This window comes from Dermacentor albipictus, chromosome 6 (genome assembly GCF_038994185.2).
Source record: "Dermacentor albipictus isolate Rhodes 1998 colony chromosome 6, USDA_Dalb.pri_finalv2, whole genome shotgun sequence".
Taxonomy (NCBI): Eukaryota; Metazoa; Arthropoda; class Arachnida; order Ixodida; family Ixodidae; genus Dermacentor; species Dermacentor albipictus.
The window spans coordinates 104,006,519-104,294,876 of record NC_091826.1 but is presented as its reverse complement, the minus strand read 5'-3'; the positions used below and the strand labels follow the sequence as shown (position 1 = coordinate 104,294,876).

Genomic DNA, 288,358 nt, shown 5'->3' with positions numbered 1-288,358 from the left:
TTCCATACTTTTCATTGCATGCTTGGAAGAAGTATTCAAGCTATTAAACTTGGAAGGCTTAGGAGTAAGGATCAACCGCAAATATCTCAGTAACCTTTGGTTTGCAGACACTGTCCTGGTCAGCAACACTGGGGATGAATTACAATAAATGATTGAGGACCTTAGCAGAGAATGTAAGGGTGAGGTTGAAGATTAATGTGCAGAAGACAAAGATAATGATCAACAGCCTCGCAAGGGAACAAGAGTTCAGGATTGCCAGTCAGCCTCTAGAGTATGTGATGGAGTATGTCTACCTAGGTCAATTACTCGCCGGGAACCCTGATCATGAGAAGGAAATGTGCAGAAGAATAAAAATGGGTTGGAGCGCATATAGCAGACATTGTCAGATCCTGAGTGGAAGCTTACCATTGTCATTGAAATGAATGAATGAATGTGCGGTGTTTGTTGGCGCAAGGGCCAGGTATGCCCAAAGAGCGCCATGGACGTGGTAATGAGTTCACAGTGTAATTATAAGTGCTATGTGGTGTGTGTGTCGTGGCTGTAAAGAGGCCTTAAAAATAGTCGCTCTAAAGTGCATAAAATCTATGTGTAGTAAGATTATGGCGATGACAAATGACGTGTACTATGAGCATTAAGAAGCATTGCGAAAGAATGATATGATATAGAAAATATGTCGGCTGCTAAATTTAGCAAGAGCACCACTGCCTTGTTAGAGCCCTTGAAACACAAGGGCCTGGGGGGACGTGCTACAAAAAACAATCACAGCGGCACCCACTGGAAAGAGGATGCGCTACGAGTTTAATGGATTTATAACGTGTAGAATAACATCACTAAAAAAAACGAGGACTGCTTTGGTGTTAAAGAGCGGTTCTTGACCAAGAAACATGGTTGGGTGAAGAGGGATACAATACTGGTATGCAAGAGGAAAATGTTTCTTTCTCTCAGCTTCAGCCTCCCGACACTCCAGGAAGACGTGAAGGATGGTCAGCCTCTCACCACATATACCACAGGTTGAAGTTCATTTCCAGTAAGTAGAAAATTATGAGTGCCAAATGTGTGTCCTGTTCCGAGACAACAGAATAGGACATTTGTTTACCGTGATTTTGTTGCAGAGGGCCAAAAACCTAGCTGTGGCTTTATCATGCGCAGCTTATTATTTGCTTCTGCATCCCACATGCCAGTGGTTTACAAGTTTCTTTCATAAGAAAGGCTTCAGATCTGTGACAGAGACAGCAGCGGTAGGTTTAACTGCATGTGATGCAATTGATGTGGCCATCTCGTCCGCCGAACATTACTCTCGATGCCCCTACGGCCAGGCACCCCGCATATAATGATATGCTGAATAGATAGATAAGCTTTACACAGGTGGGAATAGAGGTCAGTAAGTACTGGATTTTTTTGTGCTTACAAAGTGACATCAAGGCCTTCACGACACTTAGGGAGTCTGTACATATAACTGCTTTTTGGAGTTTTGATTTCCTTATATGCTTCACAGCCAACAATAGCGCGTAGGCCTCGGCTGTAAAGATACTTGCTTCCGAATGCAGTAAATCGGATTCCGAGAAGGATGGACCGATGGCTGCATAGGACACCCCGGCATGTGACTTGGAAGCGTCTGAGTAGAACTCTGTGCACAAGTGCTTGTACTGAAGTTCTAGGAAATGCATTCGGATTTCGACCACTCGAGCGTGCTTTGTAACTTGTAGAAAGGATATGTCACATTCTACCACCTGCCACTCCCAAGGAGTATTATTGAAAAGAAAGGTGCACAATCAGTGCATTCTACCGGTGCTAACATATGGGGCAGAAACATGGAGACTTACAAAGAAACACGAGAACAAGTTGAAGTCCATGCAAAGAGCGATGAACGAAGATTGTTAGGTGTAACATTAAGAGACAGGAAGGGAGCAGTATGAATCGGAGAGCAAATGGGGATAGCCGATATTCTAATTCGCATTAAGAAAAAAAAAAAGAACAGGAGCTGGGCAGGTCATGCAATGTGCAAGTTAGATAACCGGTTAGGGTTACAAAACGGGTGCCAAGAGAAAAGAAGCACAGTCAAGGACAGCAGTAGACTAAGTGGGGTGATGAATTTAAGAAATTCGCAGGAATAGTTGGAATCGGTTGGCACAGGAGAGAGTTAATAGGAGATCGCAGGGAGATGCCTTTGTCCTGCAGTGGACATAAAATAGGCTGAAGATGATGATACTTTTTGCTTGCTTAAAGTCAGTGGGGCAGTTTCTACAATTTAAAATGTGTGTCGGCATTATTTATTTATCTATTATAATACCCTCAAGGCATGGAGGTCATTTCATAGAGGTTGGGCACAGATTGTTGCAAGCGCATATAATTGAAAAATCTGTGGATCCCACGTGCTGTGGTTGACTGTCCATCTTCTGTGGCGGTAAAAGAGGGTGGAAGGCGATTCCAGAGTCCGCAAGCTGTCTTCAGCAAGAACGAATACAAGAAAAGATCAGTGCGACAGAAAGGAGAGGAAGAGAAATTGAATGACAGAGAAAAGGAAAGCCTGCTGACTGCACCCATAATTGCCTAGTGGTCAGCAGCCTGGTCAAGGAGGAGAGGGGACAGAAAGATGAGAGATGGGAAGAGCAACATTGTGAGGGTGGTTCACACGGCATGGTGGGCTTCGAAATGAATTCATGCTGAAGGGTTTAAATGTGGAAGAAAATCTTTTCTTTCTTTCCTTCACAGCTTTTTACACAGCTCAGGTGCATAGTAGTCAAACATAATGCGTGAAAAAAAAAAGGAATGAGAGGTCCACAGCACATTTACATGGCATTGACTAATAGGTGGTACTCATGACAACAGAAAGTTTGTATAGAACAGGCAAGAACGACAAAAAAGATCACGAGCATTTACTGCTAAAAAATTGTAATCAGTGCAGATTATATGCAGAAATACTTTGCAATCGATGAAATCTTTATATGCGACTACACACTTCAGTCGCTCATTTCTTCTCATTTTTTCCCATTCAATTCTTACCTTTTTCTTTTTTTGCCATGACACCTTAAAAACTTGCTCAGATCACAGTGTAGCTAGAGTAGATACTCACTTTATCTGCAACCAAAGGAATAAGCGTAACAATGGTCCCTTTCAACCCCAGAGTGTCCCTGTGTCATCAGTCTTTCTTCTTCAAGTCTTCTGCAGCAACACCAAGTTTCTCTAGGACACTGTCTACAAACTCCTGAGTGATGCCGATCTCCGACAGGGTTGCATCCTTTGCCCTGCCTTGAGCATACTTTAACGCCAGCACCTCACGATGGTGGTCTACGGACCATAGTGCCGGCATGTGCTTGGGCTTCATGGAGTCTAGAAAGTGCTGCCTCCACCTCATCTCAAAGCTGACCAGTCCACTTGTGCTCTTGAAATGTTCCACAACCTTCAAGCCATGTGGAACAAACTCCTCATTGTAAATCCTTGTGTCCATTTCCGAAGCTGTCTTAATGATGTCGTCGGTAACTTCGTCAACACCGAAGTGCTTCTCGAGGACATTCTCGAGAACTATCGCTCTGTCTTCGGGAAGCGTTTTTCGTGCTAGCAGTAAAGCACGTCCGGCCGAACGCACTTTCCGCAGATGATGATCGTCTCTCACTTTTCCTACATCCCCGCTCTCTATGGGTGCATTACATTCCTTGGCCAGTGTCTTGCGAAGTGCTCCATCTCTTAGGTTGCTGATCTGGTGACAGTGGAGGCATAGCAGCAGGATGTCGTGCGATATGTGGTTCTTCATGATCTCTGGAAAATATTTCCTGAAAATGTGAAAGAGGACACGGTTCAGTTTTTCCTTCATTACGGCAGTGGTATTCAGCAGTAGACACCTTGGTTACAATAAATTTGCCTTGCAAAGCCCACCTTTCTTACAATCCTCAAAACAACAGTTCCACACAGCGCTGGAATTTTCCAGTGCATGGTAAGCATTTCCAGTGCACCTGCTCTGTTCCAAGACATTGGCACCGCCTTTCATAATGAGGCTCAAATGTGCGGATACACAATGTAGGCATGCACCACGCAGTTACGCTTATGTTGGCGAAAAGTGGATGCTGTACACAGGCTAGCATCATGGTGCAGGCAAAATAACTGACGGAATTCAAAACGCTTTGATGCAGCCAGCGCAGCAATAGAGCATGTCTTATCTCGGGCTCTAGTTGCTAGACCAGAGCACGTCGTGCCTTAGCTTGGTTGGGCTGTAGCATGCTGGCCCACAGTTCCAATACTGAAGAGGGTGCACTGAGTTAGTGCTCGCGATCATGCGCTGCAGCAACAGCTAATCGCCACGCTGCTGCAGGCCACCTTCAACGTGCCAAACTGTACGGGGATTAAAGTTTTGGTGGTCCGGGTGTCGCCTGTGTGACATATATGGCATGCCGGAGGAGATGCAAGGCTATATTTGTGCCTTAAGAGGAAGCTATGGCTAAGGGGCTCCTATCCAAATACATCAGAATTGAGAAATAGTTTTTCTCGGCAACCACCGCGCTGAATTTCACAAGATTTGTGGTATTTAACAAAAACAGTCGAAATCTAGTAGCTGTAGAAGGTGAATTCTTTATTTATGCCATAAATTTTCCAAAACATATTTATTTATTTTACTTATTTGTGATACATACATACTTTCAAGGTCCGAAGGCACTATAGAAAGGAGTGGTAACAAAGCAAAATATTATGCAGACGATTATATAAAGAAAAAATGCTGTGATAGCATGGTAGACTGCTGTTTTGAATGAAGATGTATCTGTGATGTGAATGATGGAAGCAGGAAGGTGGTTCCAGTCAACACTTGTGTGGGGTAAAAAAGAATCATGGTACCTGTTTGTTCAGCAGGATTGGACGGAAACTTTATATCTTTGGCCAGATTGGGATGAAATATATAAAGGTGAGGTGAGAAGTTGTTTCTTCAGCATGTGATTGGATTGATAAACCTTGTGGAATAGGCAAAGGCGAGCACATCTGCGGCGTAATGAAAGATCTGGGAGATGCAGGGTTTTTTTCCATATATGTTACACTGGAATGGCGGGAATAGTTAGATAAAATAAAGCGAGCTGCTCGATTTTGAATCACTTTAAGAGTAAAGGTTAATGATGCTTGAACATTATCCCAAATGGCAGATGCGTAATCTAGCTTTGAGCGAACGAGGGTTTTGCAGAGTCAGTTTTGCAGAAGCAGGAACACTAGAAAAATTATTTCAACGGTATCCTAACATGTCATTAGCATTAGAAGTAATATAGTTAGCATGCATATTTCACAACTGATTATTAGTTATGCGAATTGTTAAAAATTGTGAAATTCTTTAAGAAAAATCCCATGTATCAAGTTCACAATTCATAACTCTACAATAAAAATGAGATATCACAATTCTGTAAACTGCATTTAATAATACTTCTAAAGCAGACAAAATTGTTGTATTGGGCACTGCCCTAAAATAATGCCACTAATTTGTGAGCAGGGCTGCTGTAAAACCCTCATAAATATAATAATTCAATGTAAGCTGCTAATTCATGTAACAAATTTGTCTGCTTTAGATGCTCTAACATATGTAATTTATCAAACAGTGATAGCTTTTTTTTCTGTGTGCAGTGTTACACATTTGTAAACTTTGTATTTTAACTTTCTTTTAGCATACCAATTTGCATGAATATTTGTAAGGAATTCAATACATATGTCCCATAGTCACACTTTTGCTGTTTTGATTAATGTACAAATGCATGCCTGTATCACATTTATGTATTTCATGACGACGTTGTGGAACAAACAGTTTAGAGTGGCACTTGTCTTGTGTCCACCCTCCCTTTCTTTCATGCCGGGTTTGTTTTTAGCGCTCATTAATTATGCAAAGTAAAGAATTCAAAGCATTAAATATTTTGCTTCCTACAGTCAATAAAACCTTTTTTCTTCTCTCAAATGCAACAATTTCATTCAAGTTGGTCCAGGGGTTGCCTTATAAAAGTGTTTCTGCATTTTACATGTATGTACTTGAATAGGCAGTGTCGGAGCTAGCCCCGAGCTAAAGCTTCCGTGGCACTGAACTTCTTGAATTTCGCACTGAAATCCTAGTGCTGGTATGTTGACGTGAAGCCACAAATTTAAAAGAAAGTTTGCACATTTGTACCATTATTGCTGAATAAAATTTTTTGAATGTTGCCAAGTTCAGTCTTTGGCATTTCCAAAATACAATTTAGTTTATGCTTACTGATAAAGAAACACTAGGCCTGAGCAAACGCTGTAAAAATCCATGATGTCATGGAAAGCTAGTGCAGGAACTCTAATAAAACATTGTTTATGTCTCTTTTCTCTCTTACCAAGCCCCTTCTCACAATAAGAGTGACTTTTTTGGGTACTGTAGAAGGGTAACTTACTAATACAGCTCGAAATTTTCTTTGAGTGCCTCTTTAAGGAAACGAACATCACAATGTATAACTACACTTGGTTTTATGGGGTTGCCTAGCCTGTGACCTCACCATTTCCTTACAACATCCATGTAAGAACAGTCCTTCCTTTTTATGAGTAACATCCCACGACACAGCCAGAACGAGAGTGTCCAATTGTGTTCCAGGAATCATTAACTGTACTAACAAAGGGAAAATTTTTTTAGGCAAGAGACTCTGTTTAACTGCAGACACGTACAAGAGTTCCATCACAAAGCACACCGTCAAGGAGGGAAACAATGCTCCAGAATAACTGGGGATTAAAACAGTGCAAAATGATGGGAGACCAAACAAAGAAAGACGCGCATTGTCCGGGGTCTTGTCATTTTGCGCTCTTTTAATCCTAATGATGATGTCGAACCAACTTGCCCAAGCGTACACTCTGGCACGCTCCAGGAGCTCTTACCTGTACTCGTGGGGAACAACATTCTTGCGGACAAGAGACCGCGTCGAGCTGCAGACAACGCACAGGTTGTCCTTGTTTTGCGTGTAGTATTGGCTGTCAAGCACTGGCCTGTTGGACGGCTCAAAGTTCAGCTGCACAGCTAGTGGCTCGTCATCGCGGGAGACGATTCTTCCCAAGCCCTTGTCAATGTACCACTGGACCTTCTTGTAGTTGCAGCTGCTGAGTGGTTCACCATCTGGTGCCTGCAAATACAGGCACAGCAAGGTGAAAATGAAATGCTGCGGACGTAGTTTCGTTTTCCAACCACAACAATGACGAATGATTAATCTCCATTACTTGCGGTCTGTTGTAAGCACATAAGTACGCTATCCAAAAAAATTAAATTATGGGGTTTTACGTGCCAAAACCACTTTCTGATTATGAGGCACGCCGTAGTGTAAGACTCCGGAAATTTCAACCACCTGGGGTTCTTTAACGTACACCTAAATCTAAGTACACGGGTGTTTTCGCATTTTGCCCCCATAGAAATGCAGCCGCCGTGGCCAGGATTTGACCCAGCGACCTCGCGCTCAGCAGCCCAACACCATAGCCTACGTTATCCAGTGGCTGTGTACCAATATTGAATTTATGTCACACGGATTCTTCTCTACTTATGTCACACCAATTTTTCAAACTTGACAGTGGTGGGACAAGGAATTTTGCTGGAGCCAGGATTTCAACAAGGGGACTTGCCTTCGTCAGGGCAGCAACTCAAAGCAGTTTCTGCCCTGACGAAGTTAGTTAGACCACTTCAAGCCTCCGTCTTCACATGACCTTCCGTCTTGTTTCAATCTTCCAAATGTTTCTTGCTGATGTTTGCCCTCTCACTAGCATCTTAGGGACATGGGTCGTCGAGACAAAAAGATATCGCAGAAAAACAAAATTTTTCATTTTCAATATTTTTTTTATCTACACACTGTGCATCTGGCAAAAAAAAAAAAGGAACCTAGCACAAGACAATGCGTTGTTGAGAGAAAGAAGGCATTTAGCCTATGAAACACAGATTTGCTCATGAAAGTGGTGAGAATGGCCCTCTTTGTTCTGTTCACCATTCCAAAACTGCTCATCAGAGCCACACTATTTTGGTCTCACTTGAAAACGACTCTTTCCAGCTTGCTGTCCTGCTAAAAACAAGCCCTTCAATTCTGCTTTACGAGAAAGCAGCCTGGTTTTGTAGCATGAAATGTGTATCATTGCCTTTTAGTTTCTCATGTTTTTCTTGCAAATTTTGGGAGCAGCAGTCTCTCTGCTAGTAACTCACTTTTTTTTTCTTTGCCTGAATGGTAGAGAGAGTGTGTAGAAGCACTACGATATAGTGTTTTAGGACCTGGTAACATTTTGAAATCTTGTAGTAATCACCAACAAATATACACTCTTGCAAAGTTGCAACCTTAGAAATTTGCGACTTCATCTAAAATAGAAACAATTAAAAAAGCCAAATTGAACGTTTTAGACATTGAAAAACATACCTCCTCAATTTCAGCTCTCTTGCTGCAGCACTTTTCTTACAGCTCACATCTCAAGCTTATTGCACACACACAAAAAAAAAACTTAACTTTTGCATGGATTGATTTAGAAACGCGAATTATATATTTGCCATGTGCACACAAGGTTGAATATTTCATGAAAATGTTACGTCCCAACAGCCAACAAAAATGTTTTTTTTTTTTCTGGAATCCATGCGCCTTCTTAAACCCTAAAGCTTCATGGAGATGACCATATCTTTACCTACTTCTGGATTTATACTCCGACGTACCAACATGATGCGTGTAATGGTCTCCGCAATATGTTTGCATAGCACCATTTACAGCAAATGGAAAAGTGCGATGAAAAAAAGTATTGTAGGCAAAGTGCAGGGTAAATTATACAAAAATTGCAGCATTCCCAACTCAAGACAGGCCGCATGAGGTGCCGCCTGGTTGTGGCATGCGTACAACACACTTCTATGCAGCGCACACCGCACCCACAAAGAAACATTTATTTGAGCACCCTGTGTAGCAGTTGGCAACCATGGCCAGAGCAGTGCCCGGATTTCCAGACGCTTTTCAGAGTACTGGGGGCTCTTTATTTCATAACGAAAGTTTGGAATGAAACCCTTCACCTGTTCATATATTCAGGGTTTCCTTCCAGCACAAATGAAGGGTAGATGACAGCGAGGCTGTACCCGTTACAAAATGCAAACACCTGCATGGTTTCTTAATGTGGTAGTCACAGTGTTAGTCTGTGAAGTGTGACAAACAGGGCTGCCGAAAACAGCACCTCGAGCGACATAAAGGATGCTGCTTCAAATCAGCGACTATAAATAAGCGCAGAGATGGCAAGCAGCAATTTAGCTACCATACGATAGCTGTCCTTACAATTTCAACTGTTGACTTTTCAGTGCCTCTTCATATCCATATATCGAAAGGTGTCTCAGTGTATCGACATTAGAATGCTCATGATGAAAAAAAAACTGGCAGCATCCGTCGATCACCTCCTGGTGTAGGTGATGAGGAAACAGTGGGGGGGGATTGTGCGATGGAGGGACAAAGGAGGGAGATGAAAGAGGGAGAGGGTGGTGTGACATCACACCTCAGGAGCCCCTAATACAGGTAGCGTGTGACATCACGCTTAGCGCTCACAGCTGGCAGACCACCAGGGAAGAGGGAATCGCACTGTGGCACACTGTGGCAGACTTCACAGATTGCTTGTGGCATTCGACAGGTCCAGACATGTCTTGTGAAGGCACATGTTTTTGATTAGGTAAAGATGGATGCAGTGCCATCAACTAGCCGTATGGAGAGGCGTGCCAAGGAATGTCACCGAAAGAAGGTTGAGGCAATGAGACGGTTATGCCACGAGACGGTTAGGCTAAATCAGAGGAAGCTCGCAAGGTTAATTTGGCTACAAAAGCTGTTGTGCCAAAAGCGTGCTGCATAGTCAGAGGACGAACAACAACGTCGATTAGCAGGCGATGCAGAAGCATAGCGGGCTAAGTGTGAGGTGCACCCTGCTATGCGTCGGGCATAGGCCGAGGGGAAACGGGCTAATGCCAATGCATTTCCGCCGGATCAACCACGAAGTTCTCATTTTTATTATACATAGCTATATTTTATTAGCTTCAAATCTAAGCAACCTGCCCCTCTAGTCCTCACAGTTATGAAAAAAAAAATAAAGCAAGTGCTTGGATGTAAATATGTGTACAAAACGAAGATTAAGAAAATGACAGCAGTATTACCAGCCTTTGTCTTTTTCATTCTTTTTCTGCCCAATCGCTCCATAGTTTCATCCCTCACTGCACCTCAAGCTGCCCGCACAAGCATTGCAATGCACTGGTCATCCTCTCTTTAAGTTTCACGACTACCTGCCGCAATATCTTATATGGCTATGGCGTTGAGCTGCTGAGCTTGAAGGCGCAGGTGCAACTTTGGCCATGGTGGGTGCATTTCGATGGCGGCGAAATGCAGAACTGCTTGTGGTATTTGGATTTGGGGTGCACGACAGAGAACTTTAGGCGGTCAGAATTAATCTTGCTCCACTACGGTGTGCCTCGTAATCGGATCATGGTTTTGGCACGTAAAATTCCTAGAATTTTTACAGCCTCACCATTGTGTTCAACTTCATGCACAGCTACCATCTCAGCCTCGTAATTTCTCTTTCCCTTCAGAAGCTAGTAGCTTTCTCTTCATGCCACTGCCACCAGCTACGCCTCTGCACTCGTGGTTAATGTAACTTCATGCTTGGTAAACCTAAGAGTCACTCTCTCAAGTTCTAAAAAATGCACTTTCACAACTGCATATCCATTATACTTTACCATGCGTCCAGTGTTGAATTAATATGAATTGCCTGAAAAATAAATTGTCTTGTACACAGAATTCAGTGTCCTCAGTATAAACCAAGAACAACAAACAACAACAACAACAAAAAAACAATACAGAAAAAAGTAAATAGATGTTTTCTTGCTTTTCTTTCTTTTGGAGCAGGGGGGAATTCAGTTTTGACTGACAAGGGTCAGTGAAAGCAGATTTAACAGGGAGCCAAGATAACAATCGGTAAGCAGCAGTCAGCTCCCATGCTTTCCGATGCATGAAGCAAGGCGAAGTGATGCCTGCACATCAGCCTGCCACCAAAGCAATGTTGACTTTTTTTTCCCCCCTCTCTTCTGTGTCTGTTTTGCCCACCAATGTAATAATAATATATGGGGTTTTACGTGCCAAAACCACTTTCTGATTATGAGGCACGCCGTAGTGGGGGACTCCGGAAATTTTTGACCACCTGGGGTTCTTTAACGTGCACCTAAATCTAAGTACACGGGTGTTTTCGCATTTCGCCCCCATCGAAATGCGGCCGCCGTGGCCGGGATTCGATCCCGCGACCTCGTGCTCAGCAGCCTAACACCATAGCCACTGAGCAACCACGGCGGGTTGCTGTGACACCAATGTGACAGGCACCAATGTACGCAGTGGGGGCAACATAGACCAGGTCTTGCAGGACCAGGTCTTGCAGTTTTCATGCTGCGGAATAAACTGGGCAAATTTACTGATGGTTATGTGGGATGACAGCTACATATGTCAATCTTTCTGCTTTATACATTGGAGCTCTGTACCCACATATTATTGACGATAAGGACATATTGGATTTGCGTTAGAATGCCAAATGTACTCACTATGTTCCTCCATAGTCAGTGCCATAAACCATTGTGCCCTAGCTAGACAGCTTTCTCGAAAACTTTATTCTGTGTACTGAATATAACTAGTGCTGAAGACCAAGACCTGCAATTATACAGTAAGTTCCAGCACCTGCAAAATTAGTGGTCCAGATATTCGCACACAAGAAGACAACTAATTTCTCACTAGAAATAAGAATCAAGAAAAGTTTACCAAACTTTAGGAAACTAAAAACAGAAAATCCTGACCTTAACTTGTACCCTTCATACCCTGGAAAAAAGATTATGCCCAAAAACGGACAAGCACAAGAAGGCAGAGATCAGTTTAGGCCCAGTTCCTGAACTTTCTGCCCTGCTGGGACAGTCCGTGCCGATGTCATGCAGTGACAAAGCAGCAGACAATTTTTCTGGTATTATGGCAGTAGATGACATGGCAAGAAATGGGAGTGTGCTGTTGACAGAAATGCCGCTAAGGGGCAACGACGGCACCCATGTCCATGAGGGAAGCCCGTGTTCGTACATGATCCTCGGGTATGTACCAAGCCAGGCAGAAAAGGTGTTTAAAATCGACTTCAATGTATTCTCATTCAACCTCTTCACAATATTGAGGCGACCAATTCTTTCCATCTGACCAGGTTACGTGCCAGCACTACAACTACTGTTATACTGCTCTGTGCTGTTGGAGTGCTGGAAAGAATTCAAATCTGCCAAAAATGGGCATTGCCAATGCAATCGCAGCACATGCTGGACAATGCCAGAAATGAAAGGAGCAAGATGCAAACGTAGAAGCAGAAAACTTGCACCGCAATGGCACTTTTGTGTTTGTTTCCACAAGGACTTAGTATTACGCTATGGCTGCACTTGTGAACTGGTGCTTCACGAGTTTGACACTGTGCAGTGAATTTGTGACACAAAAATTCAGACGATTACGATACTCCCTAATGCGAAATTTGAGTGCAGCTCTATACGTGTTTTCATTTCGTGATATATTGCCTGATGCGGACAGTCGGTCTTGTGTGACACGTTGCAAATGGAGCGAAGTGTGGCATGACTGCCTTGCTAATCGGGAGATCGCGAGAAGCAGCGTGTGAGAAACAGCCACCACAGACAGACCATCATGAGAAGCAGCTGCTACAGACAGACCTCTGCTCATACAGCACTTCCATAGGTCTGATGCGTGCTACTCTAGCGCCATCTCGTAGCCATTGTCGCCGCAGAGCTCGTCTTGCATGGCACTATGCTTTTCTTCTCACACTTTCAGCATACCCTCTTCCTCCGCTTTCCTCCTCATGCTCTCTTTGCTATCACAGTCTTTCATCCTTTGCTGTGCTCATTCACTCGGTTACTCCAGCCTCGACGCTTGCCGCAGGAATGGGCGTCCAAGAACTGCACTCTAAAATGTGTAGGCAAATGGAACAGACCATAAATGTCTGCCCAACAGTGGTTTCCGACAATGCGCCAATTGACGGTCCTTACAGTGTGCTTGCAATAACATAGCTTCTTTTGTATTTGGGAGTGTCTGATCGACAGCGATTCGGGTACAATAATTGTGCCAGACGGGTGCCTTATAGCCAATCACGAAGTTCGTCGACACTTTGACCGTCCATGCCATTATAAACCACAACACAAGCCTTACACTGAATGCCTGAGTCTCCCCCACGTCTGTATGTATGTATACACTTTCCACTAAAACTAATTAATAAACTTGGATTTTACTTCAACTGTGAGAAATTGTGGTACACGATGAAGCTTCTTTGTACCAACCTTCAAACTTAATATGACTGCTTCGAAGTGCTGCCTACCACTTCCTAGTAGGGCATTAAGATCAGTTTAGCAAGGTTGGTTTAAGCTTCTCGCCTTGAAATCTTTACCTGTAACATGCAGTTGTCGTAAAGCGGAGTCTTGCGCGTCATATACGACCGAAAGCAGCCTAGTTTCTTCGGCATTGTGGGTACAGCGGACGCGCCGTTTTCGATCAAGTTCCTTCCCGGCTTGGAGAAAGGGACGTCTAGGAGCTGTTCGCAGGCGTCCAGGGTTTCAGCCCTGAGCCGGCGATACCAGCCGGGCCTGTAAGAGGTGAGCGTCAGCCTGTCTCGAATTATCTGGTCGAAAATCTGCACGGAAAGTAGGACGTCGGCCGCAGCGTAGCTGACTTGGGCCGCGCTAAGCGATTCCGCCTCCCAGTTGCTGCACGTGAGCACTTTGGAGTCGTCCGCTTGTACGCCGAGAATCGTGCGGGCTTGCGTCTTCAGCCCGCCGAGGGGATAGTGCCGGAGTTCGGGAAAAGAACGCAGTACGTGTCTCAGGTCGACGCAACCGCGAACGGACAGTCCGTAGTCGTGAAGGAGCTTGGCGGCGTCATCGCAGACAGCCACCCCCAGCTTGATGATGGAGTCGTCGTTGAGCACGTCTCTCAACGACTCGGGAAGGGTCGAAAGACACTGTTCGTGCACGTCCCCGGCAGCGTCTGGAAACACTTTGCAGAGCCTCAAAAGTACGCTGAAGTCTCTCGTCGGAGCCAGTTGAAGCAGGGCGACTTTTCGCCTCTGCTTGCCGACGCTCACCCATTCGCAGTCGAGCCCCAGGACGCTGGACTGGCGACACAGCGCCAGAAAGAGTGGTTCCACTTCTCTGAAATCATCGAGAGAGGAACACACAAAGACATTCGTGGGAAACACGCGACGCAAGTATTTGTACAACTTCTTTTCGAACAGGTACGCGCCGAGTCCAACACACGCAGCGGCTCCTGCAGCGAGCACGACGAGGTTATGCGAGGAACCGGTGCCCATGGTAGAGCTTATGACGCGCATCCAGAGTTACACAACGCCATAGTATAATGTGGCATCATCGTTGTCCGCAGTCCGGAGCAGCATCGTCAATCAAATGACAAGAAACCGCAAGACACAAAAGATGTCAAGCACGTCGAGTCGATTGATGAGCGACCATAACAGAAGCACGTGGCAGAAACGGAAGGCGGCAACTCGTAGACAAATGAACATGACAAATTAAACGTATAAGTGGATAGATGCACTACATTTAAATTCCCTATTGAAGCTTTCTCGGTGTTGCCACAGGGCGCACACGCAAAAAATTAATTTGTAAGCATATTTGTTAGAAAATGCAAGTGAAGTTCACAAAAATTAGCTGCAGGTATTTCTGGAATACAAATGTAACACGAATCATTACATAAGCGACTCCCCATTCGGAGCATGAGATAGCGGAAAATCAACAAAGCGCATTGCATCATGGGATAGAAATGGCCATATGCTTGTCTTGCGACGGAGTAGTCAGCGTAGGTCAAGCTAACTTTGAGTAAAAAAATTATTCACTTGCTGAGCTTTGTAGCTAGCGATAATCATTCGTAGCGAGAGGGGGAAGACGCAGGATACTTTTAATACGGTGAGCATTTTGACCTTGATGACATCATCAGAACAAAGAAACGAAGAAAAACGTCTCGGCGCGCGCGACTTGCTCGCGCGTTTCCAGGAGCGGCGACTAGTGAAATTTATTTCGGCACGCTACTGAGGCGGTGCTCTCGTTCACAACGGAAGGTGTTGCCCGTTTTTTTTTTAACGCGCTAGTACCAGAGCATCCAGGTAAGTTGCGGGTTGTGGAAAACGCATCTTTTTCGCGTCCAGACGCGCTCCACTTCGACTTCTCAGGAAGTGACCTAATTCTTTAGCGTCCGCAACCAAGCTGCTCAGCTATGGTTTCTTCGGACCTTTTTTCATGTGACATTCGGTTCACACGTATAAAGCTCCATGCGCTGCTTCGCATACATTGAAATTAGAGATACCGCTGGCATCGTTGAATTTGGTCGTTCCTCGTGCCAGCGTTGCTCATGCGATGCGCACGGCGCTGTCGTAGAAACGCCGCGCGCATAGTTGCGTTGCGTCGGCTCCGCTTGAAAGAGAATGGAAATGTTCACAACACGAGAGCGCGTTAATCCTGCCGATAAACAGTACCTATTAACAAGTGGTAAATTGATGGAATGATTCCCGTTTCCACAAGTTGGCACTACACCTTGACAGCGCACTGTGCTTGTTTTGGATTTTTTAGTACTGGGCATTTTCTGTTGCTCCAGAAGCGCCTGCGTGAATCGCAAGTCATGTGTACTGTGGAAACGTGCACTGCGTCATGGACCTAAACAAAAAATGATTCGTTAGTGTGTTGTGTGCACGTTAAGTATTTTAGATGTTCTGTTTCTGTTGTGTCGCCCTCTGTAGTGACTTCCACCGTAATTGTAAACTGCAATCGCATGGGGCCACCGAATTCGCTTATCCTTACGCTATAGTCGTGTGATCCCACCTCATCACACCAGAGTGAAGTCAACCGCTGGAATGAACAGAGTTTGCAAGCTCTCGTCCCACCTACACACGCACATAAATTGGAAGTGTCCTGGATGCACTTTGTGTTGTTACTGCTAGCAGTAAACCAATGTTTTGCCCTTTGGTTGTCTCGCAGTAACTGGCAGTTGGGAAAGAGACGAGGCATGTTGAGAAGATGGACAAGAAGCAGCCGCAGCACGCTCCAGCTGTCGACGACCTGCAGACCGCGTTCAAGAAGTTGAGAGTCAATTTGAGCAGGTATGAAACTGTGTAGCCCGGTTGCCATCAGCGCGTTTATCAGCTATGTGCATGCTAATATTCCTTGGTAATGGGTTAGTTGTTTGGAGGTCTGCGGGTGTCCATTGCGGGAATATTGGATGTGCTCTGTGAGAAGCTCTTAAATGAAATGAAAATGTGTAGTGCACCGAGCGGATTCGACATCCATTCCCTCAGAATGGCATTCATAGACCCACATAACTGATGCTACAGCACAGTACCATGCCTGGGGAGCATGGTGATGCTGCTAGCTGCTGTGATTGGCTGATGCCACACAGTGCCTACCTTTGAACCAGTTCCAAGGTTAAAAAAACTTCAATGAGCCAGCACTAAAATGCAAAAAGCAGGATTGGAAAGGGGAGGAAGAAATAGTCTCCACTCCACCAACAGATAGAGCCACCTCCACAACAAATGATGTTTTCTTCTTGAAGGCAGGAGTATAGTGCCTAGAATCTACTGGCTAGTGTGCCGAAGGCGCCGGCGTGCGTGGTCACTGTGGTGATGCCTTTCCCCCAGCCGTCACATGGTGGCGCTGCCAATCGCTACGGTGTCGGCAATCGCTACGGTGACGGCAATGGAAAAGAAACCTGCCATGAGTAACTACTTAAGGGGAAAAAATGAAATTAGGAAAGAAACCATTTATGATAACTCAGAGGGAAGCTCATTACTTTTCGAAGCGAGATCGGGATGCCTTAGAACACGCACGTATAAAGCGAGATATAAGAAGGAAGAAGAAGCATGTGCTTGCTGCGGTAAAGCTAGGGAAACGACGGAGCATATTTTATTAGAATGTGAAGACATCTATCCAGCGGTCGATTTAGGCACCACTGGCCTCCTTGAAGCCCTTGGGTTCAGCGGGAGCAGTGGTAAAGCAAACAGGTCCGCAATAGACATCAGTAAGAGGCGATTGGAGGATTGGTGGAAGAAAAGTAGGGAAACGACAAAGGACGGAGACGTACAAAAGCACAGTTCGCAATAGGGTATCAGAAAATTTGGACGTGGTAGTTCATAGTGTTTTTTTTTTCATTGGTAACCTAGGTAGGATATTAGGCAGCATAGTAGCAAGAGCTTGGTGGCGCAGGCCATCGCCCCGTTCCAAAGGGGACGCTCATAACATACATCCATCCGTGTAAAGCCCCTCAACTAAGGTGCACCCACACGCGTTCGCGTCATAGACCTGCGTTAGTAGTACAGGCACACTGCGCTTTTCGCCACGAAACTGTCTTTCTCCTTGCCTTGACAGCCCTTTGTCTAAATGCTTTAATGGCAGAAGACAAACTTTCTGGCCTAGCCCTATCTGAAACAAATTCTGAACCGACGAGGCCGACAAAACCTTGAGCACCTACGACCACGGGGCTAGCTGGCTGGTTTTTATTATTTTTTCTATCATTAATATATACAATTTAATTTGAAGCATCCAACGAAAGACACCACTCGAAACAAACACTGAAAGTTTGTTTACACATTGATCACAGTAAGTAATTGTGGATGAATGTGCCTCATGGCAATTTGGATTGCGATACTCAGTCGCGGGTGTAGCATATGCATACGAGTGAACTCAATCAACTGTATCCTGGCAACCATTCTTAATGGCCAGGAAAAAAAAAACAAAAAATCCAGATTGGGTTTATTGCAGTAGTCGTTCCACAAGTGATGCCGGTTAGAAAAGTGGGTTATTTTTTTTTCTTTTGCTAAGACATTACACCAGCTTTGCGTTTTGTTCGCTTTCTTGTTAAGCTCCGAGGGATCTCAATGCTGCAGTCGAGTGATGAAGATATCAACACGGGTCCCATATCTTGGATTAGGTATATAGACGTTTTTGTCAATATAACACTTGCCAATTCGAAATGTTGATATATCAGTCAGTAGATGTTACATGGGGTCGCATATATATGCAAAAGGAAAGCAAGTACATCTTTGCTCTTTCCCAATATGATCGTATGTGGTAACCAAGAATTCAGAATAAGACTCAATATTCGTGCATTTTATTCAGAAGGCCACAACTCGCTTTACATAGAAATAGTTCTTATGTGGCAACCTCAACTTGCATTTCCTTTTGTAAGAAAAGAAGCATGAACTAAAAGAAAATGGGGATCGTATATACGGCAAATTTTCATATAGAGTGTCCATAATAGAGCACAAAAAAAAAAACTGTCCAAGAAGTCAAAGTAGTGGCAATAAACGGTCCCTCTCGGGCGAGCTCGTTGACGACGCCATCCACAATAATTTTGAAAGTTCTCTTGATGTAAATCTCCTAAAAGTGCTTCTCGCAGAAAACACACGTTGGAGTCAACTTGTGGTCCCCCCCTTTTGATTAGAAGCTCCCATTCTGCAAGCTGCGCAGGGTCCGACGGTGCACCATTGCATTTCTTGACTCGAATCACTTTTTTCATCCCGCTCAGCACGGATTCTGCAAAGGTTTCTCGTGTGAGACACAGCTGGCGATCCTCCTGCATGATGTTCCCACTAACCTTGACACTAACATACAAACTGACATAATTTTTCTGGATTTCTCCAAGGCCTTCGATGAAGTCGCTCATCAGTGTCTAATATTGAAACTTACAAGACCTAATTTACATCCTGATTTTTTTACTTGGATTATAGAATTTCTTAGTAACCGCTCCCAATCTGTCATTATATATAGTCACCTGTCTAGCCCTGTACCAGTAACATCAGGCGTCCCTCAAGGATCTGTTCATGGCCCTTTATTGTTTAAAATATATATTAATGACTTACCTTCACATTTGGCCTCTAACATCCGAATGTTCGCCAATGATTGTGCCATTTATCACACTATACATAGCACCCTCAATCAAACAGCCCTGCAGAAAGACCTCGCCAACATACTAACAGTGTGTGACAATTAGTTAATGGCACTTAATGCTAAAAAATGTAAAGTTATGTCAGTCACTCGTAGTAGTAATCCCCTGGTAATTTATCAAATCAGAAGCATGCCTCTCGAACTAGTCGAGTCATATGACTAGCTAGGTGTCACTGTGTGCAATTATCTGTCCTGGCATAAACATATTTCTAACATTACATCCTCTGCTAATAAGACACTAGGCTTTTTAGAGCGTAATCTCTGTCAGGCTCCACAGAACGTAAAATTGCTTGCATACATATCCTTTGTTCAAGCAAAACTGGAATATGCATCTGCCATCTGGAGCCCACATCAAGCATGTCTTATCAACTCACTTGAATCTGTTCAAAACCGTGCTAGGTTCATTCACTCACAATATTCATATGTCAGTATTTCTGCTCTCAGAATCCGGATTAACACTACTATCTAATCGCCGACGCATTGCTAGTCTTGAGCTCTATCACAAGTTCTCTTTCAGCACCCTTCATCATGTGCCATACATCATTCCTGCAGCGCGCATCTCTTACCGTACCAGTCATCCGCAGCAAGTCGCATGCCCGCATGACTGAACCGCTCATTTTTCTGCCTCGTTTATTCCTCGAACAGCTAAAGAGTTGCACGGCCTTCCTGCTGACATTGTTGACATCGCTTGCCCATCTTTGTTCCAACAGTGTGTGATTGGTCACTTTGTATGTAGCTAATGATGCATACATAATGTGAAGCTGATGTAAAACCCACCCCTTGTGTAATGCCCCCCCCCCCCGGGGGGGGGGGGGGGTCTTTTAAGGACAACAAGCTTAACTGAACATAGATGTCTTGTCCGGGTTTGACCGGTAGCCACTCCGATGCAGGAGCACGAAATGTGTCTTCTCCCTGCTCTGATGCTTCGCATTTAACATCATTAGTCGGTGCTACTTCTACTCACATGGCCTCAGATTACAGCACAGAAAACCAAAGAATACTGCACACTTGAACGAAACGCTTTGCACAGGGCGAAGTAACTGATGCAACTGCAGCATGTCACGAGCCGCTTACACCTTAACAAACCGCAGCGTCCCTGGCAGTCAAAGTTGGAAGGCAGTGCTAGTCTGGCCACCTCCTCACTTTGGGAGAGCCCTCCGGTTGCCACACTAGCAAGTATATTCTAGGCACTATAGTAGGAGGTTGCTACGTGTGCATATGCAAATATTTACTTGGATACCTCACCACAAAACTATTCAAGATTCACTGCATTGTAGTACTGTGCTTCTGGTGTTACAGTAAAAAAAGAATAACACATCTGCAGAGTTATGACTAGCTGACATCACAGTCTGCAGCTGATAAAGTAACCAGCACCGAGGTAAAAGAGAACTCGAACAAAGCAGTGGTAACAAACTAAAGGCAGGATAGGAAAGGGAAAGAAGCTATGTTTCTCTGCTTCACCACCACAGTACGTTGCTTCCGCAAATGAAGATATGGAGTGTCTTGCTGTCGTAAGATTGCCCGCAAGCATCTGTGAATGCTTTCTCCAACCAATACCAGGGAAAGTGCGTAAGGCTTACTGCATGTAATATTGCACCAGCTGTGGCGTCACTACTTTGCATTAGTTGCAAACGTGTAACTTTTTTATCATAGTGGCAAGATGCCTTTGCATCAGTGTTTGATTGTATCCCACTATTTTTCAACACAAGTTGAGGAATTTGATGGCAACGTTTGTCAGAGGGAATGTATGCCAGTGAATCATATGTGAATTTCCCTCCCCTTCCTATTTGCTGTTTATGTCATCATATTTGCATTGACCAGGCACTGGTGTCATGAACCCCATCACTGGTGTTTGTGAGATACAAGTGACACCTGTCTGTAAAAGAATTACTAGTTTCACATGCTGTGTGGCACCTCCTAAGCTGTGCATGAAGAGGTTCTCTGGATGTCAAAAGGTGCCAGCTGTGCCCTTTCCAATCCAACCCCAAGGTTTTGCACATGCTGAACAATAATGAATTTAGCATGTGTTTGCGCTGCGAGCTGCTGCCTTTGTTTCTAAGCTTCCCAATCTCGGCTGCACACTTTTGGTGAGCGACTGTGGAGTGTTAATTGTTGCCAAGCCACTGGGTCGCCTCTTTGTGCTTGTATGGCTTGCAAAGACCTTTTGTAAGTATTTAGAGCTGCAAGGTTTTCAAAAGAGCTTGCATTCTTGATGTCACTAACTATAAGTTGCACCATTACTATATTGTGCATGTCTTTGAGTCATTGTCCTCGGATAACAGATTTACAGTAGTTGCAGAAACTGCTTGACCTTGATACCAACAGTTGTCAGCTGCTGCTCTTTACATGTCACTGTAGCCCGCACACTTGTACAAAAAGTTTTATTTGGATGCTGGTGTTTACGATTGTCATATTTGTGCCCGTCACTTCCGTGTGCTGTAATGTACAGGTCCGCTTGCCTGGACAAATGGGACGGCTGTCCAGCAAGTCGTCATATTGACATCCCGATAAAGTGAACCTTCCATAAGTTCGAAATGTGCCTACATATTTGATGGTTGGCATTTCTTTACTGGAGTTTCTTCTTCAGTGTTCCCTCTTTTATTTAGTGTTCAGTATTTCCAGATTTCTAGCCCTTAATTTGTTCAACAGAGATTAAATGTGAACTGGTAGGAACATAATTCTAGTGGCTCTTTTCTTTCTTTTTTGGAACTTTGGAATGACACAATATGTTAGAGTGGATTGCACACAAAAGTGTGCCCCCAATCTGTATCACGTGCACCGGCTTATAATTGCCAGTGTATGCAGTTGCATATACCGGCGACTGGCAAGCTTTACTAAGAAAACAAGGGTTTGACGAAAGCTCGTCTTGTCAGATTATTCGTAGTCAAAGGTAAACTGGACGGCGACCACAAACACCAAAATACAAGTCTCAAGACAAGGTGCCGACCACAAGTCACAAAAATGAGATGTTTTGGCTCATACATTGAGAGCCCGAACACCTTGTATTTTTGTTGTTAGCGGTATGCATCCATTTTACCTTTGACCAAGCTGTATTGAAGGGGTGCCTATCTGTTGAAACTCTGTCTCATTCTGCACTTCAACAATAATGGATCCCACCGGCTAGCCCGGTCCTGCAGTTTGCTAAGCAGGCCATGTTTCTGTGCTCGTGCAGTGAAGGCAGACGAGCGACACCTGGTCTTCAGAAGCACCACCACCATCACCACCACTACCACAACCACCTTTCGGCTCCCGTCCGCAAGTTCAGGTCGCGGTCTGCGTCGACGAGCATCCCCGAGGGCAGCACGGAGCAGAAGTTGGCGACCGTCTCCGAACAGTTGGAGCAGACCAGGCTAGAACCTTCTTTGCCTGCGCCTGCCTGCCCTCCTACTGTCGGGTAAAGCACACACGCCTGCCCCTTGCACTTTGTGTGTTGGATGCCTCCTGCAAGGTTCACATTTGGGAGGCTTGGTGCCGATCCATTTTGTTAATGGGTTCCTGAATTGTAATTGAAAAACCTTGAAAACACCTTTTTCAAGGCCCTTAAGTTTTTCTAAAATGCTTGAAAGTCCTTCAGTTTAATTGCTGGCTGAGTTTAGCAGACTGTGTTTGAGCATCGGGCAACTGGGTAATCCTAATCCAAGCCGATCTAACCTGTTCCACTTCTGTTGCTGACGAGAGCTTCTTTTTAATATATGAGCATAGTGCGCATGCATGAGTTGCTAGAGGGACATCTGGGGACTTTTGTTAAGGACTCTTGCTTCCAGTGTGTGTTTGCCTAGATACTACGAAAGACAGCGCACTTTGCTGGACTCCCCATGTAAGCAGCGCTTATACTTCCGTCTAAACGGGATCATAATGACTGATACAGAGTCTGTAATGGCAATGCGGCAGTTGTTTATCATCAATGGATGGTCTGGGCCACTGTGGCTTACGTAGAATACGATTTGCCATTTCACAGTGCATCTTTGGCACTCTCCCACTGCCGCAGTCGTTGGCAAAGGGAAGGTGGGCACGCTCTCGGTATGCGCCAATCAACCATGAGCAAGAGGAAGCTTTAGCTCGGGCCCACCTCTGAAGCTGCCTATTCAAATACATGTAAAATGCAAAAACGCTTTTCCGAGATGACCCCTGGACTGATTTTAATGAAATTTGTTGCATTTGAGAGAGAGTTAAATTCTAGTGACTGTTGGAAGCAGAATTTCGATCTAGGGCCCGAATTTTGTGCAACGCTTTTCAAAAATTCGAAAGTTCGAAAGAAATAAACACACGAGGTTCACAAATTCATAGCTCTGCATCAAGAAAACATACCGCGGTTCTGTAAACGGCATCCATTAGATCATTCAAAGCGGCCAAATTCAATATGCCAATTTATATCTTACATGAATTTGTTACATTGTGTGCAAGCTGTATTTCCATATTATTGAATTTTTTTAGATTCATCTGTAACATATCAATTTGGTCCGCTTTACATGTACCGTATTTACATGAGTGTAAGTCGACCCCCCCATATCGCGTGACAGGAAAAAGAAAAAAAGTAGAGCAAACCTGAGGGCACATTCAACAACAAAAATTTATTAGTTGCTGACATGGTCACTGGACTACTCATCTTCACTAGTGCTGCCATCCACATCGTTGCTACGCTCCCACAGCGCCTCGTCATCCCATGAAATTCCACATTTGGCAAACGACCGCACCACAAAATCTTGTGTAACAGCAGCCCACGCCAAATGCACCCAACCACACACAGCCGTCAGAGAGGCTCTTTTGACAGGTCCGGTTGGCATAATTTCACGGTCTTCTGCCGCCAGCCACTCATTGTACTCTCGGCGGAGCAGGTCCTTAAAAGGCGAAGATCCGGGCTTGTTTCATGACCATGTCGCACTTCAGTGGCAGGGACCAATCACGCATTTCAGCGACGTACGCTGCAAGCTTACCTACAGCTCTGGAAAGCATCCCGACTTCGGCACGTGGGAAATTCCTCACTTGCTGTCACAGGTGAAAATTTCGCTTTGCTGGAGTCGCCACTCTTGCACCACCCGTTCAGAAACATCGAAATTGCGGCCCTCTGCGCAGTGATTTGTTTGTTCAGCGTAAAGGATGGCAGCCCTCTTGAACGAGTGCCGAACAATTAGTGGGTCTGGAGCACTCATGACGACTGAGGAAGCAAAGAAGTAGCACGTAGCCGGCAGTCAAGTGGAACGCGTCAAACCAATGCTTTTCATCAAACTAAAGAGAAAGCTAAGTGCAACAGGGATAGAGAAACCCACGAGCGGTGCCTGCTCTTCCATGAACTACCGATGCTCCCCGCAAGCGCCGCCGTTCTGAGGGTGCCGCCGCGAATGGAACAGCGGCGCTTCCATCAACTATCGACACCCCCTTATGAGCGTTGTGTGCACTGTAAAACTCTCAAAAATGTTGAAAAATCCTTCCGAAAAGCGAACAAACACGCGGGATAGCAAAAAGCTACGGGTAGGGCCATAGAGCAAACATGAAACTGTAACTACGTTGTAGCTCCCGTTGGTCTCGCTTTTTTGGCGGTGCCATGTTTTGGTCTCGATTGTAAGTCGAACCCCCACTTCAGATTTTCACATTTTAAAAAAGTGGTCGACTTACAATCGTGTAAATACAGTAGTATCAGATGCAATTCACAGAATTGTGGTATCATTTTTCCTTGCCGAGTTAGAGTTATAAACTTGATGGTTTCGTTTTCTGAAAATCTTTGATTTTTGCCAATATTTAATAAAAATTTGACAATATAAATAAAAAATTAAAAACCAGCAGCTACTAGGTTTTAAGTTCTGTTTTAAATGCAACAAACCTTGTCAAATTTGGTGCAGGGGTTGCTGAGAAAAACGAATTCTCCTTTTAACATGTGTTCAGATAGGAGCACCCGAGCTAAAGCTGAAATACGCATAACTTGCAAATGAATATTTTACAATAAAATGAATTCACAGTAACGTGTTATTATGCTTTGGCATGTGGCTGGTGGTATGTAGCCCTGAGGAGGCCACATGACCTTGGCGTTGATTTGGACTTGGAAGCGCAACCAACGCTGGTGTCCGTAGAGCCAACGCTGCAGTCGGCTCACTCACTCATTTGTACATGCGGATGGTTGCGATTTCCAGATGGGTTCACTTGGATTCCGCGTAGATGCTGCAGACATTTGTTTTGTGTGCTTCGACAGTCTTTTGTTGTTGAAGTTAGTCAACAGCCTCTCAGGGAAGTTGATGGGTAGGACAGCAAGCGACGAACACTCACCAGAAGACACGCTGGTGACTTTGCCTTTGATGAATGTGTAAAACATGTGACCGTCTCGGTTGTTACAAAAATGCAAAAGGGGAAACTAAAATACAATAAAATACGAGTAGCTTACTAGTGAAAGTGCTGTCAAAGACAACAAATATATTCTTTTATATTTCTTAAATAAGAAAGCGGGAGCAAAACCGCAGGAAGACTCGCTTTGGTTCCGTAGCTTTCACTTCATAGCCAAGAAAAGTTGTCTGCAAGTATAGCGACATCCTCAAGTACTGTCGTCCCCAAAGTGCAAACAAAAGCTATGATGTCAACTGCCGGCAGATAGCTGTTCGTTGATTGGTATGCCTTGCACTGCGACGTTCTACTCTTTCTCCGAGTGACGAAACAGCCTGAGTGAACCGGTTCCAAAGCGAACCGTTACAGAATAGTACGACCCTAGATGTCTCTCTTGCAACTCGTGCATGCGCATGATGCTCAGGCAAATATGATAAAGGCGGTCTCCACTGTTGCTGTTGTGGGCTCTACGATGGGCTTGTTTGCTAAGCATGTTGCCGTGATAATTATTGTTATTGTGCATCTGGGGGCTGAAGTATGCCAAGGGAGTGCAATTTCTCTAACAATCACGGCTGCTCTATGATGCTTGTAAAACAAATGTGACCAAAGGAGACGCACCATAAGCACTTCGGTGTCCTCTTCTGTTGTCCTGCCCTTCACTCATACTCGTTTCGCCACCAAATAGTATATGGCAGGTTTCAGCTGCCATATACTAGTGATTAAGGGTAGGGAGCAGTGATTAAGGGTAGGGGGCAGTGATAACTTTTGCTGGCGAACTCTGCAGTGGCGGACATCACAAATGCAGCATGTGGGCTTGGAAAACTAGAGCAGTTACAAATTCCAACCTTTACGTGCGGGCTGCTGGTCCTTTGCAGCTCTGCGATCAAGACACCAACCGGGCCGGATCTGACGTGCTCACAGCAGGCAAGGATGGACGACACGACCGTCGACGAGCTTGCGGGATACTTCGACAACCTTGTCTACATCCCGCGAAAGATGTCAGTAATGGCCGAAATGATGTACACGTAGCACTGTTTGCCACACAATGACCCGCAGCCAGGGAACGAAACGGAGTTGACCTCCGTTCCTGTAATTTGCCCGTGTGAAGTTGTGCCGAGGCAATAAACCGTAGGCGTACGATGGCTGCAGACGTAGCAAGCCATCGTCGTCGTCCCCCTTCCCGTACCCTATATTTCGTGATTTCGTGATACAGGTTTTTTTATGCGCTTGCTTCTACTGGCCTAGAGCAAAACGTTTGTCCCTACTCTTTTGTGATAAGTGGACCCTGCTTCCCTCACGTGCAGTTAGGCGAAGGCAAGTGCATGCTTGTCTTTGCTGCAGTTTTAGTCTTTGTAAGCTGAGGAGAGCAGTGGTTCAAGGTGTGTGCTTATTGAGCGTTTTTTTTTTTTTTTGCAGTTGCCAAACTGCGCAAGACTTTGTTTACAAAGATCAAGTTGATAATGTGTATTGGATACAACATGCTGCAATAATAAAACGGGTGCCCGAGTGATAAGGAGGATTTCTGCTGGGGGAAAAGTGTTCAGCTGTCAAGCCCCAAATGTAGATCCATTCCTTGGCATGGCACAGAGTTGTGCCCCGTTTGTTCATGGCAGTCTTTAGTCTAGCAGTGAAGTTGTGGAGCCAGGTGAACGCATTTTAGAAATAATTTAGCCGAGTGAATGTCTGCAGCAGTGTGTGAAGTGTCTGTGTGGAAACTGCAGTAGGGGCCCATTGGCCGAGCCGCAAAGGGGTGTGCTGGGTGGGTGAATCCCGTGCGCCAAAGAGATCCCCCTGAACCTTTCCTAGCTTTACTACAGTTTTTTTTAATGCCTCGTGGTGGCACCTTTGGTGTGTGGCTCGCTCTGGTGAGTGTTATGTGGAGATTGTCATACGAACGAATAAAATGTTTTCAAATTCTTTTTCCTGCTGCTGTGCGACTCCTTTGCCTTTAACTTCGGTAGCACACACTGTGTTGGCATGCACACACCAAACAGTGTGACACACAGTAGCTTTCGGCGACAGGGTCGTTGTATAGCTTTAAAACGCTGCTCCATGCCGACTGGCAGCCCCTTTAAGCTGTTTGTGATAACATGCGACTGGTCACTTCCCCTTTCGGGGACTTCATGTCTGCCTTTTTGCATTTTTGAACAGGCTTTGTAAAAGGTGCTGTAATTATTTGTGCTGCCCTCAAGGAATTGAGGCTTCATATTGTAATAATGGAGTTAACACCTACCTAAAGCATGCTAGAAAACAAAGTTTCGGTACTCCCAACATCCCGCTTACACCAGATGGCATAATTACTGTCATAAAGTTGACTTTGTGGCTTCCGGGTCCCATTATTGTGCCTCATTAAAAATTTTCACACCTGAAGGCAACAAAAACCTGTATAACAGACAATGTGTACTGGCTGAATTAGCTTTGATGTGTATAGCAAATGGTTCTATAGCAAAGACTAGGACAATATTGCCTGTACAAAGGAATTTAGGCATCTATGACAAGGGATTTGTCACTTTACAATGAATGCACGTAATGCATTCACATTAAAGCAAAAGCAGAGGTCCTAACATTCTATGACATTTTTGCAAATGGCTTTGCGTTGCCTGTTCATCTCCCTCCAGTTCAATAGGTACAGCCACAGGTTGAGTGAAGCCAGTGTCCATCATGATGTTCGCTTCTCTCCAGCACACAGGTTGGCTAAAAGGGGCCCCAAGAGTGAATGCAAAATCAGATTGCACTAGCACGTCAGATCTTCCAAAAACTTGGCTGGCACTTTTGGGGTGAATAGCACGGGGACTGCAACACGTAAACTGCAATATGTGCCACGAGGGAGTTGACTAGCAAAATTTCATTAAAGAGTTATGCAATTCATTCCTCATGCAAGTAACGTCTGCCTCTGCAAGTGATCCAGCTCATAGGCCAGAATAGCTGGTGTCTAAAACATGACGGCCATGACATGTTTCTGGTCTCGCAATCGCTTCATGTGCATGCAGTCCGCAAAAGCATAGCCTTCAAGATCAGTTTGTTACTTATAGGCACCCATCGCTGAGGCTTGGATTTGGACGCCACCCATTGTAGGACAGTAAACCCTCGCTAACTTGAACTCCGATATCTCAAAACATCAGTCAAGCCGAACCCATCAGTTCTACACCTCTTTCAGAAAAGTTTCTGCACCAGACTCCGGATATCTTGAAATCTCGAATTCAGAAATGCCAGAAAAAAGGCAGCGTCGCTCGCTCTCACTTTTCACACAACAGCTTATACATGTATTTCCGCTTCTAGTGCAGGACACTATCAGCGTATCACAGTCGCAGTGTATTAATCGTGACCTTGGGTGTGATGATTGGCACTTTTGAGCATGCCCGACCAGCCTGTATGCTGTGCCAAGAGAACCCGTATGCAAGCCCACAGCATTTCAGCAAGATCACGGCTTGACAAGGACAATCTCTGCATGCTCTTGCAGACGACGAGACATAAGTGCCGCATCACTTTTGGGCTTCACTTGCGTGAAAATTGCACTCTTCCGTAGTTTCGGTCTTTGAAGTTAAACTGTCTGGAATTCATTACGATGCAGAAAATAGCTGCGCCGGCATTTCGTGTGCCTGAAAATGGTTTTGCTGGGACGGTTGGCTTCGAATATTGCATTAGGATCAATCATCTTGGCTGTATGCCAAACATGCCGTCTGGGCACAGTGCTAGCAATGTAGTAGCGGACTTATTCGAAGCTGATGCATGCAAAAGTAATGAAGAATATTACTGGCAGTATTTTGGAAAGGTTACACGTCTGCGTGCAACCAGAGGGCTTCTGTTTTCGTGAAATTGTTTATCTCAAAATTCGATCCAGTTTTTACAGCTTTAAATCCCCTAATGAGGATTTACTGTATCTTTTTTGAAATTTTTAAAAATTCTGTTATGCGGTATATGTCTGAGTTGTCTTGCTCCTTAGGCCACAGGGCACAAAATGAACGCACAGCAGCCACCCAATTTTCAACATCCAGGGTTTTTGTAGAAACCCGTCTCGAAAGCCAGGCATGGCGCATTTCCCTCCTGATGCAACTTGCAGCAGAACATAACGATTTGCTCCAAGACCAGAACAGGTTGGGACAAGAAAACAGGCAGCGATTATATGTGATTTAAGTATCTTTATAGTATAGTTAAAAAACCATACATTGCACATAGCATGTACCTGAATGCCATGCACGGAAACAACATCCGTGGCTCTGTTTCAACATTGTCAAGGGCGACGCTATCACAGCCACTGACATTGTGCCACCCAGGACGACTTGAGTAAACAGAGGTTTGAATAAGAAGGATTCAATAAGCAATGCGACATGACATTCAGAGACAAAATGCTAAATCACATCATTAGGTCACATCTTATTTCAAGCACATTGACTGCCGAGAACATCTATTACTTAAAACACCAATGGCAGCTGACAGATAAAGCCACAAGCAAAGTTTGTGGCATGGCACTGTTTTCAAGGAGCCATAATGGCTAGAGCAAAACATACCGTCAGCAATCACAGCACTGAGGCTGACTCATATCTTCATGCAATGAATCTGTGCAAGTAAAACAAACACATCAACAGAGAGAATAAATACTACACCCCACTCCCCTTGTCAGCTGCAGAGGGCGACAAAATGATTGCTACAGTTTTATGTATGTATTAAAATTTTGTCCACAAGCTAAACCAGTTTATTCGGAGACTACAACTCATCCGCGCTGCGATATCGATTCATTGCAGCCACACTAAATGAATTAATAATTTCATTTGTAAAGAGCTCGTGTAAATGTGATCTCATCGAATGACCACGCCTAGCTACAGAACGACCGATGTGAGATGACGCGATAGTTATAAGCAATGCTCACACCAGCCTCCCGAAGAATTCAGTTCTTGTCTTTTTACCCACTGAAGCCCCTCAAAAATGAAATACACAATGTCTCGCAACTCACATGCCACAGCATGCCTATTGATACATGGAAAAAAAAAAGTGGGTGCATATTACACATGGGTAACTGCCAATTGTGACACGCCAAGTGTGAAGAGAAAGGCAAAACACCCTAATCACTCTTTCTTCATAGGCTCTTTGGCAGGCAACATTTGTAGCCCTTCACCATTTTGCTCACAGTTGACAGCTTTAAACATGAAGTTTCAGCCAGGCCATAATACATATTTAGCAAAATATAGGTGTAAATAAAAACAGCATCAAATATGATACATATGCCATTAGAGGGGAATGACAAAGAAATGGCTCATCAATAAGTGCCGAAGCAGCAACAGTTTGCGGCTAAAAATCGAGCACAGCCGGATTCCGCCAAATCCTGGCATGACGGGTCTGGACGCAAGGTGGACTCTGGTGTACAGGCCTGCCAATGGTCTTCTTACATGTCCGGAATCGAGTGGTCCATCAGCTTCTTAAGCATGCCTCCAGATGTGCTGAAAACCGCAGAAGCAAGGGCAACGTGAATGATGCTAGAATCGCACACAGAAACAAAAACCAGAGATAGCACTAAACAATCTGCACACAAGGGCTGGAAGTGAAACTTAAAAGCAAAAGGTTAAGCTAGAGCTCCAACTTCCAACCACTGCGTCACTACTGTGACAGAGGCGAGTTGTAGACGAGATGCATATTTACACAGAAAGGCAAGCTTGATTACATGATATGGGTAAAGAGACACGCGTACGTCATCACTCCCACACTGCCCAAAAGCACGCAGGTGTTTGATGCAACATTCTGTTCACATCTCCTGCGATGACCTTGGGCGTGTGCACAATGTTACGAGCCGCGCAACATCTGAACCCACGTCTGAAGATGGCTTCACCTTTGAACAATGCACGATTGATGCGGCACAGAGCTGTGTCGCGTGCCACATTGATCTCTATTTGGCCATTTCCACAGTCGTCGACTAAGCACAGGAAAAATTTGTATCCCGGAATTTTGCAGCTTGTTGTGTAGCGCTGCACGAATGCATTTGTGCGACACATGTACGCCAAGCTGCCAATGGGCTTTAGAGCTTTGTATGTAATGCACACGGTCATGCAATGCGTTTTGGTCGCGCTTGCGCCACGTGAAATGCACGTGGGTGCTATTCACTAGGGTTGAGGATTGGGCAACTTGGTACTGCATTCTAAAACTGGTACAGCGCAACGTAGAAAGGAAGAAACATGCCGAGCTGTCCAGATGAAAGAACCGTGCTCTGTTCTTTCATCTGGCCGGCTCGGCTTGTTTTTCTCAGTTTTTCCATGAAACATGGGTGGCGCAATGTTCGAGCCTGTCCGAGGACAGCTCCGCCTTGTAATGCTTGCTTGTGGTAAACCAATGCTAGCCACTCTAGCTCTGTGGTTACATGATATCAGTGATGAATGAAGCAGCAAGCAAAGCTTAAAAAAAAAAAAAGAAGAAAAGCTTCTCAAGCTCGTTGCACATGGCTCTTACAAGAGAACATACTTAGGTCCTTTATTTTTTAGAGTTTATACTTTTTGAAATTCCGGAGGTAAAAAATTGTGTTCTGTTTAAAGAAGAAAACTGCGGAGAAATAAAAGGGTCTTGTTATCTGGCAACCCAATGTTTGAAATTTCGCTGGTAAGTTTTACAAATGAACAACACAAACAATGGCCTCCTTTTGAACATGAACACACTATTTAAAGATCCCCACGGTAACCTGTAATAGCAAAGAGCTGCTCGGAAATCACGTAACGAACTTACCTCTAAAAACACTCATTATCAAACAACATTACCAAAAAACAGAACATACAGACGGGTTTGATGATCCCCTGTTTACTTTCTTTATCTGCACTTTTTAACAGAAGAAGAAAGGCACAAGATGTAGTTCACAGAGGGGGGTGCTTTGCAGGAGGTGTGATGTTCTTTCTTATGTCATAAACCCTTGTTGACACATTATTATATGCATTGAAAGCATTTCTGTGTCCATCCTTGACCTGACAGACATTTAGTCCTTCTCCGTATTCTTCCTGTATTACTGGTTCCCAATATATGCTCTTGCAACAAAATTAGATGTATCAGCCTACCTTCTCTGAATGTAGTGTAGTTGTGTAAACATCCTCAACGTCACAGCTGCCATTCTCAACAGCAATGTCAGGGCTGGCCTTATTTCTCTTCCTAGCATGTTACTGCCACTTATATGTATGCTACTTGCAGGAAATGCGATGCAATGCACTATTACATTCATGTACATGGCTTGTATAAAAGCAACAAGTTTTCGTTCCTTTTCAATGTTGGTAGGCATTGAAAAAAACATATATATATTTCTTATATATGCTCATTTTCGCTTGAGCGTTAGCTGCAAACGAAGCTCATGCCATAGTCATATATAGTCAACTTCCGTTAATTAGACCCAGGCGGGACCAACGAAATTGATCTAATTATCTAGCGGTTGAAATGAAACAAGATGCAGAAAAAAAAAACGGTAAAACACATAACCAATTCATTTGGCATTATTTGTCCAATTAAAATGTGTGCCTACTTTGTGTTGAAAGTAAAGAAATAACATATAAATGACATGAAAGTTCCTAAACAAAGTATAAATATAACATGCACCCGATTTTTTAGCAAGAAAAATAGGCAACACATGTTGCACAATGGTGGCTGGTTTTCTAAAGTCATCCTTGCCGCAATGCACCCGTCTTATGCGGCAAAACATACAAACATCGCAAAGGCAGTTTTGGTTTCATGTCCGATTGCACCCCGCAGGCAATATTGTGCCCAATTTTCTTGGAGATGAAGTGGGGAAACTATAGAATGAGGTAAATACCATAACCGGACATTGCGGATTATGGTTCTTGTTTGAAAATATTCCTAGGGCAGGCCGAAAATTGGTGCTTCTGATGGAATATGATGCATGTTCAATGCACTCACTATCCCCTAAGCCCCACCAAGACAGACGCTTGCACTAAAGTGGTCGCTAGTGGGGTAACCATAAGGACTGGGCACATGCCTGCTGTCTGGTCAACTTCCAATTATCTGGCGAAAGCCAATTTTAGGATAAAAAAACTAAAGCTTGGGCTACAGGAATACATGGGTGCTGGCCAGGAACTTCAGCCATGATCGAATTAACAAAAAAATCGACTTAACCGTCATCGAATTAATGGAAGTCAACTGTATACCCTACTGCACACTTCATCTTCTTCATCTGATATATATCTCAGCCATTTGTTCACAAAAGGTGGGCAGCATTCATTATTTTTGCGAAACCTGCATTAATTGTTATCCTCTATGAAAGGGCCAACTTTGAGGAGATATTGGGTTTAACCTAATTTTTATAAATTTTGTTTGGGGTGAAAAAAATAGAAAATTATCAGGTTCTATCTGAAAACTAAGGACCTTAAATGTATGGTATTTCATTACTGCACACACATCCACTAATGAGGAGTAGGCAGAGGGAGGCACGGCTTGCGGACAAGCGCTGGGAGAGCCAATTGGCTCTTCTCAACCAAGCCCAGTGAGCCGCTCGTGCCCGTGGGGACCCTGAACTATCACGTGCCTTTTATTTGTTTTCAATTTAGTTTTTACTCACTCACTGATTACTGCGCTGCAACCGCCTGCTTCAGAACGGGCGAGTATGCGTGTCGGCTTAGAAAAACTTTTTTCTCTTCAAAATTTCTCTAGAGTCTGTTGAAGGAGAGGTCAAAATATGTACGCAGCTGTGAACTCCTCTAGGCGCACTATGCTTCTTTTATTAAAGAAATACACCTAGTGTACAACTGATCTTGAGATGCCTCTATCACAGTTCTTCAGGAATAGTTTTAATTCTTTCAAATAGGCTGACAGCATCCTCATTGCATGTTTTGTGTTAAATGTAGAAAATTGTTTTCTTATAGCAGCATCTGTCTCGGCATAGTTTACTTAGAGGACTGTAAATGTGTTGCGCACCCTATCTCCCACCGAAAATGCCTATTTTCGACCCGCCCTAGAAAGATTTTCAAGCAGTAACTGCAGCTCACAGTGCAACTACAGTATTTATTTACCAAATTAAAACCTGTGCCTATTTTTTCGCTGGAAAATTTAGCTGAACATTGCTGAGAGGTGAAATTGAATACGAAACCAAACCCACCTTTGCAATGTTTGTATGCTTTACCGCATAACAGAAGAGCACTGCGGCGAAGCAGACATTATAGGGAAGCTGAAAGGTTTTCCAGAAAAAATGAGTGAACATCTGTACATAATGGTTCTCAACCCTCCGAATTCGAATATCGTATCGAAATTGAGCGAAAGAAAGTGCAAATATATTTTATTTCAACGAAAAGTGCAGCAGCGGACACGCCCAGCTCGTGCGTCTCGTTTCCGCCTGTGATTGGTCGGGCGCCTCATGACGTCAACTCTAGTAACCGACCGCTGCCACTACACATGAAGCACGTTGCCATGTAGTTTTGTGCTGCTTTTCTGAGACGGTAATGGAAAATTTAGAGAGACTGCGTTTTTCTGAGGAGTTCGACGTTACTCCCTACATGTACGAGCCGATTGCGAAGAGCCGGCCTCTCGAAGAAGCAAATGGTGCTGGTGCGAGCAGTGCTTTCGACGTGAACGAAAGCAAAGTCTTGGGATCTCCTAGTGTTGGAAATGCTCTTCGGTGAGTATGTTTTTTGCAAAGCGATCTAGTGATCTCGCCGATCTTTCGCCGATCTAGTGAGCTCGTTTCCAGTCAAACAACTGTAGTGTTCTGTTCCTGCATGCCTCCTCGTGGAACGTAAGCGGGGATGCGATCGTCGGCATTTGTGCGCTGTCCAAAGCTGGCGGCAATCTACAAAGACGGTTTAAACGCGCGAAAAGCTTCCCGGTTCATGCAGTACGTGTAGTGACCTTCATCTGTTGACTACCACGTTGACTACCACTCACGTTAACTACCACTCTACATACACGCAGACGCACCAACAAAGGAATGCAGGGTCGATCGAAGCAGATTATGATGGCACGCACGCAGAAACAAGCGCGGTCAGGCACGGTCGCAGACGCTGCGAAGTAACGAAACACTAGAGTTGACGTCACAACACCGCGGTTTCCGGTCTCTGCTCGCATCGTCAGCGTCAGCAGCAGCGCACGGCGTTCGACGGGGGGCGGAGCTACAGCGCAATTTCAACCGACGATTACGTCGCTCCTAATTGAAAAAAACCCCCCAAATTTTACCTACATGGTTTATAAGGTTCCCGCATCCGTATATGAGTGTCTTATTGAATTATTGACAGACTCTTCAGCTTCCCTTCAAGAAATGGCCACCATGGTACAAACAGTTATTTACAGCACCTACAGTGCGCCGTAGCACTTTCGTGTAAAAGGAATAAAATCCTTCAAAATACAAAGACACATATGCATAACAAAACACAGATTGATAACAGTTCAGAGAACAATAAAGATATTTAATAATCACAATAGGAAACAAATGTTTACGAAAAGTTTAATATAAGTGACAAAAACAGAAAAAGCAACCATGCTCAACTTTGACAAGATTTACTGCAAAGAAAGTTCTGAAGCATGAATGAAAATGTTTCGGGGGAAACAGACAACTTGCTGCAGAAGCTTATCCTATTCACAAATTTTTTGGAGAAAGACAGCACTTTTGAATAACTGATCTTGCATGCAAGCTCTTGCACCTTCATACAATGGTCCATATTGCTAGGTATGTACGTAGACTTCTTGCCTTAGCATAAAAGATCTTATAAAAGAGAGTTAAGTAAATATTTCAACCTACCAAGGAGAGGCCAACCTAGTGCATTTCGGATCTCAAATGTTCTTTTAGAAAAGTCACACTGGCCTGTGACAAAATGGGCCGCTCTCAAGTGTACGCACTCTCCTGACCCTTGGCCATTTTTCTTGCTAAAAAATCAGGTGCACATTAAATTTCTACTTTGTTTAAGAGCTGTATTGTCCTTTCTACGTTAGTTTTCTGCTTTGGATACATAGAAAGTGGGTGAGCGTTTAATTCGAGGGTGTGTTAGATTCTGGCAAATACTGCCAAATTGCCCAAATACTGCCAGTCTGTTTTGGTGTTTTTTCTGCATCTTAATTTGACTTCATGGATAATTGAATCAATTTGTTGGTCCCGTCGGGGTAAAATTAATAGATGTTGACTGTATTAAATTTCAACATACATGGTATTCTATAGAAAAGAAGTTATAAAAAGTTAAATACTTTGTTATATCAAGGTTTACTGTATATTAGTGGTTATGTTATATTTATGAATACAGTAAAACCTCGTTAAACCATACCCGCTTAAACAGTAGTTTCGGTTTAAAAGTAGTAAAGTCAATTCCCCGACTCAGCGGCCATTGAACATAATGTATTTTGTATCCGCATAAACCGTACCAGCTTATTGCGTACGCATCGGTTAAAACGCAGCGTTTCCACTTTTCGTCGCGCGAACACGGCGGTGCGTCGTCTCCATCGGGCGGCCCAGCAGAATAACAAGCCTCAGAGATCGGTACAACAGCCTCCAAGCGCCCTGTGCGTTTGCATGTGAAGCCGCATCAACATCAACATCATTTCGACGCCGCATGGACGTTGCGCCAGAGAGCGTTGTGGCGTCGTGCAAGCGAGGACTCGCGTCATGCCGAAGTTAGGATAAAAAAGACGCCGGGTGCTCAGCATAGCAGAAAAATTAGACATCGTCCGTGCTACCAAACGTGACACGAAGAAGTCGGCGCTGGCCCGCGACATGGATCTGCTGTTGACTACAGTGTGTGGCATTTGGAATGCGAAGTTGCTCGGCAGCGCTGCTGCGACCGCCAAGAGATGTCGGCTACGAGGTTCGACTTTTCACCATCGTTGCCGCTGTCGTTGCCGAAGTGTCAACTAGCGACAGTGATCAGGACGACACGGAAAGCGACAGCACGGGCTATTCAGGCCCGACAGTGGCAGAAGCTGCACGTTACGTCAGCCTCATGAATGCGATCGTCGGAAGGAGAACAGGGGCGCGATAACGTAACTATTCCAAACGAAAAGTTTTCTGAACTCCGGCACCCGGCAATGAAAAAGGCGCCCCGGGACTTATGCAGCACTACTGCGCGCGTGCACGGAGAATATGTAACGCCAACGAGGAATCTGCCGTGCGAGTGTTTGCCGAGAGGAGGGGGGCTGGCTGAGAAGCTGGCACGCAGCTTCAGCAAGTTTGAGGCCACTGTCGTCGTGCTAGGCCGCCGCGACATCAAACGAAAATAACACTTACGTCCCGCGAAACGAATAAATACTGCATGTTTTTTCCCCTTTCATCGCACTCTCTCTGAGTTCCGTTTTCGACAGGTAAGTGGGCGATCTCATGCTATTTCACTTAAACAGTACTACCGTTTAGTACGTACTTTTTCCAAGCTCCGGCCGACTACGGTTTAACAAGGTTTCACTGTATAGAGACTCTTAGAGGAGGACATTACGGAGATTTGACATAGCAACATGGCACCAGTGTCTGCCTTTGATGTTAGTATTCCTCCCTCCTCATTTGCCAGGCAAGTATGGTTATCATCAGGGCAAGAGCAAAATGTAACAGAACATTACACCCACTTACTGTTTGATCATGTGATCGTAGACAAACGATGGAATCACTGTGACCGTGATGATATTCCCTGCACTCTCAATAATCTTCGTTATTTCGGGGTCCTTGATTCCCACCACATTCTGGCCGTTCACCTGCAAGGAGCCACAAACAGTCGTTGTGTAAACTGTAAATTCATCTGGTAATCTATCACATCTTTTCTCTTTTTTTTGCATTTCACATGAATTGGCTGAAAGAAACGCAAACGTGGTCTTGGGACTGCAACCTACTTACAGTATGCTTGCAGGTGCTACACTTGGGATGCCACATTCATGCCACCTGTTGCTATTCTAAGGATGCTCAATTTTTGTGTCACTGACATTCGGTTTCCCCATATAGCACACAAGGTAATGCAGAAAGTGATGCTGTAGTTAGTATACAGCTATTACGAGAGATGGTGCAAGCTCTCTTCGACCACCTTACACCACCTGACAGCATGAATAGTGCTGAGGCAAAGGGAAGCTTATCTACTCTTTTTGATAAGTGGGCTACAAAAGAAAAAAAGTACTGTAATTCAGAATGCAAAACTTGCGTTAAATAGAGCAACAAGGTGTGCTAATTTGCAGTGCTCTCACTACTTTAGCAGACATCGGTATTTATTCCTTCTTTATATCATCATGGTTTTTAACAAAAATTGGCAGTGTTATTGATAATGTCTCTGTGATGTTACCATAAAAATTTCCAAGTTATATCTCAAGAACTTCCCTGTTTACAATTTCTTTTTTCTCTGTTCGGGCTTGTCCCTGGCCTGAACGACTTGAAAAACGTGACTGAAGACTCGTTCAGAGTGCTGGGTGTTCCAAAATGAATGGTTGAGGGTGCGACATTTCTAGATTTTGTTATTTGCTACATATTTTTTTCCTGTTCTCATCTTTCATGAGGTGACTGTACAACAGGCATCTAGATCGTGAACAGGTAGCTGAATAATTAATTCAGAAAACGTCACTCTGGAAAAGCAAGAATGTCACACCCTGTCTGCACTTAGAAAAACATAGGGGGGGGGGGGGGGGAGGAGGAATTGTAGTAGGCTTAGCAGTTGCGAAGAAATCAATGGGACAAGCTGAGCAGGTGCCAAGAAAATAAAATGGCTTTGGAAAGGTGAATAACTTCTGCTAGTTGTCCGTTCTTGCCGAACTGTGCCTTAATATAGTGCATCAATTTTCCATAAATTCACAGGTATTTGACCCTGTACCAGTAGTCTTTCATCGAATTTGCTGTCAAGCAATAAGCTCAAGATTGGGGATGGAACCTGCAAAAGAGTGCACCCTCGCTGTTCGCAAACCTGTGCAACTTGCTACTGAGAGGCTGGCTTTCCAGCACACTTTATACGTTTAGCGGCTAAGTGTGCTTTACAGGTGAAGTTTCGCTAGCAGCATGAAATCGTAACAAAATTCAGTACAATAACGCCCCAATATTCTTAGATTAGATAGAAACAAATGCTGATAACCATGTTTGCTCTCGTACAGCCAGCAATATATTCGACCTAATATATGAACACATTATAATATTTATTTTTCGAATTGATTACGAATATCACAAATATTCGATAACATTTGAATATTCGCACACCCTTAACGAAATGCTTAGCCGCAGGCTCAAGGAATCTACGCACAATGTGCTTGAACATAGAGTCTGAGGTGCTGATGTGTGAAATGCTTAGCCACAGGTCTTAGGAAACCGTGCACAATGTTACGAGTATTTATTGGTAAGTTGGAGGCACCGATGCGAGAACTGCTAAGCCGCGGGTCTTGGGAGTCTGCGATAGATGTGCTTGATCGTGGAGACAGAGGCACTGATGTGCGAAGTGCTTAGCCGAGGGTTTGACTGTTGTTTGCACGATGTGCACGGTCGCAGATTCCGAAGCACTGAGGCTGTAAAGGTTTAGCCATGTGTGATGTCTGCATCACCAATGCTCGGAATGCTTAGCCACGGGTCTGAGACCTCCAGAAATGGAGGAATAGACTGCGCTTCTGCGACATGCGCGTCACGCCTGTTCTGGCACTTGTTTGGATTTCGGTGGTCGAGAGCTCGCAAGGTGTAAACAAAAAGAGCAGATGACACACCTACAGAGTGAGTGCGGCCAACCAGAGTCTTCGGAACAACTTTCAATCATTTGCTTTTTGTGTGCTTGTTTCCAAGCGGAGGAGATAGCTGAAGTGGCAAACTCGAAAAGAGAGAAATGCGCTTTCTGATGAGCAAAAAAAAAACAGCATAGCTTAGTTTTGCCATTCTGGCGGTATCGCGGTTTGAAAAACGAATTTTTTTTACGATTTCCGAAAAAATGTTCACTACCTTGGCTGATAGAACAACTTTTTTAGAGCACTTCTATGTGTTTTCCAGTGAATATATTTCATAATCGCATGGCAAAAGTGTTATAGAAACAGAAAATGTGAAAGTTGCGGCCCTTAAGCTGAGCTCACACGACAGAACACATTCTGCCGAATAGCATTATGTGGCTCAGCGCTGCCCAATCATGTTGCACACAAGCACAAAGCATGTAGGTTGTTGGTGGAGCGATTCAGTCCAGCTTGGCCACATCATGCATGTCTGTCGAAATCTGATGCATGAATTCAGCTTTAGAAACCACAAAATGTGTCATCAATGAGGAGATGCCTGGTATGACAACCTGCCCATGGGAGTGGGCAGGCCAAAAGCAAAGTACACTTCTAACAAAGAGTGCCACACAGCAGCAGTCGTGTTCCTATTTTCAGCAAAAAGTCATCTCCTCCTGTTTACACACAGAAGAGATTCCCTGCATGAGCATGTCACTGCCTGGACAGTCATGCGGTATTGCTGGGCTCAATTAAACAGGGATGTCCTCGAGCGTGTAGTTACCCCTTGTTTAGGCGTGCGCAAATGTTAAAAACTTCGGATGCAAACCAACTATTCTAAGCTGTCAAATATTTGTTGCTTCCAAATACATGTGATAAAAAGACTTATTGGAGCATCAAAGGAAACAGGGCGATGAATGCAAGGACTACCGTATATATTCGAGTTTAGGCGATAGTCTTTTTCAAAAAATCCTATACCACACTCTAGGGTTGGCTTAGATTCAAGAATTTTAAAAAATGCCCCAGTTTCTAATTGAAAATGATAATTATGGTGCACAGCTAGTGACATCTAGAAAAGTAAATATTGCAGCTGCTACTAGCCGTGTCAATAGCCAATTGAAGTACACAAGGATCGTCGCCATTTTGACCTGTGTCGTATAGGTATGGTGTCTAAGTATCGTCGTGCGGTGTGGCGTTATTGTAATGACACCAAACAGGTGATGCCACATACGAAAAGTTGTGCTAGCCGCAGAGGTATTGTCAAACATTCAAGCCGGGCGGGACTTCAGCATCGATGAGAAAAACGTCTGTTAGAGGGGGCAACGGGAGACGACTTTTGCGGGTGCTGCAATGAGGAGATGATAGCGATAGGTAAGCATGTGATAACAGAGAGGAGCCTTCACCGAGATCGCGCTGCATTCCGACGTGTATGAACCGTGCTGAACTGTCTGCACGTGTGGGTGTGCGGACGCGAGCTTGCGCGCATATGCAAGCGTACAAGGCTAGCAGCGATGATTATGTAGAGTGAGCTCGGCATGTTCATATTAAATAAATACGGTTTTCATTTTTTGAATGCTGTCCTCAATTTTTTGTTTGGCTTACATTCGAGGTAAGTTTTTAAAATTTTTTTCTGGCTTCGGACATTCGTGGTCGGCTTAGTATCAGGGCCGGCCTAGATTCGAGTAAGTACGGCATTCTGAATGATCACATTGCAGGATAGCCGTGGTTGTTGCGGAGGAGCACCAGTTCCTGAGCAAACGCACAAGGCAGGTACCAGTTGCTCAGTAATTCCCAGCCATTCGCCAACAGTGGCAGCCTATGTACAAATTTCTTTCTATTTATTTTTTGGCCAGTCTCATCATGAAGTGTAGTATATCACACTTTTTTTCAACGATTCAAAACACCGTATACGCACATTTGGTAATACATTCTTTTTCTTTTTTTATTGTCATTGTCATGGTGCCCGAAATAACTGAAAGCAGTTGAACATTTACAAGCTGCTCAGTTGTCTGGGTGTCTAAATGTGAACGGCGTATAAGCCCCATTTCCTTTTTTACCCAAATGCACTCCGTGCAAACTTCATATTTCATGTTGCTCTAGATATGAGAACATATTCTACATTTGATTCGATATTTGGTGGTGGTTTTTCTCGAATGTTCATATTCGATTAGAAAGCTGCACTATTCAAACAACCCTATTCCTTTTTCATGCAGATGTGAAAGACACAGCACGAGTGTATCCTGCGTTTTGTATCCTTTTTTTCTTACGTGTGTACATGTTTAAGCCTGTAAAAATTCATTAATGACAAAGCCCTGCTTTCCAGTATTCTGTGTGGAAAATGAGACCCGCCATTTCAATAAACCGCAGCTTACTCCCAACATACGAGGCAAAACCCACCTCAAGTAGTTGGTGGTCAACTAGAAGGCCGTTCCGTGTAGCCGACGAGTCCTTGACGAGGGAGATGATGCGGCCATCTCGGAATGCAAATCCAACATGGCCCGTGCTTGACTTGTGCATTGTCACTGTGCGTTCAAATGGCCTGCGGAATTCGGATGAAAAAAAAAAGTGGTTAATGGGAAGTGGTTAGAACATTCCCATTGGCTGCTGGAACTCAAGCCACAAAGGGCCTGCAATTTACACCTGCTTGAAGTGCAGAAATTTGTAAACTCTTTTTTATTTATGCAAACAGGTTCACAACAAATCTTAAAGTCGCAACATCAACAGAACTCTTCACAAACCTAAGACTGACTGAAGCTCGAGTTGCATTGGAATGGTATAGTCTAATGTCTATGCAACACACAGGCTACGAGAGGTGCCACCTGGATTGCCATATTTACTCAATTCTAACGATAACATATGGATCAGAATCCAATAAAACACAAGGACTCCAATAGTGAGACACACTGTCATTGGCACTAAACATTCCTCTAGTCCAAACCAATTTACACATCGGTCAAATTGTAAGAGCTGCAGTTGCTGCGACACTGTGCCCACTCCATAAGTTAATTAGGTTGCATAATGGTCTGCGTGGCATTTTTAAAGGAGCCACGAAACACTTTTCTAAATAAGCATAGAATATCATTATCAATATCATGTCACCTAACAAATATCTTGACATAAATTTTTCAAATCCTTCAAGCACAAGCGAAGCTGGAGGTATTTATTGGACGAATCAGTGGCTTTAGTCTTTCATTTCCACTAGCGTGCTGGAAGCTACACAAGGGAGACGGCAAGGGAGCACAAGTGCGAAAGGCCCTCTGGCCTCAACCTCAAGCTTGAACACGAGACTGCCACGAGCAGCAGATGGAGCAAAAGCCATACCAACGCGTAACTGTTGTGTTTAGACCAGATGAAATAATTTTTCTGCTCTTTTTTTTGATATGACAGATGTGCATATTTTTCATTTATTTCACCCAAGTGAGCAATAATTGTATTACCGAGAATGTTCTAGTGATCACAAAATCATGAAAGGGTACAGCTGTTTGCGATGATGCTGCACAACGACATTGCGGAAGCGAGAACAAGCGATTTTTACTGCTTTTGATATGAGTTTGCAAATTCTATGCTGCCTGCAGTGCAATAATATTTGGCTCATGTTTACAGGTATGTCGTTAAAAGATCGGCAACGTTCTACTACATTCAAAAAGTGTTTCTGAGCCCCTTAAGAAACGAGCTGTCTTCCAAAGATGACATGGTCTGGGCTATTGGTAAGCATCAGGAGGCTGCGAAAAGTGACGAGTGACACCTGGGCGATGCAAAAGATGCAAAAAATTAGAATAATTTCTGGGATTTTATGCACCAGAACCACCATCTGCACACACTAGTAGAGGACTCCAGAATAATTGTGCCTACCTGGAGTTTTTTAACGCCCAAAGCATTAAACACAAGTGTTTTTGCATTATACGCATATTGGAATGCGACTGCCATGGCTGGGAATTAAGCTTGCAACTTTGCATTCAGGACGAGAATGCCACAGCCATTAACTTACCATGCGCTGGTCTAAGCAAAGCAAAATACCATAAATTGAATTATTTAAATGGCATTAAAATTATACCAGAAAGCATACACTTCTACAATGCCCCTCCATTTAGAAGGGCTTTGGAGTATGCACGAAATGTTTTGAGGATGGCCAGTGCTCAGTAAATCTGCACCTAGAAGTGTTCTTACGAACAATGCCACCAAGAACAGAAGTTAGCTCTCACTGCCTTTGAGCCTAGGCAATTCCCTGCATGATGACGGAAATCGTGCAGGCACAACCAGAAACCATTCTCTGTTTCATTTTTGCCATTATAGGTCTTTTTCCAATTATTCCATCACTTCTGCAGTATGTTGTACATTCATAATGATTTTAATGCTGTGAATGCTTTCTACATTGCTCAAATAAAAACGGCGGTCAATAATAGCACAGTAAGGTTTAACCTACTTCTAGGGCTTTTTTTTTTTGACCCGCCATGGTTGCTCAGTGGCTATGGTGTTGGGCTGCTGAGCACAAGGTCGCGGGATCGAATCCCGGCCATGGCGGCCGCATTTCAATGGAGGCGAAATACGAAAACACCCGTGTACTTAGATTTAGGTGCACGTTAAAGAACCCCAGGTGGTCTAAATTTCCGGAGTCCTCCACTACGGCGTGCCTCATAATCAGAAAGTGGTTTTGGCACGTAAAAACCCATAATTTAATTTTTTTTTCTAGGGCTTTTACTTCAGGTTTTCATTAATGCACCTTCTATGTAGGACAGCTAAGTGACTATGCTAAGAAAGTATAGTAGAACACTGGATATAATATGAAGGCTCGTTCCAGATATCCGCATGTCAAATTTCAATTTTGTTTTTGGGCATCAAAGTTCACATGTGTTTAAGCATTTTTCTTTAAGTATAGCAAATTTGAAATAAATCTGCTTTTCTTTCTTTCGTGTTTATAAATGTTTATAAATGAAAAATCTTACATTTCATGACCCTAATCAGCCTCTATATTACATTCAGGTTTGCATTCCATGCAACAGCTTGTGGTGATCAGTGGCAACTGCTTGCGCTCGGTGCAGGTTAACCAGTGAGGGATGTGGCTGCCTGCAAGGCTCACCTGTCACGGACAGCCATGACGATGCGCTCTGCGCTGGCCTTGACGATGAGTGTGTGCACCTTGTCGACCGAATAACCAGCAACAACTTCATCGTTAATGGTCAGCAGCTGATCGCCGAAGCGAAGACCTGCCAGGGCTGCTGGGCTGTTGGCTTGGACGAGCACAACAAAGATGCCCTATAATAAAAACAGGCACACCGCACTAAGTTCACGAGAAAACATGAGCGCCACACAGGCTCCTTCGACATAACAGCAAAAATGCTACCATGAACCGGGTGTGATACTTGGGTGAGTTGGTAACACATGGCAAACAGGCAAAAGCTGCATGTTTGCTTTATCTAGTGTAAAGTTTACAGTATCATTAACTCTTACGGTGCCAACCCCAAGATAACTCGAAGAGTGACTGTTGCAAAAGCCCTGCTACTCCCAAGTATATGAACAGGATAGAGGACTTATAACGCAGGTTGCCAGAGTGCGAATTTCCACACTATAAGTGGTACAGCCCTATAATCAAAACAACATTATTTAAAGGCTGTGCATGTGTAAAACATGTAGACCAAGCAGCCACACGTGTCTGGAAATTGAAGCATACGACTGGACATACACTCGTACTTTTGTTGGTTAGGTGGTTCTTCCGTTTTCCAATTGCCATCCGGCCACTGTGAAGCACTTTGCTGGGTCTGCACCAAACCACATCTTTTCACGCGATAGCGTTAAGAGTCCCATGTCGCAGAAAATTCAGCGTTGGTGTTCGACGTCCCACATCTGGCGTCCAGCATCACATCGGCAAAAAGAATTTCGAACCGCGCATGCCCAACCACACAGGCCGACCAAGCGGCGCACGGAAATTACTGAACTTAATTGAACTTTTCAAGGTAAAATATGCAGAAAAATTGTAAAGTGTGACTTGCACATAATCTACAGACACGATAGCGTTGGATTGTAATTTGAATATATGAGAAAAAAATTCTTTTACACGGAAGCTCAAACACAAACCCCTTTTAACACGGTAGCGTTTTCCAGCTGCCGTTTCAGGTCTGTCTTAGTATGAGTGGCGTGGCGACCTCAGTTCCTTGCACACCATCAAAAAAGAAGTACAAAGCTTGCCTTCATGCATAGCATTCGCCGCCAGTGTTTCCCTGCGAACATTACAGCTACATAATCAGCAGTTGGCGGGAAGCATGAGAAGCACTCATGGTTTCAGGGTTCTTTGAATGCTATCGCGCTCCACTCTTAAAGGTGAAGCTTAAGCATCCCCCAAATTTTTGCCACTGAATCCCGATTAGACAACACTGCCTTGATAAATGTTCGTACCCGTGGACAAATACATGTTTATCTGGCATGATATCATGCACACGGGCTGCATCGGTGGCAACATGTGTGAAGCAGGGTTCACGGGCAATCAGTTGGCAACCACCGCAGATGCGTATAGCAAAACATGGTACGTGCTCATACTGGTAGGAAAGGTGAAAGCTCACGTGCACCAAGTTCTGAACCGATGAATTGGAGAAACAGTGTAAACTGACTGTGTCATGGACTTAAGGTCGCATGTGTGGCATCTGCACATGTTCACGATGGGCGAACGCGAAACACAGTCGTGGCCTCAACTGATCTCTCCGTTGAAATCCGCCATAGTTTACAAAGTAAACCATGGCGCTTCGCTTACTTTGTACTGCTGTTGTGAAGATATTGTTGACATGGCATGAAAGCGTATCATTCGTCGCCGACTTCCAAATTCATTAAAATGAATTTATTTTTCATTCAAATTTGTTTTTTTTTTCGACTGGTGATAATTCAAAAATTTCTGTGGCCCCTTACCATGCAAGAAACATCGATCGGCGACTGTACTTATTTGCATAAAAGGTCGAATTTCAGTACAATGAAATTTCGATATAACAAAGCAAATTCACGATTTTACTGACTTCTTTATATAGAGGTTTAACTGTACTTTCAGACACAAACACTACTAGAAAACTGAAACAGCAACTGAAGAATTTAGAAGTGACTTGGCAGAAAGACAGGAAAATTTGCTTGAAATAACCGAAGCTGGTCACCTGGAGGCAACTGTCCCCTTTAGCAATGGTCTGATGGCATAACAAACAGAAAATAAACACCTACAATGTGCCGACAATTTGCAAGTGCAGTGATCCCTAAAATGACAATCATGGTCTGCGACAGGCCTGCTCAGAAGAAATCTTTTTGATGCTACCAAAGCAATATTATCATGTGTATGATTACAATGACAACACAACTATCTTGAATTAGAATACACCAACAATTTGTGTGGGTATGGAATTTCCTGAAACTACAACGGGTATGGAATTTCCTGAAACTACAACTGTCATGGTTTATTTTAGACGTAGTTGAAAGACACTATATTAAGCTTTTGACCCTTCATACAAGATGCCCTGTGACTTGAATGCCAAAATAATATTAAAACATAAGCAAAGACATGTTCAAAGGGGTGAAGAAATATAAACCCCTAGCTTGCTTTCAAGTAATCTACAAAGTATTTATTCAGGTAATTATGAACAGAAGCCATTCCAATACTAACTTCAATCAGCCCAGAGAACACTTCAGAAAGGGGTGTATTCAGCAATGTATTGCATCCACGACACTAGATTTGAGGTGTCTGCAGCCTCAAATCATGCAGCAGACATATCATGCAGCACTGATACCATCAGCAGTCATGGAGGCACTACGCAGTCAAGGAAGCACAGGCCCCAAGCAATATGTGCAGAGATGCTGCAGCTATTGTAATTCTCGAGAAAGGTGGAAAAATGCTAATCATGAATTCTCTGCAAATATTCTGCAGTATGACCTCAAGTGGCCGTATTTACCAAAGCTGCACTTTTTGCAGCAACCGTTACCCCACACCTCCACCAAATTAATGTTACGTGAAGCTGAAGCCAAATACTATTTACAATTTATTTACAGGTAAGCTCACGGAGGCCAAAATGGCGACGCTATATCAAGCCAGCACACACGTCGTCTTCATCTTCCTCAGTGCAGCCACACTGTGGCGGCTGTTCCGTAGCAATATTAATATGCAAAGGGTCTGCGAAGTCTGTTTAAAAGCACATGGGCTTGCTTTTTATAGTACAAAGAGTGAGATGTTCACGCCAAGAGCCATATCGGCTTAATGTCAAGTTATGCCAGTTTTGCTTAGTTAATGACATACTGCACTGCTGCTACAAGGATGTGCTTGTTGAACTTCACAGCCAAACTACAACGACAAGGGGAGAAAGCACGGCACACACAAGCAAGATAGTGAGCGGAATTCTGGAAGGTGCGTAACACCTCTCCAGACAGAGGATGAGAATGACAGCACTCATTTTCAAGATAAACAATGGGGCTTTATCAGAACCACTAGTAATATCATGCAAGAGCCTGGCCTCCAATATCGCTTTGCGATAGCCGCAGACACTACCAGTGAGATTACAAGCACAAGTTATAGACAAGCTGATAAAGAAACACTACAGAAAAGAGTGCTGAAAAACAAGGATACCAGATGAAACAGGGGATGACAAAGGTGTCGACTGTGACTGAAAGGCTTATCAGTCATATGAGACATGCTGAAGAGAAGCGCGAACAATGAGGACAGAAAAATCGCACAGGTCATCCAGTGCAATTCCTTCTCTGCCTTAATTTGCACTGCCATTAATAATCCTTAACCATCAATCGACACTAACTTGGCCCATTGTGCTAGACAGTAACAGCTAACTTTGGCCTAGATGGCAGGGAAAAGACAAATTATGAACTCGAAACAAGCATTTGCACGGGCATGTAAACATGCAAGCAGCATAAGCACGTGCAGCAGTGACTATTTGCTTATGTGGACTTGATCTCAACAGAAAGAAGTCAGCTACAGGAGAAATATCGGCGATTTCGATATGAGGCCGTGCTGATACTTCTAGCAGTTGTGACTTGTGTATATACTTGACATTCTGCCTGGTCTGGCAGAATCAGCTCAGCCATTCCCTTTCTCAGTCTCGGAGGATGAGGTGATTTCGTCCTTCAAGCATGTTTTTGGCAAGCAATCCTTCTTAACTTGTCCAGAAATGAATTGCCTACATCCTTACAGGTCGATAATGGAACAGTAAATGGATAGTTTGGCGACAATACGAACAGAAAAGGATGAACGATGGCAGGCACTACAGCCGACTTCCGTTAATTCGACCTTGACAGCGCCCACTAAAGTGATCGATTTACCAAACGGGTCGAATTAAACAAGATGCAAAAAAATATCAACACACCATTGATTCATTTGTACAGTACTAACTAGCCCCCAAATTAAACGTGCTCCCACTTCCTATGTATCCAAAGTAGAAAGTTAACATAGAAATAACTATCTGAGCTTGCAAACGAAGTACAAATCTAGTGCACACACAATTTTTTAGAAAGAAATATGGACAAAGGTCTAATATATGTTGCACAATGGCAGCCTGTTTTCTAAAGTCAGCTTTGCCTTTGAGGTTTTTTAAGACAGCTTCGGCACCCTATATCCATGTTATGCGGTAAAGCATACTAATGCCACAAAGGCGGTTTTGACTTCACATCTGATTGCCCCGTGCAGGCAATTTTCAGACAAATGTTTATCAAAAATAGACATGCGTGCATAAGAATTGGGTAAGTATCATGGCCAGACAGTGTGAGCTACTCTCGTTGCTTCAAAATACTCTTATGACAGGCCAAAAATATCCACTTCCGACGGGAGACTGATATATACATATACATATATACAGCTCAACATATACAATGTCCCTAAGCTCCGCTGACCCAGATGCTCCCACTGAAGGGGTGGCTGTTGGGGTCACCATAGGGGTCAAGTATGTATGTGCTGACTGGTCAAGTTTGAATTATCTGGTGAAGGCCAATTTTAGGAGCGAAATAATGAAAAATTGGACACAAATGGGAATCGGCTATGACCTCCAGCCGGGATCTACTTAACCGAAAAATTGAATTGACCTGTGCTGAATTAGCTGAAGCCTGCTGTATACATAAAGCATTGTACATTTCAACTAGTGGCAGCAGTACTCTATTGGATGCATAGACAAGAAACGTGAAAAAGGATCTTGCACCTATAGTATGCACTGGATACAAAACTTATCGCCCAAAGTCACATGTGATGCATCCATAAGTGAAAAATCAGATAAACTGACATTAGGTCCTTAAACAGAAATTTCTTTTCTATTGACCTCTTGCAATCTCCAGTATTTGTAGCGCTGGTTACTTAAAATATAGATGAAACAGAAGAGATGCAGTCATATTACCTGGTTGATGGCTTGCACACGCAGTCCAACTTTGCCTTTCTTGTCTTTGCAGAGGGTGACTTCACGAATCCCATGGCTAACGTGTGCCCTCTTTAGGCCAACCGAGGAACCCGAAATTGGCGCGACCATGTTTGAGAGGAAGCCGCCGGTTCCCGCAGGCTGTGGCACTGCCACTTGGTTCTGTGGAAGACATGGTGGTCACATGCACAAAAGAAAGGTGCAACTACAGAACGACACTCAAATGTGAAATGGAAGGTTAAAGAGACACCAAAGACAATTATTAAATGCTGGTATGATGTCACAGATCTTTAAGTATATTCACAAGTTTGGGACACATTTAATTAGACAAACTTTTGAAAAACTTGCTAGGTCGTGTTTTTGCTTCCTTTAGAATGCAATGTGATTTTTGCATATTGATAAACTCAAAAGCGATGCTAAAGAGACACAAAAATAAAAGACAAGTGGTGACACTGCCTTGGAGTGTCGCCAAGCCAGCACTAGCCAGCCATGATGTCAAAGTTTGACGCCATCTGCTTGTGCCTATAGTTACCCATGTAATTGGTGAAGATGGACTGCATTGCACTCTAAAGGAGTCATAGAAAAACTTGGCAAGTTTTGAGAACATTCACTGCACCAAAACAGCCCAAGTAAGTGAGAAGATTTCGAAGACCACAGCAAGAAAGAATGATAATAACCAAGCGGCAATACATTTTTTTAGTTACAATTAGCACTGTGGTTTCTCATTCTAGGCTGATTTGGCGTTTCTCTTTAGTGTCCGTTTTAAATATTCCTGATGTCCCAGATCTGAAAACATCACAAATAACTAACAATTATGGTACAACTGGCAAGGTTGAGTGGAGCCAAAGCAATACCAATATAGGTCTATCATCCAGAAGAAATGCAAATGGCTCGAATGCAGATGGACGCAGTCATGCATGGAATGAAGAGGCAAGTTTTCAGGATGGCATCATAGAAATTGTCCAAGTAGCACGCAGTGTAGCAAGGATTTAAGAATGGAAGCATATTGTTTGTTCTTAACCCAACAAGAGCTATACTGGAAAGAGGACGACGACCTGTAGTGGCCAGACGAAACAAGGTTGAGTCCAAAAAGGACTGGCTGACTGATGGAGCAAGTGAAAGCACCTTGACAAAAACAGCAGCCTCATGCAGAAACAGAATACGACTGTCACAAGATGAAGCTTGGATTTCAGTTTTCAGTTGCACTGAAAAAGCCTTCACTAGGGCAAATCAAGTTAACGAGGGGCCTTTGTGAACTAGTTTTTCCCTAAGCAGTGAAACTGATAGCTCGCTTTTATGCACCACCCAAAGCCTGCCAACCGATATGCACCATACATACGTGAGGAAACTTGTAAAAAAGAAAACTGCCACTACCAGAGTTCTTCAAGCGGAAGCATAAAATACGAAGGCAGACTTCAGAGACATCTCCCTCTCTTCGCTAGTCACCAATGTAACCATTTCTCTTTTGCGTTGCCGAGACTCGCAGCACATCTCGTTCTCCCGGTTAAGAGATTTGATTGGCTGACGAGTTATGTCTCAGAGCAACATGAGGGCTACAAGAGCTGCTGTAGTGGAGGGCTATAAATTGAGTTTGACCACCTGAGGTATACGTAACGCAGATTTAAAGCATTAGGATTTAAAGTGAAGAACACGAGCATTTTCGCATTCAACCCACATTGTGATGCAGCCAGGGCAGCCAGTTACTGAACCTGTTACCTCATGCTTGGTATCATCAAAACACTTTAGCCACAGTAGTGGGTCTCGCCCACATTACATGCCGGGTCATCCAGAGTGGCATGTCAGAATGTCACCTTAAAGGGGCCCTGAACCACCCCTCGGGCTTGGTGAAAAAACTCAGTCCACGGATAGCACATGCTGCTGTGAACATCGCGGCCAAATGTTGCATTACTGAATGGCATGCGGTGCTCACAAGCGGAGCGTGAATTCACCTTTCTCTCATCTGCTCTCTTTTCAAAAGAAGCCTTCTCCTTTCTACAGATATATTTCGCTATCTAGCAGATTCCCATATGCGGCTGCTGTTGGCCAATAGCGAACGTCAACCAAGACGGGTGTTTGGAGTAGTACACTTCTTACGGTTACTGTGTATATTTACTGACGCAGGTGAATATACAAGCTAAACTAAGGAAAAATCTGCTATTTAATTTTTATAAAGATTCCATACTTCCGGTAAAAGCAGGCTATCATCTGCTCAGGCTCGGCCGCCCATATAGGCACTAAAGATTGACCAGATTGCTTATTGATGTCGTGGCCATCGGGTTTCGCTAATTTTGATTAGTTTTGAACCCTCAACTAGCCTGGAACCACACAAAACTTAAGGTCAGACACCTTGACAGGCTTTGCTTCATACTAATCTATTGATAGCTTGCCAAGATGGGCAAGTTGGATGAGGCTACTACAGTGGAATCTCGATGATACGAATCTCACGGGGTCACGGAAAATATTCGTATTAGCCGAAATTCGTATCATCCAAACAATTTATTCTAGCTCAATTAAAGAGTGAGAGGTGAATTCACTCAGGCACACTTACGTAAAAAGCATTTATTTCTTGAAGGAAAAGTCTCCGGTGTCCTTCTGCTTCTTTTTCTTTGTCAGGTCAATTAGCAGACTTTGTTCAAATCCATAAAAACGCGTGCACGTGTCGCCGCTGATTTCATCCGCGGCCATAGCACGCCTCAGAACTTCGAGCGCATGCAGCGTTTCAGCCGCCGGTGGTGGTCCTTCGCCGTCGCCCACGTCAAAGACAAGAACGCGGCTAGAAGCACAGCAGCCACTCCGTCCGATGGCACGCGGAAAAGGAGGAAAAGCTCAAAGGCAACAAAAGTGCCACCGCTTCAATTCAAACTCTTCGCGCCCAGTCGCGGCCTCCGCGCTGTCCGGCGCCACGTCCGCGCCTCCGCACCAAAAGAGAGAGGGAGAAATCGCGTAACTGTGCGCTGTTCTCTTTCACTGCCGTCGGTGGGGCTGGCGGTCGCGTCCGTCCGTGCGCTGAGATGGTGCTAACTGTGGCCTCTTCCCCGCGCAGCGGCGCAACCTCCTCCCCTCCTTAGCAACCGGCGCGCCGGTCGGGGGCGCAGCTGCGCATATCAACTGTGACGTCACACAGTAGCGGTAGAACGAGCGCGCGGGCGTCGGCGGTGGCAGCTGCACCGCCGCTCCTTCGTCAGACGTCTCGTGGCAGTCGAGTGAGACCCGTAGCTCCGAAGCGGCCCAGTGATTGCGCGCCAAGCGGTTCTGGAAGCGGCAGCGGACGCCGGATTCCCCCAACATCAAACGCCAGAAGAACAAGAAGCGAATGCGCGTGCGACGAATGAACATGTCACCAGATGCGAAAGCAAGGGAGGCAGAACGGAAACGCCAACAGCGACTGATTAGATCGCCGGGTACTAAAGGCAGGGAAGCAGAACGCAAGCGGCAGCAGCGACAGGCGATATCGCCGAACACCAAAGCGAATGAATTGGAGCGCAGACGGCAGCAGCGTCTGGCCTTCGCCAAGCACACTTTCAAATTTCCAAAGTGTCTTCGGTAATATTCGTATCAACCGATGCGGGTCGTAAATTGATTCGTAACAACCGTTCTCTAGCACATTGGAAAGTAACGGGGCTCGACCGAGACCACAGAAAAATTCGTATCATCCGGAAATTTGTATTAGCCGTGATCGTATCATCGAGATTCCACTGTATCCGTCGGTCAAGCTTGTGCAGGACAAAGCCAGTCCACACCACACCCATCAGTGCGAGCGAGCACTCAAGCCCTGTCATGCATACAACAAATGCTGCACATTAGTACTACAGTTGCATGTAGCTGTGGTCTGCTATGTAGCATAGATACCTCGACCGGCGTGGGGTGACGCAACGAGCCCACTCGCCGAGGACAACCGAGCTTGGCGCACCGTAGGCACCAAAACCGGAAATAGCGGAGTCTATGAGAAGATCCGGAATCAAATTTGAACTATGCGCCACGGCAACATTCAGTAGGCAGAGCGTTGTGGGCACTCCCTGCTCCGCCGCAGCCTTTGCGGCGCAAGGCATCGAAGCAGCAGGAGCACCGCAAAGGAGATTATATGGGAACTTTGATTGCCAATGTCTCTGCTTCTGCTGAACACATTGAAGTACTTTGTGCGGCAAAATATTTCTCTGAAATAGTCTGTTTTAACTTCAAATGCATTTCTCGACTTTGATACAGTGATTCAGGGCCCCTTTAAATGTTTCCAAATGCACGGTTAAACACTCGCGACGAGCTGTAGGGAGCCTCTCTCTAATGTGAGCAAGTGCAAACGCATGCTTTGGAAAACTTTGAACAAGGCATGCCTGGAGCTCATCATACCAAGTAGGGAACACCATGCAAAACAACTGTGCGACATCATGCAATCTACTCAGAACAGTTGACACGGTTCCAAAGTGTGAAGCACTCGGGACACTTAGGTTCAAGAGTCCTTGCGTAGACCTGCCACTTTTTCTTTAAACCTGCCCAAGCTGCGTTTATGAATGAACAAAACTTTTTTACATTAAGATGAACAGCTCTCAACGGCCAACATATGGCATCACACATATAGTGAAAGTAAGGTACTACTTTTATGCAAAAGCTTGCATGCAATGCTGGCCATGACGGGCCACAATGTCTATGTCAGGCTACTTATGCGCTAACTAAAGGTTGATAGAACTAGCAGATTAAATGAAAATGTAATGCACTTTCACAAAATAAAACAATTCACAGCACAGCAGTAGCTGTAACAGTTGAGTAGACAAAAAGAAATAACGAAGTGGGCCTCTTCGATTTCCCACTTCTAGCTACCCGCAGGCTGCCACAGCTCACACACGGAGATGTTTCGTTTTTCCTTGGATTATTCAGCCCACCGCACTTCCGCCAGGCATTTGTCATTCTGTCTGGACAGTCTCTGGTTGTGTCAAGTGCAGACGGCATTCCACCCGACTTATCCCATCACCTCAGGCACTGTGCGTTGTGTGCACGACACTGGCATTTTGCCACCATGCATAATTGAGTGCAGTGCAATTACTATTGGCTTTTTTTTTTTGTGGCTGTTGTAGAAAGCATTAGTTTTGCTCCATCCTGCATTTACACACTTTGCACTTTTGATCGGGAGCATGGTTGGTCACTTACGTTTATCTCATTTCATATCTTGCAAGTTCTGTTTTCTGCTGCTGCCTCAACTTTTTACATTCGATTGTTGTGAAATACTCTGGTGTTATCACTCTAAACAAAATACAAAAATAAAGTTACAGCGCTTGTAAGATCGCTGTGTTGACCGCCCACTTTTGTAATGGACTTTTTACCAATTCGCTACACTGTTGAAGTTCTAAGCTAGGCTGCATAGTATATTATTCAACGAGAAAGACGCTGTATAGGACAGGGCCACAGATATACCAACGAATCTATCTCATTTACTGTGCTGTTGCCATATCGGCACCACAGTGGATAGTGCCAATGTATATAAATGCCAAGTACACAGTTTTGCTTCACTTTTTGGATGCCTTCAATGGCCTTCTTTTTCCTCTAGCCTCAAGTGCCAAGCTCCTCTGCAGATCTGTAAATATGGCATTCATTGCTGATGCAGCTGTGATCGAATGAATTGCATTCGAAAAGTATAGTAAAGAGCAACATTGTAACTTGCGAGGGAACAGCTTGGGGGTGACTGCGCGCCTTCAAGCAGACTGGTCCCTTCCACACCCAACAGATCCGGTTGCCTAGCGTTCCCAGCTCAAGACAATGCGATGCTTCTCCCTAAGCTAGCGGGCAGTCAGCGGGCTGCCAAAGTGTAGCAAATCGAAGAGCCCCAGTGTTGTCCACACATGGACAAACCTGGGAGATGGTTGCCAGAGCAGTAATTTCGGGTGGGACATCCCGAGACAGAGAGAGGCCCATGTAGTCATCTAGAGTGGGGTAAAGGGTTTCAAATTTCTCCGGATCAACTGGTGCTGATGGGTACAGTCCATAAGGAAGGGGAGCTGACGCCACTGGAGCTGCTGGGACAGACGATTCCAGGGGCTTTGTCTGCGCCTGTGCATGTGGGAGGGAATGAACAGCATGAATTTTCTGCCGAACGGAAACATCAGGCTGGGGAACAAATAAAAGGAGTCGCTGTGTTGAATAAATTGCAACTTCATTGCAATCTGTACTAAAACCTACATAACACACATTTTCTCCCTTTTCTCTCCATTTGGTCGTTTAGACTTGTTTGTACACCGATATTTTATGCTGTTACTTCCACCATACATAATTGTTAGCAGGGCTCATTGTTATGACGACACAATAGGGAACAGAAAGCAGAAGCAGGGCCCACTTTTGCACCAATTCCTGTATTATGTACTTGTGACGCTGGTCTGCTGTATAAATGTTTACTTTTTTCATAGTTTTTATCATCGATAAAAAACTTTGCACTCCATTCCAACCAAAAATGTATTGTTGCCTTTAAACCTAAAGTACAAATTCCACCTGCTTGTGCTCTACACAGACTGCAATATATGTACTAAACAGAAAAAAAAATTAAGTCGCAAGAGAAGCATTTTGGCCTCTGCAACTACAGGAAGGTTAGTTCAGAAATTTACCAAGCAACATCTTATGATTTAAAAGATGGTTTGCTGCTTTTGACTGCACACAGTTGCAAGGGCAAAAAAAATATTAAGAGAAACAGAAAGTAAATGAAGCTGCAAAAACAAACCATCTGTGCAGAAAGCTCATCTATAAAACCTACTGAAACAATAATCATAGTCCCTGGAAGTGTGCTTTGTCGCAGACTTGGAAACCCAGCTGCTAAGCTGGCAGACACTTGCAACTTTTTCTTTTTAGCCCCTTGTCAACGATATAACAATGCACCAACACGAGTAACATTTTCATGATGTATACACTTCGTAATATAAAGGAGCCGGACATGTATATTTACCGTTTTTCACAGGCAACAATGCGGAACGAAGTGTGTAACAGAATTTACCAAGCTACAGGTTTTGGTCGATCTAAACATGTTTGACCCAATTTTATTTTATTTGTCCCGAGGCATGTGATGGTGTGCATGCACTGGTCATGTAAATATTATAGCAGTGGCTTATGGAAGTGCCCTAGCCAGCACACAGTTTGGCAGACAAAATTGCTTATTTATGCTGCGTTCATTGCAGCCTCACTCGGTAACTATCTACAACGCTTGGTACCAATGTAACCTAGCTACTAACCACGGCGAGCACAATTTCGCAGTGAATGAAATAGAGCACTTACCTGGATCATGTGATCCACTTTCATATCCTCCAGAGTCGGGTACAGGCTCGACATCTTGCCTGCAGCGGGGGAAAAGAAGCACTGCCAGCTGAGAACTCGGGCAAAAGAAAAACCTATGCCAAGCCGCATGCGCACACTGCGCTGTATAGCTGTTATCTGCAGATACGCCAGAGTGTGGATTTCCGAACGACGATTGTTCGATAACGGGCAGCACTCTTATCAGCTCGAGTCATAGGAAAGTTGCATGAGTAATTCCACCAATAGGATTAGAAAAGTACCACAACGAGGAGCATAAAATTTGCGGCAGAAAGTTAGAAACCAAGGCCACAAGTAGTAGTGCCGCTTGTTTTGTGAAGTGCTCTGCCACCATGAACTATTTCTGTCCTAAGCGTATACACTGTAATGTACACGAGACAGCGACGATGTAAATCATAAAAACGACCCTTAATCGAGCTTAGACGAGTTAACGGGACATATCTCCGGCCCGCACTCACGTCAGCTTTAAACGACGTACCACATTACTCTCAATTATAAGCACTGAGGCGCAGGAATTGCCTAAGTCTGACCCTGTCAACGCGGTTACCTCGCTCTATGTCAGTCCTGCGCTTCAAAGAACAGTTAAAACAATTGCAACGGCACAGGGGCGAAGATGCTTCGTCGGCTGCGTTGACTTCACGGAGCTTGGCGGCTGGCAAGCTTTTCCGTCGTCGCCAGGATCCTGAACAAACTTCAAATGCGATACGCGCACACCTACCTCAATGTATTGACAACTGCCGATGCAAGAACCACACACACCCGTTACGTTTTTCCGGTCGCAAGTGACTCAGACAGGTGACGAGAAGGCGAGGGCAGTTGTCGGAGGGCACGAGTGACGAGAGCCGAGAGTGACGAGGCGAAGCTTATCACGCACAACGTCGCATCTGATCAACAGCACACCAGCACACCATAGCGACTGACGTCAGGGCGAGGAGCGCGCCAGGTTATCTACTGTGATCTACGCTGTACACACACACAACATGCACACACGATTAGCGAATGTAAAAGACGGCCAAATTAAAAAATAAAAATAAAACAGCCGTATGAGTTTAGCGGCACCTTTAAAATGTTTAACAATTGCGGGCCAAGTATGAAAAGGCAAAGAAAAGATTTTGAAATAAACGATAAGAAACTGAAACCGAAACTTGTTGAACGAGACACGCCAAATCGCATTGTTTGGCGGATATGAAATTTCACTTCTTTGATCAAAATTGTTACCAGCGCTTAGAACGCTTGTCGTATATGACGGACCACTCATCAAGGGTAATGTCTCCAGATTCACGTGGCGATTTCCAAGGTTACGGATCCGTTTTGTCGACTTCCCTTAGCTAGAGGCTGTTCCCCTTGGAGACCTGCTGCGTATGCGGGTACGGTCCAGCACGAAATTCACTCCCTCACTCGGATTTTCCAGGGCCGACAGGAGCGCACCGGACAGCGCAAGTATTCTAGTACACTGTAGCGCAAAAGCCGCACTGCTCGACGGAGCCACCGTCCCTATCCCGGGGTGAACCCATTCCAGGGACTCGATCTCCTTACAGAGCAAGCTCTTCCCGAGGCTCCCATCGGAGTCTCCGAGCTGGTTTGCGCTGCCGCACTGGGTCCCGAAGGACCGATCTCCGTAGCCGGGTTCAAGACTGTTAACCCGATTCCCTTTCGGTTGCAGCGGGGCGACTGTTGGGCACACCATTTATGGTCTGTTCGATTCGCCTACACTTTTGGAGCGCAACTTAGGCGCCCGTTCCTGCGGCGTGCGTCCGCGTCCCTCGTAACGGAGCGAACGAGCACAGCAAAGGATGACTGAACGCGTAGCGTTGCGGGGGATGAAAGACGGCGCGAGGAGGAAAGCAGAGGAGGAAAGTATGGCGGAAGCGTGAGAAAAAAAGCGTGGTGCTGTGCAAGACGGGCTCTGCGGCGACGATGGCTACGAGTAGCGCGAATCTGTTCACCGACAACACAAACTATAAGTCAGACGGCGAGCGCGTAGGGCTGGTAATATAGACAATTACTGAATTGATGAAATGTATCTCGCAAAACAATTTATCCTAATCAGTGTCCACCTTTCAGTTAATCAGCCCAATTGATTAGATCTGTTCAATTAATTGTTTTCGAGAGTTTGTCAGGAGTGGCTCGAAAATTTTGAAATCATGCTGCAATGCCAGTGCACAAGCAGTGATCATATGTAGCTGTGGCAGAACGAATGCCGACTGTTTTACCGAGTGATGCCAACCCGAGCGCCTTTCAAGGCCTACTACAGCAGCCCAGTTGGTGATCATCGAGCCACTCCCAGTAAACTAAAGATGTGGTACAGCATGCACACCGGTTCCGAGCATGTATTTATCATGGCTATGGAGTTCATGTCAATTCCAGCAAATCTATAGCGTCCGAGCGTCTGTTCTTGCATGCTGGTTGTGTGGTCATTCAAAAAGGTGTCTGTTCCACCTTTGCTTGACATTTCTTCGTTCTGTAGGAATCGAGCATGTGGTTTAATATCGTAAACCATCAATTTTCTTTTCCCTGGTACGTATTGCAATTTATTGTATATTGCAGTTAGACTTCACCTTGCACTATTGCTATTTTCCTTGTTTAACTGCACTGTGCATGGACTCACTAGTACCATGCATTATTTCTGTACTAGGTGCCATTTTATAGCAACTAGTGTTAATCTTTTCAAAAGCTACCAGTGCTAACTATATTTAGTCTTAATCCATTTAAATATTATACTTTAGCCAATGTTCATACACTTGTGTTTCAAACTTAGTTTCACCTGTCAAAAATTAAAAAAAGGTCCTACAAAAGTGGATAACTGTGTTTCAACCTTTTTAGAAGTGCCGAGGAAAAATTTCATTTAATTGATGAAAGACCTGCATCAAAAAGTAATTAATTGGTGAAAGGCTGATATGATGAATAATAATCATTAATCAAAAAAAAATTATTTCATCATCACTACGAGCACGTCCACCGATATTATATGTGGAAACAAGGCGCTGCATGAGTGGAGGTCTGTCTGTGGCAGCAGCTGTAAATTGTGTGCACACGCCACCCACGCACTGCCTCTCACAGTCTCCCGATTAGTGAGGCAGTCGCGCCACACTTCGCTCCGTTTGCAACGTGCCGCACAACACAGTTTGTCCGTGCCAGCCAATTAGATTGCAAAATGAAGATATAGAGCTGTGCTCAAATTTCACATTTAGGAGTACTGTAATTGTTGGTAACCAAAATTAAAGCTGCCGCGGCCAGCTGGGAACTGAACCCACAATCTCGCCCTCACCAACAGAAAGCTACCCACCGAGCCACAATGATGGGCCAGCATAAACGTTCGCTTGTGGTTAAGCCATGGATCTTTGAGGCGTGTTCCAATCGTAAGAATTTAAGAAATATTAGCTCAACTTGTAGGCAAGAGTAGACCATGGCTGGCGTTCTGCAGGCAGAGGAAATAAAGGCAACCAGTGCATAGCTACTTCCTGCTTCCATAGTGGCATGCACTCATAATCGCGGCTCAAAGCAGAAAAGGAACCAGTAAAATCAGTTGAACCTGTGTCGCTCGTGGAGTGCTTGCTTACCATCAGTCACGTGCTGCGTATGTTCTGCCAAAACTGGCGAAAGAGCTGTGTAGTGGTGTAGCTACAAAAATGGCAATTCTTTATGCTACTGAGATTCCAATTCAATTAGCACCATCAAGGTCTTGAGAGTCGGTTGCATCTGAACTTCCACCTTGTGGAGGCACGTCCAGTTCAGCGGAAGGATTCCATAAGGAACACATGCTGCTGCAGCCTTTGGATTACCCACTGCAACTGCCAAAATTCAACCCCTTGCTCGCACATAAATTGAGGCCATTGCACCAAACCTTTCCGCAATATGTCGCACTACACTTTTGTTTAGTAACTCCCACTGAACGAGATATAAGAGTTTAACTTCGCGCTTGCAGTCCTTTCCTGTTCAACTTACCTGCACAGTTGCAACTTATGGACCACATTGGTCAGCGATTCTTTTATTTAGTGAGGTGAAAATAGATCTTGAGTTATGCTTTGCTGGTAACACCAAGCACTCTTTTTTTTACTACAAGAAAAAAAGAAACAGTATAGCTGGTATACATCCTCGACATGGCTGCATGAACATGTATTGAAGAGGACACACACTTAATTCTAAATAGTAAGTGCGTGGTGTAAGTATCCCCGAGGCCCAAATGATGAGGTTGTCAATGAGACGTGGAAGCAGAGCATCAAGTTGGTCCTCCAGATGTCTGCATATAAGCTACACACAAGACATTTTCAAACTCGTATGCTACATAGGCCATTGGGGAAACACGGGGAAGGCAGGAGATGGAAATTCAAGACGATGAGCAAAACGAGAACAAGGTGCTCATAAGCCATTGGGGCAATGCAAGCTGCATCTTGAAGAGAAAGTTTGTACATGCAGTAACTGCGGTAGGACGAAGCATGTATTGGTTGACAAAATGGCTAGGCAAATGCACCGAGATTTGTTCCCTTTTACAACAAGCTGCATTCTGCTGTTACCTGCATTCAAAATTGACTCTCTGTAGCTAGCCACAAAACAAACTTACTTTTACCTGGATTCCCAGACTTGCCACTGAACTTCAACTGGGCTAACTTTCACTTCCAGAACTGCTAGTGGAAACAGGGCACTGGCAACAGCTGTCATCGTCCAAGTACACAAGTCAAATACTGATATGCCTATTATCCACGTCACATTGAACATGGATTCAAGCAACCACATGCCAGCCAGCAAAGTTTCCAGGTAGAACTTTGTGCAAATGCTTGTTGCAAATGCTGTTTCCACAGCAAAAAATTCCAAGCGTCCACACACAATACAAGTAAACTGAGACAGTTGCTTACAGTGATGTTTACATGAAGATTTGCAAAAGTAGATTTATTTCATTTGATTGTAGGGTTCTCGTCAAGAACAGCAAAGTTTTCCACTCGGCAGAAGCAGCACTCGGAGTGGGCAATACTCCCAGCAGATTAACGAATATTTGTAAATATTAAAAAAGATATTCCACAACATCAACATGAGGAATGCTTCTGTGGTTTGCACAAAAAACATTGCCAAAACTGGCATACCATATGCTGTGAAAACCTAACACACTGTTGAATATGGCACGGTAAGAAGAAGGAAATGGAAAAAGAACGAAAAAAAGAACAGTATGTATACTCCTGGCAACAAGAAACTTCAACAAGGTAATTAATGTTCAAGGTAGCACAAATGTCCATCTACTATCAAATATGAAAATATTGTGTCACGATACAAAATACATACATAGGTATAGCTCCTATAGGCAAATACCTTAACATTCACATGTGGGGCAGAATTAGAACAAATAATCGTCACGAAATATGCATCTGTAATCTCGGCATAACAACAAGCAAACAGTGAAATCATACAACATGGCCTGTTAAGTCATCAAAGAAAAGCAGCATGGGAATTTCCTTGCTGGCTTCAGGTGTCTCAGGTCAGCTCTTTGCAATGACGGCAGCAAAGCTAATGAAGTTCTTGGCACCTTCAAGACGATTGCACCCGTATGACATGCTGCACCTGGGGTCACAACGCAGATTAAAAACCAACTATTTGGCGACTGTAAAGGCCTTCCAGCTGAACCTGCTTAGTAAATATCGCAACAAAGGAGTTCAGATGCAAGCAATGACATTGCGATTATACATGGTCAGACGCCCAGCTCTACACAAAGAATATTTCTGTTGCTACAGAAAAAGAAGCATAATGGTATGCATGGACCTTTACAGTCATTGCAGCAGCGTCACTAGAGGAACGTGCTACACGCACACACACACATTGTGAAAAGGTCACCAAATTGGTTGTGCCAACCTGAAAGTTGACTCTAACATCCGCAAGGCACCGTTTTCTTTTGTCCACAATGAAAAGTACCATGTTCAGCCATTATCACAATGAGACGGCCGCGGAATGAAAACCGTTAAAAAGAAAAAAGAAAGAAAGAAAGAAAGACACAGCGAAGGAGCAAAGCCAGTGACTTGTTGAGATCGCTGCGAAACGCCGTGGATTCAGGTGCTCTCATACTCGTCCCAGCACCATCGCCAAGAGTGCCATGCGGATGTACATTCCGGCCTCGGCCTGCCGGAAGTATGCTGCTCGAGGGTCTGTGTCGAATTCCGGACTGCATAGAGGTAGGATAAAATGACACAGCAATGGTCAGTAAAAAAAAAAAGTATGCTAAATTAACTAATGCAGCTTTGCTGGCCAACCCCGGGTGCGTCCAGATACTATGCAACAACATAGCAATGTCGGCAATAAATCAGATTGGGCAGAGTGCCACTGGGCATGTTTGTGTCATTGTTTGGGGAAGGCCCGGTGCTTTTCCTTAGCAGCTCTGAAATAGAACTGTTAAAAATGCTTTGTGCAATATCCTGTGCTGCTTGCCAGCAGCAACTACCAGTGGTAAAGTATTTTCGTTTGCCACACAGGCTGTCGCTATGCTCAACCTGCTTGCCTCCAAGCACTTTGCATTTAAAAAAAAGAATTAAATTATGGGGTTTTACGTGCCAAAACCACTTTCTGATTATGAGGCATGCCATAGTGGAGGACTCCGGGAATTTCAACCACCTGGGGATCTTTAACGTGCACCTCAATCTAAGCACACAGGTGTTTTCACATTTTGCCCCCATCGAAATGCGGCCACCATGGCCGGGATTTGACCTCGCTACCTCGTGCTCAGCAGCCCAACACCATAGCCACTGAGCAACCACGGCGGGTCACTTTGCATTTAGGCTTAGCCTATGGAAGCATTGACTTTTTGTTCGGGCCTCCTCCATTTTCGGCAATGAAAAATCAAATGAATTCTATTCAAGCTGGCATGATGGATAGAGAGGTTTAGCTTTGAAAGAACAGGTCTAAGCAGCACAAGCTTCTTATTAGTGAGGCAGGGGTGGGCAAAGATACTTTGCAATTGCACAATGATGCAAGATGCTCGGGAAACAAGTATTTGAGATACATATACAAGAAACTACCGCAATTATTGTATCCGATACGATACTTTCTATTTGTATCTTAAGATGCTTTAATACATTTGGAAATGTCTTATTATAGATCTGTATAACGTAGCAGAAGAAAGTGTTTGCTTGGAAATTTATTAACTCTGACCAATCTTGTTTACTTGAAAGAAAAGCATCTTAAAATTTTTGCGTTTCTTGGTCAAAGTAAAATATTTTCATTCCAGAACAATTTATTGGCGTTACTTTAGCTGCCGAACATGAAACCTCTTTATACGCTGTGCTGTCAGAGGTTTTTGCTTGTTGCTTTTGTAATTGATGGGAGTCGCTGCCTTGCTTGCTGACTAGTTAGCAGGTCACCATCTAATTACATGAACATCAGTAAGAAGCCTCTGCACGATAGCATAAATACTGCTGTGTAATTTTAACTTGCTGTAAACGTATCATACTCTGCGCATGTAACTAGTCCGAAAGGTTGCTTTTGGTGCATGCGAACAACAATCACGTGCACAACATAGCTGCCTTATGCACAAGTCTCCCGGAAACAGTATCATCCACACTTTGGTTCACAACAGTCAAACTTACATCCACGAGACCCTTTAAATCACTCATGTGTGAAAGCTATTAGATGCAAGGAAACCCCATTCTTGCATTCTTCAGACTTCGTAACAAAGCACCATGCAAGAGAAACTTCATAACGACACTATAGCAGCATCAGAATTTGCACGAAAGAGGCCGGATGCATTGGTGTACTTAGCACAGTATGGTGGCTATGAGCAAGTGCCTTGGCACAGACGCAACTAAAGTTGCAGTTTCGCCCGAAAGGTGAAGCAATCATTGGGACAGAAAATTAGTAGACAGCTATACGAAGTAAAGATAGAAGCTTTATCAGCCACATAAACTTGTGAACACAGGCATACTAATTAAATTTACAAGCATGGTGTCACGCCTGCACAAGTAAACCCGAACACATCTCGCTCGATGACTGCGGTAACTGGCTGTCAGAACGCTGGAGCGAAGAAGCACGTCATCAGCAGCGAGTGAATTGACTCTCGTGCTGCATGTCTCATCAATGCGTGATACGCCATGGAAATACTGCGTGCAGCGGAATGTGTCCCTTTTGAAGATCGTTTTCAAGATACAGTGGCCGCCCAGGCCACCCAAAGTAGATTGCCCCCTCCCCAAGGAGCTTCATGTGACAGAAGATGGCGCGCTTCCTCCCTGCTTCCCTCGCCTGCGTGCGCAAGATTGAGCAGCAATCGCCGGCTCACCCTCACACACTTTCACTCGTACATACAGCATACGGTGCGCGGCAACGATTCTATTGCCCTTGGACTTATACAAAACCTCATGGCAATGGCGATGGTACAAATGTGCCTGGAGTGTCGATACGATTGCTATCGCAATAAAACATGACATCAAGCAAGAAATAATCGGCTGAGCACAGACATTCATGCACTTGTTTTGGTTGAGATGGTGCGAGTGCCACCACGTGACACTGCTCCACCAATAGAGACATGTGGAGATCATCACCTGCCCTCGCTGGAGGGCTCTGGGGGAAAGATAAAAGAATGTCGCTGTCTTTAGTTCTATTCAGGTGGTGTAGTAGCAGCAGTATCAGGGGACATATTCTACAATGACCAACTTCAGCGATACTATCACCTTGGCCATGCCTTGGCAGTCAGGCATGCGCTGCTTGACTGGTTAAACATTACATCATCTGACTGCCCAACCAACCAGTTAGTGCACGCCTGACGGCACTACTATCGTCAAGGTCACACCGTCAACGAAAGCGATCGTCGCAGAATGCGTCCACAGTTCGAAAAGGGGTGTTCAGCCAACGTTTATAGTTTTACACGGTGATGTTGTGACAGCAGTATCTTGTATCTTAAGATACACTATACATTCTTTCATGTATCGGAAATACAGATACTGATACATGTCTTGCCAGATGTATCATGATACAGATACAAGATACCCAAAGAGTATCTAAGATCGTATCTAAGATACATGTATCTTAGATACAAGATACCCAAAGAGTATCTAAGATCGTATCTAAGATACATGTATCTTAGATACTGCCCAGCACTGTAGTGGACTAACAGGCAAGCCTCTGCCAATGCATAACCACCTTAGTGTTCTAGTGATATTCGTAGGCTCAGTGGTTTGAGGAATGTTGAATGCATGTCGCTGCTAGAGGCAGCAACATATTCACTGCAGAACATGAACGGTAACCCCCATCCTGTTGACCTTTCTTGGTTAAGGTGCGGATATAATCAAGCGTTGCCAGCATGCATGGCAGCGGCCGGCAAAGTTGAATGCTGGCAATGCCAGGATCACCGAAAATTTGCCCACCTGTGTGGTTCGGCGCGTTCAATGTGGCCTGCAGTAATGCGGCAAACAGTGCCACAGCGCATGGGCACAAGTGCACAGTTAGCAAGCGCCTTTGTGTTTGATGAACGCACAAACTCGGCGCAATGTCTTGAGTGCAGCTGAACGGTAGGTCAGCCTGTGGACAGCGAGCCAAGACAGCGTGGGATGCACTTAGGTCTACTGACCCCGGTGTGACACAGGACATGCTCTATTCCTGTGCTGGCCATGCCAACATACGCCATATGCCTCCAGTCACACTGGCTGCATGGTTACGCTAGACTGTAGAGCGCCCACTGAGTGCTGGCCTGCATTACGCCAAACTTTATCCACGCCTTTATGAAGGACAGAGACAAGCATGTGAGACCCTTGATGCAGAATGCAGCAATGTTTAGTACCAAATTAGGAGGGGAAAACAATCTACATCATGTATAACTAATACATGACACACTGTACACACACACATATACGTGCACACACACACTTATTGCAAGCAAGATAGCAGTAGCAGCTGCAAAAGGCCAGAACTTAACCAGCTAATCTGTTTATCAAATAATAATTTGGAGGGACTGATTGCAAAAAGACTGACAACCACGTAGGAAAAGACAAGTAAAATTGTTTGACTGAAGTATAGAACTAAGCAACTGCACCTCCAGAATTACAACAAGCGCATGCCCAAACGCATCCTACTAGAGTGCGACAAAAAACCTCCCAGTTGAGTGCACATGAGGACTTTCTTATCTACAGAGAATCTCGTTGATACGATCCTGTTTCATATGATTTCCAGGTGCCAACGTCCACTAACGACCAACAGAGTTACACTTCGTTTTTGCCGGTTAATACGTTCACAGAAAATATGATATTTCAGCACCAATGTTCAGTGCGATGCCAAACTGCAATCGTGTAATACATTTTCTGGCCAATAGATCCCATGTGAACAAGAAAAAGTGCGAGTCGCACACGATCAAGAGCAACAGTTTGCCACAGCAGCTTCCCTGCAGCACAAGCCCATGTATTAAATGAAAACGCTGGTGTGCACCAGAGAATGAATCACCTCTTGGGTCGTCACATTCCGTATTCACAGCTGTCACCACCAATCCTACTGCGATAAGCATCTTCACCTATCTGTTTGATAGCGTGTCTGCAAGTGTACTGCACGTTTTCAATAGGCGATAACTGAAATGCGCCGCTGTCCCTGTTGCAAGCGGCGTGAAATGAGTGTCATGTTTTGTCTGGTGGCGATGTATTCTGCTGTTTCCCATCCGTTTGACTTAGTTCTGGATACTCTTTGCTGTCAAAACACTACGCAATAGGAAAACAACAAAGTGCATCTGGACGATTGAGCCCCACCATCTCGATGCACATCTGCATCTCATGCCACAGCGATTCTTGCCAAGCAGGCCCATGAGAAGCTCCTGCTGAGATGCCCCATCCATAGAAGAAGCTGACCCAGGTCGAATTCAAGGAGCGTAAAAGTAAGCTTGCCGAAGCCGCAAAAACAACAACTCGAGTCTCGGGCCGCTTGGGCCCCACCAGCGGAACGCTTCACATTACGTAGATGCTAACTACAATTGAGTCTGCCAAAGTTTTTGTGACTGACTCGTACGTTTTCCCGGTTAGTGCATTTTTTCTTGCATATGATTCCACAACGTATGAATGAGGTTCTACTGTATTCCTTTTCATTCTTCTTGATAAAAATAAGCTTCTACAACAGCCATACTGCCTGCTCCTAGTCCAGCAAAAAATAACTGCATCTAGAAGTTCTTGCTTACACGTAACCGCAGCAACAAGTGCAGGCAAATGCACAAATATAGCCATTCTTCTTTTCTTCCCTGCCCACATTGCTACTGTACGGTGCATCACATTGCCTAATAAATTTTTCTCGAAAAAAAAAGAAACAAGAAAGAAAAGAAAATGCATTGAAGACTCTGCATGCCTTTTGCCTTGGCAAGCTATAGAATTAATGCTGCCTCGGCAACACAGCCTTTTTCCCTCCCATCACTGCCACTCTAATGAAAGCTGTGCTGCCTGCAATGCTCTGCCAGTCACTCGGCCCTCTTGCAGCGTTCCCTTTTGATGCAAACTTCTTGCCTTATTCCAGGCATATTGTCGTAGGTAGGTTCTCACCTCGCATCACTCTGCGATCCCAGTCTTCGAAAATTCATGTCAAAGCTAACGGCCTTGGTATTGCTTATGAATGGTCTATGCTGCATTTGCCCGATTCTAACATGCCCTCGAATTGTGTGTGCATCAAAATTTTATGCCTTCAAAGCAGCAAACTAATGTAGAAATGACAGAGGACCTAAAAAAATAATAATAAATAATGATAATAAAAAATTGAACCTTACTTTTCCAGACTGGCAATTCATTTACACATAATGTTCATCACCACCACACTCAGACAGCACTTTCTGCTGTCTATGGATAAAAAAAAATATATTAGAGTAGAAGGGCTTTATACTAAAAGATTCTGTGCAATGGGATCTCGTTAACTTGGAAAACTGAATCCCGCTAGCTGTCTGTTCTGACCAACCTGTGCCTTAACCCTTTAAAGGTTTTTGCCGTACATGTACGGCGGCGGTTTTCTGTCACGCAAGGTCTTTGCCGTACGGGTATGGTTTCGACCCTCCGTTTGAAATTTCGCGCCATAATGACGATGCGTGCTTACTGGAAGGTGCTGCCACCTCTACAAGAAGCGTTTGAAATTTGTGCCACCTTCTTGGGGAGATAAACAGAACTGATTTCTAGCTTCAGCCCGTCGCGCAGACTGCAGCAACAGCCCTTTTGCGGTTTAGATTTCGCCGCGTGATCGCAACGGAGGCGCGCGAAACGTGCTTTTTCTTTTTGTCGGAACGCTATCGCAGGGGCTGCGGAAGTTGATTTCTATCTTGATTGGCACTGCTCTTAGCTTGTTTATCACCGCCGCTCGCAAGGTATTCTTGCTGTCTGCGGCAGCGCGCTTACGTGAGAGGGTGCCTCAGACCTTTGCCCAAGGCAGCCGCACGCAGAGATGATGTCATGTGTGCGCCAACACAACTCGTTGCTTCAAGAGAAGAACATACATGCATTTTAGGTGGGCAGACTGCGATAAGGCACTGCGCGAGACCCGTGTTTCAAGGAGTACCCCACTCTGAAATACTATTGAACATTTTGCAGTTCTGAGTGATGCCGATACCAAAATACTGTTCCTAATTTTTTTTTTACTATTTATTCCTGACTTTATACATTTTGTAGATTCAAGATCTGCAATAAAGTAATTTGACCACCTGGGAAAGTTTTTTCAAAATAATTCGACCCTCAAAGGGGTAATAATAATAATAATAATAATAATAATAATAATAATAATAATAATAATAATAATAATAATAATAATAATAATCCCATTTTATGTCTACAGCAGGACGAAGGCTTCTCCCTGTGATCTCCAATTACCCCTGCCCTGCGCCAACCGATTCCAACTCCTGTGGCTTATTATACATCAGATGCTCGTAAACTCAGATGCATTTGACCCTGTGCCACTCATCGCATTTGCAGTCAAGCAATTAGCTAGGGGCTGCGTTGCAAAAGAGTGCACCCTCGATGTCTGCAAACTAGCGCCCTTTGCTACTGAGAGGCTGGCTTTCCACAGAGCTGAGACGCGCAGCGGCTAAGCATGCTTAGCAGGTGAAATATTGGCAGTAGCGTGAAATTATCACAAAATTCAAAGTGATATCGGACACACATTCTTAGATTAGACAGACGGAAACGCTAATCATGTTTGCTCCCACACAGCCAGTAATACATTCGATTTGTTTTGAATGTATACAACTGTCGTATACACTGAATGTCGTATACAACTGAGTATTTGAAAATTTCGGAATACCTAGTTTTTTAATCGAATATTACAAATACCAAAAATATATTATTCAATCATTAAAAATTTTTGGATATTAGCAAAACCCTAGTATTCATTTATTGTGCACTGCTGTTTTTGGTTAAACATCTTTTTAACACAAGTGACGGTTGACATGTGCTTGACGCATCCACTGTCCCTTGAAGAGATTGACAACCGATTTTTATGGACCCAACTTTTTATGTGGCAACGAAAAGGTAATCCTTAGTAGTGTTTATACCTGCAGGGGTTACTCCCAAAAGTGCGTAAAAATTTCATAAGTAGACTTTTTGAAAGCAACCTCTTAAAAGAACAGTTTAATTACGGGGTTTTACGTGCCAAAACCACAATCTGATTATGAGGCACACTGTAGTGGGGGACTCCACAATAATTTGGACCACCTGGGGTTCTTCAATGTGCACCTAAATCTAAGTACACGGGTGTTTTCGCATTTCGCCCCCATCGAAATGTGGCCGAAATGCAAAAACACCCAGGTGCTAGTCCAGATGCCAACAACACTGACAAGTGAGAGCAATGCCTATAGCCCAAGAGACCAGAATGATAGGTGGATTTTGCAGGAGTGAGGATAACTTTCATTAACCATTCACATTTTGACTTTTTCACCGCTTTCGAAAATAAGATGCTGCTGTAGTAAGCTTTCTTTTTATTCGACAGTTTTGCTATACTAAGCTGTTTTATCTATGGCTGCTGCAAATCAGTGCTACCAATCGGGAAAGCAGCGCCCTCTTTTGGATGTGGGCACAGGTTCTTATGATGCCACTATGGCCCCCGAGAACGGGCTACAGCACGCGCTGCCCTAATTTTAAAGGTCACAGTGCCACTTTCCTACTCATTACAACTGAACGTTTAGAGGTGGATTGCAAGTTACCGAAAAAACATATAATAGAAAAAAATTTATTGCACTTAAATATTTAAAGAATGACTGAGGAGCCGCGTGCAGTAATAGAAGGTCACGTGATAAGGCATCCTATTTTTCATCATGCATTTGTCACGTGAGGACGCCAAAGGTAGCTTTTTGACAATTAGTTCTGAAGATATAAAAACATGAGTCATCGTTTAACAAGAAAAACAGTGCTAATTCCAGTCAATATGAGACACAATATTTATGTCAGTGGGGCTATCTTGATTCATGTATTGAGTGGTAGTCTCTCTCTTAATGCGCCATCAGGACAGACGGTGCCGCTAAAGGAGTCACTATTGGAGTCAACAGCAGGGTCAGACGAGTTTGTGCTGACCAGTCAAGTCCAACATCAGAATCCAAATAATGAAAGTTTTGGCCCACAGAAATGTATGGGCACTGCCATGTGCCTTCAGATGGGATTAAATTAACTGAAAAATCGAATTAGCCAGAGTCAAATCGATGAGTCTACTGTGACTAACAATAATTTTTTAACTGGCGTTCTTTAGGAGACACATAATAGCAAAAGCGAAGCTAGCCGTCCATTTGCTAGACATCCTGTGCCTATAGCAACAGTCTAGGCAGACAGCAAAAGACAGGTGGGCAAAACTGTAACGTGGTGAAGCACACTTGCAAGTGAGGAAAAGGGTCCACTGGCATGCCATGAAAAGCAGACGCACATACCTGATTTCAAAGACCCGTGGAAGGGGATGCATAACAATCATGCGCCTCTTCGCCTTCGTCATCAGCTGAGGTGTCACCACAAAGAGGCCACAAGCCTATGTGATATCCAAAACAGAAGGGGTGGGGGGTGAAAGAAAGAGGGTAGGCAAACTCAGCTTAGGAGTACACACTTATGCAGCTGAACCTATACAGAATTTCTATACAGCCAAATACTGATGCAATGAAGTTGTACTTCAAGCCAAGAACTTTACACAGGGAGTTTTATTTTAAGAAAGGTTTCTGCAGTTCATCAACACTTTTGGTGGTTAACACCTTCACTAAAGGGACACTAAACAGTGATGCTGAATAAGCTTAGATTGATAAAGTATTCTTTCAAAACTATACATATTCGTTAACTTGACAGATACATATAGGTTTATTATTACGAGAAATTGAAAGCCAGTTCTATTTTTCAGACTCCGAGCTGGAACCCAAGTGTCAGTATGCCGCTGTGGCATCGCTTATTTCAAAATACCTTTTGGTAATTAGGCTGTTTAGGCTCAGTAAAAGTTCCTCAAACATGCGAAATGCTGTGCTTGGCCGTTATAGGACACAATGTAGGCCATCTCTGCCGAGAGAGAATCTACCAGGCCCGAGCAGACGTGACGACAAGGTGTGCTTGTCTGGGTGCTTCAAGGCCGCCCATGTATTGTTTTTGCTCCTTTTCTGGTTTGCCAAGTCTTTTCTCATGGAAAGAAGAGTTTTCCAGAATTGAAGAAAGCTAATTTACTAACACAGCCAAGTTACTTTTTTTCTCTTTAGTGTCTGCTAACATGTAGTGACAAATGCAGGCAAGAAATTTGCATTCAAGTGGCCACGCCATTGAACCATTGATTGTCTACGGCAAAATTCCTTTATTTTGCCTTTCCTGCATAACATGCGGCAACTTCCCCCAGCTACTTCTTCCCCACCAATTTGCTTTCTGAGTAACGTTTTTTTTTCTAACTTGTGTAGTACGCACTGATTGCATAGTTTGATCTTTTCTTTTGATCAATACTTTTTACCTACGACTAAGAGCGGGCCAAATTCAACGAAAGACAACCTGTGCTAAGCATGTTCAATCAAAGTGATCAATGCTAAATTCAGTGCCATATTGTGGATGAGAAGCAGCTGCAATGCTCTCACATCAAATAAAATGCAATCAACAAAATATTGTGAAAGTATGATCGCCTATTTTTCTCTTGGCACCAAACTACCTACCTACAATTAAGGGCAAATTACATATCTGACAGGGGCATGACTGCGTGCGACAAAACTTTAAAAGGTTGATGCACAATTTTGAAAAGCAGGTGGAAAAAAACGCCCCTAAGCTTTGAAAATCACTGCGTGCTCCGTCCAGGAATGCACGTAAGCTGGGCATACCCTCTCGTACTCCTCTACGCTGCTGAAACGTTCCTTCTGAATCCTGGTCATGTATAGCACGTCCGTATCTGGCAACGCTGCTTCCAGGCTCTCCATGTCCTCCTGCTCAAAAGAAAAGGCCGGAGTGGTCAAAATTCAGACTTGCATATGCACAAGGCACAAACAAAGGAATTAGGTGTCACTGAAAAAAATAACCCACATAATTGACGTTTGATCAGAAGCAGCAGCAGCTTAATCAGCCCACAACAGGACAAGCGTCCCTCCCGGTGACATCGAATTACCCCGGTATTTTTGTTACTGTTGCTTAATAACTGTAGATATGTGGGATGGAGGGAACATTCCAGCCAGCCATTCCAAGACGGTAAAAAAGGAAAGAAAAAGCAAACATCCTTGTGCCGGCTTACTGCTTTATTTAAGCCTGCAAATTTCAAAATCTCGTGAAACCATCTTATCTGCAGCCCTAAATGACTGTGCTTATCCTCCGTTGGCACACATTCTGTAACTCTAGTACACCATGCTTATCTGCTGTATGAATTAGGTGGCCTGCCCAAACATTTGCCTTAATATTAAGTGGTATAATGTTAGCTAATTTCTGCATTTATTATCTGCTGTTTTGTTACTGCAGTCGAATCTCAATAAGTGAACACAGAATGCCGACTGTTTATTCGGACACCCATAATTTCGACAGCTCCATGGCACTGCCACCCATAGACTTAAAGGCAAACTGCAACAAAATTTCACTTGGGATATATTGACTATAAATGCCTAGCGTATGTTCTCAAAGTAACCTTGGCAAAGTCGCAGGGCTGGTAATTGCCTAATTTTGTTATTAGCAGGTATTAAACAGCGCCTATGCAGACGGCGTGTACACCTGGCTGCAAAGCGGTAGCAATGCGGATATGGCGAATACTATTGAAGAACTGTATGCAACTGTTGATCTCTCAGTTGCGCCTAGGCAGCCAGGAGCATTGCTTGCTCATCATTTGCGAGTTGACGGGTGTTTCTCTTGGCATGCGTTCTCCTTGTTGAGCTCCTGACTAGAGTTGTTGTAAGAATCCCGATGCGCTGCGTGGCCATCAGGTGCTCAAATACGTACTCGAACACGAGCGATGGCTGTGCAGTACGTAACGATGAGAAGAGGAAGGCCGAACACATCTTTCCTGTCCCAGCTTTGAGAGCGCAAGCGTGCATCATGGCGCAGCAGGGAAATGCAATGTGAACTAGCCAACACGCACAGGGCATGTAAACTGCAGTTGACGAAGCTGCGCAAGCTACACTTCAATAGCATAGTCACTTACCCATCAAGATTTGCTTGGCAAACGCTTTCTCAGCATGGCCATAAGTACTATAAGCCATGATGGCACACGAAAACAAAAGGTAGGCTGTATTCAGAGTGGTTATTCTCAAGTGATCACTTCCAGTAGTGCATCATCTTCATGTGTGTCTACATTGGACACGTTGAAGTAGACGAATGAAAGCCTTTCTGACAGTGCCAGAAACAAGCAGAAACTGCATTTGTCACGAATGCAAGTGCGATGCGGTGGCCATGGTGTAGATGTGGCAGCAAGCCATGCAGGAATGCAATGCCGCCAGAGCGTAATGGGCGAAGCTTTATCACAGTAGCCGTCTGGCCTGTCTGTCTGTGAGTTAATGCATACCTAATCAGCACCGAGCCACTCTAGCCCCAGCCATGCCTCAGCTACTTGTTTATTATCATTATCATCCTTTAGTACAGATGGCGGTAGTTGTCTGAATGATGCCCGAGTCTGGCATTTCCAGCATGCCAGGCAGCGGCCAGTGAAGTTGGATACGTCATGCCGAAGTCGCTAAGATCGCTAAAATTTTACCCTGCGCTTTAAACGTAACCCGCAGCTATGCAGCTATCAGTTGTTACTGCAGCACAAGTGCAAAAGTTCATGGTGAGCGAGCGCTTCTTTGTTGTTCAAAGGCACAAATGCAACACGCTCGCTTCAGTCAACCCGAACTGCATATAGGTCAGCATGCTGCTGGTCAGCCAAGTCAGTGAGCTATGCACCCTCTTTCAGCGGCTCCAGCGTGCAATATGACATGTTCTATTTCTGCACCAGCCATAGCAGACTAGAGAGAGTTCAATTTTCACCGATGTAGCATAACTGCACCACATGCAGATCACACCCGTATTAGGTCCTTATGTTCTGGCGAATCCGGTATTCCAGACTCGCAATTATTCTGATTTTTTGATAGTCTCCTTCGAGTGCGAGTTATCGATCGGCGACTGTACAATGTATTATTACATATAAAGAAGTAAATACAAAGTGGGTTAGTCAAGCTTGATTTCAATAGAGTATTCTCCTGCTATAGCAAAAGCTAAAATGCAGGAACCAACACGATGTTGATTAGGGCAAGAAACAAAAAAGGTGGCATTCGACACGGTATCTGTAATACCGAAGCTAATTTTCATTTGCATGCGGCTCAAAATATACATTCTGGAAGCAGAAATGTCAAACACTGTCGGCGTCCAATTTTTCAGACACCACATTGTTTCTGGACCTGCACGATTACTCCAGCACAGCCACCTCACCTACCTCTATCCCTACCACCAATGTATAACAGCTATGGTACGGCTGCATATTTGCATAGGCGCAGAGCATGTGCATGTAATTTATTGCTCCCATGCCTCACATCAGCTTGGCAAGATGTTGACGGGTCATTAAGCAAGCACAGCCAATCAAAGGCTGCGCTTGCCTTTCTTTGAAATATTTTTTCTAATACTATCTGCATGTATGCCTATAATGAATATCAGATACAATTAACGTATTTACCTGCTTGAAGCAACTTCTTCATAACTAGGTTGAACTTATTTTAAGCATTTAAGCTTATTTAAGCTGCATGAAGATGATGCAGGGTCTGCCATTTCAGGTAACTGATCTCTTTATCAGCCAGAGCTTGGGCAACGGCTGGCTAAAACACGTGTTACCTGAATACCTTTTGCTTCTTTTGATGCATATTCATAACCATCATCATCCCATTTTTATGTTCACTGCAGGACTAAAGCTTCTTCCAGTGATCTCCAAATACCCCTGACTTGTGCTAGTTGTGCCTGCAAATTTCCTAATTTCATCGCACCAACAAATTCTCTACTGTCTTTGACTGCACTTTCTTTCCCCCGGTACCCATTCTGTAACTCTTAATAGACTACTGGTTATCTGCCCTGCATAATGTCACATTGCAGTGACGGTGAAGAACTATAGTGGCGCTATGCAAGTCATGAAACAAACTGTTTATTGGGCGCACCTGTATCCTGCAAAACAAGTAACATTGAGCACAATGCTAGCAGCGAGCACACTCGTTGATCGTCAAAATCTAATCTCCATGTCAAGCATGTCAGTTATTTATACATGACTTAAAGATTCCAGCATAATCAATGGTAGAGTGGAACCCCACTGATACGTTCCTTGCTGTTGCATTTTCCTGGCTGCTAAGTCATGTTTTTGTGGTCCCTGCTTAAATACCATTGACTATGTATTATATTGCCATTGATACAGCACCATTCTGTGATGTTTCCACATCTTACGTTGCATTTTAACGTTGCATCTGAAAGTGGCCGTCACATAAATACAACGGTGCTGGGAGAAGTCGGCTCTTGCATGTTGCAACAAGCAAACAATCCATTGCAACAATCGGCCAAAGTTTGCATTAAACGAACAAAGTTGCACAAGCCAGGCATTGCATAAACATAGGGAGAAAGCAAGCACAGAGCAGTTGGGGAAGCATCTGAAGAAGTGCACATCGATTAAAACTAATGGGAACCACGCACACTGGGTAAATTCTGCCAAGTACAGGGCTACATTTACTTTGGGGCCTGCAAAACTCTTTGCGTTTCACAGTTGCCGGTTCTCTTTAGTCAGCTTCGCTGCAGTAGAACTGTGTTATGCAGTGGAGCGTGCACAAAATAATGTGGTAGGGGCCCCTGTCACAAAACACCGTATGTGTCCTCTAATTATACAGGCACACATGTGCCATTCCTACTCACAGTATGAGCACCGCGACATCTACTAACTGCACTGGCAGCCACTCGGACTGTTTCTGACACTGTTCTGTGGCGACTTTGTCACGGTTATGTTTTCCCAGCTGGTAAATCTTTTTTTCCACGGTCCCTTTAAAAACTTATCCTCTACTGTACTTGCGTGAGTTCTACAATGCACAAGACTATTCGTCTTGCACATGAAATATGATTACACAAGGTTCCGCAGCAACAACATAGGCAACAGATAGACTCAACGATAACATTTGAGAAAATTCCAATGCACACAGGTGCGTGTTGCACTGAGCGATAATTTAAGCTGTTGTTAGCAGGTGAAAAGCTGTCCCTAGAAAAAGAATAAACAAATGATAAACAATGTACGCCTGTCAGTATTATATGGCCTGCCCAACTTGAAAATCAGCTAGAGTCAATACAACCATGCTGTTTAATTATAAATGAATGCCAGTGGACAGAGATCACAGTACAAAGGCGTACATGGTGAAACGCTTGTTCCCTCTCACCTGATTGATTCCCTGCGCAGCCACGGCATCACGCACCGACTGAGGCATGCCCAGGTTAGCTGGGGCCACATAGCGCAGCTGAACATTGTAGTGAGTCAGCAGCCGTGCCAGGGAATGCACTGTGCGGCCATGCTTCAAGTCACCCACGAGTGTCACCTGCATCAAATTTTGGAGCAGTAACAGGCATGATGAAACAATGTTCTGGACACAACAGCATTCAAACATGAAACTGGCATTAGCAGCAGGATGAAGAAGTTTGTAGAAAAGTTGTTGAAAGTCTACTTCCCACCTATTGCATACGAAAATATGACACCTAGCAAGTATTTATTTATTTATTTGTTTATTTATACTACATACTGCAACCCTGTTATCGCAGGAGTAGGGTACAAAATCAAATGTGCTATGCATACAGCAAAGCAGAAGTGCAAGGAATATGTAAATAAATAAATGAAATGGTCTCAATACACACATATATACATATATGCATGGTGTACAATACATGGTCCTAGGAATCACAAGCATCAACCGGTGATTGCCTTAACAAAATGATCAAATGGCAATTTTTGAATGTTGAGGGGGAAGCTGGTTACAAATTTTTATGGATCAGGGAAAAAAAAAGCTATATGTGAATTTGTCAGTCCTTGCATACAGAGATGTTATCTTTAGTGGGTGAGAATTCTGTTTGTCAAGATGCTTTAGCAAACTTAATGTATTCCAAAGACGAACAACGTTCAGAGTTAAGAGTGGTGTAAAACAGTAAAGGCTTTCTACATGATGCCGCTCTACTAGGGAAAACAGGTTCAAGGTGGGTGGGAAGGTTAGAAGAGAGGGAGAAGTTCTTGTCGTAGCGCCGGCATATAAATTGAATAGCTTTTTTTTTGGAGAGATTCAAGTTGTTTTTAGGTCGGACTTCAGATACGGATTCCAAGTGGCCCACCTGTAATCCAAGATGGGCCGCACTAGAGTTTTATAGGTGAGCAATTTTGTTTCTTTAGGGAAAAAAAAGAAAGAAAGAGAAAGAAAGGAAGGAAGGAACGAAGGAAGATGAAGAAGAAGAAGATAAAAGGGGGAGCACTACGCATGTTTCTACTGGCTCCGATATGTTCAAGGATGGCAGCTACACTAACCACAGGAACAGTGGACCAGTGTACCATGATGTCATGACACAGTCATCTGCTCAGTACCAAAACCTAAACTGGTTCATAGAAAAAAGACATAATAGTAAGTTATCTAGGCACTTGGACACTTGGCAGTACTTTTGTCAGGGTTAGGACATTCAGACTTCCCTTTAATGGGGGAGGAGGAACCAATAAAAAGAATACAATACAGAAACGTAATGCAAGTACCGATTTAATGCTGTATAGAGCTGCACTCTCTCTACCCTTTGCAAAAAAAAAACAATTCTCTTAAGTAATTTCTCACTCAGCATAGCAAATCAACTTGCTGGTTCTCAATGAGCTTCAAGTAGTTTTGACCATTGTACAGTGCTCACGGAATGAAACGCGTCAATTTAGGGCTAAGTAATGCGCATACTTTCGTTTCAACCAGCTGCAGTTCGTGTCACATCGACGTAATTCTGGTGCGTACACTTACATCAAAGTCCTCGTCACCTTTGGTGACCAAATTCCTAGCGACATGACATGGTACTCTCGCGTACTTGGCACATAAGTAGGGTTCTACTAAATGCTCCGTGTCCCATTTCATTCCGTGAGCACTGTACATTTTAAAGATGGCTCATTCAATTTAAGTGCTAGTGTCATGAGCCAAGAAAGAAACAGGGAGAAGAAGAAAAAACAAAAGATATGAGGACAAGAAAGCATGAGGTGGATGTGGAAGAGATAAAGAAAAAGTGACAAAATATGAAAGTGTCCGATTAAAAAAGAATGGAAGATATGAAAGAAAAAGTGGAAAAATGGACGCACGGCTATGTGGCCAATGTGGCAGGAGGACACGTAGAAGAAGAGGGCAGCGCAGCTACGCTCTGGGATGACGGGTGGCAGAAGGAGCTGAAGGCCGAATACGACAAATGGAACTTGGAGATGGCGGGAAACCAGTTGGAGTGGTGCTTAAGCTGCTGCAGCTGTGACGGGTGCTCTGAGCAGGTGCTCCACCGGAGACCGCAGCTACAGACAGACGGCAGCAGACGACAGCGACCATTCGCAGGCTAGCGGAGTTGGCCAGGCGATCCAGGCACCTCGGTCACCCCACCACCCTAACCTCCGGACCAGGGCAATAATGGGCTGAACGTCGCACGCAGCGACGACGAGGTGACGTGGCCACATCGGTGAACTCAATGTAAATATTTTGGACTTATCAATGCGTCGCATATGAGGACTTTGGCGAATGTGTGCCATTAGGTTGTGCTGCACACTGCTTGAGTTGTTTTCTTTGATGTTTGTTTTTTCAATTATAAATGTTTATGTTGCACATGCAACTCGTCCCTCTGTCTTTAGTTTGCCAAAATTCGTGACAATCGGAGGCCTGCCAGGATTTCTGGCCTTGTCACAGATTTTGGTAGGCTAGAGGTGGATTGGGACAGCATATTAGCTACTGTTAGCGAGAAAAAAACTTATCAAGGAGTAGGGCCTCAAACTGATTGAGGATGAAAGGAACCATGTCCATGCCACTGATTTGCAGAACATACTGCAATTTTGAGAGCATATCAGAATAGAAAACAGTTCCAAGAGAGAGATAAAGATGCCACAAGCAGTCAACATAATATGTAGCCCTCATAGCATACCTGAAAGGAAGCCTCGCACATGTGAGCTGTTATAGTAAAGTTACCACTGTGAGGCTATGGATGACTGCACCATCGAATCCTATGGCACTAGAGAGCAGAATGCAGAATACCTGAATGATGAGTGTTTTTTAAGTAGCGTACCTACCGGAACTTGCATGACTTCATGAGCATGACTTAACGGAAGGTCATGCTCATGAAGGTGAACAATTCTCAGGAATGACGACCGAAAAGAAACGGAAGAGAGAGGGAGTAGCTCATTGCGTCACACAGGGTTTGTTGAGCGAAGAGTAATTGAAGATGTCATGGAGAATACTCTACTGTGACAAAGCTTTTGAGGAGATGTCGGCTTTCAACTGCAGAAACCTCTGTGAACACAAGCTAGTGACCAGCAAAGAAGATGTTTCTGGTCGAGACAAACACAGGTGCACAACCTTTACAAATGGCGAGTGTGCACTAAGCATGCGATGATAGCAGACAGAGTGAATAGAGAAAAATTCAAAAGAAAAAATAAACAAGCAAAAAAGAGAAACAAATCAAAGAAATGCTTCAAAGAAAAAAATCACTACCTATGAGAAAGACTTGAACAAAGCACCGATTGGCAATGCTTTATGGTGCTGTTCTACGCAAAGCCACTATGAAAGCAGCATTTAAATTTGAAGTGATCAGTCGTAGAACTTATGAATACGAAGACTACAAAACATCACAATGGGCCAGAGTAAGAGCTGCGAGTTCTTAACTGCAGATCCCAAGCGTCTTCCCATGACAAGAAAGTCAGCAGCTATACTAATTGATCAAGGAGGTGTGCATCCCAAAAGTACAGATGGAAAACCAAGAGATTGCCGAGAGTGAGACTGCACATGCAGACGCATGAGTTCTGGAAGCTTTGCTTCCAGAACTCGCGCAAAAGGAAGGTGAAATATGAATTCCACTGGTGACTTTCAATGCTAGGCAGGAACTATTCAAGCGCAAGAAGTAGAAGCAAGAAGAGAAGCAGACACCCTACAAAGTGTCGACAGTGGCGTGAAAGAAAATTGTTATGACAGTGCTGAGGGTATCAAATGGAATTACATTAGGGAGAAGGCATGCATTCCTATGAGGTTTGGATGGACTCATAAAGTGATTAGAAACACTACTGCTCAAGCTATAGAGTAAGTTATGCATGTAAAGTTTGCATTTGGGATCGGACGTTTGTTACCGGTGTATTTGCTGGGTATAAGGAATGGCTGAGATGGCTACATTAGGAGTTAGTTACCGCGGCATGCATAAATATAGATAAAACAACAGTGTTCTTAAAGGTACTCATGTGTTATCATTGTTGCAGATGAAATTCTAACAACGTACAGTGAAAGCTCGTTAATTCGAACTTCAATAATTCGAGTTTACGTATAATTCGAACTGTAAAGTTTGGTCCGGCCAAGCTCCACAGAAGTCCATGTATAAAAAAGCCCGTTAATTCGAACGCGAGAAGGTTCCGCTACTGATAATTCGAACTACGTGCCACTGTGCTGGCGGCTTGGCGCCTGGCACACGGCCGGAGAAACGCACCTACTGCCTACACACAAGGCTGCGTCGCCTCTGAAATGGAGAAACGGCGAGAGAAGGCGAAATCGGGAAAAATCTAACTAGCGCGGGGTCGGCCAGAAGGCAGCGGCGGCTGCCTCCTCTCCGTTCTACGTTAACCTCCGAGACTTCTTGCCCGTCGCAAATATTGGAGGCTTTGCAAATCTTGTGTAGCTGCTAATGTTGTGCAGCAGATGGCACGGCAAGCACCAAAACACAGCGAATCAAGTGCATCGCAGCTGTGCTTGCAATCAAGAATCGACGAATCGGGGCCTTCGCCACCTTCACATGTTTAGCGTCTTTGTCTCGGCAGTCTTCATCGGTTATGCAGGTCTGTTTTCAGCTTAGGATGTACCGGCCGTCGGGATTCTTGGTGATGGTTTTAAGCCTCGGCTAACATTCATTTCGGTGGACATCGGTGGTGTGGCACAGTCAGACCCAGAGTTGCGACAACTTGAAAATGGCATCTGCCCGCGGCACACGGCATCACTGTGCCAAAACACTGCAAGAAAAGAGTGATATCCTGCGGGAAGTGGATGCCGGACTCTTGTCTAAGCAAGAAATTGCGAAGAAGCATGCAATACCGAAAAGCATGCTATCTACTTACATAAAGAATAAGAGAGCTATTGAAGATGCCTTGGCGGCAGAAGTTGCCAACGAAAAGAAGAGGTTGCGGCCCACAAAGTATCCCGACCTCGAGAAAGCGCTACTGCTTTGGATAAAGGACATGCGCGCTCAGGATACTCCACTGAGCGGCCCTGTGATACTGGCGAAGGCAGAGGACTTCGCCCTGCAGCTGGGTTACAGCGACTTTGCTGCTTCAGATGGGTTTCGGCGAGCGTTACAACCTAGTTTTCCGTGCTGTGTCAGGAGAAGCAAAGGCCGTAAACGTTGAAACGTGTGAAGCTTGGCGTTCCGAGGTATTGCAAGGCCAAGTGGAGAAGTACTCTCCGCAGGACATATTTAATGCGGACGAAACTGCTTTATTTTTCAAATTGCTGCCTTCCAAAACAATCACATATAAAGGCGACAAGTGCACTGGAGGGAAAAGAAGCAAGGAGAGAATAACTGTATTGGTTGCAGCGAACATGGCAGGAACTGAAAAGCTGCCGCTTTTAGTGATCGGCATATCTAAATGTCCGCGTTGCTTCAAGAACATTTGGTCCCTCCCAGTGGACTAGGCGGCCAACAGAAAGGCATGGATCACGGGGAACTGTTCAGACAGTGGCTAGCGAAGATGGACAAAAACTTTGAGCGTTGTGGTCGGAAAGCCCTCCTGCTCTTTGACAACTGTTTGGCTCATAAGGTCGACGTTGAGACGAAGGCCATTGAGCTAGCCTTCCTTCCACCTTACACTACAGTGGCGCTGCAGCCCATGGACCAAGGCATCATTAAAAATTTTTAATCATTTTACCGGCACCATCTGTTGGAGCAAATTATTTTGTGTAATAATTATCAGGTGACGCTTCTAAGTGCGCTACACATGCTTGTACGTGCTTAGGAGCAAGTAACTGCGGTTACGATAGCAAATTGCTATCGCCACTGCGGCTTCGGCGCGCAAGCTCTGCAAGGAGGAAACCAGCCACCTGCGCTCGAAGATGGCGTTACCGCTCCCATGGCAGACGTTTTGGATGACATCTCCTTTGCTGACTATGTCGACGTGGACGAGAGTGCAGTGGTGTGTGGTACGCTGACAGATGAGGACATAATTTCTCATGTCAAAAGCGCTGAACCTGTCGCTGCCAGTGACGAGGAGGAGGAGGAAGACGAAGCGCCAGGGCGGAGGTCATGGAGGTCATGGCTGGATTGAATGCTGCTCGTCTCTTCTTCAGTTTTGAAGAAGGCGAAGAGGAAGCCTTCTGCCACATTCGCTCGTTAGAGCAAAAAGTGATAGCTGTCGCCTTCAAGGAAAAAAGGCAGACTACGATCACAGACTTTTTCAAGCATTAAATTTCTGACATGCCCTACTGCTTCCAAATCACAGTGTACTGTTATTCTCCTTCACTTTCATTAGTTTGAACTTTTGTTAATTCGAACTGAAGCGGCTTCCCCTTGCGGTTCAAATTAACGAGCTTTTACTGTATTTAAGGCTGTGTGAAAATGCATGTTTGTCGCAAGGTACTTGTGGGGCAGAAACCACAAATAGCATTTTACCATTCGTAGAGTTTGATCATATAGCAGTTGCGGAGCGGTTGAGCAGTGTCTTGGGAAGCCTGTTTGCAAACTGTGCTCAGTGCAGCGGAAAAAGTGTGCAGTAACGCAGTAAGTCTAAGTTTAAGCGTTGGTGTGAAGGAGTGTACCACTACGTACTACATGGACAAGTGGTCTAGCAACGTTGTTTTGAGATACAATGACTTTTTCATGCTAAACAGTGAACTCCGCAATGTGTGCAGTGAAGTGCATACATGACTGTTTTAGGCTTGTAGCGCAGCTCGGAAGAGCAAAAAGGAAGGAGGTAGGGGTAATCAAAGGGAACGGAAAACAGAGTGAACGCTCACTCCGTTTTCCGTTCCCTTTGATTACCCCTACCTCCTTCCTTTTTGCTCTTCCGAGCTGCGCTACAAGCCTAAAACAGTCATGTATGCACTTCACTGCACACATTGCGGAGTTCAGAGTGAGCGTTCACTCTGTTTTCCGTTCCCTTTGATTACCCCTACCTCCTTCCTTTTTGCTCTTCTGAGCTGCGCTACAAGCCTAAAACAGTCATGACATACCAACTCGCCCAAACTGCCACGCTTTTGACCATGCATACATGAAGTGAAGTGACACATGGCGAGCATACACAGTGGTGCAAATGACGGCTAGTGCCACAGAAAAGCCAGAAAACGAAGACTTCAGCCAGCAGCAAACACGCATAAGCTTACTTTATTGCCAATGAGAAAAAAAAAAAAAGGTAACTGCTCTAACGCTGTCAGAATTACAAGTGACCAAAGCACGGCTACGGTAATTTTTCTAATACGGGTGAGAGTCATTGCATTTCTGCTCAAGCTTCGTGTCTGATCCTGTGCAATCAATGATGGGAAGTATGAGAAAACTATCCGAAAAATATCTGAATTTGCAAAGACTAAAAATTTTAAAGAGAGCACCAAACTAAGTAGGAAAATAGTTCATTTTTTAGTTCTTCAGCCATTTGTGTACTAATAAGTGGCAAAGACTCCACAAGTCCCCCTTACCGTCAGGTTGTTGACTGTGCCGATCTCCTCGCGGATTGTGTAGACATCGAGAAGAGCCTGTGTGGGGTGCTCGCCAATGCCGTCGCCGGCGTTGATCACTGGCTTGCGGCAATGCTTCGAGGCCCGCTGTGAGAAATGATTTCTAGCATATACTCCGTGTTTCATGAAGAGCTGGCAATGCTACAAACGCTAGAGAGACTTCTCACTGTTTGCACTTGTAACCAAAGGGTATAGCACTATGTGAATGAGTGATATAGGCATGCATCATGCAATCGAATGTAACATTAAGTCTCATACTTTTATGCTGAAAATTTCAGGTGACAATTATTGCATCAAGGACGTCGCACATCTCAGGCCATTTACCACCAATTGAGCGGAGTGATATGTTTCTGCGACTAGAAGCCACAGCACACTTCGAGTTGCTCAAGAGGACAGTCAGCAATGCTGTGTTGGTTGCATTCAAGTAGCCCACATATGGTTTATTAAAGCTTGGCACAGGGTAGCTGGAAAACCCTGTACTGTATAAAGTCAGGGCTCGATTTTTCAGACGTGCCTGATAAGGCACCCAACAACCCAGTCAGTGTAAAGAGCAGTGCTGCAGTTAACGAAATAACACATTTAGGGTTTCTCTACCACTTCCTTAATGATGCTATGTGTGAGGAACTTTTAACTGGATTGGACTGGATTTTTTTGCCAACGTGGCCTGACAAAGCGCTGGACACGGATAGGCACAACTGCAATTTCTGGGAGACTTTCCTGTCAACCGTACAAACAGAAGAAATGGTTGAAATTCAGGAGACTTGAGAGGTATGCGGTCCCTAGGGAGTCCGATAAATTGGATGTTGACTGTAGAAAGGGAACTTAAACATTGAGATATGTCTGCCCTTAAAGTATGTTCAATGAACAAGGCCAATAAAAGATTATGCACTGTGATGCAAGAGCCACAAGGGAAGCATCAAAATCTCACCATAACAGCTCCAGGCTGTGGATGCCTCAGCACAACCACGTCGCTGTAATTGGACATGATGGTGATGCTATCTGCAGAAGAGAATCGCAGTGAAAAGTCAATGCATTCATAACGATAGCAGGGCCGTGAACTCGCTGTATGAACAAAATGTTAGGAAGTGTACAATACAAGTACCCTTTCACAATATTTCAGAAAAAATTGCCCACCAAACAAACCTCCATGACACCTCCATGACAGGCCCTTAACAGCAAAGCAGCATGATTTACTGTATTTACTCACATAATGATTGACGCAAATTTAGGGGTGTGATCATTACGCTGGTTAAATTTCACACGCAAAGAAATATTTTCTCTTTTCATCCCGCATTTTCTGCGGGATAACAAGCAGGCGGCTGCCGCTGTCAGTGCGGGACACCAAAACAAAAATGGCGGCCGGTGGGGCAAGCCGAACGCGGTGGGGCAAGCCGAACGCGCCTAACACGATTTTTTTTCTTCTCGCAAGTACATTACGTGTATTGAAACAGTTTCTTCCATATCAGTAATGAATAATATTGTTAATATCGGCAGGTTTGCAGCAATAATGTAGCCATGTCCACTTCGAGGGGACAGAAACAGATGGGTGCACTTAGCTGCCAGTGAAATAGAAACACATGGTGGGTATGCTGCAGAAACTGCAGCATTTGTCTTCACTACTATCCCTAATACAGCACATTTCTGCTAAGGGTGGGCGAATATCTTAGCTGCGTTACAAGCATTGGCGTATGAATAGGGTACGCTTCTAACGTATCAGTGGCCACTATCATTGTCACTCGTTATTTGTTGCGTGCCTATGAGTGCAGATGAGAACAACTGAAAGGCGCCCTTTATGTTGTTGTTGTTGGCCAAAACCATTACGAAGCCTACAAATAATAAAGCTGAGGCAAGTTTGGTTGCAGCTTTCTTTTTTTTAATGGAAGTGCCGAAAGTGATGAAAGGAATGAAATGGGCCATCTGCTTAAGAATGTTGGGTGCGTGCAGACCGCTTGGTATGTCTTGAAGAGTCGTTCGCGTAGCATTTGACAGAGGGCAAGCGTGATCATCATTAGCTAGTCTTGGCACTCGACATATCGCTGTGAGAAGGTCAGGGTGTGATCATTACACGGGAAAGGAAAAAAAATCGAATTTTGACGACAAAATTCAGGGGTGCGATCATTACGAGAGTGCGATCATTATGTGAGTGAATACGGTAGGTTTTTAGGGTGGGGAAATGGGGAGGTGCATTCTACTCTGGCGGTCGGGGCGGCCCGCCCGGGCCGCTGTCTGTTGAAAGCTACCCACGATGGGGACAGAGTCCTCCGTGCACAGTTTTTTCGCAGTTAGTTTGCGTTGACCTGAGATGCAGCAGGAAGGTCAATTCGCTCACTGCTGCTGCCATGCTTCCTCACTCCTGCTTCTTGACAGTGAGTTTCCGCAGTCGTCGACTGAGATGTGTTCATGTTTGCTTGTGTGCACATGACACCATGCTTGTTAATTTAATTACCGTATTTACACGATTGTAAGTCGACTCGAATGTAAGTCGACCCCCCCATATCGCGTGACCGAAAAAAAAAAATAAAATAAGAGAGCATACCCGACGGCGCGTTCGATAACGAAAATTTATTAGTAGCTGACATAGTCACTGGACTACTCGTCTTCACTAGTGCTGCCATCGTCATCGTTGCTGCAGTCCCACAGCGCGTCGTGGTGCAGCGAAATTTCAAATTTGGCAAACGACCGCACCAGGACATCTTGCAGAATAGCAGCCCACGCCAAATGCACTCAAACACACGCAGCCGTCAGGGAGGCTCTTTTGACAGGTCCGGTTGGCGTAATTTCGCAGTCTTCTGCCGCCAGCCACTCGTTGTACTCACGGCGGAGCAGAACCTTAAAATTAAGGCGAAGGTCCGGGCTTGTTTCACGACCACGTCGCACTTCACTGGCAGTGACCGATCACGCATTTCAGCGACGTACGCCGCAAGTTTAGCCTACAGCTCCGGAAAGCGTCCAGACTTTGGCACGTGGGAAATTTCTCACTTGTCATACCAGGTGAAAATTTCGCTTCGCTGCAGTCGCCACTCTCGCACCACCCGTTTACAAACATCGAAATTGCGGCCCGCTGTGCAGTGATTTGTTTCTTCGGCGTAAAGGATGGCAGCCCTTTTGAACGGTGCTGTGAACGAGTGCCGAACGATTAGTGGGCCTGGAGCACTCATGACGACTGGGGAAGCATAGAAGTAGCACGTAGCCGGCACTCAAGTAGAACGCGTCAAATGCCAATACTAATGCCTTCAAGCAGAGAAAGAGAAACCAGCGAGCAGTGTCTGCTCTTCCATGAACTACCGATACTCCCCGCAAGCGCCGCCGTTCTGAGGGTGCCGCCGCAAATGGGAACAGCGGCGCTTCCATAAACTATCGACACCCCCCATGAGTGTTGCATGCACTGTAAAACTCTCAAAAATGCTGAAAAACCCTTCCGAAAAGCGAAATAACATGCGGGATAGCGAAAAGATACGGGTAGGGCCATATAGCAAACATAAAATTCTAACTACGTCGTAGCTCTCGTTGGTATCGCTTTTTTTTGGCGGGGCCATGTTTCGGTTTCGATTGTAAGTCGACCCCCCAACTTCAGACTTTCAAATTTAAAAAAGGGGTCGACTTACAATCGTGTAAATACGGTAGTATGTATGCCTAAGTTTACAAGTTTATATGGCTGACAAAACTACTATCCTTACTTCATACAGCTAGCTGTCCACTAATTTGCTATCGCAATCGATGCTTCACCTTTCAGGAAAAACAGATTTTTTAAAATGTGAATAGCATTCTTGACATTCTGAGACTAGTTTTCTTTTCGTCTATGTAGCTATTCTGCCAAAAATGTGGGCTGATTGCGAAGATTGTGCAGTATAAAAATAGGGGCCATTCATCTGTGCAATTACTTAATTTCAGGAATCGGATGTATGGATGCAAATAATTGCATTCAAAGCACTCTTCCCAACACTGTTTCAATGTAGCATGGAAGTGAAAGCTACGAGACAGCTCCTTACTCTTGAGACTGAGCAAATGGTACTCCAATGCAGAGGGATGCTAGGCGTAAAGATCAACGCATTTGCACAATTTGCTGGCAGAAGCTGTGGTGCTACACACCTTATTGCTTTGGAAGAGTACAGTTCAAAAGCTTAACACATTTATTTTATTCCAATAGCTATTACATGGACACTCCAGGTGAAATTTTATATGGGATTTCCAAGGAGATGCTACGACTATTTGATATTGGCAATAATTCAATATATCCGAGTTTGATATATCCAGAGTCGACTGTATAATTAAGGAATACATCCTGTGACAGTGGCCACTTTCCATTCTTGATATGCTTCACCACAACACAATGCGTATGTTTGACGTTAACGCCACTGTATCGTGGCGAAGCCGACTTTTGGGAACCAGCAATACACGACACCTGACTTTTGCCCTGCATTCCACACTTCGCAGCCATCGGCGAGGACAACATGGGCAAGGTTGGCACCATTACTGACAGCAGCAAATTATTTCAATGAAAAATATGGCCCCGACCAGCAGGAAGCTTGGTAGTGAACTTCAATTCAGCTAGGCCTAGCATTGCAGTGGTGGCTATGGCTGCCAGCAGATTGGCATGTGAGAGCAGTGGTTTGAGGGTGTGGGACAACCAAAACGATAACAGTGGTGGCTTCGATTAATGACATTTTGGACCTGTAGTTATGGCATAAAGTCAGGAAAATTGTACGGCAAAGGATTTTAGTGTCCAAAATTTTGGATGCCCTTATACATTGGGTCTAGAGTATGTGGCAGTGCCACGAAGGCATCTGATTTGCGGGCATGTCCAAAAAATCTGTTACACTGATGTCATAACACAGGCTAGATGCGTTTTGATGTCTACTATGATCGGCTCCCATAACAGCATTCCAAACCAAAATTTAACTACATTCCTTTCAACAAAATTTCTTTGTGACCCACAAACTTAACCACTTAGCATCAATGCCATTATGTTATTGCAAGTAGTCAGTGGCACAAAAATAAGTGCCAATGAATAATGACTGCATAAACCACATAATGAACTCTGAGAGAGTAGGTTCTGTGCCAGCATTTCTTGGAGTCTAAATTCCTGTGCGTCGTAGCCCACTGGCGAGTCACTAGGGTGTTGTGCTATTTTAAAACTTCCCCAATGTAGAAAGAGTTGGCACTATGTCACATCAGATCAGAAGCAACAAAATATTTTCCTTTCCATTGACCTCTAGCGCTTGAGCGCTGAAGGAAAGCCCTGCACAGGGGGAACGGCTACCCTGACTCAATTGTGACCCGTAAACGCGTAAATGTGTATCCCAAATGCCTACATGTGTAGGGATATGGATTAATTTAGGTTATTTGTGGTCCTGCACTCAAAGCACGGTACTAGAGTGCTTTTGAATTCCAAAGCCATTGAAATGTGGCTGCGGTGGCCAGTAATCAAACCTGCAACCTTTTCTGAGCAGCACAATGCAACAGCCACTTAGCCAATGTTGCGAGTAACTAACATTCGATGCTACCAGGATGATCATGCAGTACACGTTTCAAGTGCAAGCAGTCCAACATGTTAGACAAGGGTAAGTTCATGTGGCCGGTCTGCATGTGATGCCTTTAAAAATGCAGGTGCGACAAGGCAAAGAAAGGCACATGAATTCATGTCAAGTTTCCAGCAAAGAAACAGCAGTGTCATCTGTTGCCTTTCAGTGTATCGGTGACAGACGGCACCACCACTCATTTACAGTAACATCGCCATATTTTAGTGCTGCTGTTTAGACGCACACTATGGCTTCACTACGAACACAGGCAAGTACCGTAAAAACCCGCGTATACCAAGAGGTTTCTTTTCTATTATTAGCATCCCAAATTTTCACTTCGTACAGCATGCGGATCCGAATAAAAATTTCAGTCAGAAATTTGAGCTAGAAGTTTTGGTTTCGTCTTGACTCTGTTATTGCTGCGTGGCTACGGCTTGGTTTTATTGTTGAGTGTACACCTTGGCAGCACACGTGCAAACCACGCTTCACGAAGTGCATCTTTTTTATTCTACCTTGAAGGACCAACATGTCCGGACCACAAAAACAGTACTCGGCTGCTTTCAAAAGAAAGGTTATTTTAGCCACACAGGACATCGGCAAAAGTGCTGCCGGGAGGCAGTTTGGCGTCAACGAAGGAAGCATTCGGGGATGGCGTCAACAGAAGGAAGCCCTTTTTGTGGCCCGAACAGTGGGACATTCCCGGAAATCAAACTTGCCCTGACGGAGTTCGTACGCCAACAGCGAGCCGCGCATTTAGCTGTGAGCGTGGAGCTTATGCAGGCAAAAGTTAAGGAGCTTGCAAGAGAAAAAGGGCTACCGAGCTTCGCCTTTAAAGCGAGCGAGCACCGGATTTATCGCTACATGTGCCGTGCTGGATTTTCCTTACGCCGCTGAACTTCGATTTCGCAAAAGCTGCCCAGATCGTTCGAAGAGCTGCTTGTGGCTTTCCAGCACCGCGTCATCTCGCTGCGCAAGTCCAAGAACTTTTATCTAGGGCAAATCGGCAATGCTGACCAAACGCCAGTTTGTCTGGACATGCCATCGCCCCTCACCGTGCACGAAAAGGGCTCTAAACACGTTTATGTCCGGTCCAATGGCAATGAGAAAATGCGAGTTACCGTCACGTCGTGCACAGCAGACAGATGCACGCTCCTGCCCTATGTCGTCTTCAAGCGCAAGACAATGTTAGAGGTGAGGAGCTGCCAAAAAATGTGGTCGTGACATGTCATGAGAAAGGCTGAATGAACGAGAATCTTGTGCTCAACTGGGTAAAGTCCGTCTGGTGTAGGCGGCCCAGCGCACTGTTGCTGTTCCTGTCCATCCTCGTGCTGGACGCATTTCGTTGCCATTTGGCCAACTCAATGAAGAGGCTGTTTCGCAAATCTGGCACTGAACTCGTTATCACGGGTGGGACGACATCTCAGCTGTAACCTTTAGATGTTTGCGTGAACAAGCCGTTCAAAGATGCAGTCAAGTGGTGTTACGTAGATTGGATGCGCTCAGGTGAGCCTGCAGTGGCGCTGACTGGGCGGCTGAAGCGGGCTTCGCCAACCGCGCTATGCACGTGGATTGTGGATGCATGGGTCAGCATACCAGAGGACCTTGTGCATCGTGCATTCAAGAAGTGCGGCATCTCGAACGCACTCGACAGCGCAGAGGATGAGTACCTCTAGGAAGATATGTCCGACAAGGAACTATCCGAAGAGGGCGCAGCTGAGGAAGACAGCGATTGAAGTGCGGAGAGCAATTTAAATAAATGTTTTCCTCACTCGTATTACACATGGATAAACCTTTCGCTTTTCCATTTTGCGTCCCAAAAATTTCACCTAGTACTATTTGCGGCTTCGTATTATACAGTCGACTCCCAATAATTCGAAGCCGTTTAATTGGAATTTTCGGTTAATTAGAAGTGAAGTGCTGGTCCCGTCAGTTTTGCACGCAATCCTATGGAAGAAATCGCTCGATAATTCGAAGTCCTCATCCAGTGATATTATTTAATTGGAAGTTTATTTTCAGCCGGGATCCTCGAGGTGACTGTCATTCTTTGGTAGACATGACATGACATGACATGACAAGAACTTTATTTGAGTCCTGAGGGACTGAGACCTCGGGGAGCCAAACCGAAGGCTCCCGAAGATCAAGTCGGTGGCTCCGCCCACGATGGAACCGGGAGATCAAGTCCCGCGGCAATGTCGTGGGCCCTCTGGACAGCCTGGAGTTGAATGTTGAAGTTGCTGCTCTTGAGAGAGTCCTGCCATTGTTCTTTCGTGATGGGTGGAGAGGCGTTAAGGGCTGGGCACAGCCAGAGCATGTGGTCAAAGGAGCATGAGTCATGACCACATTTGGGGCACGACTGTGAGTGTTCAGGATCAATGTGCAATTTTTCAAGTGCTGCAACAGCTCCGTGCTCCGCGTTGGTGTCATCGCCACCGCAGCCGTCCGTAACGCCGCCCTTCTTGGAGCGGTGCGATTATTCATTGCTACGGCTGCCGTAGCCTCTGCGCTCGGCACCGGCGGGAGGCGAAGCGGCTGCCGCGCGTGGCCGGAGCTGATCGCGGAGGCCACGGGGGTGCCATAGGTGCACGCAGCGCTGCATACTTGCAGTGGCGAGATTGAGCGGGATTAGGCTTGTAGCGGTGCTGTGTGCGCAGCGGGAGGCCCGGAGCAACGAACTTCCTCCCAGCCATGCATTGGCCATGCTCTCAGTGCAGACATCGTTGCGATGAAAGCCTGAACGCTTGCAGCAATGTTGGGGATCGATGACTTCGTTTCGTCAGATAGATGGTTGACGCGCTTTAAAGATCGCCATGACCTGGTTTTTAAGAGCGTGTGTGGTGAAAAAGCGTCCGTTAACCAGGAAACATGCACCACATGGAAGGACGGAAAGCTGCGTGAATATCTCGGCGAGCACAGACCAGAAGACATCTTCAATGCAGATGAGACTGCACTCTTCTATCGGCTTCTACCAGAAATGACCCTGACATTCAATGACGACAACTGTGCTGGGGGCAAACTCAGCAAGGAGAGGGTGTCGGTGCTTATTGCGGCAAACATGACTGGCACGGAACGATGTCGCTTACTTGTGATCGGGAAAGCCGCCAAGCAATGATGTTTTAAAGGCGTAAAGACACTGCCTGTGGACTATGAGCCGAACAAGAAAGCGTGGATGACGGCCGAAATCTTCAAGAGCTGGATAACAAAATTGGACCGCAAGTGTGCTTCTCCAAACCGCAAGGTGTTCCTTGTGGATCACTGCAGTGCTCACGTGAATGTGCCAGCCTTGGGTGCAATAGGCCTCGCATTTTTGCTTGTACACAACAGCTGTTTTGCAGCCAATGGACCAAGGCATCATCAAGAATGTTAAGGTCCTGCACAGGCGGCACCTCCTGGAGCGCATGACTTTGTGTATGGATAACTCCGCAAACTACGAGGTGAGCCTGTTCAGTGCCATTCACATGTTAGCGTGAGCATGGGATCGTCTGAAGCAAGAAAGAATCGCAAATTGCTTTAGGGCTTACGGTTTTGTGGCAGCTTCTTCTGAGGATGCCTCTGCAATTTCATCGGAGGAAGCGTCAACAAGCGGGCTTGATGGCACTGATTTTTGGTGATGCTCTCGGAGACGTCAATTTTGAAGATTATGTCGCCGTAGACAAGGCAGCCAAAATGTACGGTGCACAACGGATAACGAGATTGAGGAGATTATTCGGCCCCAGGAAAGCGACAATGACGTTGAAGACGAGCCGCAACGTAAGGCTGCTGATGCAGCTGTGGGCCTTGCTCTCGCAGCCGCTGAAGGTAACGCGGACAAAGCGTTCCGCCACATCTACAGCCTGCAGAACTCGCTTTCAGCAGGGCGATTTGGCAAGAAGAAGCAGAGCAAGATGACTGACTATTTTTCTTAGAGAAAATACTCGACTTCGTTAATAATAAAGTGTTGTTTCTGTGTTTTGTGCTTAATTGGAAGTTCGTTTAATTCGAAGTTTTTTGCAGTCCCCGTGAACTTAGTATTAACGGGCATCGACTGTACACAGGTTTTACGGTATTTCTTGCAGACGTGGCATTAAACTGAACCCACTGCACAATGTCACCTCTGTGCTAAACCTGAAATAACATCAGCAAACGACTTAGCTGGAATGGTCGTGTGCACCCGGCACTCTTATTCGAGCAACACTCAGTATATGAAGACACCATGATACTAGACGAACGTCATCATTTTCCTAAAGTGCCAAGGCTGGCCCAATATAGCCGTGCGATACCTTCAAGAGTCTCGCCCTTCTGCGTCGACGACGTGGCCTGGTCCATGTGGATGACTGAGCCTCCGAGCCTTTGCATGGCAGCGGCAAAGCTGCACGACGTCCGTGTGCTCACCTCGTAGAAAACCGAGGCCATCACCTTGCCCTGGTGAAAGGTAGGAAGGGCAATGTGAGCTTGTAAGTGCCTACACTGTAAAACATTAGACTAAATGATTATTAAAATCTGGGCTTGTTGGTAATACATTGTGAATACACAAATAATCCGAAGACGACAAACATGGTGCCACTGCACAAATGCACTGCCGTCTTCTATTTTTTTGTACTGCTTGCACATCAATAATGTTGCAGTTAAACTTGGAAACACCATGTTTGAAAAAACTCTTTTTGAAAGGAATTTTAGAAAATAAATACGAGTTATGCTAATTCCTGTTGCTTGGCGCTAGGCCCAAGAAGGGACACCTGCCTAACATCACAGCCTGATGGCTTGCATGAGTGAGCCTTTACTAATGTGCTTGAAGGACAAGTCAGATGTCCAATTCTTGAGTTCTGGGCTATATAAGAAACCCAAGCTATGCTGGCTGGTAGATTGTTTACAAGTGTAATGACACATAAGATATGCAAACTTCAGTCACTAGCCAAGTCAAAGTGGGGGAGGGGCAAAAAAGCTATGAATTCATTTTCCTTGTTGGATGGCTCTGGTTTCAACCACCCAGAGTTCTTTTAAATTGAACCCAATACTTAGTAGACAAGTGCATTCACATTCAATTCCATTAAACGCGGCATTGAGTCTGGGAATCACAACCCCAGGAAAAAAGAAATGCATATCTCATGCAATGTGGGCATCAGTACAAGCAAAGCTCTCTGTAGCATTTGCGTTAGTTGATGGTGTTTGGCCGTAATGTTGAAGGCAAATGTTTAAGTTATTGAGCGCTTGGAGCCATACAAAAGTGGCGGGGCGATGTTCTCATTGCGTGCACCACTTGTGTTTGTCCACATGGTACACAGAACACACAGCGGGACGTGTTTGCTTGAAGAGTTGTTGTGGACCATTGTCCATAGCCTACGAGAAGGTTAGCACTGTCATTGCCTAACACTGCACATAGCATCGCGGCAGAATTGATAAAATTTAGTTAATTTATGGTGCTTTACATGCCAAGACCCCAATCTCATTATCAGGTGCGCCGTAATGGGGGACTCCGGATTAATTTTGACAGCCTGTGGTTCAGTAATGTACACCAAAATCTAAGTACAGCAGTGTTTTTACATTTCTTCCTAGTCGAAATGTTGTCACCATGGTTGGGATTGAATTCACAACCTCGGGCAACATACAGGGTTCATGCTGGTGTATGTGACAAAAATTCAAGGGTTTTTAAGGACTTTCAAGGCCCGGTGTGTGGATTTTCAAGGACCACAGGCAGCGCCATAATTATACATGCGTGTATAGTTATAGAATACGTACTGTGTCCCGTGACAATTGCCCCTTCCCACGCTTGTTAAGCTTCACTGCAATACTTCACGTACGCTTCACCGTGTAAGATTGCTCTGCTGAGGCGCAGCTGCCTTTCAGGAACCAGCATTATGCAACGCGTCATGCTTTCTAAGCTTCGAAGCTATACGCGATGATTACAGATGCGAAGTTGGTGCGATTACTGACAGCAGCAAATTCTTTCAATGAAAAACCTGGCACCGTACGGCAAGAACCTTAATAGTGAACGTCGAAGCAGCGAAGCCTAGTGTTGCAGCGGTGGTAGCTACGGCTGCCAGCGGATCGGCGTGCGAGAGCGTTGGTTAATTCGAGGCAGCAAGATAATTAAAACGGTGGTGATGGCTTTGATTAATGCCATTTAGGACCTGCGGTAGAGGCAAAAACCACGGAAAATCGGACAGCGAAGGGTTCTTGCGTCTGAAATTACAGACGTTCTTACATGTACATCGACTCTATGGGACGCATGGTGGAGCCTCAAAGCCGTCCGCGCTATCGGGCATTTAACAAAAATCGGCCGTCCGGAAAATTGGTTGTTGACTGTACATAGGCAACTCCTCCAGCCAACAACACGGCGTCAAAGACAATTTGTAACGAGTCCTCTCTTTTACTTGAGCCAGCAGTAGGTCGCGACTTTCGTTCCCTTTCAGTAAAATTACAGCCAATTTTCCCTTATTGAAGCACAAATTCCCTGCGTTTTCCCTGAGTTTTACCAGACAATTCAAAATGCCTGAGAATTCCCTTTTTAACAAAATCGCAGTGGGAATTCAGGAGGGAGGATAGAAATTTTCTAAAATGCAATCACTGGAAATTTAGTAAAAATAAATATTGAGGAAATTCAAGGATCTTCAAGGATCTCCGAAAATTCCAGGACTTTTAATGCCTTGAAAACAATCTTTTAAAATTCAAGGGTTTTCAAGGGTTTCAAGGACCCGCACGAACCCTGACATAGCAATAATATACCATGTTGCGTACAGAAGTATTGTTTTGCTGGCCAATCACTTGCATATTGTGGTCTTGACACTGTGGTGCTTTACTGTGTGTTTGCGTCTGCACGCCCTGCGTCAGTCCCCTGCAGGACAAATTTGAAGGATGTTTACTTTCTCAGAAATAGAGGGAATGTACAGTACTGTACCTTGAATTAACGTTTATCCCCTCAGTCCTGACTCCTCAGCTATTGCCCCATGTAGTACTGGCCTTTTCCTTATTGAAGAGACCGCAAACAACGCATGCTTTCTGACGTCGCATTGCCTCTCCCCTCTGTGGTGTAGGCGAGCTGCCACGAGTGAAGAGTGGTAAAGTTGTTCAGTGGTTTCGCAACTGTGTCACTGGCTGAAGGGGTAGGACATGCATGCTGTTCTACCCATCCTCTGCCTCCTTCTGTTCTATATGCGTGCACAAAGGCAAGCGCTGCAGCTTCTGCAATGCTTTCACGGGGAGAGGTCATTGTGACAACTCCCAGATATCTTTAGAGGACGTCGTGGCCAAGCTTCCCCTAAAATATGCGTGCTTTTCGACATACCTCCAGCACTCCTACCATGTGCTCTCAACCACCTCCCAACATAGCATGCAGAACAGCGACAGTGACAGCAGGGGCAAAGTCCAAGGAATAAGCAAAGGAAGCAGTGCTTTAAAGGTTGGAAGGCGATTCAACCTGTAGTTGAAGCTGACAAAAGGCAATGTCTTCTGGGCCGAGTTGGGGTTGAGGATGGGGTGTATGAACCACATAATTTATGGTTGAATCCACGCTGGAGCGATGTTTCATCAACTTCAACTAGAGGTTGAATCGTCTTCCACCTTTTTGTCATCAGTTATCAACATTGGCATCAATCACTTTTTTCTAAGGCTGTGAATTTAGATTTTTAATTTTACTATATATCAATCAATATCACCATCACAATTAGCATCATCACTATCATCATCATGAGCTCTGTCTTTGATGGCACTGCTTTTGGGATCGGACCACATTGTCAAACATTGTCTTCAAAATCAAATTCTGGGGTTTAACGTACAGAAGCAACACAAAGACTGTAAGAAGCACTGTGTTCGTGAAACACTGTGAAACACAGCTTACAAGAAACAAGTGTGCCAGTGTCTAAGTACTACCCTCATTAAAATATGGCTACAGGCGCTAAGAACTGAAACCTGTCCATCAGCAACAGAACACCCATAGCCACTAAACCACTGTGACGGGCACAGCCTCAGTGATTATTAGTTTATTACCCACCTTGAGCACATGGTCGAGAGGACGGTCCTTCTGCACAAAGACACTGAAAGCATGTGCCAAATTGAACAGCGAGTGCATCTGGTCTTTCGAAAACATGTCGGCAGTCAGGATGTGTCTTCCCTGCAGTGCGTTAGGGATGTCTGGAAGGCTCCACAACTGGGACACCGTGCCCCCTGCCGTGGCCCCACCAGAAGCACTCATGAGTGGACTGACGCTGCGCAGCGATGACACTGCACCTTGTGCAGATGCCGTGCCTAGTCGTGTCCCAGGTGGCGCTTCATCGGACGAGCTCGCTGTCGCCGCCATGCCGGTTGGCACCAGCAGTCTATCCGGGAGGCCCAACTCTTGAAACATCTTGTTGTACATTTCTGCCAAATGACAAAATAGAAAGCTTTTAATTTTTACATAAGCTTACCTTTACAGAAGCTTACGAATCTTACACAAATGAGTTGCTTGCATACTTTTGGTAATTTTTACCAATTCATCTGGGGCAGTTGGCTAACTGCGACAAAAACAACTGTTTATAGTGTTAAGAATAACCCCGCTTAACCATTTCAGTGTCACTGACTAAACAGTATGTTTCTATGTTTCTGTCCCACGATGTCACTGACGTACTCGTACATTCTCTGCTCTCTCTGGTGCAGTTTGTGCAACTTCGTGTGCAGCAACATGAAGTTGGCGAGCTCTGAGGCAGTTTCGGCAACTGATGCATATTTCTAAAAGCACATATGCTCATTTGTCCAGGATTCCGCAGTACAGGTTTTTGTTAGTGCACTGTGGAATGCAGATCTACAGATGGGAGATGACTTTGTGCACCACTACCATGGCGATTCCAAGTCCAACTACTCATGCTGTAGTGCAAGGCCACCACTGGGACTCTTCGATATTTGGAGTTCTAGCAGCCCGCTAGTTCCGGCCCTGACAGGAAGTCACGTGGGCTGGGATCCCAAGACAAACCGAACCTGCCCGAAGTTTGCAAAATCGAAGGACCAGGCAGCTGGCCGAATGTAAACATGCTGCCAGCATGCATCACCCGGCGAGGCCGGTGCACGCTCGGCGTAGTCGGCCCATTTATGCGTTGCCAGCTTGAAAATATATACAGTCGAACCTCGATATAACGAAGTCCAATTTGCAGCCGAAAATTTCGTTATATCGTGAGTTTCGTTAAGTCGAGGTTCCTACATTTCAGCAGTCCAAATAAAGATGCAGGTTCTTGGAACACTCATGGTGTATGGCAGGAGTGTTCCACACCCCTGATAGCGTATGGCACCTTGTAGATAGCAAAATTACAAAGATAACCAATAAACCCCGGAACTAATAACACAGCTAAGAGTGTGATGCCCGATAGCCAGCGAGTACGAACGAATTTTTCTCCATTACGCGTACGGCGAAGAGCAGGTCTGGAGCAAGCGCCGCGCCTAGTGCTTATAGCCGCCACTAGAGGTGGCCATCAGTGCGATCATCATCGTGAATTGTCATCACTAAAAAAAAAATAATAACATTTCCTTTCACGAAGACATGGCAAACCGTGGCGCAAAGAAAAAAAATTATGCACATACCAGAGCTATCAACTTGAACATTCTTTCGAAGAAAATTGCAAGTAGTATTAACTCGGTGGATCCATGAGGCCACCACTTACCATTACAGCGCTTAACGCTCGCAGCCATCGGATGATACCGTGCTCAGTAAAGCAATGACGACGTTGATTCATGAACGCTGGAATATTTTTATTACTTCCCGCAGAGCAATCCTATGCAACTCAGGTGGAAGCGAAGAAGTCCTTCAGCTTCATCTGCCGCTTTTTAATAAACATTGGGGTTATAAGGCACTCGTAGCTTGACAGGGCTGCTAAGGCTTGCTCTTACGCGTGTGCGCCCGCATACATGCGTAAGAGATTCAGCGCACCCATGACTTGCTTCGGTGTAGCTATGCTGCTTGCCACCTGGAGTTCTTCGTCCGAGTTGTCGTCGTACATTTCTGTATCTGTAACGCTCTGGATTATTGCGTCATCGTCCAGCTCTTCAGTTGTCACAGCGCAAGCATCGCTGAAGACAACGTCCTTGAGTGTCATGTCGCTTGGAGCACCTCCCTGATCGCAGAGCAGCTGCCACGAGTCAACGACATCTGTAGTGTACGCCATACTTTCGTCACCGTCATTGTACTCACGGCGAAGTAGGGCCTTAAAATTAAGCCGAAAGTCCGGGCTTGTTTCATGACCATGTCGCACTTCACTGGCAGGGACCGATCATGCATTTCAGCGACGTACGCCGCAAGCTTAGCCTACAGCTCTCGAAAGCGTCCACACTTCGGCACGTGGGAAATTTCTCACTTGCGGTCACAGGTGAAAATTTTGCGTCGCTGCAGTCGCCACTCTTGCACCAGCCGTTTGTGATTTGTTTCTTCGGCGTAAAGGATGGCAGCCCTCTTGAACGCTGCTGTGAACGAGTGCCAAACGATTAGTGGGCCTGGAGCACTCATGACGACTGGGGAAGCATACAAGTAGCACGTAGCCGGCAGTCAAGTGCAACGCGTCAAACCAATGCTAATGCCTTTCAACAGTGAAAGAAACCCGCGAGCGGTGTCTGCTCTTTCATGAACTACCGATACTCCCCGCAAGCGCCGCCGTTCTGAGGGTGCTGCCGCAAATGGGAACAGCGGCGCTTCCATAAGCTATAGACAGGCCGGTGATTCCAACAGGCCGGTGATGTCATAGCGTGACGCGTTCTGGAACTTCTGACGCACTCCGGCTAGCACTACAGGAGCGCGTTCACTGCAGGTTTCATACGTACACGATAGATGGCGCAGCGGCACGTTCTGCTCCATGTATTGAAGCGCGCGGGAAAAATTTGAGCATTAAAGGGAGCATGCAAATCGCTGTATGCCCGGCTAAAGTTTTCGTCTGCCTGTCAAGGAGGCTCCTGGTACGTGCAATGCGCGAGGACTTCGTTAAATCGGAAGTACAGTATAAAGTGACCTCGTTAAATCGCGAAAAAAAAAAAAATACATGGTTTTCAAAGGGGCAGAGATTGGGAAAAATAAAAAGTGCGTTATTCTGAGAATTTCGCTAAATTGAGGTTCGTTATATCGAGGTTCGACTGCAGTTGCATTCAGGGATATGATCACTTTTGCGTGACTTGGCATAGGACACGCACTGGGCCAACCTCACCTTGTGCAGCACAACAGATGGCCTCCGACGCGTCCGGTGACAAGATGCGAAATTGTGTGTAAGTGATTGTATCCTCGAAAACGATAGCTCGAGGATCCCTGCTCGCAGCGATCACCAGCGCTGTCAGCGAAGTTGGCTCGGTCCATTTGTGTTTCTGAGGGTGGGGCGGCTTAGAGCTACGACCGTAGCCCATTCGTGCTCAGAGTGTTGAAATAGCAATGAGAGAGGCATGCAAGGCTGTTGATACGGAGAAAGCTGGAAAACAACGTGTGGCAGCATGCAGCAGCTCAAACTTTATTTCTTTTCGAGGATTTCGCATTCCATTACCTTTCGGCCTGGGGGCACTGTAGTAAGCGGGTATATTTACCATAGAAAACATACAGAGGTTGACGGTGCAGCAGCTTCTCATTGTTATAACTGATATATTGCTAATACCGATATCTTTTTAAATAGGTTCAACTGTATTCCCGATAAAATCGCTTGGGAGCATTGTAGCAAATGATTTATTTCGCCACATACCACATACAAATGGTGATTGTGCATCGAGTGCTCGTTGTTATATCTGATATTGTGTTAAAACTGGTATCGTTATAGGTGGATCCGACCGCATAGTATGTGTAAAAAACAGCGCCGTGCGAGTGTGGAACTTTTGTAGGTGGCACACAAAAATATCTGCACCAACAGTGAGAATTACCAGTAGCTTCGTATCGTATGACTAATGAAAAATCGGGCCCCTCGGTTAACCCCCTTTCTTCTGGTTTAGCACAGTCTAAGGTGGCTCAAGACTGCAGTTCAAATTGACAAATTATCCAAGAAGTTATGTGCGTGGGGAGGCTAGACTCTCAAATGTCCCCAGATGTTGTTTCCCCCGCATGACTCTCGCGCCTCCTGTAATACAGCTTCTCCTCGTAGCTAATCACTGGTGGTGGTCGGTGGGGTCGCAACATATTACGAGAGATGGCGCGAGTGTTACATTGCTAACGTTGCCTGACAGCGAGGCTATTCGAGTGCTACAGGGAGTAAGCTCTTTATCTTTGGCTCTGGGTTGGGAAGCGCCGCAGCTGCTCCATGCGTGCGGCGATCCATGCTTCTAAGAGATCGTCTCACGAGGCTTAGGAGCAGGTCACCAGACCGGACGAACACAATCATTCAAATGCGCCACTGTTTGCATGACTGTACATGGAAACAACAAGCGTTCGTGTCCAGCATGGGGCGAACATTTTCGCTTCATATCCAGTTGCAGTACGTGGGACTTACTAGATTTGTTGCAGCCTATCGGCATGTTCTGTAGATAGAAATTCGGCTAGCAGGAGTTAGTGTATGAAAGGTGCAATACACTTAAACCTCGATATAACGAACTTCAACACAACGAAATTCTCGATATAATGAAGTATTTAACTTTTGATAACCTCTTGTCCATAGAACACCATGTAATTAGAACCTGAATATAACAAAGTGTGTTTGTATGCGATTTCAATATAATGAAATTTCGCTTCTAATGCAAAGCAATGCCGAGACAACAAATGCAAACTTTTGCGAACGCATACGGTCAAAACGATTTAATTACAAGCGGCTGCTTGCAAACGCACCTCTCAAATCACGCACGGTGCAACAAGAGGTACTCCCAAAGTGAGGCCAGTTGCGTATAAAGTACAAGGGCGATAAGATCCAATTGCGCCCCGTGCACTTTGCGCTTTAGGTGCCAGTGAATGTGCGCGAGGGTGAGAAAGGAAGGTGGTGGCTTCACGCACGAGCGCCACTTCTCCGCGTGTGCAAAGGGAAAGAGGGGCAGGGGAGTGAGCTCGCCATAATGTGATCAAGCACATGCAAGGGGCGAGGCAGGGGAGAGGGGTAAGTTCACATGCGTCACAATTTCTGGCTCACATCTCGACCATGGCTGCACATGGCTGTAAGCACGGCTGAACACGTACGCAGCTGTGCACCCTGCTTTAGTGGCAATGTGCCGGGAGTGTAAAGAGTGGGCGTGCCGAGACGACGTGGCACCATGTAAGGTGTCTTCCCGCGTGTTTGGTATTGGAGGTTGCGTAACCTCGAGTTTTGGTGACCCGTTGTAGCGAGAGGCAGATGAAGCATTTGCTCGCTGCTGCCGGCACTTTTCCCAATAGCGTCGTTCCAGTGCGGGCGACGCTATCAGCCGCGGGGGCGGAGTGCACGTAAAAGTGTGGCTGGCTTCGCTCAATTCGTAGTGCCGAGAAGAGATATCATCGACATACGTGGCATGAAACTGTATTATTTGTCGCAGACTCCCAAATTTATCAAAATAAATCGTTTTCCTATTCAAGTTTGCTTTCTTCGATTTCCTGATAATTAAGAAAATTTTGCGGTCCCTTTCTGTGTAAGAAAAACTGATTGGCAACTGTAGTTATTTGCATAAAAGGTCAAATTTCAATCAACAAAGAAAATTGTCGATTTTACTTACTTCGTTATATTGAGGTTTAACTGTGTATGCCCTTGTGCTTGCTTGCACTACTGTGTTGTCCTTACTTTGTCCCAGGAGCATGTGCAAGACCCCACATGTGTTGGCTGTGCAAGTTATTAGGCTAAACATACATTTAAATATAAATTGTGGGACCAGAGGAATTCTGCAACCTGTATGCTAGTTTGAATAAACAGCAAATGATCAAAATCTTAGATTCTTAGAACTTAAGATTGCCTTTACCTTTGGTCAAAGATTTGACAGAGTTTCGCCACTGGCCCGGCTTTCCTGCTGCAGGGCCTGTGACACCAAATGTCTCGGAAACACTAGAGCTTCCCTTTTCAGGCGGTGCCTGAAACAAACAGGAAATAATCGGCTCCAGCTTAGACAGTTACAATGCAAAGTCCCCACCACATCACAAACATTACCACATTCTTCTTTTGGAACAATGTGGCCACCACGGATCAAAATTAAAATAAAAACCCAGTATTCAGCAGCCGAATTGTACAGCTAGCAACCTTGTATGCTTAAACGTGCCTGCACTGAACACCCTACCTCAAAAAAAAGCGAAGGAATGTGTTACCTCTAGACTGAAGTGTTCACTGCATATCAGCGATGCTCCCAGGCAGTTCCTAAATTAGAATTTCACAACCACATATGATCAAGCATCTACCGCAAGGCATTGCTCAAACAAACATGCACTGCTGCAGACAGCACACACTGTTATTAAGCCCGTTCTAATTAGAGTCAAGAGGCAGGACTTCTCCTACACTTTGTGAGCTCGAGAAGAAGTTCCAAGCTCAGGTGCATTTGCAAACACAATAGTGGGTCAGTGAATATGGCAAATCAGTTCTGTGGAAGCCTGCAAGGTGGTGGAAAGTACATGAAAGGGAAAAGTTGGCATCCACCTGAAGTGGGTTGCTGCCAGTGGGTGCTTTGAAAATGCAAGGTATCAACTTACATGTGTGAGACTTGTCATACTTGCGCTACGCTCGAGATCCGAGGTGGCCATGACATCTTGCCCAAAGCCAGGGTCCACAAGGACCTGCAAGGGAAAAGTAAAGAGTTCAAAATGCTGAATTGTTGCAGCGACTTGTTTGTGATGCTGAGCTGTGCTGTTTGGTGTGTCAGAATTGTACCACTTCTGCAGAATGATCATCACGGAAAGCAAGAGAGAGCAATAGAAGATGCCAGCATGAATGTGTGTCAGTGGAATCAAAACCTTGTCCGTGTTTTTGCTAAAAAAATTTGAATTCTGCAGTTTTATGTGCCAAAACTGCGATCTGATTATGAGGTACAGGTAGCGGGCGGTGGAGTAGATGGTGTAAGAACATACCTGACCATCGACGAAGACCACTTCACCCCGGATGACCACTCGACGAACTTGGCCGCGAACCTTGCGGCCGGCAAAGGGCGTCCAGCCAGCGCGACTATACGCTGGAGCTTCAGGTATTGTCCATTCCTCATCTAGGTCAACCTCTATGTAAGTGTCTGGCTGGGCTGGAAGGTTGAAGATATGCCTTGGGTTGTTGTACATCTTCTTGATAAGGGCCTGCATGAATAAAAATGAACGCACATATATAGTAGACTTCCATTAATTCGACTGCAGTCAAATTCATTTTTCTGTCAATTCAATCCTGACTGAAGGTCCTGCCTGGCGCCCAGAATTCCTACTGGCCCAAACTTCCGTTATTTCAATTTCAAACTTGACTGGTCGGCTTCGCTGCAATACAACAGTGTTAAGTGGTGAAGCATTTCAAGGGCCCACTTTCATGGGACATAGTACGCGTCTCTTTAATTATACATGTGTGAATGCGCTGTCTCCAATTACAGTACAAGCACACTGGCAGCCATTCAGAACTCTTACTGACGTTGCAGTGGTGACGAGCCCTTTTGTCACCTGCCATGCGCGTCTTGTATATGAGACCGTTAACGGGGCCTAGTACATATTCCTTAATCAAGTGAATGCTTGTAGCCTCTGCCTTATAAACCTATGAGCCATTGCACTTTTTGCTTACTTACTGGGGTATCAGCCATTGATAATGATAGTTTTTGTGTGCGGACACGAAAATTCTTTGGTACTCTAGCCAGATACAGCTTCGCTGCAAAAAGTTGAGGGGATGGCTAAAGTCAACGAAAGAGTGGGGGTCTACTTGAAACTCTTATGGCTTGCCAGTAAACTTATTAGTCATCTCGGTGCTTGTAGTGTGACCAGAGACAGTGCATGTGCAAATTAAGGAACACATGCTATGTCTTGCAAAAATGGCACCCCCACCCCTCGATTGATATGCCTCACCCCATAACATGGCTGTATTGCAGCGAAGCTACCTATTAAAACAATACTGCTAAGTGAATCAACAGTGTTTCAACGTCATTTATGCCTTGTGTTTAATTAGACCCGACGAATAATTCAATCAGTTTCATCGGTCCCACCACAATTTAATTAACCGAAGTCGACTGTATTAACATCACAGGGTGCGCTTAGCAATTCACTCTTCCAAAATCCCGAGTTTTCTAGGTGTTCCTTAAAAAAAATTGAATTATGGGGTTTTACATGCCAAAACCACAATCTGTTTATGAGGCATGCTGTAGTGGGGGATTCGAGAAATTTTGACTACCTGGTGTTCTCTAACATGAACCTAAATCAAAGTACATTGGTGTTTTCGCGATTCGCCCTCATCGAAATGCGGCCGCTGCTGTAAAATGCGGTATCAAACCGCCGCATCATGTGCACGCTGTCAATGCGCATGCGCCGAGTTTCTTTTCTATGTTACTCTCCTGATCCCCCTTTCCCCTTTACACGCATGCAATAAATGCTTGTGTGTTGTTCTCGGTTAAACACTGGGTCTTCAACGCCTCCCTTCTTGCATGATGGCAGCTAGGCTGCCACTGCTATGCTACAGCTGCCGTGGCCAAGATTCGATCCCGTGACTTCGTGCTTGACAGCCCAACACCATAGCCATTAAGCAACCACAGTGGCTTAGGTGTTCCCTAAACTAAGAAAGATTTTCGTAGTGGAAAAATGAGGGAACTACAGGAGGCACTATCCCTGTTGAGCAGCAACAAAAAAATTTTTGCAATGGCAGCTGAAAGAGAAAGCAGGGTGCTTCGCAACCTCTACTGAATGCTCGGCATTTGTGGTACAAAAAATTTATTTTGTGGTCAAATAGAGATTTGAGGGCAGGGAAACGAAGAGCTCACCTCCATGGTTATTTTCCCTTCTGCCACGGCTGTGAGCATGAGTGGCAGTGATGTCTCGAGCCCTGGGAAGCCAGGCGGTGCATTGGGCTGGATCTTTTCATCATAGGTGTGAGGCGCTGCCAATGATAAGAATGTGGTCTGTGTAAATTTACACCTCAGTACACAACATTACAAAGTGCCTTTTGTGAGCAAGTTCTATTCACTGATTTTTGGATGCACTTTACACAGGGTTTGTCCGTAAAGTAATGAGACTGGGCCTGGTAAAAATAATGTGTTGATGCGCTCGGTGCATATGATTAAATTTCTACAAAATAGTCTCCTTGGGCATCGATACACCGTTGCCAACGACATTCCGACGCTGCAAAGGCTCCCTGGAAGTCAGCTGCCGTAACCTCTCAAAGAGACTCTGTAACAGCCTGTTGGATGGCGGGAACATTGTTAAAACAGTGACCTTTCAGGCTTCTCTTGAGCTTTGGGAACAGGAAGAAGTCTGGCCAGGCTCACATCGGGGTTGTATGGTGGCTGCGACAAGGTTGCAACCCCTATCCAAACCAGGCTGGCGGTCACAATGAAGGCGGTGTGGGCTGGAGCTTTGTCGTTGTGGAGCTTCCAGCGATCGGCTATCCCCAGTCGTTTCCATTAGATGGCTCCGTGAAGGCACTCGAGGACTTCTTTTTAGAACACAGCATTGACGGTTTGTCCCGGAAGTAAAAACATTTTGTGGACCACCCCACGCTTGGAAAAAAAGACAATGAACATTCTCTTTACCTTGGAATTCAACATTTTTGGTTTCTAGGGGCACGGGGAGTTCGCGGCATGCCACTTTAAATTTTGGCACTTGGTTTCGAGGTCGTACTGGAACACCCATGATTCGTCGCCTGTTATTATGCCGTTTGAAAAGTCCCGTTCACTTTCTAACTGCAACAAGATCTCAAGGAAAACGTCAACTCGCCATTGTTTTTGTTCATCCCTCAACACTTTTGGCACCAATTTTGAACAAACCTTGCGCATATTCAAATTTTCAGAAATAATTTTGCGCATACGGCAGACATTGTCAGCTCCTGACTGGAAGCTTACAATTACCATTGAAAAGGAAGGTGTACAATCAGTGCATTTTACCCGTGCTGACCTATGGGGCAGAGACTTGGAGACTGACAAAGCTCGAGAACAAGTTATTTAAAGACCGCACAAAGAGTAATGGAACGAAGAATGCTAGGCATAACATTAAGAGACAGAAAGAGAGTGGTTTGGACACGAGATCAAACAGGTACAGCCGATATTCTACTTGACATTAAAAGAAGAAAAATGGAGCTGGACAGGTCATGTAATGCTCAGGTTACACAACCGTTAGACAATTAGGGCTACAGAAAGGGTACCAAGAGAAGGGAAGCGCAGTCGAGGATGGCAGATGACCAGGTGAGGCGATGAAATTAGGAAATTCACGGGTGCTAGTTGGAATCGGTTGGCACAGGACAGGGGTAATTGGAGGCATAGGCTGATGATGATGATGAATTTCGTGAGCAGTTGTTTTGCACATGTTGAGGTCTTCGGCGATTAACCTGATACTGAAATAACAGTAGGAGTACACGAGATTTTAAAAATTTTTACTTTGGGCACATTTACGTCCAAACCACTTGTTGAATGGCGTCCAGATCGTTCCTTGCCTCCCAATGGTCTTCCGTCCGTTCTTGAGCTCACTGAACCGCCAGAAAACCTTGGCCCTTAATGGGGCGTCGTCTTTGTAAGCTTCCTTAACCAAGGCAAGCATACTGGAAGTGGTTTTTCCCAGGTGGGCAAGTAAACTTCACTGAAAGATGTGATATGGATTAATGAAAACCTTTTATGAAGATTTCATTTTAAGGACTTATTATCTGCGTAGCCATACCCACATTTTAGATGAAGCCTCGTATACCACCCAACACAAGCCTCGTATACCCATATACTGTCATTTAAAAATAAATTGAATTATGGGGTTATGCGTGCCAACACCACAACTTGATTATGAGACACACCTTAGTGGGGGACTCTGGGTTAATTTTGACCACCTGGGGTTCTTTAACATGCACCTAAATCTAAGTATAGAGGTGTTTCTGCATTTTGACCCCATTGAAATACAGCCGTCATAGCCGGGATTTGATACCGCGACCTCATGCTTTGCTGCGCAACACAAAATCCACTTCGCAACCACGGCATATCATACCATGATTCCTGTGATGGCACAGCACTTGTTAAAAAATTCCCATAGATGGTGGCGCCAGATTTCCTTCTGGGTAATATAGTGAGAAACTCAACGGTCTCGACAAAAACAAGTGCGGAATGTCTACGCACAGCCCACCTTTTGTTTTCTTGATTTTTTTTTGTTTCTAGCTGCTTTGTTGCTCTGGCGCTTGTAGCCATCGTACTCTGCTGTGCACGCCAATGCGTGCGGTGCCTTTCATGTAAACTATGATGCCACTTTAGTGCCATTATTGCTTCTCTTGCACGGTGCTTTATTACGGAGTCTGAAGAACGCAAGAATGGGGTTGCCTTGCGTCTAGTGGATTTCCCACATCAGTGATTCAAAGGACCTCGTGGGTGTAAGTTTGAATGCTGTGAACCAAAGCGTCGATGGCGCTGCTTCCAGGGGACTTGTGGATGAGGCGGCTATTTTGTGTATGTGATTGTTGCTTGCAAGCAACAAAAGGAATTTTTTGGACTGCGTCACATGGTAAGAGTTCTGTGAAATATGAATAAGCTACGAAAGCTGCACGTTACGGACAGACTAGTGCTTGTTCATACATTACGAGTGTTTGGTTTGCTTGATTTTTATGGTCAACCCACCCCAAACATGAAGCCATTTTTTTTTACTCGAACTGCCAAGATTAGGCAAGCAATGCTAAGAAACAAAGTATTAAAACTGCCAACTTGGGCCCCAACGAACCATGTATAGATCGTGTTACACTTAGGATTGGTGCGAGTATGTTCTAACGATTCTGTCAACGCTGCTTATATAGAACCTACAGTGAAACCTTGTTAAATGGTAGTTGGCCGGAGCTCGGAAAAAGTACATACTAAACGGTAGTACTGCTTAACCGGAATAGCATGAGATCGCCCTTACCTGTCAAAAATGAAACTATGAGAAAGTGCGATGAAAGGGCAGAAAACATGCAGAATTTATTCACTTCGCATGAAAAAAGTCTTATTTTCGTTTGATGTCGCAGCAGGCTAGCAGCAATGATGGTGGCCTCAAACTCCCTTAAGCTGTGTGCCCGATTTTCTGCCTGCCCCCTCTTCTCTCCAAATACCTGCACGAGGCTGACGTAACGAGCAGCATCTGTTACTGTTGGACCTGAATTACCCGTGCTGTCGCTTTTCGTGTTGTCCTCATCACTGTCATTAGGCGACACTTCGGCAATAACAGAGGCAACAATGGCGAAAAATCGAACCTCGAAAAGTTGAACCTCCTAGCCGGCGTACTTGCGTTTTTGCTGCAGCATTGCTGACTAACTTCTCCTTCACATTCCAAATGTCACACACCATAGTGAATGGCAGATTCCTCTCATGTGCCAGCACCAACTTCTTTGTGTCACCTTCGACAGCACGAACAATGTCCAATTTTTCTTCTATGCTGAGCACCCAGTTTTGTCCTAGCTTGCATGACACCACAACACGAGCCACAACGCTCCGACTCTGGCATGGTGGCGAAATTATGTTGATGTGGCTTCACCCTTCCAAGCGCCCTCTGTGTTTGTGCTTGGAGGCCGTTCCAATCTCTGAGGCTCGTTGTTCTACCGGGCCGATGTACCGCTGTGATTTTGCGACAAAAAGTGGAAACACTACGTGTTAACCGATATGTGCGCAATAAGCTGGTACGGTTTATACAGATACAAAACACATTACGTTCAATGGCTGCTGAGTTGGGGATTTGACTTTACTACTTTTAAAACGAAACTACTGTTTAGGCGGGTATGGTTTAATGAGGTTTTACTGTACTCACACAAATAACTGAGTTAGCATTTGTGAATGTATTCAAGTACAATCGAACCCTGCTATACTGAACCCATTTACATCGAATTATTCTGTATATTGAACAATTTCTGAACACAATTTCTGAGTATATATCATGAAAATTACGCTTATGTCGAACAAAAATAGCAGCGACTCCCGATATATCGAACGACAAGCAGCACAAAAGTGTCCCCAGAAGTTGGCTTTCCCTTGCGGCGGCAGGGAAACCTGGCAGCACAGCTCCATCTAACCGCTCTCCCTACCGTGACTGTGCCACGTCGGGTGAGCCGTCGACACTCCCCTGCAAAACAGGGTCCTGGCTCGCCCGCAGCGCTTGCTCAGAGTCAATCAAAGGCTCTTGTGCTCTCATCCTGCAAGATGGCGCAAGTGCAAGTTGTCTTGCTGCTTTACTGGTTCATTGTGTTTGTGCCTCGTAGGCCTTCTCCCACAGTGTTGCCATGATGAAGCAGCAGAATTTGCTTTTCACCATGAAGCTTGAAATCATAAATCAGGTCTAATGCGGTGAGAAGTCGGATGTACCAGCAGCCTGCAAGATTCCGAGAAGCACTCTCAGCACGATCTTGAAGAATAAGGGGGAGATTAGGGCTAAAGTGGACAAACTCGTGACCCGGTGCCCGTGGCACCCGACGCGTATGCACAGCCGTGTACAAGTGGTTCCTCCGAAATTGCTTCAGACTTCTGGTGGCTTCTGGTGCGTTGCGAGCACTCTGTCGCTACGATGAACGTGTCTGACATTCCGTCAACCACAGGCGAGCTGGGGGTTTCGACGGATGGGTGGCGGCATAAACTCAAGCTGATGAAGCAACTTTAGCATAGATGTACGTGAGCGGCCTGATCAGTCTGCACAGTCCAGCCACCTGTTGGCACAGAGCTTAACCAGCCAGACAAAGAGCTAATATTGCTCTAACCAAGTGTAAAACATTTTAAACGTTTACAAAAGCAGTATGTTAACGATTACATTCCTGCGAAAAATTTACACCATTAGTAAAGTAGAATACATTTCGTTACTGCTACAGTGCATGGTTGAGGTCTGTGACACCTGGCGGCTGCACCGTGCGATCATTCCTGTTTGCGCTTCTGCTCATCCTGTGAAACAGCACGGTCAAGTGGCCAGGAACTGTCCCCTCGCTTGCGTTTACCCGAATACCAGGCTTGCGAAACGCTATTGTGGTAGTAATCCTTTGGTGTAAAGTGGCAGCCGCAAAAAAGCAAATCCTGGCGTTCATCAGATACTGATAGTCCGATGTGCTGCAGCCACTCCGCTCGTCTGCTGCCTTGTAGAGGGACACAATGTCACAGCTTGACATATTGCCAGTCACTACATTTACCACCCACAACACAACAAAGGTGATTTCTAGAGCTCACGAAAAGACAGATCGACACTGACCGCGGAGCCCTCGTCAAGACGGAGCACGTTGTAACGCAAGCAGACGACACTTGCTGTGTGCCGGAAGTGCTTAAGTGTACTGGGATATTATTCTTGTGCATTCTCTTTTTGTTACTTTCTTTTTAGTGAAACAAATGAACTAACATTCTAACTATTACGAACAACATTCCGTATTTACACAATTGTAAGTCGACTCGAATGCAAGTCAACACCCCCATATCGCATGACAGAAAAAAAAAACAAGAGCATACCCGAGGCCGCATTCGATAACACAAATTTATCGGTAGCTGACATGGTCACTGGTCTACTCGTCTTCACTAGTGCTGCCATAGTCATCGCTGCTACGGTCCCACAGCGTGTCGTCGTCCAGCGAAATTTTACATTTGGCAAACGACCGCACCACAACATCTTGTGGAACAGCAGCCCACGCTGAATGCACCCAACCACATGCAGCCGTCAGGGAGACTCTTTTGACAGGTCCGGTTGGCGTAATTTCGCGGTCTTCTGCCGCCAGCCACTCGTACTCACGGCGAAGCAGATCCGCAAAAGGCGAAGGTCCGGGCTTGTTTCATGACCATGTCGCACTTCACCGGCAGGGATCGATCACTCATTTCAGCGACGTACGCCACAAGCTTAGCCTACAGCTCTGGAAAGCGTCCAGACTTCGGCACATGGGAAATTTTTCACTTGCCGTCACAGGTGAAAATTTCGCTTCGTTGCAGTCGCCACTCTCGCGCCACCTGTTCAGAAACATCGAACTTGCGGCCCGCTGCGCAGCGATTTGTTTCTTTGGCGTAAAGGATGGCGGCCCTCTTGAACGCTGCTGTGAATGAGTGACAAATGATTAGTGGGCCTGGAGCACTCGGGACGACTGAGGATGCATAGAAGCAGCACGTAGCCGGCAGTCAAGTGGAACACGTCAAACCAATGCGTTTCGTTAAACTATACAGAAAGCTAAGCGCAACAGGGAAAGAGAAACCCGCGAGTGGTGCCTACTCTTTCATGAACTACCGATACTCCCCGCCAGCGCCGCCGTTCTGAGGGTTGTAGGGGTTTTAGGACAGACTTCGGGATGAAAACAAAACTTGGGAGTATTTATTTTACATTATATACAGAGAGGTGAGACTCAAGTAACAGTCGTACAGTCATTATGGGCCAGCAGCAACTCGGACGCTGCGGCCCGAGGCAAGAAGTTCGAGAGAGGTCAATCAGGGAATGCTCCAGAATGCTCTGGAATCTTCTTAAAACCCTTCGAGCACTGGAAGTCGCGTCATGTTCGACCAATGGGAGAGTCCGCTCAGATGACGCCATTTTCGGCCAATGGTTGGCGCCCGTGCCGCAGTGCCACACCAGGCGGCTCACTGCGGTCTTGCCTTGCTGACTTGCAATGCTCCGTCAGCCTAGAGGGCAGGGGGTGACAGCGGACGAAGGCAGACACGCTCAATTACAGCCGTCATGTTGTCACGGTGCATTACAGCCGTCTTGGTTCGAGACCCCCTTTTCTTCGCAACAGTGTCGGGCTATCCCTTCGCTTTCTGGAAAAGTCAAGCATTGAATAGTTCTCCGGCGGCACACGACCTGGGGGCCGCCAACTTGTTTGCACGTGTCCTGCCTCAGGAATGTGGCATCCCTGCTTCTGCATTCCTCAATTAGCTGTGCTGCGTTTCGATGTGGTCTGAGGAACTTGAAGTAGCCTCAGGAAACGGCGCCACATCTAACAGGGTGCCACCGCGAATGGGAACAGCGGCGCTTCCATCAACTATTCACACACCTCCATAAGTGTTGCGTGCGCTCATGCATGCACTGTAAAACTCTCAAACATGTTGAAAAACCCTTCCGAAAAGTGAACAAACACACAGGATAGCGAAAAGCTACGGGTAGAGCCATAGAGCAAACATAAAATTCTAACTACGTTGCAGCTCCCGTTGGTCTCACTTTTCTGCCGGTGCCATGTTTTGGTGTTGATTGCAAGTCGACCCCCCCCCCCCTCCCCCCCCCCCCACTTCAGATTTTCAAATTTTAAAAAAGTGGTCGACTTACAGTCGTGTAAATACGGTTTGTTCACTGTAAAGTTCGAAAAATTATCCATGACACGCCCTGGGCAGCCAATCAGATAGCTCGCCCTACCGACGTCATTAGGGCAATTTACGTCAAATGGGTAGGGGCGGCTGAAAATTCAGCCGAGCAGTGTGCTGCGATCGGCAGCAATGTACATTTTTAAAACCTTATACTAAATTACAGAATTTACGTTGAGCACTTAGATGCATCAATGATCAGAAGGACCTACTCTAATGACTCAGTATCTCTGTACAAAATTGGCTGTTCAGGGTCCCTTTGAGCTGAGCAGTGCAATGTAGCCACTGGGCTATGGCAGCAAGTTCATTACAACTAAATTTCTTCTAGTCAAACAGGCAATGTGTGTGTACACTGATGGCATCATGCCCACTACTGACTCACACACCATGGTCAGTGGCAATGCAGTCAATGATGTCAATGTTGTCCCAGAGCGCCTTCTGGTCCTTGGCTGTCATCAGCGGTGGCTTGACCTTGGCCACATTTGGGCCAAGCCGGTCGATGTCATCAATGGTGAGGAACAAGTGGTGCGGCGTCACCTCGCAGGTCACCGCGTGCCCCTGTGCCTTGGCAGCCTTGATTATAGCTATCTGCATTACAATGTACAGTTAAGTACAGTAAACTTGCAAGGAAACTAAAGCAATCCACATGAAAGAGCACGGAACAGCAAGTGTCTGTGTTAAGCAAGCAATGTTTGCCAACCACCTTATGAGGATCACTGCCAAACACACACGGCAGCAGAAACAAGTCTGAATGGTCACAAGTGTACTTAAAAAGCAGTGACCAAATATTTACAAATGCACCTTTTCAGAATAAAGTGTTACCTAGCATTGATTTGTAGGTGCTGCAACCTTACACAAGTCTTAAAACATATTTCTTTTTATGCTGCTGCTCCTCGGCTTTTGCTAGAACTGATTTTTCTCTTTGTGCTATGGCGATTCCACAGAAATGTGTACTAAAGGGCCCAAACATCAAGTTTGACATTTTGCGCTGCTCTTTTAGGTAAATGAGCTTTGCCCTCGAACCACTTCTGCAAATCAGAACATACTATAAAACAGATACTGTGTTTATTTAGATAAATAATGACACCTCAACATTAGTGTCCAAAAATCAGTGGTTGCTTTCCATGCATGATGGTTGCGCAGCTAAACTTGTTACTGCAAGCTGCCGTGTGTTAAGTTAAACTAGCACATATTACAACTAACATTGCTAACTGACCTCTATAAAAGATTACCTAATTTGTGCTGTCTAAAGCACTGGAGAGGCCAACAGAAATAAAATGTAGCTCATGATCATTGTCTGTCAGGGTTATGGGTGCAGCGTGGTGTTGATTGCACGACTTGTGCAGACGTCGCAACTTGTGAGCCTTGTACTCAGCAGCCTTAAGGGGGCACCACATTAGGCTAGGGCACGATACATAAGGGCCTCGAGACAGAGAGAATAAATGTTCTTTGGTTTCCGTACGCTGGTTGTCTACCTCGTCCCTCATTCCAAGATTGAACATGGTGTCAGAATGGCCATGTTTAAGATAGACTTCGGTGCAGAAGTCACTGCTGTCTCGCAGTCTTTCCCGGGCCGGCTGCGGTGATTGGCCAACACCGAAGTTTTGGGCCCTGGCAAGCACACATTTTCGATACAACAGAATTTCAAAACAATTAATTCAGCGGTCTCGTGATAATTGTTATCAGTAGACTTCTGTTAACCTGACTTTGGTTAATTTGATCCTGAGCGAAGGCCCTGGCCAGCACCTATGCATTTCTATGAGCCCAAACTTACATTATTTCGATCCTCAAATTGGTGTTCACGACATGATTTGAACTTTACCAGTCAGCTTGCACATGCCTCATAGCTATGGTAACCCCAACAATGACCCCTTTAGTGGCAGCATTACTTGGTGGAGCTCAGGGGACAGTGAATACATTTCATCTCCCATTGAAAATGCCTACTTTGGGCCTGCCCTTGGAAGATTTTCAAGCAATAACGGTAGCTCAACAATATCTGATTACAGTATTTATCCAACTTTAATTTGCATCTTTCTTTTTTTCCATGAAAATTGGGCAGAGATTTGCCTGCACAGTGCAACAAATACAAAACTGAACCGCGTTAGCATGCTTTAACGCATAACACGGCAGCAATACGGCAAAGCAGACTTTACACCACAGTGCGGTAAAGATGACTATGAAAATGACTACCATCGTGCAACACATTCAGGGTTTGTACAGAACATTTAACTCAACTTTCAATAACAGTTCAACGATTTCAAGGATGCAAAAGGCTAAAATTCAAGGAGAGGAAAACAAACCTTATTCCTTCACAGACACGGAAAATAAATTTAAATTTTCATCTTAGCTGCAATGTTCTGGAGCTAAGCAGCTTTTCAAAGTTGACTTTCCTATTGTAATGATGTTGATAGCCTTAAAGCATGATGGTCAGTAGAATTCGGCTTCAGCCAAAGATACCCGTTGTGTTAAAGCCATATGGCTGACACTTGCTTTCCGCCAGATATTCTAGAACCCAGGGCTTGACAGGTCAAGCCGTGATGGCTGCAGTGCGACCACCTAGCAAGAGTGGTATGGCATGGTCACTTGATCTGGGTTTGTCTACCTCTACAATGGCAATGGTAACTTAGACAAGCCTATCGTTGGTGGTTGTGGACATGCCACATCGCAATGCTTAGTAACACTCTCAAAAGAAAATATTTAGGATTGTTTTCCGATAGACAGGGTCCATGGAAACACACCGATGCGAAGTTTGTTACTTTGAATGTTCAAAAGTCTCCCAAACCCAGTTTTCAACGAATTCAAGGGGTACATTTATTTTTTCAAGGAGTTTTAAGTTCCCTTGAATTCCTTTTCCAAATTCAAGGATTTTCAAGGATTTCAAGGAGGTGTATGAACCCTGCGATATTCACGCTTGCCCATGTTCCTTGCTAAAAAGTCAGGTGTGCGTTAAGTTGCTACTTTGTTTAGGAGATTTAATGTGATTGGTGTGTTAGTTTTCTACTTCAGATCACAAGCACAATAACAGCCAATGAAAAAAAACTGTGACAACTGCGGTTCTTAAAAGACTCGCCTCTTCCTCCCTGGCGACATGGCAGATGTGCACGGGCCGCTGCTGAAGGCTGGCCAGCAGTATGACGGCTGCCGTCCTGGGGCCCTCGGCATGACAGCACAGGGGCATGTGCCTCGGCCACTTCTCGAAGTGCTGCACATTCAAGGGGAGCACGGCGTTAGTTTCGTACTTGCACCAATGCAGCCGTCGGCACTCTTGAAAATCAAGGTCTCTTCCCGAGTCACTTTGCACACATGTGCTACTGCTGCCACTGCCACACCTTCGTCTAAAAACATGCGATTAGATTCTTGGCTTGCCTGCAAACTTCTAACTACTTGGGGATTATCAGGTTACTGAAGTCGTGGATGGCAGTAGTAAGGCTGGTAGCAGACTCTTGCAGCGTTTTTTTTCCGGCTACAATGCATATGAAAAATTTCTGCATTAGGCTATTGGTCCGTTGAAGGAAAATCATAAAAGGACTGTACGTGAACAATTATACTGCTGCCACCACTTTACACCAGTAGCTAAGTAGAATATGGTAGGCCACTGCAATGATAGCTTCGTGTCCTCTATGGTTAAAACTCTACATCACAATATGTTGCTACCCGTGTTGCTGCTGCCGCGCACTTCTTTGGTAACCCAGCATTCCACCGAGGCTAATATGTTTACGGGCAAGTTAAAGCTCGATAATGCACAGTTGCGCCTCGACACAGTGATGTACAAGCCTGTTAGTGTGACGCACGTTTCTGTGGCAGTTAACACAAGAGCAAGAATGAGAAGTAATGCATTGCAGTACACACACCAAAATGCAGAGCTTTGCGCTGCCCTTTGGTGCGTGTGAGACAGAATACTTGTCTGAGAATGTGCAAGCATGAGCCTCTGTTCTCCTGTTTAGCTCCACTATTTTTTCAAAGCGCAGCTCTTAGACGCTCATTCCTGCAACGAGTGTCGGCGTCGCACCTCATAACCGAGTGAACGAGCAAAGCAAGAGATGAGAGCGAAGAGAGCATGAAGAGGAAAGCAGAGGAGGAGAGTCAAGCTGAACCATGAGGCGAAAAATGGAGGGAGAGAGTATGGCAAAAATGTGAGAAGAAAAGCGTAGATCCACGCAAGACGGACTATAGCAAAGATGGCTACGACATGGCGCCAGAGTAGAGTGTGTTGTTAGAGTGCCCTGATGTGCTCGATTGCCTCCACTCAGTTTGCGGGGGTGTGTGCATCGAGGCCCTCTAAGTGTCGTCTATTCACGAAAGTGCTGCCTGAGTGGAGGTCTGTCTGTGGCGGCAGCTGTGAATTGCGCCTACGTATCAGCCACGCGCAGCCTCTCGCAATCTCCTCATCAGCGAGGCAGTCACACCCCACTTCGTTCCATTTGGAATGGGCCGCACAAAACAAGATTGTCTGCACCAGCCTGTATATTGTGAAACGAAAACACGTATAGAGCTGTGCTCGAATTTCGCATTAGGAAGTATTGTAATCGTCGATGAATTTTTTAAAATTTGAAATAAGGATAAGCATGAAGGTAACATTGAGAAAGTGACACAGCTGTAAATTACCATAGTCACAAGCATATGTCAGTATCAGTAGTCGTCACTAAGCACATGACTACTGAGCCAGACTAACTGACGACATTCATTCCTAGTTTGTGATACCATGTGACCCCACCTCCCATTCCTATTCTGAAACGAGAAGTCCTACACCAAACTTAAAGTGACGCTGCATTTGATGCGCGCTCTCACTTAGTGTGTTAAAGGACATAATCATGCTTCATACTAACAAAAATTGAAACTGCATACAGTGATTCTGGAGTTGGCAGCTGCCTTCTAAAATAAAAAAATAGGCACAACAATTTTTGTTAATTTTTTTAACAAGCCTACAAGCAGTGACTGCAGTGAACTGTCAGCTGTGCACTGATCATCAGAGATGGAACCAGTGATGAGAATGCATGTAAGGCTTTCTTCCGCTTTCCAAATGTAGTGTCCATAAACTTAACTTGTGGGCAGTAGACCAGCAATTGGCTGGCTCATAACGATCACAGGGTGAAACTGAGAATGCAAATATGTGCAACTTGGCTTAACCTGCTGGTGATGCAGTCAGGTTGGAATAGTGACGACCACCAAATTGTATAGCGTCCTTTTTCTTTCCCACGGCAAGCAGCTCAATTATATTCACTGCACAAATGATGACAATGAAAAGTGAGGACACTAACTATTGGGAGCGCTGGAATGACGAGACACGAAGGCAATGACACGAGTATCTTAGTGTCTTGTCGTACCTGCGCTCTAGCTTTCCAATAATGAAATAACTAGCCCAACTATCCACCTCCTATTGCAAGGACACCTACCTTGAGCCAATCCGAAACTGTATTCATGCAGAGGGGTCCATATGTGTCGTTGAGGTACATCTTGAGACCGACAACCGATGATGCCAGTGACACCACGCTCTCGGCATTTGTCTGGTTGGCACCCGCAAATAGGGCATAGTCGCATCGAGCACCAGCCTTGGCCGCCTGCGCATCAGTGACAGGAAGGCACCACAAATTCCAACGGTTAAAAATTGGGAGAAGAAGGAAGGGCAGCTGATAACTGTTTGCAACATCGGAAACCATCTTTTCATGTGCAGTATGGCACACACTCTCGAAAGGGAACGTCTAATTGGTATTCAAACAAAACTTGAACGTTTCATCAGGTTCGAATGGAATATTGAATATCATAACATTTTTTACAAAATTTAATGCTTAAGTTACATATATTGGGCAAGAAAATATGATGCTGCACATGCTCGGGAGTCTTTTAGCATTGCGTAACGAGAATGTAACAAGCTATCAATAACTTAGGTAGATATAAATTAAGATATATAGTGCTATCTACTCTCAATAAAAGGAATACCAAAATAGTATGCCTGCACTGATTACAGCTCTGTTCTGGTATTTGAAGGCAGTTTAATAGTGGACCTGTGCTTTTGCAGTGATCTTTCTATTTAGGGTTATGTGAATACTTGAATGTTCTATTTCGAATTGAATAGTCAACATTCAAAATAATTCGATTTGCTAATACAGTGGTTCTCAGCCACGGGATGTGTCGGAGACTCCCTTGTGGCCTGGTGGAAGTTATGGAGGACTCCTTGCAGTTAAGGGGGGGGTCAAAGGTTTATTTTCTTTTCTACGAACAAAAATGGCAACAAACATTGTGACGTCTTTAACGTTTCTATTATCTTGTGCAAATTGCTGCTGCAGTTCTGGAAGCAAGTCTTGGAACTGGGAATGGCTAATTTTATTTTCTTTCGGTGGGGGCTGGGGTGGGAGGGCGGTTAGAATATCAAAATCTTTGAATTTGAATCGAATACTTAAGCTTGCAATATTGAATCAAATATCGAATAATGATATGCACATATGTTTATTAGCAAGTTGGGTTAATTTGATAAGTTGGAACATTTAAATTATACTGTCAATGTTACAAAACTAGACTAGTAAGCCGTTATACTAAAACACTGTGCATTTGGCTCCCATTAACTTTGAATATTGAGTAATTCCCACTAGCTGTCCTCACTAACCTGTGCCTTATTTTACCGCATAAAATGCCTGTAAACTCAGAGATATTTGACCACGTGCCGGTCGTCACTCGTCGCACTTCTTGCCAAGCAATAAGCTCAGAATTGAGGGTGGTGCTGAAAGAAGAAGAAGAAAAAAAAGCGCACCCTCACTGTCTGCAAACCCGTGCCCCTTGCTACTGAGAGGCTGGCTTCCCTGCAAAGCTTCGACGTTTAGCGATAAAGTGTGCTTTATATGCGAAATTTTGCCAGCAGCACGAAATTGCAAAATTCAGTCCTACATTGCCCCAATATTATTAGATGGGAACAAATGCTAAGACACGTGTTTGCTATATTCGGTTGGATACGAATATCAGTATCCAACCGAATATTCGAACATTTCCGAACATCTATTTTTCAAATTGAATTCAAATAGTATTTGCACACCTCTTTTCTTTATTTTTTCTTCTTTTTGCGGGCGTGGGTATCTTGGACACCCAAAAATGGCTTCGCGGGCACCCTGGGGTCCACGGACCCCACTTGACAACCCCTCTGCTAATAGAATATCTAGTACTCGATTTCTCGAATGTTCAGTTTTTTTCTAATGCCGTATTTGCTTGCATAATGACAGCACTTGTGTATTGATTGTACCCCTAAATTTTGTTGTCAAAATTCGATTTTTTTTCTTTCCAGTATAATGATCGCACCCAGAATTTGCCGCAGCGATATGTCGTGTGCCAAGCCTAGCTAATGATGATTGCGCTTACCATCTGTCGAATGCTGTCGAATGCTACACGAACGACTCTTCAAGACATACCAAATGGTCTGCAAGCACCTAACATTCTTAAGCAGATGCCCCATTTCATTCTTGTAATCACTTTGCACACTTTCATGAAAAAAAGAAAAAAAAAGCTACAACTAAACTTTCCTTCGTTTTATTCGTAGGCTTTATAATGGTTGTGGTCAACAACAACGACAACAACAACAAAAAAGTCGCCTTTCAATTCTTCTCATCTGCACTCGTGGGCATGCAACAAATTGCGAGCGGAAACAGTAGTAGCCACGATTACATTGATACGTTAGAAGTGTACCCTATTCATATGCCCACGCTTGTAACACAGCTAAGATATTCGCCCACCTTTAGTGGAAACATGCCGTATTAAAATAGTAGGGAAGACAAATGCCGCAGTTTCTGCAGCATGCCCGCCATGTGTTTCTATGTGACCGGCAGCTAAGCGTGCCCATCTTTGTTTCCGTCCCCTCAAAGCAAACACGACTATGTTATTGCCACAAACTTGCCGATATTAATAATATTGTTCATTACTGATAAGGAAGAAACTGTTTCAATGCACATAATGTACTCACGAGAAGAAATAAAATCGCGTTCGGTTTGCTTCGCTGGCCGCCATTTTTGTTTTGGTGTCTCGCACTGTTACAGTGACAGCCGCCTGTTTGTTGACCTGTTGTCATCCCGCAGCAAATACGGGATGCAAACATTTTTGTTATTCTTTTCACGGAAAATTTAGCTGCGTAATGATTGCACCCCTGAATTTGCTTCAATTTTTTGACAGAAAAGTGTGATCACTATGCGAGTAAATACGGTGCTTTCTGTATCCAGTGGGTGACCCTGCCACGGTTGGTTCCTTAATGGTAGCAGTGGTCCAACAGTGCGCCATCTATATCAGTACAAGGTTCGATCATGTCGACTGGACCAATTGAAATGATTGCCTTATGCAGACAGAATGTACAAAAGCAGCACATATGGAAAGCATAGTAGCATGCGTGGAGATCAGGCCGTTTAGTCACAGGAAGGCATGCTGACTGCATCGGATAAGCGAGTTCAATGTTAACGCATGCAGATTTGTGCAGTTTGGCGGACTCTGCCCACAGCACACAGACAGACAAGCTTGGCACATATGCTTGTAGTAGCTGCCGGCTCGTCGACCACGAACTTAAACTCCATGTGCACTTCTCTACTTGCTCCTTGGCTTCCCATAAGTCTTTCCTTGTCATTCTTTACGGTACGCAACATTATGCTAGCTAATGACGCATAAAACCTTTACCTTTGCCTCAGGTTTGTCCAAAAAATGGTGCATAGAAACGAGAGACTTTGTTCGCAATGAGCATTGCATGCTTTGCGGAAATCGAATTCATGGGCTTTTTCTCTATTCATATGCAGTCTACGCTTGTTAGAACGGACCTGCGTACAACAGGCTTTCGGATATCACAGACCATATTTCAGCGTTAGTTTGTTCGACCTATTTTATTAATGCAACAAAGTTCGCCTTTAACGGACCACGCTACAATGGACTATCGGCTACAGCGGACGAAATTAGCAGCAAATATTGGCCACACAAAATGTACTTTTTTCCATGTCGACACGGGTTGATAACTGAATTGCGAGGGTCAGCCGACGATCGTGGCTCAATATCGCGCGCGAGGGAGAGGAAGGTGCGTTGGAAATGCACCTTCTTTTACACGCGAGGCACCAAGAAGGCAAGAGAGAGGGGGGAGTTCTACTCCGGCGGCTGCTGCTTTTGGCGGGGCTGCGTGGCCACCATATCTTAAACATGATCTGCGACATGGACAAAGTGTGCCCAGTGCCGGCAGCTTCATATATGCTGTGCTTTCGACGTTTAGTCCGCATTGAAGCCGAGAGACAGCACGTAGGTCAATTCACTCGCTGCTGCTGCCCTGCTTTCTCCCTCCGTCTTCACAGCAACTTTCCATGGTCATCGAGCGAGACAAAACTACTCCCCTTATTTTGCATAGCTGTCCACTAATTTCCTATTGGTAATCAATGCTTTGCCTTCCTGGGGAAACTGACTTTTTTGTTTGTTTTTTACTTTGGACGTTCGTCACTCACTCTTTGCAATAATGTTGTAAGAGATAGTGACCAATGTTTTGGAAGTGAGGCATTTCAGATATTAAGGATTTTGGATAAAACAGACATTTTTTATCAGGGTTATCAGGGTCCGTTATAATGAGAGTCGACTGTATAGATGGACTTTGCTGAGACAAGCAAAGCAGTTCGAATTATCTGTCAATTCGAATCAACAGATTTCACATTATTGGTATTTCACTGTGTTATGCTTACCAAGTTGGATTTCCACCATTCTATTGGAGTTCTATGCACTTTCCATCAGTACTACATTCACAATCCGTGGTTTAGTTGTCTTTTTTCTTGAAATTCCTTCATGGTCAACTTCATAATCATCTCAGTTTCAGATGCATTTCTGGCTGCACAAAGTATTTCAACAATTCAGCATTGCCACGCGTCACAGCACTATGAAATAACCTTTCTAGCGACATTGCGCCCACAAGTGATCCTATCAAATTTCGCAAACAATTGCGATTCATATGTTTTGATATTGTATAACAATGCTTATTTCCATTTTGTTTCTGCGCTTGTGTGCACTGTTCCTTTTACTTCCAAGGTATAATTAGTTTTTTTTTCTCTTTTTGCTTGCGAGAACAATTTTGCACTTCCTGTATTATATGCTGCTCAATCCAATTTCTGAAGGGAGGGCGGGGGCCGAGGGGGGCCTTCATTGTTGTTGTATTATTTTCGTCACCCCTCCTACCCACTCCTCAATGCTCCTTTGGGGCCTGTAGAGCAATATAAATAAATAAGTAAATAAATAAATAAATGAATAAATAAATAAATGAATAAATAAATAAATAAATAAATAAATAAACAAACAAAAAAATAAGTGAGAGCTTTCTATGAAATTTTGTGTGACTTGAATTCAATGCATTGAAGTGTACAGCCAACAACATTCCTGGTACAGTGGCAGGAAAGCTGCTGGCTGTGTATGCTAGCGTGCCAAGTGTTGAGTTGCGCAGAGCCTTGCAACGCTTGCAGGGTGTCTACCAAGTTGACATTTCCAAATTCCCTGAGTTTTCCAGGTTTTCCCTGAGTGCCTTTGAAAAATTCCCTGAGTGATGCAGAACTATGTTTTATGTCAAGACGCGTTGAAACCATATCGCCCTATGCTGTCACTCTCTAGTAGGCATATGAAAAAAATTTGAAAAAAAACGACTTAATCCAATTTGAATACTAAGGAGTAGTGTTTATGTTATTCAAAAAAATATAAGGGAGGGGTTATTAAAATGCACAGCAAATTAATTGTCTTCGAAAAAATTTTCAAATCGAGTTGGGCATTCTTTAGCACAAATAAAAAGGAGATGCATACAGAAGCAAACATTTTCGAATATGAGCTATTTGTATGAACTGATAGCATGCTCAGTGTCATGCAACTGTCCTGACATACTCTCAGCTCGCACAAGACGCCTCAGTGTTGTGTTTCACTGCTTTAAAGAGTTTATATTGGTTTGGATGAGGGACACCTGCATCTCAGCATCAGCCAACAATTTGTTTTTTGAGCGCAGGCTCCTTCAAAGAAGTGGTCGTTCATTCCTCAGTGCGTCGATCCTTTCTGTTCTCGTCCTCCTTTCGCCGCGCGTTCGCCCCACGGACCATTTGAAGAACACTCTTGGTCAATTTACAGTCAACGTCTAATTTTTCAGACCCCCTAGGGGCCGCGAAAACTTCCGAAAAATCAGGCAGTCCGAAAAAATAAATTCATGTCTTTTACTGCCCTTAAGGTCTAAAATCGACACATGTACGTCTTAAAAAGCTCTGAATGCCTGTCAGTGCACTTATTAGGTATATCGGTGCTCCTACTGTGACAGGTGAGGGCGAGTGCACACGTGTAAAATTAAGAAATACATACAGTGTCCCGCGACAATTGCCCCTTCCTACGCTTGTACGCTTCACTGCGTGACACGACTGTAATGAGGCGAAGCAGACTTTCGGGACAGAGCATTATGCAATGCGCCGTGCTTTCCGAGCTTCGAAGACAAAATTATTGCTGCCAGCGAAGAAATGAAGAAACAAGGCACCGAACGACAAGAAGCTTAACAGCGGACGTCGAAGCAGCTAGGCCTACCGTTGCCGCAGTGGTGGCCACAGCTGCCAGCGCATCTGCGTGCGAGAGCACCGGTTCAAGGCGGCGAGGTAATCAAAATAACAGCGGTGATGGTTTTCATTAATGCCGTCTCGGACCTGCGATCACGCAAAACGTTTAGAAAATCGGACGGCGAAGAGTTCTTGCGTCTGAATTTTCAGACGTTATGATACATTGACTCTTTGCGGTACGTGGTGGTGCCGCGAAGCCGTCCGAGTTATCGGGAATCCGGAAAGTCGGTCGTTGTCTGTACACTGGCAACTCCTCCAGCCGACGACGATTCGTTACGAGTCCTGTCTGTTTCTCGAGCCAGCATTACCGCGACTTTTGACCCTCTAAAAAAATTACAGCTAATTTTCCCTGATAAAAGCACAAATTCCCTGAGTTTTCCCTGAGTTTTTCCAGACTACTCAAAATCCCTGAGAATTCCCGGTTTTCCCGGTTGGTAGACACCCTGGCTTGAGAATAGCGCCTCTAAACCCGACACCCCAGACAGCCAGAATGCAACTTACAGCAGCTGCAAAAGGAAACATCAACTTAGTTGTGGAGCACTGGGAAATACTTCTGCCCACTGGCTTGCCGTTTTACATGGCTGTGCCATACTGGAAAAAGTGAGATGTTCTTGTCACACGATTCAAGCTTTGTTTAAGAGTGACGGTGCTTATCCAAAAATATCTCCTTCCCGCGCAATCTCCACCGCCTTACCTGCTGGCAGACCGCAAGAGAATCGGCATCACAGAGCGGTGGTCGGGTGTTCGGCATGGCGCAGACAATTGTGAAGCCACCAGCCAGGGCAGCTGCTGTGCCGGAGGCATAGTCCTCCTTTTCTGTTGCACCCGGCTCCCGCATGTGGACGTGCACGTCAATGAGACCAGGAAGGCGCACAATGTTGCGTGAGGTCAGGCAGTCAATGTGCGTCTTGACGGGCGGCGCTTTACGAATCAGCCGCAGAGCCTGCACACCGAATACAAGACATGGCCAGTTGCAACAGTGCCATGGCCAAATGCTTACCAAAAGCCACCCTTCCGAGCACCGGCTAAGAAATGTAACTAAAGGTGCGTAGCACGTGCACTGGCAACCAAAGTGTCCATGTTTTCATTCGCAACGCTTCCGTAGTCAAAACTATACCAGTTTCATGCTTAGCAGGCAATGCTCCGAGAGCTATGCAATACAGTACAGTTGTTTTTGATCTGTAACACTTTCTACACAATAACTAGTACAGTAGAACCTCATTCATGTTTTCGAAAAAAAAAAAGGAGATTGACAGGCAATGTACTAATTGAGAAAACATACGATCTGAAGTCACCAAAAGATTTGACAGACTGAACTTTAATTTACATCTGTGTAATGCGAAGCATTGCACGAATTGTTACAGCACGAGACGCCGATGCACACGGAGTTGGTGGGGCCTGAGCAGCCAGGCATTATCGTCTTTGTGGCTTCGGCCAGCTTACATTGGCGCTCCTTGAATTCAGCCGGGGTCAGCAGCTTCTTCATGCAGGGCATTTTGGCAGGAAGTTTTGACGTGCCCACTCAGTGCAAATCCCTGTGCCATGAGATGCCGAAGCACATTGAGCTGGTGAGGCCGAGCGACCCAAGACGCATCATTTTCCTACGGCGATGCTAAACCGAAATGAAATCGAGCTGGTGGGCTACACCGGAATAGGGTGCCTAAGATGCCTCCAGTGCGAAACATCATGCTCATTTCGCACCTCCTGCAGCAGAGAACGGCGACTTGTCTAGGATATCGCTTATTAAGAGTGTGAAGTGTGCTTTCAACACTACGCCCCACATGTTGTGAAACGGGTAGGTGAAGATGCTTATCGCAATAGCTGTGAGCGGGGTGTGCGACGATCCGGGAGGAGATTTGCTGGTACTACAACAAGAAAGGCTGGCAGAATTTTCACACGAGATGGGAAGGCGAGTATTGCAGGGAAGCTGCTGCAATGGGCCGCTACTGTTCTCTATTGGGTGCATCTCGCGCCTTATATTGTTCACACAGGATCTAGAGGCCGGAAAATGTATAATATGATTGCAATTTGCTTACGTACTGAAATTTGGTGCCGAAACATTGTTTCCTAGGGACGCATGAACCAGTAAAAAAGGTGCATAACTGTACTGGGTCATTTTTCGTTTCTCGGATGTGAACGGCATCGAGAAATTGTGCGCAATGAGAATGTATCAACGAGGTACTGCTGTACTTCATATATTACAACTGCAAATCGTGGATGTAAGGCTATGTAAACTGATGTATTTGTGCACCTTTGTGGATCCAGTATGCATTCAGCATGTTCATCTAGCATGTCACAGTATCCACCGAGAGGTCAATGAAGATGTGGTTAGTACCCTGGCCCGAGGCCTCAGATTTTAAGACAGCAAGGAAAAGGCTAAGGAACCTGCACTTCAGATAAGTAAAAGATGGCCAGAGTACTGGTGGCACTAAGACATGGAACACATAAAATGAAAGGACATTATTCATTAAGGCAATAAATTTCTTTTAAGTCTGACTGTTCAAATGAACACAATATTTATTTATTTTTATTTATTTTATTGTACCCTCAAGACCGAAGTATTACAGAGGGGAGTGGGTAAAAAAAAACATACACAAGTAAATAAACAAAGCAGCAATAAACAACAAATGTGATTAGTTAATTGCATCCGGGAGTAATGATGTCTGATAAGGCCGAATGAAACTTTGAGTTGTCCTTGATTGCGACAACTGCGCCAAGAAGGTCGTTTCATTCCTGAGAGGTCCTAGGAATGAATGATTCGTTACAGGTTCTGGTGCGGCACTGAATGATTCCAACCTTATGGCTATGGTCGATGCGAGAGAATGTTATCTCAAGAGAATGTTAATAAATAGAGCAGAAGTGAAAAGTAATGACAAGCTTGGTGGCACAAGCCACCACCCCATTTCAAAGGGGATGCTAATGGTGTCCCGTTTATGCAACCTGCCTCCACAAGTAGCTTGGCGCACTTGACATCCGTGACGAGGGGCACGGCGTAGTCGACGGCCATGCGGCGTGTCCGGTAGCCCTGGGTGAACATGGTCGAGATGCGTCGGGCCCCGCTGCTACACATAGGCAGGTTCACCACCAGGTCGAACTCTTTCTGTTCCAAGAAGTCCGCAATGCTCAGCTGCGCCTGCTGCGAGACACACTGGTTTCCACCGTCCGACCCTCCGTTCACCGTGTCCTCGTCGATGTCATGGTCGTGGAAAGGCCATGTCATTGGCTCAATCTGCCAAAAGCACACAGAGAAAGCACAGTAATGCGGATGTTGACGCAGAGGACAGTGCATTCACATTTCAAGAAAATCATTGCCACACCAAAGCGAAGAACACAGAATAACAAGAACTGACCGAAATGTGCCATTCCAAATCAACTTATTGTAGAAGAATATGTGCAACCATTGTTTTTGAGAATATCTGCCAAGCTTTAGCGCCAACTTTATTTTTGCAATTGCAATATGTGTCCTAACCAGGGTACAGTACACTCATTAACACTCGATATAATGACCTTCAATATAACAAAATTATTGGTACGACATATTTAACTTTTTATAGCTTCCTATCCATAGCACACAAAGAAACATGTTTTGCACGGTTTAAATATAAAGAAACATCATTGCCACCGCAAAGGAACACAGAGACGATAAATGAAAACTTTTGCGAACGCATATAGTCAAATAGTTGAATTACAAGTGACTGTTTGCGAATGCATCTCTTAAATCACGTGCCGCGTGACCGAGACTGACCGCTGAAGTCATCATCAGCCTGGTTACGCCCACTGCATGGCAAAGGCCTCTCCCATATTTCTCCAACAAGCCCGGTCATGTACTAATTGTGGCCATGCCGTCCCTGCAAACTTCTTAATCTCATCCACCCACCTAACTTTCTGCCGCCCCCTGCTACGCTTCCCTTCCCTTGGAATCAAGTACGTAACCCTTAATGACCATCGGTTATCTTCCCTCCTCATTACATGTCCTGCCCATGCCCATTTCTTTTTCTTGATTTCAACTAAGATGTCATTAACTCGCGTTTGTTCCCTCACCCAATCTGCTCTTTTCTTATCCCTTAACGTTACACCTATCATTCTTCTTTCCATAGCTCGTTGCGTCGTCCTCAATTTGAGTAGAACCCTTTTCGTAAGCCTCCAGGTTTCTGCCCCGTAGGTGAGTACTGGTAAGACACAGCTATTATAGACTTTTCTCTTGAGGGATAATGGCAACCTGCTGTTCATGATCTGAGAATGCCTGCCAAACGCACCCCAGCCCATTCTTATTCTTCTGATTATTTCCGTCTCATGATCCGGATCCGCCGTCACTACCTGCCCTAAGTAGATGTATTCCCTTACCACTTCCAGTGCCTCGCTACCTATTGTAAATCGCTGTTCTCTTCCGAGACTGTTAAACATTACTTTAGTTTTCTGCAGATTAATTTTTAGACCCACTTTTCTGCTTTGCCTCTCCAGGTCATTGAGCATGCGTTGCAATTGGTCCCCTCAGTTACTAAGCAAGGCAATATCATCAGCGAATCGCAAGTTACTAAGGTATTCTCCATTAACTTTTATCCCCAATTCTTCCCAATCCAGGTCTCTGAATACCTCCTGTAAACATGCTGTGAATAGCATTGGAGAGATCGTATCTCCCTGTCTGACGCCTTTCTTTATTGGGATTTTGTTGCTTTCTTTGTGGAGGACTGCGGTGGCTGTGGAGCCGCTATAGATATCTTCCAGCATTTTTACATACGGCTCATCTACACCCTGGTTCCGTAATGCCTCCATGACTGCTGAGGTTTCGACAGAATCAAACGCTTTCTCGTAATCAATGAAAGCTATATATAAGGGTTGGTTATATTCCGCACATTTCTCTATCACCTGATTGATAGTGTGAATATGATCTATTGTTGAGTAGCCTTTACGGAATCCTGCCTGGTCCTTTGCTTGACAGAAGTCTAAGGTGTTCCTGATTCTATTTGCGATTACCTTAGTAAATAGTTTGTAGGCAATGGACAGTAAGCTGATCGGTCTATAATTTTTCAAGTCTTTGGCGTCCCCTTTCTTATGGATTAGGATTATGTTAGCATTTTTCCAAGATTCCGGTACGCTCGACGTCATGAGGCATTGCGTATACAGGGTGGCCAGTTTCTCTAGAACAATCTGCCCGCCATCCTTCAACAAATCTGCTGTTACCTGATCCTCCCCAGCTGCCTTCCCCCTTTGCATATCTCCCAAGGCTTCCTTTACTTCTTCCGGCGTTACCTGTGGGATTTCGAATTCCTCTAGACTATTTTCTCTTCCATTATCGCTGTGGGTGCCACTGGTACTGTATAAATCTCTATAGAACTCCTCAGCCACTTGAACTATCTCATCCATGTTAGTAATGATATTGCCTGCTTTGTCTCTTATCGCATACATCTGATTCTTGCCAATTCCTAGTTTCTTCTTCACTGTTTTTAGGCTTCCTCCGTTCCTGAGAGCGTGTTCAATTCTATCCATATTATACTTCCTTATGTCAGCTGTCTTACGCTTGTTGATTAACTTCGAAAGTTCTGCCAGTTCTATTCTAGCTGTAGGGTTAGAGGCTTTCATACATTGGCGTTTCTTGATCAGATCTTTCGTCTCCTGCGATAGTTTACTGGTATCCTGCCTAACGGAGTTCCCACCGACTTCCATTGCACACTCCTTAATGATGCCCACAAGATTGTCGTTCATTGCTTCAACACTAAGGTCCTCTTCCCGAGTTAAAGCCGAATACCTGTTCTGTAGCTTGATCTGGAATTCCTCTATTTTTCCTCTTACCGCTAACTCATTGATCGGCTTCTTATGTACCAGTTTCTTCCGTTCCCTCCTCAGGTCTAGGCTAATTCGAGTTCTTACCATCCTGTGGTCACTGCAGCGCACCTTGCCGAGCACGTCCACATCTTGTATGATGCCAGGGTTAGCACAAAGTATGAAGTCTATTTCATTTGTAGTCTCGCCGTTCGGGCTCCTCCACGTCCACTTTCGGCTATCCCTCTTGCGGAAGAAGGTATTCATTATCCTCATATTATTCTGTTCCGCAAACTCTACTAATAACTCTCCCCTGCTATTCCTAGTGCCTATGCCATATTCCCCTACTGCCTTGTCTCCAGCCTGCTTCTTGCCTACCTTGGCATTAAAGTCGCCCATTAGTATAGTGTATTTAGTTTTCACTCTACCCATCGCTGATTCCACGTCTTCATAGAAGCTTTCGACTTCCTGGTCATCATGACTGGATGTAGGGGCGTAGACTTGTACAATCTTCATTTTGTACCTCTTATTAAGTTTCACAACAAGACCTGCCACCCTTTCGTTAATGCTATAGAATTCCTGTATGTTACTAGCTATATTCTTATTAATCAGGAATCCGACGCCTAGTTCTCTTCTCTCCGCTAAGCCCCGGTAGCACAGGACGTGGCCGCTTTTCATCACTGTATATGCTTCTTTTGGCCTCCTAACTTCACTGAGTGCTATTATATCCCATTTACTGCCCTCTAATTCCTCCAATAGCACTGCTAGACTCGCCTCACTAGATAACGTTCTAGCGTTAAACGTTGCCAGGTTCATATTCCAATGGCGGCCTGTCCGGAGCCAGTGATTCTTAGCACCCTCTGCTGCGTCGCAGGTCTGACCGCCGCCGTGGTCAGTTGCTTCACAGTTGCTGGGGACTGAGGGCCGGGGTTTGATTGTGTTGTTCATATAGGAGGTTGTGGCCAAGTACTGCACCAGGGTGGCCAATCCTGCTCTGGTGAGGGAGTGCGTTACCGGTTCTGGTCACCGGGATCAGGCCACACTCCAGGCCTGCTTATGCAACTTTATCAACACGCAGATTTTTTGTTTTTTTAATCCGGTGGAAAATTGCCGGCACCGGGATTCGAACCACAGACCTCTTGCACGCGAGGCAGGTGTTCTACCGCTACGCCACCGCTGCGCCACCGACCGCTGAAGTGAAGTAGGGTAATGTTTCATATAAAGTCAAAGTGCGATAAGATCCTATTGTGCATTGTGCATCGTGCACTATATGCTCTAGGTGCAATTGAAAGAATGGGAGGGCGAGCTGAGAAGGATGGTGGTTTGATTAGCGCCGTCCTCCTGCGTGAGCAAGGGGAAAGGAGAAGGGAACCAGCTCAGGGTAACGCGATAAAGTGAACGTGACGGGAGGAGTAGGGGGCAGGCTGATTCGCGCTTCCTCTTTTAGTGTGGCGGTGGTTGCGCATAGCTGTCAGTGTAGCTGAGCTTATCGCAGCCTGCACACCCCGTCTTAGAGGTAATTTGTCGTGTGCGCAAAGAGTGGGCATGCTGAGACGGTGTGGCATCACGGGCGCTTACGTGCTTAGTACTGGGGGTCACATAATCTCGAGTTCTGGAGACGCGTTGAAGTGAGAGGCAGACAAAGCATTCTCTCCCTGCTGCGGGCGCTTGCTGCCGGTGGAGCGAAAGTGTGGCTGGCTTCGCTTCGACGATGTGAAGATATCGTCAACGTGGCATGAAACTGCATCTTTCATAGCAGACTCTCAAGTTTAACACACTGAAACCTTTCCACATTTAAGTTTGCTTTTTCCGTTCGCCAGATAATTCAGAAAATTGTGCGACTCCTTCCATGTGAAAAAATACATTGGCAGCTGTACTTATTTGCAAAAGGTCAAATTTAAACATAACAAAATTTTGCTGTAACAAAGTGAATTGCTGATTTTACCAACTTCGTTATAGCGGAGTTTAACTGTATCTCAAAATATTGTTGAAGTAGAAATATTTTTCCTGGTGCATTGTCAACCTCATGTGTTTCTTTACTCCTTATCTCAAATTTTTTTTTTTTACACTGAACGTCGCATATCTTCTACTCTCGACTGCAAAAATATCAGAGGAAAGTCAATACCAAATACCAGAAAAAAGGCAAACCATCTACTGTAATGTTCCTATACAACGTTATTGGTAACAACAGTTAAATCTGGCAACTAGGTGCCTCCGGTAAAGAGAAAATAAAGACAACACAAAAAAAAAAAGGATGTGAGCCACCACACCCAACTGCATGCACATGCAGCACATCACTGCATTGTCAGCCTCGCGCGTCTCTCTCCAGTCTTCTTTCCACATGATTTGGCCGTATTTGCCTGACTCTAAGAGAACCCAAAATCAAACTTGTGCCCATATTTTATGCGTCCAAAGCAGAAAACTAACACAGAGGTAACATTAAAGCTCCCAAACAAAGTAGAAATCTAACACGCACCCAAAGTTATAGCAAGAAAAATGGGCAAGGCTGTAATACATATTGCACAGGAGTGCCCAGTTTCCCAAGGTTAGCTTTGCCGCAATGCAGCAGTATTACGTGGCAAAGCATAAAAACGTGGTTTCCTTAACTAAACTTTTTCGGGGGACAAAAAAAGAAAAGCGCATCCTAGAATATAGTAAATACTGCTATCGGACATTGTGAGCTACCCTTACTGCTTGAAAATATTCCTAAGGTGGGCTGAAAATATGCGTTTTCGAGGGGAGATAAGGTGCACTCAAAGCAATCACTATCCCCTAAGCTATGCCGAGATAGATGCTGCCAGTAAAGGGGTCACTATAGCCACTGGGCGCAGGATGAGTTTGGACCGGTGGCACCGCGATTGTAATGGCATGTGACGGCCGGGCTGGGCGTAGCAAGCACTGTCACCAGTTACGTTGGTTTATTATGTTGTGTTGTTTTTTCTGTTTTGCGTGAACTTGATACCGTACCTTGATGCCGTGCTCCATATAGAAGTCCGAGGTGCCAAGGCTGCCATATAATTGGAAGCCCATCTTCTCCAATGTTCGGACGCTGGGCAGGAACTCAGCTTTGTGCTGCACAAGAGAGGCACGACAGATTTAGCATGGTGTTGCTGCTTACAGCAAGAATGTCGCACTGACATTTATATATGACATGCAGTTGGCCATATCTTATAACTCAAAGGCAGCTGCAAGAATGCCTGCAAAGTCCGGCAGTAACACTGTGAAACAAACTGAAAAGGAAACAGAAGCTGCAACTATTGAAACTTTCCTTTGGATCGACTGGGGCATTGCATCAACATTGTGACCAGATGTCCAACCAGCTAGGTATAGTTAAAAATTATTAAAATTCAGATTATCAAAGGAGCCCTCACCAACCTCTGTCAGAAATTCCGGTTATAGACTGGAACCTGTAAGGTACGGTCCACAGAGAATTCTTCCACAAGAATTTCTAGAAAGGGCTTAGTAGTGGCCGAGATGGCACAAATAATATTCTGGAAGGTCACAGCGACCACATGTGACATCCCTCTCGTCAGAGCTCCTGCCTTCTACCATACTGAATTCGAGCACCCACGCAATGGTTATTTTATGACCCCTGCCCTTTTTTTCTCTCTCCCTTCTTTTCTTGCACAGCTACAGAGTAGGGCTGGGCAATATTGTGTGGTTTCCACTGAACACACACATCCTGACAAATTTCACAACTTGATTCGAAATTAGTGTTTTGGAGCAGGGTGGCGCAGTTCGATTGTTTAATGCAAGTTGGCGCAATTAGCCCAGCACTTCCATCCCTGATTAAGTTCCCATTTGATACGTTGCCATTTTGTAATTTTCCCGCATCTTGTGTTGCGTTTCAATGGGGTGGTCCTGTAAATTTGGTGGTGCAGATGCAAATTTGAGAGTCAGAAATACCGGACGTATGCGTCTGTCAGTCCCAATAAGCGTGTTATGATATGGTTGATTTTCACCAGCTCGCTAAAGTTAGCTTCACCGCAATACAGCCATGTTAAGCGGCGAAGCATATACTGGAAGGGGGGGGCCATTGCCACGGAACACAGTACGCATCCCTTAATTATATATGTGCATTAATTTTATTTCTTTACTGAAGGTATGAAAAAAGAAAGGAAGAAGAAAGCCATACTGCTGGCGCTATACAGAAATGTGGAACTTGCGTTAGCATTGAAAATAAACGTGCTATCTATGCAGGTAATGTCCACCACACATTTTTTTCTTGTTTTTTAAATTTTCAACTCCTGGCTTCTGATATCAAGGTTTTAAGCAAAGACCACGACTATTCACTTTGAGCAGAAAAATTTACATTTGTATTAATATAATTATAGAAAATGCTGCCATACTTTTCTTCACCAAATATGTGGTATACGAAGTATTACAATTAAAAATGTTCAATATGGAATTATTCGGCCAAATTACTATTTGCTTCGAACTCAATTTGAACCTTACTGTTCGACTATCCTTACTGCACAGTAAGATAGTTGTGAGCTTGGGCTGTAAGTGCACTGTCAGAGAACACTGGCTACAAGTGTGGCATGAGAGGGCCACAAGGTGCTGGTTGTCGCTGGTTTCATTTCCAATAAAGAAAGGCACAGCTTCTCCCGTCCAAAAAATGGCCTCCAAAATCACTGTTACTTCAGATTAATGCAGACCAGTCACCTTGTAACTTCCGATGGAGAGGAATATCTTCTTCTCGGGAATGCAGAATCCAGTGCTAAGCAGGGCCTTGAGATAAGCCTCATATCTGTTCTCTCCGAAGCAGGCCACCTCTCCCGTTGAGGCCATCTCCACGCCGAGACGGATGTCGGCACCAGCCAGCCGGGAATACGAGAACTGGGGCACCTGCAAAGAAAGTATGGAGAAGGGGTGGTCAGACAGACGGGCTTTCGAAGAACTGTAAATAACCAAGTTCATGAAACTAACCAGCACAGGAGGACATGTTGCTGGGCTAGCAGGTGCTTGCTAAAGGGCAATGTAGTGCAATGAGATACCCACAATAAAATAAACACACAGAGCACAGGCACTAGTGACGTTATAGTACCTGTGATGTCTACGTTTCTGTCATTGTGGTTGTATCATGCTACAGTACGTCTGCCTAGGCTAGTAAGAGGTGGTCTAATAACTGCGTGCACAACATCGGAGCAAATAGTCACTGCCCCATTTGGTAGCTAGCAAAGAGCTGCACATAACAGAATGAACCGTGTGTGTCTCACCATCCACAGTTTGGCCACCCCTGGTATAGAAAACATTATGGAACCACACCTACTAGCCCAGCTCTCACTATTGATGCTGTATAAGAAAGGGGAAGCTTTGAAGGGCTCTTAAACAGTTTTTCATTTGAAATGTTGCTGTTAAATTGCATGCAACAGGACAAGGATGGGGCGGCGTTGCAATTTCTAACATGATAATGTCATCTCTTATTCATTAATATTTTGCTTCTGCTATGTATAATATTCGTCCTTCTGACTGGGGGTTGCACAAGCTCTGCCTTCACTGGTGTTGCAGCCACCACCCACTTAATACTTTGTAACGCAGTTGGACATAAACGTTCCATTCTTCTCAGCAGCAAAGGGGGCACATTCATCTCATTTGTTTGATGCTGCCTTCTACATATGAACACTTTAAAACTGGCAACCTGCATGCAAAATCTAGAAAAATTGCTCTTATTGTTGGAACACTTCCTGAAATTGGCCCACATCTGCTCGTGAGAAAAAGTAGAGGCGTGTAAATATGAACAGAATGGCCACAGACCACCAAAAATGGTGAAGTACAAACACACAGATACACGCCCAAAAATGCATGAAGTACCCAAAGGATGCTAATGACTTTAAAAAAATAATTTAATTTTCTCCGGTGGTGGGTAGAGTCGAAACCACATCTTAAATATTCAAACAATCTTGCCTGAATATATATTCACATATGCACCACGAATGAATGTGTGACGCATGTGTGAGGCACTAGATGGCACAGCGTGGTTAGAGGGAAGAGATCATACATGCCTTAATACGCTTCGGTAGTTGCAATACGGTGTGACATTACGTCTATGCTAAACACAGTAATGTCAACATTCACAGTGAGATGGCTTCTACAGATTTTTATTCATCTGCAAACCGAGAGACACATATAAATGTCCTGTGCTAATCTCTGGCAAATTAGACTTTTTCTTTTCTAAAGTATGGCTGTTCACATGGTTAGAACCAATTGAAAGTGTGATACATCTGCTGATAAAGCTGGTAGTACGATGAATCAGATTATTCTCACCCACACGTGTTCCCACGCTTAAGGAGAAAGATATTTGCTGACCTTGACCCCAACCCGGGCAATGCCGAAGGTGACATCACGAAACTCGACAGGGAGTCCAAGGATGACTTGGGTGGCCAGTGCGACGAAGTCGCAGTTCAGTGTCTTGGAGACGAAAGGGAAGGAGCGGGAAACACGCAGGTTGCACTCAATCACCCTCAGCTGGTTGTCCTGCAGGCAAAAAGAGCAAATGCACATTAACGCAGCTTGAGAAGGTGTGGAGGAGGAGGAGGATTGTGGCCCTGTGATAACATTAAGCACTGAAACACAACAAACACTTGCCACGTGTTACTCTTTTCAAGGAGCAAGGCAGAGTGACAATCAAGACTTCAAGACGAAGTACATAGCAGCCCAATAATTTTATTGCGACAGTCGCAATAACAGGGGAATATGGTTAGTTCCAATCCACATAATGAAAGCTTCCGGTTTATTCTGATGCTGCAGTCCTCTCAATATCATGTGCATTTAATGTACAAAAATGTCCGGTAATTCGAACACAGAAGTGTCTGTGAAAGTTAATTCAGTCATACCTGGGCAGCACATGCCTAGCTGCAGTGAAGCCACGCTTCCGGAATTAGTCACTCATGTGTTAGTGCGCATGCGCTGTCTAATGCAGCGCTGCACATAAGAATTCCATGCAATGAGCTTTCTTTAATTCGAACACTGTCTCATTTTAACAAACTTTTCCGGGTCCTTTGAGTGTGGATTCTAAAAATTTCACTTTATAGACCGTTTCATCGGGCGAGGAGGATAGGGCGTGCGGAGAGCCTTTCCTCCTCTCTGGCTTGGGCGATCCGGCGCGGCGCTGCTTGAAAGTATTGCTGTCGCGTGCTGCGGAACGATTTCGAGATGTTTTAGATCGTACTTTGTGAAATTTACGCCATGTTCGTTCATACAGGGTCGTCAGGGAAGCCTTTCGGTGCATCGTGTGGGGTCTGATGAGGGAAATCTCCTCCCGTACTCTTGGGACAAAGGAACGACAACACAGTAGTGCACACACTCACAAGGGCATTTATTGCACCTTTCATACATCAATGCCTGCTAGCCGAGTTGCTATCAACAAAACATGCCGATGGGCGCGCGACAAATCTAGAAGTCCGACTCACCGCGTCCTCGTGAGCGAATATGTTCGCCCCATGCTGGATCCCAACGCCGGGTCGTTCGCGTGCATAGTCACGCGAATCGTGGCGCGTTCGAAGGCGGCCGCGCGAGAGGGTCTCGCCGAAGCATCGGTCGCCGCGCACGCGGGAGTCGTCCCCCGCCACGCGCCGAGCCGCCGGGAAAGAGGGCCGCTGCACGTGCGGCACGGCACGTCTCGTCCGCTTCCGGAACCCAAAGAGAGCAAGCGCCTTCCTTTCGGCGCCCAAGTAACCTCGCGGCGCGCAACACTAGCGCCATCTCTCGCACTGCGCCTGTACCACTCGGACCGCCGCGTGTGCGGCGAAGCCGCACTACAGGAGACGCGCTATGCGGGAAAAACATCAGGGGAGGCGCGAGGGTCGCGCATCCCCACATCCCCCCAACCTTAAATCACTTCTTATTCCGGCGAAACATGTGACACGGTCTAACATTAACTCGTGCTTCGCGAACAAGATAGTACATGCAAGAGTGGTCGCGCCGAAGAAATGTCCGCACGCTGTCCATAGCATGTGAGCCGACATTGTCCCTGGGTGCACCGCTGGCGTCCGCCGGCCACAGCAGCAGCTTTGCAGCCTCGACGGCACGATCCCAGGCCAGGACTCCGGAGACGACGACGCAGTAGTCGGTACGAGCAAGCGTCGCTCGCGCCGACGTGCCCTGCTAGCAAGAGCCACCGTAGCTGTCGGTGACCGCCGGCTCTTTTGTCCGCCGCCGAGGGTTGTGAGCTGGATACAGGAGGCCGCCGAAGTCGCCGCGCCGAACTGGCCACAGCATCACCATCGCCCGGGGTGGCTCGATCGTAGTCCGGGGCAGCAGCGCAGACGATGTGCAGGCGACGGCAAACCAGGGGTGACTCCAATCACACTGCGTAAACTCAACACACTCGGCAAACACTAAAGTAGTGCAAGGGAGAGGGACTCTGTATGCGCATCGCCCACGTGGTACGATGTTCAACTCGGCTAGCAAAGATCGGGCAGCTACTCAGATGCTAAGTTCACGTGAACGAAGCTCGCTTCCTTGAGTCGAACGAGTAATTTCAATTCGTGCGAGGCTAAATAGAATGAGGGAAGCAAATTGCAACACCTCAACGCCACGGTCCACCAGGTTGTGTCCCTCCACGTGCGACAGGCAGCTTCGTAAAGCCTTAGCCCTAAAGCGTCGCTACTCTGACAACAACCGGCATCCAAAAAAAAAAAAAACAACACCCAAGATGGGCGCAAAACAGGCAGCCGCGAGGAGACGTCAGCTCTGTGAGGTGGTCCTACTCCGCTCGGTGCACACAGCATCCGAGTTGACGGCGCCCACCGTCCCAGACGGTGTCGGAGCGCCCGGTGCCAGGCCGCAATACCAGTCAGCCCGTAGTGGCACCCGTGGCCCGCGGCCACCCGGCTCCCAGAGCCGCGACTTCATCCGAGTCAAAGAGATAGAAGAAGCTATTTACATAAGAAATTCGGACCACCCACGAGGCTTCCGTACTCACTCGCTTCAGGCTTGCCACTGCTCCGCGGGCGCTCAGCCTCGCTCTCCCAGGATGCAGACCACGTGGCTCTCGTACCAACGAATGCCATTAAACAAAAACACTTGCGAAAAGGCTTAGCATGTTCACATGTTCAAACACGCCACAGCCACCGTCACCTCTCTCAAGAAAGCATGCCGCCGACGCTAGCGATCAAAATTCACGCTAGGCCTACGCTTCGGTTCAAACAAAGGTCTCGAACGAAGCAACACTTAAAATTATCGTCCGATACCCCAAGAGCCCCACGTTGGGCGCCAGATGTGGGGTCTGATGAGGGAAATCTCCTCCCGTACTCTTGGGACAACGGAACGACAACACAGTAGTGCACACACTCACAAGGGCATTTATTGCACCTTTCATGCATCAATGCCTGCTAGCCGAGTTGCTATCCACAAAACATGCCGATGGGCGCGCGACAAATCTAGAAGTCCGACTCACTGCGTCCTCGTGAGCGAATATGTTCGCCCCATGCTGGATCCCAACGCCGGGTCGTTCGCATGCATAGTCACGCGAATCGTGGCGCGTTCGAAGGCGGCCGCGCGAGAGGGTCTCGCCGAAGCATCGGTCGCCGCGCACGCGGGAGTCGTCCCCCGCCACGCGCCGAGCCGCCGGGAAAGAGGGCCGCTGCACGTGCGGCACGGCACGTCTCGTCCGCTTCCGGAACCCAAAGAGAGCAAGCGCCTTCCTTTCGGCGCCCAAGTAACCTCGCGGCGCGCAACACTAGCGCCATCTCTCGCACTGCGCCTGTACCACTCGGACCGCCGAGTGTGCGGCGAAGCCGCACTACAGGAGACGCGCTATGCGGGAAAAACATCAGGGGAGGCGCGAGGGTCGCGCATCCCCACAATCGGTAACTACTGTAGGCAGAAATATGTCTTGGGGGTGCAAAAATGTGACGCGCATAATCAGCCGCGGTTTTGCACACTATGAGTCACGTTGCATGTATGTGTTGTTTGCTATTTTGCCTATATCGATTTTAATTCAACAAAGAAAACCGGCGTCTCTGTATTACCATCATTAAATGGTGAATCAGCTCACTGTCTGATCGATTGGCATAGGGAGTAAAACATAAAACATAAGAGCGCATGCTCCTGCACGGCCAACTTACGGCAACCACGAAACATCTGAGTGGCAGGCGCTATCAAATATTTGTGATACTCTGGCATCGTTCTCACGCATATCAAGTCTAGTATGCTTGAAATTACTATATGTCTACACTAGCATTGCTGCATGAGGCCCATGGCGCTGCTCAACACAGCGATCACTGCGGTTGGTGAGCCAGCACGATACATATATAAGCTGTGTGCTTCGGCATTGCCTTTTTGGCCTGTATACAGCCATAATATTGATTTATTTCAATACCCTAAAGGCCCAATGCGGGCATTACATAGGGGGGGATTCATCAAAGAAAACTTATAAATATACTACACAGGTTAAAGATGGCTGAAGACAGAAATAAACGAGTTAAGAAGCCAGGTACAAGTTATTAAGAAAAAAAAAATGGCTAGGAACAGGAACTGGAAAATTGCACATGTAGCAAATTCCAAAAAAAAGAAAAAAAACCACCTTCAGAAGCTCCAAAACATGGCATCTAACATTTCACGCAACGATACGGCCGGCACGCACAAAAAAAGGAAAAAAAAACAACGACGCAAATCATTTTATGTTGGAATTTTCTAAGTATGACCAAAGAGCTGTCTGAAATGATGACGTTTCAGAGATAGCCGCAATGCTAGAAGGAAGCGAATTCCACTCTTCGATAGCCAGGACCAAAGGTGAGTATTTGAATCGTTCTGTTCGAGCGAAAATGGGTTTAATCTTCTTAATATGATCTACACGAGCCGATGTGTGCGGCGCCGAGAGAAGATGTGAACTTGCAAATGGTGTGGTATTGTGGTAGAGAGTGTGGAAAAAGGATAATCGGTTGAATTTTCTGCGCATGACCAGAGGCGGGAGATGGAGCGATATTTTCAGTGATGTTACACTTTGATACCGAGAATAACGGGAAAGGATGAATCGTGCAGCCTTGTTTTGTATAGATTCTAACATGTTAATAAGATAGGTATAATGAGGGTTCCAGATCACTGAGGCATATTCTATCACAGGCCTGATTAGCATGTTGAATGCGTGAAGTTTTGTATCCTGGTTGGCTTGGTGAAGTCGGTGTTTAAGAAGACCAAGTTTTTTTAAGGCTTTGGTAGTGATCAGTTCTATATGAGTGCTCCAGGATAAATTAGAGGTAAGATTTACGCCGAGGTATTTTACTGACGCTGCAGTTTCTATGATAGTATTATTAACAGTGTAGGCATTAGGACTTGTGTTAGCAGCGGAAGTAAACTTGACATGTTTAGTTTTGTCTGCGTTAACAACCATTTGCCACCTGGCGCACCAATTAGTTAGTTCATCAAGGTCAGTCTGGAGAGCAATGATGTCGCAAGGGCTTGATATTGCTCGGTAAATTACGCAGTCGTCTGCAAATAGCCGTATTGTTGATGTTTTGTTCGACGTGATGTCATTAATATATATTAAGAAAAGCAGTGGACCCAGCACCGAACCCTGGGGTACTCCTGAAGCAACACCTGTACGTCTTGATAAGAAGCTTCCTAACTTAACTGACTGAAAGCGGTTTGTTAGAAATGCGTTGATCTACTGCGTAGTACGTTGGCCCAGCTGCAGGTTGCGTATCTTTATCATCAGGCGGTTATGAGGCACGCGGTCAAAGGCTTTAGAGAAATCAATAAAGATGGAGTCAATGTAGAAGGAAGAGTCGATTACTTGATGAAGGTCCGTTATTAACTCAAATAACTGCGTCTGACACGATAAATGTTTGCGGAAGCCATGTTGGTTGTTATGAAGCAAGTTGTTCTGGTTAATATGAGTCATAATGTTAGTGTATAATATGTGTTCGAGTACCTTGCAACATATCGATGTTAGTGAAATTGGCCTGTAATTATTAGGAACGGATCTGTCACCAGATTTAAATACCGGCATTACATAAGCGGATCTCCAATCTTCAGGCACACATGTCGTATAGAGTGACTGTTGGAAAATGAGAGATAGCAGGAAAGCTGTGTGTTGGCAGGTAATCTTTAAGAGTTTCGCGTTGATACCATCGGGTCCTGGGCTAGTGTGGTGAGGTAGGCATTCAATTGCACGAGCCACGCCAAGCGCAGATATGTGAATGGGTGAAAATGGAATCTGTATATCGGCCTCAGGAAGCAACAGTGGATTGTAAATGGGCGATTCGTTCGTAAAAACTTGTGAGAAGTGGCTATTGAATTGTACTGCGCACTGTTCGATAGGCAGAGTGCTGCCGTGGGCGTCCAAAAGAACAGGAACCGTACTACCGGTTTTAGGATTAACAATGTTCCAGAATTTCTTAGGGTTGGTTTTCATCAAACTAGGAAGCGTAAAATTAAAATATTTGTTCTTGGCTTCAGAAATTAGTTTTTCAGCTATTTTGGAAATGTTTTTATAGTTTTCCCAGTCTGTAGCTTCTTTTGATCGAACCGCTTTACTAAATGCTCTTTTTTTCCTATTTAGTGCCCTGTTGACATCTGTGGTGAACCAAGGATCGTTGGTACGCGTACTTATCATTAGTTTTGAAATATATGAAAGGGTTCACAAAAGAAGAATGCTATTTTTGAGCACAATATTTCCGTAATACGTGTGAGTGCGTCGTAGAGAACTGAACGAACACAACCAAAAAAAAAAAAATTCGGTTATCCTCTTTCTCTAAAAAGCAAAAGAAAACGGGCTAATGCCGCACAACGTTTATAAATATATAACCGCTGATGCCCTATGCTTGGACCATGCGCTTTATAGAACAAAGATATCTGTAATCCAGCACCTACTATACTGCTTAGGATGCTTGCGAAGTTCGTAAACGGTCGCTTTGCTGGACAAGCTTAATTCAGACTGTAAGGTATGCTGCTATTACTAGCCAAAACTATTTTATTCATGGGTGGAAACCTCATCTATTCAACCAAGTAGTCACGCAATGTAACCTGCAGTGAACAGTTTGAACGCTTGTCAAAGTATAACAGCTCAGCTCCTATCGTAGCAGAACGGTACCCACGCTGTTACGATCGTCGTGTATGTTTCATGGCTCCTAAACCGCAGCTTAGGAATAGATGATAATACTGCAATAATATCACATTAGTGATTGGAACATTCAGAAATACACAAGTGATCTCCGATGGTAATTGTAGGCTCAAATACGCGCGCACACTTCGCGCTGCGTGTTCCGTCCACCTCAACGACAGCAGAAATTCTGGCCATGACGCCTTGAACCACTTCAGCACGCCTCACAGAATCATTTACCATGTAGAAGACGCACGTCATACTAAACAGACCGCACGGTCGCGCAAACAAACGCCAGAACCTACCGCCGAGCGTATACCTGCCATACAAAAGACCGCTTTCGCCCAAGCCAGTATGGCGCTGCTCATAGGCGGCGCCACTGCGCTCACAATATGGCGGCGCCCACGAAAAAACGGTCTATATGGAAGCTCGAGACAGATCCACGCCACCAGCACCGCAGCCCTCGCTGTGATGCTGTTCTACTCAACAAAGCATGGGCAGCTTGTGCGTGGATGCTCTCTAGAGACGCAAGGTGCATTTGGCAGCCAAAACGACAAAGCAAAGTCGTCACACAATCAATGCTACACTCAATAACCTCGGTGGCGAAGCCAGGGCAGCATTTTGCCTTTCACTGCAGGCACCCTGCCCTGCGTACGCAGCCCTGCGCCCTGCGTACGCCCCTGTGTACGCAGGGGCGTAGGGGCGCAGGGGCGTAGCTGCCCTGCGTACGCACCATTCTGAGTGGAATGGGCAGTAAATGTCAAGCTAAGGTTATCTAATATTTCACTGGGCACTAACGCCAAAGGCCAGTCTTGTCTTGTGCACCGTCGACGTGTAACATCTGCCACGCCACTGGCGGCGCTCATCCGCCAGCATTGTGAGATTGCCCGGTAGCTTCCGCGTGGTTGTTCCTTCTGCTCAGCAGGAGTTGCCTTGCGTGCTGCACTGCACCAAAATGTCGCACAGAGCACCACCCAAGGAGTTCCAAGCACACAGCTAAACCTTATATTGCTGTCAATGCTCTGCCCTTTGGGCAAGACAGCCAACATTTTTTTCAGACACTTGATTTTCTGGACTTGCTCCATTGCTCCATTACTAAAACACCCTCGTAGCACTGTCATCTTGTCAGTAGAACCAACGCATAACAGGAACCAAAATTTCACACGCTGTATCGTTCCTTGACAAGCTTTGTTTCATGCCTACGCATGAAACATATCGTGCCTCGGCCATGGAAGCCATTGACATGTAATCTAAATGATGTCACCAGAAGGACCCAACTCACCTTCGCAATGAGCTGCATGTTGTATGGTCCGCTGACGATGAGTGCCTCACCAATGGCCTGGCAAATAGTGCGGATCTTGGCAAGGGTCTCAGAGTTCAGATCCTGAGGTGGAGTCACGAGTGTAGCGTCTCCAGAATGCACACCGGCATTCTCGACATGCTCAGAGACCGCCATGGCCACCAGAACACCGTCCTTGGCCACAGCGTCCACGTCGATTTCCTGTGTGCAGTTTTCGTGACTCGTGTCAGACTCACGTCAGATGGCAAATGATTTTGTGAACCCCTTTTCAAAGTGGCACAGCTCTCAATGAAGTTCTAAAATTATTAATTCTTCATTGCCAAACAAGTAGCAGCTATAACGTACAGGCCTACCAAAGCCACAGAGGGCTTAAAGGGCAAAATGTGTCAATCAGCAGGCAAATCGCAAACACAACATAGCAATAAAAAAAAAATTGTCTTCACATATTGCACAAATATGTAATAGCTGTTTGCAAGCATTGCCGCAGATCCCAACAAAGCATACAATTCACACTGACGAAAAGATAGCATGGAGTACAAAATCAATTCAGACGTAAGTAAACAATTTTTGAAGAGCACTAACAGGAGGTCACGGTAGCACAATGTAGGCAGCACAACACAAACTAAAACCTCTAACGCCTCTAACAACCAACCTCTTAACCTCTAACAAGATCAGAGATTAAGGCATCATAGAGATTTTTTTTCAACTTGTACATAGTCTTGACCTGAAAAACACTAGGGGGCAACTTATTGAAATACAGTAAAAATGCTGGGCTGTGAAAAATCTTCAAATTAAGCAGATCTTCCAATTACCAAAAAAGAAGAAAAAGAAACAGAAAAAGAAGGTCAATACTGCATGATACAAGCATGTCAAGTTTATTTTCTATGTAGCAGGACCACTTAAAGTGATCACTGATGTGGGATTGTTTGGTGTAGTAGTTCGCTGCAAAAAGGTCAGATTCCCTAGCCTGCTAATCATGCACCTCTGAGTTCAACAAAGCTCTGAACTATGTTCACAGACTTAATAACCGTCACTAAAGCAAGTGCACAAATTGGCTCATTATTAGGGCTGTGTGATTATTCAAAAATTTTCAATATTATCGAGTATTATATTTTTAATATTTGTATTTCATTAAAAAAACTAGGTATATGAAAATTTTCGAATATTCGGTTGGACACGAATATTCAAACAAATTGAATATCTTGCTGGCTGTATGGGAGAAAACACGGTTCATGGCACTTGATTCTATCAATATGTGTCTGGTTTTGTGCTTTATTATGCAATAACTTCGTCCTGCTGGCAAAAGAGCACACTTAGCCACTGGACGTCTAAGCTTTGTGGGAAAGGCAACCTCTCAGTTGCAAGGGGCATAGGTTAGTGGAGAGTGAGGGTGCACTCTTTTGCAATGCCACCCCCAATCTGAGTTTATTGCTTGACAGCAAATGAGACGAGTAGCCACTGGCATAGGGTCAAATGGACGTGAATTTACGGGCATTTGATGTTGCAGAATAAGGCACAGGTTGGCGAGGACAGAATGCTAGTGGGAATTCCTCAATTTAGCTTACCCGTGCACATGATCGAGATTTCTCACGTAGTTGGGATTCGAACACGTACAATACACTGGCAGTGGAGAAAATGTGACAACACATGCGATGCAGCTGGCATGTACATGGGAAAAACAGGAAACAGAAAAGCAAAATTGCCCAGTTATTGATGGTGATAATGAAGCTTTGACTTGCTTATTTTTAGGGACAGGTAGAGGTAGTCTGCTAGCCAGGTCAAAATAAACAGAAATTTAATATGCACTACCACACAACTTAGGCACTTTGTACAGCTGTACAGCCTGTCAGCACCCACATCGCAGAATCTAGTGCTTGCTCAATCGATGGTGTCTGGATAAACAGTTTTCACGTGATTTAAAGTATGGCTTTCAGGGTTTTCAGGGCTATGTCAGAGGGCGGACTAGGTGCCGTGTTAACACGACACTATTTGCATCGTATTCGACGGGCGGACTTGGCAGACTTTGATGTGTGCAAAGCACCTGAAAGAATGAAGCCCACATACTTGTTTGTTTCCAGTATAAAAATTATAGCGATTGACCTCTTCCTTAACACCAAGCAACAACAGGCCGTTCAGTGAAAAAGTGTTACTGGACCATTGACTTGACATATCAATGATAGCTAGCCTGACAGCCAATCAAAGCCTCTAGTGCTCCCGTCATGCAAGTTGCCTTGCTGCTTTTCTCGCTCAACTGTGTCTGTGCCTTGTGGACCTTCTCCTGGAGTGTTTCCATTTTGGTTAGTGCGAAGTGGCAGAAATTGCCTTTCACTGCGACGCACGAAATCATAATCGAGTCGAGCGCCGTGAGAAGAAGTCGGATGTCGGTGCAGTGAAGTCCGACTTCTTGGAAGTTTGTGAGTGTGGATCATGGCATCGTGACTACAGGAAAGCTTGATCGTGGGAAATTGAACACAAGTGAATGCGGGCACAATAAGAAAAGCAACGACGACCCTTTGCTCACATCCTCCGAGGTGATTGGTGCACTCGCACTAGTCTGGTGCTTCTGTGCGAGTGTGGAAGTTTGTGGCCTCAGCTGCCCCACTCTTTGGACAATGTGGAGAAATGCGTGCTGTCGCAGGCAGCGGAGTTGCTCAAACAGCAGATACAGGACTATTTCATGTGAAACCAAGCTAGTTTCATCAGTAAAGTGCTTTTATATATGGTATGAGCTGTGGCAACTGGAAAAAATAATGTGCCGCTACCACAAGACAGTAGTGTACCGATTACTGCAAACTGCCAGAGCCGTGCAGCACTATAGCTCACCATGATGGAGCAATATTTGAACCACACTTGGTTAAAATATTAGGGATAGTGCTTACAGTGAGCTGAGGCAAGTGTGCGGCTGGTGCTGACTACTAATAAGTGTCATTTGTCGTTTGCGGCTGTTGTCCTTCCCTATCTTAATTGGCTTGAATTCGAGAAAAATCGCCTTTTTTTGACCTTCTGAATTTCTGGGATCAGCTTAGAACAGAGTAGGTACAGTATTCACCGTCACTGCTTCACAAAATCACGAGGCTTCACAGGACAGTTTTTTTCCCCCCACATTAACAGCTCACCTTTGCTTCACAGATGAACTTGGAGATAACCACAGGGTGCTCCTTGGAGACAGCACTGGCTTCATTGAGATAACCCTCGAGGTCGCGATGGGAGTAGGCCACATTCATGGCTGCTCCACTCAGCACATAGCTAGGGCGCACCAGGCACGGGTAGCCAACCTCCTCGCAGAATGACTTGATGTTCTGTGCCCAGAATGGAGGGAGGCAGAGATCGAGAAACGAACAGTGCAAGAACAAAGTCACGCACCTTGCTATATGCCCTTTTACAGAAGCCCTGTCCCACTTTGCTATGGCTGCCAAATGTTATCAAAAAGCACTGATTTATGGAACTTTTCCTATAAGAATTTTTGGAATTTTCGCTTTGGAGTCTAGAAACACAAAAAGTTGCCTATCGTTGCTTTGAGGTCTTTCCTCTCCGTTTGTCATCCCTAGTGTGCTTTATCGCATGATGTATAGTCACTCTATTATAGTAATGAAAGGCTGCAAGAAACATTATCTGGTCAAGTAAAAGAATCATTAACAGAACTGGTCCCTGACACTGTCAGAAGCATACACTGATGTTTTTAACACCTTTACAAATTCACAACACACTGGTATTTTACGATGTGTACAGTTCCACAACATGCTGATGTTTCAGGATGTGAACAGGTTCATAACAACGAATCTGTACAGATTGTGAAATGTCAATGCATGTTTTTGACAACTGTCCCCAACTCACTCTATGAGTGGTCATCTCCTTTTGCCTTGAGTGCATCGCTGTATGGGTCCTATAATGCTGCAATAGACACTGTCTCACCAAATCTACCTTTAGGAAACAAAAGCTAACAGCAGAGGAAGGTGGAGGCGCACACGTCTGTGACCACTGCGTGTGCTCAGAAGTGCAGCAAAATGCCGAAGTTCCTTGTTCACGCAATTTTCTGGTCAGTTTTTATGCTAAAAAACTAACAAACAAACCCTTACCCAATGCCTCATACGAGACCTGTAAGGACATTTATAAATAAATAAATAAATAAATAAATAAATAAATAGTACCCTGTTCATATTATGCAGTTCAAGCCTCATGTTCCTCAAGACGACATTTTTCTCAGACACAATTTTGTTTTTCTCAAGACTTAGTGTCAATGACATAAGGCACTTTAGTTGAAAATGGGCTGCTACACAAGCACTTTAAGGCTTATTTAACACAAATTGACAGATTGTCTCTATGCTCCTGTGCATCATAAAATCAAGCAGTGAAGGCACCGATTGGCACACAACTAGCAGCTTCAATTTTTTACAACTACTCTGGTAGGTAGCTCTTCGAAGACATGTCCAAAATTTCAACATCATTTGAGTCTTTCTTTATGCCATTTTAACTTATCCCTCTGTTCTTTTTGAGTGAATACATGTGCTAGCAGATAGGCTACCCTAGAAAGGCAATCACAGAAGGCGAGTTATCCAGCAAAGGACGGGAGGGATTACATTTGCAGCAGGCCTCGCTTAAATTCATTCACAAGCAGCAAGGTTGCATGCTTTTTTTCAAGAACATGTTCCATCTTCAGAGGGAGTTCCATGTGGCTGCACCATTTGAACAAGGCATAACATTGTTATCTTGGTATACTCACTGAGATCCCTCGTGTGCACAATTCTTTAATCTTGGTGGATGCAAGGACTACAAACAAATCTTTCACTGGTGCACGAAAGAAAGAAAGGAAGAAAAAAAGAAAGGATGGAATCAAAGCAGGCTCCCTTGTCCCACCTCTAAGTTGGTGAGCTCCTTCCACTGTGGCTGGGAGATGCCAATGGAATCCAGCATGCGAGAGAACTTGAAACGATTTTCGGCACAGTCAATCGACTCCGGAGACGTGCCCAGGATGCGTGCCTAAAATTAAAGAAGGAAAAAAAGAAGAATGGAATGTGCTCTGACATAAAGCTGATTTAGTGAAACTTTCAGTCCCACTTGCAAGTAAAAAAAGGGAGGGCAAGGAAGAAGGAATTTCTCAATATTTTCACAGACTAAAAGCTGCAATGTCTCACAGTTACGTAAGGAGAGGTTGTACAGTGGTTCACAGAGAACACACCTCACAACATCTTGGGTATGGTGAACATTTAACAGCATGTATGAAAAAGGACAGGTCAAGGCGACACACACCATGTGTGTCCCCTCTTCTTACCGTCCGTATGTTCAACATTCACTTCGATCCAAAACCAACTATCTCGCCAACAAGTCATGACAAAGCTCGAGCAGGCGGCCGTTTTTCTGTGTGTTATACAGTGACAAACAGAGCTACACAAACCTGACGGCGACTCACTTCAGCAGGCCACAAGCACGGGCACGTTAATGCCCACAAAAGCAGAGGAAAGCATAGCGAGTGTGATCACTCAGCTTGTACATACAGCACTGCATGGTTCAGGCAGCGGCTGCAAACTACACTCTTGCTGCTTGTTTAGTTTTTACTTGGTCATGCTTGCTGAATAATACAGATGTACAGATGTATACATTGAATGCACACACAGCATACCAAGAGAAAAACCACAGTTGCCAGCTGGCTAGTTTGGACTTTATAACAGCCTTAAAAAGTTGTGAGCATTAAAGTTCTGTTAGCTGTTGCCTGTCGGCTACATGCTGCAAAAATCTGCCGTTTCCTTCACCACTAAACCTGTTTCAATTTTTATCCTTGCATTCGTAATATATCTTGATTTAGAAATTTAGCTGTATGAACTAGCCCCTTCTGTTTGTTTCTCTTGAAAATGAGCACTGTGAAAAGCACTGAAGTTACAAGCTTAACATCACTGGTGCAGTGAGGCATATTTTTTTAACACTGTCAGTAGATTTGAATGTAGAAAGTAACTTTGTTGCTCTTTTCCCTTTTCCTTACTGACTTGAAAAAAAAAAAAAAGAATGAAGCAATTCAAGGCAACTTCTCTTTGATGGTGGTGCAGGTCAAGCTCTGCCGCTCACCTTTTGCCTGTACAGATCCATGGCGATGTTGTTGGGCAGCTGGCCGCCCATGCTCAGAATAATGCCCTCGGGTTGCTCCAGGCAGTAAATGTCCATCACAGTCTGCAAATGGAAGTGAAAAGTGAAATTCAAACTCAAAAGCAGATGAAATTTAAACTACACGTAAACCTTGATGTAAGGAAATCAACAGGCATTTTACTTTGTTATCTCGAAGTTTTGTTATGTTGAAATTCGACATTTTATGCAAATAAGTACAGTTGCCAATGAATTTTTCTGTCACAGAAGGAGCTGTAAAAGTTTCAGAGTGACCAGGGCAGTCGGATAAAACTAACTTCAACGAGAAAAAAAAGTTTCGCTGAATTCTAGAGTTGGCAACGAAAGATATGCTTTCGTGCTGTGTTGACGATATCTTCATAGTGACGGTACGAAGTAAAGCCTGAGATACTTTCGCATCCACTCCGCTGCTGTGACAGAGAGTGTCCCCCGTAGTGGGACGAACAAAGCTATCGTGAAGAGCGCAGGCAAAGGGGAGCGAACACTTCATCTGCCTCTTGTTTCAACGCATCACTGAAACTAGAGATTACGCAGGCTCCAGTGCTAAAGGCACAGGAAGACAGCGCACACGAAGCCACGGCCATCTTGGCTTGCCCATTCTTGGCACCCGCCCCAGATTACGTCCAACATAGGATGAAGGGGCTGCGTATGCGCTCGGCTACGTTGACAGCATGCAGCCAGGCTAGAAGAGGACTTAGCCCACTTTGTCCTTTTCAAAATTTCACTTTGTCTAATCTGTTAGTCTGTACCAGGCATTCCCAAACTGGGTTCTGTGAACAGTACTTTAGGATTTCGAAAGCGGCCAAAATGAATCCAACTCCATCACTCATTGGCTGGAAAACTACCTTGTTTAAGTGATTTTGTCATCTGTGCAGTTCTTTAGCTCTCATTTTTAAGTCAGTCCATTGTTGATCCATTGCAACAAACGTTGTGAGGCTGTCGAGAAGCACACTAGCAAGAAAAAATAAAAATAAAGTAGGGGTGTGGGAGAGTTTTTCGTGGCACTCTGGTAAGGCTGGTGGGCTTCCTCAAAGCCTGAAACTTTGGGAACCCCTGGCCTATACTATTGAAGCAATCTTGGCAAAGTTGCAGGACTGGTAATTTTCTAATTTTCTTATTAAGAGCCACCAAAGAGCACCTCAGCAGACAATGTGCATTGTTAGCACACTCAAGAGTTTGCACCCATTGGGGCTTATCTTGTCCCACAACGTTGCGTGCTTGGTCCTTCCAGGTCACAAACCAGATGCACGTTATCAGCATGACGTAGCATTATCGACAGGAAAGTAACCAGTGCAGAATTTTCAAGAAAGGAAACGCGAGCAAGGCAGATGACGGTTACTGTTGTTGGACAACAGAAGCCCCAAAGGATGTAAACTTTTTTAAGACTGCCGTTAGCCCATGTGACGTAAACCCTAGCCCATTTTTGCCTGATCTTGGAGGCCATACCAAGGAACAGCGCTTGTTTGAAGTGTTCCGGGTCATGCATCACTTCGTCGAGTGATAATGGCAGCATTTCTTCAGCTTCGGTGTAAGAAATGTTCGTTTTCGGTGGCTTTTTGTGATGCATCCACTCGTACTTCAAACACAAAATTTTTCATGAACTATCTACGCCATCCAAAGCTAGGCTTTTTTTACGCAATCCAAAATTTCGTTGTGCTTGTCCTTTAACCCACTCAAATTAAGTTACATTGTGAAATTTTACATGGCGAAACCACAGTATGATTACGAGGCACACCGTAGTGGGGGACTCCTGATTAATTTCGACCACATGGGGATTTTAAATGTGCACCCAATGCACGGTACACGGGAGTTTTTCCACTTCACACCAATTGATATGCAGCTGCCATGGTCGGGATTTGATCCAGCACCCTCGGGTTTATTGCATAGCAACACCATAGCCATTATGCTCTCAAATTAATGCTTCTGAATTTTAAAAAGACACTTTCAAGTACTACGCCCCCAGAACCTCAGCGGACTCCCTGCATCCACCAAGGCCCAGCAATATATGCACCCAAGCCCCCCTGTGGCGGCCCTGCCTTGTCCTGCTTTGTCACAGCTCCACCGTCCCCAACCTCCATACTCTTTCTCTCTGACCATCCCCCTTACGAAAGTGTCGTTTAACCGTGCTTCCAATAAGGCCGCATAAACTTGCACCTCCTTTCCTTGAAGTTCTCATCTGCAGAGTGTTAACAACATTCGGTTGGTATCATTTGCCAGTGGCCGCGCAGAGAGTCGAGTATTGCACAAAAAGATGGTCGGGAGTCGACTTCAGCATTGTGATAGGCTTAGTCACTGGGGCTAATGTTTTCTGATATATCAAGACATTATTTAAACAGAAAGCTTATATTTCGCTGAAATATTGCACCCTGAAAATTATACTTTGATATTTAAAATTCTTTCTTCGTGAATGCAACAATGATGTTTTTATAAACACTTTCTTATAAGGTTAATGTTTAGGTACTTCTTTTCAAATTCTTTTTAATAAACAAGTGTTTTGGGACTAGCACCATGAGAAAGAATGTTTTTTACTCTTCGATTTATGCTATACACACTTTAGTACCAAGCATGCTCTGTGACAGCCAGCAACAAAAGTATTTGTTAGACTACCCAAGAACTGCTGCTTTTCCTGCAGGCAGGAAAGTGCTAAAGGGTTCAGTGACCACTTTGGAATTTTCCTATGGTGTCTACAACAATGCACACCTTGTTCCCACCAAGTTCCATTAACATAAGCCAGACAGTTCTGAAACAAGGCACTGTTCAATGCCCCATTGAGCTCCAAAGCACAATTAATGTGACCTTCAGGTACAGAAGTTCTGATCTAGCTTGCAGCATCTTGTCCCACCACCTTATGCTGCTGTTGCATAGTGCATGTAGTATGCAATGCCCAGTGTAGGGGCTCATGCACTGGTATGCTCCATACATTTTGCAAGGGTGCAGGGGGTAACAAAAATAAGGAGAAGTGGCAGGTAGAGTAGCAAAAGAGAGAAAGTTATCGTAGTCCAAAACAGGACACAGTCACGGCCCATCCCATGGAATTGCTGGCACAGTTGGTCACACACCCATGCCAATGCTCTGTTCCTTTTTCTCTTTCCGCAATTTCATTTATAATTACTCCTTTATGGCCTGGCACCCAATTTAACTGCACACTTTAAGTACCCGTTGGGCTATTTACCTAAATAACATAAATGCTATATCTTAATGGGGATGGCTTTCTTTGGCTCTTTTGCCTGTTTTTATGGTCAGTGGTTGATGGTCCATGTTTAGACTCGCCACTCATGCAAAGGCCTCAATGCAAAGGGCGCATGTTGCTATTCAATGATGAATGCTAACAATTAGATTTAAAAACCTTGAATGCAAACATAGCTGTCGCAGAATTATCAGCTCTAGATACGGCATTTGTAATGGTAAAATAAATGCTTTGTCAAATTTCAATAAACATTCAGGCCTGTTGCAGAGTTTGTGAAAACAGGCCATGTATGAAAATGCAAAATTAGAACTTGGCTCCATTGTAGCAAGCCTTGGTAACATAGTCGTTAAAGAAGTTGTGCGTGTAAGTAGATTTCCAAGCCTGCTGGCACGTGCCGTTGCGACTTTTGGGGTGTCTGAAGGTTTAGATCTTCACTCGTTGGCCCCTCTCCCAGTTGTGGCCGAGAGAGGGCTCCAACACCATGGCTCTGTTCTCTAAGGAATTCAGCAACAAACGCTACCTAAATGTCTTAACTGCAACAAATATGTGCCTCCAAGCATATAATAATAAACATGTTCTTTAATAAAGGAAATAGCTTTCCAGAAGCGTTCAGCCATTCACTTGCTTTGTAAAATATCGTAAAATATATATGCACTATTTTTCTTCTTTCCAGCTGTAATCTGACAGTGGGTGCCCAATTACACACTAAGCACAAGCTCGTGCTTGAATGTGCTCTGGACAGAGCCACACTGATTAACTATCAAACATCTTGGACATCACATCACAATGGGAGAAGATCTGAATGAAACAATTTCTCATCTAATGCAAATAATCAGTGCTCACAACTGGCCAAAAGATAAAGACCTCTGAAGAAACTTCTACGAAACGGCCAGTGTGCTGGCACACATCTTCAACTGCACAGACATGCTTTTCGCTGCTTTTAACTACAGCCCGCCTCATCCAATTAACTCCACCACCACTAGGCCACAGCAACTCAGCCACCACGACACAGCCAATGCTAGTTTGAGGCAAGTGACATCCTAGAGGTGCAACCACAGCCGGCGAAAACTAGCTGTCAAAATTGCAACTTACCTCAAAGCTGATTTCATCAAAGTATAGGCGGTCGCACATGTCATAGTCTGTGCTGACCGTTTCAGGGTTGCAGTTAACCATGATGGTTGCCTTGCCAAGCTGCAAACAAGACCAGAAAGACAGTTTGAAACACTTGCAACCTAACTAAAGTAAGGGCTTAAGGTAAGAAAATATAAGTGCACCTGAATTTAACATGCCGCTAATTCATAAAATAGAAATATAGGATGCCTCCCATGTTCGCAATCAGAAAGAACAAGAAGTGCAGAATTTACCTTCAGACATGGAATTTTTTTTCAGTAGGCTTTCGCAATAAAAGTGGCGTGTTGTCGTCGCCACTTGCACTTCACTGGCTACAGATACATAACACACAGGGACAGTATTCTACAGAGATCACTTTGGAGATACTACTAAAGTAGAATTTCGATGATACAAATGTTTTGGTATGGTGGAAAAAATCTGTATCACCAAAAAGATAAAAAAAGAAAACCCGAAAAATTAAGGTGGGACACGGCAATGCCAACAATGTCAATGTCAAACTTCTTCAAAATGCTATTTATTTTTTCCCGCAATCCTAGGACCTTTCTTTTACCTCATGGCAAAATATTTTGAAGCGATACGCAGCAGAATTTGAGAAAATTGCCCTATCTTAGGGTGCTGTCTTCAAAGTCGGGAAGGAAATCGGGCTTCGGGAGGTGTTACCGTACCGCTGAACAAGCGAGCACAGCTTTTCGTTGACAGCACTGCCATCTTGGCATTGCTGCAAGCATGACAGACCAGAGATTCAGACAGCCGCAGCACTGTATTTCTCAATGCAGAAATAAAATAAAAGCAACAAAGAAAAGAAATAAAAGAAATGAAAGCAAGTGTGAACAAGGAAAACTAGCACCGTGAATATTTACCACAGTCACACGGCAAGCAGGGAGTGCTCTTATTGGTTGACGCAAATTTGAACTACTGGCGCACATTTTGGGAGCGGCGAGCTGCATGCTTCGCCCGTTCCCAGGCAGACATTTAGAGATCTGTCTTGTTATCTTGATTTTCGGTGGTTGCTACATTCTAGCTGCTGCTTGATGGTGATAAGGACATGATTTGTGCAGGATGTGACTTTTCTTTGTGGTGGCAAAGCTACTTCATGTTGTGCGATCTGAGGGGTTCAAGGGAAGAAAATTTTCAAGTTATATTGGCCACCGAAGATGACAAAAGGCGTGGAATACAAAGACAAGGCTAATCATGGAAACGAATGCCGCTGATCTTTCTGATGCGGCAAGACTGGGTCACTTGTGATTGCTGGCTCTAGATAAGTTTACAAGGTGAGGAATGGCCGACAAGTTGCATGATACTGCACAAAAGCAAAAGCTTTTTCTTTTCTTTCTGGTGGAGTTGGAGCGGTCGGGGATAAGGCTCAGTGATGTTGGTTGCCCTGGCAACAGGAATGTAACTGGTGCAAGACCGGGCTTCAGGACGCTAATAAAGTTTTTTGAATGAATGAATGAAAAATCGGTGCAACCACTCTGCCGGCATGACAACAGCCGATGTCTGGCACTACCAGTGCACCAGGACCTCATTGCTGGCTCCACCGGAAATTATGAGCTTATTAGGCTGTCCATATCATTTCTTGCGGCTTGAAAAGCGGTTCACAGCACTGGAAATTTAGCACACTGTACGCTACTGGATTTCAGTCAGCCCTTTGGAAAAATTCATATTATCTCGAAATTTATATCAGGTGCAATCATATCACTGGGATTCTACTGGATCACTTTTGAGAGATTTCGCATTGGACTTGTTGACATTTGCGTCCAACAGTGTCCCTGGTCCTGTGTGCAGATGGTGAGCTTGGCACAGCGTGAGCAACGCTTGGGTCGATTACGCAGATTCATCCGATAATGGTACGAAATCTTGCGATAACGACACTACCGTATTTACTTGCATAATGATCGCACCCCTGAATTTTGTCATCAAAATTCGATTTTTTTCTTCTTTCCTATGTAATGATCACACCCTGAACTTGCCACTGCGATATGTTGCGTGCCAAGTCTAGCTAATGATGATCGCGCTTACCATCTGTCAATGATGTCAAATGCTTCGCGAATGACTCTTCAAGACATACCAAGCGGCCTGCACACACCAAGCATTCTTAAGCATGATGCCCCATTTTATTCCTTTCATTACTTTCAACACCCCCATGAAAAAAAAAAAAAAAAGCTACAACCAAACTTGCCTTGGCTTCATTATTCATTGGTTGTGGTCAACAACAACAACAAAACAGGTGCCTTTCGTTTCTTCTTGTCTGCACTTGTGGGCACGCAACAAATCGCGAGCGGCAACGATAGTAGCCATAATTACACTGATACGTTAGATGTGTACCCTAGTCATACGCCAACACTTGTAACACAACTAAGACATTCACCCACCCTTAGCAGAAACGTGCCGTATTGGGATAGCAGTGAAGACAAATGCTGCAGTTTCTGCAGCATACCCGCCATGTGTTTCTATTTCACTGGCAGCTAAGCACACCCATCTCTGTTTCTGTCCCCTCAAAGTGGACATGGCTACGCTATTGCCACAGACTTGCCGATATTAATGGTATTGTTCATTACTGATATGGAAGAAACTGTTTCAATGCATGTAATGTACTCACGACAAGAAAAAAAAATCGCGTTTGGTGCTCCTCGGCTGCCATTTTTGTCTTGGTGTTCCGCACTGTTACAGCAGCAGCCGCCTGCTTGTTAAACTGCTGTCATCCCACAGCAAATGTGGGACGAAAAGAAAAAAAAAATGTTCTTATTGCGGGAAATTTAACCCTCGTAATGATTGCACCCCTGAATTTGCAGCAATTTTTTTTTACAAAGAAGTGTGATCATTATGCGAGTAGATACGGTATCTCCTAAAGTTAGTGGCAAAATATACTGCTAAATATTGCAGTCATGCACAAAATGAACCGACAGCAACCTTCACAAAATCATGCACAATATCCAATTGTGATGGTGATGGTGCTGCATCTGACAGCTCTGACGGTAGGCTGTTGCCGATGTCAAGAACGTTGTTTCGGTTTTGTATTCGACTGTAATGCGAGGCAATTTTTGGACCTATTTTCACGGAAAAGAAACTGTGTGCTATTTTCGGGTAAATACCGTACAGCTATTGTACAGCATGAAGCTGTCCACATTTGGCTGTGCATAATGGTAATTACAACAACAAACACTGTTAAGCTTGATTTTAGTTTCCTAACTTCAACTGACTGGGATGCTTGAAGATATTCATGCTGCATACTGCATCAGAAAGTCTTAGTACAGGGACATAGACAGTGAAAGAATCGTAGAGAATCACCCCTTGAGTCCCAAGTTGAGGGCCTCCCAAAATGGCAATGGCTGGTCTGAAGGTAGGCAGGTTGATCATCTCATAACATTCCTCACATAGCAGACCCAAGATTGAGAGGTGGATGAAAAAATAAGATTTGGGAAAATAGCATCTTTTCAGGAGACTTCTGCTACTGAAGCACAGTGAGGATAAACAGTGTGATGGTGTCTGCTACAGATGCCAAGAAATTTTGTACCCTTAGCAGTCGTCACTGCAAAAAATGAAAGATGCATGCTTAAGCATCTTTTGTTTGTCCCAGTGTATCCGAGCCATGATTTTCTACATCAGATTGACAGCTTCTGTTTGTTTTGATGTATGCTTTAACGAAAATCTTGATGACTATACTCGCGGAGAACTTTCTGTGGCTATGAAGGGAAAGCTACGGACGCAAAGCGTGCACAAATGAGAGTGCTTCTGAAAAGAGTCCTGCATTTTCATCCACGTTAGTTTAAGCTGGGGAAGAGAAAACAAACACCTTATTAGCAACAGCCAAACAAGGCAAAACACACCACTGAATATAAAAGTTCACCTATTTTACGATTTTCCCTTCCGCGTCATGGCAAATGCGAAACCATCACACGAAGAGGCTGCGTAAATTCAGCGTCTCTGCCGAGCAACCAAAAGCGCTGTCAAACGATGGCACACTACTTGGCGCAGTAATACATGTGCAGAAGCTTCGCTCCTGTAGCTTTCCCGTCATAGCCACCGTAAACTGTCCGCAGGCATAGTACTGTCAAACTGTTCACGAAGCTCCATGCACTACCGCTATCAAAGGAGGCTGACCTTGCGGAGCTCCTGGACACAACTGACGGCGCACCAGTCGAACTCGACAGAGCTACCGATGCGGTAGACACCGGAGCCCAGCACCATGATTGCACTCCGTGGCTCAAACTGCAGGTCGTCCCCTCCAGCGTTGTATGTCAGGTAAAGGTAGTTGGTGGCGGCAGGCCACTCGGCTGCAACTGTGTCCACCTGCTTTACTCGGGGCACCACACCTAGTTCCTGGCGGGTCTTGCGGACTACAAGCTCTGTGCTGGATGAGAAACGAAAGATGGCACGAGTGAGGAGTAGGGAAATACGAGTCTTGTCGGCTATTGCGAATGCTTAGAACACAAAACGAAGACAATGCAAAACAAATGTAGGTGTGGCTGGGAGCTATAGCTTGGTGTGTGTAATGCCAAGGTTGTGCATCAACAGCAAAGGCACTGATGAAGGTAATATTTAATATGTGTGACATATAGTTGAACCTCATTATAACGAAGTTGCACTTCCAGCAAAATATTTCGTTAAATAGCAAATTTCATCAATTCGAGGTTTTAAAGTTTCAGCATTAAAAACAACTTCAAAGTTCCAGAGTATTCTGGGTGGATATCTTCTTAGTAAGCATTTATAAACAAATCGCAAGAAGGTTGGGCCATATTAGCGCATTTATGAGTGTCAGCACATGTGGTGCAGATTGCACCTAGAGCAATGCATCGACATGGCTCACAGCGTCCAAGATTTGCACGTGTTGCGTTGCGCAGTGCCGTAAATTTTGGACGGCATAGCTGACTGCACTTAGTGCCTGTAGCTGATGCCCGTAGCTGGTTCCTACAAATTAAAAATGTAGTAAAAAGATGTGGATATTGGTCCCGAGGCCATTTGAGAAGCAGTTTTGCCGCTCAAACTTTTCAAGCACAAGGACACTGATATAAGTTTTGCCTCGGACGACATAGTTTATGGCTAGATTTACTAGCCATACAGGCTCTAAGTGCAAGATTGAAATGGCTGAAAACTTCGTTAAATCAAAACTATGTCATGAAGTTGCTTTGTTAAATTGAAGAAAAAAAAATGATAAATACACGGTTTTCAATGCAACTAAGATTGGGAAATGAAAATAGTTTGTTACATGAGTAATTTATTTAAATTGAGGTTCGTTATATCGAGGTTTTACAGTACATTCTAATACACTTATCGTTAAAATTGTGCTGCTAGAGTGAATAACAAGTGGAAAATGTTTTAGTAAAATGAGTGAGAACATAGATGGTTAGGTATTTTTACTTAAAGTGAGTATGTCGTATGCAGTGGGTTCATGTCTTTCATTGCTTTTTCACAATTCGTTACACCAGGCACAATTTTCAAGTTACTGGATAGGTGCTTTTCAAGCCTGCTAGACATGAAGTAGTTTATGTTCTCATATCTGATGTTCCTGTACGAGTTTGTGCATGGAGTCCACATTCTCTAAAGATTACAAAACACACGAAAGAACTGAATGTAGACAATCTTTTTTTGCAGCTGTATGCCTTTTACGATTCTGAAAATGCAGGAAATGCTGTTGGTGAAAGATTTAAATCAACAGAATCAGTTAGCACTTGAAAGGGTTAAAGGAGTTCCTATAATATGCTGTAAATACAAACACCGCTTGGGAACAAAAAAAAAAAATAAAGACACCTCATGCAGAAGTACGGAGAATCAGGAGCAACACGAGAGCTGCACCACACGGCTTAGCAACACATATGGCAGAGGCGTAGAGTAGCCTGTGCATTTTTGACAAAGGCTGTACATGTCCAAGTAATGTATAATGTACAAGTAATGCACAAGCCTTCACCTTTAACCAAGTGCTTTGGAACTTTGTAACACTCCACCTACCCATTGCTAGTGCAGTGGCTCTACATGGCCTCGGAGACACAGGTGTCTTCTGTACAACATGCAAAGCGAAGTGATTCTAAGGGCCATGGTTATGTATACTGTTTATATTATTCCTAAACACCAGAAAAGCAGGACATCTTGTTCCTAGATCAAGTGCATCACAAAAGCAAAACTTGCCCTATTGCTTGATATTCTCAGAAAGGAAAGGGAGGGGAAAAAGAAAAAAATGGTTGGATCGTATTACTGAAATAAGATAACATGCATGTTGTTGCATGTTGTTGAAGTGCACATCGGTCCATAGTCATGCAATATCTTTAATACAGTCAATTCCAGATATATCGAAGAGGATTGTGAAATAGTTTGTATATACAGTCAACTTAGGTTAAATCAACTCTGACGGGACCAAATAAATTAAAAGAATCATCTGGTAAGTTGAATTGAATGAGATGTAGAAAAATATGGCAAAACGCACTATTTATTCATTTCGCAGTATTTGTCCAATTCTAAAATGCCTCCTAATCAAACACACGCCCACTTTCTGTGTGTCTAAAGTAGTACACCAACATAGAAATGGCATTAAAGTCTCTAAACAAAGTAGAAATCTAATGTGCACCAGATTTTTTAGCAAGAAAAAGTGTTGCACAAAGATGATCAGTTTGCTAAAGTCAGTGTCACCGCAGTACATATGTGTTATGCAGTGTGTCTACCAAGTTAACATTTCCAAATTTCCAGAGTTTTCCAGGTTTTCCCTGAGTGTCTTTGCAAAATTCCCTGAGTGATGCAGAACTAGGTTTCATGTCAAGACAGCCTGAAACTATATCGCCCAATGCCGTCACTCTCTAGAAAGCACATGAAAATTTTTTTTTTTAAATATGACTTAATCCAATTTGAATACTAAGGAGTAATGTTTACGTTATTTGACAAGAGAATAGAAGGGAGGGGTTAGTAAGATGCACAGCAAATATAATGTTTTCGCAAAAAATTGCAAATCGAGCCAGACATTCTCAAATATAAATAAAAAGGAGATGCATACAGAAGCAAATATTTTGAATGTGAGCTCTTTCTATCAACTGATAGCAAGCTCAGTAGTAAGAGGCCCGAACTTTGTCACAATTGAGATTCTCTCTCAACAGTTCGTAGGTCAACCACAACAGTCCTGACAGGCTCCCAGCCCACGAACGACGCCTCAAGGTTGTGTTTCACTGCTTTGAAGAGTTATTTTGGTTGGGAAGAGGGACACCTGCATCTCGGCATCAGCCAACACTTAGTTTTTTGAGCTCAAGCCTCTTCAAAATGGCGGCAGCTTGGTGCCTTTCCCATTCATTCCTCAATGCGTAGGTCCTTTCTCTTCTTGTCTTCCTTCCACCACTCGTTCGTTCCACAGACAATATGAAGCATCTTCTTGGTCAGTTGCACAGTCCACCTACGATTTTTTGAACTCCTTAAGGGCCACGTAAACGCCCGAAAAATTGGCCAGTTGGAAAAAATAGATGAATGTCATTTACTGCCCTTAAGGGGCTCCAACAGCCACAGGCACATTTGAAAATGCTCTGAAGGCCTGTCGGTACACATATTCGGCATATCGGTGCTCGTACTGTGACAGGAGATACCAGGTGCATGCGTGTAAAATTAAGGAATACGTACTGTCTCGTGGCGATAGCTCCTTCTCATGCTTGTTATGCTTCACTGCAATACTTTTGCATATGCTTCACCAAGTAACGTTTCTGTACAGAGGCGAAGCTGACTTTCGGGAACCAGCATTATGCAATGCATAATGCTTTCGAAGCTTCTAAGCCAATCGCGAGGACCACAAAGGCGGAGTCCATGCCATTGCTGACAGCAGCGAATTCTTTCAATTAAAAACAAGGCACCCAACGGCAACACGCTTGATAGTGAACGTCAAAGCAGCTAGGCCTGGTGTTGCCACAGTGGTGGCTACAGCTGCCAGCGGATTTGCATGCGAGAGTGCCGAATTGAGGTGGCAAGCTGATCAAAACGACAGCGGTGGTGGCTTTGATAAATGCCGTTTCGGACATACGGTCACGGAAAAAGTTCAGAAAACGGACGGCGAAGGATTCTTGCGACCGAAATTTCAGACTTTCTGATACATTGACTCTATGGGTATGTGGTGGTGCCACAAAGCCGTCCAAATTATTGGGCATCCGGAAAGTTGGTCGTTGACTGTACACTGGCAACTCCTCCAGCCGACAGGGCGTCAAAGATGATTCATTACAATTACTGTCTGTTACTCGAGCCAGCATTACCGCAACTTTCGACCCTTTCAATAAAATTACAGCTAATTTTCTCTGAGAAGCACAAATTCCCTGAGTTTTCCCTGAGTTTTTCCAGACTACTCAATATCCCTGAGAATTCCCAGTTTTCCTGGTCGGTAGACACTTTGGTTATGCAGTTGCGGAGACGATTTTGGTTGTGTCCGACGACACTGCACAGGTGATTTTTTCTAAAAATCGAAGAGAAAAAGAAAAAAAAAAGAGGCACATGTTATTATCAAGTAAATACTGTAAACAAACATAATGAATTATGGTTATTGCTTGAAGATCTATTGAGGAAAGGCTGAAATTAGGTGTTTTCGATCAAAGATGGCGTGTGCTCAATGCGTTCACTTTCCCCGAAGCTCTGCCGAGACAGACGCTCTCACTAAAAGGGTCTCTATGCGGGTCACCATAGCGTCAGGCACATGTATGCCAACTGGTCAAGTTCAAGTTATCTGGTGAAGAGGAATTTTAGGACCGAAATACCAAAAGTATACCAAAAGTCACTGGCCATGCATTTAAATTGAATTAACCAAAGTCAGTCAATTGAATTAACTGGAATTGATTAACAGACAATTGTCATACATAGGCAACGAATCAGGTGGACTGTGTGGAGTTTCGGAAGTGACATCCTGTTGGATCTAGTGGTCCTTCCTTCTCGACTGCCCTATAATTCCACAGGTCTCTTCTTGCGTGTTGCTCAGCACCCCAATGCCTTGTGAGCGTTATGTCCCTTTGTTCTCGGTCCTACCCCTCCAGGCCCTACGTCTGTGACTGCCGGCACTACATACAAGCTGTTAGTTTCAAAACTGGCTTTCAGTTTGCAGAGCATCCAAGTCCATTCCCACTTACAAGTAACTGTGTGAGCACAAATGGAGCAGGTTCAGCACAGACCCGCGAATTGCACAATAATGAGTCTCGCGTGCCGCTGCCGGAATGGCCTTTCTGCAAAGTCTTGAAGAGGCGTGCAGCGGTTTTGTTAAATGGAAGCTGTAATACAAAGACCCGTCCTACTCGAGGTTGCGTTTGGAATTGTTTTGGCCACTCCCAGAATTCTAAAATTTTATTAGCTGAAAGCCTTTGTCTACATGACAAACCCGGAGACACGGCATCTTCAGTTCAGCATCCCTTGCCTGGCAGCACTATCAAAATATAGAATGTCATCCAGTCTTTATTATGGAACGCGTATCGCAAGGGGAAGCCTTTCATGTTCTTGAAGCAGGATAATGATCTGCTCTTCCTGATAACGAACGGCTGCAGTTTGCCCGAGCCATCTATATGCGCAGCAAGCAATACTGAGAGCCCTCTTAATTTTTCCTCCATGGTATGTACTGCTCCTCAGATTCAATCTCTTGTATGACAGCATCGTTGAAAAAAAGTGCCATTTCAAGTTTGTTGGTAACAACGTGAAAAGCGATCCCATTTCTGTTAGGACAAGTGCACTTGCAGGGGCACGGCACGACGGAGCTTTCAATGTATTGAATGTGGCGGTAAATGGGAGTTCAATGTACGCATGGGTACATTGCTATACTTCTGAATGGAATTTCCAAGGAGATTTCATAACTGTTAAATATAGATAATCATTTGACATATTTCAAATTTACTGCATTTCGTGGGCTTTCTTTCCTGGAATAAATAAACAATAAACAAAAAGGACATCTCATTCTGACCCCTATTAAAATTTTTACAACTTTGTAAATTGTGTGTTGACAAACAAAGCAACAAAAGTCAGCTAATCACTTCTGATTAAGTACGTTTAATGTAGGGGACTAAACAATTACAATTACTGGCAGTTTCTCAACAAGATTCCAAACAACATGCACGAAGTATTATTCATGAATATTGTTTCCCCCTACCCCAGTACTTTGTGCATGATAGCACACCTTGGATACGTTAGGTTTTGACTACACACAGTTGAAGTGGATTACACTGAACCTGCGTGGCATACACTTATTCCTTTTTATGTAGTTTAGGCTGCCCAGAGAATGTCCTTTCCCTCCCTTTGCCCCTGCCCTCCTTGCTTCAAGAGCTCACCACAGCAGAGTGTTAACTGGACAGTACACTGTCACGTTTCATTCAACACGAAGACCAAGGCTGCTGGACACTGACCTGCCCACGCACTGGGCGATCTGCTTGTCCGAGAAGCCAAGCTGCTTGGCTCGCAGGAGAACGTCATACGTGAGTAGAGCAGGCTGCAGGTAGACAGGGCACATTGCACAATATTAGAGGTGCACATTCGCACAAATAATACCCCAGCCACATGAGCACATATGAGTGCTTGTCTTACCCCTATTGTGTCAGTAGTATCCAGATGCTAAAAGAAGCTTCCTCAGGGAATAGACAAGCTCAATCTCTTACATTGTCAGGAAGAACAAGGGGAACAAGACAGTGAAGCCAGAGGAAACAGGGAAATTAACTGTTATGTGGAGCAGCTTGGTAAAGATTAATATGAGCGACATACAGGCATACGAAGAAAGGGTGTTCCTTATTTGACTTTGCAAAGCACTGTTAGGTTCCACCACATCAGTTCTGCGAAAGCATGCAAGGTGGGCTAAATTCATAGCAGGGAAAAATTGCCATCCCCACATGATTGTAACATGAAGCTACAAGAAACCTCATACAGCTTTCTCAGAAACCACCATAAAATTACATGCTGGTTGTGCCAACTAAATGTGGCCAAGAAAGAAATAACAGAGAGCTTTTCGATCATAGGCTTGTGTTATGATAGTCGAGTGTTTATTTTTTATTGTGAACAAACAATCAAGATTTTATTAAATGAACTGATTATTAACTTACTTAATCAATAAGGTGCCGATGCAGAGGTTATGGAATACATCAAGAAATGACTGATAGCGATGTATGCAGTGACCTAGGTCTTGTATGTATGGTCCCTTCTTTTTTTCGGGAAAAAAAAAAAGGACAACGCATACTTGCACCAGTAATACAACTTTTCTCAGACAAACATCATCAGCGCATTGTGTGCATTACGAGCGTGCGAACTTGGGTCACAGTCTTGTAACAGTTCAGAAAGCAAACTGTAACAAGATTGCACTACTTTGTGCGTGAGAGGGACCGAAGATGTGCACCAAAATCTGTTTATGCGGCAAGAAAAAAGTGCGGCTGCTCATTCCCAGTGCCACTGTTCAACAAGGTTCGCGTTGTCAGTCACAGCATTTTTTGTCTTTCTTTCTTTTTATTATACATGCTTTCTTTATCGTTATAAAAAGGTCTTCGCAAATCCTAGGTTTCTTTAAATGCCATTATCAGTTGTTTGTCAACGCCGTCCACAACTTTTTCACTGACATATCATTGATTAGTTAATTTATAAATTTAGCTAACTAAACGTACTTGAGCACAATGGACGAGAAATATTCACAGTGGCCACTATAACACCCATCAAGGTACAGTGAATGCCGCAGCTCGATGATTTGGCGCAAGATGGTGCTATTGGCGCAGCACTTCCATCCCTGGCTGCTGCATGCAGTGCAAAATATGTGGCTCACAAATTCACAGGAGCCCCCTGTACAAACTGGAAACGTTTTCCCACTACACTCAAAAAGTGTTTCAGAGCACCTTTAATGTTTGTCTCCAAATGCCACACCAGCGTCATTAACATTGCTGTGACGCAGTGACACAGAACAAAATTTTTTTAAGTGATGTAACAACAAGGCTAGCATGACACTCACAAAATTAACAAGAGTGCTGCACTTATGTCTTCTGGCTATGCTTGCGCGCGGCAGCTGCACCAGTCGCAGGAACGGAGCAAGCCAGTGTTCATGATTAGAGACCAGAAGTTTAGGCACTCAGTGGTGCCACTGATGAATTCAGATTTAGAGCGATTTCTGGAGCAGCAAAATGTTATTTCGGAGTAGTTTGGAGCACCCAAATACAGATTTCGAAGCACTTTGGAGCAAATAAATGCCGACTGCTGGACATGTCGTGGGCTATTTCTACCATTTAAAATTGACAAAGGTTATTCAAGAAAGCACTTGCTTGCTGTAAAACAATGTTGCTCTGCCTTTAAATAAAAAAAAGGGGGGGGGACCTAAATTTGAGCATCCCTTTTAATTAAATGAAGTCAACAACCTGTTCACACAGAGTGCTGTAATTAGCTTATTTCAAATTGAGTGCAGCTGCTCAGATGTTGCCTTTAACATCCTATTTTTTAATTGACACTTGCGAGCCTAGCCATATTTTCAGTAGTTTTAATAGAGATATACAAGTACACGTGTCAGCATATATTAATGTCTATGCGCCCAAGTTGCAGATAGCTTGCTACATTCTTGTTATGCAATGCTAGGAGACTGCCAGAGCTTGTGCAGCACTGTTTTTTTTGGCCAAAGTTCGTAAGCATTAGATTTTGTGAAGCATTTTCTGATATTTGATTCAATATTTGGCGTTTGTTCCTCCATTCATTTGACACTGGATCTGAAATTACTATTCGTATTTGTACACCACTAATTAATATGATGTTTGTAGTAAATGGATTTCAATGCTCTTCATGCTATCAACTTGTACATCTGAAGTCATGGTAAAAAGATCCTGATCTTATGTGCTCTAACTGCTTCATGAGTGTACAATTCTTCAACACCAAGGCTTGCACAACTTCGTTAACTTACCTTAACATTTTTTGTTTTTCAATGTTGTCCTACATTCCTCTCAGGTGTTACGATTTCTCTCTTAATGCACTTGGTAGTGCACTATTTTGGGATAACTGTTTAACTCATTTTTTCTGTGTTTTCTACTTTGTGCGAAACTTCACTGCAAACACACAGCAACATCTGTCTCACGGCGCCTACTGCAAGACGAGCACACTTGCCTTGCTGTGAAGGCCCTCCAGGAAGGTGTGGTACTCAATGATGTTGATGATCTTGCTGAGAAACCAGGGGTCAATCTGAGTGAGCTCGTTGAGTTGCTTCAGTGTGTAGCCTGCCTTGATGGCCGATGCAAGGTGGAACATGCGCTTGTCTGTGGGGCACGCCAGCTCCTGGCGATGAGGACAGAAGCCATGCATCACATGTCTGCTACCCCGCAAGGCACACCTCAGTTTAGGTGTGGGTGAGCGGTGGAAGTGGAATGAAAGCTTCCAACACTCTTAGCGAAACTGAAGCATGGTTAAACTGACCACATGTGCTGACCATAGGATTGAGCTCAATCTCAAAGAGATGATGATGACATCCGACACACCAAATGCCAAAGTGCAACATTAATTCTAAGTAAAATTTGCAGGCTTTCTTCTTCAGAGTTTCGATACCTGGCAGGAACAAAAGCATCATAAAGCAGCAAAAGTTTTGCTGACAAAAAGATCAAAGGCAGTGCCTTTCGCATGCGCGCATTCTAGGCATATACTGCCTACACTTTGTCAATGAGAAAGGCTTTCATGATATTGTTTGTCGACAGCCTTGCTTTGTTTTTCACTGTTAAGGGAAAATTGCAATTCAGCATGGCTAGCACAGCAGTGGCGCCTATTCACACACACACAACACACCTATCTACAATTTCACAGAGGCCAGCTGCAATTTAAAGCCAGCCAACAATTGAAATTTCCTTTCGAATCATACCAACGAGTGGAGCTACCAGCAATGATTAATGCGTAAAACTGATAGACTGACTTGACATTTACGGCACTAAAAAGCTGGCATAATCATTACAGATGAGCTGAGCTTGTCCAACAGTTGTCAAACATGCAAGGAAGTCATTAGACAACTCACCCGGTCGCTCACAGGCTTGAGGTAAGGGTCCAAGCCGGAGACGAGTTCATCCACCATCCGGATTGCCTTCTGGAAGGCCTCCTCGAAAGATCGTCCTATGGACATTACTTCGCCCACACTTTTCATTGAGCTGCCAATCTGTTTGAACATGAAAACCGCAACACAATTTTAGTAAATGCGAGTTGGGAGAAGCACACAGGGAAACATCTTATATTTTTATCTGCCTTTAAAAAGAAAAAGATCTTTTGCTGTTTTCACAAGAATGACCCTCCCGACTACTCAGTTTAGAAATTAGATCAGCACAAAAGTGCTCACTGCTTGCAGCATAGGCCCATCATCTCAAATGCAAAAAAGTGGTTGTATTACTGAAGTTGTAAGAATTGTGCTAAAGCTACAAGAATAACAAGCAAGATGAAGTGCAGCAGAAGATGCAGAGCTGGCAGCTGATTCCATGCTGTAGTCAGGATAAAGAGTTCGACAGTTTTTGGTTTCGGAAGAATAGACAAGAATCTATTAATCCTTTGCAACCAAGCCCAAGCTGTACTCAGCCATGCTCCAGCTTCTTCCGCTCTGGTTACCGGACACAAGCTGCACTTGAACATATTCATTGCCTTCGGTTTCTTTAGCTATCTCCTTGCTGAAAGAGAGCTCTTCTTTTAAGGCAGTTGTCTTTCTTCATTATTTTGGGTAAACATAAAAGGTAAACTGCACATGTAATATATTTTTAGAATTCTGATACAGCAGAACCTTGGTTTATATGTTTAGGGAAAAAACGGCGAGAAAAAACATACTAACTAGGAAAACGTACAATATGAAGTAACTAAAAAAATTTGACAGACTTAACTATTCTTGACATTTACGTAATGAGAAGTGAAGTGATGGTTGCGGCACAAGACGCTGACGTGCATTGAGCTGGTGGTGCTCCACCGGCCCAAGACGCATTTTGTTGATTTCCTAAGGCGTGGTGTTTTAACAGTGTGATGGGAAACCAAAAGAAAATCGAGCTGGTGGGTGATGCAGGATGCCGCCAAAGCAAAATGTGATGCCCACATCGTGCCGCTTGAAGCAGAGAATGGCGGCGCGTTTGCTACTAAAAGCGTGCAGTAGGCTATCAATGGCACTACACACCACACGCTGTAAAACAGATAGGTGAAGATGCTTCTCGCAACAGGTCTGGCAGCGATAGCTGTGAATGCAGCGTGCCACGAACTGGGTGAAGATTTGCTGGTACCAGAATAGGAAACTGTGCACGGCGTCATTCATGTGAAATGGGTGGCTATATACTGTTCTCGATCAGCCACGCCTCCCACCTTTTCTTGTTCACATGGGATCAAGCGGATGGAATACGTATGTGATTGCAGTCTGCAGCAGACAAAGGCGGTCCGTTTTGGTCATCGCCTATTCAAAGCCTGCGCTACGCTTCTGTTGGCACCACTTGCTGCGAAAGAGATAGGCGAAGATGCTTATCGCAACAGGATTGGCGGTGATAGCTGTGAATGCTGTGTGCGACGATCCCGGAGAAGATTTGCTGCTACCGAAATGGGAAACTGAGCGTGCACCGACGTTTTCAAGTGAGACAGGCGGGCGAGCATTGCAGTGAAGCTGCCACAGCGGGCAGCTACTGTATTTACTCGAATCTAGGATGGCCCCAATTCTAAGCCGACCCCAGAATGTACAAAGCCAGAAATGATAATACTTACCTCAAATGTAGGCCGAACAAAAAAAGTGAGGACAGCGTTCACAAAATGAAAACAGCGTTTCTTTAATATGAACATGCCAAGCTCACTCTACGTTATCATCCCTGCTAGCCTCGTCGCCTACAGGCCAGAGCACACGCACACTTGCGGGTGTGCTCAAGCTCATGTCCGCGCGCCCATGCATGCGCATTCAGTGCGGCACGGCTTGCACGCATCGAAACGTGGCGCGATCTTGGTGAGCAGCTCCTCCCTGTTATAAAACAGTTCAGTCTCCAGGGTAGCCTCCCCCCTTAATATGAACATGCCAAGCTCACTCTACGTTATCACTGCTAGCCCAGATCACGCGCGCACTTGAGGATGCATGCAAGCCTGCGTCCGCAAGCGCAGACAGTGCGGCATGGCTCGCATGCATCGAAATGCGGCGCTATCTCAATGAACAGCTCCTCCCTGTTATCACGCACTTATTTTCCTTATCCCTGTAAACTCTTCGTTGCTGCACACGCACCCTATTGCCCCCTCCAACGATAAACGCTTTTCTCATAGATGCTGAAGTCCCACCTCGCTTGAAGGTTTGACGATGCCTCTGCAGTTAGCACAACTTTTTGTTTGAAAGCGGCACTATAGTGGCATCGCATATTTGGTGCCATTACGATAACGCCACACTATAGGCCACGCCGCACGCATAGAGATGCCGCATGCCGATACAACACAGGTCAAAATAGCGACGTCGCTCATGTACTTCAGTTGGCTAATGGCGCGGCTAATAGTGGCTGTGATACTGACTTTTCTAGGTGGCGCTAGCTATGCACCATATTTATCATATTCAATTACGAACTGGCGTGTTTTTTAATATCCTCGAACCTAAGTTGACCCTAGAATTTGGTATATGATTATTTGAAAGAAACTATCGGCCTAGATTTTAATATATACGGTAGATACTCTTTTATGTGTTCACTCGTGCTCCTGTGCCCCCTTTTCCTGTGAGTGCGAGCACACTTGTGATAGTCATAATGGGGGGTGGAGGTTGGCAGTGCACGCTGCCCCAGTCAAACATCTTCACAAGAACTGTTATGTGTAACATCCACCCCAACACTTGCCTTGTTGCTGACATGCGGGAACTTGCCAAGGTCCCAGCGTGGCATCTTGACCACACAGTAGTCGAGGCTGGGTTCGAAGCAGGCCGTGGTCTGGCAGGTGACTGTGTTGCGAAGCGAGGGAAGCGAGATGCCCAATGCCAGCTTGGCTGCAATGTAGGCCAGCGGGTAGCCCGTCGCCTTACTTGCCAGCGCCGAGCTCCGTGACAACCGGGCGTTCACCTCCACGATGTAATACTGTAACCATTACGGAAGGAAACGGGTGACGTACAATGCAAACAATGCAGTCTCATTTGTCCCCAAGTTTTTTTTTTTAATTCTAGGTGGCTGCAGCATTTTGCAACTCTTTAATCGAAACACAACCTAATCTAATCACTTCAGCATATTGTTATGCAAACGAAGGATTGAGAACTGGAGACTATTTACAAAGTGCATTTACAAAGGATAACTGCAGCGCTGGCCAGTTCAGCCGACAGCTCGAGAGCCACAGACCGTTCCTCGTCTTCGTCGGGGCACCCGCGTGCATCATCCACAAGAAACACGCAATATGCATGTATCATTAACCCCGTCGGCAGAAGCACCGTCCCGGTGCGTCTAAAGAGTGGTGATAATAGGAGAGTAATATGGTTTGAGGCGGGCAACATGCACAACATCAGTGGAATTCGGGGCAGGTGAGGCACTGGTAATGACTGGGACGATTTCGCACGTAATTGGAGTCAAGCACGCAGCACTCTATACGGGCCAGTGTACCGAGCAATATGAAGTGCTTTGTGAACAGCGGCCCTGCCTTTTGACAGAGTGTTGCAATCACAATATGTGTGAAACTCCCTTCAGCCTCCATGTTTAAGAATATGGACCTAACGATCGGCCAAAAGCACAGAGGCCTGTGAAATTGTCACACCACCCATGGAGAACAAAACTGAGTTGCCACTTTCTGAGACCTAAATAGTTGTACAGTTAAACCTCGATATGACAAAGCCGTTAAAATGGGCAATTTGCTTCGTTGTATTGAAATTTCGTTGTATTCGAATTCGACCTTTTATGTAACTAAATACAGTTGCTGATCAATTTTTCTTACATAGAAAGGGGCCACACAATTTCCTGATTTATTGGGCGATCGAAAAAAAACAAAAACAAAAACAAATTTGAAAGAGAAAACAATTAATTTTGATAAATTTGAGAGTCAGCGATGAATGATACAGTTTCATGCCACATACATCGACAACATCTTCACATCAGTGGTACGAAGTAAGCGAAGCTAGCCACGCTTTTGCGGCTGATAGTGTCACCCTCACTGAGACAACGCTATCGAGAAAAGTGGCGGCAGCAGGGAGCAAATGCTTCATCTGCCTCTTGCTCCAATGGGTCACCGAAACTCTAGATTACGCAACCTGCAATACTAAACATGTGGGAAGACAACTTACAGGGTGCCACGCACTCTCGGCATGCCCACTCTTTGCACACGTGGCAGATTATCTCTAATAAAGCAGGGTGCGTGGCTGCGTATGCGCTCAGCTGCGCTTACAGCCATACGAAGCCACGGCTGACACATGTGCCAGCTTCAATGGCTTGCTAATTCGGAAAATTCTATGGCCCCTTTCCATGTTAAAAAAAGAAATATATATATATATATATATATATATATATATATATATATATATATATATATATATATATATATATGTATATATTGATTGTTACGTAGGAAGACGCAGACGTGGTAGGAAAACAGAACGCGGTAGAGTTCACGAGCGTGCTCGGAGGGCAAGTCGGGGGCAATCATTTTCAGTAAGTCAGCGATGGTACAATTTGTCGACTGCGATGGTAGAGGAGTAGCGGATGAAGTGTCGTCAACTGCAATGGATGCTACTGAGTGATCCTCGAATGAACAAAGCTGGGCCAAAGACATCCCACGTGGCAGCACTTGTGTCGTCAAGCCAAAGTTGACCACTGGCAGGCAGACGCAATTCGCCGTAATAGATAAAACTGTATGGGGTACTGTGATCCCGTGTGTAAGGAGGACGTCTTGCATAGGAGCCGCGATGTAGTGACCGTCGGGGACTGGTGGGGATGACACTAGGTCAACGTAGGTCAGTGCCGAAGGTGGCAAGCGAACAAAGTCGGCGGAACTGAGGCGACTGGGGTGGGGTTCAGCAGGATCCAGAACAGGCAGGTCAAGGCGGAGAGTACTGGCGGAACAGTCGATGAGAGCAGAATGTGCGGAGAGGAAGTCTAAGCCGAGGATGATGTCGTGGGGACAGTGGGCGATGACTGTGAATAGCACGATTGTTGAGCAATCGGCGACAGAGACGCGGGCGGTACACATACCAATTACGGGGGCTGTTCCGCCATCGGCGACACGGACAACAGGCGTCGTGGCGGGCGTGATAATTTTCTTGAGCCGGTTACGAAGGTCAGCGCTCATTACGGACAAATGCGCTCCAGTGTCTATGAGAGCAGACACAGAAACACCGTCGACTTGCACGTCAAGAAGGTTCAGATGAGTGGGCAAAGTCAGTAGAGGATTTGGCGGCGTAGGGAGCAATGCAGCGTCACCTCGAGGCGCTGCATCGTCTAGCTTTCCGGCTGGGAGCGGCGTCCGAAGGGAGTCGGCGAGTAGGAGCGACAGGGCTGGGGAGAGCGAGATTGTCGTCGTTGGGGCGAAGGCGAACGAGAATAGGGGCGGTTCGTTGCAGGAGAATCAGTGGCGGCATTATCGGAGCGTGCGGCATAGGGACGAGAAGGGCCACCTGAGGGGCGAGAGTAGGCAGTATAAGTAGACCGGATCGGGGAACTCCAGCGACTACGACAGTACCGAGAAATGTGCCCGATTCGATGGCAGTGGAAACAAATAGGCTTGTCGTCAGCAGTGTGCCATTCAGATGGGTTGCGGAAACGTGGTGGGTAAGAAGATGCGGGACGGGGCGAAATCGAAGAAGCCGGGCGGGTATCAGGGCGATGGGCCGAGCAGATGGTGTGAAGACCCATGTTTTCAAACTCCTGGCGGACAACTGCCTGGATCAGTGAGACCGTGACTGCAGATGTGCTGGTGGGACTGGAGTCGAAGGCAGCCGGATAGGCGGCCTCGATCTCACGCCGGACGATCCTGGTAACATCGGCAGTGTTGTTGGGACGAGGAGCGTCGGCACAGGAAGATGTCGCTGGGGTGTTGGGCAGACGGGCAAACTGCTGGTCAATACGTCGGCTTTTGGCGAGTTCCAGGTGGCGGCACTCTTTTAGAACAGCATCCACCGTGGCTACATTGTTGCAAACGAGCAAGTTGAAGGCGTCATCGGCAATGCCTTTGAGGATGTGGGAAACCTTGTCTGACTCAGTCATGTGGGTGTCAACTTTGCGGCACAGAGCCAAGACGTCCTGAATGTACGTGACATAGGGCTCTGTTGACGTCTGCACACGGCCGGAAAGCGCCTTCTGCGCGGCAAGTTGTTGACCGTAGGGGTTGCCGAACAAGTCTCGAAGCTGTGTCTTAAGTGAATCCCAACTGGTGAGCGCATCTTCGTGCGTGCGATACCAAACTCGAGGTGTGCCACCGAGGTAAAAGACTACGTTGGCGAGCATAATAGTAGGGTCCCACCGGTTATTGCGGCTGACGTGTTCATACAGGCTGATCCAGTCATCGACGTCTTCCCCATCGTGGCCCGAGAATACGCCAGGATCACGGGGAGCGGGGAGAGTGATGTAGGTCGGCGAAGTGGCAGCAGGTGTCGGAGCCGGCGGAGTCGGGTTGTCGTCACCGGGAGCCATGAAGGAAGGCTCGACGTACCGTCCACTGCGAAGCTCCGTGACGAGGTACAAGGAACGTCCACCTCCACCAGATATGTTACGTAGGAAGACGCAGACGAAAAGCTATGTACAAATATATTTACAAGGAAAATACGCTGCGCTTGGCCAAGAGGCGACAGCCCGCGCAAGCTTCTAACCGTCGTCGTCGTCTTCACACTGCTGGCCTTTCGTGATCGCACATATTGTGCCGTAGCAATATATATATATATATATATATATGATTGGCAATTGAATTCATTTGCAAAAAAGTTCGAATTTCAATACAACGAAATTTAAATATAACGAGCAAATTGCCTATTTTGAACAAGCTATCTCCCCTAAGCATCTAAACAATAAAAAATAGTGCGTATATTAAAACCTCGTTAATTTGACTCTTAGAAAATCGGATAAGTCGGACTCATCCTCTGGTCCCGGCAGGCGTATGCCTTACTTAATGTAATCAAACTCTCGTTATCTCGGACATATCTGGTCACACACTTGTTAATTCAGACAACTCTTGGGGCTCAGTGAGCACGCAGCCCTGCCAATATGTGATACACAAGAGCAAAAGCGGTGCTAGCATTAAATTGAAACAAATTGGCGGTGTCTGCATCACCATAGTCATCAGAGGAAATCGTACGTGAACAATAAACAGCAGAACACTTCGTGCCTATTTGTGTTTTTGTAGCCTCTATTCTTGCGTTTACCACTGTTCATAACAACATCTTGGCCACGTGCATTCATAACTGCGTAGTTAGCATTTGTGATCACGTCGATAGCGATCATGGTTTCCTCCGCAGTGGTTACTGCAAACAGTAGTTTCATTTTGAATCGGTGCGGGCGTTGGACGCATGCCTTCAGAACTGCATGGCCGTTGCCCAGGATCAAGTCTGTAGCGACTGCGGCATTGTTTGCAGCGGGTGTTGCAAACACAAGTTTTGTTTTGACTCAGTGCAGTGGCTGCACGTGCAATGTCACAAACATGGCGGAAGCTGCCGAGGGTGAAGAGCGCTGGCTATATCGCGATGGATGGACAGATGATCTATTGGCGACAAGCTCATTGGTGAAAAAAATAACTGGGATGTGCGCACGTGTGAAAAGCATGTCTCGGATGAAGACACGCATCATGGCAATGCTGCAAAGGAAGTCGCGGGGCCTTCACCACTGCAGGTGCTAATCAGTCATGAGATGATGAGAGTTGAAGCTTCCACATTGCTTTTGTGCAAAACAGACACAGGATTTGTAGATTTATTCAATAAACAAAAATGTGTCACCACATTAATCATTTGTTTATTGTTTTCTAGATACCCTCGATAATTGAACATTCGATTATTTCGGAGAATTTTTTAGGTCCCATGAAACCCAAATTAATGAGGTTTTACTGTAGTAGATCAAAAGAGATACTGTATGCAAAACAAAAACAGCATATTTTTTGTCCCCTTCTTTCAGCTGAACAAATTAGAATATTCTATGCATACTTCAAAATTTAAGTAATTCATTCTGGCGTTTTATACACTGAAACCACAATCTGATTATGAGGCATGCTATAGCGGGGACTTCAGATTAATTGTGATCAGCTGTGGTTCTTTGACATGCACCTATATCTAAGTCCACAAGTGTTTCTGCATTTTGCTGCCATCCTCCCATACTTCATTGCAGGCAACAGGTGCGAGTTCAATGTCTTTCATGTCCTTTTGCGAGACATTAAACCACGTCTCGTCTCACACCCATGCGGTAGGAAGGCAGGAATATGATTAGTTGATGGGATTTAACATCCCATATCAACACAGCGGCTGCTGAAAATGATGCCATAGTGGAGAACTAGAAATCAATTTTGGGTTATTTGAGCTTCCTTTAAGTGCACCTAATGCTTAGCATAAATGCTTAGCACATGGGCACTTTTGCATTTAGCCCCTGTCAGAATGCACCTACACTGAATGCTAAGCCACTGCGATGGGTAGAAAAGCGATAGAAAACACCTCTTAGTTGCCCGCCATGATGCGGAAAACTAACGAGGCTACAGAAATGAAACTTAGAGCGACAGAAAGCTGAGCTATTTGGTAAGGATTCATTAAGCAAAAAATAAAAGAGGCATGCAGACAGGACACAAGAGTAGAGAAGTGGACAACACGAACGCCGTTCGTGTTGTCCACTTCTCTACTCTTGTGTCCTGTCTGCACGCCTCTCTTCTTTTTTGCATAATGAGGGTACAGAAACTTGGACAAGTGTGCCAAGTACCTCGAACGAGTGGGGGCTGAGGGCGTACTGGACGTTGCACTCGCCAACGATGCCCAGGCGGCGAACGACGCGGATGGCAGTGGTGCGGAGCCTGTTGTACTCCTCGTTGGTCAGCGTCTGGCTGGGCGCCACCACAATGGACTCGCCCGTGTGAATGCCCAGTGGGTCCAGGTTCTCCATGTTGCACACCTGCAAACAGGCAATGTTCAGCTGAAAGGATGCGCTGCGTGTTTTACAGGCCGACATCCCCAGTTTGACTTTTGGAAAGTCTACTCGGGAACTGTAGACACCCGTAATCAGCGATGTGATCACACAGTAAGCAATCTGGATCAGCCTCACATATGGCTTTAGAATGCGACAGGTGCTGCTGCTCCCTTCTCCCCTGAACGTGCAGTATTGCAGGGGCGCGAGACTGCCAAACGTGTGTTCGCTTTGTACCAGGGCATACCACCAGACTCATACTGCAGCAAAAGCACACACAGACACAAGCATCTTGAAAAAATACAATATAATAATAATAATATAGTACAGGTGACTTCCATTAATCCGATTCTGGTCAATATGATCCCGATCGACGGTATCGGTTGGTGCCCATGCATTTCTATGGGCCCAAGCTTTCGTTGTTTCAAACTTAAAATTAGCCTTCACTAGATAATTTGAACCTGACCAGTCGGCAAGCACATGCCCGACCCCTTAAGACGACTCCAAAAGCGGCCCCTTTAGTGGCGGCTTCTGTCTCGGTGGAGCTCAGGGGAGAGTGAATGCATTGAACACATGCCATTTCTTGCCAAAAAGGCCTATTTTCGGCCTGCCATAGGAAGAGTTCAAGCAATAACCATAGCTCAAAATGTGTGATTACGAAATTTACCCTATTCCAACACGCACTTTTTTTGTAGGAAAATTGGGCTAGAAACTGCATTCACGGTGCAATTGGATACAAAAACAAAACAGCCTTCCCAACGTTTGTATGCTTTACTGTATAACAAATTTATTGCGGCGGAGCGGACTTTAGGAAACCAGCCACCCTTGTGCTACAAATATTAGACCCTTGCCCATTTTTCATGCAAGAAAATAGGATGTGCATTAATTTTATAATTTCATTAGGAGCTTTAATGTCTTTTCTGTTACTTTTCGACTTCAGACACATAGAAATTGAACATGTGTTTGATTCCTAGGCATGCTAGAATCAGGCAAATACTGCCAATTGAATCAACAATGTGATTTGCTGTTTTTTCTGCATCTTGTTTAACTTGACCCGCGGGGTTTTTTGATCAATTCTGCCGGTCCTGTCAGGCCTGAATTAATGAATGTTAAATGTGTATAATAAATCAGAGTTAATAAAAGAATGCTTGGTACACATTCGCTAAAAATTATTGCAGATGTTTATTTAGCAGGCAATGGCATAGAAAGCAGTTGTTCTGAGAGATATCAAAGACGATTGTGCAAAGGAACTTAAGGGCTGGAATAAGAAGGGGGGGAGGGCATGGGGTACTGGTGAAGGCTGCAGTGAAAAAATGCAGCATTTGCAAGGCTGAATTTTTACAGCCATGTGCAGACCCTGTGCATAATGCCTATATATTGGTGTGGTTTCGCCTTCATATTTTTTGAGCATGTGAATACATGTGCGAGACAATAGGAACATTCTACAACACTGCAGGTCTGCGGCCTCCAACCACAGTTTGCACATTAAACTACACATGCCTTTGCTTTGCCAGGGCTCATAAACATTACACATCTTAAGGTGCTGCATGTATGTCGTTTGTGATAAGCATTGAGTCTGTAACGTGATTGTGGGTCCACTTGCTAATTCACGCAGGTAATGGAGCACAGAATGTCTGGTACACTGCATAAATTTCCAAGAAAATTCCCCACTATCATCCAATCAAAATGATGTGGCAAAATTGTGAAAGGAACAGTGGGAATCCACAAAGTTGTTCAGAGCACATGAAGTTTAGGCAAATCCCATACTGTACATCATCCCATCCTGGCTGAACCACCATAATGGTCAGTGGACGTAGGTGGAGCAGGTCTCCCTCTGTGCTCACAGACAACCTCTCGGGGCAATGAAAGCAAGGCTACAGGGGCAAAGTGCATGCAAGTAAGAGCTTTCCTGAATAGAGTCCCACATTCTCATCGGTGTCTGTTTACACTGAAAACATTACAGACTTAATTTGTTGCTGCCGAATATGACAAAATATTCCACAAAGTGTTATATTTTATTTATTTTCCTGCTTTTCTAATTTGTGTTAAGACAAATGCAAAACCGTTGCAAGCGACCACTTGCAACGGTTATCTTCGTGCCACGTTCAACAGCACGAACGATGTCCATTTTTTTTCTATGCTGAGCACCCGGTTTTCGTTCTAGCTTGCACGACACACCAACATGGGCCACAACACTTCGACTCTGGCATGGCGCCGGAATGATGCTGATGTTAATATGGCTTCACACTTCCAAGCGCCCTTTGCGTTTGTGTTTTGAAAAGTGCAAACACTACGTGTTAACTGATATGTACGCAATAAGCTGGTACGGTTTATGCGGATGCAAAACGTATTATGTTCAATGGCCGCTGAGTTGGGGATATGACTTTACTATTTTTAAAATGAAACTACTGCCAAAGGTAAGCAGGTACAGTTTACGAGGTTTTACTGTATTATAAATGCAGTGAAACGTGGCCATTATAACCATTAAATTGTTATACCTGGGATCATTAGAGGTTAAGTTTGACTGTACTATATGCAAGTAAGCATAAAAGGAAGATGTGTTACAGATAGACTAACATTTGGCATAAAGATTTAATTCCAAGAACGCATTATCTCTGTAGCCATGACTATACGTTAAAGGCCAAGCTAGACTTAGCACACACCAAACCTTTCACATAGCAGCACTCCTGTGCAGCCAAAGCAACCTCTAGTGCAGACAGTAATGCCAGGTTTCTCTCTTGGTACAATCACAAGAAACTCCACAAGAGGACAAGGAAGAGTGCAGGGCAGAGGACGGCAAATACCCACGGTGATGCAGTTGTCATAGGCGTCTCGGACCACCTCATACTCCACTTCCTTCCAGCCCTTCAGGCTCCTGTCCAGCAGGACTTGGCTGGAGCGGACAAGTGCTTGAGTCACCAGGGCACGCAGCTCGTCCTGGTTGTGTGCAAAGCCTGAGCCCAGGCCACCAAGGCAGAAGGCACCGCGCACCAGGATTGGAAAGCCTAGCTTCTCAGCTGCCGTCAGGGCCTGTAGTCAAGCAGCAGGTGGGAACATGGCGAGGATAACGTAACAATTCTTTTCCAATTGAGAAGAACAGCTGGAGAAGCTAGCAGGTTCATTTTTAAGGATGGTTTACTAATTGCTAAATACAGGAAATGGATAACACACAAGGACACACAGACGCACAACACACACAGTTTTCTTCATGTTCTGCTTAATGTATTGTCTGTTCCCTGTCTGGTGCAATTAGTAAACAGTGTGTTCCAATTCTTTTCCTTTTCAAGATTTAAGATCTGCCTACATCAACAATGCGATCGGCCGGTCATGAGCAGTAGATGATAACAGAACAGGATCAAGTGAAAATAATCATTGCGATATGCCAGCCTGAGGTCCCCTCTCAAGCCACGCTGGAATTTATGGGGTTTTATATCCCAAAGCCACTAGCTGGCTGCGAGAAACACCCCAGCAGAGGGCTCTGGATTGATTTCAACCACTTGGGGTTTTCATCGTGTACCCAATGAACAGCATAGGAGCATTTCCGCTGGGGTGCGCAAATGGTATTAGCTTTGCTATTTTCAATTCACATTAAGATCAAGAATAGTCATGGAGTCTCAGGAAAGAAATACTGATGCAAGCAACACAAATGTCTTGCTTTTACGTAGCCTACGAATCTTGTCTTGATTTAGGCATTTCATTATTTGGCTAGTTTCACCATGCTTATGTGCCATTAACCCTTAAGGGTCATCGGAACAAATATATGGTAGAGGAAACAAATTCCAAGTGGTCACAGCCGTACATTTTTGGAAGCAAATGAACATTTGAAAAAACATGTCTTTTTGGAACAAAGCACCACCTAGCATACCTCCAGGGTTTCTGCAACCTTCCGTGACTTATAGAAACAATTTTTATGGCATTGCTGCCCCTGCCTAATGGCAAAACTGATATTTCAGTTCGTTCTATAGTGGCTGCCACAGCAGTAATTTGAGGGCATTCTCACGTTGCCTAGTTCACAGTGTAGTGCTTGTGTACAACATTTTATAATTGGCACTCTTGTGTGTGTTGTTTCGAGCTACGGCCAACAGAAAAATTGATCTCTATCTCGTTTTCTCTCCCCCAAAACGCGGCCGCCGGATACTTGCCCGCATGGCTCTTATGCAGGTGCAATTAGTCAAACTTCAATTTAACGAAATTCGCAATGTAAAGAACTATTTTCATTTCCCTATCTTAGTTTCACTAAAAACCATGTATTTTTTTCATGATTTAACAAAGTAATTTCGTGATAGTTTTGATTTGCTGAGGCTTTCCGCCATTTCGAGCATCTACTTGGAGTCTGTATGGTTAGTAAATCTACAAAAAAAAAAAACTATAAAAATGTTGGCCGAAGCAAAGGTTATTTGAAGTGCCCTTTCACATGAAAAGTGTGAGCACCAAAACGGCCATTAAAGTGTGTGTGCTGGGATGTGAGAGGCAGGATACACTGCTTGTTGCATTAGTAAACAACTTGTGGAAGCCATGGGGCATGCAGCAGCTCGTAGCACTCCAAGGAACACAAGCTGATGATTCCTTCTGTGCAAGGTGAGGGAGTGAACGCATGGTAAAGGTGATTAAACAAGCGCTGCCTAAGCACGCCTGAGACCGTGACACTGCCTGGGTGTGCATGACGTCGACAAAAATACGAACCTCAACTTGTGTAGTTGTCTCTTTGCTAATGCCACCAATGCTCCGCCTTTCTGGCGGAACTGTGACGTATCTTTTCTTTCTTTTTTTGCTCAGGACTATGCTTTGTTACACAAGCTGTTTGCAGCACTGTGGAAGGTAGGGGTCTCTTAGCCAATCAGGGCTGCAGGAGCACAGCAAATAGTCCATCAAATATTTGAGCAGTTTAGGACTTGATTTAAAACATTAAACACAAAAATTTAAAACAGTTTGGAGTGACAATTTTAAAGTATAGAGAGTGCCTTCAGTCAGTCCGGGAGCTGATAGCAATGACCCGCATGAACACAGCTCCGTGGGGGCCTGTTACAAGGTGGCGATGCGCAGTCTTTCAGCAACATGGTGTCGCTCAATTCGGTTGTGTCCCCTGTGTGCCGTCTGTCGAATGTGCATTGTTTCCCCAAGCTGGCGAAGCAGACAGCTTTAAATGCTCTTGAAAAGCTTTGCGTCAAGTGCGGAGGCAGTTCAAGCTTGAATTTGCTTATCAAAAGGACTGCAAGACTCACCCAGGTGAGTAAGCCAAAGCTCTACCTGTGGACGACAGAGACGGAGAAGGCGGGCAGAGTATTGTGGTGGAAAAGGCAGTGAGTGGACAAAGGAAGCTGGATGGTTTTTACCTGAGTGTGTTGCGAAGGGTGGTGCACGACTGCTTCTAGAGAGGGGACATTACGACTCTCGCCAAGGTGGTGCAACATTTCAAGGAGGAGGACACGCTACCGGCTGTGTCCACAGCAACGATGCAAAGGATGCTGAAGAAGCTCGGCTTCCAATACAACAAACGATCTCCGAATGCACTGCTGATTGAAGCGACGCACATCGTGCAGTGTCGCCGCCGGTACCTGCGCCAGATAGTGCAGCTGCAATGCCAGGGTAGGTCAATTCTTTTCACCGATGAAACATGGGTCAACGCCAGTCACATGCGTAATTGGGTGTGGATTGACGGTACTATCCAGTCTGCGCACTGTCAGGATTGGGGGCTCAATCCCATTGCTCGAGATCCGTTGCCAAGATTGGAGTCCGGCATGAATTCGAAGGTAGCTGGCCCATGCCGTCGTCCAACTTATCCACGCTGAGGACGTTGATGAAGGGAAGAACTGCTTCTCATCGAGAACGAGGAATATGGGTTTATTTACAGTAATTAAATCGGTCTAACATAAAAAAAAAAGTGTCAGTCCAACATGACTGCACGAGAGAAGTGTATCGAGCATCCGCACAACAGCAGTTTTTATACACTCGGTCCGCCGGCGATACAAGGTGGCGACTGTTCGTTTACTCATCGTCAACTTGCCGCCGCCCCGCAGAACAGTTTACGTACACATAGGCACACACATTCCTATGCCCGGCACCGGCGTCGGAGGGGTGCCGTTCCGGGAAGTATCGGAGCCAATGGTGGCTAGCTCGTTGTCTTGCGTCTGGTCGGAGCATGGGAAGCAACAAAAAACAATTTTCCCGCGGCAGCTTGCTCATGCGTAGCAGATCAGGTCTGCGCTGGAGAGCTCCGGCACCATTGTTCGCCCACCGAACTCGTTCCGTCACAACGGCGATGGGGCTGGTGGATGGAGGCGGTTTTCAGCACAAAGCCTGCTTCTTCGAAAGCCTCCTAGCTGCAGCGACAGAAAGTGGGGGATGCGCGTCTTGTCCCCCAGTCGTAATTGGGTGGCAATTTCGCCTTGCAGCTCGCCATTCTTAACAGCATGAAGCACATCGATCCGGACTCTTGACTGGCCTTCAGAATCCCAGTGGCAAAGGCGGAAGACCGATTGTGACGCATTGCATCAACGAACGCCGTTTTGCCGAAGGAACTGCGGAAGTCTTCCGAGCTAAGAAGAGCTCGGGTGACTACCACGACGAAATGACCGAAGACCACTACGAAAAGTGGTTCTCACAGAAACTTTTTCCACAACTACCACCACGTAGAGTTATCGTGATGGAAGATGAAACAATTAGCGGTGCTGATCTCAATTGTGACGAGGACGATGAATTGTGAACCCCTCTAACGGGATAACTTGATTCATTTCTTGTGCGCACACAAGTCGAGATCATTCAGTACTGCCGCAGTGAGAGCAGCAAAAATGAGAACGAGAATGTCTCCAATGAGCTATGGCAGACGCCCTAGTGGAGGGCTCCAGATTAATTTTGGCCGCTTGTGTGCAGAAAAAGAAATGGGGTCAGTCCCTTTGGAACGAGCGTCGCCGTCCAAAAAGAAAAAAAAAAAAAATCAAGAAGACACCAGCGCCACCTGCTACAAAAATGAGCAAGCTAAATATTAGTACACTTCTTTCACCACTGATGGAGCCACCTGTCATTATCATGGGTGACAGGGGCGCAGGAACACAATTTTCTGATGCACTCCATCCTGATTGGCTAAGCGGTCCCTACCTTCCACAGCGCTGCAAACAGATTGTGGAACAAAGTATAATATCCATATCTTTCTGCACTTTTGTTTTAAAGGCCAACTGCAACGAAACTTCACTTGGGCTAAATTGACTACAAATGCCTAGCATATACTCTCAAAGTAATCTCGGCAAAGCCACAAGACTGGTAATTGCCTAATTCTGTTATTAGCAGCTATTAAATAGCACCTATGCAGATGACGCGTGCACCTGACGTCAAAGCGGTAGCAATGTAAATGTGGTGAATATTGAAGAACTGTATGCAACTGTTTATCTCTCAGTTGAGCCATGTTGCACCTAGGCAGCCAGGCGCATTGCTCGCACATAATTTGTGAGTTGGCGGGAATTTCTCTGGGCCTGCATTCCCCCTGTTGCACTCGTAATTTGAGCTGTTGCAAGAATGCCTATGCGCTGCGTGGCCATTGGGTATATGAATACGTACTCGAACACAAGCGATAGCTGTAAAGTACACAGTGCTGAGTAGAGGAAGGCCAAACACATCTTTCCTGTCCCAGCCTTCAGAGCGCAAGTGTGCATCACGGCGCAGCAGGAAAGTGAGATGCGGACCAGCCAATGGGAACAAAGCATGTAAACTGCAGTTGATGAACCTGCACAAGCTACTTTTCAACAGCACAGTCACTTACTGCTTGGCAAACTCTTTCTCAGTATGACTATAAGTACTATAAGCCGCGACGGCTCACGAAAACCAAAGGTAAGTTGTATTCAGCGTCAATATTCTCAAGCGATCACTTCCGGTAGTGCATCAGCTTCAAGTTTCTAGATCGGATGCATCGAAGTAGACGAATGAAAGCCTTTCTGACACAGTGCCAGAAACGAGCAGGAACCAAACACTGCATTTGGCACGAAGGAGAACACAACGTGGCGGCCATGGTGTAGATGTGGCGGCAAGCCATGCAGGAATGCAATGCCATAGAATAAAGAACCAACTGGCAGATGCCAACAAAAGGAAATGGGCCAAGCTTCGTCATGGCCGCAGTCCGGCCTGTCTGGCTGTGAGTTTATGTACACTTACCGCCGAGCCCCTCTAGTCAGGTCATGACAAGCCTCAGCTACTTATCCTTTACTACAGATGGCGATAGTTGTCTGATCAGTCGACGAGTCCGGCGCTTCCAGCGTGCCAGGCAGCAGCCGGTGAAATCGGATACGTCAAGCCGGAGACGCTGAGATTGGTACAATTTTACCCTGCACTTTAAACATGACCCGCAGCACTAGCAGACAAGTGTGCAGTGAGAAAAGCGCTCCTTTGTTTGTCGAAGGCACAAACACAACACACTCACTTCAGTGAACCGGAACAGCATGCTGCTGGTCAGCCAAGCTAGTGCATGATGCACCGTGCTCCAGCTGCTCCGGTGTGCAATAGGACATGTTCTATTCTCACACCAGCCACACCAGACTGTAGAGTGTCGAATTTTGCCAATGCAGCGTAACTGCGCCATTCGTGGATTGCGTCTGCCGTATGCCACACTAGCTTGGCCACCCCAATGTGGTCTTCTTCGAGTAGAGGCAGAATGCATCAAGGTTCTCTGGCCCTGCTCAGGTACCTGCCTGGAGGCCCTGCTGTTGAACGTAGAGAACCAGATGAAGAAAATTGGCTGTGCTTGGAGAATACTTTGCATTCTCTGTGGCTAGCAGACGTGCGAGATCTGTTCGATGATACACCAGAATGGAATACAAGAACGGAGAGCAGACAGCATGTGGGCTGGTTCAACGTTACTAGACTAGCTTCAGTTTTAAAACTCGGCGCCGTTGCGCGGAACCACCACCCGGCCGCGCCTTCGTGGCGCTGCAGTCGCGCCCGGCTTCACTTCCTCACTAGCCGGCTACGCGGGCGGGCCGGACTAAGCGCGCGGTGCAGCGTATTGTGTGGTTCGTTGTTGAAGGCGAATTTCAGCAAGCATGTAATCCGCGAAACTGTAGCTTTCGCCGAGTTTGTTGAGAATATAAGCAGACGATGCCGACGTGCTGCGCACCTGGCTGCATAGGCGGCTATCGGAACGATGTCGACAGTTCGGCGCGCCGCTTTTTCTGTGCCGCCAGCAATGCGACGCTTCGCTCGGCGTGGAACAGAGCGATTCTGTTGTTGTTGTTGTTCTGAGTGGCCGTGGCACATACCCACAGAGGGGGATTGGCCAAGAATCGGGCGGTTTAATTAGGTGCCTAAAATAATAATGATAACAAGGGAGTTAACAATTTGGGCGTGTGAGTTAAAAAGTAAACGTTCTGTGTTTGGAGAAAAAAAGAAATAATCAGATGAAAACCGGGTATAAGATAACAATAATAATAATAATAATAATAATAATAATAATAATTAATAAAAGATGAGAAATAAAAGAAAGCTATGGTTGGGAGGGAGAACGATCAATATAACATGGAAATCGATTAGTTTCAATGAAGTAATTTTGGATTGCCAAGCAAACATTTCTGTTGCTGAACCCAACAATGGAGGCTCCAAAAGATAGGATCACAGGCACTGATAAAGTCAGACCAATAGAGCGAAGCGGGATTTCGAGTAGTCGTTTTCTTATAATAGAAAAACGTCTGCAAGACAACAAGAAATGGTCGATTGTCTCCGCTTCGCCACAGAATGAGCATAGTGGTGAGGGGACCAGACCAGACCTGTGGAGGTAGAAGTTCAATGCAGGTATACGGCAGCGCAGCTTCGTGATGGTGGACACTTCAGTTTTCCGTGTTCGGCAAAAATCTCTGTTCCAAGGGTGCAGGAGACGTCCGTACTCCACAGAGTTAGTAATTTCGGAGCCTGATACTGACTGTATAATGATACTCCTGCGAAATCTAGCTGCAGTTACATAAGCAGTCAAAGGGCAACAAGGAAGAATCGGGCCACTTATCGATGCCTTGGCTAGGGAGTCTGCAATTTCATTAATGATTAATCCTTTATGGCCGGGCACCCAAATCAATCACACGCTTCTCAAGTAACCAGGTACCAATGATTGAAATGTCCTCATCACGCGAGAATCACTAGAAGCAGTAAGGGATGAGCACAATGATAAAAAATCGGTAACTATCACGGCTGACGTAATTGATGGTCCTAATTTGCGTAATGCTAGCACCACGGCCATGAATTCGGCTATTCCTTGTGCCGACCAGCACACGCGCTCGTGCCACTGCTCCCACGTTCATCGTCGTCTTCCACAGCTGTGTGCGTTGCCGTTCATCATTCCAGCGTAGAATTTCACTTCTGTCATCGTAATAGGGAGGCCGCGTTTACGGTGGGAGGGGCCATTGCTTAAGGCAGTATGAGCCACTCATTGTCTTACGTAACGGATAGATTTAATTTCTGAAGAAACTTAATTTCGAATAATCGCAAATCGGGCGAAGGCAGCTAATCACGCCTCCGAGCAAACTCGAGACATCGAACGCAAGCGACAACGGCGGACTACGGGCATATCGTCAGTGACGTCGTTCGCTCCGTCGCAGCCGATTGTGTGTGTTACCGCATAATTCAGAAATACTTTAATGAATCCTCTAGATTAACCCAGTGATAAACACGGGCCGCACGTTTCAGCTTCGCTGGTTAACCATCTTCACGGAGTGGAAGAGCAGATGATATTTTTGTGTGTGTGTGTGTGGCTTGTGCGTTCAAAGACTGACCTCATCTTTCTTTTTGTTGCGCTTCTTTGGCGTGGAGAGAAGCCTCGGTGGGAATGAAGATCATCCTACAATCACACACTTTGGCCAAATGTTCAGGCTTCTGAGCCTAAACTGCGCGAAACGTTAAGATGACAGGAAAAAACACAGCTTCCGCGCTTCGCTGTATGCGTTTCTTTCTTTCGTGCAGTTTACCCTTATTACAGTATGAACCAACTGGCCCGATAAATCTTATTGCTGTAGGTGGATACCGCTTTCTCATGGTATCACTAATTCGGACAAGGGAGAACGCCAGCGAGCGTGAAACACGCGCAAACTGCCCGTCCGCACGGGCTGAAGGCTGCGGCGAGGCGTCTGCAGTGGAGCCCGATGGAACGGCGCTGCCATCTGGTGGCTGTCACAGAAGTGGCGACACCGGCTGTAAGCGCGCGGGCGGAGAGTTTTACAACTGAAGCTAGTCTAGTAACGTTGGGCTGGTTCTCCACATTCTTCACTTCCGCCGGGCAATAATAGCAGCATTTTTTTCAGTTTCAATATGAAAAAAAAAAAACCTCGATTTTTACGAGCTCTTCGTGACGTATTGACCTGTATTTCAAGAGTAAAATATTGCACAGAGGTTACTGCATGCCTAAATTACCTGAAGCTGGCCTTGTTACATTGTCGAATATTTCATTGCAGTTGGCAGTTAAATTTGTGGGTGCCGGCTACGAGCACTAAGCGCGGTCAGGCATGGCGTCCAAGATTTACGCTGCAGCATGATGCAAATCTCTGACGCCGTGAGCCATGTCAGTGCATTGCACCCGATATGATATGCATAGCGCACGCTGGCACTCACAGTCATGCCATTATGGCCCGACCTTCTTGCAATTTGTTTATAAGAGTGCTTACTAACAAAATACTTTCCACCAGGAATCCTCCGGGAATCTGTGAAGTTATTTTTACTGCTGAAACTTTAAAACCTCGAAATAATGAAATTCACGATTTAAAAAAGTTTTTGGTGCAAGTACAACTTTGTTATATCGAGGTTTGACTGTACTTAGTTACGGCGGGTGCTGGCAAATCAGTGGTGCTGCCCCGACTTTTCATTGCATCTTTTTTTGCAAGGCATCTGACAAGTGATAGAAGCTAGTCTAGCAATCAAACAAGTGATTACTGGAAGTTTCTCACTAGCTTCATTCTTTTGATGGGCCCGCACAATTGAGTTGCCTTGAAGGTGGTTACATGGCATGCATAACTTTTGCTATGGCTGTTTGTCCTGGGGCTGCATTCTCTACAATCCACTTCATTATTCATTCTTCTTTTCCATACAATGGTTTAGATGCAACATTGTAGCCACTGCGCCACTGTCTTTGCTAGCATTGTACCCTCGGCATGACACATGGTAAAATTTGAAATTTAAATAGGAATGGGTCGAAATGCGAGCTCTAGTTCTGTTAAACCTACTTAAAAAATAAAGCTATGTTGCGTGAATATTATCACATGTGTAAAAAAATAATTATGGTATTTTATCCATGCATAAACTATGTATAAAGAGGCACACGAAAGAGATTTGTCACTTCATTGTTACCTAAACATTACAATCCAATATCAATCATTTCAACTCGAAGGGGTCTCAAGATGTGTTAAAATTAAATGGAGTTTGAATTGAAGGAAGCTCAGTGAATGGACAACTTACGTCCAGCGCCACATTAGGCAACACATGTGCACCAGGTTAACACACGAGTGACAAGCTCGAAGTGTGGCTTCCTGGTGGGAGTGACAATGAAGCCAGCTGCCATGAAGCCGCACTTCTAGGCAAAATTCTCTATGCTGTGAAGCACCCTCTCAAGGCAAAATTCTAATAAAATCTCGAAGGTGACTTTTGTCCCTAACTTTTTTGAATTTTCAGTGCAGGTTATACATGCCAAATACGGTACTGCCATATGGTAAAGCAGGGCATGGTTGCGCTGCCCAGCCCTCCTCCCTCCCAATGAAATACTCACCAAAATATGGTTGCTATGGCCTGGAATCAAGTACAAGATTACGTGCCTAGCAGCACCATGCCATAGCCACTACGCCAACTAGGCTAAGCAACCTAGGAATACCTTAAAAGAGACACTATAGCAAAACAAGTTTGTCTGGACTGTTCCAATTTCTCTCCAGGTAACCTTGTAACGTTATCATGCAGGATGATGACTTGGCTGCAAATAAACAGTAATTTGAGGGGCTGCCCAATTGCCAAGCAATTAATTTCCCCTGCATGTAGCTGCACTGCCAATCTCAGAGGCCATGCTCTGCCAAGCATAACCACCTGCTTTGAGTTACAGCCAACATGACAGAGAGCGCCACATGTCAACTATGGCACCCTAACCAGCACTATCAGAGCAGTGTGAAGAAATAGCGAGTCCCATTCCAAAAAAAAATGCAATGAAAAATTGGCTGACCACTTGCCTCCTCCACAGTGTAGACAGCACAGTTGGGCACGACCTGCTCGCCGATTTCCTCGACCAGTTCGGCAAAGAGCTTGCGGTCCTCAGAGTTGATGATGGACTCGATGGGTGTGCCCAGCACGGCCACCCCATAGCGGTCTAGTGTGCCGTTTTTCTGTAGCTCCACACCGCAGTTGAGCGCTGTCTGACCGCCAAATGTGAGCAGAATGCCGTCGGGTCTTTCGGACTTGATCACCTCACCGACGTAGTAGGGTGTGATGGGCAGGAAGTACACCTTGTCCGCAAGCCCTGGTGATGTCTGCACTGTTGCTATATTGGGGTTGATCAGGATCGTTTGGATCTTTTCTTCCTTCAATGCCTTGATGGCCTGCAAGAAGAATAAGGCACAAGAAAACCATGGCAATTTGCAGCACATTATCTTAATCTCTGTCATCATCAACAAACTTTTACACAGCATTTTTGCTAATCATGTACACACCGTGGGATCTCATTATTGAACCTGTGCAACTTGAACTGATGCTATAGTCCAGCCAAAATGATGTTTATTTCAATGTGTGATAACTAGGGCTGTGCAAATATATAATATCAATGAATCAAATATCAATGAATCGAATTGAATAGTGAATGTTCAATATGATATATTCGGTGTAGAGAAGAGCGCAGTACTGCATGTTACATGCGTCGTGGAGCTTCTTAAGCTCATGCTGCTCAAGTTAGCGTTTCACTTTGCTTTCACCGTAAAAGGACCATCGAGCGCGCCGCGGATGGGCCACCCCGGTTGGCACGGTAGTGGACTTTGTCAATGCGAGTGCTCTACGTTGTTGGTCTGATGCAATGACTGCAGACATAGCCCCAAATGCCGCAATTCGCAGAACGGTATCGCATTGGCCAAGGCCACATCTGTCAATATAAGGTTTATCCAAGTCGACAGGACCAATTGACATGACAATCACGATGCACAAAGGGAATGGCAACATAAGCAGCATGTATTTTGTAAAGTGTGAATATCGGGATGATTACCCGCTGATAGGCATGCAGATTGCATTGGTTACGCAGCGACGAACTTCCCATCGCTTCAACAGTCATCAATATAACCCTTATAAATGACCTCACAACTGATCACATGATGAGCCGCCTGTAGAAATGTATGAGCGGCAAGCACTCTGCGACGGCTTGTGGCCCGTTGTAATATCGGCCAGCGGCGAAATTTCGTCATGGCCACAATGCCTAGGTCATTAGGCCTAATCAATGCTGCTTCAGTGGGTGTTGGTGACTAAGTTACGGCTTGACGCCGAATCGACGCAGATCTATTGGCACCAGCTACACAACACTCGAAAAGACGATAAACCCTGTCGCAAATGAAAGTGAGTGCACGGAATGGCAACAAAGTCGTTCATGGCCGCCATCTTTGCGACACATGGAACGGCGGTCTCTCGTTACTGACGGCATTCAAAAATGCACATCAGCCTCTTTTTAAAGCGAAGCTTTCTCTGACTCTTCCTTTGACTTGCCTCTACCTTGCCTCTTGCATGCCACGTTGGGGTGGTGGTTCAGAGCATGTATATATATGGCAGGAGTGTGGCAGAGAAGAAAGTCAGCGAAAGAAACTCGCTTGGACTTTTCCATCATGTGGCTTGTGCACTCTGGAACTCTCTGGGCATCGTCATATTAGCCTCTTGACAGCTGTAATTATCCATGCCCCCTGCAAAAGCATTGCAGAAACTGCAGCATTTACCTTTCTCTGTTATACTAACGTGCAAGTCCAGAGGGGACGTGGATAGAACTGTAGAGAGGAGGGGGAAGAGGAGGCAAAGAAGGGGTACAGCCGACACAGTCACTAAACAAGTGAATAGCTGCCTTGCTAGTCTTGCAGTTTCCACACAGTGGGGGAGGGAGGAGAGGGAAAAGATAATGTGAGAAGGCAAGGAAACAGTGGTTGTGGGCAAAGTGGAGGTACGGTATGCTTCTGTTATTTCTGAAAAAATAAAAAAAAAACATGCAAATTTGTCAGGAGGTAAATTGACATAGCGCGTGAAGACGCAAAGCCGCATTAAAACACTGTACGGTCTAGGCGACACTACGGAAGCCGCCGCACATCAAATCAACACTTCTGTGCCCGCCGCAGTAGTTTGATGGCTAGGCCATTGCTTGAAGTTGTGGGTTCAATCCTGACTGTGGCAGCTGCATTTAGACTGGAACAAAATACAGTAGAACCTTGTTCAAACGTTCCTGCTACGCAGAATTTTCTGGTGCCAACATTCGCTATTGAGAACACAATAAATGACCCAATTGAGTTATGCTTAGTTTTTACCGGTTCATGATTCGTACATTCCTGGAAAACACTATCTCTTGGCACCAACGTTCAGCCCATCGCCAAACTGCGGTAGTACGTGAGCGTTTTCCGGCTGCTAGATCGCATGTAAGCAAGAGGCGTGGGGCGCATGCAATCAAGAACAGTAGCTGCCTGCCATGGCAGCTTCACCGCAATACCTGCCTGTCTCGTATGAAAACGCCAGCGAGCACTCAGCTCCTTATTCTGGTACCAGCAAACATCCTTCCACGTCATCGCATGCCATATTCACAGCTATCACCGCCAACTCTATTGCGATAAGCATCTTCGCCTATCTATTTCAAAGCGTGTGGTGCCGCTAGAAGTATACTGCATGCTTTTAATAGGCGATGATGCAAACAAGCCACCATTCCCTGCTGCAGACTGCGATTGTATGATACGTTTTCTGGCCGCTATATCCCGTGTAAACAAGAACAGCAGGAGGTGCGTGCGATCGACAACAGTAGCGGCAGCTTTACTGCAATACTCGCCTGCCTATCTCACGTAAAAACACTGGCACATACTCAGTTTTTAATTCCAGTACCAACAAATCTTCTCCCGGGTCGTCACATGCTGCATTTACAGCTATTGCTGCCAACCCTGTTGCGATTAGCCCCTTCACCTATCTGTTTTACAGCATGTGGTGCATAATGCTGTTGGAAGTGTACTGTACGCTTTTCGTAGGTGATAAACCGAACACGTCTCTGCTCCTTGCTGAAGGTGGCACAATGTGAGAGACACCTATCACTCCGGCAGTATCACGTGCCGCCCATCACCTTGATTCCATTTCAGTTTCCTGTTACCATCTTAAAACACTAAGCAATAGAAAACAAAATGCGTTTCGGGCACCCGAAGACCCCTTAGCTCGACGCGCTTCGGCGCCTCGTGCCGCAACAATTCGCGCAACGATTTGCATTACGTAAATGTTTGCTACAGTTGAGTCTGTTCAATTTTTTAGTTTGTCGGATGGTACGTTTTCTCTGTTAGTATGCTTTTTCTTGCATTTTTCCTTAAAACATATTGCTACGGCATGAGCCGGGCGAGGAGAAGAGGAAGAAGAAGTGAGCTGGTGTAGCCTCAGGACGCCATCTTGACTTTACCATCCATCTCGTCCCTTGAATAAAGCCGGTTTAACATTAACCGTAACAGTTTTGTGGTGGAGGTGCAGGGTACTTCGACCAAGACGACGGAGCTGCTGCAGCAAGTGCCACGCCGGAGCCGACGCCTCGCTCGACTGCCTCCAACACCACTTGATATCCCGATGTCCCACAGCAGCGACAAACAGCCTTCTCTGGCTGCTCCAGTGCGAACAACCGGCGCCTGGATGCATCAGATGGAGCCCCGCCTTTTCTCTGGAAAATTCGGCGAGGACGTGGAGGAATGGCTCACCCACTACAAGCGTGTGAGCAAGTACAATGGCTGGAACTCCACGACTCAGCTCGACAATGTGGTTCTGTTCCTCACAGACACGGCGCTAGTGTGGTTCGAGAACCATGAAGATACGTTCACAACGTGGGACAGCTTCGTTACTCACCTCACAGAGTGCTTTGGTGATTCCACCACGAAACGGAAGCGGGCGGAGCAGACATTGCTTCAGCGCGCTCAAGTCCCAGGTGAGACCTGTACTACGTACATAGAGGCGATCCTGAAGCTTTGCAAGACTGTCAATCCTCGAATGTCCGAAGAGGACAAGGTTGGACACCTTCTCAAAGGCATAGCCGAGGATGTTTACAATTATTTAATCGGAAAGGAGAGTCTCGCCTCGGTCGCCGACCTCATCAAGCATTGCCGCACATTTGAGGCCTTGAAGCTGCGCCGTATCACGCCAAAGTTTGGCAGGATAGCAAATGTCACAACGGTGGCAAGCGTTGACGAAAACGACAACTACAGCTTTCAATTTGACCTTGCGGCAACTATAAGGCAAATTGTCCGTGAAGAACTTGAACGACACACCAAAGGGGCGGATGTCGAACAGCTTGGTTGCGCTTCCAACCAACCTCAAGAACATGCATATGCTGTGTCAGCATTGTCTGCCATGCCAGGCGTTGCAGACTGTCGAGTTGATCAGCTGCGACAGCACCGACGTACCTTTCCCGACGACATGACGCACGATCAACGAACTCGTCGAGCTACCACCACGAATCGGAATTCGGAAGATCGCGTTTATTATTCGCAGCGTCCCAGGGTTGACTCCGAGGCATACAACGTCGGTCGCGCATCTCCTGTATGTTACAGCTGTGGCGCCTCAGGACACATTGCTCGTTTTTGTCGCCGGCGCCGACAGACAACAACATATGGCCCACCACCAACTTGGCCTAATTTTGGACATGATAGTTATGACGACCGTTGGCCGATAGACCCTGCAAACACCACAGGCGCGCCACCTCGGAATACCTTCCGTCAGTATAGTAGAAGGAGTGGCTCGCCAGCTTCTGACCGCAGCCTGACGCCCCCAACCAGTCGCCAACGCCGTTCACCGTCACCACGGCGACGTGCTATGTCTCCACCGCCGTCGGGAAACTAGCCGGCGCGGCCGATGGAGGTAAGGTCGCCGGACAGTCTGTGTATCTGCGAAATACTCCTCTGCCAATTATGATGGTGAAGAACAAAGTGCGTGTGTTAATTGATAGTATACCTGCAACAGCATTAGTGGACACTGGTGCTACCGTTTCCGTCATGAGTGTGACTTTCAAAGAGAGGCTGGGTAGGAAAGTTATGTTCCCGTGGAATGATGGTGTGACGTTTCGTGATGTCAGCGGAGAGTGCCTAGTTCCCCTTGGTATTTGTGTTGCAAGTGTTTTATTCGGAGGAGAAGATCTTAAAACAGAATTTCTCGTACTACCGCGATGCACTCACGATGTGATTCTCGGGATTGACTTTCTTCAGGATTGTGGTGCATCCGTTAACTGTGGCACAGGCGAAATTACTTTGAATAGCGCACTTCTCGCCACCCTTGCCAACACATCCTTACCAGTGAAAAACTATTGTGTTGTTTCGAACGATTTGCTGCTACTGCCCTGGTTGCTGTCACGTATCCCTGTCAATTTCACTGCTGCCGAACTTTCATCGTTTGACGCGCAAGTCCAGCCACTTACGTCGAGCTGCGCAAAGAAAGATGTACTTGTACCACGCTCTGTCGTGAGAGTAGTGAATGGCGCCTCCAATTTGTGGGCTTTCAATTGTTCTTGCGTCCCTGCCGTTCTCCCGCGTGATATGAAGCTTGCTGAATTTGACGAGATTACTTACAGCTCCATTACAGTTCTAAGCGAGGAGGAGCAGTCTCATACTAGCGATCCCCAAAGAAGCATTTCTGAAGAGCAGATCCTACGAATGATCAACAAGGCACTGCCCTCACATGAGCGCCGCGCTCTCGCACAAGTTTTGTGGGCACATCTTTCTGTGTTCGATTTCACACAAGGTGACAAGCAGGGTTCACTCCCGCGTTCTCGTGCTCGCCACAGAATTGACACCGGATCTGCGCACCCCATTCGGCAAAAGCCTTACCGCGTTTCTTCAGCAGAGAGCACAGTTATTGCTGAACAGGTGAAAGACATGCTGCGGAAAACTGTTGTCCAAGAGTCTTCTAGTCCGTGGGCAGCACCAGTAATCTTAGTAAAGAAGAAGGATGGATCGTGGTGGTTTTGCGTTGATTACAGGAAACTGAATGCGGTCACCAAAAAGGATGTGTATCCGCTTCCTAGAATTGATGATGTCATCGACTGTCTACATTCCGCTGTCTACTTTTCATCACTGGATTTGCGATCAAGGTATTGGCAGATACCCATGCACCCAGACGATAAGGAGAAAACGGCCTTCGTGACACCAGATGGTCTTTATGAATTTAACGTTATGCCGTTCGGCCTTTGTAACACGCCAGCAACATTCGAACGATTCATGGATACTATCCTCCGAGGACTTAAATGGGAAATTTGTTTGTGCTACCTCGATGATGTGGTGATTTTTGGCAGCACATTGAGTGAACATAACAGCCGTCTCAATCTTGTTCTGGATTGTGTCAAACAAGCCGGCTTGATCCTAAATTCCAAGAAATGTCGTTTTGGAGAAACCGAGGCGTTAGTACTTGGGCATCTGGTCGACAAAAACAGTGTGAGGCCAGATCCACGGAAGATTGAGGCAGTCAGCTCCTTCGAAGCACCGAAGTCAGTGCGGGAGTTGAGGAGTTTCTTGGGCCTGTGCTCGTATTTTCGGCGCTTCGTCCCAAGATTCGCCGACGTGGTGTACCCCCTAACATGTCTTCTCCCAAAAGCCGTCCCTTTCAACTGGACACCTGCTTGTGACGACGCGTTCCGTCAGCTAAAATTTCTACTAACATCAGGGCCCATATTGCATCACTTCGATGCATCCGCACCTACGGAAGTGCACGCTGATGCCAGTGGCATCGGCATCGGTGCCGTACTTGTGCAACGTCATCAAGGAGCTGAACACGTTGTGGCTTATGCTAGTCGCTCTTTGACTAAGGCGGAACGCAATTACACTGTGACAGAGCAACAATGCTTGGCAGCTGTTTTCGCTGTCCACAAATTTCGACCTTATATCTACAGACGCCCGTTCACTATCATTACTGACCACCACGCGTTGTGCTGGTTGGTGAATCTCCGTGACCCGAGTGGACGACTGGCATGTTGGGCTCTTCGACTGCAGGAGTACGACTTCGTTATGTCCTACAAGTCTGGGCGTCGCCACGCAGATGCGGACTGTCTCTCCCGCCTTCCTCTGACGACGACGGAGTGTGACGAAGACAATTTTGATGACTGTTTTGCTCCCATTTCTTCTACATTCCCAGACTCGATGACTTTCAAAGCAGAGCAGGAAAATGATATTGGTTTGGAACCTATATTTGTAGCCGCATCGCGTCCTGGAGCCACCGGTCGATTTTGTGTCCGTGACGGCCTGCTTTACAAGACCAATTATTCGGTTAAAGGCGCACGCTTCCTTCTGGTGGTGCCGCAGAGTCTGCGAATGGACATACTGAGAGCCATGCACAACGATGTGACCTCTGGCCATCTAGGATTCATAAGAACTTTGAACCGGACACAGGAGTGTTTTTACTGGCCCAGAATGCGGGACACGGTCAAGCACTACGTCGTCAGTTGCGAACAATGTCAACGCTACAAGCGCCCTACGACTGCTCCGCCAGGTCTTCTCCAACCTCTGCCGCCGCCTTGCCTGTCATTTGAACAAGTGGGTATCGATCTTCTGGGCCCATTTCCCCGATCATCTAACGACAACCGATGGGTGATCATAAGTGTCGACCATCTGACCCGTTACGCGGAAACTGCGGCCGTGCCATCTTCAACAGCTGCGTCCGTTGCAACGTTTTTGCTTCGATTCATTATTCTTCGACATGGTCCCCCTGTGTGATCATTAGCGATCGCGGTCGTCAGTTCGTTGCGGACGCCGTAGAAGAACTGCTTCGTCTCTGCAGTTAGCAGTTCCGTCATTCAACGCCTTATCACCCTCAGACAAATGGGCTTGTAGAACGTACGAACAGAACTCTAACTAACATGCTGGCCATGTATGTATCTTCCGATCACAAGGACTGGGATGACGTACTCCCCTTCATCACTTATGCGTATAATACTGCAAAGCATGAGACGACCGATTACAGTCCTTTTTATCTCCTTTACGCACGTTCACCGCTAAGCTGCATTGACACTATACTGCCGTTTGACTTTCACAGCGAGTACTCTGTTGCCAAGACGCTTTGTCTTGCCAAAGAAGCCCGGCATATCGCTCGTCTTCGTACTGTGGCATCGCAAGACCGATCGAAAGAGCACTATGACAGCCGACACCAGTCTGTCTCGTACGCCAAAGGAGACTGTGTGGTTGTGGACTCCGCAACGTAAACGTGGCTTATGTGAAAAGTTTTTACCCCAGTACACGGGCCCATTCGTCATTGTAGATCGCTTGAGTGACTTGACGTACGTAGTGGCACGCTTGACGTCGACTGGTCGTCGGTCTAGCCGGACTCAGTTAGTACATGTTGCCCGTCTTAAGCGGTTTCACCCTACGCTTTCCGAGTGATTTGGACTTGCCCAGCGGGCTTCGCCTGGCAACCGGGGATTGCTACGGCATGAGCCGGGCGAGGAGAAGAGGAAGAAGTGAGCTGGTGCAGCCTCAGGACGCCATCTTGACTTTACCATCCATCTCGTCCCTTGAACAAAGCCGGTTTAACATTAACCGTAACAATATGAATGAGGTTCTACTGTACAAAAAAAGCTAGCCCACTTGAATTTGGATGCCCATTAAAAAACCCCAAGGTGTCAAACTTAATCTGGAGTCTGCCACTGTGGTGTGACTCGTGATCTGATCGTGGTTTTGGCACATACAGTCAGAAGATTTAACACTTCTGCCATGATGCGATGTGCTATGTGAGGCAATGATGATGCTCAACCCTCTCAGAGATTATGAACAATGGCACACAACAACGCCTCAAGCAAACAAACAGCAGTGGTGCACTCAAGGCGACGTTTAACATCAACTCGCCACTCTCATATTGGACTAAACGTTGAAGGAATTACACATTCACTGTCCACATCACTGCTAAGTTATTGTCAATCAAAGCAAACGGCATAGAAAGCTTTACTTACATCGATTCTCACAGCGTGTGGGATCTGCATATTTTTTTCTGCAGCTTCGAGCAGCCTGCCAAAAAACTAGCTTTAGATTTACAAGATGGGTGCGAAAGTGTCATAACCTGGTTGCAAAGGGGAGGTGGGGGGGAGGAGTCATGTAAACTTGCCGTGATCGCGCAGATTCTAGAATCTTTGACAGGTGGCAAATCACACCGAACCTGACAATGGAATGGAGCGGATGACATGACGCCTGCTCTTTACTGTCAACGCCGGCAACACAAGTCAAGTGATGAGCGATACTTTTGTTTGTAGCACAAATTAGCCTTATGATAAGCCACCTGCTATAGAATTAGGATAACCCTTCTGCATTTTGGAGAAAAACTGGAAAGCAAAACTTCTTATGCAATAAATAAATTATTGCTGCAAAACACAGGCCCACTGTTAAGCTGAGCATCTCGTTGGTATTAAGTACAGAGCATGAATAATTCATTAGCTTCAAGAAAAGAAAAAAAAAAAGGCACTTTATTCTATTCAACAGAAGTTCTATTGATAAAAACATTTTCCAGACCTTCATATACCAGAACTGAGCAGTAATCAGTGCTGGCATAGTAATTTGGGGTTCCCTTTAATAAGAGAAGACCGTACTGTCTGTCTTGAATTCTATGTGCCTATGTTACTGATAGCTTGCTAGATTCTTGTTCTGCAATTCTAGGAGACTTCCGAACACGTGCAGCCGCGCATTTTCTTGCAGGCACTCATAACCACACTACAGTGGATCCTCACAATAATGAAATCAGCGGGGAACATGAAAAAATTCGCTCTCACGAGAATTTCGTTGTTGCGAAAAGAGACAGCATAGATAGGTAATGAATCGCAGAACAAAAATTTACTGTCAAAATTCTGTTAGCCTACTTTGGCAAGCTTTGCAAGAGGATATAGAACCACATTGCTGACAGTACGAAGTGCGCCACATGCGTCGACCAGCAGTGGCAGTACTGCCATGGCGCAGTATTCTCGATGAAATGCTTTCGGGGGAGCGATCACTTTTGTGATATATTTATTTCATTTATTTATTTACAAATACTGCTGTCTCAGTTTCTGAGACATAGCAGGAGTGAGTACAGAATAATAATAATAAAAAAAAATACAGTTTCAAGTACTTTTAACAAAATTCACCAGAATACTAGAAAACATTACCAGAATACATAATTACGCAATTCTTTTTCAAAATCCTCAGTATTTTGCGTAACTCGGCACCAGATGCAGAGCAACAGCGCATGCAGCAGCATTTCTCCAGTGCATGCTATTGCCCGTATAGGCGCCGACTCGTCCGGTGATGAATGCAAAACTGATCGTATCTCGGGTAGCTGAAGGAAAACGATCAAGATAACGGCCCTTTCACGCAAATCTACGTTCGGCGACAAATGCGCACGCGATGCCTGTCGGGTGGCACCAAAACCAGCGTTCTTGAAGCAAGGGATGCGTATTCCCGGACGATCGCTCAATAACGGCCCGACGCGTGACACTCCATATGCTGCGACCACCATCTCAAGCGCCATAAACAACTCCATGTCAGTGGGGCATGGATTTCCTTGTTTTTGCTGTATTTTTCTCACTGAGGTGCACATTACGCAGTGCACTGCCACGATTGGCGATTGTTGTTTGAAATGCGTGATCGGCTTCCATTCAGTTTCGCCTCATGTGATTCGCCTAGGCCTCGCTGAGTCATTAGCCGCGAGAAACGCAAACTGAACGCGTGTTTCGAACAACTTCTACGATTTCGCCTAATAGGCGTGCAGAAAGTGTCATCACACGTCGGTAGCAACGTGTGCCACTTCAAATGGGCGATCAACAAACAAGATGGCAGCCATGCAGTGTTTCCAGCGCACTGATCGCTTCTGGCTCTTGGTTGTTTTTGTGAACAAAAATGGTGGTGCCCACACATGCATAAACTAGCTGGTATTTTAAGCAATTTTAGTGCAAAACAATCGCATTTGAGCACATTTTGGAGCCTGCTAGCCTTATGCGAGTAGGTAATATGCGGAGTTACATTCCGGCAAATTTCGTTGATGCGGGATTGCAGTACAGCGACATTTCGTCGCCGGGAGGCACGAAATGCATTGAATCCTATGGGCGTTCGCTGGGGATACGAAAATGTTTTGTTGTTGCGAGAATTTCGTCATTGTAGGATTTCGTGATCGTGGGTTTCGACAGTATTATGGTCCAGCCTTCTTGCTATTTCTTTATAAGTGCTTACTGGCAAGATACTATTCATGAGGAATGCCTTAGAAACTTTTGTTTCATTATAAACAATGGCAAATTTTGGTAGCTTTCTGTGATGCATCTACTTGAAGTTCATACAAAGCTATTCATAGAAGCTTCTTATCTGCACTACCAGAAATTAGGTTTCTTATAGCATCCAAAATTTCATTGCTGTTGGCCCCTGAACAACAACTGGACACAAATTAAAAGAAGTCTGCTGTGTGTAAGGAGCAATACACAGTTTGTGTTTGCAATACCAATGTACTGTCACTGCCTTCGTTGCTAACAGCTTTTAGAATACACACAATTAATGCATTAGGAATTAGACTCCCACCTGAGAGCCTGAGTAGTCAAACTCTCCAGCCTGGCCAATGGACAGTCCTCCTGATCCGAGAATGAGAACCTTGTGGGGTCGCTTGGAGCCAAGGGCGGGGGGTGGTGCAAGCGCTGCAAACTTGGCCGAGATGCGTTCCTCGATGGGGTAGCTGCCGAAATTGAGGCACACACATCACACTACGGCATGTATGTGCAGGTTCATTCTAAGCAACGCAATGCACAGTCGCTTACAAGTGACTGTCAGTGGTGCAACCTGTGCCCCTTGAGAAAACCGACGAAGACGATGTCTGTGGTCGAAGACAGCTCCACGGACATGCACTGGGCTCTGTGAGCAGAGCTTTAGCTGCCGGATCTTGGTCACTGGAAATCGTCATTGAAGGAAGAGCGAAAGCTAAACAATCTAGCAACACTCGAGGTGCCGTTAGCTACCGCCACTGTAATTATGGCTGCTGCAAAGAGGAGAGACTTCGTCTTTTTACAGTCTCAAAGGAACAGGTGGAGAAAAAGGAGGCAATGAGTGCCCTTTGAGAAACAGAAAAAGTACCTGCCGCCTATTGCTTCAAGAATTACTGAGCTGCCTTTTTGATGAAAGATGTTCGGAAGGGTAAACGGTTTCATCTCGTCTTGCCTGAGCAGCAACAAATATGCCCGCCAGAGAAGACTTGTTTCTATATGGGCGCTCATGTCGGTCTACATGCACATACTACCGTGCTTAAAAGAATGCTAAATCAGTTTAGACTGACAAATACTCTTTAAAAACTATTTTCATTAATTTTGTGATACAGTTAAACGCTGCAATAACGAAATTGGCGGGGCAAGCAAAATAACTTTCGCAAGAACTTTGTCATTGCAAAGTGACGCAGCACAGATAAGGAGTGCATTGCAAAATGAAACTTTATTGTCAAAATTCCACTAAGCCTACTTTGGCAAGCCTAGCTTGAGGCACAGAACATATAAGCACATTGCCAACAACACAAAGAGCACCCCATGTGTCAGTCAGCGATGGCAGCACTGCCACTTGCCATGAAGCGGTATTTTTGGTAGATCATTTTTGGCAATACGATCACTTTCGGGAGGTTCCGTGTAAACTGGTACCAGATGCACAGCAGCAGCATTCCATGCATACAACAGCGCTCTTCCAGTACATGCTGTCACCAGCAGACACCGACGCATCCAGTGCTGAGCGCGAAAGTGATTATATCTCGTATCCCCGAAAGTGATCGACTGAGAATATGGCTGCTTCGCGCAAATCTACGTCTGGTGCCACCAAATCTGCATGCGATGCCTGTTGGGTATTCCCAAAACCAGCGTTCTTGCAGCAAGGGATGCATATTCTTGGACGATCGTCCAATCACGTCTGGATCCGTTGTAGCCCACATTGGTGGGTTATGGGATTTCTTTATTTTTGCTGCACCTTTCTCACTGAACTGCAGATTATAAAGCTTGGTATGCAAAAACCGTCGTCGCATGTTGGTAGAGACATACGGTCCTGCCATTTGAAAAGGGCAATGAACAAACAAGATGGCAGCCATGATTTACACCTGGCACGCGCGATCACTTCTGACGTACGGTTATATTTGTAAACAAAAAATGACGGCACCCATGCAAGCCTAATGTAGTGGTATGTTATGCAATTTAAGGGCGAAGCAAAGGCATTTTAGCAGTTTTCTGAGTCTGCTAGCTCCGTGCGAGTAGGCAATATGAGAGGTAACGTTTCAGGAAATTTCACTGATGTGGCATTGGCAGTTCAGTGAAATTTTGTTGTTGAGAGATATGAAATGCATTGAACTCTATGGGCGTTCGCTGAGGATACGAAAATATTTCGTTGCCGCAGAATTTTGTTATTGCGATTTCCACTGTAATAGGTTGATTATATAAGAGATAATGAAATTTAAGGTTTCATTTTTTAAAATCTCACACTGAACCACAGAGCCAGTATGTCAGTATAATGTCACAGATTTCTAAGTATTTTTCTTGCATTTGGGCCTCACTGGCTCAGTAAAAGTTCGCACAACTTCCCAAGTTCAATCTTTATCTCCTTTAGTATACAACGTGGTTCATATTTAAAAGTAAACAATTAACTAGGTCATAAAATACGTCATCAAAATCTACGACATGACGTCAAGCTGGTGGGGGAACTTAAAAATATACATAACACAAAATTTCTTAAACCTGACTGGATTGCAAGACCTGGCTTTGAACGTGCCCGACATGCTACTAAACGAGGTTTACGTCTGAGACCACTGCAACCATTAGAATACCGTATTTACTCGCATAATGATCGCACCCCTGAATTTGTGTCAATTTTTTCTGACAAAAAAGTGCGATCATTATGCGAGTAAATACGGTAGTAAAGTTGTGACATTCAAGATTAATAATGTTTGACATAACAAATTAAACCTGGCACTTTTTCAGAAACTTTTGCTGCATACAAAAAAGGAAAAGAAAGTGCAAATACTGTATTTACCCAATTTTAACAGGCACCCAATTTTCACAAGCTTAAAGTAAGAAAATGAAAGTGCACCTGAATAAAACACGCTGCTTATTCATTAAAATAAAGTATAGCATGCCCTCCCACATTCATGATCAGAAAAAGATAAGACTCTCAGAATTTACATTCACAGAGGGAAATTTTTTTAATGAGCTTTGATAATGAGAGCACTGCACCATCGTTGCCATTTATACTTCATTGGCCACAGATAGCAAGCACGCAGGGGGGGTATTCTCAAGCGATCACTTTTAGAAGATAATGCTATCCCTCTCTCAAGACTCAGTGGGACTTGTCGATGAATGTGTCCAGCAGCTTTCCTGGCCCTGTGTGCAGACAGTGAGTTTGGCAAAGCGCCAGAAACGCTGGGGCCGATTACTCTGACGTATTTGTTGCTGAGACTCACAAAATCTCACGAGAGTGATAGTATCGCTAAGTGTTATTGGTTGGAAATACAGCTCAAGATCGTATTCGAGCACGAAATGAACCAACAGCAACCTGCACAAAAACATGCTCTGTCACCATTTTGTGATAGCAATGACGCTGCGTCTGATGGCTTTTGCGGTAGGCTGTTGCCATTGCCGCAAACGCAGCTTTGGTTTCGTACCTTATCGTAACATGCAGTCAATTTCTAGACCCATTTCCTTGACAAATATGTGCGCGCTAAATTCAGGTAAATATGGTAAGCTAAAGTACAATGAAATCCATGAATTCAGGCCAATGTGATCAGCACTACACATTGGATGTGAACTTAATGGCATGTTCAACTATTCTATTCAGAGTACTTGGGCAATGTTCCAAAAGCTATGCAAGGCAAAACCTGAGCTCTATTACGAGACTAAATAGCCCCAACGTGATAATGAAACCCGATTATTCAGCCTGGTTACCCTTACACGGTCCGGCGGGTGCACAAGATGCATGCTGGTCTCCTGCGGAGAACCCACTCGGCAAAATGTAGTTCACAAGCTTGAACTGGTAGGAAACAAAATGGTCATGAGTGAATAGGCTTGACGCGCTCTGAAATTAATTTCTGGTGTTTGCCTGCACGCCCCTTTACCCTCTAACTTGGCTTAGTTGATTACACCTTCCGGATACTGTGAGTAAGAAAGATGTCTGCTCAGCACCATCCACATCGATTCCCACACCACAGTTTTCAACTAATGTGGTAGGTGTGCAACAAGGTCTCATGAAAGAGGCAGATTCTTCTGGCTCACAGCAAAGGGCACAAGCTGTACTTACCAAGTTTTGCTAGCAAAGGAGTCGTTCACGGAGTCAAGGAAGACGTCGAACAGAAACTCCAGGTCAGCCGGACCAGCCATGTGCTCCGGATGAAACTGCACACTGTAGGTTTCCCGTAGGCAATGTGTGATCAATGCAATAGTTAGATAAAATTTTATTTGTAAGATCAGTAGAAATCAGAAAATCTCACCAAAAAGATAAATAAATAAAAAATAAATTTTCTCATTTTATGTGCCAAAACCACAATCTGGTTATGCGGCATGTTTTAGTGACGGACTCCGGGTGTGGCGTTTGTTGTGTGGTGGCAGGTACAGTGGGATCTCGTCAATGTGTTCCTTGCTGTTGCATTATCCTGGCTGCTATGTTGCGTTTTGCGCTCCTGGTCTAAATCCCGTTGACACCAATGTGTTATGTTCCCCTTTGACATGTCACCATTCTGTAATATTCCCACATCTCGTTTGAATGCAGTGGCCACGTAAATTTAGCAGTACAGCCAGCCAGGATGTTGCAACAAGCGACCGGTACAGTGTAACAAATGTCAGGCACAATGCAACAAGTAACTGCCACACTGCAGCAAGTTACCAAAGTTCACATTAAGCGATTGAAGCTGAACAAGCAAGGCGCTGCACAAGCATATCGGGAGAAAACTTGCACAGAGCATTTGACAACGCACCCGAAAAAAAGAGTCCAGCGATTAAAACGTACTGGGAATCACCCACACTGGGCCAAATCCACCAAGTGCAGAGCTACATTTACAATAAAACCTTGTAAATTTGAACTCCAGTTTATTCAAAATCCCGCATAATTCGAAGGTTTTCAGCGGTCCCGACATTTATCACGCAACTTTTACTGCATAATTTGAACAGCTGGCACACCTCTGCCATTCACTGGTTTTTAACAGTAGCTTCTGAAATTTGGGACTCTACAGGACGCGCGGCGCTGTTTGATAGCCATGAAAGCTAGGTTTCACTGGCAGAATGGCAACCAGGTGTCACTAGTTCATAACTTTTACAGCGGAGCTGTCCTAGACTAGTTTCCAGCATTTCATGATGTGCGTAGGCAAAAACTATCATCATGTGGAACGATCCTTGTGGTAGTGCAGAAAGGATCCCAGCTCAATGGCACATACCCTTGGGGGCTCGGGGACCTGTAACACACCCTTGAACTAGCCTTGTCATGTGCGATCTAGAATCCTTGCCATCTACGCAAAGAACGACAGCGCGGCTGTTGTGCCCTATGCATTACCGACAACGGGTGAGAGCCTTGCCGGGGAATGTGCCAACACATTCCCCGTATAGACTGGGGACGGAATCGTTGTCACCCCCCGTATCCTGTATACATTCCTCCAGGAATGTCAAAGAGAGACCTTGAAGATTTTATGATCGACACATCTGGGTGGATCCTCCCAGTGGACCCCAATCTTATCGTCATTGTGGGTGACTTTAATGTCCATGTGTCTTGTCCCGACGGAAGTGGTTCTTGGCGTTTTTCTTGGGAAGGTTTGGCCTTCAATGTTACAACGAGACCAATGTCCCCACAATGCGCCATCGGTCGTGCATACATCTAACATTCACTAAGAACATCTCCAGTGTCGTCACAAAGCCCATGGCCGTCTATCATGGCGACCAGAAAGCCGTAATTACTGTGGTCACAAGATAAACGTAAATATAGATAAATATAACAATGCGCATACTTGTGTTATATTGTTTTATTTAATTTTCATTATAGTTATATACAGCTCCGCTGGTCATCCACCTTCACAGAGTGGAATGGCTCTGAATTTTTGTTCTTGGTGCTTCATTGCACCTCAACAATCCCCGTTTTACACAATGCTGGTCTAGGAGGCTGGCGTTAGTTGACAGAGCAACAACCAGGCGCCACTAGGTCACCATTTTCTCTATCTGGTTTTTGCAACTTTCTGGTTCCATTTCCATTGCTTATTTGTCCAGCATTTCTGTCGTAGAATCGCTGCACCAGTGATATCCATCAAATCATTTGTTGACATTTTCTACCTGTTCTGTGCTGCGATTGGACGTGTTCATACTGTGCAGGTGACTTCATTACTGACTATGTGCACAGTGTCGGTGTTAAGATGATGCCCAAGTATGAAACTGACTCTGTGCCAGAAGGTAGGCCTAAATGAGGCTGAAAAGTGCCAAAACACAGCTGACTGAAAAGCACAAGGTGCCTTTGCCAAACCTTTAGACAATACTGAGAATGAAGGCAAAGATCCTTGAAGCCTACGGAAAAACCCATTCCACGAAGCAGAGAAGGATTTGTTTTCCTACATTGAAGACACCTAGATAAATTGGCTACACATGCAAACGCAGCACATCTGCCTGTTAATAGCATGCTGCTGTGCGAGAAGGTCAATGAACTTGCACGGTGGCTGGGCCACGAGGAATTTAAATGGCTGGCTATCCCAACCTATATACTGCCACAACCTCACATTCTTGGCAGTGCTCGGCAAAAGCGGGAGTGTCGACACCAATGTTGTCAAGCATTGGAAGATGCATACACTGGCTTAACTGCTTGATCAGAACACCGAGGACAATGTTTATGACTTGGACGAGGCTGCACTATTTTACAAAATGCTACCAATGATGACCTTTGCCCGAAAGGATGCAGTTGTAGCGGAAAAAGAAAACAATCCAAGGACAGGATAACTGTCCTGTTTGGTGTAAATATGTCTGACAGTCACAAGCTTCCACTGCTGATCGCTGGTAAAGTGGAGATTCCTTGGTGCTTTAAGAATGCGCGACTCCCTCTTAAGGACAACGTGCTCTACAATAATGTCAAAAAAGGCCTGGATGACAGCTGCGCTATTTGAGAAGTATGTGTGGCATCCTGACCGCAAGTTTGCTGCTGCAGGGTGGAAAGCTGTTTTTGTCGTGGACAACTGCCCAGCCTATGCTGACATCCAGAACTTGAAAGCAGTTAGGCTTGTCTTCCTACTGCTGAATGTTACAGCAGTGTTGCAGCCTATGAATCTAGAAGTAATTCTGCAAGTAAGGAAGATTTATTGCTACCATTTGCTAAAACGAATATTCCAGTGCTACGACAACTGTGAAAACTATTCTACAGACCTTCTGGGTGTCATTTGTTTAATTGTGTATGCCTGGAAGCAGGTGCAGGAGAATATGATCAGGTGTTACTGCAAGCAAGCTGGGTTTTTCAAACAGGAAGATAGTTCCTCAAACGATCTGAACGACAGTTGCAATGACATGTCAGATGCCAACTGCACTCTGCATCACGAAGGAGAGGCACAGTGTGCACGGAGGAACGACTTTGACGAAGACAACGAAAGCTTGTGCGACGCATTAAACTTCGCGTACTATTTAAGCACTGAATTTGATGCATAAACGTCTTATGCAGACTTGGAAAAATTACAATCACTCAAGCCCTCCTTAAGATGTCTTTATCTTGCATGACGGCGGCACATGAGCTGTGCCATCATTCTTACGTTTATTTCGACAGAAGGGTGATGGCAGCGAGCAGAGCAGTGGCTGCAGAGGCCAGTGTTGTAGGCTTCTAGAATGAACGCTAGCGTGCAATGTGCTAGCGCTGTCTGCACACGCCGCCTAACTTTATCTTTTGCAGTGCCAACCTTTACCATTTGTGCGTAATGGTGCGAGTGGGCGCTACAAGGCATTAATCATGTCTTCATGTCTCAGGGCGAAGTTAGAAGATAAGCATATACTTTTGAAAGTAACATCCAAGTTCACTGAACATTTAACTTTTCATGCTTGTTCGAAATTTTTCTCAACTTATTTCACACTGATTCATGTTTATGTGAACTGAAGTTTCCCCATTGATATGCCTCGACACTACACTAGCGAGCGCCCAAAGCAAAGTTACAAATGCAGCCCTTAAGAAGACAAGAATACAAACACAGCAAAGCAAACTGAGAAGAAAATACCAGTTCCAGAGATGGAAACATGCAGAAAGTTTCTAGTACCAACCTGAAGAATGGTAGTTTCTTGTGGACAATGCCTTCATTAGTGCGGTCATTGGCATTGGTGAAAAGTGCCGACCACTCCGAGGGAAGTGTCGATGCTTCCACGGCGTAGCCATGATTCTGTGTGGTTATGCAGCAGCGACCAGAATCGCTGAAGAGGCAGGGCTGGTTGTGGCCACGGTTGCCGTATCTGAAAACGTTTGAGAAGGTTACACAAAACGGCAAGAGTGCATCGGCCACAAATACACTTCACGTGGAATTAAAATAGTGCAGTACGCCAAATGATGGTACAGGAGTAAGATGAAAAAGTCCAGCTGTGATGACAGCCTTAATGGAAGGGCAGCTGCTGCTTGAGTTGCATTCTAAAGCCTGCCATTAAGGAGCAAATCAGCATTGCAGCTCTATCCACTGAAGGTACATGAATGACTGATCAGTAATATACATAGCTGTAGAACCTATTATTGGCATCAAAAAGCATGACTGATTCCGGGACACCTAACTTTCAGCGCAAGAACTGACTAACTTCAAGCCATGGTGCCATCACAGATTACCGTATTTATATAAATATAAGGAGGGATCTTTTTCCAAGAATACTTGACCTCTATGTCACCCCACACCTTATATGCTATACTGATCGATTGTGGGGATGCGCGACTTTCGCGCGTCCCCCGATGTTTTCCCGCATGGCGCGTCTCCTGTAATCCCGCTTCGCCGCGTGGCCTGCGTGACGTCCGCGGCGGTCAATGTGGTTGAAGCGCAGTCCAAGAGATGGCGCGAGTGTTGCGCTACTAACGCCGCCGACAGGCGAGGTTACTTGGGCACTGGGAGGAAGGCGCTTGCTCTCTTTGGGGTTCGGGAAGCAAGCGGGACGGACGTGCCGTGCCGCGCGCCGACCGATGCTTCGGCGAGACCGTCTCGCGTGGCCGCCTTCAAACGCGCCACGATTCGCGTGACTATACACGCAAACGACCAGGCGTTGGGATCCAGCATGGGGCGAACATATTCGCTCGCTTCCGGTCGCGGTGAGTCGGACTTCTAGATTTGTCGCGCGCCCATCGGCATGTTTTGTGGATAGCAACTCGGCTAGCAGGCATTGATCTATGAAAGGTGCAATAAATGCCCTTGTGATTGTTTGCACTACTGTGTTGTCGTTCCTTTGTCCCAAGACTACAGAGGAGAATCCCCCATCAGACCCCACACGATTCAGTTACTGTTTCAATATGGCAGCAGCAGTGCCACATTTCCAGTGATCCAGATTTTAGACAGCCACACATACTGTAGCAACTAATAAACCCTGGCAGGTGAGCCAGCACCATATTTTTGTCGGTCTAAGTGGCATCGAGAATTGCAAAATTTGGACAACGGCCGGGTACAGATTATATGCCAAATTAGCTTTGAGGTGCGACTTCACGACAGCATGAATTTTGCAGGCTCAAATTTGCATATAATTCGCACTGATTATTTCGGGGGTGATCCCCGCAGAGTCTGAATAATCCGTCAGCTACTCTATATTGCCTTATATATTAATGTACATACCTAAGCTCTTTTTCTTGGGTCTCCCAACTGCATCTTCGTCTTATAATCAAATAAATATGGCATTTCTCAAATACTCAATGTTACCAGAAGTAGCACCATCCATGGCAGCGCATCCAAGCGATTACCATATTTACTTGACAGCAACTATGGCTGTGGCATGACAGTGACTTGATAACACTCGCACAACAACGACACAATGATGACGTCAATTATGGCAGCATGGCAGAAAACCTTGTTTTGAGCTCTTGACTGCTGTCGCAGTAAAACATTGTGGTTCCTGCAAGGACAAAAAGGTCTCGTTCTGCTGTAGACCACTTTACATGCGATCAGCATGCTATGCTACAAATTACCACTAGATTACTCAGCTACCATAAGAGTGATGGCTAGCACGTGGACTTGCCTAGACTTTGTGCTTGTGGTTTGAAACGTTCCTATGACATTATTTATTAGGCTTTGTCACTGTAAATTTCAAAGCAATCATAGTTTTTTAAACAGAGCAAGACATTAAGACAATTATAATATTTATTCAAGGCTTTCTTTTTTGTGGTATCTTTAGCCTCGATGTCATCCCCCCCCACCACCACCACCATATACGCAAATTTTGCCGTTGGGTGTGGCCTCAGGGAAGCGTGAATTTTGCCGTATAGTGTGGCTTTATGGCAGCGCACGCTATACACTATAGCCACACTATACAGCAAAATTCATGCAGCCTTCAAGCAACACTTAAAGGCAAAAATTCACACATAACCCACACCCCATGTGTTGGAGCTCCCTTTTCCCACATTTCACGGCTGCCATTTTGTGTTTTGGCTGTGTTTGGCTGTTTTGGCTGTTTGGCAGCTGTTTGGCTGTGTATTTCAGGCAATCCCTGCAGAGTCTGAATAATCAGTCAGCTACTTTATATCGTCTTATATAAGTGTGCATACTTAAGTTTTTTTTGGGGGGGGGGGGAGGAGGGGTCCTCTAACCAGCACTCTCGCCTTATAATCGCGACCACCTTTTAATCAAATAAATATGGTTGTTTCTATGTGCATGCATAATCACGGTGAATTCTTGCATTTCTGTTGAAAGTGATCAGCTTGAAACTGTTTGAAGTTTTAGCAAATCCATGTACTAACCATCCCTGCCATGCTGGCTGCACATTCACACTTGCAGCTCTTGTAAACATTAGCCCAAGGGTTTCCTTTAGTAAATTTTGTAAGAAACTCTGTCCCCTTGAAACAGTGTGGATGCTTATCTGCAGTGCACATGCCGTATTTTCCTGCTTTTTCGACAGTGTAGCTATCACCACCATGATGATGCCTCCCGAGACCTACATCACTGAGATAATGCACGCACAGCAGCAAAGATTGATTTCTAGGGGAAGCAACTAAAGAGCCGATTTGTAGACTTTCGATGTAGTGAATGTACTAGTCTTCAGCTGCATAGCACCAGTCCTTGCTGGTGCTGTCAACAAAAGACCTTGCTATCACCCTTTGCTTGGTGTATATGCCACTTTGAACTAGAGAATGTGCTGAACCTTCCCCAGGAGTTTTGCCATTGCTATGGATCAAGGCTGGGCAAAGATACTTAGCAATTGTATCATGATACGATACAAGATACTGCGGCAACAAATATTTGAGATACCTATAAAAGACACTACTGCAATTATTGTACCCAATACAATACTTTCATTGGTATCTTAGGATACTATTTAGGATACCGACTCTGCCTTTATAATCCTTGCCAATGGCTTCGAAGTTTGAAAAGCACGTGTTGAATAATGCTGGTTCCCGAAAGTCAGCTTCCTCTCAATACAGCAGTGTTAAACTGAAACATACACGAGGTATTGCGGTGAAGCATATCAAGAGTGGTAAGGGGCAATTGTCCCAGGACACAGTAGGTACTCCTTTATCATACATGCGTGCACCAGCACTCCTGTCACAGTACGAGCATCGACACACCTAATAAGTATACTGACAGGCCTTCAGAACTATTTTGGACGTGCCTGTGGCTATTTGAGCCGCTGGGGGCAGTATGAGGCATGCATTCGTTTTTTTCGGACTGCCCGATTTCTCAAATGTTTTTGCAACCTCTAGGGAGTCCAAAAAATTGGACGTTGACTGTAGACGCTGTGCTGTCAGAGGTTTTTGCTTGTTTGCTTTTGTAATTGGTGAGAGTCGCTGCTCTGCTTGCCGACCAGCTAGCAGTTCACCATCTAATTACAAGACTATAAAAAAGAAGCCACAAATACTGCTGTGGAGTTTTACCTTGTCTGTAAATGTATTACCATTTATACAGTTGAACCCAGCTATATCGAACTCGCAGAAAAACGCCTATCAGTTCAATATAGAGCCTAATTTGATATGAGCTTACTAAATATGTGGATACCGTAAAAGCACATACCATTTATAAAATCACTTTATTGATGAAACTAGCTTAGCTTCGCATGAAATAGTCCTGCGCTTTCTTCTGCTAGAGAATTTCGCTGCCTGCGATGCACACACCTCTCCACATTGTCTAAGGAGTCGAAGCAACTGAGGCTGCAACCTTCCGCATTCGCGCAGAAGCACTGGACTAGTGTGGGCGCACCAATCACTTCGGAGGATGTGGGCAAAGAACCGTCATTGCTTTCCTTATGGTGCAAACTTTCACTTGTGCTAGGTACGCTGTCGGCAATGTAGTCTTCGTCTTTGGGCTCTCCCGTGGTCTTGACACTATCATTTGTACTCACAAACTCGTTCGCCGTTAATTCGTCAACAGCTTCCGGAAATTCTGACAGCTTACTCCAAACTTCGACAACGGCTTCGTCGCATTCATCAAAATTAACAGTCATCACCAAGCACATGGAAGCCGGCACAGCTGAAGCAATTTCAGATGAACCACTCGTACACGGCCACGTGTACGCATCGGGCGCCACAGGCACCAGGTCGCGAGTTTGGCCACTTTAACCCTAATCTCCAACTTATTCTTTAAGATCGCGCTGATAGTGCTCCTCGGAATCTTGCACGCTGCAGGGACATCCGACTTCTCACCGCGTTCAACCCTATTTATGATTTCGAGCTTCACGACGAAAGGCGAATTCTGCTGCTTCATCACAGCAACACTGTGGGAGAAGGCCTACAAGGCACAAACACAAGGAACCAGAAAAGCAGCGAGGCAACTTGCACTTCCGCCATCTTGCCCGACGAAGGCACAATAGCCTCCGATTGGCTGTCTGAGCAAGCGCTGCTGGTGGGCCAGGATCATTTTTTGCAGGGGGGGTGTCCACGGCTCGTCTGAGGCAGCGCAGTCACGATAGGGAGAGCGGTTGGATGGAGCCACGCCGACGGGTTTACCCGCCGCCACGAGGGAAAGCCAACTGCTGGGGGCACTTTACCGCCGCTTGACGTTCCATATATCGGGAGTCACTGCTATTTTTGTTTGATATAAGGATAACTTTTGCTTTATATACTCATTGTAACTATACCGTGTCCAGAAACTGTTCGATGTATAGAATAATTCAATGTAAACGGTTTCGATATAGTCGGGTTCTACTGTATATGTAACATAGTCCAAAAATTGCGAGTTCTACCACGTGACTCTGCTCCACCAAAAGAGCTGCGCAAAACATTCTACCGTATCTTTAGGGCTGCAAACTGGATTGTTTGCTGTTATGTTTGATGTGGCTTCAGTGAATTCTACAAATAAAATGCACAGCTTGACAATTCAAGCCTAGAGGTTCTCATCATGTGTGTACGCACTCAGCATATTTTTTTTTGTCACACAATCAATGAACATGGACAAACAGCAATGGCCAATCTAGTAGCTCACAACTGCTGTTAGCAGTAACAAGTGCGCGAAAAACAATGTTTTGCCACAAAGTCACAGTAACAAAGGTTTTGAAATAAGAGATAAAACCCTTGCCAAACGAACACCAAAACACGTTTCAAATGAACAGCTGCCTTTGGTGTTTGTGTTTCAAAGCAGAGGGCCAGTTCAAGCTGCTGCATACATACTTCATCTTGTATGTGGTGGCACCTATAGCGAGGCACATCAGCTGGTGTCCCAGACAGATGCCAAAGACAGGCTTCAGTTTGGCGGGGTCGGTGCATTCAAGGAACGTCTGCAGCATCTTGACTGTCGCAGCACACTGTGTCGGGTCTCCCGGACCGTTGCTCACGAACAGACCATCACAATCTGTGCAAGAGGACAAGAGAAGTGCCCACCAGCCAGCCTTGAGACGATAATCTGATCAAAGTCAGAAAGTAGATAAAACTGGGAAAATTGGGCACTAGAATATTCTTTGTAGTACTTAGAGTGTCAATAGTAAGCAAAATTTTAACCTTAAAGGCACAAGTGACACTAATTTGCTTCATTTGCTGCCTCAGCAACACCAGCATGTATTCTTCAAACAAGGCAACAACCTGCTTGCAGAATGTCACTAATAATTACAATAAAACCTCTCTATGCAGCAGGGAGCCCTCCTGCAAATTTCCGATTTTGAAACCCTTCTTTTATGTGCCCGCTTGTACTACCTATCAGCAAAATAAAAATAAAGAAAGGAGCATGCTTGTATAGGTGACTGCAGTCGCTGACCGATAATTTAGACGCCGATCATTTGGATATACTTATAGACTCAATGTACAGCAAACCCTCGTTATAACGAAGCCGCTTTATCAAATTATTGCTTTAGTAAAAATTTCTCCCAGTCCCGACCGAAATTCAGGCATTTTAAACTGGATTACTCAAAGCATACTGATAAATTGCTCCACTTAGAGCGAATTATCGTAGGGCACGTTTGCACTAGAGGCGGTGCTTAGCGCCTTTCGTGCTTAAGCCCTGTGAATAAACTAAAGGTAACGACACTCCTCCTCTCCTTGCCTCTCCATCTCGCGGCACATGCCTTTGCTTACTGCACAGCTCAGTTATTTTTTTTTATCGTGGTGACTGAGCTACCAAGCATGTCTATTGTGATTGCCAGATCCATGATCGCCACGATAAGAGCACTGGCATGGTGCCAGCATACATTAAAGAAAAAAAAACCATAAATACAAAAAGGAACAGCTGGCCCTGGCATGGTGCCAGCATACATTAAAAAAAAAGAAAAAAAAACGTAAATACAAAAAGGCACAGCTGGCCCCACACATACGCAACCACACAACTCTGTTCCACAGACAGGGAGACACAGATAAGCACCGGACCGCCTCACTTGCCCTTGCTTGCTGGCTTGGGCGGGAAGATACCGCATAGACTAGTTTAATCCTTTGAGGGTCGAATTATTTTGAAAAAAAGTTTCCCAGGTGGTCAAATTACTTTATTGCGGATCTTGAATGTACAAAATGTATAAAGTAGGGAATCAATAGTAAAAAATAATTAAGAACAGTATTTTGGTCTCGGCATCACTCAGAACTGCAAAATGTTCAATAGTATTTCCGAGCGTGGTACTCCTTGAAACACGGGTCTACGCACAGCGTTTTATCGCAGTCTGCGCACCTAAAATGCGTGTCTGTTCTCTTGGAGCGAGGAGTTGTGTTGGCGGACAGATGACATCTCTGCGTGTGGCTGCCTTGGGCAGAGGTCTGAGGCACCCTCTCGCATAAGTGCATTGCCGCGGAGAGCGAGAATACCTCGTGAGCGGTGGTGATAAACAAGCTAAGAGCAGTGCCAATCAAGATAGAAATCAACTTCCGCCACCCCTGCGAGAGCGTGCCGACAAAGAGAAAAACCACGTTTCGCGCGCCTCCGTTGGGATCATGCGGAGGAACCAAAACCGCGAAAGCGCGTTCATGCCGAGAGCGAGAATATCTTGCGAGCGGCGGGTATAAATGAGCTAAGAGCAGCGCCAATCAAGACAGAAATCAACTTCCACCCCCCTGCAAGAGAGTGCCGACAAAGCAAAAAATGACGTTTCGCGCACCTCCGTTGCGATCACGCGGCGAAACCGAAACTGCCAAAGGGGCGTTGCCGCAGTCTAAGCGACGCGCTGAAGCTAGCAATCAGTTCTGTTTATCTCCTCAAAAAGGTAGCGCCAATTTCAAACGCATCTTGTAAGTGCTAAGAGGTGGCAGCACCTCCCGGTGAGTACGCATTGTCATTATGGCGCGAAATTTCAAACGGAGGGTCGGAACCGTACCCGTACGGCAAAGACCTTGCAGGACACAAAACCGCCGCCGTACATGTACGGCAAAAACCTTCAAAGGGTTAAGGGCCGCACTCTTTTTCACAATTTCGATGAGGCACAGCTTTTACACAGGAACAAACCTTTTTGTGAAATGGTGCCTGCAGCCGGCAACCATTCCACACTCCAGATCCCCAAATGCACCATCCCATTAGAGGGCAATGCGCAGCTCTCGCCATCTAGTAGGGGCATGCAGAAGTTCGCAGTGTGCACAAGTTCACCGATGAGCGTGCGTCGCATTGGAGCACCGAATGCGATTGCTTCTGCGACGGAAATGTTTTTTCCAAATTTTGGCCTACCAAGTTGAGGGTGCGGTCCTTACATGATTCTACAGTGCAATCTACTTATAACGATACCACCATATAATGATATATCGGTTATAACGATGAGTTGACTTCAGAGTATCAACTTTTGCATTAGGGCTATGAGAAAAAAAAAAACATATATAACAATATGTTATTCACAGCATATTGGATATAACGATAGAAATTCTGCCTCTTGGCCGGCGTTTTCCATAAAGGATAATTGAGAAAATTGCTTTGCTAAGTTCCCTTAATAGAGACGGGGTGAAAAGTTTGCCTACACAAGTTTGTATCTGCCACCATTACCTCGTAGCGCATCCCGCCAGTGCGCCAATTGCGAAAGCCATGGAGAGCAGCGCAAGTTGGCACAGCGTGCCACAAGATGGCACCAGCTGCTTCGCATATGCATCACCGGCGAGCGTCCAGAGAAAAAAATTTTTTTAATTCAGAGCCCTTCCACCCTGAGAAGAGAGAAGTCCAGCGAACCTGGCTCTATGGTTGGTTTTGCTATGTTGAAGTTTTCCTATGGTGGGGATTTGTTATGTTGAATTTGACTACTATTGCGAGTTTAGTATTGGATTAATAAAGAGACATTTACTCAAAGATCCGGCTGTCATAATTTATTTCGTGACCATTGCAATAACCGCCTTGTTATCACTGTGGTACACGGCAAGCGGCTGCAGACATGCACCATAAACGTTTCGATCATGACAGGTCACACACACACTCTCTTGCTTGACATCTTTGGAGGAGATGCACTGCTGCAACGCACCTGCGGCCACTTCACTGTTGCGCACCCCGCACATCGCCGATCATGGCCAAGTCTCCGGCAAACCACAGACGGTCACACACGATTGGTGGATAGAGACAATAGACGTTTTATTATAGCATGGATACGCCAATCACAGCGCGAGCTAAAGTGCGCCACACAGGTGGTCGCCGAAGAGCGCACACTACCGCGGTATTGCGCAATGTCGGGAGAGACGGCACTCGTGGTGAGGCGTACACATAATTTGGAAGAGAGGCGTCAGCGGTGGAGAGAAGTACGAATTGTTGGTCGATGTCCACGGAGACTAGGTCCGCCAGAACCTAGCCCTAAACAGCTTCACTGTAAAAAGCGAGATGCAAAACGTGCCTGCGCTTCCTTTCTACAATCTCCCTCTCTTCCTCAGCGAGCGCAGAAATGCATCGTGGAAGCAGGGGTAGGTGCCATGACAAAGTGCAAAGCTGTGTCGCTTGAGACGAAGCTGCCAATTTTGCAAGACTCAAAGTACAAGCTTGCACAGTCGATGATATCGACGATTCTAAAAACCGTGAGCACCACAATCATGAAGGCTAGAACCAATGACCATGCTGATAAACGGAAACAGCGGGCTTTGTGCACCCGGCCAAAACCCCCACGTGTGAAACCAACAAGGTAGTAGCTGCTGACATTAGTGAACTCTGGGAGCATGTCGCTACTGGCGATAGAATAGGTGGTGCTACAATGGAGAAGTTTTTGAGTGCAGATAGCGCTGCCTCGTTCTGCGAAGAATCTACAACAGAGTGGTCGTTGTCGCGAAAGATGGCGGCATTGTGAGACGGAGGCGACGAGATTGTCAGTGGCCCATCTTTGATGCCGATCCCAATGTTCACGTAACGTGTACTGTCATTGATAGAGTCGCTCATTGATTTCATGTACACTAAATTATAGCTGCCAGTGTTCGCGCAGCCGCTGGATGCGATGCATACCATAGTTGTGAGACAAACTTAAGCGAAAGCAAGTGCAGATTTCCGATTACTTCAGCATGCTAAACGCTTGACAAGCTGTTTAGAGGTATAAATAAATGTTTCATTTTTCACAGTCTTCTTTTTACGTCAATTTTTTAATCATAGGTAGCAAATTTGGTTTTGGAGCTACGAAGGTATGTTTGGAAGCTTTTTTTTTTCTTTTTTACCACAGTCCCGATATAGCGATGATTGGTTATAACAATTGAATTTTTCATTCTTCTTGATATCGTTATAAGTGGACTGCACTTAATGTAAAAGAATATCACTACCTTTATTTTTATTCTGGGGGCTTATTCGCGCCGATTGAGCAAGAGACCCTCTCTGTCAGCCCACCCTATTCCTCCATGCTGCATCCACACGTTATCAGTGGTGAGTGGAACCGCCATCATGGCACCGCGGTGCTGTGGAAGTAGTGTGCAACGACACAGACAAATGTTACTCTGCTCTGCCTTCTGGGTGCCCAAAGCCACCCTAACCAACATTACTCTATTGGCTCCCTCCCAAAGCTTGCGCTGAGTCAATCACGACCAAGAAGTTCGATCCTGATCTGGCTCGATCACGACTGAAAAATGTGCCACGTGACAACCGTATTATGACTTTCGCGGAGTGGTGCTATTTCAGCTCAGCTTTTTTTGCTCTTGTGGAGTAGTCGCTTCCGTCGAATTACCGCATACAGTGAAAGCTGGCGTGTGCCCGCGGCACACGCCATCACTTTCTGACATGCCCTACTGCTTCCAAATCGCAGTGTACTGTTGTTCTCCTTCACTTTCGTTAGTTCGAACTTTCGTTAATTTGAACTGAAGCGGCTTCCCCTTGCGGTTCGAATTAACGAGCTTTTACTGTATATGGAATTTTCTCAACACCGTTTTCATTTCATTATGAGGATTTACTGTATAACGATAACAAAAAACAAGCAATTAGGGGTTTCACATGCCAAACCACAATCTATTATGAGGCACACTGTAATGGGAGCTGTGCATTAATTATGATAACCTGTGGTTCTTTCATGTGTACCTAAATCCAAGCACTGAAGTGTTTTTTGTATTTTGCCAAAGATGGTGTAGGCCTCAAACAAAGCACACAAGTTGCAGTGATGCCGATATAATGTGAAAATGGAACAGATAAAAAAAAAGACATTCTGGTTAATCGCAATTTCCTAACGCTTTGATGTCCCTAGCAGTACATTTGTGGCTATAGAAGGCAGCAGAAGTAACAAGCCTTGTTCAGTGTAAAACTGTTGCGTCACTCAAATGTATTGCGTTTAACACTCTAGGCATGCTTTGCGGTAGCATTTAGAGGACAGCTCACCCTTGGGGTCCACAGGATGGTCCCAGGGCACTACCGTGACCCGAGCTCCCCGAGATATGAGACAGCGCAGCTGGTTATACTTCATGCCGCAGTCCACCACAGTGATTGATGGCTTGCCTCCTTTGTTGTACAAAACAGGTGCCTGCAACATGTGAACCCCAGAGAGGTCCCAGACAGCTCTAACAAAGCTACAAGCAGGGGCTGTACTCTTGAGCTATCACTTTCGGGGATATTTTACACTCTAGCATCACATAACGTTTAGTGCATGACGCGTCCAATAAAGGCGCACTTAAAGTGACATCTCCAAAAGTAGTTGACCAAGAAATACATGCCTAAGGAAGCACTTGCCTACTCCATTAATACCAGAAAGCCCCTACACCATTCCATACACAGGAAAATTAAAACGATTTATCACCTTTATTTCTAGCCATGAAGAGTAGACCTGCATCAAAAGCAAGATGAAATGGCATTTTAGTTAAAAGTTAATGTAATAATTGGTAAATGGTTTGCCGTGCAATCCACAACTGAAGCTTCACTTCAGCATGTTTAAAATACTACCATGATTTTTGCACTGTTTCCCGCATTATCAGCATTTTGAGGTATGAAACTCAGCGTGTCAATATGATACACTGGGCAAAGTGGAATTCAGAAGGAGAGAGAAGATTGTGTCGCGACATCAGATGCAATGTGCTGCACTTCTGAAAGGTGCAACAACTGTTGCAACATCTTGAGGACTTGTTAGATGACACTAGTGGTACAATAAGTCAAACATCAGATCCCATCATGCATAAGACCACATGGCCTCTCTACTGATGTGCCCCTCTTTTTCCTTTGTAAAGTAGCGAATGGCACAAAGTTCATGGGCCAAGGGGAGAAAACTTATTGTAGGCAGCTTTGGGCTTCTTACTTTTGCAGAGTGATAGCAATATCCTTGGGCAGTTTGTGCTGCTTTTTTGGATTTGTTGGTACAGTAGAATCTCGTTTAATTTGAACTCCATGGAGACTAGAAATTTATTCGAATAAAGCTAAGGAGAGCCCCATTAAATATAGCACCCGATCAATTGCGCGGAACACCAAACTGTCACTGGGCACGTGTTGAAAGTCTTTTCTTCAACAACGCACAACGACATGCATTGGGAGACTCCTAGGCTCCGTATAAAGTGAAAGTGCGATAAGATTGCACCTCGTGTGCCATTTGCTATGGGTGTGAGGGAAAATGTGCAAGGATGAGCCGAGAAGGATGGGGACTTGAAATGCTCGTGTGATGCCGGTATGAAAGGTGTTCTATTTGGTTTCTTCCTGTCTACGTTTCTGGCATGGTAGTGCAGCCACGTTGTGCATGCTCGAGACATCAAAGATGTCTGAAAACGGTGTTATTTGTCACGCAAGCATGAAAGTGCTAACACTAGCAGTTGTTTTCCTACACCATGCAGTACCCTTCTCACCTTGAGAGAGACTTCCTTGACAAGGTTCAGCAAATTTGGGTTTTCAAACTGCAGGGAAGTGTGCTCTGTGCCTTCTATTATAATCTGCAAATGAGCAGAGGCAGAAAGAAAAGCTTACAATAAATTCATATGCCAGTTTGACGCATGAGCTTAAACCATGTCCAAGAGCTATGAAACCATCTAGAAATACTATAAGGCAGTGGAAAACAAAGCACACTTTTTATTACAGACAATCGTGTGTCATAATCAGCAGAAGGAAAGTGCTGGTGAAACCAAAGGCACCGAGGACACTGGGTTCCTTGTTATCACTGTTGTTATTAGCAAGTTCAAATGAAAACAAAACCTATGAAAAGAGGCTTGTGGCAGCTGCCTCTAAATGGGGAACCACTACAGCTTCCTTCAAATGAAAGGTGGCAGTGAAAGTACAGGCAACAAAGGCGAGGAAACAAACAAAAATACAATACATTGGGATAATTAGCACTGCACATTCCCACTGCACTTATGACACATATTCCATAACTAGACAGAGCCCTTTTGTGTTTCCCTCACAAGGAACACCGGATTTATACAGTAATAAATAATACGCCACCCACAAAGCAGCAGCACCGACCAGTTAGTGAACAAAAGTGCCATGAAGTATCTCTGTGGCCACATGTCAGCAGGAAGTGAAGAAGCTGAACTGCCCCAAACCACAATAAATAAATAGCAAAAGCACTGCACTTATGTTCACTTTTTTTCAAAATGTATGGAACCGCACAGTTAGTACTTTACACACTCAAGCAGGTTTTATATGCTCCTTGTATGATGTATTTGCCATACATAGGATGTGGTTTTTTAGGCCTGCAGCAAAATTTACAGCTGCTGACTGGGTCGACATTTTAAAAGTCTGCCTCAATTACATGAACTCTTGCCAGGGGAGCACTGCGCATTGATGACCGAAATTTCAGTTGCTACATGATGGTTCGACTGCTGAGACAAGACATGCAACACTAGATTGCTAACATTGTTGTTAGGAATTACCGACGCTTGCTCGGTGACAAACCCAATATTTCAGCACAAGCCCAGACTACAAAACTTCACAGCGAATGTCTTTTGAACCTCGGCGCTCTGAAACATATGGCAATATTAAAAGAAGACAAAGTGCCAGATCAGACGAGTGTGTCATCAGTACGTTCATAGAGAAACCTCTTCACACTCAACAGCAGCAGCTGACAAAACAGTCCCTGCACTGCTCCTGCTGTCACTGCTGACACTTCTGAAAGGCAAGCACATGTGTGTCATATGTGCCAAAGCTTAACCACAAACAGGGTGTCTACCAAGTTGACATTTCCAAATTCCCTGAGTTTACCAGGTTTTCCTTGAGCACCTTTGCAAAATTCCCTGAATGAGCAAGAACGTTCTTTTATGTCAAGGCCAGCTGGACACCGAGTTGCTCAGTGATGTCACTCTCTAGAAGCATGCTGAAACAAAAAAATGGCTAAATCCAGTTTGAATAATGAGGAGTATTATCTATTTTATTTAAAAAGAAAACAGAGGACATAGCGAAAAAAATGGCAGAACCCGTTCCAAATTGTGTCGAACACTTTCAAATATGAATGAAAAGGAGATGCATACATAAGTAAATATTTTTGAATATGAGCTATTTCTATCCACTGATAGCAAGCTTATCCATATGAGGCCTGAACTTTGTCACAACTAATATTTTCTCTCTGCAGCTGGAAATTCAACCTCAACTGTCCTGACATACTCTCAGCCCGTACACAACATCTGTGTTGGGTTTCACTGCTTTAAAGAGTTTATTTTGGTTTCAGTGAGGGACACCTACATCTTGGTGTCAGCCAACACTGTTTTTTGAGCTCAAGCTCCTTCAAAGAGGCGGTGGCACGCTTCCTTTCCCGTTAATTCCTCGGTGCATTGGTTTTTTCTTTTCTCATCCTCCTTCTGCCCCATGAATCATTTGAAGCATCGTCTTGGTCAGTTGTACAGTCAACGTCCGATTTTTCGGAGTCCCTAGGGGCTGCAAAAACATCCTAAAAATCTTGTAGTCCGAAAAAAATTAATGCATGTCTTTAACTGCCGGGCTAAAATTGCCATAGGCACGCCCGAAAAAGCTCTTAAGCCCTGCCACTACACTGATTAGGCATATCGGGGCTCGTACTGTGACAGGAGATGGGGTGCACGCGTGTATAATTAAGGAATAGATACTGTGTCCCTTCACAATCGCCCCTTCCCACGCTTGTTATCCTTCACCGCGTAACACTGCTGTACAAAGGCAAAGCTAACTTTCGTAAACGCATTACGCAACGCATTGTGTTCTGCGAATTTCGAAGCCAATGGCGAGGATTTCAAAGGCGGAATCGGTGCCATTGCTGACAACCGCGAATTCTTTCAATGAAAAACACAGCACTGCATGGCAAAAAGCTTAATAGCGAACGTAGAAGCAGCTAGGCCCAACGTTGCCGCGGTGATGGCTATGGCTGCCAGCAGATTTGGGTGCGAGAGTGCCAGTTCGAGGCAGCGAGATAATCAAAATGACAGCGGTGGTGGCTTTGACTAATGCCATTTGAGACCTGCAGTCAAGGCAATATACACTGACTATATGGAGTGTGTGGTGGTGCCACAAAGCTGTGCGAATTATCAGGCATGTTCGAAAAATCGGGCGTCTGGAAAATCGGTCGTTAACTGCTCTGGCAATAGCTTGCGCCGATGACACGGCGTCAATGACGATTTGTTGCGATTCCTCTGTTACTGGAGCCAGCATTAGCATGACTTTCGTTCCATTTCAATAAAGTTACAGCTAATTTTCCTTGATAGAAGCACAAATTAATTCTCTCGAGTTTTCCCTGAGTATTTCCAGACAATTTGAATTCCCTGATAATTCCCAGTTTTCCCGGTTGGTAGACACACTGACAAACCATATTCATGCTGCACAATTTCTATGTTGGAAAAGCACGTTCTCAATACAGCTGACATTGCTGAAGACATGAGGGGCTGTATTCTGCTCCTATAACCTAAAATTCAAGAAGTTAAACCAAAAAAGAGGGGCTGGCATCAACACTAGCTTTGCCTTCATTTTCCAAGGACGCTGGACTCTCACACAACCCGATGCTTCCCTTCACAACTCTTACATCTGCTGAATCTTGGTTTCTTCACATGACCCATGCGCAATGGCAAGAGGCATTAGCGCGGTTATGCAGCCACACCAAGAGATGGCTCGAGTGTTCCGTGCTAGTAGTACATACTGCCTAACGATATGGATAGCTCAGGTGCGAGAAGTGCTAACGGTTACTGGTTTTAGAACAATGACGAGCGCAAACGAACTGCATGCTTGCCAGGGCGCTTTGCAACTCTCTGGACTCTAGGCTTAGAGTAGACCCAACTGTTGGTTACGTGCTTTGCATCTTCCTTGTCACGTCACTGTCCCCCATCATGCTCCTTTCATTCTTTCCTTCTTCCCCTTCCCCCCGTGCAGAGTAGCAACCGAGAGGAATGTGCTTTAGCCTGACTTCCCTGCATTTCGTACCATTAAACTTATCTCTCTCTCTCTATCCTGCAGAAGGCTTCTTGATTGGAAGCAAAACTCGACACCAGCATTGGTACGCTCATACGTGCTTTGATTCACAGAAATGCAGGAGTGGAAGTCTTGGGCCTTGGAGCCAGGCACAGGCTTCAATAACCAGAGCATCAACGTGCAAATGATGTTATTTGTGATCGAGATAACAAATCTCGGCTGGCTTTAGGTGTACTGAGAGGGCAGACTCACAAATGTCCGATGATTTACCAATAAAATCCTCCACTATCTCTCTTGTTCAAGTGTAGCAATGCCGACACGACACTGTGGTTTCCGTAGTGTGGTCCCTGTTACTGCTTGTACAAAGCACAGGCACAGCCAAGTGAGAGAGACAAGGTACATAGACAGTTGGAAAATGATGCCTTTATTCTGCGGCAAACGATTATATAACACACAGTGGTCGACGGTTGTCACCCGATTCGTAACATAAAACAATGCACGGTGCAACGTGCTCTGTTGCTACGGGCCGACGGCACGGCGTGTACTACTGACACAGTTTCATTGAAAAATTGCTCACATCTCTACTGCTATAATGCTGTGCACGGTGGGAACATGGGCGGAATTCCAAAAAGTAGCTATGCTCTTATAGCCACACATTCAAACATTTGTTGGCGCTCTGCATTATCTGAAAGCAAAATTTTTTATGCTGTACTGCGCGTGCGCATATGCTTCTGGTTTTTATTTGAGCTCATGGCTTCCTAATAAAAATTTAGTTGCAAGTCAAGCGATTATGAGCGTTTCCTTCAACGAGTGCCTCAGCTTTTCCTGCGCCACAGTTAATTACAGTTGGCCCATACCAACTCCGCCAATTTTTGTTTTTGTCTTCTATCTACACAGGCATGGCTGGCAATAGCCTACTGCATTTATTTGAATGTAGGTTGACCTTTTTTCAAAAATGATACTCAAAATGATCTATCAACCTATATTCGTTACTGAAGAATGCCAACCTATATTCATTATCAAAGCTAGCAAAATTACTGAGCTAATGGAGTTCTTTTGTTGTGCCTACCATAAGGCCAGTCTGGAGAATGTCCAGGTTGCCTGAAATGCTGTTTAGCCAACACACTTGTTGGCTCCAAGAACAATGTCATTTGGGGCTTTAGTAGGATCTTGATGAGGGCTAGTTGGTTCATATTTAGAACTAAGGTTAAACAGCGTGAATAAAACAAGGACACGAGGAAACAAATGCCACAGGCTGCAATCAGCACAAAAGGCTGCAATTGTCTCTGGTATCCGTTTCCTCGTGCCCTTGTTTTATTCACGCTGTTTAACCTGTTCTCATTTGGGGCATCCAGGATGCCTGTGAAGTATCCCACGAGGTCAACTTGTCTGGCAGTTCTGACGAGGATGCAGCTTGTGGCATCGAGTAGCGAGATTTAGTAGCCGAGCTCATGATAAATAAAGGTATGTCATATTCAAAGTCTTCGTTTATCTAAAAAGATATCTGTCGACATATATTCAAATTATAAGCTTTTATTTCTTGGCAAGGTCAATATACACGTGTCGACCTATATTCGTGTTCGACCTACTTTCTAGTAAACACGGTACCTAGCGATTACTCTCGAACAAACCTGCATAATGTCCCGCTTTGGCTACTCTTATGCCTCTCCTTTTTTTCCTCTGCAGTTTCTTCTTTTAACCGTTCTCTCCCTTTTCCCTTTCCCTGGTGTAGGGCAGCCAACCAGCCTCAGTCCTGGTTAACCTCCCTGCCTTTCATTTATCGTTTGCTCTCTCCCTCTCCTCCTCTCCAGTCTCAGTGCAAATCTTACAGTGGAAAAGATGCGAAATGTAAAAATATAACCAGAATGATAGAATAAGCATGCATATTGGCAATTCCATTGCTCTCTGTTCTGTTCTTGATGTGCATACGTGTTTGCATATACTGGCACCTTTCTTGAAAAGTGTATGCATCTTCTCTCAAGCCAGTTGGGAGGGACGCTCTTTCCTGTCAAGTCGCTTTTACACACTATTTTGCACCTTTCCACTGCAAGAAGTACGAACCAACTGGCCCAGCAACAAGTAGTTACACATTATATCTGTCTACATGTGGGTATATCGTCATAATTTACCAACAAAGGACTCTGCCATGTGCTGCAAACTTATATATATTTTTTTGTTTATTGTTTGTTTCACGGATTCTCTCCATGTAGGGGGCAGAGGTAAAGGCAAAATGCCTGACAGAGCCTCTGCGCCCCTACAGTTCAAGGCAGCGTGACATATCATTCACATACATATTTGTCGAACATATCTTTTACAGCACACAGCAACGAAAAATTCAGAACACATGTCTCCAAAGCATTACTATTGATTCAACAGGATAGATTTCGAAAAAGCACAAGATACATACGCAATAAGTATTACATAACAATAAAATTGGCTTACACCAGAAGTCAACAAAGAAAATAAAACCATAGAATCACTTGCTCGAAAATAAATAGCACTGTATATGTATACGTAGTTCTTCAGCAAGCTCTAAAATCTTGAGAAACAGATTGCAGCTTATCTTAATGAAAACAGACATTAAGCCTGGGACAAGATAGCCCAGCCTTACATGCACACCGATGCAGGCTACGAAAAGGAATGTATGCCTGACCTTTCCAAGCATGGTGCCCTTTTCTCGAATCTTCTTGGTCAGTTCCCGAGTGTCAATTCCTGTAAGACAACGCTGCTCATAAGCTTGTGATAGTTAAGTGGGCTAGAACACTCCGAGTGCATGGAAAAATAAAATGCAACCCCTACAACTAAAACATTGGCAACCAAGGCTTGCTGACAGTGTTTTCAGTTCAATGTACAGGTGGGGACAAAATGTTACAGGATCTGTAAGCGCATGCCAAACTGCACTTCTGCACTTCATGATAAAGCAAGCACCTGGTGTCGAGACATCACAGTGAGCATGCATTTTTTCTTGCTCACGTACTTGCCAATACACCCCCATCTAGCCATCCTGCTGTTAGTGTCATCATTAATACAGGTGATTACGCTACTACAGTGGTGTCTGCTTTGGTTGACAGAACATGTGGTGCATTGTTGCACATCACAACACGCAAAATAGATACTGCTCTACTAGCGTAATTTTTTGCACTCATCACGATTCCAATGGCATTCTCAAACAAAAGTGTCACTGTGACACTCTTGTTTGTAAAAAAAAACTACAGAACCCTATAGTATGCAGAAGAAAATAATCTTTGTTTATGACTATTACTTTGCAAAGCAGCTTTTCTCCCAATGTTTTACAAGCAGCCAAACAAGACAAACAAGGGATGACTCAGGCTGCAGCCACCTGCCGCAATTGCTCAGTGGCTATGGTTTTGGGCTGCTGAGCACGAGGCCACAGGATCGAATCCCGGCCACGGCGGCCGCATTTCGATGGGGGCGAAATGCGAAAACACCTGTGTACTTAGATTTAGGTGCATGTTAAAGAACCCCAGGTGGTCTAAATTATCGGAGTCCTCCACTATGGCGTGCCTCATAATCAGAAAGTGGTTTTGGCATGTAAAACCCCCATAATTTAATTTTTTTTTTCAGGCTGGAGCCAGAGACATCTCATATTAATATGCTCAAAAACTGGGAAGAGGACTATGAAAGGGATTATCTGTGCAGGAAGACAGTAGGAGGAAATGAACGAAAAGTACGAGATGGAAAATGGCATCTAGCAGAATTAAAGGAATGTTCAAGACCACCTGAGATTCTCCTTTACAATATTCGCAGTTGTTGGCCTGAAGGAGGCAAGCCTCATTACTGACATGTTGCTTCCAGCTCAAGACATCCCTTGTTTAACCACCGTTGTCCTGTCCCGATGACTGACACATGGAGGTTTTCAACCATCAAGGAAACTACTTTTCCTCTATCTAAACATTTGAAGTAATCAGGAATGTTCACTTCTATACTGTTCAGCATGTGATGATAAGTGCAACTTGTAGAGGCAGATCTGAAACTGATGAGAATTGCAAAAAAGTGTCTGGCTTTCCTGAGAGGGCATTTTTGATTTCAACACGCCACCTTGGCTATGGCTGTTCTAAGGCCATACACTCGAGCATCTCATCTCAATGCAACTCCTCTACTATGAGCTGCAGGCCAATGTAGTGTTATACTCTTTGGCCCCGCTGATAACTCCTTCGGTCTCTGACACGCCTTTGCTAAGTGAGTTACAGCCTGGCATATCATATTTTATTGTGATAGCAATTACAGTGAAACCTCGTTACTACTAACACCACAGCAACAAACTTTTCAGAAATTCCCTGCTGAATGCTTATAGTTTCAATGTAAAAATATTTCAGTACTATGAACTGCAGAATACCAAACTTTTCAGAGTAACAACCAGTATTCGGTTTCTGTGTCATGCTAACAACACATCAGTACTGCGAATTAATATTCCAAAATCAGGGTGTTCTTGATTTCTGTTATGGCAACTGGAACAGTAGGCTGGCAGACAAGGTGCAGAAAGCAGATACCCCGGTGCATGGGTGTGGAAAACATGAGACGGCGTCGAAGGAAAAAAACGCAAGGGGACTACATATTCTTTTTCTTTTCTTTCTTGTTATTGCAGAGGCGACAATGCACCAGCTTTAGCTAGTGAATGCTCCACCCAGACAAGTGTCACATAGCAATGGAGGTGCACTTCCTCCTCCTTTCCCTTTTCTTTCTCCACATGCCTCTTCTTTCTTACGTACTTCTCTCTGCGACGAGAAACAGCTATGCGCTGTGAGAAATGTAACCTCTATGTTCGTGGGGATGCCACACAGTCTCACTTTTCAAGTGGTGTCAAAGCTTGCCCTTTGAAATAGTACATGTGCCCACCCCAAGTGATTGATTGATTGATTGATTAGTAGGGTTTTTTGGCGGAAGGGCCAGATGTGACCAAAGAGCGCCAAGTCGATGATCTGTACTTCTGAATGATATATGGGTGTGAATTGCGGGGAGTAATGAAACACGGCTGTATAGTGGCCTAAAATATTCGTTAAAAAGCGCAGTTTATGCATGTGGTGCGATGTGGCTGTAAAAGGGCCTAAAATTTATTTGCTCAAAAGTGCGTAAAATACACGTATATACATAAATAAAAAATGACTGCGATTGATCGTTTCTGCGATGACAATAGATGTTTCACAAGATGGGGATGGTCCGTAAATTATGTAAAATCTGTAGCACTAGTGCCTCAGCAGAGCCTTGAAAGTAAGGGCTGGGAGGCAGGTGCTCTAGAAAATGTTTTCATTGCAGCTACGACCTCCAGGTGGAGGCCGCGCTACAAGTAGCCTGGCCAAATCACATTTAAAGTGTCAGTTTCAAATAAAAAGTTGAATAGTGATTGAAAAGTAAAAAGGGGTTCATTGCTAAGAAAAAATGCTGGATGTAACGGTATGTGTTGGATATAAGCAGAGGGAAAGTGCTTTTTTCTCTCTGCCTCTATTTCAGTGCATTGGATAAGAACATGAATAACTGTAAGCCTGTTGCCACATTTGCTACATGTTGGAGGTTCGCTTCCCGTCAAAAGGTAGGAGTGAGTGGCGTACGTATGTCCTATTCTTAATCTACACAGAAGCACTTCCTTATGTCTTGTTGTTCTTTCAGTTATCCAGTTCCCTAATTTTGGCTTGATAACGTGTAGTTTATTCAATACTGCATTATCCCATTGGTCCTGCCAGTACTTCCTCAGTTTGTTGCGTAAGAAGGGCTTAAGTTCTTTTGCTGATATAGGTTTATTCATATCCGTTTCATTAAAGGTGACTGACGTTGCCCTTTCGTCAGCAGCTACATTGCCTTTTATGCCCCTATGGCCAGGTACCCAACATAGGATGATGTTCTGGTTGTACATTAATGCTAGGCATAGTTGTGTGTATAGTTCATTAAAAACAGGGTTCTTATGTTTTCCAAAACTCATTAAGGCCCTTATTACGCTTAATGAATCTGTGAAAATGATGGCCTTATTCAGATTTGTTTTTCTGATGTGCTTTACGGCTGAGAGTACTGCGTACGCTTCAGCCGTAAAAATACTTGTGTTAGGATTTAAAGTACCGGAGGTGGAAAAAACTGGCCCAAGAGCTGCATACGCGACACCAGCAGATGATTTAGAAGCATCTGTATAATACTCGGCACAGCAGTACTTCGCTTGGAGTTCGAGGAAGTGTGATAGTATATGTGCCTCAGGTGCATGTTTCGTTATTGCAACAAAAGAGATATCGCACTCCATGGTCTGCCATTCCCAAGGCGGTGGAAGGCGAGTGGGAGGCATTAAGATATTTTCTGGGAGATGGATGTTTGTTTCTTCTGCCATTGCTTCCAAACGTAGGCTCAAAGGAGTTCTAATACGTGGGCGGTTACTGTAAAGTCTGGCAGCGGACAGGTCGCTAACAATGGAATGACATGGATGCTCGGTGTCTGATTTTACCTTAGTGTAGTATGAAAAACTCAAGAATGTTCTGCGTAGATGTAAGGACCATTCGTTGGCCTCGACGTACAAACTTTCAACAGGGCTAGTTCTAAAGGCGCCTGTTGCCAGTCGTATACCAAGGTTGTGGACTGGGTCGAGAATCTTTAGCGCACTCCCAGTTGCGGAGTGGTACACCACGGCTCCGTAATCGAGGCCTGATTGTACGAGACTCTTATACAGGCTCAGCAGACACTTCCTATCACTGCCCCAGGTTGTTCGAGAGAGCAGCTTGAGGAGATTCATGGTCTTGAGGCATTTTTCTTTAAGATATTTTAAGTGGGGAACGAAGTTAAGCTTTGTGTCCAGGATAACACCTAAGAATTTGTGTTCAGGGCTAACAGTTAGTCTTTCTCCATTAAGGTTAATATCGGGTTGTGGTAGTACACTTCTCTTGTTAGAAAACAGGACACACGTGCTCTTTTGGGGGTTCAATTTGAAACCATTCTCGTCCGCCCACCTTGAGAATCTATTCAAGCCAAGTTGTAGCTGCCTCTCGCAAATGCTAAGGTTGCATGACCTGAACCCTATCTGTACGTCGTCCACATAGACGGAATAAAAGAGTGTGCGAGGTAATACGGTGTGGAGGGAATTCATTTTAACAATAAATAACGTACAGCTCAGTACTCCACCCTGCGGTACGCCTGTCTCCTGTATGAATGGTCGAGATTGCACGTTGCCAACTCTAACACGAAATGTCCTGTTAGAGAGATAGCTTTCAATTATTCTCAGCAGGTTGCCGCGAATGCCCATTGCAGAAAGATCCCGAAGGATCCCGAAGCGCCACATGGTATCATACGCCTTCTCCATGTCAAGAAACACGGACAACACAAGCTGTTTGTGGACAAACGCTTCCCTGATATACATTTCCATGCGCACAAGCTGATCTGTCGTTGATCTACCTTCTCTAAAGCCACATTGATTTTGATCTAATTTCTTGTTAATTTCTAGATAATGTACCAGGCGACTGTTTACCATCTTTTCAAAAACTTTGCATAAGCAGCTCGTTAATGCTATAGGCCTATAACTATTTGCCAAAGAAGGGTCCTTACCCTGTTTCAAAATAGGAATTATGATGGCCTCTTTCCAAGCAGAGGGAACGCAGCCGGACGACCATATAGAATTGTAGAGACAAAGAAGGGTTTTTTGTGTTTCAGGCGGCAGGTGTTTAAGCATTTCATATAGGATGCGGTCAGATCCGGGGGCAGATTGGTTGCAGCTATTTAGGGCTGCCTGAAGCTCTGCCATGCAAAAGGGTCTATTGTATGCCTCGTATTTTGTGCTTTTTTGCTCTAATGGTTGTGCTTCTATTTGCCTTTTGTACCTTTGGAATGTTTCAGAGTAGTGCGACGAGCTGGATATCTGTTCGAAATGTGCGCCAAGAAAGTTCGCCTGATCTTCCATGCTGTCGCCTTGAGTATTCACTAAAGGCAGAGAGTAAGACTGTCGACCCTTTATTCTATTAACTCTATTCCAAACCTTTGTTTCGTCAGTGTAGGAGTTAATGCCTGATATATATTTTCTCCAACTCTCTCTTCTAGCTTGTCGCCGCGTTCTTCGACCCTGGGATTTGACCTGCTTGAAATTGACTAGATTTTCTGCTGTCGGAGAATCCCGAAGTAAACCCCATGCCTTGTTTTGCTTCTTTCGCACTTTTCGACACTCATCGTTCCACCATGGAAGACGGCGTTTTGTGGACAATCCACTTGTTACAGGGATACATTTGGAGGAGGTGTCAAGGAGAAAAGCCGTAAAATATTCAACCGCAGCGTCTATGCTTAAAGCACACATGTCGTCCCAGGATAAACAAGCAAGCTTTTTGAACGTTTCCCAGTCAGCCGAGTCAGTTCTCCAGCGAGGTAATTGTGGAAGGCACTCATTAGCCATAGGTGTGCTTAGAACTACAGGGAAATGATCACTCCCGTATGGGGTTTTAATAACTTTCCATTGAAAGTAAGGTAGAAGAGTAGGAGATGCTATGCTGAGATCTACTGAGGAGTATGTTTTGTTTGCCATGTTATAATACGTGGGCTCCTTCCCATTCAAAAGACATGCACCTGAAGAAAAAAGGAACTGTTCAATCAAGCGACCTCTCGCGTCGCAGCGCGAGTCGCCCCATAGGTTGCTGTGCGCATTTAAATCTCCAAGCACAAGATATGGTTCAGGCAACTGATCTATTAGTGTTTGGAATTCTTGTTTGTGGAGCTGAAATTGCGGCGGTATATATAGGGAGCAGATGGTTATCAGCTTATTTAACAATACAGCTCGAATGGCCACTGCCTCAAGGGGTGTTTGTAGCTGTAAGTGTTGACAGGCTATAGATTTGTCAGCTATGATGGCTACGCCGCCGGATGATGCGAGGGCATCATCGCGATCCTTCCGAAAAATAACATACTGACGTAGGAAGTGTTTGTGTTTAGATTTCAAATGAGTCTCTTGGACACATAGCACTTTAGGAGTTAGTTGATTAAGGAGTTCTTGGATATCATCGAGGTTGCAAAGCAGGCCTCTGATGTTCCACTGAATAATCAGTGTATCCATATTAAAATAAATGTTGTGCTATGTGTCAAAGAGAATGAACTTGATTTAGCTTATGTTGCCCTTTTGGGGCCCTGCAATTGGAGTTTTGTCTTTTTTGGAGCGATCGGCAAAATCGCGCCGCTCCTTAGGCGTCAACTGCGCCTTCTGACTCGGTGTTGTGTCCATGGCCTCTTGAGAGGCATTGGACAGCCGCTCTTGCGAGCGGTGTGTTTTCCGTGAAAGCCTTGTCTCGGAAGACAAGGCCTTGGAGCCCACCATTCTGGTGGTTGGTGGGCTAGTCTTGACCTCGGAGCTGGGCTGACTGGTGCCAGCACTAGCGGAGGCCTGAACTGTGGACGAATTCGGGAGAGGTAGGGCAGCCTTCGCTGCTCCCACCGTGAGGGCGGGTGGCATTGCCACACGCTCGCTACGCGTGGTGCTGGCGTCCGCCAAGTGCCGTTGTGGTACTGCCCCCCGACGTACCACTTCGGCGAAGGATGCGGTCTGTGTAAATGTTTGTGAGATGCGTTGCCTTGCTTCTCTGAAAGTTATGTTTTCTTTTACCTTTATTGTAATTATTTCTTTTTCTTTCTTCCAGACTGCGCATGATGAGGGAATATGCTGGGTGACCACCATTACAATTACTACAACGGGGCTCAGCCTTACAGTCATCTGCAGAGTGGTCATTGATGCCACATTTTGCACATGTTAGCCGCCCTCGGCAGCTCTGGGAAGCATGACCAAACCTCTGGCATTTAAAACAACGTCGAGGGTTTGGGATGTATGGTCATACTCTGAGTTTGGTATATCCAGTTTCTAATGTGTCTGGTAGTGTGCTAGAGCCAAAGGTAATAATCAGGTGCTTAGTTGGCAGTTCCTTGTTGTCGCGTCTAATCTTTATTCTTTGTACACTTATTACGTTTTCATCTCTCCATCCTTCCAGGAGTTCTTCATCGGTCAAGTCCATCAAGTCTATGTCAGAGATTACGCCTTTGGCCGTATTCATGGTTCGGTGCGCTGTCACACTGACAGGGATGTCTCCAAGTTGTACAAGTTTTGTTAGCTTGTCGTGTTGTGCTTTGTCTTTTAGTTCTAGTAATAGGTCCCCACTGGCCAGCTTGGTGATCTTATAGCCACCTCCAATGGTCTCTGCGAGATGCTTCGCGACAATGAATGGTGAGATTGTTCTTGCTTTCTTGTCAGGTTTGTCACTGTGGATAACGTGAAACTTAGGGAAAGTCTGAGTGCCTTTTAAAAAAAACTGAAACGTAGCATCGGTGCGCCCCCTTTTAGAGGGACGATCGGTAAAGAAAGGGTTGGAAGTTCCCATGAAATGTGTTGTGTATTCAGCGACGATGCCAGTCACCCACCACCGAGCCCAGCAAGGGGACACGGCAGGGTATGCGGTGAAGCAAACCCTACCATGCCAACTGTACATCGTCGTTATAACCACATATGTTATAACCAAGGTAGGTCATAGCACACCAGGTTAACCCTTGCTGCCAGGAAGGTCAGAAGTAATAAGGAAATGAGAAGGAGACAGGAAAGGTGGAAAGTAAGGAAAAGACGAAGGTTGTAGGGAGAGAGAGACAGGAAAAGGCAACTACCGATTTCCCCCGGGTGGGTCAGTCCGGGGGTGCCGTCTATGTGAAGCAGAGGCCAAAGGGGTGTGTTGCCTCTGCCGGGGGGCCTTAAAGGTCCAAACACCCAGCCTCAGCTCAACCCCCAGGATCCCCCTTTCCCCAGACACGGCTAAGCCGCGCATGGCTACACGCGGGAGGGTCCAACCCTCGTGTGCTCGGGTCCGTGGTGTCGCAACACACCAAACGCCTGCTTGCGCAGACGCCCCTGCGGGGCACCCCAAGTGAGACAGTTGCGATGTCTACAAGGTAATTGAAAAAAAAAAAAGGAAATTGTGCCTTGGAGGCAAAATGGAACTTCCTCTTTCCTCTTTGTTGGTGGTTTTCTCTGCATCAGTGCCTCTCTAGCGTGCGCCACTCTTACTATACAATACTTTGGTGGTGCATGGCAGTGGTATCTACGAAAAATAGCTACAGCGCGGACCGAGCACCAACAGCAACGTTTTCATGGATAGCTCATATGATGACAACTGATGGTTTGATGGGCAGAATGTTTAATTTTGGGGTCTTCACTATCACAAAGTTTCAGAATAATGAACAATTTGCCACAGTCCCCTGAAGTTCGTTATATCAAGATTTCACTTTATATCGACACTCCAGGCAATTTTCCGCTGCTGTCATTACCATTGGCAATGCCGTAAGGTTCCGTATAAAGTCCAAGCGCGATAAGGAGCCGTATAATGTAATACTATTCCAATATGTTTTTATTCCACTCTCCTGGCGTCAAATTTGTGTAACCGCCGACGCAAGCATCGGGCAGTCACCTGCAGGGTTGTCTGAACAGACCAATGAAGTGCGCTCCTCGTTCATAGGAGGTCCCTTTTGTTAGCTTGAAAAATGAATAACATTGCCTACGCTGAGCAGACTTGTCTTATCTAATTGGCTCACAAGAGGCGAGGAGCACGCTCAAGTGGAAAGGGATTCGATGGGGCCGAGCCACTACAGTGAATATCGATAACCGGATGAAGAGGGTGGTGCCGGCGTCTGCGATTGGTCCGCTTTCTCTTACTTAGCTTGCGGTGGCTCATTTACAATTGCGTCGGCATGCAACGGAAGCTTAAGAATGACGCTAAAACGGATCCTCAGCAAAGAAGAGCTGACAGAACGAGGTCGTAAACGTGCCGAAAGTTCTCCAAAACATTACATGGCCCTGCAAAAAGTTGTATTACACACAAGTAAACCGATGCTCTCCGGCAGGTGCGAGTAGCCAGTGCCTCAGCGATCGGCGGCAGCCATCTTTTATTCCTTTTGGAACAGAGCAGCCTGTGGCTATTCAGAAGAAAATTCAGTTTTGTTCGGCATATTAATGAATCTTTAATGCGTACATGTCACTTTGACGCTGTGAGTTTTTGCAGGTTTGTGATGTCCTGTGAGAGGCAGGTGAAGTGAGCGCACCCTGAAAACATTTGACCAATAGCTGAGGGCTAATGGCAAAAAGGTGTCGAATGAGAAATAACTATTTTTCTTTTGTTCAGTCAACATATGCATAATCAGTGTGTACATGTCATATCAGATGGGGAGCTATCGCGGTTTTCGTGACGTTGTGTGACAGACAGGTGAACTGGAGGTGGCCCAAAAAAGTTTTTGACCAATCGCGGAGGGCTGATTGCCGAATTGGAATAGAAAAGTTTGGAATAGTTTTAAGTTATAACGTCCAAAATTGCGGCTGCGCATTGTACGCTGTAGGTGCAAGGTAAGGAAAGTGAGGGTGAGCTGAGGACTGACTTGATGCACAGCGTCTTCTCGCTTGCATAAGGAAGTGAGGTGGGGAGATGAGCATGCATTAGGAGGGGGAAGAGGTGCAGGTTAGAGTGCATCTCCTCTTCTAGTACAGCCGCAGCTGAGTGTGGCCACTCGGACCTTATCTTGGAGGTAATCTGCAGTGGGTGCAACAGCTAGGTGAGCCAAGATAGTGCCTTCAAGTGCGCTGTTATCACGCATCCAGTTTGCACTGAATTGAGAGGCGGCACGAAGGGTAATTCACCCGCCACTGCTGCCATTCTACATTGGGCCAGCATTGTGACACCGAGTGTTCATGGTCATCAAGTCAGACCTGTTCATGTTTGTCAGTGTGTGCATGACACCATGCTTGTTAATTTAATTGGTAAGCAAATGTTTACTGCAATTTATATGGCCGATAAAACTATGAACCTTGCTACATGTAGTTGCCTAATACTTTTCTATCGCTATCACTGCTTCGCCTTTCACAATGACAATGTGAGTTTCTTTGGTTCCACTGCAGTAAGAAGGTCTCTCCCAGTGGACTTCGATCACCTCCTTCAGCTGATTCAATCCCGATTGATCAATTGGGGTTCTCACTTCCCAAAGCAGCACAGCGGCTATGTGGGAGATATAGTGAAGGCTCCAGATAAATTTTGACCAGCCTCAGGTTAACATGCACTTATCTAAGTACATGAGCATTCTTGTATTTTGCCTTCATCATAACATGGCTGCCATGGAAGCATATCGAACTTGTGACCCCACGCTCAGCAGCAAAATGCCATAGCCACTCAGTCACCGTGGCGCGTCACCTAGCGCCTGCACATTTTATGATTTCATCCTGCTAACTAATCCGCTGTCATCGTCATGTGCGTTTTCCAGCCTACAATACAATGACACTTTGGAAGCACGCTTCAGGCGCAACACCTAACAGGCATCACATCATCCCCATCACACTGACCTCAGTTTTACTAGTGTGATGAAAAGCAACTGTTGAGCTAGGAAGAGATTTCTCATTTCTGCAGTAATATAGATCTTCCACCACTAGACCACTGTTTGATGGTCACCAAATTAAAATTCTCATGAGTGCATCTCTTATAAGCCTGCCTCCTGACGATCCAAGTTGAAAACCGCAGTAACAGTGAAGCCCCATCTAAACTTGCAGCAAGCCCATATGCATATACAGATGTGGCAGCACAGTTGAACAAGCACGGGCAATGCGTGGATGAAATTTTCCAGAGAAGGTGGCAAACCTGAACAGAAAACTATTAATTTACCGTGACTGTTGTTCTTAGGGTACCTTTAGCCGATTTCCAGCAGTCATGTCTGTGTAACTGTTTTCCCTGACCTTCAATTTTGAAAAATCCATGCAAATTTCAATGGTGCGGGGCAGAATCAAACCTGCGTAACATGGGTTCCTTAAGCACAGCAGCCCAATGTTCAAGCGTGTTCTGCCGAATGCCCCTGTGGAGAGAAGGATTAAAGGGGCTCTGGACCACCTATTGGGCTTGGTGGAAAAACAGTCCACAGATAGCATACGCTGCTGTGAACATCTCAGCCAAATTTTACAGTCATTCGTGGCACATGAAGCTTGGAAGCAGAGTACGAAGACACCTATTTCTCAAGTGCTATCTTTTCAGCAGAAGCCTACTCCTCACTCTTTTCTGGACATTTTATTTAATAATATAGCAGACTCCCATACGCGGCTGCTACTGGCCAATAGCTGACATCAATCATCAAGAATGGTGTTTGGATCAGCATGCTTCTTCCTACTGTTATTGTGTATATTTATTGATGCAATTTGATAAACAGGCTGAAGTAAGCGAAAATCAGCTTTTGACTTTTGATAATAACTACCTTCTTCCGGAAGAAGCCGCCTATCGTTTGCTCACACTTGGCCACTGCTGCCTGCGTAGGAATGAGACTTTGGCCACCCTGCTTAACGGTGTCGTAGCCGTCGAGTCTCGCTAATTTCGACTCGTTTTGAACACTCAACTAGCCAGCAACCACACGAAATTTAAGGTTAGCCAGCGTGCTCTCACTCCTGGTCACTCCTGGTTAGACACCTTGGCAGACTACTGATATTGCTTCAAAAATGCACAAATTGGATGTGGTTCCTATCCGTTGGTCAAGGTGGTACAGGACAAAGACAGTCCTCACCACGTAGTACGGCCAGACTGGAGCATATCAGCGTGAGCGCACACTCAAGCACTGTCGTGAACATAGCTAACGCTACACATACGCATTGCAGTTGCATGTAGCTGCGGTCTGTTACGCAGCACAGATACCAAGGCCACTGTGGGGTGCCGCGATGCATCTGCTGGCTGAGCGCGCTCTGCAGCTTGCCAAGGACAACTGCGTTTGGCACGTCGTAGTCACCAAAATAAGGAGTAGTGGCATCTATGTGAACATCCAAAATCAAATTTGAACTTCGCCCCACAGTGACGTTCAGTAGGCAAAACGTTGTAGGCACGCCCCACTATGCCGCAGCCTTCGCAGTACAAGTCATTGAAGAAGCAGCAGAAGCACTATGTAGAAGATGTTTGACTGCTAGTAACTCCACTTCTGCTGAACGCATTGAAGTACTTTTCGCGGTGAAGTATTTCTGGAACAGAAAATTTTAATTTCAAATGCATTTCTCAACTTCAATAAAAAGTGGTTCAGGACCCCTTTAATGGTATCTTTTGCTGACCTCTGTCAATGTGCTGAGAGTGCATGTCACAGGTGCATATGCGAGTCAAAAGTGAAACTACCTGCTCTTCTAACAGAAAATGAAAAGTGTTACACTTGAAATAGATGCCTATACAAATTTGTTGCAGAAGTCAGATATGCTGAACTCTAATTTTAAGCTGCCAGTGAAACAAAACTGGCTGTGGTTAGAAGGCTGCATTTAGTGAAGGTTTCTTTGCGATGTCTGAAAAAGTACACACCATGGTCTGTCGTGGCACTGTGGCACATGCGTAATAATGAGATTAGCATTCTTAGCATGCTTCCCCCACTTGAAATTGTAAATAAAGGTATCTTCAGCAATACGGTTTGTTGCTACCTTGCCTCAATGCTTATTACATTAACATAGACAATCACCCCAAGACAAATTCTACCGTAATTTCTTTTTTCTTCCGTTTCGTTATAGAAAGAAAAAATATCAAAATGTTCTGGCTCAGTTCTGGTTTGCAGAAAAATAATGGCTTGTTTAAATTTGCGGCTGCCTTCCGGTTTGATGCCCTGATCAAAAGTAACAGTTGTACGGAGGGTGTGTCCTACCAAGCAAAGAACCACAAAAAGAAAACTTCCTTACCCGAGATGCCTGGCACAGCTGCCGAGTGAAGCCAGTCAGAGAGGGACTGACGGGCACTCCAGTGGCTGTACTTGTCCACACACTCGCCCACAACCAGGCCAGCCGCCCAAATCTTGTGCGACTCGAAGTTGATGGGAATGCCGTGCACGTCCTTCTCGGTGTTGGAAACACCATAGTTGCCAATCAGTGGATATGTCAACACAAGAATCTGCCGGCAGTACGAGGGATCGGTCAGGGATTCCACATAGCCCACCATGCCTGTCTGGAACACTGCATGGCAAATAGTGGGGAGGGGAAGAACGAGGAAGCAGCAGTTTGAGACAGGAAAATTAGCATTGCCAAAAATTAAAACCTGTTAATCAGCGCAATGACATTTAAAGAAATATTTTCCAATATGCAGGTTAAATTAGCAGCAAATTAAAAGATGACAGTCCTGAAGAGTGAATGCACTGCACCTGCAAAAGCAGTATTTCCACAACCACGGAAAAGACAAATGTGAGAAAGGAGTGGCCCCACTGCTTTAGAAGTAAGGTGCCTACTCCTGCCGACACACAGCCTTTTAAAAGAAACAAAGCCATTGTTCGCAAGGCCGTAGCTGCCTCAACAATGGGCTTCTTTGATTTTCTACTTCTGGTTACCCGCGGGCTGCCAGAGCCAGCCAGAGCGTCTCGTTTTTCTCTGGCTGCTCCGCCCACTGCGCGTCGCACTTCCGCCGGGCATTCGTTTTGCTTGGGCTGGACGGTTCTGGCTACCTGAGGGCTGCCAGAACCTGCCAGGATGATTTTGGTCTAGCTGCTCTCTGGAAGTTCTCTGGCTAGCAACCGACTAAAAGAGGCGATGGGCGCTCGCCACCATCTTTGCGGGGACTTCACGGATTGCAACACGGCCACTTGAGGAATTAAATTTACCTCGCTCAGCCTACTGTCTACGGTCATCTTCGGATTTCCTTACTTTTATCGTTATCTTTTTAGGTACTAACGATCCGTTCTGCATTGCGAAGCGATGTGACACGAGCCGTGGTGAACCGTTTGAAGCTTTTGTGTGTGTATGTGTGTGTGTCCCCTTGTGGCTTCTTTGCGGCGGTGATCAGGGTGCCGCACTCTCATGCGTGCATGTTATCTGCATTATGTTCCATGCAAGTTGTAGATGCTCATTCACATTGCGGTACATTTTGAGTTCGTCTTTCTCTGGTGACTTTCCTTTTCACGTATCTCGCGTACATATATATCTAGCTCCTTTTTCTGCAGTTAGCGAAGGCTTTGCAGCTAGCCAGTGTTCTCTTCGTCTCTCCGTTGTATGCTTAGGTGGCAGCTCAAAAGTGATATGTGCTCAAACTGCAGGCCGTTGATCTAAGAATGCACTGATTGAGAAATAGGCATTCGGTACATTAGACACACATACATTGGCTTATTGCTCTCATGATCGCGACCAATGTTGTTTTTCGTGTGAAACGTTTCTCTGGTCACAGACGGCGTGCATTTTCATGCGCCAGCCGTGTCTCCAGCTCCTTAGGGTCAATATGAGAAGCACCATCAGCCACAACAAACTTTCTGAAATCGAAGCCCAAGCAGGTTGGCACGAAATTTTATACGTATGAGACGTACCCGATAACCTGCTTTTTCATGTCTTGTGATGACAACGCCAACTCATCAATGTCACCAGTGGGCGACGTGATCGCTGCGAGCAGGGATCCTCGAGCTATCGCTTTCGGGTATATAATTATTTTCGCGTGATTTCGCATCTTGTCATCCGCCGCGTCGGACGCCATCTGTTGCACTGCGCAAAGTGAGGTTGGCCCAGTGCGTGTCCTGCGCCGAGTCGCGCGAAAGTGATCGTATCCCTGAATGCAACTGTATATTTTCAAGCTGGCAACGCATAAATGGGCTGACTATGCCAAGCGCGCCTCGGCCTCGCCGGGCACTGCCATGCTGGTAGCTTGTTTACATTTGGCCAGTTGTACCAGCGTTCGATTTTGCAAACTTCGGGCAGGTTCGGGTTGACTTGGGATCCCAGCCCACGTGACTTGCTATCAGAACTGGAACTAGCTAGCTGCCATCTGGCTGCCATAACTCCGAAAATTGAAGAGCCCCAATGTCTACCCACCCTGCCATCTGCGGCACTCCAACATATAGGTGAGGGAAGTGAACCCTTGCCATCACCCACCGGAGCTTTTTAGCACAAGTTACAACATGGCATAGCCAGGATTAAGCAACACCCATGCCCCTAATTACTTCGTGGCTTCGTTACTCTTTGACAAAATGACATCTCCTTGTCAAGAATCTGCAATAAAAAGCAAGTCCTGCTTATTTTATAGGGGGAAAAAACTACAAGAAGGCTATCCCACTGATGTTTCTTTCACCGGAATGCAGCAATGCAACTTTTTGTCTTCAGGCTCTTATCACTAATTAACTAGATGTGTGTGTCCCTGTGAAACCCACTTATTCATCAAGCATGTCAGAGCATAGCCTCCAAGATCTCTAGCCTGACACAGATTGCATCCCTGTGCTCTGCTGACAATCACTGAGGCTGTGAAACACAGGGAGGAAGGAAAAACTTGGGAAGATGCATCACACATGATTGAAGCCAAACCTGTCGGCCCAACAAGTGACCGTCATGTCAAAGTGTGAGTTGGTTTTCATTGCTCCTGCTTTGCAGGCTGAGCCATGGCTGGGCAGCCGAGCAAGTGTGCAAACGATAAAAACTGCCAGGAACCAAATGTCTCGGTAAATCTCGATTCTTGCTCCGTGATCTCGACGCAAGAGGTCACGTGTTCGGCCAACAGTGAGCAAAGGGCCTGGCGTCATGACATAACGCTCTCTCATAACTTTTTCCTTTCTCTATTGTTGACACAGATAGCATACGAGTTCTTCTGTTTACAGACGACTTACAGTACACTCGACAGGTCGTTTTCGAGCACTCCAGAGGCTTTTGGTGGCATGTTATATTTGACTGGTTGAAATCAAGTGCTCAGCACACATTCAGCTGGTTCTTCCAGAATGCCATGATCCAGCTCTGTGCACTCAAAAGCACTGTTGCCTTCGACCTGGGTGCATGATTGATATCTGGCAAAGTTTTTGTCATGTAGATTCTGCAGCATCCAGCGATGGCATGGCCAGGATAGTCACCGTAGCGTGGTGCCAGCCGTGGCAGTACTTCGGCACATGTGCGTCTTGTTTGCTTACAACAGAAGGAGTGCTTTTATATCCTGGTCTTGCCTTGAATTATTCTGGGGAGCGGCTGCGCATTCAGCTTGTCCCCGCTTTCTTTGGCTCCGATCAAGAGCGGGCTCCACATTGCTGCAATCCAAGCGGGAGAAGGCAGTAGGGGGCCAGCCGAATGTACCATTAAATTTAGGAAAAGACCTGCTGCTTTCAAGGGAGACTTTATCCTTAATGAAGCCCACTTTTGTTCCCCTTCCAGATCAAATAAGCTTGTGAATAAATTGAAAGTAATGGGTTTTATGTTCCAACGCAACACACGAGTTAAGATCCCAGCTTTTGACGATGCGTATATGAGGGCATCCACAAGCAAGCAAGGTGTGCAGCTTCACTCGCTGTGAAAGACGAGACTTGAGGAAAAACGTGATGGTATCAAACTCACCAACTTCCCCGGAAATGCACCTAGGATTTCCAAACGCGACACCCGAATACGTAGACCCATCTTCCAGAACGAGCTGTGCAGACCTGCGCTTTGGGGTGGTCTCCATGGCAATGCGGTGGGTGACGCTGCTTTCTGACGGCAACTAGGGCAATCTGAAGAAGAAAAAAATTAGTTCTTTGAATCAACAAGAACACCTCGGGCCAGGGTTGGCTCGTACACAGGGACAATGACAAAAACTGAAACTACAGCTAAGGTAGGGAGCAAGGCTCTCTACCAGCGATACTTCCGTGCTTCAAAATGTTACATAATTTAAACGCCTTAGGCACGCTTGGTGGAAGTGTGGCTTTGGTGCGCTGTACACGGAAACATGTGCCTTCATGTATAAACTTAAAGCAGCGAACCTGCAGGCGGCAGTAAGGGTGAAACCAGCCTAATGCTTCGCGCATTACATAATGGATATAGAAGCGCGAAAGTTAATGCAATCGTTTAACCGGCGTACTAGGTGAACGGCTGCTGGGAGTTCACATATACACGAAGTGCTTAACGCCACTCACGCCCACTTTTCCAAGCTGAGCGCGGGAGAGATTGGCGTGGTCGCCTCTCCTTCGCACGGTAAACAGTTCTCAGTCAATGAGCAATTTACCATCTAAATTATTTGTCTATGTTGAAGCGGGAAACTCCGTCTATGTTTACTACACATACAAGGTAAAACCATGCAGTTATCGAAATGCGTCTAAGAAACGATGTGCAAGTGTCAACTGCACGTAGCTTTGGGGACAGGTACTACTAGAAAGCGCAGGCATGAGTGTTTGGTTCAATGAGTTGTCATGGCTGTGGCAATACGAGACGCCTTTAGAGACAGGCACAAATAAGCTGCTGATGTTTCGCTCCGCAATTGTGTCATCAAAGTATTCGAAAAACGGCACATGTGCAGCGCGCGTGTGGCGGCACTGCGAAGAGACAGAACATGCTCAAAGTGCGCTTACCTACTCGTACATGCACCGCGCACAGGAAAAAAAAATTACGAAGGCTCCAGAGCCTACAGTTCAAGCCTGCCGGGAAGTTGGGCTTCAGAAAACGAATAATTCTCACGTCAGCGCTCACCACGGCGACATTGTTTATTGGAAAACACGTGCTGCAGCTTACGCAGTTCACGTCGAGTTGCGCCGGCTGACCCGCTCAGCGCGCTCTCGTGTATTACGCAAAGAGCCCACCACGTGTCGCCCCCTTACCACTAGCTTGTTCTTTTTTTCGGCAAAAGATCTGTTGATTTTTCTGGTTTCTGATTTTGAGCCAGTTATACTTCAATATTTTAATACAATATTAAATATTCGTGGTCTAAGCGTTCGCCGTAAGCAGCCTATGGCCTTCCGTTGGACTTCATAAGACGCGTAAAAAGCGCGTAAATCATGTTGGTTTAGAAATATATAGAGCGATGCTCCAACAACGTAAAGTTGCATTTTTTACAAAGAACAACGAATAGTTGGCTGTTTCGTGGCTGCATTGTATAGCGCACTGTGGAATATGTTCTGCACTTATCACAAAAGCGAAACTGAACGACGCTTTTGTTTTTCTTTCTTTTTTTTTAGCTCTAGCCACTCTATCCCAGCAACCGTATGGCAACGGCAGTAAACAATATGGCAGTGTACACGCTGGATCGGGTGCGCCAGCTCTTGCAACGTGTCGTAGTGAGCGGAACGTTCACGAAGCACTTTGAAGCGGTGAATACGTTTGCGTTCTTTTACAATATATCTATTCTTTTTTGTTGCCTTTAAGGAGCTAGGTCAGGTGTGCATTGACCATGAAGCGTACGTTGTCACACGTACTTATGAGCGTGCTTGACTCGCGATCAAGCGCTGGAGCATGACTGCGTTATTGCCGCACTCAGATTCGGCTGCCCTAAAATGATTCTGTGCATATCGACCTTGATTCTTTCGCAGCGTTTCATTTCCTTGCCATGGTCTCTTGGAGACCGCACTAAGCCCAATCTCAAGGCGACCGGCACTCTAGCTCTTACTAACTGAAGGTCCCTGTATATTAGTATGCTTTTCTCTTTACTGGATGAGAAGAAAGGAAACTGAGAGCCTGATTTTTATTAGTCATATCATAAGAAGCCAACAAACGAAGACACCGAGGACAGCATGGGGGAAATTGCTTGTACTTATTAATTTAATTAAAGAAATGATAAATTAAGGGTAGTGAAAGTGTATCAAAACCAACTAGTCGCAGGTGGCACGAACCCACGTCTTCGCGATACGCGCGTAATAGCGTAATGCGAAGACGTCGGTTCGTGTCCCGCCTGGCGCTATCCACAACGCCTTTCGTTTTTGTGGGTAGGCTTGAAACACGATGGTCTGAAATTTTTCTGCCGCGCTCGGCCGATATATATGTAGGCCGCGCCGCCCTCGCGATGCTGCTGCGTCTTCAGATTATTTCTTGGTCGCTGCTATATAGTACCAGTGAGTGTGAGAATAATGTCGGAATGGGAACTTAATTCGGACGAGAGAAACCCCACAAAACCAGCCCATGCTATGGTCAGCCACTCAGGGGTGAGTTTTGTTTTCCGACCGGCCGATTCTTGTGCCATAGCATACGCCGGAGACTTTCTGCCTCATACGCAATAGAGTGTGATGTTTTACCCGAAGAAAAAAAAAATGGAGGGGGGGGGGAGGAAGAAGAAGAAGAAGTAAAAAAAAAATAGCTCACGCCGTGCTAAATTAAATTGAAAACATTAAGTTTGAAACTTAAGTGAAAACAGTATATTTCAAATTAATTGTTTCGTTTATTGTTTTTATATTATAAGTCCGCTTTTTTGTGGAATTCACATTACATAATATGTACTAAAGTGTATTGTCGGAATTTATATAATTAGAAAGTGCATTTGTAAATATATGGTGTGACAATCGTTAAGTTTTCCAGAATTTTTAAAACTCGCCTGCGGCAGATAGCATGATTCTTGTCCTTGAGTCTCATTATTTGAAGAGGCAGACATTACTAGTGGGAGAAATTGTAACATATATCCAACTAAATAACAAAAATAATTAACTTCTGGATTAATTACTTACGACACATATTGCAATTTACGAATTCTAGCCGATGAGTTTGCAAGACGTATCCACTTGAACTGAATCGCCAGAATGACACCAGATTCTAGATATTATTTCCCAAAGTGTTGGATGAAATACATGGGCATACGAGTTGCTTTTGTGCTTCAATGCATAAAAGAGCGTTTTGTTAAAAAGAAAAGTAAGCGGAACAACAGCGCATCTTTATGGCAAATTTGTTGGTGCATGTCGCCAAACTGGTGCCATTCTGGAAGTTAGTTCCAAGTGAATATGCCTTACAGACTTGCCGGCTACAATGCATAAACAACAATATATGCCATAAACTAATTAATTAAGCAGTTAATTAGTGCGGTTTTACTGAGTTGAATATGCATTTTGATTTCTCGAGCAAGTATTGCCTGTCTCTCTGAATGATCCAGCTCAAGGACTAGAGTTATGTTATTTGCAACATGCGATTTTTAAAAATTCTGGAAAACTTAAAGATGATCACCCCATAAATGGGCTGTATTGTAACCATGATGATATGCTTGGTAAAAATTCTCTGCTAAAGCCTTAAAAAAAGAATGGATTTTTTTTTCTAGTTTATGGAAATAGTTAATGAGGATTGAAAATGACCTGCGGGACAGCGTCGCGTGTGTGCTGATCTATTTTTCAGAAACGGAAGTGTAGTGCATGTAGGCTAGCGCAACTTTCGGACCCTTGATCTCCTTGACAGGTGCATATCGTTTCGGCTGGCGATGGAAAATGCACTGCCGAGCTTACGGTCAACGAGAACATCCTGAACAACCTTGGAACTATGCAAGGGAGTTTTTCGGCCAGCCTCGTGGATGTGATTAGCACATACGCACTGCTGACCCTACGCGACGTGCGGAATGTCAGCGTGGACATGAGCATGAGGTGACGTTCTTTTGATTTGCGGCGCTTTGCCCTGCAGCAGGCACATATATATATATTCTTGTTGTCACGCGGTACACACATCACGACAGGGAGCTGGGCTAGTTGGTGTGGTTTCATAAGGTGAACAAACAGTGCAGAAAACATGGACATCAAACAGTAGATGGCAAACACGGATTCGAACCCAGGTCTCCGCATTACACATGCTTGTAATGCAAAGACATGGGTTCATATCTCACCTGCAGCCAGCTGTTCTTTAATCCGTTTTTTATTTCCACTTATGTATCATTTCTTTAATTCAGTTAAGAACTACGGATAATTTCCCCTATGCTAGCCTTGTTTGTTGGTGTCTTATGATATGACTAATAAAAATCGGGCCCCTTGGTTTCCTTCATTCTTGTTCATATATATATATATATATATATATATATATATATATATATATATATATATAGAGAGAGAGAGAGAGAGAGAGATGTCTGCCATCTAACAAGTGTACAAATCAGCTAGAGCGAAGATGGTTGTGACAAGATGAAATAAGGCGGATTATTCACGATCAAAGCCATAAACTTCCAGAGATCAGTCACTTCCCTCAGTGATAAAATCATAAATGCTTGGCTGACAAAATACCTTCAGCAGATATAAAATGGCTGTATTCGTTGTCTTCTATATTTCTTGCCTGGACATTTTTTTCCCTTTTCTTTCTTTTTTGTGCAGTGTGGTTGAATTTTGTGGTGCACAGCTAGGCTTGCTAACTGCGACCTGTGGGGGCATGCTGCAATCAGTCAAATGTAGGCCGATATAGTTTTCTTTGAAAACACGAGTTACGGAACTTCTAGGCTTGCTTAGATTTGAGAATTAAGTCATGAACAGTCGAAGCTGAAAAAAATTGCATGTTGTTAACACCAGTGCCAAAAGACAGTACAATTGACCGCATTGAATGCTTACAGTGTTCGCACAGTCATTGATTGTTCAATATCACTCTGGGTGAGACGACGGCACCGAGCTATGTCATTACTGCCTACTGTTAGCTGTGGCGGTTCATGGGTGATGCTAGGCACTGATAATGAATGTCATTTGCTTTTTGTGGCTCTTGTTGTTTACTCATACCTTGGGCTGCTTGCATTCGAAGAAAGTTGTCTTTCCTTTGCATTGCAAACTTGGGGGCGGGGGGACGTTCTTTTTCACCACGCATTTGGGACATGTTCATACGCAAGTCCCTTTAATGACAATAAGCAGTCTGTGGATGCGCAACTGAGACACTTTATGGCGCCCTTGTTTAAGGAAAGGGCCTTTGTTGTTTGTGTTCCATAACATACTCATTATAAGTTTCATCCCCCAATGCCCACCTAAGCCAATCCTAGATAGTACACATACTGGCCATGTAGTTGCATACTAAACTGAAGCTTTCCTTTCCCACCCTCCCTAGTTTGGCGTGTCTGCTAGCTGCTGGGCAGTCGGTTGGTTTCTCGGCGCATATACTTGTGGATATATCTGTATACAAAGATTTGGTGTGTGCCAAAGACAAGTACCAACAAATGGGCTTATAAAGCCCCTGTGTGCTTATCGACTAAGGAGTGCAAGTAAGCATACTTCAGCTCTGCATAATACAAAATAATTCCTATATAAAACCTGAACATATATGCCCATAGGGTTGGCTCATAGGTATCTCTACAGCATACTGACATCTTAATAGTATATCACATTATATTCGAGGCATTCTTTTGCCTTGATTAATTTTCTCTTGTATAGCCATTCAGTACGTACCACTAGGCATGCCACTACAGGTGTGTACTCATTCTTTGCCTGTCCTCCAGAATTGGTGCGTGCCAGCTGTGACAGAAATACAGATTCCTAAAATGAAGCTAGACGTGTGTCGTACTGTGCATGTACATCTCGCTGTCACGTTCATTCTCCCGTGGACAAGCATCATTAATTGCTACATAGACGTATGTCTGAGACTACGCATCCGCCTGCTTTGGTGTTTGCCTTTCAGTGTAACTAGTGAGCTGAGTAGCGCCTTAACACAAAAGTTGTACGTGATTAGAGTTGTGACCTTTGTGGTAGATAAACACATATGTTATGTGAGATTACATGTTGCATATGACGAAAGTAAACAGGTTAGTACGCATTTGCATTATTTGTATAGCGGTTATTTAAGTGCTTCACTTCCCATGGATTATGACATGTACATTGGATCTGCATTTTTTTTTCTTTTTATGCCAACTAGTTTACGTCTTTTTGGCTGCGGTTCTGGGGCCTGAGACCTCTCTGAAGTTTTTGCGATGCCGGAGCCCCCCCTTAAAGTATCATTAATAGAGTTCTGTTATCCACATCATTTGAGTTTTTTTTTTTAGTTGCCTTTACTTTTTCAGGTGAAATTTTATTGTGGCTGAAAGCTTGCTGCATCATTGTTTGTGCGGATGGGCACAGCTTTTAATTCGTACTGTAGCCTCTGATTTCTGCAAATGCTGACAGTAGGAGGACAAGTGCATTAGAAGCATCGGAGGCGGCTACCTCATACATATTTTTTCACTTCAACATTTGTTTTTTTTTTATTTTCAGTATAAACCCCATGCACAAACACAATATATTTATATATATATATATATACAGATGACAAAGTTTCTTATATTTTTAAAGCGAAAGAGGTAGCCAACTAACAATTATTCGTAATGGTATCATAAACTATGCCTAAAGAATGAATGTTTTGATGTGTGTTCACTTCAAATTGTGTTGCGTTCTTTTTTGACCCAAAAAGAACCTGCAGACTTCAGTGACCCCCTTCGGCAGAGTATCAAAGGCGTGTGAAATGCACTTGAAGGGTGGGTCTCAGTATTGCTTCTCTTTCGAGTAAGCAATGCTAATGACTCATGAAAAAAAAACAGCTTTTCTAATAATTAACATTTATTAGGGATGGAAACATCGCCACATGCACGCAGAGGTTATGAACACATGTAATTCTCCCAATAACCGAAGTGAGATCAAGCCGGGTTCACTCGAAATCAGCATCAATAGCACTCGTGCGCAGCAACGCTTATACTCGGGCTCGCAGAAAAAAAGAAAAGCAGCTTCGCCGGAGAGTAGTCACTCAGGCGAAATGCAGTATTAGTGATAGCGAAGTATAAGATAATTCTTTAAAGTACAATTCTTGGAGCTCACACGAAGTTCCTTCAAGTGCAACTGTTATCAAAGGTAATATATATACAGGGTATACAGACACGCACATGGGTGCGATGTGGGAAGCTGGTCGCCCCGCGGAAAAATGAAAATTTTGCATCAGTGCGTCACTGAATTTATCACCGTCTAGTCTGAAAGAGCTGCAAAAGCTCCTGTGTCGTCAGAAGACGTCAGCTTCGCTTTTTTTTTGATGTTAGCACCACGTGTACTGCGTATTTAGCACGCGGTCTGGCTGTTTACGTTACGGTAGTCTGTTTACATTACGGTAGTGTAGGATCTGACGTCATCAACTCATCGGACATGTCACTCGAAGCGGCTACCCGTTTCGGTTTCGATGCCTCGTTTATAGGTTATATAAGATTATTGATGAATTTCTAAGCTAATTGAACCAGCCTACTGGTGATAGGACTGTCAATGCCATTTGAAAATGACATTACCCTAATATGGCTAAAAAAAAAACCACCAGAGTTGCTCTTTAAATATCCTAACGTAATTTGAATGTGAAAGCATTATGACTTTGTCTAAGTTATCTTAAATTGAAACTCTGCCGTAATTTACTTTAATCCAATTTTGGGAGTGGGCCAGGTCTGTTTTGAACGTCGGTTAACTCACTTTTCGAATTGGGCAAAGTCAATTTTCATGGGTGTACCAAATTTAACGAGATTTGTAGCATTGAAAAGAACAAGTTAAAATGTAGTGACTGTTGGTTTCGAATTTTCTATTTAGGTCGTCAATATTTTATTAAACATTGTCAAAAATCGAAAATTTTCAGAAAACGAAACTATAAAGTTTACAACTCTACCTCAGCAAGGAGAAATGATACCACAATTCTGTGAATGGCATCTGATAGTACAACTAAAGCGAAAAAAAATGATATGTTACACATCAATCTAAAAAAAAATCAGTAATATAGAAATATAGCTTTTACAGAACCCTTGTAGACAACGTGACAAATTCACGTAAGATATTAATTGGCATACCGAATTTGTCTGCTTTGAATGATCTAATGGATTCCGTTTACAGAACCGCGATATCTGTTCCAAATGCAGAACTATTAATTTATAAACTTCGTGCGTCTATTTTTTTCAAACTTCCGAATTTTCTCTTTTTTTTCACAAAATTCAGGCCCTAAATCGAAATTCCGCTTCCAACAGTCACTAAAATGTAACTTTCTCTCTCAAATGCGGCAAATTCCATTAATGTCGGTCCAGTGGTTATTTCAGAAAAGTGTTTTTGCGTTTTACATGTATTTGAAAAGGCCGCGTCGGAGTTGGGCCCGGGCTAAAGCTTCCTCTTATACATGACCTATCTAGAGAGTGCCGAATATCGCACTGTTTGCGTTTTGAACCAATCAGTGAAGGCTTAGCTGCCGTCTGAGCCAGTCAGCGCTGACAAAGGGTTAATTTGACAATATGGAATTTGACACTACACAGAGCACCACCGCTGCATGAACGTTTACCGACCTCGTCTCGTATCTGCATGACTGTGGCGCTCGTGCGACGTAACTTGGTCGGACGTCAATCGAGCCTGCGGGCCACGCATGTAACAGGTGCTGTGAGCATTCTAAAATTATACACTCGGGTGTCAGAAACTCCAAAGTAAAGTCAACGTTGCATGACACTTTGACAGCTCGATCAGAGCGAACAGCTTTGCGTGAATTGAGTTCTGCGCCTCAGGCACATATCCCATTGCAGAAACGAAACGTTGGTAACCGTAACCATTGAACCTTTTCGCGGAGCAGTTTGCCTTAGAGAAACGAGATGGCGCTTCCGGCGGTGCGCCGCACGTTGCCTCAGCAAAACGCGCGAATACGAAACCATGACCGCTTCTGCTCAGCTACTGTGCGATCAGCTGTCGGAAATGTAACTAGGTTTTCGCTGACACAGTGTGCTCCATTCATACTACAAAATGTGGAGCAGCTGAGTGAATACGTGTGCAGTAGTTGGCTGGAAAAAATAGTGACTGGCGTATTAAGAAATGAAGTGAATCTGTGTGACCATGAATTCGTGGACTGCTGCTACTTAAGGACTGCCCGTATTGCCGGCCCTTAGAGATACACAGCTTTCCCCGATGATAGAAAAAATTCGTCGGCGTTGTATCGCAGACCTCCAAAGAAAGGACTTCTACCGCGCGGAAGATCGGCACGAGTGGGTGCCACTCGTTACACAGTGACAAAGGGAGTAGCGCCGTTTCCTGTCATAGTAAGCTTATCGCACGTTATGTACACGCATCTCGCCCGACTCACAGGCAAACCTGCGCCCATGCACTATATATCGCCATCGTATCATGAATAAGTGAACAGGCGACGTAGCATTGGTCGTATCACGAGGTAGCATAGGCACGAGGTGGTATCGGCAATATCACTTTAGTGCCATCACAAAAACCAAACACGAAATGGCCGGGGGAAAGTGGCTAACAAAAGTATATATATATATATATATATATATATATATATATATATATATATATATATATATATATATATATATATATATATATATATATATTAAACACCGAGACCGACGAACGAAGCCGCCAAGCGCTTTTTATTCTAAAGAGGAAACGCGCCATCGCATGCGCGAAGAGCGAAGAATCTGAAGATCAGGGATGATTATGGCTTTGTACATATGAAAACGATGAAGTGCGTTAATAGTACTTACACTAATTTCCCCTTCTCATAGAAGCGGCAAGCTTGGCCGCAGCTTATAGAACATCTAAACGGGGAGTGAAGGGCTTCATCCGGCAGACGTGAATAATTTCTGTATTCCGGCGACCGCGGTCAGTGACGTAGTGTTCTGGAACGTCTAGATAGTTCACTGCAGAAGTATGTTGCACAACGGTGTATGGGCCAATGTGGCGTTGCAGGAACTTCTCACAAAGGCCTGAAATTCGGAATGGAGTCCAAAGTAGGACTTTGTCTCCAGCGTAAAAACTGACGCCGCGGCGTTTGTTGTCGCAGTGACGTTTCCTCTCGGCTTGGGTAGCTTCCGTGCTTCGCCGGGTGATTTGACGGCAGTATGCAACTGGGGCAACAAACTATTCTGGAAAGAACGCTTTAAGCGAAGAAAGTGCTAAAAGAATTCTCTCGAATGCGGAGGAAGGAGATCGTCCATGCGCAAGGAAAAAAAATGCTGTAGCCGGTAGTTGGTTAAATAGCAGTATTATATGCGAATGTCACAAAAGGAAGAATTTTATCGCAGTCAGTGTGGTCAGGACGGACGTACATGGAAATCATCTCAGACAGCGTACCGTGGTAAGGTCGTTGGTTTGCTGACGATAGGTAGAAGCAGGTTCGTGCACGGTATCAGTGGCCCGAAGAACTTCCTCGAGAATTTGGGAAATAAACTCCTTGGAACGGTCACTCAGGAGATGTGAGGAGCCGCGTGGTGCAAGTTGGTGGAGTGCGAGGAAATGGGCAGCGACCTCAGAAGCGGCATCAGGTTGAACAGCTGTAATCTCGGCATATCATTTTAAATGGTCGAACGAAGTGACAAATATGCAACGGCGACCGGAGGGTGTCAAAGGCAAGGGGCCATGTAAATCAATCACAACAAATTTAAAAGGTGCGTCCGGGCAAGGAAGAGGTTGTAGTAAATAGGCTGGAAGGGATGTCGAGCGTTTGCGGTATGGGCGAAATTTCTGAATCGGCCAAACAATAGCCAGACACTCTTGCTCTGTGATGGTGCAGTTCCGCTCAGCTGGAGAAAGTGTTCGGGTAGCGTATGCTACGACTTGCTCTTTAGAGACTGCATTACGTTGCAGAAGTACAGCTCCAATAGCGGCCTTGTGCGTTTGCGTCAGTATGGAGTATTGTGGGGATTCTGTCATCGAAGTGGCGAATTAAACACTAGTCCGGAAGCAGGCTTCTGCTTGAGAGCTTGATAAGCCGACTCGCAGTCGTCAGTCAATATGAAAGAGGTCCCGGTAGCCGGTAGGTTGTGTAGAGAAGCCGCTATTGCAGAGACGTTGCGGATAAATCCACACATATAGGGCGCCAAGCCGAGGAAACTACGTAAATCTTTTACCGGTAACCAGTGGCTTGTGTAGATGAGCCGCCATTGCAGAGACGTTGCGGATAAATCGACGTAAATAGGACGCCAAGCCGAGTAAACTACGTAAATCCTTTACCGGTAACCAGCAGCTTGTGTAGAGGAGCCGCTATTGCAGAGACGTTGCGGATAAATCGACGCAAATAGGACGCCAAGCGGAGGAAACTACGTAAATCCTTTACCGGTAACCAGTGGCTTGTGTAGATGAACCGCTATTGCAGCGAAGTTGCGGCTAAATCGACAAATATAGGATGCCAAGCCGAGGAAACTACGTAAATAATTTACCGGTAACCAGTAGCTTGTGTAGAAGAGCTGCTATTGCAGTGACGTTGAGGATAAATCGACGAAAATAGGACGCCAAGCCGAGGAAACTATGTAATACTTTCTGCTGCTGTGGGCAAGGAAACTGGATAAGAGTAGTGATTTTTTTGGGGTAACTTGATACTCTTGCTTGCTAATGCGATTTTTTTTCTGTGTTGATCTGGAGACCAGCATTTGCAAGGCACTTGAGAACTTCGTTTAATCGTTGAAGATGTTGGCTGAATTTACGGGTGAAGATGACAATATCATCCAGATAACAGAGGATTAGTTTAGTCCACGGAGAACGTTGTCTATTATGCGCTAAAATGTGGCTGCAGCGTTACAAAGGCCAAAAGGCATGACGTTAAGTTCATAAAGTCGGTCCGGTGCAGCGAATGCGGTCTTTTCTTGGTCAGTCCCGTTCATCAGAATTTGCCAAGAACATGTTGAGTGAGGAGTCGAGAGTGCCGGATTGCAGGCGGTCAATAAGAGAGCAATATGATGGGTCTGTACGTTGTTCGTCGGCCACATGGATGAAGTCCGTGATTGCTAAGACGTAGGTATCGGGGTCTGTTTTCAGTGGAGTCGGATCGTTCAAAGGGATGACGGGATAGGCAGTCGGCGTCAGTGCATAACTTGCCGGATTTGTACACAAACGAGAACGTGTACTCCTGTAATCGTAATGCCCAACGGCCGAGCTTCTCTGTGAGGTCTTTAAGTGTAGAGGGCCAACAGAGCGCATGATGGTTTGTTATGACGACGAACGGCCGTCCATGTAGGTACGGACGGATTTTCGCGACAACCCAGCTAGGCGCTCCCGCTCTGTAATGGTGTAATTCTTTTCCCACTGTGACACAAGGCGACTAGCATACGATATATCACACGGTTAGCTCCGTTCTGTGTTTGGGCGAGGATAGCACCTATGCCATGGCCACTTGCGTGGGTGCGAAGCTCTGTTCTAGCGGCTGGGTCAAAATGAGCCGGCACAGGTAGTGATGTGAGGGCAGAAATCGGCGATGCAAAAGAAGTCGCTTGGTCCGCGCCCCCCAAAAAAGGTCGCATCTTTTTGGGGGAGGTCCATGAGGCGCTGAGCAATGTCCGCGAAGTTGAGAGCAAAGCGGTGAAAGTAGGAGCAGTGTCCAAGAAAGCTGTGTACTTCTTGCGTGGACCGCGGAACCGGGAAGTCGCGGATGGCGCAGACTTTGTCAGGGTCTGGTTGGACACCAGTAGCATCAACAAGGGGTCCAAGTAATTTGACCTGGCGGCGCCCAAAGGTGCACTTAGAGGAATTGAGCTGGAGGCCAGCCCGGCGAAATATGTCGAGAATGGCCGACAGACGAGGGCGGTGGCTTTCAAAGCTGGGCGAGAAAACGATGACGTCGTCCTGATAACAAAGACAGGTCGACCACTTAGGACCGCGTTGAAGAGTGTCCATCATGCGTTCGAAAGTTGCAGGTGCGTCACACAACCCAAAAGGCATGACCTTAAATTGGCAGAGGCCATCAGATGTGATGAAAGCAGTCTTCTCTCGGTCGCGGTCATCGACGGCAATTTGCCAGTATCCCAAGCGGAGATCTGGCTATGAGAAATATCTGGCACCATGGAGGCAGTCGAGCGCATCATCAATTCGAGGGAGAGGATACACATTCTTCGCTTCCCGAATGAGATGGTGATTTATCGACACAAAACCGCCAGCTGTTGTCCTTCTTTTTCACAAGTACCACAGAGGATGCCCCAGGGCTAAAGGAAGGCTCTGTCCCGTCTTTGTCAAGCATTTTTACTATCTCCTTTTGGATGATCTGGTGCTCAGAGTGAGGCACTCGGTAAGGGTGCTTGTGAAGGGCGCTGGCATCTCTAATGTCTATACGGTGGGCCACGACATGTTTACGGCCTAGTGGACTGTTCTCAACATCAAAAACGTCAAGGTAAAAAAACAGGACAACACGGAGTGCTTCACTTTGGGAAGGTAAGATATCGGGGGATATACTGTTCAGAAGTGCCTTGGTTGGTGCCGGTACGACAGGATGGCGCACGGCCTCAGTGTGAGCAGCGAATGCGGAAACTACATTCTTCCAGCGGTGACAGTTCGGCTATTGAAGTTCTTTGAGGAAGAATACGGGTCGAAGTAGAAAAGTTGAGGACTGGAGGCTTCGTTCTGTTGTTGGCAACTATGGTGTGAGGAAGTGCGATGTTGCTCTAGTGGATCAGATCAGAACAGTCAATACCAAGAATGACATGTGCGGAGGCGTCGGGAGCAGCGAAGAGAACTGAAATGTGGTGGCCGGCAACTGTAACGCGGGCAGTGCGCATGCCAAGAACCGGTGTTCGGGTGCCGTCAGCTACTCGCACAGTAGGAGAGACGGCAGGTGTCAGCACTTTTCGTAGGCGGCGTTGGAGCGTAGAACTCGTAGCAGATATGTCGGCGCCTGTATCGATGAGAACAGTAACAACGGCCATGTCGTCGACGAGAACACGGAGAAAATTGCGTCTTGGAGTAGGGGTCAATAGAGGGTTTTCCGTCCTTGTCGTCAATGCACCCTGACCTCCCGGAGCTGCACTGGTTAGTTTCCCGGTTGATGCACGGAGTAAGCGGGGGAGGGAGAGCGATCGACGGCGTTGAGGGGAGCGCGACTGGCGACTCTGAGGTGACGGCGATCGGCTAGACCAGTTGCCTTGGTGCGGCAATATCGGCGTACATCAGTGCAGAGCGTGAAGATAGGCGGTGAGGTTCACGGGCCGGAATGTGGTCGTCGAGAAGAGATGCGCTAGAAGAGGAGCCACGATCTTGGCGGCGGTCACCGAGGAAGCTTGGTCGGTAATACCGACCATTGCGGCAGTGGCGTGAAATGTGGCCGACGCGAGAGCAAGAAAAACACATTGGTCGGTCGTTTGGTGTCCTCGACTCAGATGGGTTTCTGTAGTGGGGTGTGAACCGGAAAGCGGAAGCGGTAGCAGCAACAAGAGGGGCGGTGTAGCGTTCAATCTGAGGACCGGAAGCGCGCATGGGCTGGGGTGCATGACAGGCGGCTTGTGGAATGTCCATGCACATTCGCAAACTCTTGACGGACGATGGCTTGAATGAGAGATATTGTCGCCAAATGGTCTTGAGCAGCTGCCTGATAAGCGGCTCGAGCCATGGCTTCGAGCTCCTGGCGAACAATCCTGGTTAGGTTATTAGGCGTCGAGAACGGAGGGGGCGTCACGGTATCTTCGCATGAGGATGTCGCAGCCGTGTCCGGGAGTCTGGTAAAGCGGTGAGTAATGCGCCTGCTTTTTGCTTGTTCAAACCCATGACATTCGGTTATGATGGAATCAACAGTGCTGCAGTGCTTACACATGAGTATGTTGAAGGCGTCGTCAGCTATGCCTTTCAACACGTTGCCAACCTTGTTGGCACCATCCTGCGCCAAAACGGCATTTTAGCGGAAAATTGCACCGAGCCTGCACCAAAGCATGTATAAGAGCGAAACCCTCCTTCCGTTGATGCTTCGCAGCTAGCAGAACTGAAATCAAAACTAGTAGCACGCTATCATCCTCATCATAAAAGAACGTACAGGCCCATACAAAGAGTTTCTCAATATATAGTGAGAAACTCATAGATGCAGCGGCTGTTCCACCACTGCATCTATGATCAGTCGGCATACTGGCTTGGGCGAGCGCTCGGTGTAGTTTGCCAGGTATAATGTGCTCAGCGGCAGTTTGCGGTGGCTTCCGCACTCGCACGGTCTGTTAGCATGACGTGGCGTATTCTAAGTACGGAACGGTTCCGTGAGACGTATACTGGTTTATGTGGTCTAAGCCGGCGTGGCCGGAGTTTCTGCTGGCATTGGAGGCGGACGGAGCACCCAAAGCGATGTGCGCGCGCGTGTGTGAGTCTACGATCAGCCTCGGAGATCAGTTGTGTATTTCTGAAAATGCATTTCCCGAATGTGACCGTACTGCAGCATTACCACTGTAGTTCTAAGCTATAGTTTCGCAGCAATGAGTAGTCGCAAAACATGTGACGATACTAACAATATGAGTGCCGTTATGTTGCCGAATAACATGTGCTGTTTAATTTGATAAGCCTTAAAATCTTTATGTGTGGATACAATGTGCGATTACCTCGTTTGTCGAACAAGGTTGCGGCCCAAGTAATACATACAGCGTGAATCACACTTCTCACATTTCTTCAGCGGCCGGCTGCGGACTGCGCGAGCGTCCGAAGGAGTGATATAGACGATATAGGTGATAGATATTTTGTTCTATATATCGCATAGTCCAGTCATGTGGCATAGTTATGCTAGGTCTTATTGCGGCGTTAGCCAGTCGTTCTTTCTCTTTCTCTTTTCTTTTCAGCGAAAGTACACATGATACCGATTTTCTTTTTTTCGGTTTTGTTCGTCCCGCCCTCTGTATTCGACGTACTCACCCGTTTTTGCTAACATTGTATCATCGCAAATAGCCGTCGGACTCTTTTTATGCGATACCCTTTGGATATTACTGCTTCTCGGTGCTAAAGAGCGATTCCGAAGCACAAAGCTTATATGTGTCACGCTTAATTTACCATGCAAGCACAGTGATCGCTGTGTTGCAACGCCGCTTTATACAGGAGCCTGAAGCACACATAACATAATGACTTCAGGTTCACTAGGATTAAAATGCGTGGGAACGATGGCGGTGGCTGACGCAAATATTTTGTAACGACTGGAGCTTAGATGTCTCCACGGGGTTGCAACAGCTTGGCCGTACACGAGCGCTCTCATATATATGTTTCAGTTCTTACGCCAAGCGATGAGATAAAAGATTTTCCTCTTCACGCTGGCAAGTCACAAACAGCGATACTCTTTGTCGAGTGAAAACCGATACAGCCAAAATGGTTTACAACACGTTTACACACACCGCGACTGGTGATGCGTGTCGCACATGCAGCCGGGAGAAGTTTCCGCATACTGTAGTTACCGCACCGAAAGGCAGGCTATACGCAGCGGTTCTTTGACGACTCTTTATGAACTGTCATCACACGAATTTCACCGGAGAACGATCGTTCTGCACTACGCGACGGCAACACATTCAAGCAGCGTCGCGCACGCGCCGGCTCAGGATGATGAAAATGTCCCTGATGTACCGATGAAAAATGTCCGTAATCTTTGCTCGCACTTTCAACTATAAAGAACACGGGAAACGACAGGAAAGGCTGACATTGAGCTGATAACAACTGGTGGCCTATCACATGCGATTGATTTAAACGTCCAGTTGTTTGATTGTGTCACCGTTCTTTCCTGTTTATCACGCGTGAGTTCAGGTTGGGCTATATTGCGCAGAGTGTGATCGTACCAGCAGCTAGCCCATCAGATGCGTCCTTTTGTAACCTCAAGCGGATATGTGACGGATTTGTAGGTCAGTGCGCCTGCGGCAACGACGCATCCAGCTGGGCCTCGTAACTTTTTTCTTTTATTCCTGTCCGTCGCGATGTTTCATTTTGTTGTGGGCGGAATTATGGGCTTTCCCATTTTTAGACATCCCTTATAGGGCGCTAGTCAAAAGCGTCCTCTGTGGTTAACGCCTTCGAGGTAAAATGTAGGGGAACACAAACAACGGGACAAGGGCACCGGTCACGGAGTTCAAACGGCAATCACATGGCAACGAGATGTCAACTTGAATGAGTGAATGAGTGTACAAATAAAGGAATTAACTAGTACTTTTTTCAGTGAAGGTATATGTACTACTTAGCTGAGCATTTCATAAGAGTTTTCAGCATAGCCTCTCACGGGCTCGTGCAATTCGTACACAAGCAGTGTAGTAAAGCATCTCGGAGTGCCGTACAGAAATGTAGCTTATTTTGAGGCCTGAAATATCTGAACTTCCTAAAATAAGTTTAATACCTTCGGGGGTCCAAATAAAACCGCATAAATTCGGCGTTGTAAGAGAAACACTATACAGGATGTTTCAGCGAACACTTAAACAAAATTTTTTTTATGATTGCCTGTGGCAGAAAGCACAATTCTAGTCCACAAGCTGGTCTTCTCGAAGAGCCGGGCATTACTGGCACAAAAAATTCAAACGCATAATTGACTAATTAACAAGAATTCACTGATTAAACTTTTAACGAATTACCTCATAGTACGTACGTATTGCAATTTGCAAATTCTAGTTGGGAAGTTCGCAAGGCGACTCGATTTGGAACGAATTCTCAGGTTGACACCATTAGCAAGTCGGCGTTCATGCGCATTATTTGTTTCAAATCCTGTTTGACGAACAGTGAGAGGGGAAAGAGTGGCGACGGCGCCTGTGCACGTGACCTGGGCTTCTGTGGTCGCCACGCGCGTCGGAAGTGCTGGCGTAGGCTTCAGCACCCGTTGCGGCAGATGCATGGGAGGTGCGGTGACTGCGGCGGCGTTTGTGTTGACAGAGTGCGGTGCACTATTTAAAAAAAAAAATGTGTGATTTGATTACGTATGCAGCTCATGTGTGCAGTCTAATCAACTTAGCTGGTAGTGCGTCCCCATATGAATGTAGCGGCCCCACGATTTTTGTTTGTTTAAGAAACAAGAAATTAGAACACCGATATTTCACATGCACGCACAATGCGCGCACTTCCTTGCACACTGCTGGGCGGGCGGGAAGACAACGCGCATGAAGGCACCGCGCTTTTCGGCTCGCCCTCGCGTGCCCACCCTTCGCCCCATGGCACCCGCAGGAGATTGATTGCATGTGGCTTTCAGCCCACTGCGCAGGTATACAGAGCGGACTCGGCGGCACAGGCGCAGTCAGACCCATGGCAGAACGGCAGCCCCGAGTGTCATTAAAATACGCGAAGTTTTTTTGCCGGCGCCCCTCGCCACTAGAGCAGCTGTAGCTGCAGCTCATGGGGCTGATATTGGATTGGTTTCACCGCCTCTCGGCAACTGAACGAAGCGTGGATCGCGTGGCGAAGAAGGCAAGGTGGTTGGTTTGGAAAAAAAAGCTTTTCTCGTCTGGCTCATTGTTTTTAAATGGACGCTTTTTTAGAAAGAGAGAGAGAATAACATTTTTTCATTTATACATTTACTTTGGTTTGGAGCTGTTTATATACACGGCTATCGACTGCACAGGTGCACAATGACATCAAAACGACGCGCTCCCGCTACATTTCACGGAAATCCTGCCACTAGACAGACACGCACATACACATACGCATATATATATATATATATATTGACACATGTACTTGTTTGTCTTTATCGGGCGACACGTTTCACTGCCTAACAAATGTTATCGCACAGCGCAGGATGCGCCAGCATGCATCGGAAGTTTCTGGCATGTTATCGATGCTTCCATCCGCTGTCTGTGACCGAACCTTGTGTAATGTGATTGCATGTGTGCGCGACGCGAATAATGTAGAACTTTGTGGAAGGCAAGCGGGTCCCAGCGATTACTCTGGAACATTCGACGTTTGATGCACAAAAGCCGAGGCGCTGATCAGATTTTCGACGATCGCTGACTGTGTTCGCTGCTATCGTTGTGCTTTAAGTGTAGCCTGTCTGTGGGCACAGGTTCGCCCAATAAAAGCTAGTTTGGTCTTTCACAGTATTGCTACTGTGTGCTTTAACGCCAGTAGCACGTGGCAATATACACGTACACACTCCAGGAAAGGTTTCTTTCATTCATCTTGGCCATGTGGCAATCGAATACTTTTTTCCCAATTTTCCGTTATGACCCCCACACCCACGTGTTCTTTCGTTTTGGAGCCATCAGTGTAATATTGCACGTTATTTTTATATTTCTCCTGAAGTTCACGGAATTCTTGTGTAATGTGTTCGCGTGGGGTGTCTTTCTTCTTTAAATGTGTCAATGTCCAGTCACATAACGGTTTAAAATTGTACCATGGGGGCAAACGCTGTGGCTTTCTGGCAACCTCGAGGACTTCGCAGGGAATGTCATAATCCCGGACATATTCCTCATATCGCAGGACAAGCGGTTTGATCATATTCGGTTTATTTGTATAATGTAGGCGTGAGTTGCATTGTGTGAGGATGTTGTAGCATATGTGTTGTGGTGATGACTGAATTCTTAGTACGTAGGAAAAAGTGAGGAGTGCTCTGCGGTGCTGTAAGGAGGGTTCATTACACTTAAAATTACATTACACATAAAATATAGATTATTAACACAGTCTTTCACTTTACAAACTGTATTTTAGAACACCTCGTGTTTGGCGCAGCATAGCCTTAGCTGCTTTTGCGCCATTAAACCCCATTTAATTAAAATTAAAAATCTTGGCCATGTACCGTGGCCAAGATGAATGAAAGAAACCTTTCAAGTATATCCCTAGTTCAAGTATATTAACGCGATAGCGTTAAGGAGTTCGTGTCGCAGAAAAGCCGGTGTCGGCGTCGGCGTCCGCGGCGTTAACCGTGAGCGATAAATCACGGCAGGCACTTCATAAATAAAAAGCAACTTCCAAGATGGGCTGGGTGGGAATCGAACCAGGATCTCCGGAGTTTGAGACGGAGACGCTACCACTCAGCCACGAGTTCGATGCTTGAAAGCGGTACAAAAGCGCTCCTAGTGAATGCGGTGTTGCCTTAGAAACGTGCCGTAGAAAGTTATACTGCAGTGTATATCGGTAATTATGAGCATGTAACTTACAGAAGTCGCAGTTACACGTGTAGCGAAGTACGTTTCCGCTATATTTCTTCTGCGCTTACCGTACACGCAGAGCCATCTTGCGGCAAACACAGACCTCCTCCTCTCAATGTACGGCGCTGCCCCGACAGGTGGCGCGCCACGCGCGCATTGGGGCTGTGCGGGGACTGGAGCCAGGCGCGTCGCGGCCCCGAGTCCCTCTCCCCTGGCGACGCTTCGCAGAACGCTTTTTTACAGAATCGGCGCCGTTCCTTTCTTTAGATTACTTTCTATCTATCTCTCTGCCCGTGCCGATCACGACGTTTGGCTGGCGTAGATCGTTTCCCCCTCTGAGACACCGAGTTCTTTCGTTCGTTCCGTTTGCTCAGGCGCACGTTTCGTTGCCGCGCCGAACGCTGCGTTGCTCAACGCCCACCGCGTGATAGGTGGGCGCAAAGTCCGATGCGGGGCGCCTCGTAAGTGATCGCTGCGCCGTAGCGCATTGTCTTACACCCCTTGGCGGGTCGACGGGAACGCTGTCCCGTTCCACTCTTGAAGGCGAAGCTTAAGCGTCCTCCAATTTTTGTGAACATGTTAAAGTGGCAAGAATAATAATAATAATAATAATATTTGGGGTTTTACGTGCCAAAACCACTTTCTGATTATGAGGCACGCCGTAGTGGAGGACTCCGGAAATTTTGACCACCTGGGGTTCTTTAACGTGCACCTAAATCTAAGCACACGGGTGTTTTCGCATTTCGCCCCCATCGAAATGCGGCCGCCGTGGCCGGGATTCGATCCCGCGACCTCGTGCTCAGCAGCCCAACACCATAGCCACTGAGCAACCACGGCGGGTAAGTGGCAAGAAAGCAAGGTCATAGTTTCGTCCGAAGACGATCGATTGAAGCACTAATAGCGACAGTAAAGTATTAGACAGTTACGTCTACTAAGATTAGTAGTTTTAACGGCCGTATAGATTGCAGTAAGCATCTGCCGACTAATTAACTTAAGAAACAGTGTCACGCGTGTGCAGGCGAACATGAACATATCTCACTGGATGACGGCGAACAGACGCTGCCGCAACGCTGGCGTGAAGAAGCAGGGGGAGGCTTCGTGTCGTCTCTCGCTTCATCGCGTCTCCGAAGCTTGAGATCATGCGACCTACAACGCGCATGAAGCCATCGTGCAGCCACCTCGGCTCGCTCTTGGCTTTCACGCCCGCCGCAGACTACCTCCAAGGTAGGCGTGTGCAGCCATGCTGACAGCCACGACCGTGCTAGAGGAGGAGACGCGCGATTTCTTTCCGTAACGCGCTTGATCACGTGACCTCCAACGCTGGGCGCCCAGGAGACACCGTGCCTCAAGCCACCATTCTTCTCGGTTCATCCTCGCGTTTTTTTCCTCGTACCCGCTTCGAGTCGAATGGGGCCAATGGAGCCGCCCTCAAACGCACTTGTTCTAAGACCGAAAGCGCCCTCGGCCTGATCCGAAGAATCGCAATAGGTACCGCGGAATCAGGGAGGACAATCTGATCCGGATTATACACGCCTTCGTGCTGTGCCACTTCGCTTATTCAGGGCCTATGCACAACTGGCTCGTGTTGGAGCGCAACAAGATCAATGCCCTAATCAGAAGAGTTTTCAAGCTTGCCCTCGGCCTTCCCGTTCGAACGCACACAAAAGACCTCCTCAATTTGGGAATTCACAACACGTTCGAAGAAATCGATGACGCTCAACAGTTTTCCCAGTTTGTCAGACTCTCCGGTACCCCAGCGGGCCGAGCCATACTTGGCAAGCTGGGACGTAGCCCCACGGTGATCAGTCCCGACGCTGTGAAGCTGCCCAACGACGTAAGATCCAAGTTTAACATACACCTGATGCCACGCAATATGCATCCCACCTACTACGAAGGACGAAGACGAGCCAGGGTAAAGCTCTGCTCGCCAGTGCCCGCTTGAACAAGGACCTAACATGCTTCGTATAGACGCTGCTTCGCACGTTAAAGAAGAAGCCTTCTCCTCAGTGGTCATCGAATGTGATTCTAAAGTCCTTAGCTGCGCTACCATTCGCACTTCTAGTTCCAGCGTTGCAGAGCAGGTTGCTATTGCTCTTGCATTGACGGACAGTGTACATGAAACGATTTATTCAGATTCCAAGGCCGCTGTCAGGGCCTTTCAGATGGGAATAGTAGCTCCCCAGGCCCTACGTATTATCCAAAGTGCTAAAGACATCAAACCACTCTTTGGCCTGGTTTTCTGCGCTCCTTGGAACCATTGAGGGTGCCTCGATCAACTCCAACGAGGAGGCGCACTCAGCTGCACAAAGTTTGACTGACCGTGCGCTAGGTAACGCGACCTCTCCTGGGCGACCCAAGCCTCTCTGCTCGTACAGCGGGATTTTCAAACATAATTATCTGTCAAGAAGACTTCTGCCTTTGCCGCACTCCTCACTGTGCAGGGCCCAGGCAGTCACTCTCGGACGTCTACAAACAAGCACTTACCGGAGCCCCGCGGCGCTGCACACAATGCACCCCGAACACAAGTCCGGAACTTCCTCTGTGTGGTGATTATGCGGACTTCGAACATGTCCTGTGGGGATGCGTCTCTGCCGGTCCCCCTCTCACCCAAGAGGAAATTTTAAAGCTCATTAGGGCCCAGGACCAGACCTCTCAAATCCTGGCAGTCCAGAGGGCTCGCGAGAGGGCCGTCAGGTTTCACCTGATGGACCCCGAGTGGGCCTAGCCAGGTGACGTTGAGTTTGCTCGCGTCTATTGTGGACCAAACAAAGTTGTTTCACTCACTCACTCGTACCCGCTGGTCGAAGGCTCATGCGCGTCGGGTAGTTATATCGTTGGTGAGTGTTAACCGAGCTGCATCGGTCGCTTCCCAAACTCGAAGGCCCCTAGCGTTTACCTTCTTGTAGCGCCATTCCTAGTGTCGGGCGTTGAAGTCGCCCGGCACGAGCGTTATGCCTCTGGGTTAGCGCTGTCGGAGATCTATATGATGTTTTTAACGCGACAGCGTTAAGGAGCTCGTGTCGCAGAAAAGCCGGTGTCGTCGGTGTCGGCGTCCGCGGCGTTGGCCGTGAGCGATAAATTCGAGCAGGCACTTCATGAATAAAAAACAACTTGCAAGATGGGCTGGGTGGGAATCGAACCAGGGTCTCCGGAGTGTGAGACAAAGACTCTACCACTCAGCCACGAGTTTTTTTTTTCTTTATTTCCTCGTCACAGAAATGCCATGCGAATACATATTTAAAAGAGAATCAGCTTAGCTTATGCTGACTCTCTGAAATTAATATCGCTTGAATTTCGCCAACTCATCGAACAGCGGCAACCAATCGGGCTGTTCTTTCTGGGCTTTGTACACTTCACGCATGTAGACGACACTTTCAATAAAGTTTTCTCGCACAGAATGGGCATTCAGATCAGCATGACATACCGACATTCTTGTGGACCATATACTATGGAGGCTCAGCAGCATAATAAGGTCATATGGAATATCGTTATTGCCTGTGTCTAAGTATCCGATACCACGTGGGGTTATTGGTAATGCTTTCTTTAATGTTCGTTGTAAGATGTCCCAATGAAAAAAGGGATCCCAACAATCAATGAAGACGTGATCGACAGTCTCTGGTTTTTTACACTTTATACAATCGGTGGTCCACGGCACATATATTCCCTTGTCGGCCAGCCAAGTCTTTACAGGCAAAGTATTTGTGTGGAGTTTGAAGAAGAATGATTTTACCGATGGTTTCACAGGCATTCTTTTGACCCTTTTGAGGACATCATCGCCTGAACCTCCATAGTATGCTAACCTATACATTGGAACTGGCATTAATGAGTCTGTCATATCATGGTACAATTTCTTTCTTTTGACGGAACTTAAATATTCTAGCGAGAATCGAACACTAAGCATACGGAAAGATAGCACTACTTCCTGAAGGAAACCTTTCACTGGAGGGGAGTGAACAGTCGAACACGAAACAAGGAAGTCAGGTAGCAGATTACCTAATCGCACTTGTGTCATGGTGCGCAAAAATGGATCACTGTGGTTCCGCAAGAACATAAACCGCGATACAATCTGGCGTACAAATAGGTGTGATAGTCCAAGACCACCGCTGCGAACTGATCTGAACAGATTAGAGCGGCTGCAGCGTTCCCAGGTTGAGTTCCAAATGAACACAGCAAACACTCGATGCAGTTTTTGTACATTCACTCGCGACATGAATAGCGCTTGTAGTATGTACCATATTTTTGCAACCAGAAAAATGTTGCACACAGTGGAGCGCGCGAACATTGAGAGATTGCGCCCTTGCCATGCCAGCGCTTGTTCCTTCGCCGTCTGTGTTTCCTGTTCCCAGAACTGCTTACTGTCCCTGTAATGCCCAAGCGGCACGCCGAGATATCTCACAGGCGTGGTCACCCACTGTATGTTTGCGAAACTGCGTGGTTTGCTTTGCCACGCGCCATGCCAAAACCCGATGCACTTATCCCAGTTTATGGCACTACCTGTTTCTTCACAATAAGTTTTCGCCAGAGTTACCACTTCGCTGACACTGTCATAGTCATCGCAAAACACTGCTAGATCGTCTGCATAGGAAAGCACTTTCACCTCACTTTGCTGTAATTTGAAACCTCTTATTTTCTCGTTCTCTTTAATGGCTAAGCAAAAAGGCTCCAGGTATATTGCGAAAAGCAATGACGAAATTGGGCACCCCTGTTTCAGAGATGAGCAGACATTGACGCTTCTCGTGAGACTCTTGTTAATAATTAGCCGTGTGCTGCAATCTGTGTACACCATTTTTAAGCCATCAATAATCACTGATCCTATGTTCGTGTATTCTAAAATCTCGAAGAGAATATCATGAGCCACACGGTCAAATGCCTTCTCCAGGTCTAGCTGCAACATTGCAACTTTACCCTCGAAAGCATCGACGCATTCTAGAATGCTCCTGGCGACGTGTACATTGGTAGTTATTGTGCGCCCTTTAATCCCACACGTTTGGTGGGTTCCAACTAAAATTTTTATTACGCTCTGTAACCTTTTCGCCAGTATTTTCATAAAAATTTTATAGTCAGTGTTCGCAAGGCTAATGGGGCGGTACGATGCAACAGACAAGCGCTTTACAGGATCGTCAGATTTTGGTATCAATCAGCCACGAGTTCGATATTTCAAAGCGGTACAAAAGCGCCTCTAGTGAACGCGGTGTTGCCTTAGAAACGAGCTGTTTCTAAGGCTCATGCGTGCGTCGCTTGCTCAGGCGCACATTTCGTTGCCGCGCCGAATGATTGATTGAAAGCTTTTATTCAAAACAGGAAGAGAGGTAGAGTCCTTATGGGGCTCCGCAGTGGGTGGAGTCTCTATTCCGGGACCCCATTGGTACGAGCCGCCAGCTTAGCCCTCTGGACCAAGGCCTTTTGGGCCTGAAGGTCCGAGCAACCGAGCAGCGTCGCCTCCCACTCCTCTCGGGTTGGGTTAGGGTTGAGGGGAAGAGCTGAGTTTTGCTGACAAGCCCAAACCATGTGGTAGGTGTCAGCCACCTCCCCACAGTATTGGCACTTGCCAGAGAAGGAACAATCGAAATGTTTCAAGATTGCCGGGCACAGTAAAGTGTTAGTGAAAAGTCGAATCAAGATCCGTTCATTAGCCTTGCCAAGCCCTTTTGCAGGAGTTGGGTATTGGCGATGCCTATCTTTGTAAAATGTCGTGATATCTTTGAATGTTACAAGATAAATGCCTTCGGATTCCAGGTACTCAAGGTCTAACTGGGACGCCCGGTATATGAGTGCTCGGGCCGCCGTGTTCGCGGCTTCATTCCCTGCTAGGCCCTGGTGGCTCGGAGTCCAGACCAGACAATGGGGAGTAGGATCAATTCCCCCGTTGCTGTAGTTCGCCAATATTCGTTCGGCTAGTGGGGTGATCCAGCCAGCTTCATAATTTCGACAAGCCCCGCGCGAGTCGGTTATGATAAATTGAGACCGGGGGTCAGAGGCAGCCAGGGCAATAGCTACCTCTTCTGCATGTGTTGAGCCCGAGGCTTTGAAAGTGAGCCCATCTACTTGCTTTTCCTCGTGAATGACCGCTGCCGTATACCACCCCCCGCGGCGTGGACCGGCCACATCCACGTAGAAGACTCCGCGTTTGTTGCCGTAGTGGCGTTGCAAGGCGTCCGCCCTCGCCTGGCGACGACCACTGTGGTCTTCCCTATCCATTTTTGTGGGGAGGGGTCGAACTCTGATGGCGCGTCTCCAGAGTTCGGGCACTCGGACCCGCTCCTGAATGTGAAAGGTGTGATTCAAGTGGAGCCGGTCCAACAAATGCCGTCCCGAGTTTGTCTGAGCTAGGCGTGTGTACTGGCTGGTAAGGTGGGCTTCCTTGAGCTCCTGAAAGGTGTTCACCACTACCAAAGCGAGAAGTCTCGCGTTCGAAGTTGTGACAGGGAGGTCAAGGGCCCTCTTCATCACTTTGCGGAGGATGACTTCGAGTTTGGCTTCATCATGTTTCCGCAGATAGAGATACGGGACCGAATATAGAATTCGGCTTGTTACGAAAGCATGAGCTAGCCGCACAGCGTCCCTGCTTCGTAATCCCCCTCTCTTGTTGGACACACGCCGGACCATTCGGCCCACTTGGTCCCCAACCTTGCGGAGCTTTTCTAGTGTTGTGTCGACTCTTCTTTGATTGTGGATAAAGAGTCCGAGAATTCTGAGCTCCTTGGCCTCGTGTATGGGACCACTAGCCAAAAAGAGATGTATTTGTGTAGTGTCCTTAGGTGTTGGTCTAAGGTGCACAAATTCTGATTTGTTTGGTGCACACTGAAGTCCACAGCGCTCTGCGTAGCGATCCACTACGTGGGCGGCTGCTTGCAGGTTTTCTTCTATATGCCCTATGTTTCCCTCTGTGGCCCAGATGGTGATATCGTCGGCGTACAGCGCATACCGTACGCCTTCAATACCGTTTAGCTGGGCCGGGAGATGCACCATCGCAAGGTTAAATAGCAGCGGGGAAAGCACAGCGCCTTGTGGCGTCCCCCTGGTGCCCATTTCGTAGGGTCCATATTCAGTGTCTTGGATTTTGACGAGTGCGGCTCGATCCGTCAAGAAATCCTTGATATAATTAAATGTGTTTTTGCCACAGTGGGTCTCACGGAGGTGTTCTAAGATAATGCTGTGTTTAACGTTGTCGAAAGCTCCCTTTAGATCTAAGGCCAGGACAACTTTGTCGTTGTGAGGGTGCTCCGTGGGCTGTAATATGTCGTGATTGAGTTGTAATAATATGTCTTGTGCCGACTTGTGTGGGCGGAAGCCGAACATGGTGTCTGCAAAAGTGTTACGCTTTTCCAAATATTCGGAGAGCCTATCTCGCACCATCGTCTCCATTAGTTTGCCCACACACGATGTGAGCGAGATAGGTCTCAGGTTGTCCGTATTAATTTCCTTTCCTGCTTTAGGAATGAAGGTGACAAGGGATGTTTTCCAATCGAGTGGTATGGGAGTCTCCCCTTTCCATATGGCATTAATGTAGTCAAGAAGGGCTTCATACGCGCGATCAGGGAGGTTGGCCAGCAGCTTCACTGTGACCTTGTCCCGACCGGGCGCAGTGCCTCTCTTCATTTTGGCTAAGGCTGCCTTGAGGTCGTAGAGTTCGAACGACTGATCCATCTCTGGATTATCTCGGCCTGCATAGAGATATTCCTGACCTCGAGGGTCCTGCTTGGTGCAGAGATACTTGTCCCTTAAAGTTTCTGCCAGTTGTGCTGTTGTGCCCTGGAAATTGTGTAAAGCACGTTGTAGGTGTTTCTGTGTTTCTCCTCGAGATTGAGCGGGATCAATCAAGCTGCGGAAGAGCTTCCATGTATTCTTCCCTGACATTTGTCCGGCTGCCGTGTTGCAGCGATCAACCCAGTTGGAATCAGCTAATTGAGAGGCATACTCGGCAGCCCGCTGGGTCAGGTCTGTTATACGTATTTTCAGTCTTTTGTTGTGTTTTTGTCGCTTCCATCTTTTCGTGAGACTGCGGCGAGCTTCCCAGAGATGGAGTAAATGATTATCCACCGCTGGACAGTCCTCCGCAATCTGTATGCTTTTCACATGTTTCTTGAGTGTTGTCATAAGATTTTGAGCCCACGAGCTGTACCCTTCCTCGAGAAGACTGGCCTGCGGCAGGGACTTACGGAAAGCAGTCCAGTCCGGCAATTTCGCTTGAGTTATTTGCCTTTTTAGGGGCCGGGTATGAATTAAAGTGTTAAGGATGCAGTGATCGCTTCCTAGCGTGTCTTCGGTGTTGTACCACTCAACGTGTTGTATATGTTTGGAAAGCGTGAGATCGGGACAAGTGTCCCGAGTCACGGAATTTCCAACACGTGTTGGTTGTGCTGGGTCGGTCTGAAGGGTTATGCCTAACGTGGAGATGAGCTCCGCTAGCTTCCTACCGCGCACCTCCTCCTTCCTGTAACCCCACACCTTACTTGGAGCATTGAAGTCGCCCAAAATAAGTAAGGGGTCCCGACCAGCTACCTTCAGTGCCCGGGTGAAGATGTCTGCAAAAGTGATATGTTTTAGCTTGGGCGGACAATATATGTTAAGGATGTGTACTTGTGGGTCAGAGCGTCGCAGAGGTAACACTGTGACCATGGTGTACGAATAAGTTGTCTGTAGGTCGAGGTCTACCTCTTGTGCGGTGTACGCTTTGTGTACAAGGATGCAAGTAGATGGATCTCGCTGAAATGCATTTTACCCTGAAATTTTAGCTGAGGCCCCTGGTTCCTGTAGAGCCACGATGGCTGCTAGAGGTTGCAATGTTTCTAAGTAGAGACGAAAATGAGCGCGTTTAGTCCGATTCTTGAAGCCCCTACAATTCCATTGTACGATTGACAGTGGTTCCTGTCTTGATTTAGCTTGCCTTTTTCTAGATCCCTGCGCCATGATTAGCATTAGTAGATTCTGGCTGGCTATGAATAACCGTGCCGGCACTCTGTATGGTATCCAGTGAATCAGCAAATTCTTCATGTTCCTCGTCCTCCGTTACGCGGAGGAATTTGCTCGGACGCCCGGCCTCTCTAATGGGACCGGTGCGGCGGAAGAGTCTTGGGTTACTTTGGATCCATGTTTTGATGTTTTGAGTCACCTGCTGCGTGACTATTGTGGCTATTTGCTGTGTTTGCAGTTGAATGGCAGACTGGACTGGCTCACTGATTAGGTTTGGGAGTTGAGCCACTTGCCCCGTTAAGGCCTTCATTTGCTGCTCCAGGGTGGTAACCCGGACTTCTATGTTGTTAGTAGGCGACGCGCTTGCCGACTTTACAGTGCTGCCCGAGCACACAGGTGCAGAACCCCCATCGTCATCCATGGGTCCTCCCGGAATGGGACTGTTCGTCCTGGCATTTTGCAGTGCATGAATTTTGCAAGCTAGCTGCGCGTTTTGTCTCCTGAGAGCTTCTAGCTCTTTCCGCATCTCGAGTTCCATTGCGGAAGATTGGGAGGAGGGAGAGGAGGAATGAGAGGCGACTCCCGCCCAGTTGCTCACCTGTTTTGAAGAGTTACCAAGAGGGGGAAAATCCCCTGCTTTGAAGGAAGGCGGCTGCGTCCCGGTCTCGGATTGTACAGCATTTTGCGTCTTCTGCTCCTTCTGTCCCAGTGGTGCTTGTCCGGACTTGCCTGTCTTCTTTTGTTGTGGTGGTTCTTGTAGTCCTCCCCGTTGCTGCCGCGTTGATGGCGTTGCCGCTCCTCTTGCTGGGGTCGTTGATCCCGGCTGCTTATGTTTCCGGAATTTTTCTACACACTCTGCGGATCCAGTGAGGTGGGCTCCTCCGCAGATCATGCAGGATGGTGCGCACTCGTGTTCTGCAAGTCCGTCCGTTGTGGAGCCGGCTTGTTTGCCACAGAAGCCGCATCTTCCTTCCTCTGGGTGGGGGCAGTTATGCACATAGTGGCCCACCGTGCCGCATCTGTAGCACGCGGGTATGGTCTTCTTATACTCCCTTACCGGAACGCATTCATAATTGTATTGTATGTAACGGGGGAGTCTTCGGCCTTCAAAGGTTACCACCGCCACGTAAGTAGTTCCCAATTTTCGGACAAAGGCGATCTCGCCCTCCCTCCAGTAAAGCTTGGGCTTGAGAGAGGCGGAGGTTTCATCCTCGCGGACGTTGATCACCCCCTTGCATACCTCTCCACTCAGCTTGAGATGACCGCGGAAGGGATAGGAGCGTTCCCCTACCTGCAGGTCGAAATCTTTGATCAGCTTGTCAGCTATCGGTGTTGTCGGGGTTCCGCACACGATAACGTTCTGTTCCCATACGGGCCACACATTGAGATCCTCGGCGGCTACTTCACCCACGTATTGGGCCACCGCCGATCCCACGTCACCATGCTTGAAGGCCATCTTCAGGTCCAGGGTGCCTTGGGGCTTCAGCACCACGATTAGGTCCTCGGAACGGAGTCTGGGCGTCTGTTTCGGGCGCCAGTTGCGAGCCGTCTTCATTTGCAGCAGTGGCGCAGCGCGAGCACCGTCCGTATTCCCAGCGCGGAGGGAATTCCCCGCTGCCGTTGACGTCGGCGACGCCGCGCCAACGCAGCTTTTGGTAGCCATGTTCGCTTGTTGCTTGCGTTGCCGCAGGCGTACAAGTGCTTGAAGACACTCACTTTCAGTGGGCAGGATGTCCTCATCTCGGGGTTTGTGCTCGATTGCGGTCCAATTCTTGGATGTTGGGTCGTACCCGGTGATCTTCTGCGTCGTCATGTCCGGAGAACCTCCGACGCTGGCTGCGCCGAGCTTAGCTCTCGTTAGGGTCAGCTCAACCGTGGCATGATGCGATCTTCAGATTGACGTAAGAGCGCTGAAAATTGGTCCACCTGCCTCAGGTCGGTGTCTGCAGGATCCTTGCGATGTTCGGCGTAGGATAAGACCAAGAATTTCGGCGTGCCGTGTGTTGGCCCGCGGTTCCAGTCTAAAATCGACGGAGCCGATGCGTCGCACGTCCGACCTCACGGAACGCCTCCGAGCGTCGCCGCGCCGAACGCTGCGTTGCTCGACGCTCACCGCGTCCGATGCGGGGCGCGTAGTCGCTGCGCCGTAGCCCATTGTCTCACACCCCTTGGCGGGTCGACGGGAACGCTGTCGCGTTCCACTCTTGAAGGCGAAGCTTAAGCGTCCTCCAATTTTTTTTAATGTTATGATTAGTATTATGAAGAGCAACAAATCCAGTGGCAGACATACATTGACACAAGTTGTCGTCAAAGGGGTTCACTGGAGAGCCCCACATACTCAGTGCCACATAACCAGTGATCCAAGTTTGTGGTTGCATGGCCAGATAGTCGGGAAGAAAAGAAGCTAAGATTCCTGTTCGCATTAATATCGTAGTAAAGGAGCTTAATTTTCTAAACTCTGTTATTATTAACTTTAGGGATTTAATGTGGAACAGTTGGTGATAATAATGGTAGTAATCTATAATGAGAGAGCAGCGACGACCACAAGACCGTCTGGATAGGATAGTGATAACTTTAATAATGTGCCGGCAAACGACGGTTTAACGCGTCGTGACGCTGGCCAAGCGTCGGCCCGGGGTCTCTCTTGTTAATATTCAATTTCTTTCTCTAATCTTTTTATCCACTTCGTCTTTATGCGTGTGCAGCTACGTGGATAAGGCGGTGCTCGGGGACACGGTGACGGTGGAGGCAACAACCACAAAACTGGGCGGCAGCACAGCCTTCCTCACCGTGGACATCCGCAACAAGGAAACGGGCAAGCTGCTGGTCAAAGGCCTGCACACCAAGCAGCTGCTGAACGGCATGGATTACCTGGGAAACAAGCTGGATAGGGGTGCAGCGTCCGCCACCACTTCTAAGGCCTGATACAGTGTGTTTGTCTTTCAATAAACTGTTGCGCTATTTTGGAGGGGAAAATATAGTGTCCATCTGTTTTGTCTGTCAGAAAAAAAGAAAACGCGCGTCCATTTTGCGACAAATTGTGCGTCGAAGTTTGCATGAATGTGGAATGGCCTTGCGTTTAGCAGTTCGGGCCAGTTTAATAAATGGAATAAGAATGGAGCAGGTACACGACTGGGCCCAAGTGCGCATTCGACACGCCTGGAGAAAATAAAAAGAAACAAATTGGGCAGAACTCATTTATGATGCATCGCTAAGTACGCGAATAGCTGAAACACGTAATGTATAAGGCGTGGATTACACCCGGGCGCCTCTATCCCGCTTGGATGGATGGATGTTATGAGGGTCCCCTGTGGAACTGCGCGGTGGGTTGCGTCACCAAGCTCTTGCTAATATACTGCCTAATGTCTTACCTAGGTTAAAAGAGAAGAACAACGACAAAAAAAAAACACGATGAACTCCCGCAACCAAATTTTCTGACCACCTACGGCGAACTTTGCTTTTGTATGTCTCCGTTTTCAGTCGTTTCCCTGCTTTTCTTCCACCAATCTTCCAATCGCCTCTTGCTAATCTCTATTGCGGACATGTTTACTTTTGGCCTGCTCTCGCTGAACCCAAGGGCTTCAAGGAGGCCAGTGGTGCCTAAATCAACCGCTGGGCAGATGTTTTCGCATTCTAATAAAACATGCTCCATCGTTGTTGTTGTTGTCCTGAGTGGCCGTGGCACATGCCCACAGTGGGTGATTGGCCAAGAATCGGGTGGTTCAATTAGGTGCATAAAAATAATAATGATAACAAGAGAGTTAACAATTTGAGCGTTGGAGTTTAAAAGTTAACATTTTGTGTTTGGAGAAAAAAGGAAATAATCAGATGAAAACCGGGTGTAAAATGATAATAATAGATAGGAAATAAAAGAAAGCAATGATTTGGAGGGAGAACGGTCAATCTAACATGAAAATCGATTGGTTTCGATGAGGTAATTTTGGATTGCCAAGCAAACATTTCTGTGGCTGAACCCAATAATGGAGGCTCCAAAAGATAGAATCACAGGCACTGATAAAGTTAGACCAATAGAGCGAAGCGGGATTTCGAGTAGTCGTTTTCTTATAATAGAAAAACGTATGCAAGACAACAAGAAATGGTCTATTGTCTTCGCTTCGCCACAGAATGAGCATAATGGTGAGGGGACCAGACCAGACCTGTGGAGGTAGAAGTTCAATGCAGAAATACGGCAGCGCAGCCTAGTGAGGGACACTTAAATTTTCCGTGTTCGACAAAAATCTCTGTTCCAAGGGTGTAGGAGATGTCCGTAATCCACAGAGTTAGTAATTGCAGAGCCATGATACTGTCTGTATAATGGCACTCCTGCGAAATCTAGCAGCAGTAACATAAGCAGTCAAAGGGCAGCAAGGGAGTATCGGGCCACTTATCGATGCCATGGCTAGAGAGTCTGCAATCGTTTCCCTAGCTTTACCGCAGCAAGAACATGCTTCTTCCTTATATATCGCTTTATAGGTGCGTGTTCTAAGCCATCCCGTTATCGCTACGAAAAGTAATCAGCTTCCCTTTGAGTTATCATAAATTCTTTCTTTCCTGATTTCGCTTTTTCCTCTTAAAGGGACACTAAAGTGAAAAGTGATTTCTTTTGCATCAGTAAATTACCGTTCTACAACACCAAAAACACCACTCTTACAACGATAAGACGTTTGGTAAGCCAGAAATAGCGCAAGAACGAAATACGGGTGGCGACGCCTACTTGAGTTCCCGCACCTGGGGGCTGTGACGTCATGGATTTTGATGGCATCTTCTAGGGCCTACTAATTATATATAGCGGTACAGATTGACTACATTGTGTTCTAAAGGATGAAATATTAAACATGGCCAGTTTCGGGAACCTTTATTCAGCCAACGCGGCCCAAATGCGAAAACATACTTTGGAATCCCTGACGTCACACTGACGTACCGGCGTTGGAATTTCGGCGCGGAATTCAAATACCGATACTTGGACCTTCATTTTCTCATCTAATAATCAAACTATTTTTTCGAAATGACTGTCTGCAGGGTTCTCAAACAATGCTCCATCAGTCTAAACTGATTTATTGTTTCCCTTTAGTGTCCCTTTAAGTAGTTACTCATGGCAGGTTTCTTTTCCATTGCCGCCACCCATGAGATTATTTCAGCCTCGTGACTTTCCGCTTGACGTTCTTTGTCGCTGTGCTGCCCACCCTACAGGCCGAATATTTGCTGGTAAGCTTCCTAGTTCTTTTCCTCCACTGTGAATCAATGTTTTTCCTGTACAGATACCTCAACACTCTCCTCTTCTTTCTGGATACGCAGCGCCATCTATATCATCATCAGCAGCAGCAGTAGCCTGGTTACGCCCCCTGCAGGGCAAAGGCCTCTCCCATACTTCTCCAACTACCTCGGTCGCATACTAATCGTGGCCATGTTGTCCCGGCAAACTTCTTAATATCATCCACCCACCTAACTTTCTGCCGCCCCCTGCTAGGCTTCCCTTCCCTTGGAATCCAGTTCGTAACCCTTAATGACCATCGGTTATCTTCCCTCCTCATTACATGTCCTGCCCATGCCCGTTTCTTTTTCTTGATTTCAACTATGATGTCATTAACTCGCGTTTGTTCCCTCACCCAATCTGCTCTTTTCTTATCCCTTAACGTTACACACATCATTCCTCTTTCCATAGCTCGTTGCGTCGTTCTCAGTTTCAGTAGAACCCTTTTCGTAAGCCTCCAGGTTTCTGCCCCGTAGGTGAGTACTGGTAAGACACAGCTATTATACACTTTTCTTGTGAGGGATAATGGCAACCTGCTGTTCATGATCTGAGAATGCCTGCCAAACGCACCCCAGCCCATTCTTATTCTTATGATTATTTCCGTCTCATGATCCGGATCCGCCGTCACTACCTGCCCTAACTAGATGTATTCCCTTACCACTTCCAGTGCCTCGTTACCTATTGTAAATTGCTGTTCTCTTCCGAGACTGTTAAACATTACTTTAGTTTTCTGCAGATTAATCTTTAGACCCACCCTCCTGCTTTGCCTCTCCATGTCAGTGAAAAATCATTGCAATTGGTCCCCTGAGTTACTAAGCAAGGCAATATCATCAGCGAATCGCAAGTTACTAAGGTATTCTCCATTAAAGGGCCCTTGAAACGGTTCGGACAAATTTTGTAGACGCGTAGGGTACAGCTTAAGTAGAACATTCGTACCACAATTTAAGTGAAGCGTTACCTATTAATGGAGCTACAAGCGATTAGAAGTTTCTTCACTGGTCCTGCGTCACGATGCGACGTCACATCGCCCATTTCCGGTGGTTTTGGAGCCCGCCCCCGCCCGCGCGAAACCTCTCCGCTAGCCGCTTGGCTGTCGACCCCAAGCGAGAGCTATCGAAGCAGCGTGCGTTGCGAGCATTCTGTCGTAGCGCCGAACGTGTCTGGTATCCCGTTAACCACAGGCAAGCTGGTCATTTCGGCAAATGACTGGAGGCATAAACTCAAGCTGATGAAGGAACTTTGGCGTAGACGTACGTGAGCGGCCTGATCGGTCTGCACGGTCCAGACACTTGTTGGCGCAGCGCTTAACCAGCCAAACAAAGCGCTAATATTGCTCTAACCAAGTGTAAAACATCCTAAACATTTATAAAAACAACGTGTTGATGATTACACTCCTGCGAAAAATACGCACCAGCAGCAAAGAAGAATACGCTTCGTTGCTGCTACTGTGTATGGTTGAGCTCTATGCCACCAGGTGGCTGCACCGTGCAGACCATTCACATTTGCGCTTCTGCTCATCTCGGCTCGTCCCGTTACGGCACAGTCAAGCGGCCAGACCCTGTCTCCTTGCGCTTACGTTTGCCCTAATACGGGACTCGCGAGACGCTATTGCGTTAGTAATCTTCCGGTGTAAAGTGACGGCCACAAACGCGCAAATCCTGGCGCCGATCGGATAGCGGCAGTCCGATGCGCAGCAGCCAGTTCGCTCGTACGCTGCCTTGCAGAGGGACACGATGTCGCAGCTTGACATATTGCCAGTCGCTACGTTTGGAGTCCACAAGGCAACAAAGTCGAATAGTGCTCGCGAAAAGGCTGAGACCAACTCTGACCGCAGAGCTCTCGTCAAAATGGAGTACGTTGTAACACAAGCAGACGACACTTGCTGTGTTCCGGAAGTGCTTAAGTGTACTGAAAAATTGTTCTTGCGCATTCTCTTTATGCTACTTTCTTTTTATAAAAACAAATTAACTAACATTCCAACTATTACGAAGATCATTTGTTTACCATAAAGTTGGAAAAATTATCGATCACGCGCCCTGGTCAGCCAATCGGATAGCTCGCCCCACTGACGTCATATGGGTGATTTCGGTCATATGGGTAGGGGTGGCTTAAAATTCCGCCGAGTAGTGCGCTGCGATCGGCAGCGATGTGCATTTTTAAAACCTTATAATAAATTACACGCTTTACGCAGAGCACTTAGATGTGTCAATTAATGATCAGAAGGACCTACTCTAACGACTCAGTACGTTTGTAGAAAATCGTCAAAAGCGTTTCAGGGTCCCTTTAATTGCAGCGTTTGCTGTGAATTACTTATGCTGCTGCTGGAAACCACTATACGAGCGTTATACACATGTTTTGCCACTATTCTTGAACAGCGAAATGTGGCAGTAAGTTTAAATATGCACAAAAAGAGAGATGTGCTAAGGGTCATGTGCGGGCGAAATATAATATGCGTAATTTATCGCAGAATTTAAAGAAAATATAGAAAGAAACAGTGGCACTGGAATTTTCGTTGTAATCCTGCAAGGCTGTTCAAATATGCTTTACTCAGCTTTTTTTCTTTTTTTGCCGCGCAGTGCCAGCTGCGGAATGAAAGCATGCACGCCTCGAACTCAGCATGCTATATTTGTAGATAACGCCCGCGGCTTAGCAAACGCATCGTAGAGTGAGAAAACGTCACTACCTGCTTACTTTGTGGCTTTTCGCTGTGCTTGTTTGTAATGAGCTTCGCGTTTGAATCAGGATTTGTGGCTTACTCGTGGTATTATACCGGCCGTTTCGTTCTTTTCGTGTTAACAGAATTTTTAATAGCAGCCTATGACATATATAGCACAGGACTACTCATGGAGCTGGATTACTTCAAAACGGCTGCCATTATTACAGTGTAAATCAAAATGCATAATTGTATACCTGACCAAATATGCCTACTCATTTTTCTAACTAAATACTTTAGCTCGCGTATTGCAACGAATTAAAGCCCGTGATTTCACAAGGCACATTCACTTAGAACGAGTTTTCAAACTATAATACCAGATTTGAGAGAAGTCCTGCCCAACTTGCGGTAAACATGTGCTGCTCTTCTTACTTCTTTATGAAAGGGAGTTTTTAAGTATTCTATACCTTGAAGCTAAACATTTACTTGAACACCAAGGCATTTAGTCGGAAACTTGGGGAATGCATACCTTAGAAATGGTGTCCTCCCAATTTGTTCCAAGTGGATATCAATTTCGAAGCCACGGGCTACATACAGTTTATAGATTGAAATATGTGTCATAAAGTAATTTATATATATATATATATATATATATATATATATATATATATATATATATATATATATATATATATATATATATATATATATATATATATGTATATATAGAAATCGTTCGTTTATCATATATTCTTTAGGAATTTTTCTGTAAAAAAAACATGTCCACCTCTAAGAGTAATGAAGCTCAAGAAGTCGAATTGTGCTACGTGCCAGAGGTGTTCTAAAAATCCTGTTCATGTTTTCAAAAAACGCATATAAAGATATTCAGAGTCGCTATCGTTCAAAACACACCGACCCTATTGTGTCTGAAACCAGCCATTTAATAGTACTAAAGGTATGAAAAAAAAATAATGCTGAAGAAACATAAGTACATTTCCCGAACACAGGTATCCGTTTTGTGCTTTTCTGAAAAAATTGGCCGACGATTACGCTTCTAGGGAATACGATCTTTGAGCTCAGCTGCTGCCTTATTTCAACAACAGGCAACCGCATACAGAGCAAGCAGTGCCGAACGGAGGCGGTTCTGCGTTTCGGATTGGGCAGCACACACCGCGATCCGCCGCTATCGAGCCCGCGCTCCAACGAAGCGCCATCGCGCCATCTTATAGTGGGTCACCGCTGCGAAGGTGGAGGGGTGGGGAGATTAGCAATTATTATTTAATGTTTTTTCTGAGGTGGGATGAGGAAACGAGTGGAGAACAGGGGTAGTGAGTAGAGGTCACACCCTCATTCACTCAAAGTGGCCGCACAAGGCTGGGGTTGGAAGTAGAAGTAAGGAGACGAAACGATATAACTGTCTTTAGAGTCACGGCAACGGCACTGCGCCAGGTAAGGGGAGGTGTAGGGCAAGAGTGGAGGCGGGAGACGGACAGCCAGGCGCAAGCACTGCCAAGAGGCGACAAACGCCACTGAGGAACACGCTCCGGAAAACGGGGAAGCGAGAGGTACGGCTGAGAGCCGTACAGCCATGCGACGCGGAGACGGAGGAGGGGAGAGCCGTGGATCACGCTCGAGGCGGTAAAATGCGCCCGCGGGTGGCACCGCGGCAGTGCTGCGACAGCGGGAGAAGGGACGGCGAGGGCGGAGTGGGCGGTAGCGGCGAGAGTCACCGCAAGGGCGCTGCGCCAACACACTCTAGGATAACTTAAGGCCTCCTGGCTCACCCTCTCCCTTTGAGCTACGTCACGCAGAAGAGACCAACATAGAAGTTCGGTGCAGCGCGCTGCGAAGCTACTAGCGGCGTACCTGTGTTGAAAATGAAGCGCGGAAAGTATACAATAGTTAAGCCCGGCTATTCGGAGAAGACCGAGGCGACAACGGCGGCGACAACAATTCGATTAGTTCCAGGAGCCGTGCCGCTCCTCGAATAGCTTCGCGGTTAAACAAGTCCCGGCATGCTCGGCCATGCTACCGCATGCTTCCGAATGGACATTTTTTTTTTTCTAAACGTGACCAGCGCATGCAGTCTCAACACTTGTGCTGTGCTTGCGATTGTGTGTATACCGCGAGTCTTCATTGCCCCGGAATGTGGAGTGCCATGCCAAGATATGCCTAATAAGTGCTGCGTGCCCAATTGCCGGAGCAATTACAAATCGGAAGAGAAAAATCACGTCTTCAAGTTTCCGCAAGATGAAGAACCCCAGAGTGCCTGGATTAGGGCGATACCACGTGCAGATTTCATTTTATCACCGCACTCCAGGGTAAGATGCTCAGCACTTCTTTAAATAGTTACTTTTGAAAAATATGGGAAGGTTAATTGCTCAATTACAGAAAGTTCCTTTAAATCAGGAATATTAGAATAATATTTAGAACAACTTTTAACTTCCTTCTAGGTTTCTGAACTTCACTTCATTGAGGCCGACAACCTGCGGGAGTTCTCTCACCTCGACGACCTTAAAAGGCACACCGTCACTGCACCACTCTCACGCCAGCGTCTTCGCCCAGGCGCAGTCCCATCAAAGTTTCCTCAATGTCCACCTCATCTTTCGAAGCCAAGCACTTCGAGGGAGGATTCTGATTCCAAGCGCATGCGTCTTGAAGCTACTGCTTTGAAGAAAGCGTGTGAAGCGTCTGCTGAAGCATTCCGGAAGGAGAAGGAAGCGGATAAGATTTTGAACCTAGAAGACCTGATGCAATTTAAAACAAGCAATATGTCTACGTTCAGGAAGAGGAATTTACTAATTTGCCAAACCAACGTCTTTTAGTCACCGACCTCACGCTTGAACTGCTCGTCAGTGATGATTCCTCAGAGTTCGACGCTTGCGAGGATGGACACAAATGTCAATTTGTGTTAAGGCACCTTTTGTGGTGTAGCACGAATATTTCATTGAGGAACTACTGCTGCAAGATGAATGACAAAATATTGGATGCCAATGCTAAGGCAAGGAAGAGAAAAGCTGAAACTCTGCGCAATAAGGCAGCTGTTTCCTTGTAAATAGCTGCACAAATGTTTTATATTCCGTTTCTATACTTATTTTAGTTGTAAATTAGCGCACTGTGGTAATTAGTGCGTCGACAGCGAAATTATTCACTTAAGTATAATCTAGATTGCAATAAGTACATGTGTCCCCAATAAAATTGTTCATACGCAATTGTGAATCCAATAGAGTGCGTTACTTTCATCATTGCCGCGCCATAAAAAC

The 288,358-nt window shown here is 45.5% G+C and overlaps 5 protein-coding genes across 10 annotated transcripts; 2 read left to right on the top strand and 3 right to left on the bottom strand.

Annotated features, from left to right (window-relative positions):
* Positions 1-3,057: 3,057 nt before the first annotated feature.
* Positions 3,058-14,533, bottom strand: Exd2 (Exonuclease 3'-5' domain-containing 2). The gene is made up of 3 exons (XM_070541182.1): positions 13,402-14,533; positions 6,847-7,088; positions 3,058-3,770 (listed from the first exon to the last, which is right to left on the bottom strand). Exons 1-3 carry the CDS (start codon positions 14,338-14,340, stop codon positions 3,140-3,142), a joined length of 1,812 nt encoding a protein of 603 aa, XP_070397283.1. The 5' UTR covers positions 14,341-14,533; the 3' UTR covers positions 3,058-3,139.
* Positions 14,534-14,769: 236 nt separating this feature from the next.
* Positions 14,770-27,184, top strand: LOC139061323 (uncharacterized). Of its 2 annotated transcripts, none has more exons than XM_070541183.1 (4): positions 14,770-14,929; positions 15,995-16,116; positions 22,128-22,349; positions 26,140-27,184. In XM_070541183.1, the coding sequence occupies exons 2-4, from the start codon at positions 16,034-16,036 to the stop codon at positions 26,291-26,293; spliced, it is 459 nt and encodes a 152-aa protein (XP_070397284.1). In that variant the 5' UTR covers positions 14,770-14,929; positions 15,995-16,033; the 3' UTR covers positions 26,294-27,184. The 2 variants fall into 2 exon arrangements, with proteins under 2 accessions (XP_070397284.1, XP_070397285.1); XM_070541184.1 differs by lacking the exon at positions 14,770-14,929 and adding an exon at positions 14,975-15,126.
* Positions 27,185-29,383: 2,199 nt separating this feature from the next.
* Positions 29,384-58,414, bottom strand: LOC139061321 (syntenin-1-like). Of its 3 annotated transcripts, none has more exons than XM_070541179.1 (8): positions 58,217-58,414; positions 57,463-57,521; positions 56,056-56,253; positions 50,200-50,379; positions 44,928-45,103; positions 42,248-42,389; positions 37,773-37,894; positions 29,384-30,699 (listed from the first exon to the last, which is right to left on the bottom strand). In XM_070541179.1, the coding sequence occupies exons 2-8, from the start codon at positions 57,514-57,516 to the stop codon at positions 30,645-30,647; spliced, it is 927 nt and encodes a 308-aa protein (XP_070397280.1). In that variant the 5' UTR covers positions 57,517-57,521; positions 58,217-58,414; the 3' UTR covers positions 29,384-30,644. The 3 variants fall into 3 exon arrangements, with proteins under 3 accessions (XP_070397280.1, XP_070397282.1, XP_070397281.1); XM_070541181.1 differs by having other exon boundaries at positions 58,258-58,412; XM_070541180.1 differs by lacking the exon at positions 58,217-58,414 and adding an exon at positions 58,046-58,210.
* A 3,933-nt stretch (positions 58,415-62,347) lies between these two features.
* r (carbamoyl-phosphate synthetase 2, aspartate transcarbamylase, and dihydroorotase rudimentary) lies at positions 62,348-249,374 on the bottom strand. 3 transcript variants are annotated; one of them, XM_070541176.1, is made up of 44 exons: positions 249,179-249,374; positions 248,193-248,344; positions 244,593-244,862; positions 231,588-231,646; positions 225,424-225,507; positions 223,979-224,120; positions 218,437-218,617; positions 212,928-213,113; positions 208,966-209,067; positions 205,470-205,598; positions 205,237-205,387; positions 193,717-194,082; positions 183,356-183,577; positions 180,347-180,535; positions 174,329-174,562; positions 171,535-171,672; positions 170,643-170,810; positions 167,933-168,015; positions 161,706-161,955; positions 157,566-157,664; positions 153,233-153,334; positions 152,030-152,152; positions 150,292-150,474; positions 147,158-147,376; positions 139,140-139,307; positions 137,496-137,678; positions 135,798-135,902; positions 130,015-130,299; positions 127,765-128,013; positions 120,906-121,070; positions 118,583-118,714; positions 115,899-116,100; positions 108,043-108,158; positions 106,178-106,393; positions 105,803-105,886; positions 105,085-105,193; positions 99,239-99,606; positions 95,532-95,673; positions 86,685-86,755; positions 85,718-85,843; positions 78,245-78,400; positions 73,721-73,822; positions 72,320-72,414; positions 62,348-63,643 (listed from the first exon to the last, which is right to left on the bottom strand). In XM_070541176.1, exons 2-44 carry the CDS (start codon positions 248,296-248,298, stop codon positions 63,541-63,543), a joined length of 6,963 nt encoding a protein of 2,320 aa, XP_070397277.1. In that variant the 5' UTR covers positions 248,299-248,344; positions 249,179-249,374; the 3' UTR covers positions 62,348-63,540. The 3 variants fall into 3 exon arrangements, with proteins under 3 accessions (XP_070397277.1, XP_070397278.1, XP_070397279.1); XM_070541177.1 differs by lacking the exon at positions 249,179-249,374 and adding an exon at positions 248,747-248,767; XM_070541178.1 differs by lacking the exon at positions 205,470-205,598.
* Positions 249,375-249,762: 388 nt separating this feature from the next.
* On the top strand, positions 249,763-280,167 carry LOC139061319 (acyl-coenzyme A thioesterase 13-like). The gene is made up of 3 exons (XM_070541175.1): positions 249,763-249,913; positions 251,973-252,154; positions 279,897-280,167. The coding sequence occupies exons 1-3, from the start codon at positions 249,809-249,811 to the stop codon at positions 280,114-280,116; spliced, it is 507 nt and encodes a 168-aa protein (XP_070397276.1). The 5' UTR covers positions 249,763-249,808; the 3' UTR covers positions 280,117-280,167.
* The last annotated feature ends 8,191 nt before the right edge of the window (positions 280,168-288,358 follow it).

Excerpts from the sequence above, each read along its gene's own strand:
- LOC139061323 (XM_070541183.1), top strand. The coding sequence starts at position 16,034 with ATGGACAAGAAGCAGCCGCAGCACGCTCCAGCTGTCGACGACCTGCAG. Across the intron at positions 16,117-22,127 it reads TTGAGAGTCAATTTGAGCAG|TGAAGGCAGACGAGCGACAC; the intron begins GTATGAAACTGT and ends GTGCTCGTGCAG. Across the intron at positions 22,350-26,139 it reads GCCTGCCCTCCTACTGTCGG|CTCTGCGATCAAGACACCAA; the intron begins GTAAAGCACACA and ends GGTCCTTTGCAG.
- Exd2 (XM_070541182.1), bottom strand. The coding sequence starts at position 14,340 with ATGCGCGTCATAAGCTCTACCATGGGCACCGGTTCCTCGCATAACCTC. Across the intron at positions 7,089-13,401 it reads ACGACAACTGCATGTTACAG|GCACCAGATGGTGAACCACT; the intron begins GTAAAGATTTCA and ends CTGTATTTGCAG. Across the intron at positions 3,771-6,846 it reads GTTGTTCCCCACGAGTACAG|GAAATATTTTCCAGAGATCA; the intron begins GTAAGAGCTCCT and ends TCACATTTTCAG.
- r (XM_070541176.1), bottom strand. The coding sequence starts at position 248,298 with ATGGAGACCACCCCAAAGCGCAGGTCTGCACAGCTCGTTCTGGAAGAT. Across the intron at positions 213,114-218,436 it reads GCCACCACATACAAGATGAA|ATACGGCAACCGTGGCCACA; the intron begins GTATGTATGCAG and ends AAACGTTTTCAG. Across the intron at positions 99,607-105,084 it reads TGTCAAATCTTTGACCAAAG|AAATGTACAACAAGATGTTT; the intron begins GTAAAGGCAATC and ends GTCATTTGGCAG.
- LOC139061319 (XM_070541175.1), top strand. The coding sequence starts at position 249,809 with ATGGCAACGGCAGTAAACAATATGGCAGTGTACACGCTGGATCGGGTG. Across the intron at positions 249,914-251,972 it reads TCACGAAGCACTTTGAAGCG|GTGCATATCGTTTCGGCTGG; the intron begins GTGAATACGTTT and ends TCTCCTTGACAG. Across the intron at positions 252,155-279,896 it reads AGCGTGGACATGAGCATGAG|CTACGTGGATAAGGCGGTGC; the intron begins GTGACGTTCTTT and ends ATGCGTGTGCAG.
- LOC139061321 (XM_070541179.1), bottom strand. The coding sequence starts at position 57,516 with ATGTCGAGCCTGTACCCGACTCTGGAGGATATGAAAGTGGATCACATG. Across the intron at positions 56,254-57,462 it reads AAGTGGATCACATGATCCAG|GCGCAGACAAAGCCCCTGGA; the intron begins GTAAGTGCTCTA and ends CCACATGCACAG. Across the intron at positions 37,895-42,247 it reads TTGACCACCAACTACTTGAG|GTGAACGGCCAGAATGTGGT; the intron begins GTGGGTTTTGCC and ends GGCTCCTTGCAG.